Genomic DNA, 234,553 nt, shown 5'->3' on the forward strand with positions numbered 1-234,553 from the left:
CTCAATCCTGACACTGTGGTGATGACAGAGATGGACTCATCATCATCAGGATGTCTGATTGGGTGTTTCTCTAACAACTCAGGGAGCTGAATGACTTCAGATTGCATGCTGGGACCTGATGACTCTACATGAATTACAGTACTAACGTTGGCTCTATCTCTGCTATATGAGCGTCTGCAAAAACTTCAGGTGAAACAAGGATGAGGAGACTGTGCTGAAAACCTAAAGCTAAGGAGCAAGAGAGAAAATTCTGGCACCATGTAACAGACGTTTTGTGTTGAGCTTTAGTCCAGATGATTAAATGTAATGAAGCTGAAACAAAATTAACTGCAATATGTTTCCATGGAGGAACAATAAATCTGCTGTTTAACATTTCGCTCCCCTTACCCTATATCTGATAACATAGATGAATGGAACCATTCATCTATCTGGCAGTGTTAATGGGCTGTGGTAAATCAAATAAACAGATGCTGTTCAATGCATAAACAGCATCCCCTGCTTTGCTCTTTTCCTGTTTTCTATTTTCTCTTAAAGAAAAAGGTCTGTGCGATTTGTAGGTGTTATCACTTTTGCCGCAGTGTCTCCAGACTCCTTCACGTTTGTCACATTTGCTCAATGTGAACTTGCTATCACTAGAACAGGACGCCAGTGGCAGAACTGCCAGGTCTGGTGTCCCACTCAGGGATGCCCGGTCCTTATGCTACCCTTATCAGAGTCTGCTTCTGACATGTGGTCAGAAAAATACACACTCTAGGGTCTGGCAGTGCTCCACCTGCTCCTCTTTACAACAAGGAGCAGATTTGGGTCCTGCTGCTGTCGCTGCAGAAGTATTTCTACTTCACTGGGTTTCTGTCTTCTTCCACTCATTAATTGAATCTCTTTTTGGGGGCTCTCATGTTGTTGCCTCTTCACAATGCATGTTCTCACTTTCAGTTTGGAAGCTTGCATGCTTTATGCTTCCCAACTGGACAGATTGATATCCCTGAAGTGTCACTTTTGCGTGGTGACAGTACAGGCCTTGGATTATTACGTGGAAAAAAGGTCAATGTGCAATGATAACCAACAGCAAGAACAGTGTGAAAGCTTTTTTGGATCCTGGCATTCATCTGAATGTTACTTTGGCACAAGAGCTGATCTGTTTAGGGGAATGACTAAGCACACTCTCCCACAGCAAAAGTGCTGCACTACATTAGCAGCAGCCTCCCCCAGTAAACTATTACAAAACTATTAAGCAACAGCTTAAGGAACAGGACAAAGATCCCAAGGTGCTGACCTGGCTGTAAAACAAATCTGATCCATGGAGGCCCCTTGCTGCAATCCACAGGACACAAAAGAGAAAATGCCCACGCCTCAGTGCCAAACACTTCAAAGAGCCCCAGAGGTCCCATCTCAACGCCCCGACAGGTCAGAGCTGTTTTGGCGGCACGAGGAGGGCCTGCACAATATTTGGCAGGTGGTTTTAATGTCGTGGCGGATCAGTGTATATGTGCCATGTCAAAGTACGCCTGGCATGAACTGAAACACTGACCTCATCATTCCATTTACATCAGTCTGCCTGACAAAGCTTCAACACAAACCATCTGACAGCGAGAGTGACACACAAGCACACGCAGGCAAATACACACCATCCACTCAAAAGAAGAACATTATCAGGAAAAAAGCCTGTCTCATTTTCACGTCCTGGTACCTGAAACCTGATCTGTGACTTACAGTTTTTCTCGATTGGTTTGGCTCATTTCTTGAAACCGAGATGACATTCTCAAAATAACATGGACAAATCTCCAAACCACCTTGCAATTGTTCACAACAGAATGTCATTTCTCATTGGTTTTATCAAATTGCAAATGCTTTAGTACATGTCTCAAGTGACTCTGTGCTTCTTTTCAAATGATTATGTACAAGTAGCTACAGTTAGCACAATGAGCCCACATTTAGCACATTTTCCAAATAAATAGATCTTGGCGATCTAAACTGATTAGTTGATTTTTCAGTGAAATGGTCACTCACTCCAAAACATATCAGCATGGTTTCAGTGTGTAAGTCATCATATGCACAATTGTCTGTTCAACTGTCAAAATTAGTCAGAGATATAATACCATGAAAGTATGTCTTGGAACATTTGATAAAGTTACGACAGTACTTGACAATCAATCAGGTGAAAGTAGAACTAACGAAGGAGCAGTTTCCCACATCTCAGATGACCATGAAACAGATTTACGGGGTACCATTTGAGAGAAACTCTGACGGAGTGAAAGGGCTGCGGTACCAGTATGTGCATGTAAGTCAACTACTGGTTGTCTATCATTGTAACACTGTTACAGTAAGACATGGTTACCACTGTTTTTTTGTTTTGCGTTATCCTTTTTACCTTCAGAATCCACCTTCAGAATTGTGTGACTAGAGCATTTTGCCTAGAAATTGTCTTCAGTTGTCCACTCCCTGTTTTTACAGTACTTTAGATCCTCCCTGCAGTATCTGTCTCTACTTGACTGATTAGATTTATTTCTATTCTATTGTAGAGAATAATGGCATTAGAAGGCAACGAAACCCCTCACATCCTAGTGTTCGTTGATGAAGCTGGCCAAAGGTCGAAGGCGTGGCCGTAACATCATTGGCCACCGAGCCACTGTGGATGTCCCAGGCCAGCGAGGAGCAAATATAACAATGTGTGCCGCCATATCAGAAAGAGGTGTGGCCACACACATTCCCAGTTTAGGGCCCTACAATACGCAAAAGCTCCTCAATTTTTTGGACCACCTTTATACTGATCTGATCCCAGAAAATGAGAGAGGTGAAGAAGGACCTCAGCTACCACATTATGTCATTGTGTGGGATAATGTGAACTTCCACCGCGACCCACGCATCAGAACCTGGTTCACCACCCATCCCCGGATGCTGATGGAGTTTCTTCCACCTTACTCTCCTTTCCTAAATCCAATTGAGGGGTTTTTTTTTCAGCTTGGAGGTGGAGGGTGTATGAGCATCAGGCTCAAGACCAGAGGGCCCTGCTGCATGCAATGGATGCTGCATGTGAGGACATCGCAGGGGATCAATGTAGGGGATGGTTGAGACATTCACGCCGTTTCTTCCCTCGGTGCATCGCAAGGGAAAATATCCGTTACGATATGGATGAGAATTTATGGCCTGACAGCGAGCAGCGCGTCGATGGCCAGGGGGATGAGGATGGTGGCCAGGAAGGAGAGGGTGACAATGGCGACCACTGAAAATATTACTGTACTATAGTTCTGAAACCTTATTTACAGTATGGTAGGCTAGAGTTCTTTTTGTTTTTTTTGTTTTTTGTTTGTGTTTATAACTGTTCACATTTACAGAATCCTGTATATGTTTTCTTTTCACAGTATGTTCTCTAATGTTAACATTTCTTTGTACGGATAAGTATGTTTACAGTTTCCTTGAGTATGAGTGGTTTACTGGAGGCTGATTTTACTGTAACATCTTTTAGTTTTATTCATAGTGGTATTCTGTTGCTAGACCTGTGCCTCAGTGACAGAACGTCTAAGCATTTTGACTTGCAGTGCTTAAACAATGCCAAAGGTATAATGGATTTTGGGGGCATTGACTATTTATATGAGAAGGATATTTAGTTTTGACACATGGATAAACTCTTTTGGGAGAGGTGTGAGCTTTTGCAGGGGATCCATGGTGTTGTGCTAAACCATCCAGGTTATTTTGACAAAAGCACTAAATGAATGCACATGTGCCAAGGCAATTGAGAAGGATCTGTGCTATTTTGACTGTACTGACCTTTTATATGGGAAAGGAATCTGCTTTTGAAGCATGGACGAAGAGTTTGGGGAAGGATATTTGATTTTGCTAGTGAGCTATACTGTTGGGCAGAACTGTAAGACTGTTTGGCCAAATGACCTTATGGTTTTGAGATTGTCATCTCGGTTTCAAGAAATGACCCAAACCAATCGAGAAAAACTGTAACAGAGAAATTACCCTTTGATTTATGCTGAGTTCACAGCCTCACTATAAGTGTGTGTAACTTTGACATTTGGCTACAATCAAAAGATTCTTGATCACACACAAGCACACGGTTTTCTTTTCATGGCCTCCTTCTCCAAACTCTTTCCTGTTTCCTTCATGTCTTTCAGCCTCCTGATGGATAGCCCCTCCATATGTTATAGAGCTGCACTGTTTATGTAAGGCGCTGCTCTTGATTTGCTGTTGTTTCAACCCTCCAGAGAGGAGAAGCCTCTCCCCTCCGTGCCGAGGCGTTCTTTGTGAGTCATGGGAAGGGGCCTGCTGTTAATGTGCAACAATGCTCAGCATTAGTCATCTGATGTGAAAAAAACGTCTGTTTTGTACTTAAGGAATCTCTATTTGTGTAACCAGACAAATAAACTATGCGTACGTTTCCTTTTGACTTTGTGTGTCTGTCTGTGAAAACAGAGGAGAAAAAAATCTCTTATGGGGATGGTAAGTGCTCCTATGCTATCATGATGTAATTCTGTCTCAATGGCTTAATTCAGCCACTTAAGCAAATGCTTACGGTCATCAGTTTAAATGGTCTGACACATGTGGGACCACTAATAACTAGAGGATGCCCCAGTTTCTTTTTCTATGTTGGTTCAAGTGGAGATAATCATGTGCAGTATCACCAGAGTATGAAAATTTTAGTCAAATGTTGCTTGTTCTGTGGCTAAACTTTCCTCATGGAGATGCTAACAGATAGACATGAGGACAAAGAGACAAAAGCTGCAAAAAGCATCATAAAGAAACCTCACCATCAATTTGAATTTGGCACAGAAGTTCATATCCAACATTGCTGAAGTTGGGACAAAACTGTAGCCAATGCACCCCAGCAAAATGTTATTTATTTGCCAAAAAATTGTAAAATAATGCAACATTTTTCCGCTTTCTCATTTGCCAGATTTTTTTTTAATATCAGATGACTTTCCTGACACAACCCCAAGGGTTTTGTGTCTCTTCCCAGATCAAACTGAGAGCTTGTCATGACTGTATACAACTACTCATTGGAGCAGAAGCATGTTCTGGTACCTATGAGTGCCCCTGTGCACTCATAGGTACCAGAACACATAACACATAGTTTCGTTTTCTATAAGATCTTTGGCGAGATTACACTGAGTCACTTTTACTACTGTGAAAAGAAATCTGAGACAACAATGTCCTCTTAAAAGTTTTGTAGATTTAAGAGCCTCAGAATCAAAATTTAAACATTGCAGTTATTTTTAGGTGTTTTGAGAATTATTGGTTGAACATCTAACTAAACTACCCCAAGCAGGAAATATTGGGATGAATTGCTAAATTTCGCTGCTACATCTAAAGCAAACAAAGACACATCTGCTGTCTAAGACTAACAATTCACGGCGTTACATTTTACAAAGACAGAAGCAATTAGCTGCACTTGAGCACCAGCAAAATAAATTACTTCCACGGTCACTTGTTTTGAAGGGCGCATGTAAGGCTTGCCATATGAGATTTCCAGGTACAATCCTTTGGCATGGATTGCTCGGGAAGCTCCAGCTTGACATTCACCAGCTCTGCAGCCAGTTTATCAAGTCTAAAGAATCCACATGCACGTGAGCGTGCTCTTTCTATCTGGGTTACAACTTTTCTGCTTGCTTTTGCCTCCCTTTTCTTCTCCATCACTCAACTTTCTTTCCCTCCATCACCCCAGAGGGGTAAATTACTAGTCTGGTCAAGGAAGGGGGGTTAGCGCTCCTCCACTCCACACGCGCCCATATATAGGCAGCAGACGTTAGGTAAACCCTAGGTAGACGTTAGGTAAACTCAAAACAGGCACGACTCAGCCAGCTGCTTTATTTGTAACACTGATATGCTTCTGTGAGTTGGCACAGTCGAGCACGCGTGGCACTGCAGGTTGTGCGGATGGATGTGGGAAGTGGGCAGCAGGTGGATGAGAGAGACTGCAGTGTGTTTGCAGCAGGCATGGCTGTCAAGGTTTACATGAATCACACTGTGTACACACATCACTTCACTGATGGCCACAGTCATGTGAAGAATAACACTTTAACTTTGTTTAAAGGATTGTTGGCAGCAGAACGAGTATTTCTTTAGCCAATTTTGGAGAGTGGTAATTTCTACTTATTCCTGAGGGATGACTGGCCAAATACAGACAACATGATGTCATGTCTACATGTTTCCACTGTAACTACACTACAATAGAACTTGATAGATAATGCTCCTAACTCTGATAATCAATTGAATGTTTTTCCTAGGACTGTTAAAAGGATAGTTCTCCCTAAAATTAATTTTATTTAGTGCTTTTTATCCAGTTTTGGAGATAACTGTTGAGGGGATGTCAGCATTCTCTTAAGTGTAATGCAATTAGATGATATGTGCCTTGAGATGCAAAAAAATAATGCACATGATTCACAACCAAGTTACATCCCAAAGTTTGTGGTAACTTGGGGGGTGTTAATTGATGCAACGTCCAGACGCAGAGGAACCAAGTGCAGGATGAATTTTCAACAAAAAAATCAAGTGGTGGTTGTTCACTTTAAGGTAGTCGGCAAAGTCAAACAATCCAGACAATCGGGAGGCAAAAAAGCAAAGGGTCATGCACAGGGAATCACTAGAAACACAAGAAAAATAATAAGAACATGAGGAAAGCCGTAAAGTTTGGGAAAAAATGAAGACAAGGTCAAGACAATCTGGTAACTGGGGAGTGCAAGACAGCACGCGTATATACTGATTGACTAATTGGAAACATGTGTTACAAATACCGCTGATACTCATTAGGGCATGACAGACAATTACCAAGGGGGTAACACAAGCAGGGCGCCACGGCGGTGCAGCATTTAGCATTGTCACCTCACATCAAGAAGGCCCAGGCTTCAAATCTGCCTGTGTGGCACTTTAATGTTTACGCCTCCTCAAAAGCTCCAAAGACATTGCTGACGGTTAACTGCTATACTAAATTGGCTGTGGGGGTTAAAGACAGCATGGATGGTGACTTTCAACTGGACAAGCAGTTAAACGTGATGGATGGAGGGACCACAAGCAAAGACAATAAGTGAAAATGACAAAGATGAAAAGAGACTAAAATTAATATTCCAGAATAAAACAGGACAAAGTTAACATCCTTTCATGCACCACTTGTAGCATGACACATGCTTCATTCTGCTCAGTGATGTCGATTAAAGTTTAATAAAAGAGAAGGCCTGTATCCAGGTCACAGGATATGCAGAGAATGTCTTAGAGTGCCTTTCTTTAAATTTTGCTTAAATAAAGGCCTGTGGCTCTGGAAGCAGCACGGATTGTCTTATAAATAGAAAGGTCGGTGGTTCCATCTTCGTATCAAGTGGCAAGATACTGAACCCAGAGTCACCCTTAAATCTGTGAATGTTAGGTTAAAAAGATTAGGATAGAAAAAATGTGAATGAGAAGAGAATGAATGGATGGATGGATGGGTGGATGGATGGATGGATGGATGGATGGATGGATGGATGGATGGATGGATGGATGGATGGATGGTTGGTTGGATGGATGGATGGATGGTTGGTTGGTTGGATGGATGGATGGATGGATGGATGGATGGATGGATGGATGGATGGATGGATGGATGGTTGGTTGGTTGGTTGGTTGGTTGGACGGATGGATGGATGGATGGATGGTTGGTTGGATGGATGGATGGTTGGATCATGGATAGATGGATGGATGGATGGATATGTGTGTATGAATGGGCTTGTAGTAAGAAAGCACTTTGAGTGCTCAAATAGAGTATAAAAGCATTATGTCAGTACCGGTCCATTTACCATACTCTTACAAGCCCATTACTGTTTCCTTATCCCACACGTGCATCACACAACTAAAGGCAGACTATTACACAATCTATTAGAGCAATTGGCTTCTAAAGTAAAGATCTGGTCTAAGAGCATAAAACTTTTTATCCATTACCGTCTGTGGATGTTTATGGATGAAATACAGCCGTGCCTTTTTAATCGTTTATGATAAGAGACTCTGTGGAGAGCTCTGCAACAGCAAGAGAAGGTCTTAAATTTGGAAACACGTTCTGAAAGCAGTTATATTTTGGTTTGTTAGTGTTTCCAACATTGTGCTGTAACATGAAATACTGTTATGGGTGTCGCGGTTTTCCTTTGTTCATTGCTCTGTTTCTGTGCAAGACTTGTTTAACTTTACGGATGTGAGAGCCAACTGTAATTTTCAAATGTGCTCCTCTGTCCTTCTCTTACAAATCGTGGCTCAGTGTCAGTACAGCCATACTGGATATTAGGTGCTGCCCCATCCACCACAGGACTAATGAGATCGAATTAACAGTTTTACGCTCAATGAAACTAGACTTGGCTTTAGATTTTGGCCAGGAGCCTAAAAAACCACTGGGACAACATGCAGACCCCGAGGAGTAACTCTGAGTGTTACTGAACTTGCTGAACTAATGTTTCTCCCTGTGTTTACATATGCAGATGTGAGCTTATGTCACCCCGAAGACTGTGTTGACTGTAGCGGAAAGTTGTACTCAGAATTAATAATTAGCTCTCATTTCCCTCATTGTGAAAAAAATGTGTGTCTAAAACACTGATACCTCTGACTACATCTATTTTAGAGACTTTTAGGAACTTGTGCTGCTTTTAATTTTATAGTTAGTCGCAGGCAGTTAACAGCACTGTGCTTTGGAAATATAGGGTATCTGCCCTGTTCTTACAAGCCGCTTGAGGCCTGTACATCCACAGTAAGAACTTGGTCTGTATTGCCAGCAGTAAGTCAGATCCATTCACAGTGGGTTGCCTTAATTCTGTTAAAAAAAATTTATGGATTGAATTTGGAGGTGTAGCCAGGTATAGGAAGCCGTCCACTTTGGTAGTCTCAGGATTCTATTGCTGCTTTTTGTGGAGGATGTGGGTCTATTGACTTGATCAGGTGGTGGCCTCCAGCTTGCACTGGGATGGTGGTGGTGGAGTGTTAGGGGACAGGAAGTAAAATTTGCACCTCATACTCTGAGGCCATAGTTGTAAGCTGGAAAAGGGTGGTGCCCACTCTGGGTCAAAGACAAGTGGAGGAGTTTATTTATCTCAGGGCCTTGATCACAAGTGAGGTGAGACTGGAGCAGGAGATTGTCAGATGGATCGGTGCAGAACCAGCAGTGATGAGGATGCTCATCATTGAGTTTAAAACCAAAGCTGTCATTTGCCTGGCTGATCAACGTTTTTACCCTTACCTTTGGCCATGAGCTCCGGTTATGAGTGGCAGTAATTAGCTTCCTCCAAAGTTTTCTTTCTTACAGACAGAGTGACAAGTTCTGGTACTTGGGAGGGGCTCAGAGTACAGACACTACTCTTCCACTTCAAAAGGAGCCAGCTGAGGTGTTCCAAGCACGTCTGACCAGAAGGAGGCCCAGGGGTAGACCCAGGATATACTGGAGAGACTACGTCGTTTAGCTGGCTTAGGAAAGTTTCATCTTCTCCATACCACTAACCCAGATGGATGGATGGATCCATCTGACTGAGGGAATAATTTTACTTTCCTTGCAAAGAGATCTAAAGCAAAAAGCTGATAGTCGAGGTTGCAGATGAGCAAAAGGTAGTCTGCATATATGAGCACTGCACTGCAGATGCAGAGAATTTGGGGTATTAATGTCTGATTTATGAACATGAGTAAAATATATGTAATGTAGGATTGAAAATAAATGGTCAGTCATAGTTTATTTTAAATGTGTGTTCTATGATTATTCTCAGTCTTCGCTTTACACCTGCATTGACCATAACACACACGTACTTTTCGCTTTGCTTTCATTCTCAATTTTCCCTCCATTATTAACCTTTATTATTATTACCCCAACATTATTTCACTGCATAACTATGAAGTTCCATCAAAGCTAAACGCAAAGCATACCCAGTCTGAAAACGGAGCAATAAAACGACAATTTAAGACCAATTATGGGGGGTCAGGTACCGACTCTCTCCTTCTTTGTCTCTGAAACAGACAAAAATGGCCAGACTATACACTCATGTAGAAATAAAAATAAAAGACTCCCATTTACTAGTTTTTAAAGATAACAAAGCCAAATGAGTCTACATGAACACATGACAGAAACATCTGCCACATTTCAGATCAGCCACTGCAAAAGAGGAAACTTGCACTGCATGAAAATGTTATTCTTCAAGCCCTGAAACCCAGCTTTGCTTACCTGAGTGACCACAAGTCACTGGTCATAGGTCTACAGCTGATTGTGGCTGTAAAGAAGAGGTCAGTGAAATGATCTAATATCCACTATGAAGCCACATTTTTCTGCCAAAGAACAAGAAGCACAGTCTATGTGAGAGGACTCAAGTGCTTCACCCATCCTCAGTCCTGCAGTCTTTAGGTGCCATTAGCTCATTTACTTCATCTGTTTCCAGGCCCATTACCTCCAGAGAAAGAAATTATTTCGGCAATCCTGCCAGACAGGACCAGCCAGCCCAAACATGGAGAGAAAACCCCAGTAATAGCCCTGGTTAAATAAAAACACTGATCAGGTATCCTGACTGGTGTGTCTCCGAGTCAGCCGAGGCTGCTGGACACAAAGTGGGGACATAAAAAAGACAAAGACTTGTGGATGAAAAGTCAAAAGGTGACAAACTGGCAGGGTTACGTCTCTGATTAGGATGATGCTTACATTTTGATGCCTACATAGCATTTTTACATGTTGCTTTTCTTCTCTTTTTTAATGTTTTGTGGTACTGGCTGCTGTTTCTTGTGTGTCTCTCCTCCACCTCTCTGCATCATCTCCTCTCCTGCAGAAGGTTGCATGATCAGGTAAATTAGTAAAAAAAAAAATTCTTAGGACATTGACTAATCCATCACCGCTTGCCAACCTTCAGTCCTGGTCTTGTATTTACCTGAATGAACACAACAAACGACAATATTAAAAACTCTGTCCATCATTGGTATCTATAGCTTTTTTGTAAAAACACATCAGTACTCATTAGTTAGTACTAAAGATCTATCATATATAGTGAATCACTCTAGTTTTCCTGCATTTTAACCTGGAACACTAGTGGAATCCAGGGCACACTCACACTTCTGTCTTTTCTTAATGATTTGTGGAGAAAAACAAAGAAGTGCCCCCCCCCATTTTCTTCAAATTCATAGTCACTCATTCATCCCAAACCTCCCTTGCTCTCTCTCCCAAACTCCCACCCACCCTACGTACTCTCTTTTCTTGGCAGCAAAGAGCAAAATAAATGCATCCCAACAGTCTGGGGGGTTAGAACAACCCATTTGCTTTAATGAGGTGATCCAGTGTGTTTTCTCTCCCTCTCCCCTTCTTTCCTTGTCTATCGCTCTCTTTCTCTGTCTTTAGCCAATTACACACTGTCCTGTTTTGCATCCCCCCCCCCTCTTTTTTTATGCTCACACTCATTTTCCCTCCTTCTTTCTGAAGGCCTCGGTAAGCCCTGATAGGCTTGCTGGGGATAAAACCTGCAAGTTGGGAGAGGAGAGGGACATTTTGGAGCAGGATGGCAAGAGGGACGGTGGCCACATACCTGCATGGAGTCCTTCTCCTGGCTCTGTGGAAACCCTCGCTGCAAGGAGGTGGGTCCCCTTTACTGCATGTGTGTGGCACCCAGTAGAGATCAGGTGTCACATAAAGTTTCTTTAGCATTTGTAAAAGAGAAATTCATGGACAGCTCTTTTTTTTCTTTGTTTGTCTATGTTCTATGAGATCTGTGAGAGGTTTTGCATTTATAAACTGGCCGCTAACAATTATTCTATTATTATACCATCGATTTCCTCAGTGAAAGCACATTGTATTCAATGTCCAAAAATCTACTACAGAGCTAAATTTACTTGACTGAAGAAGCTATTTCTTAGCACCATGAGTGTAGCATCATTACCAACATGTCTGCAGCCTGTCCCATCTCAACTCTGAAGAACTTAAAGTCTAAAAATGGTTTTCTTAGTCAAATTCATTTGCAGCCTTCTGAAAATACTACATTGACCTTGCAGTCAACATGCCTTATATGTTCATAAAAAGTGCATTTTTTTCTTAACAATAAATCAAGAAGACAATGCTTTGTTGAGTGATTCTAAGATATTGCTGCTTTAACTTTCCAAATGCTAGTTTCCTCCCCCCTCATCTGTCTGGAAGAAAGTGCTGAAGCAGGTGAACGCGTAAATTAAGGATGACACACTTTAGACAAATAACTTCTCAAAGCCCAGGTGTATTCATTTTCTCACAGTCAGCTCCTGAGGCATGAGGTCTGGACAACAGGGTTATACTTAAAGCTTTTAATGAGGTGTTGCACCGTATTAAAAGGTTTAATTCAAACTGTGTGCTCCAGACCTCATCCCTCCAAGATGCCTTTTCATTGTCTTGTCTGTTTAAGCTTTGAGCCGGCTGATCTGAAGAGGTTCCCCCTCAACTCTTCCTGTCTTGTTAGACGAGACATCCGCTGGTTTAAGAGCTGTTCTAGACTGTTGTGTAATTTGCATTCATTCGAGGTCAGGCTGAACCACTGCACGATCACTGGAAAGCAAGGAGATGGTATCTGCTGTTTAGCTTCTTTGTTTTGGTCTTGCTTGGGATCTCAACATCTGCATTCTTTAAAATGGTACCTCAAGCCAAAAATAAATTGAAAACCTCAGCACAGACTTTATAGGGTACAGCAAAAGTTAAACTGTGTGAGTTTTAGAAGCAGAAGCCAAAAATAAGGTAAGAATGCCAGATTGCTTTTTTGCCTTTATCTGATAGGACCACCTACCTCCTGAAGTCTGCATTGCGTGATGACTTCAGTGACAAAAAAAGGCCAGCATACAGAGAGCGCACAATTAAGCTGCTGGATACAGGAAGTGTTACTTAAGTTTTTGTCTTTCTAAATTAGATAAGAGTCAGTGTTGCGATGGCAGGAAATGAGAAGTGAAAAGAGGATTACATGACAAAAGGTTTTCCTGCCTTGAGTGAAATATGATCACTGGATTTGGATGTTAAGTGAGCCATCAGACATACTGTGACTTTTTCTGAGCTTTAAAATAACAAAACTGAAGTTCAGACTCTGTGAAGTTATAACTCCTTGCAAATTAATCCAAGTTGTTGGGTGCTATAAAACAAGATATTGAACTAATTGAAACCCGGTGATGGGAATAAAACTTGCAAAAACAACCAGCTCACCAAAGTGCATTGAAGAACATCCAAAACAATGAAAGACCAGTTTTAATCTGAAGCTCAGATGTAAACCTGTTGATTGTAATAAAGGAAATAATCACCAAATTCAGCAGAATTTGTCCTCTGGGGTTCCCGCAGTTAGGCTAGCATGGCCTAAAACAGTAATATTTGTATATGGACTTAGCAATTAAATGTGGCAGGCATTATTACTTCACTAATGAGTTATTAATGACCCTGAAGAAAAATCCCTTTCCAAACAGTGACCAAATCTCTGGTGAATTTGAGAGCATACCTGTCCTGTCCAATGTTTAATTCCAATAAAAATTCCTCCAAAAACAACAAAAGCCTTTTGGCAAGCCTGTCCAGAACAATCTAGCCGGCAGAGCTGAATGACCGAACAGTTAAGTTATTTACTGTGTTGGAAATGTGCTGTACATGGCAACACTATGAGATCAGTAACCCACATTCTTTAGGAATCCCTACAGACCTTTACACATCTGGACTGTGGGACCTTAGAAAGCCTTTCCTTTTATAGTTGTTCACGCTCCCTGGTTCTATTTTTGGTTGTTGTGATTTGAAAACAACATAGGTGCAAAAAAGTGTGAGAATTGTGACCGAAGCATGCCATTTGTATGAAACAGCGTTTGTTATTGGCTGCAGAGAAACTCGGATATGGAGCAAAGAGATGATAATCGTTGCGGACAAGCGCACACGTACACGCTTTCCACACTTTTCATCATCTCCCTGCTTGTGTGGCATTAGATTCTATTTGTTAAATGTAATCCTTGGTGTTTAGGCAAATTAAATGGGTTACATCCTGCAAAGAGGTGAAAATTATGCCCTATTAGCGCCGACAGATGACTCACAAATTCCACAAATTCTGTCAGGAGCCCGAAACATGGTCACCAATAAATTGCTGTGTTTGTAAGGTGATGTAAATGGCTTTGTCTGCTCATATAAAAAGAACTGTGCAACTTTATTTTATCAATAATACCCACTGTTTTTTTATAGCAGAATATTTCTACAGGCACAGAAAAACCTACAATATTAAACACATTGCTTTTGCACACTGTGAACAGGGGTATATGTACCTGCTGGAGGTGCGACTGGAGGAGTCGGGCCAGGAGCTGGAACCGGATTTGGACCAGGAGGCATTGGGACAGGATTTCAGCCTGGAGGAGGTGGACCAGGAGGCACTGGTACTGCTCTAGGAGGCTTTGGACCAGGAGCTGGTGGAGGTAGGTTTGAGAGTTTCTCCCCAAGTTTTACTGAATCTGACTGCAGCTGCACAGAAACACTGGCTGACATGTTTCAAGTTATCCTTGGACCGCTACAGGTAATCAGCATTCCTTTCAGATGCAGTTGTTCTCATAAAAATAGCTAAAGATTTAAGATTTATCGTCAATTACACAAGCACCATTTTTCAAATGTTCTATACCTTCTGTTTAAATGAAATCAGTTACTGGAGGAGTTCCAGGTTACAAGCCATGAAAAAGCTTTAAACGCCACGCTATGTTTTCATGTCTCACCAATAATGAATTCCTCATGTTGCGTTCAACAACAAGAACAAAATCTGGCCATAAATTTGCCTATGATGTTTGGCTGCTTTTCAGCTTTCTACATACACATGTCATCTACATCAATCTTTCTGTGCTTTCAACTCACAATCACTCTATTCCTCAGGGGGCTATGGGGGTCAAAGGCCAGGTGGTGTAGGCCCAGGAGTCGGACCAGGTGGAGTGGGACCAGGTGGAGTTGGACCGGGTCTGGGACCAGGAGGAGTGGGACCAGGAGGTTTTAGGCCCAGCAGCTTTGGTCCTGGAGGACTGGGACCTGGAGGCATTGGGACTGGTAAGACAAATATAGTCGTGAGATATTTTGTTTACTTCTTGATTTATTGATTGATTTAATTATCTGCAAAGAGCAAAGTTTTTCCTTCTGTTACTTTTCACCTAACTGTCCTGATTACTTTCTTCTTAAAGGTGTCAAGCCTCCAAAAACAGGTAATATGTTTGTTTGTTTTTTCAATAAATCTTCAAATGTCATGAAATTTATGCAACAAAAAGTCAACTTATAGATCACTCTGATGGCTCTAAGAGCTCAAGGTGATTTCTCCTTTATTTAAATAGGAGGCGGCTATGGTACTGGTGGAACAGGACTAGGACCAGGCGGAGTCGGGACGGGTGGTTTTGGAGCAGGTGGTGTTGGTCCTGGTGGTTACGGAGCTGGGCCTGGAGGAGTTGGTCCAGGAGGTTTTGGAACCGGTACTCAAGGCATATTCATCATGATTTTTTTTTTCTTTTTTTGGGGGGGGGGGAGGGTACAGGTAGCATATCATAAATTGTAGATTTTCAGCACAACAGTGTGTCTCAGCAACAAGTGACAGGCATATTTGATAAATAATATAAAACATAAATTAATACATTAACTTCACAAAGAGATTACTCGTGAAAAAAAAATCAAGTATTAATAATGCAATCTGCTATTTTACGTATCGGTATCGGACATAAAAAAGTGGTATCGTGCCATCTCTACATAGTACATGTTAAAGTTCGGGGATCTGTGTTCAGCCTCTGGTTAATTCCAGGGAGCAGGATAAGAACAGCATCGATGTACCTTCATTTCATATCTTCTGTCTTCTAGTTTACTGTTGGTGGGGACCCAGCCTGATCAGTACAGACACATACAGCGATAAAGGCTGATCCATTAGGCTTGGCAGACTCCCAATGAAGGAAAAAAGTCATTACATGAGTCAGAAAGACTGATATGTTTTGGAATTTCAGTCCATTCTGTTTTCAATCCCCCAAATCATGGAAGTGACAATATCCAAACTAATCCTAGACGTTAAACATAGGCTTTGTGTAACATTTTGAAATCCATCTATTGTGCCTTTATTTAGAAAGCGTAAACAAACCAAGTCCAGGTAAGTGTAAGCAAAGGAAACAGATTCACATATCATATTTTCCAGTTTACTGACGTCTGGCCATCTCAGTGAACACATTTTTCATCCTCACTGCATGTTTATGTACACTAAGTATGTGCGTGTGTGTGTGTGTGTGTGTGTTTGCATGTTCCACTCTGAGGAGGTACATGTAAACATAGGCAAGCAATAGAAGGCATGCATTATGAATAAAAGTAAGTTCCAAAAATGGAAACCATTGCAAGCCAAAATTATGCAAACGAACACAATGACAATTAAATTATATTTCAAAGAAAAAAGTTCTTGTGTGAAGCTCGAAATGACCTAATTTGTATACGAAGCATGAACAGCAGCACCTGTTTTAACGGGAAGTTGCAGAATTTTATTTATGCTACATGTTTTATTTTCATTCATATCTCTTTAGAGGCTTTTGATTCCTCTCTTTGACCAGCTGTAATTGATTCAGTTACTGTTAAAGCCGGAAGTTTAAGAGGTTTTAAAGATTATGACTCTAAAAACTGTAGTTTTGTCTTGAGCAGACATAAATGTGTAATAGTACAAAAAGTACATCAAGTTGCACAAAATTAGTTAGTGTATGATTTAATTTGTGTTTGGAAATTTAGGTAGTACTAAGTGCTCCTTCTTTACGTTTTTTCACCAGGGTTTGGAGGCCTTGGAGCAGGAGGTACTGGGACTGGTGGAGGACTTGGAGCTGGAACAGGTTACACACCTGGAGGTCAGCAGATTTCATATGTCTGTATCAGCGTGGCTCTTGCATGTATATCAGCTAAATACTTACCTTTATACATGCTGGATCTCTGTGATCCAAATACCATAGGCATACTGTACATACCACACAAAGCGTTGGAAATGGCTGAAATATGATTTATTTAATCTTCTTAAGTTTCCATTTACCATAAATGTGTGGTAAACATAAATATAAACTGCTTGCCTTTAAGGATGCATATGTAGCAAATAACACTCTGGTCTAACACAGGTGGATATGGAGGTGGTTATGGACCAGGTGGAGGAGTTCAATACCCAGGAATTGGTGGAACTGGTCCCAAACCTCCTAAAACAGGTAGGTACTATATGTTTATGAATTAATATTAGATGATACTATATGACTGACCTATGATATCATATCTTTCTTTTTCATCTTAGGTGGAGTTGGGACAACACTTGGAGGAACAGGATTTGGGCCTGGAGGTGCAGGGGTTGGGCCGGGTGGAACAGGATTTGGGCCGGGTGGAACAGGATTTGGACCAGGTGGTGCAGGGGTTGGGCCAGGTGGAACAGGATTTGGCCCTGGTGGTGCAGGATTTGGCCCTGGTGGTACAGGAGTTGGGCCTGGTGGAACAGGATTTGGCCCTGGTGGTGCAGGTGTTGGACCGGGTGGAACAGGATTTGGCCCTGGTGGTGCAGGACTTGGGCCTGGTGGAACAGGATTTGGCCCTGGTGGTACAGGAGTTGGGCCTGGTGGAACAGGATTTGGCCCCGGTGGTGCAGGAGTTGGGCCTGGTGGAACAGGACTTGGCCCCGGTGGAACAGGATTTGGCCCTGGTGGTGCAGGACTTGGGCCTGGTGGAACAGGATTTGGCCCTGGTGGTGCAGGACTTGGGCCTGGTGGAACAGGATTTGGCCCCGGTGGTGCAGGAGTTGGGCCTGGGGGAGGTATATAATATACATACATTTCCTCAACAATAGAAAGAAAGCTTTTGTGATTAAATCGTAATAATAAATTGATATTTAAACAGTGCATGCCGCATTTCCCGCTATTTGTAAAACATACTATTCTGAATTTTCAAGTAGTTTGTGTCTTACTTTTTAAAGTTGATGAAAATTTTGTCTATAGAAAACATTTTTCCTCTTTCAGTTCCAACATTGCCACAGACTGGTACCACTGGAGGAGGACCTGGGGTAAAGAGTGGTGGAAAAGCATCAAAGCAAGTCCCAGGTAAACTTATCACAACACAAAAACACGAATGCAAAAGGCTTTGCAGTTCTAAATTTAAACCAGAAACACTGATTTTTTTGGGTGGCGGTGGGGTATTGCGTTAATATGATGTCACACAGGCATTGGCGTGCCTGGACTCTATCAAGGTGGATTTGTCCCAGGCCAAGGTATGTTGAAACATATCAAACATATGATAAATAAATGCACGATGGTACGATAAAATAAACAATATATCAGTATAAGAGATTTTGTTTACAGAAGAGGTTGCAAGTGTTATCCCGTCTTCTCTGATCAGGGTTTGGAGGCCGTGGTGTTCTCCCTGGAGTGGCTACAGGAACTGGACTAGGAACTCAGAGTGGTATGTACATGAACTTTGTGAATACTGTAAAATCTCATCTTCAAAAAAAAAAAAACACGTTGCCTTGTTCCCTGCAGGAGCTGGAGTACTTGGTCAGGGTGGCACTGGACCGGGAGGTGCAGGCAGTAAGCATCATAAAGCCTAAACCTAAAAGCTGTGTGATATTACAAGTACAACTGTTGTGCATTAATTGGCTTTTAAATATTACGACCTTAAAAAAATATTAGTGAATGGCAGCAAGTTAGAACCTTAAAGGGCTTCTGTGTAAAGTCTATCTCTCACCTTAGATGGGCGAGGACAGCCATTGCCTGGGATTTTTCGTGGTTATCCCCTCATATCACCAAAAACAGGTAAGAGAAGCAGAGACATGAAGAAGATCCAGCATGTAGCGCTACAGGCCAGCAGGACAAAAAGGAAAGGAAAAATTCAACTTTTTTTATTTTATTTGCAGGAGTGGGAAAATCCAAGAAGAATCCAGCCAAAGCTGCAGCTAAATACGGTACAGACCACAGTTGAGGTGTAAGCCTCATTTTCAACATCAATAATGCAAAAGTAACTGAATAATTGTGGTCTAATAGAAAAATACTTTGTTTAAATTTGTATTTATGGAGGTGGAGCTGGAGGCGCGCTTGGTCAAGGAGGCACTTTTGGGGGTGGGGTTGGAAGAGTTCCTGGAGGGGGAGTCTCACCTGGGTTAGGTGGTGGAGTTGGCACAGGAGGCGGACCTGGATTTGGAGGCGGAGTTGGAACAGGTGGCGGTATTGGAACAGGAGGTGGAGTTGGAACAGGAGGGGGACCTGGATTTGGAGGTGGAGTTGGAACAGGAACTGGACCTGGATTTGGAGTCGGAGTTGGAACTGGAGGTGTCCCTGGATTTGGAGGTGGAGTTGGAACTGGAGGTGTCCCTGGAGTAGGTGGTGGCATACCAGGCTTAGGTAATTCCATACTCCTGTCAAAGTTACATCATGCATCCATTCAGAAATCTTCTATTCATAGATGTTATTTATAAATTCTGAAAATTCTTCAACAAACAAGATTTGAAATTAAATATGTTTATTGGGGTTTAATGGGTCCTTTTGTGGTTTGGTAACTTTGTATTCTGATATGGCCACAGGTTATGGCCCAGGTTCAGCCAAAGCACGCAAATATGGTGAGACACGTTTCTTGATTTCTGTAAAATACCCAAATTACATGATGAATATGTGTTGTTTGCAACACTCGAAGTGCCTTAAATTTCTCCAGGTGGTGGAGGTGTCGGGACTGCAGGAGGGCCTGGTTCTGGAATTGGAACAGGAGGGGCAGGTGGTGGCTATGGTTTTGGTCCAGGCGGCTCAGGTACTGGCACATCTGGAGGCCTTGGAGGTGTGAGACCTGGCTCTGGAGTTGGTTTTGGTCCCAGTGGTACTGGCACCAGACCAGGTGGTCTTGGCTATGGTCCAGGTGGTACTGGCACTGGAACAGGTGGTCTTGGCTATGGTCCAGGTGGTACTGGCACTGGACCAGGGGGTCTTGGCTATGGTGCAGGTGGTACTGGCACTGGGTCAGTAGGAGTGGGACCTGGGGGTAATTATGAATCACTATATTAAAATCTCATATTAAATATTAAAATATACATAAACTATATTGTACACTACTATCAACACTAACTTGAGAATGTGCAGTTATGAAACCAAATCTATGACATTATCAAAGACATACAATATACATAAATACTATAATTTTATTTCAGGGTATGATGCCAGTGCCAAAGCTCGTAAATATGGTAAGACATAACTTCTCTATTTATTATAGATTATTCATCAAAATAAATCAAAGTAGCTAAAAATTAACAATTTTCTCCTGAAAGGCATGTTAAGTGGGGCTCTTGGAGGTCCAGGAACAGGTACTGGAGGACTAAGGCCAGGTGGTGCTGGAACTGGTTATGGCCCAGGCGGCGTTGGCCCAGGCGGCGTTGGCCCAGGCGGCGTTGGCACTGGCTATGGCCCAGGTGGAGTTGGGCCAGGTGGAGTTGGCACTGGCTATGGCCCAGGTGGACTTGGACCAGGTGGAGTTGGAACTAGCTATGGCCCAGGTGGACTTGGACCAGGTGGAGTTGGCACTGGCTATGGCCTAGGTGGAGTTGGACCAGGTGGTGCTGGCACTGGCTACGGTCCAGGCAGCGTTGGACCAGGTGGAGTTGGCACTGGCTACGGCCCAGGTGGAGTTGGGCCAGGTGGAGTTGGTACTGGCTATGGCCCAGGTGGAGTTGGACCCGGTGGTGCTGGCTATGGCCCAGGTGGAGTTGGACCCGGTGGTGCTGGCTATGGACCTGGAGGTATGATAGAAGAGAAATAAGGAGCCATGTCAGAATTAAAATAGGTCCACTGGCTAATATAAAACTAATGCTGATGCGTTTGCAGGTTATGCTGGAGCCAAAGCGCGCAAATATGGTAAGAAACAACCTACTAAATGTCTGATGACATTGATGCAGTAAATTTGCAATTTCATAAAATATATGTATAGAGAATATCAGAATATCCACCTGAACTCACACAACTATGTACTTCTAATGAATGTTACTAATCACACCTTTAGTTTTGACATCTGACAAGTCTGTGGATCTGACAAGTTTTTGTTTTCTCATAAAATCCTGCTCTCTGCAGGTGTTCCTGGAGGTACTGGAGGTGCCCTTGGTGCAGGAGGCCTTGGAGGAGGAACCGGGCCTAGTTCTGGGCTTGGAGTTGGAGTAGGGGTTCCTGGACAAGGTGGAGTGTCAACAGGTGGTGGACCGGGGCTAGGACTCGGGGCAGGTGGTATACCGGGGTCTGGTGTTGTGACAGGAGTTGGACCAGGCGGATTTGGACCAGGCAGTGCTGGAGGTACAGACATGAAACGCCCGTCTTATAGTTCTAAATATGATACACTTAGCTTTAAAGGATTTGTCCCCTCGTGCTTATCTCACAGGATATGCAGAGGGACCCAAGTCTAAATATAGTGCAAACTAATGTAATATACATGAGCATTAACACAGGAAGAGTTCAAAATATAATGTAATTTTATAATTAAATGAAGGCAATAATTTTAAGTTTCTTACATCAGATTTTGGTAGGAATTATAATCAGTCAATTAGAATTAAATCATTTTTGATATAAATTTTTAAACAGCAACAATATTTAAAATATTTCCATGGTTAGAAATTGTTTTTCTTTTTAAAGATATTTTAAGCTTTTGTTATAGATAAACTACTCACACACTTTTGAACCTTCCTAGGTCTTCCTGGTGGTGGCACGGGCCCAGGGACTGGAAGAGGATATGGACCTGGTGGTTATGGGCCTGGAGTTGGCACAGGCTATGGACCAGGTGGAGGTTATGGTCTAGGACCAGGGACTGGATTTGGACCAGGTTTAGGAAGCAATGATAATTTTGCTAGACAATTCTGATTGTAGCGCTTTAGAATCTTTAAAATGAAACTTTTTATGTGTATTTGCAGGTTATGGACCTGGATTAAAACCTGCTAAATATGGTATGAATGTTTTTTTTTTTCAAACTGAATTCTCTTACTTTGTGAATAATGGTGAAAATATCTTCATATGATTTTGATGAAGGTCCAGGTGGAGCTGGCACAGGTGGAGTACTTGGAGTGCTCCGAGGGTTATTAAAAACTAAAATATTAGTTGCTCATTTCTTTTTGTTTGTTTGTTTCAAAGTTAGCAAGGAAAATTAGGTACAAAAAAAATCATTCCATTCAGGAAAAGTAATATACAACAAGCTACACACTCACTATTCCTGTTGTTTCTAATGTTTACTTAAAATGATGTTTTTTACTCTCTTTTTTTTAACCACATTTGATTTGTTGTGATCCTCAGGCTACGGCACGGCTGGATCTAAAGCTGCAAAGTTTGGTAAGGTGTAGTCTGACAAGTCAAGTGGAAAATAATAAATAAACTTTTTAAGCACCTCTTTTGAATTTATCTCTTTTATAATCTGTAGGGCAACCTGGTGGAGTTGTACCTGGGACAGGAACTGGAACCAGCACTACAGTAGCAGGAACAGGGACCGGCCCTGGCGTTTCAGCGAATGGAACCACCACTGGCACCAACCAGACAACAACCAGACCAAGTGGTGAGCCTCTGTGCTAAGGATAAAATTTAAAAAAATCATATTACAGTTAACTATCATTTTCACAATTTACGAGTTCAATTGTCTATTGCTGGATCAGGAGGAAGACTTGAAGACACAAGAGGCACACCAACCCCGGCAACAGAAGGTATCTGTGCAGTGTTAGAGTAAACACACACAATCAATATGCAAACACGTTTTATTTGACTATTTAAATTTATATTACTAATCATTCCAGACATTACATGGAGTGCTAGTTTCTAATCTCAGTCCTTTTATTATTCTGTCCTTGTTTCAGGTGATGATATTTACACTGTGATAGAGGGGTCTGGAAGTCCTGGTGGAGAGGGTGTGTGAAACTCTCTGGATTCTTGAGAACATTTTCTTATGTTGAAATCATCCACAGACTTTTGTGCATATGACAATTCTCACAATCAATCAGGTCAGGAATTCTGATGGTTGCTGAAGATGGTGCACAAACAAAGAAGCAACACAAAAAAACAAACAGCAACAAAAAGAAACCTTAATTTGTAAATATTTGTTCGAAATAAGTTTTCAGATGTGAAAAGATTCCTACATAATTATTAAAACAGGAGGTACCGGTGTCGGTGGCAGACCAGCAGGTACAGGGAGTGACAGAGATCGTCTAGGTGGAACAGGAATCCCCATCATTGGACCCAAGCCAGGTATTTTTGGCCATTCATGCTACAGAGATATAGATATATGCATATCATAATTACTTAGTTACTGGTTGAACCACGTGTTTCAGAAATACCAGTATTAGTTTAAAAGTTGTATATTAGTTGAAACTTTCTGTCATCTAAGCAGTATTACTTCAATTTATGTTATTTAATCTATCTGTATATAACAGGAATCAACGGGACAACACTTCCAGGTCAGAGATTCTGTATTTATCCATTTCTGTGCATCAGTAGCTGTGTCTTTGTCTTTCACTGCTTTCCTGTTCAAGTCATTATACAGATTTCAGCTACATTTGTTGTGAATCAAAAGAGCTGGATTTCTTACATTTGGGGGTGGACAGTGCCACCATGTGGCCATTTGAAGTATACATGGGCGATCGTGGCTCAAGAGTTGGGAGTTCACCTTGTAATCGGAAGGATGCCGGTTCGAGCCCCGGCTTGGACAGTCTTGGTCGTTGTGTCCTTGGGCAAGACACTTCACCTGTTGCCTACTGGTGGTGGTCAGAGGGCCCGGTGGCGCCAGTGTCCGGCAGCCTCGCCTCTGTCAGTGCGCCCCAGGGTGGCTGTGGCTACAACGTAGCTTGCCATCACCAGTGTGTGAATGTCTGTGTGAATGGGTGGATGACTGGATATGTAAAGCGCTTTGGGGTCCTTAGGGACTAGTAAAGCGCTATATAAATACAGGCCATTTACCATTTACCATACAACATGGTTGCCACAAATTCAGATTTTGACTAACATATTCAACCATTACTAAAACATTTTTAATCTTTTCTCCAACAAATTTCATCCAGTTACTAATCAGCAAATAAATAATATTACAGACTAGTAGATCTAAAACAACAAGCACTCCATGAGAGCAAATGTCCACCAAGCCAGCGCAGCATTTACTTTTGAGGGAACTGCATTGTATAATGTAGATATCTATTTTGCTTTTTAAATTCTTTTAAATGTACTTTAAGATGTTTGTAGTGCAGTAAAAATCAGGTAAGGGTATCCAATGTTAACTTTGATTGCAGAAACTCTGAAAATACTTTCTTGAAAGATAAAAAAAAAGTTTGGGGTCAACTTGAAAGAAAAGAAGATGTAAAATATAAAACTGGGAATATGCCCTAAATATTGCCAATGCAAACAAACGGCAGTAGAAAGCATAGTTTTAAAGATAAAAGACATTTTATGAAAGATTGACCGTAATTGAAGTTTAAAAAGAGCTCAGAGGTCCAAAATAACATGACATTTACAATCCTCATGTATCATCCCTATATGCTCACATGCTGTCAGTACAAACGATGGCAGTAAGAATCACTGTTTTAAATACCTCTTTATAGCTTTACAGTCACTTTGAGTTTCTGATCAACCTATTGAAACTGAATGAGAGGTCAGAGGTCAAATGTGAGATGATATTTTAAATCTTTATATGGTACTCTATATGTTGACAATAGGCACCACACTTCTAAGAGTTATGGTTTTTAAGTCAGCTTTTTTCAACCAATAAATCACCGAGTTGATTTTTAAGATCTTGGTGGATGCAAGCCAAATTTTAATGGATGGTTAAGATAACCCCACTCTACACTGAGCCATCATGTTTACGGACAGAAAGACAGAAGAGATAAATATATTCATTCTATAGTAATCTGAGTGCGATGTGGTAAATAATGTACTTTATACTTAAGATAATATTGTCTACATATAAAATCGTGCCCCTTACTTTGCTTTAGTGCACATTTTGTTTTGTATTTGTACACCATTGCTTTGTTGATGGTCTTACGTGACACACCCAGTGTATGTGTGCAATAGCAAATTAAGTTCTTTTCTTTATTTCATGTTTTATTATTGATATTCTTCAGTGTAAACTGGCTGCAGTATTTTCACACCTACCAAACCTGCAGCAGATGACAACTCTCAAAATCCAAAAACTTGAATGAACTGATTACAGTAAGCAATAAATATCTTTGTGTTCTATTAAGTGTTACGAGGCATTAGGGGTGTGTGATTACAGGTCAGTAAAGTGCCAATACAATTTCCTGATGGGAGATCTTTATTTACTGAGCAAAATCTAATGGTCACGAAGATTAGAGTTAAAACACTGGTGACATTTTAGGGGACATCGAAATATATTCTAACTGCAAAGCATCCAACATCTGTGAGGCAACAGGAAGTCCACTTCTCTTCTTTGAATTTATAACAGTTAAACTAATAGCTTTCTTCCTACATTCCACAGGATCCACAGGCGTGACCCCTGGTAAGTTAGTATAAATAATTAACACTGAGATCTTATTTGAAGGAAAGCAGATCTCATTCTAAACAGTACTTGACTATAGAGATTGAAAAAGCATGTGCATTTGAATATAAAACTGAGCATGCAGTGACACACTGACTCCTTTTTGATGTGGCTCGTGTTATTTCTCCAATGAAATGCTGTCACGGCTGTCACTGGTTTACCTGAGAGTACCAGAGAATACTGCATGGCAGACTGACACCAGTTAACAGCTGCAAATTGAAACAAATGTTGCTTAACTTTTTCTGATTTATGCTTTTACAAATAAATCTGTACTGCTGTTGTTACAGTCGTTGGTGGAGCTGCGCAACCAAGTGGTATGTAAACCTCCATAAACTGCTAAAGTTTAAATAAGTGCTGTCAGGATTTTACTTACCAGTGTTTCTGGTTTCAAACCGCTGGTGCAGGTGTTGGTAAGTAGGCCTATATGTGGCTTGCAGATTTCTGAAAGATACAAAGATATCAGCAAACACTGCTGTGTCATATTTACACTGGCAACTCTCTTGAACATTTCTCTTTAAAATTCAGGTGGGACAGGACTTCCCCCTACAGGTGAGATGTATGAAAGCAAGATGCAGTGCACAGCATTTCTTTGATGTGTTTCTTGCAAAGTTATTCACAAATTAATATTATTTCTCAAATCTGGCCTTTTACAGGTTCTGGTGGTGATCTGACTGGAGTTAAACCCCTCAAACCCCCAGGTGATTAAAACAGGATAAAAATAATCAATTACAAATTAAGTTTAGGGATTACTTACTTATACTGATCACAGATTCAAATCATAAGATTAGCAATAGGAAAAGACTAGAAGTGAGACTAAAAGGAAAAATAGCTACCATTTTGAATAAAGACTGTAAAGAGAAAGGTCATATCAGCTGCAATGGTGGTGAACACTCATCCGCACACCATCTATGTTCTGTCTGCAGGTGTCCCCAGAGGTGACACACCAGGTGAAGGTGATGGAGAAGGAGGCCCTGATGGATACAGGGGTGGTACAGCGGGTACAGGTGGACAGGGAGGAGTAGGAAGGGGTCCCACCAGTGCAAGAGTTGCAGGAAGTGTTTCAGGTGGTGTATCAACAGGAAGAGAAGGCAGCCCTGCTACTGGAACAGGTGTTGGTTCAGGAGGTGCAGTTGGAGCAACACCAAAACCACCTAAAGGTGCCACTTGTGCCTTTTAACTAACTATCCAACTTCTTGACAGTGTGTGCAACTTGCCATGACTAACAAATATTACAACAAACAGTCATGAAGTATAAAAAAAACACCACACACTGAAGGAAAACATCTAATATGTCTTCATATTTTTAAACTATAGCTTATAAACCTATAGCAGGAGGCACAAGTGGTGGACAGGGAGGAGTGGGAGTAGGAGTGGGAAGTGGTCCTGGATCTGCAGGAAGAGGTCCTGGAGCAGTGGGTGGAGGTCCTGGAGGAGGTGGTTTGGTACCTGGGGCTGGTGGGCCTGGTGCAGTAGGAACAGGAGGTGAGCTGCACTCATGTTTTGGTCCTCAAATGTTTGTGTATCCACGCTAAACTTAAATTCCTATAATACAATAACATAATGATTCCCAGTTTATGCACTTCACACATTTTTCTATTACAGGCTATGGTACTGGAGTTTTACCAGGGGGAGGTGCGCTACCTAAAACTATCTTTAACATTTAAATCCCAGCAAATTTAACAACCCACATTTGAGAATATTTTTGTTTTTCACTCACAGGCATTCGTTACCCTACTGGAGCTGGAGTAACAAAACCAGGCAAAGGTTTAGAAACTGAGAAATTATGTTCTCCTTTTTTAAATTAAGACTTTTTGTTTAATCTTTAGCTATGAGAGATGCTACACAGTCCATTCAGGGTGTTTATTCTTTCCATCAGCATATGGGACTCTTGGAGCAGGGGGCCAAGGTGGGGTTGGCCCCGGTGGATATGGCACTGGTCCAGGAGGTTATGGCACAGGGCCTGGAGGTTATGGAACCGGTCCAGGTGGATATGGTACTGGGCCTGGTGGATATGGAACTGGACCTGGACGCTATGGTGGCGTAGGAGCAGGAGGAACAGGAGTAGGCCCTGGGGGAGGTGTTAGACCTGACGGTGAGTTTACATTGATCAAAAATATCTAATTTAAATAGTTTATAACTATTAGTATTAACAGTTTTAAATGCTCTGTTAACCAGGTTCTAGATATGGCACAGGTCCAGGACTGGGCACCGGCACTGGAAAACCACCTAAAAGTATAATGAAGTGAACACACAGAGTAAACCTACATAAAGGAAGTATAGAGAAAACTGAAACTAAACATTTAAAATATTTGATTTTTAGGCTATGGAGCAGGAGCTGGTGGTACTGGGTTTGGACCTGGTGGCTATGGGACTGGACCAGGTGGAATAGGTTATGGACCAGGTGGCCTTGTGCCTGGTGGCACTGGTCCTGGTGGTGCTGGGACCGGAGGTGCTGGGACCGGACTGGGTGGTGCTGGAACAAGGCCAGGTGGTATAGGACCAGGTGGTGCTGGCACAGGACCAAGCAGCTATGGACCTGGTGGAGTAGTAAAACCACCTAAATCAGGTATAATAAGCAAGTATTTATGACTAACAACATTCAATAAAGTATTATATATATGAACCCGACAGCTGAGTGGTCAGAGGACTAGAACTCTAAAAAGCAGACCCCTGATCCAAATCCAAGCTGGGACAATTTGCTGCATGTTTGTCTCCTGTTTAAAATCCTGCAGTTCTTCTTTTCATTATGCTGATGTAAAGACACAAAATTAAAAATGATTAGGAAAATATTTTATAAGCTATACTCAAGCTGTTAACTTCTGTTGACAGGCTATGGATCATCCTCACTAGGTGGAGCTGGCTTTGGACATGGTGAGAATTTATACTTAATCACTTGTGAAGTGTGTTTTTGTCAGTTCTTTGTCTATATATTAAAAAAAAATCACCATCTGCTAGCCATTACATATGTACATACTGTTGTTTGAAAGGCAATAAATAACAAGTGGTGATACCTTCACTGTTGTGTGTTATGATAAAATATGCACTTCATCTGTGTAGGTTCTCAGTCACCATGGTATTTTTAAGAGCTCAAAAGAAGACGACTGGACTTTGTTAACTATTTAAAGACGTTTCACCTCTCATCCAAGAGGCTTCTTCAGTTCTGAATTAACTTCTTTAAATAACTTAAAGAAGTCCAGTTCTTTCAAGTTCTTAAGAGTAAAGGAAGTACACAAATCTAAATGTAGGTTGTTATTAGCAAAACATATAGCTGTGATTGATGTCAATAACCCAACTCTTATACTCTCGGCACTTCTAATTAAAACCAACATGATGCTTTTTATTTCAGAGGCTTCTTCTCTGAGGCAGGTATAAATATAATAAAAAGAACTTTTAAACACAAAACTTCCAGATAGAGTACACCACAGCCTGGTAAAACTATTTTTGCTTTTATTAAAAATGTGATAGGGTTACCAGTTAAGTTATGCCTGAATTTCAGGTACAGGAGGGTTTGGACCAGGCGGTGTTGGCACTGGAACTAGAGGGTTTGGACCCGGTGGAGCTGGCACAGGAACTGGAGGGTTTGGACCAGGCGGTGTTGGCACTGGAACTGGAGGGTTTGGACCCGGTGGAGCTGGCACTGGAACTGGAGGGTTCGGACCAGGCGGTGTTGGTACAGGAACTGGAGGGTTCGGACCAGGTGGGGCTGGCACAGGAACTGGAGGGTTTGGACCAGGTGGAGCTGGCACTGGAACTGGAGGGTTTGGACCAGGTGGGGCTGGCACAGGAACTGGAGGGTTTAGACCAGGCGGTATTGGTACAGGAACTGGAGGGTTTGGACCAGGTGGAGCTGGCACTGGAACTGGAGGGTTTGGACCAGGTGGAGCTGGCACTGGAACTGGAGGGTTTGGACCAGGTGGGGCTGGCACAGGAACTGGAGGGTTTAGACCAGGCGGTATTGGCACTGGAACTGGAGGGTTCGGACCAGGCGGTGTTGGAACAGGAACAGGATTTGGACAGGCAGGCCAAGGAAAAAGAAAACCTTATAAATCTGGTAAGCAAGGATTACATAAATAAGATCATTAGCTAGATCATATACTAATGGAGATACCTAATGGAGGTTTCATGATATAAGAAATGCAGCCAGCAAACAGATGTTTTATCAAAGTTTTTTTCATTGTTTCTTCCAGGTTATGGAGGAGCTGGTTATGGAACAGGTAAGGGTTTAGTTTGGAGTAGGGAGGTTAATGGTTGTTTTAGATATTTTTATGGTTTATAACTGTGTAAATATATTTTAACTTTTCTTCCAGGAGGAGGATTAGGGGGAGGATATGGCCCTGGTGGAGCTGGGGGTACAGGTCCTGGAGGTTTTGGACCAGGAGGTGCTGGGACTGGTTTTGGCCCTGGAGGTGCTGGGACTGGTGGTTTTGGCCCTGGAGGTGCTGGGACTGGTGGTTTTGGCCCTGGAGGTGCTGGAACTGGTGGTTTTGGCCCTGGAGGTGCTGGGACTGGTTTTGGTCCTGGAGGTGCTAGGACTGGTGGTTTTGGCCCTGGAGGTGCTGGGACTGGTTTTGGCCCTGGAGGTGCTGGGACTGGGGGCTTTGGCCCTGGAGGTGCTGGGACTGGTTTTGGCCATGGAGGTGCTGGGACTGGGGGCTTTGGCCCTGGAGGTGCTGGGACTGGGGGCTTTGGCCCAGGAGGAGCTGGGACCGGTGGCTTTGGCCCTGGAGGTGCTGGGACTGGTGGCTTTGGCCCTGGAGGTGCTGGGACTGGTGGTTTTGGACCTGGCCAAACACTTGGAACAAGAAAGCCGTCTAAATCAGGTTACGGCTCGTCGCTGGGTGGAGCTGGCTACGGACCAGGTAAAATTCTGAGATATACTTAGAAGCTTTTGATAGTAACTCATATATTTTCTTATCAGAACCTCTACATTCAAAGCACTACCATTTGCACAAACTTAATGTAAATTAATTCAGAGAGACACTTAAACTAATCCAATTTAACCAACTGAATGCATGAAGTTGACTTTTTGTCTGGATCAACACCACATTAAATCATGCATAGGAGTAAACAGCAGCAAAAAGCAACAGGAACTGAATCATATGGTTTGGTTTGCTATGTGGTGGGATTCTATGGAGGGAGTATCTCACACTTTGTGTTTGTCGTTGCATTAAAGTCTTGTCAGAAAGTAACCTTAGACATAGGAGCTCTCTTTACAGTTACAAACTGTAATGTATGACGGACCATTATGATTATTTGAAAGACCAAATATCCTATTCCTTTAATAAACATGGACTACAGCTCAGTCTGCTTCTCTGTTTAACTTGCTGTTTCACGTTGCTCTATGGAAACATATGTATTGTTGTATTATTTGTCATTTATGTAATTTAATCACATCACTGTTCATTAGGAGGTGGAGTCGGAGTTCTTCCTGGTACTGGGACAGGAGGCGTCACTGGTGGTGGCCAAGGTGAGGTTCCAGCTTATAAAGTCAAGTAAATGTTTAGCACACAGCACATTATAATAAAGAGACAACAGACATGTGAAAATTTGACTGAGATAAAACTTTTATTAGTGACTAACTTGAGGTGTGTCAGTTCTCTCTAAAGATCTGTAGTCTCTGGTAATAATACTGGTAATAACTGGTAATAAAAATAAGATGGTTTATTTTACATAAAAAATTCTCCCAAGTGCCTCTAATCCACTGGGTACAACAGTGTTCATTTGGCCCTTTGTTTATATCCCCATGTTGATTAAAAAGTTAACTTGTCTCTCATTCATACCCATTTATCTGTTTAGGTAGCGTAGCAGGAGGTACAGGAGGGCTAGGAGGTCCTGGAGGAACTGGCCAAGGAGTTGGAGGACTACCTGGTGGGGGACCAGGTCAGTTTATATGAAAATATAGTCATTAGGATAATGAGAATGTGCTTTTAATATATTTCAAAACATCAAAATCAACTAAATTCATAGCACTGCACTGTAAACATGGCACAGATAAGAAGTACTTTGAAAGCTGTAATGTTTTTATTCTTCCAGGAGGTGCTGCTGGTCCTGGATATGGTGGGCTGGGTATAGGAAGTTATCCAGGTGAGACAGATTTGATCACATATGTCCTCTTTTTAATACTCAGCATACACATTTGAGTAAAATCATACAAAACTGAGAATAACAGGAAACAGAAAGCAGTGTTATTCTGAGATTGTTTTAAAAAGTCCATTGTAAGGTATCAGTTGTTTGTTATGACTTTATCTTTCCTGTTATTGTTCTCTAGGGTATGCAGGGGCTGGACAAAAATGTAAGAAAACTCACTGTGTCCTCTGGAATAAGCATGTCCAAATTAACAACGTTGGTCTAGCATTGACACAAAGATACACAGATCGGATGAACATATTACTTTTGCTTATCTTGTTAGTGAAATATAATATATCAAGGATAATTCTGATTGTAACATGCAAGGTTTTTTAAATATCTACTGACAACTAAGTATCTAAACTCGTTTTCTTGTTTTTGTTTGTTTGTTTGTTTGTTTGTTTGTTTGTTTGTTTGTTTTACTATCATGACCTTCAGCTAAAGCGCAGAAGGCAGCCAAATATGCAGCCATGCAGGGTTTACTTGGATCCAGGGGCTACAGAGGTAAAAGTCATAGACATATTATAACAGTCCTGATCACTGCATTTCCTATGCAATACAATATTTAGCCTCACTTCTGTCGATTAGATAATAGTGTTGACAAATAATAATAATACAAAGTTTTTATAAGGTTTTATAAGGTGCAAAAGGGCTAAAAAGGATCATCTTAGCCCTTTGCTAGATGGTTGCAAGGCAACATGATGACATTGTAATATCCGATATAGATAAAGACCTTCGTGAGCCTGAGATGTATCTATGTGTCATGTTTAGTTGTTCAACTCCTGATTATCTAGCAGGAGTTTGCGGACAAAGAGACAAACATACGGACAGACAGATTTTCTATCATATAGTAAGAAGAGGTGATTTACATTCATTTTAGGACTCATAGCGATGATATGTTCTTCTTCATGTGTTGCAACTTGAAAGGAATTAAAAAAAAAAAAACACAAGTAAAGATTTCCGCACCTCCCAATATACACTGTAATTATTTTCACACGCATACTAGACCAGATATTAAATGGTCTTTGGCCTGCCAGCTCCCCAGTACAAAGTCCTGTGATATCCAAATGCAACAATTTGTGTTGATGTGAGAATAGCACAGGTCCACTGAATCCATAGCTAGGTGGTTAGCTTGTGCATTGCTCATACATGCTCTGTCCAGGCAGCAACCTAATCTAAAGCAAACTGAACATTTTCCAGCAAATTATTTGAAAGCAATCTGAAGCTGACGACCTCCTGCCATGTGCTACATGCGAGGAAGGACAAGGACAACGTCCTCACCTGCTTCACCTGACACTGAAGTCTGACCAGAATTATTCTTTTTAGTTAAAAATAACATTTTTGCTTCGCAGGTGTAAGCCTCTGCAAACCAATCAAGTTGTAGTTTACAACTTGGTCTCTCCAGAATCACAGTGAAGCTACACTGAGACTGCATTGTTGTAGGCAAGATAAGATTTCATGTTGATGTTGCTACAAGCAAGCAACTTTGTAACCTAAATACAAACATAACTACAAACCAGCTCTGGACTACAAACTAGCTAAGGACTCAACCAACTGGGAGATCAAACTCACCCTCTAGTTATACATTTTAAGGGTTTAAGAAAAGTCATGTCATGTTTTTTGTGTGTGGCTGTAATCTTTGTGGGATGGGATAGACTTTCAATTAATAAAAAACCGAGAGTAGCTTCTAGAGTAAATTGCCAGACTCCTCTGAGAGTTTCCTCTGATCCAAAAATGTTTTCTACAGAAGTGACATGCTCAAAATTGGCAACAATTGGTAACACCCACAAATACAGGAACTCTGTGTCTGTGTAGGAAATGAACATTTGACCCTATAAACTAAGGGAAATATGTCCTGGAAGCTATTCTGAGTTAGTATAAAGTGGGATTTAACAGTTGTCATTTTATGTTGGTCTGGATGAACAGCGGAAGTCTTATTTAAACAATCTGCATACTGCATGTAAAGTGAAGAATAACGCTGTCTTTGTTCTGCTTTTTAGGAGCTGGCCGAAGGAGGAAGTGAGAAAGACCAAAAGACAGGAAGTGACCTCATTAAAACAACAGTGGTGCTATTGCATGATCCCACACTGTAAATGTCTTACCTGCCACAGAAGCTAAAGCTTCAGCACATCCCGCTTTTTACATTTCCATTTGCTTGGGTTTTATAAAAGGTTGCAGTGGTTCTCAACCGGATCAGATTCACCGCCAGGTGAAGATTGCTGTTTCCCTTTGTTAAATACTTTTTTTCCCTTTTTTGGATAATTAAGTCATTTTATTTTGGTCAAATTATTAAATGTCAATTTCTCAAGAAAGTTTCAAAAATAAAATAACGTGGGTAGAAAACCCCAGAAATTCCTGATGATCGGGTTGAGAACCACTACAGTGAAGAATCAGCATTTCTTTTCATCACTTTTTGTCTGTCTTTGCTGTGTTGATTATCATTTGTGTTGTTATGCAAGTATTGGCACAAATCCTCTGGGTTAAGACTGACACCAAGGACTCCCTCAGGGCAGCTCCTTCAGACCTGTCTGCATGCTGACGCAATGTGTAAAGAAATATAGGGCGACACTTCTACCCAGTTAAACTGGGATATGTCTGCAGAGTGAATGGCCGAGCAGATAATTCACTGTTAGCATCTTTTACATCAGTGGACAAACAAGTAGTGTGTACAGACACAGAGACAAACAGCTGCTGTCACAGGAGAAGATGAAGGCAGCATTTTATGCAGTAGTGCTAGTCTTTTGATCCTTGAAAAGCAGTCTCTGGCCATGTGAGCTGTACTCAGGCCTCAGTAGTATCAGTAATGGAGCCTGAGGATTCTCACAGATACCACTTGAGGCCCACCTGTGAGATTCTTCCACTCATTTCACAACTTAATGGCACTGTTTTATAGCCACATCACACTCAATGGTATAAATGTAAAATATTGGTTAGCGTGCATATATTTTGATTGTTAGGAGGGTGTATTTGTCCTGACTTTCTGAATGGGCTTAGTTTTAGCTTTTACATTTGCTGTTGAGGTAAGCATTCAAGCTAAATGTGAGGTAATATGACTAGAGTACATGACATCCGAGGAGTACTGATTACTGCGTTTTCCTTCTGTTCATGAACCTCCTTTAACACTGTTGGGGAAACTGCTCACGTTTACTAGACTTTTTAAATTATGTTGAGAACTGTATTTAGCCTCATTTTACAAAGTCAAGTGCATTATTACAGTACTAAAATATTTGAGTTAGTCATTCTGTGTGTGTGTTTTTACAGTTTTTAAACCCGTTTACTACTATGATGAGTATAAGTGCTTTGTTTTCTACATTGTCCTTGAATGTGTGCTGAATCACAGTGCAGGCTGTGACGTCAGTGGGTCAAAAGTGGGGTGAGTGAATCTCGTCTTGCATTTGAGCTCATGTGCATCTCGAGCTCAGTGTGATTTTTAACATCTGTGTTTCTTTTTTTTTATGTGGCCTATGAAGAAAATTATGCACTTTTGTAAACTCTCTGACAATGCTCTCCGAAGTAAAGAGATGACCAATGACGACTTCTTTGTGTCATTATTTTATTGCTACTGGAGTAATTTAGCACGTACAAAAAAAACCCTATAATGAAACAACAAGGAGGGGTTTAACCACTTGGCAAGAGGAGGAAGCTCAACATCTAGAAGTAGATGTTGGTTTTTTAGCATATTGAACTGTGGTGGGTTCAACCGCAAGGTATGCTGTACTGAGAAAGGAAACAGACAACTGTGGCTTAGGGGAGTATAAAAAAAAACGCAGAACAGCAGTGAAGCTTTGTGTACGTGGTGACTCATATGAAGAGTGAACAATTAGTTGTTGATGCTGTACAAACTTTAACAAAAAGACAACTATTATGAAGAGCTGCAGTGCATATTTGGGCGCTGATTGAGATTGGGTACTGCCGAGTCAACATCAGTTAGTGATAAAGTGCCAGCGTGACAATTCTGCAGACTTGGCAAGTTATTTTAAAAGTCTGCGCTCCTTAATTTGGTAATGCAGGTCAAGCGTCACAACAGAACAGTTAGTAATTGTCAGTGCAGACAGTCATTGTTGTGGGCTATAGACAAGGGTTTTGAGTGATGTTGGTTACATAACTGATTGGGCCTTAAAGTCAAATGAAGGGGGGCTTTGAAGCCATTTTGGCATCCCACTGCACTCTAACCTGAGTAGGAACAATGTGCATACAAAGCCAAGTTTCTGCTCTTTGTTTGGGTTAGAAATGGATTCAAGGTATTAAAGGTGCATTAGGCTGCTTTTCAATTACTAGTAAAACCTTAAAATGAAACTGTTATTTCAGCCAATGGGGCAACTACATCAGTTTAGTTTAAATAGTAATAGGTATCCTAAAAGTACAGTTCAAAATGTGACTAGAATTAGGGAACATCTATTGGTGTCTTAGGACAGGTGTAAGCATTGGCCATCCAAGTATTGCACTGCTAATATTCTGTGACACGAGGCTCAGTCATTTGTGAGTCTCCGTCATCATAGAAAGTCAACACAGCTTTTTCAGTTCAAACACACCAATTTATTTTCCAGCGCCCTGCCGTCAAGCCAGGCTCAGTGGACGTTCTTCTTTATAGTGTTCTTCTCTAGTTTCTCCCAAACAGTCCACACAGTACCTTTGCCAATTACTGCACAGCGTCTCCCAGCAGTGATTAGCTCATGCACAACAGGTGTGTCACTCAGCTCGCTTGGCACTGCTCCCTGAACCAGCTCCACCTCTCCCCTCTACAGCTGAGCTACACATTCACATTCAGCCAATTTGGAATCACAACCTAACCAAACATGCGTGACTTTGAACTGTAGAAGGAAACCGGAATACCTGGAAAGAATCCATGCTGACGCAGGGAGAGCGTGTAAACTCCATCGAAGAGGGTCCCTGATGACGAGCATGTTGAAACCAGATACCCTCTTCCTATGTGACAGTGTTAACTACTGCAGTACCGTACTACCCTAGGATGGCATAATCGTACTTAACTTATTTCCTTACCAGTGACGAGAAGCAACCCTAAAGTCTTAACAGCACTTTCTATAGCGTTGTTAGATAACATCATTCTACTCCCAGCTCATGTAAGTATTTGCCTTTTACATGAAATATCACAAAAGAAGCAACATTTAACACAAACTAGCTTCTTTGGTCTAAAAAAAGAGGACAAGAACAACTGGATATAGTTTTGTAGTGCTGTGCGTCATGCTGCTTGGAAGTTTTACAACACTGAAGCCTGGTAAAAATATTTGTTATGAGCAATACTCGCACAAGGTTTTGCTGATTAATTTGTTCATTATGCAGCTTACAGAGATGCAATGACTAACTCGGGCATGAGAAAAACAACCGAGGATGCAAATTAAAGAGAAACGGTAACTGAAAGTGGCATAAATCTATGACAGTATCAGTTTTGTGACAGAAGGGTCTCCTCCATATATCTACACCTGTTTCTGCTTTTCTGTCTGCAGTGCAGATTTGCCTGGACAATTTAACAAAAAATAAAAAAATATGCATATGCAGACATATAGCACAGCTAGTCTGAAGTTGCTGAATTGACAGGACTGTTTGCAGGAAACCTACAGCAAAACAAATTTAAAGCTCATTAGGTCATAATTTTGGTTTGAGAGGTCGATACTGAACGCTATCAATGGATTTGTTTGTCTGTTCTGAGCTGTTCCCCACAGTTATGCTTTAACTAATTTCTCCCTCTTTGTTCGTTGTGTGTGATGAATGGAGTTCTTTACTGCAGGATCTGGACAGTGCAGTAATTGGGGCATTCATAAAGAGATTATGCCTGCACTGATGGGAACAGGGCTTATTTCAAAACACACACACAAAACACGTCTCAGACCACTTATCACATAAGCACTCATTTAGGTTGTGAGTTTAACTCTCCTAAACTTGCTAGACTCTGCAGAAGAGTGTAACTATATCTTGCAGAGGTCTACATGCTGGACATAACAGGAGAGGGGAGGGTGAGGGAGGGCGTCTCTTATCGGATTGGTCTGTTTCTCAGCAGCCAGCAGGGGGAAACTGGCCAGCTGGTGTCAGTGGGTCAGACTCTTTTCTCACACAGCTTCTCTTCACATTCGAAAGGGAACTCATATTCACACAGGAAGCCTTTGAACACATGGAGAGAGAAAGGCAACGCCTGTCATCAGTCACAGCAGAGTAGGTGTATATGATCCGCTCACAATCACATGCTGCTAACAAGCTCCTTTCTGAACTGGGTGGACTGTGTTTGACAGCTGTCTGTCGGTTAACTGGCAAGGCAGAATGTCACGACGGGACCAGAGGTTTCGGCGAGGCACGAAAGGACGGTAAGAACTGAAATCTTTAGATACGCGTAAGAGTGAGCGAAAGGGGAGGAAGCGTATGAAAGAGTGAGTCAAAGGAAGAGAAAAAATTAATAGGGAAACTTCTAAACGTCTGCATGTATACTTCCTCAAACAGAAGTCTGCCAACAAAATAACACTTGAGGTTTATTTTTTTTGGAGGTTGTTTTTGCTCTAATGTTCACAATAACAAAAAAGCATGTTGGAGCACATTTCGCAAGTTACAAAAAAAATTATAATTTGTTTACTTTGTAAACATCCCTGTTCCTCAGGCCAAAACCTAAGAGTTAGCATTTAAAGTCTTTTATTTAGCATAAAGAAATATGTGAAACATCCAGCGTGACACAAGCAGTTTAAAAAAATCCTTTTAAGAGCTTTTTTTTTTTTTTTTTTTTTTTAAAGGAAGTCCGACATACCAACGTACAGAACACGGAGGAAACGGTGGTAGGAGAAAACGTCATGAGATTGTTAACATCTGACCGAGGTTCAGTTCTGACGTCATAACTTCTTTAGAGACACGAGAACAAAGGGGATTTTTATTGACAGGAAAACACTCAGGTGACCAAAGAGAAATGTGGAGCGATGGATGAGGGGGCGGGCAGTAGAAACAGCTGAACTGATTCCAGGTTTTCTTGCAACCAGATGCTTTAGCGGAATCGCAGATGTGGAGCTGGAAGGTTCCACATCCGCGGCCTGCAGCACAGTAACAAAGACAGGAGGTCGAAAATAAACCTGCAGCGGTCTGATGGCTTTATTGCTTAATTATTTCCTTAGCAATGAAGGAGAAGCGAATCTTGGTCTCTAGCAGCACGTCCTACAGTGCTGTCAGAAAAAAGAGATCCCACATGTGAGGGTGTGCGCACTGAAGAAGCAATGTGTTGCTCTATCAGCAACAACAAAACGAGCTGTTTGGTGTTGTTAACAAAAACACAAAGGGAAAGAGCTGCCTATAGTTTTCTGTGACGAAATACTAAAACCACAACAAAAACGGCAGAATGAATCATGGCTTTAAGTTGTTTTGCAAGACTTAAGATCACTTTAACATATTATGAAGAAAACCTTTAAAAGAAACTATTGTAGGAATTATGCTTTATTCTCAATATGACACAACCTTTTGCTATTCTTACAAAAATGGATTCAAAGCATTTACCGCATGAGGTTTGGGGAGAGGAAACATGGGCCAGTACTCAACCCAGGAAGTCACCTCCCACTCCGGCTGCAGTGTTGGAGAGATAAGGAAGCAGGGCCTTTATCGTACACACTATAGTATTATTCTGCTTTAGCAGGGTAACGATGGGTCTCACTGTAATCTGCAAACTTTAAAGGCCTGAAACTGAACATTGTGCTCTGCATTTAAGGAATGCATGCTATTTTAATTTTTAACAGCTGTGTTGTGCAATCTTGAGTGGGTGTGTCTCTATGGGGAACATTGTTTTTGTGAAAACATGTGACTAGTCTCTTTGCATGAATAGTCCTTTTTTGTAAAAACCAATATTAATGTCACCCCGGGCTGATTGTCATGGTGATGTCAGCATAGAAGTAAAGATAAGTGTATTTCCTTTGGGTGTATGCCTCTTTGTGACCAGATCATATTGTTAACCAACATAAGAGAAGAAATGAGTAGAGTATGAGTGGAATCGTATACTGCGTTCATAAAAAGGAGCTAAACAGAAAGCAATAATCTGTTGTCTCACAGACCTTGAAATGTGATACTCTTTGTGAGGATTTCAAGTCCCACATCTTCCATCCATGATTAGGCTCATGTTACTTTGTCTGCGTATCTGAAGCTTTTCTTTTTTTTGTTTTTTGCTCAGGTTTTGTTCCACTTTCTCACTCTGTTACGCCATATTCTCCCGTTTCCCTCTTGTCTCTGCAGGTGTTGTGAATGTGGCTGTATTCTGTCTCACTGGTACTATGAAAGAGAGGGGCAGCTGTATTGTAAAAAGCACTACTGGTGCCGTTATGGAGGACACTGCCACGGTTGCAAGGAGACCATTGCAACAGGACTCATAATGGTAATATTGAAATCACTCAAAATTTTAACCAAAAAGAAAAGATTCTGATGAAACTATCCCTCTGAACACAAATAATTCACAAGTTCCTCACTAAACTTTTTTTTTAAATAATCTTGGCTACAAAACTTTAGCATACATGGATTTCTAAGCTTATAAGATGAAAGCCTGATTAGCTGCCCTCTCTGTTGTCTGACTCACTTAGTCCAAAGCAGTCTGAACTGTCAGCAACAAATCAATTGGACTAGTTTAAAAATATCCCACTTATTGATCATTCAAAGCTTACTGCTGTTCAGACTAACAAGTTAAAAAGAGTTTTATATAATATTCAGAAACGGAATATGGAATACCAAATCTCAGCATGCTCCACCAATTATTCATAAATTCAAAGCCTTCCCGACTTTTGGTTTCCTCCTGATATGAAAGCATTTATTTTCTCTTTTGACTCTAAGCTAGAGGATATCCTCTGAAAACATCCTTTATGCAAGAATGAACAGAAACAGCTCGAGTGTTTCACAGTTCAGAGTGGCCCAAATAAATGCGTTCTGGTAAAACTGTATTATGTTTTTCATACACTACTGCCCTGCATATAAACAGGTTGCTGGAGAGCAAAAGTATCATCCTGAATGCTTCACTTGCATGAGCTGTGATATGGTCATTGGAGATGGAGACACCTACATGCTTATCGAACGCTCTAAGCTCTACTGGTAAGTAAGACTCTGAAAGGAAAAATGTAAAGAAGTCTTGTGTGTTAGCAAATGTGTAAGCTGGAGATGAATGAGTGAAATGGAAACAACCTCTTTCTGACAGATTTACAGTTATGTTAAAGGTTAGGGACTCTGGGTGGTCCTATGGAAATACTAAGTAGATCCCATGATTCAATAGCTTGTAAAACCACTTTTAGCAGCAGTTGAAGTAAATGTTCTCTGTATGACTTCATCGGTCTCATGTTATTTTGGAAAATTTCTTTCCAAAATTGCTTTAGTTAATTGAGGTTAGCAGGGATTTGTTTATGCACAGTTCTCTTAAGGTCCCACCAGAACATTTCTATCAGAGTAAGATCTGGACTTTTACTGGACACATTGAGTCGTTTCTTTTCAGCCAATCGGTTGTAGATTTTCCACAGTGCTTGAGATCATTGTCCTGTCCCAGTTTCGGCCAAGCCTAAGTTTATAGTCGACTCAATGACTGTCAGGTGACCAGGTCCTGTGGCTGCTAAATAAGCCCAAATCATCACCCCTCCACCACCGTGCTTGACAGCTGTTTTGAGACGTTTGTGTTGATATTCTGTTTTTGTTTTTGTTTTTTACAAACATTGTATGTGCATTATGGCCAAAGGATGCTAAATCAGAAGTCTTTTAGGTCTGTCCAAATGCCACTTTGCCAGCCTAAGCTATCCTACCATGTTCTTCTCTCAACACTTCCAAACAAGCCATACTTGTTCGTTTTTTGTTTTGTTTTGTTTTGTTTTTTTATAAACTGTACTGTTATGAACTTTAACCTTTTAACATGCTGAGCCCTGTGGATTCTGAGATGTGGCTCTTAAATTTCTACATTTTCACTGAGCATTGCACAGTCGACCTTGCAACAGAGGTTCTCTGCACTCTTGGGAAGACTGTAGCATTGTGAATGCTCCAGATATGCAAACTGTCCAAACTTCTGCTTTTATGGAGGTGCTTACATTTGCTGAAGATTGATTAATCAAGTGCATTTGATTAGCAGGACCTGATGTTTCATTTTAGTTCTTTTTGAAGCAATAAGGGTGTACTTAGTTTTTCACAGGAAACTGAGTACACTGTGTAAACCTTTTTTTTTTCTTCCCCCCCTTCCTTCAAGTCACTATAGTATTCATCTTTTGATTTGCCTCTGCAGTGGTCACTGCTATTGTCAGGGTGCTGTATCGGACGTGGAGCCAACTTCTCCAGTTACCAAGAGACCACACATGGTGGCGCTGGTCTCTTTCCCTCCACATGCAGTCGGACAACGAGGCCTGAGTGTAGTCATTGATTTCGGCAAAGACAAAAGTCCTCTTGTGACTGTGACAGAGTGAGTCTCTGAATTTAGCCATTAACAATTCTGACCCTCACGTCTCGCCCACCTATTCAATCACTGTCATTCTGTTCAGGCTGGACTCATCAGTCCTAAGCCCTGACCTGCTATCCTCTGTCCACACTGGTGATCAAGTATTGGAGGTTAACGGCATCCCAGTGCGCAATATTTCTCCAGAGGAGGTAGGCCTCAAACTACCCACTGCTTCAGTTATAACATCACAAGTTTAAGAGAGAAGAGACAAAAATGTCAACGTGACCATAATGTTAAATGTCCTTTCCACTAGATAAACCGTGTAATCCAGAACACAAGCAGACCACTGCAGCTGACCATTGAGCACAACCCACAGGCACCTCATGACCTCTTTCACTCGGACAGTCCCTCGGATAACATCTCTTGTCCTGAGCCCCCTGTCCGCAACAAACTATCTTCAACCCAGAAACTCCCAAGTCTGGAGGAAGAGCCAAGTCCCAGAGAAGAACCAGATGAGCAAAATGAACAAATTAGGATGAGACTCTCACCATCTCAGCACCAAGGGACCCCAGGAATCCGATCCAGAAACATTTCGTAAGTGATGTCAGCTGACAGCTTGCCTTAACTCAATACTCTCCCCTTTCTAAGTCTTTGTTTCTTTCTCAGGCGCAGCTGCAGTATAGATAAGTGCCCCGTGTCTCCTGGAATGCTGTCGCTTTTATCTCAAAAAAAAGAAATGGTTCGCTCAGAGTCTCTTCGAGTAGATCCAGGAGACCGGGCGCACCGCATCTTCAGACCTTCAGACCTCATCCACGGAGAAGTGCTGGGCAAGGGCTGCTTTGGACAGGCTGTCAAGGTGCCTTGCTGTTTCCATCATTTTGTTGCCTGACTGCAACTCGCTTTTAGTTGTAATGCTGATTTTAATCAGCAGCACTGTTATGAACTTATCTCTCTCTCTAAAGGTAACGCATCAGGAGACTGGGGAGGTCATGGTGATGAAAGAGTTGATACGCTTCGACGAAGAGACGCAGAAGACTTTTTTAAAGGAGGTAAGTGGTCGTGGGCGCAGAAAAGGCCTGAAGAGAGCATGACATGTTTAACCAGCATCCCTCTCAATTTGTACAGGTAAAGGTGATGCGCTGTTTGGACCATCCCAATGTTCTCAAGTTCATTGGGCTGTTTTATAAGGACAAGCGAATACATTTTGTCTCTGAATACATCCAGGGAGGAACTCTTCGAGAGACTATCATAAAAATGGTAGGTTAAACTAAGTTTTTATGTTTCTTCATGAGAACCATCAGCATACACAAACACAACATGGTGGTCATAATCTTTCTGTTGCAGGACAAGGATTTTCTCTGGAAAATTAGAGTTGGGTATGCTAAAGACATTGCAGCTGGGATGGTAAGTCTTTCAAGCCAATACTCTAAGAATAAAAAAACTTTTATTGCAAAATTAAGCTGTTTTGGTAAAAAACTTGTCAAATATATATATCATCTCTCCTTCACAGGCTTATCTACACTCCATGAATGTTATCCACCGAGATCTAAACTCATACAACTGCCTGGTCAGAGAGGTGAACAGATGTTTTATAGCACACATGTCAAAAATTACAGTATCTTCCATTATATAGCTCCACTTCAAAAACTGCTTTGTTACTTGAATGTGTTACTTTATTTAAATCTGAAATTATATCAACAAAACAAGCAAAACTTTGGTCCAGATACATTTCTAATCCAATTCCAAGACTTGTTCTTATTATTCTGCCAATGGTGAAAGGAGATCAACAGTTCTTGAATCTTAATGAATTTTACTTATTAAAATTCATTATACATACCACTTTCAAATAAATAAAGACTTCACAGCTGATTGTTATAACTTCTTTACCCCTCTTTGGTTGTGTAGAACCAGTCTGTGGTGGTGGCAGATTTTGGACTAGCCAGGTTGGTAATGGAGGAGAGAAACCAGAGCAGAACATCTTCGCTTGAACGTCCGACAAAAGGGACGCTGTCAGAGCTCCGCAAGCATGACCGCAGGAAGCGGTATACTGTGGTAGGAAACCCCTACTGGATGGCGCCTGAGATGATCCACGGTGAGTACACAAGCTAGGACACTACTACTTATGTTGAGGGGTGATCAGATTCTGAATCAAGCTCCTAAACCTTCACGCCTTTCGTAACGTAGTTTGCAATAAACCTTTGGTGGGTGCAGATTTAAAAAAAATACATGCGTATATTATTTCTTATGACAAAATGAAAATGGGATTCACAGGACATTTTCTAAATTCATTCAGGATTTATAAAAGCTGCTATCTTCAATATTAAACAGTGAAGATATTTAAATAATGGCCTGAGGATAAGTAGCTCCACATAATGAATGTAGAACCACTGAATATCCAGGACAGGCTAAGAATTTCTTCTTCATTTTCCTCCCAGGGAAAACCTATGATGAACGGGTAGACATCTTTTCCTTTGGCATCATGTTATGCGAGGTAAGAAAATCTGGACTGCTAAAAAGATTTCTGAAAATGCCACGTTTCTAAAACTTTTAACAGTTTTAAGGCTGAGTATGTCTCTGTCTTAAGATAATAGGGAGGGTGAGTGCAGATCCTGACTACCTTCCAAGAAGAAATGACTTTGGGCTGAATGTGGCAGGTTTCCTGCAGCAGTACCACCCTCCACAGTGCCCCTCTGCTTTCATGCCACTGGCTGTTCTCTGCTGTGACATGGACGCTGATAAACGGTAAGATTGCACCACAAGTAAATTAGATGGAGCTCAAGTATGTCTGTTGTTGACAATTATAAACTAATAGGCAAAGTCTTACCGTTTTTGTTTTTTCACCAGTACATACAGAAACAATAAATACTTTTCCAGCGTTCTTTTTGCTACCCAAACAGTGAATACTTCACTGAGTAATTCAGTAAATAATCTAGCTGCTGAATAGCCTACCAGTGGCGAAAAGTTTACATCAACTCATCATTGGCGTGAATGTCATAATGATTTGGGGGCTTTTATTAAATTCTTTGAACTTTTTCCAGGGTGAAATGATCGTACAGCACACATCTTTCTTGTTTTTTTTTTAGAGACATTAATCTATTCACACAAGGTCAAAAGTATACATACAAGTTGAAATGTATACATACTTGTATTTTAATAAGTGTTAAGAAGGTTCTACAGTGTTGATGCATGCTGAGTCATCCAGGTAAGTAAATCCTAAAAGGTCGATTCTGTTCATCTGAAACGTTTCGTGACAAGGTTCTACAGTGTCTTTTAACTTGACAAAGCCCAGCTCTAATAACGTCTCATGAGCAAACATGATCAACTACAACTGTTAGTTTCTCTTTAACAGCATAAAAACGATTGGTTTGGCAGCACTCATTGGTTTGATCAATACTCTAAACATTGGAAAAGATCAAAGCTCTAAGAAGGAAAATTGTAGATTCACAGAAGTTGGGAAGATCTCTTGAAGCCAACAACTGCAGATTCCACAATCCTCAACCTCATCCTCAAACAGCTGTACATCAGTACAAGTTATTCACATGTGTCACCAGTTTGCCAAAGAACACCCAAACTGTCACCCTCAGATGACAGGCATTTGATAACGATGTTCAAGAACAGCCCAGGAACTACCAAGGCTCAAGCATGAATTGGAAACAGCTGGAAAACCACCATCACTGTGGAGCGTGAAGCCAGTTTTACACCACCGTGGACTTAGATGATGCCCACCAAGAAAGAAGCCCTTGCTCCAAAATAGACACCTTCAAGCTCAACTGAAATTTTCCCACATAGACTCGCCATGCCTTCTGGAGAAAAGTTTTATGGTCAGACGAGACAAAGATTGAGTTATCTGGCCACAATGCCAAGAGGTATGTTTGGAGGAGTAAAGGTGAGGCTTTCAAACCTGGGAACCCTGTACCAGCTGTCAAACATCGCAGTGGTAGCATCATTCTCTGGGGCTGTTTTGCTGCCAATAGTACTGGTACATTGCAAATAGTGGCCTTTCCAAAGCCTCAACCCAATTGAAAATGTTTGGACTATGCTTAAAGACCACGTCAGTGCCAGGAAACCAACCAATCTAAATCAACTCTACCAATTCTGCCAAGATGAGTGGTCAAATATTCAGCCAGAATTATTCCAGAAGCTTGTTGAGTAACAAAAAAGGGTTCCTTGAGGTTCAACTTGTTAAGGGATATTTAACTAAACATTAGTTTTGGGGTATGGATATATTTGAGCCTGTATGTATACTTTTGACCCTGTTTGGGCTACTTATTTTCAAAAATTTTTAATGTCATTAAAGATGTATGCTGTACCATCATTATACCCTGGACACAAAAGTAAATGATTAAAAGCCCATAATTACCATGGCATTTATGCACATGACCTCTGACAATATGTGGCAGAGCATCTTAAAACTTCTCATTAATGCAACTTTTGCCTTTCAGTCCGTCCTTTTTGAAGCTGGAGGAGTGGCTGGAGAACCTGCTGATGCACCTGGATATTGGTCTGCCTCTGCTCTCTGAGTTAGAGCAGCTCTGCAAAGCTTTTTGGCAGAATAATAACCACCAATGCTCTGAAAACACAAATAACCACACTGAGCCGAATCAATTTACTGAAAACAAAGACCAAAATGGCAGACTTGACAGCCACACAAACCACGAGCAGAACGCTCAGGCTGACCTTACTGTGAGGACTGGGTCAGAGGGTAGAAACCAGTCGTGCCGCAGGTCGATAAGCACAGACTCATGCAATCATGGCTCTGAAACCTATGAACACAGTAACCCTGCAGAACAACTAGGAGCCCGGCGTGAGCAGTCAAGACCAGTACCAGAGCAGTTAAACGGGTCCAGGAGGATATACAAAGCATTGTGGGACACATCTACAGAGGATGGCTCATTTCTTTGATTGATGACCAAGATGGGACACATCTACAAAGCCCAGTGTTAAAGGAATAAGACTGTTTGTGGAGACATTTGTGTCTTTTCAGTCAAGTAAATTAGTCATGAAACTGCATTTGTGAGAGGAATATGTAAATGTAGAATCATGCAAGATATTCAACATGCGAAGCAGTAAATATTTGTATGTTGCCCACATTGGTCTCATACTCCACTGTGAACCAGTATTTATGTGATTGCAGCTAGAGCCCTGCTGACACTGAGAATAGCAAATATCAAAATTGAAATTAACTGTTTCCATTTTTTTTTTTTTTTTAAATGGAAATGCACAAAAAGAACTAAATTTTATTTAAATTCCATAAAAATTGTCAGTGGACAGATTAAGTAAAGACAATCCTTTTTTATAATTTACCTCGACTGTTTTTTGGGGGGATTTTTGTTTTGTTGTTGTTGTTTTTGTTTTGTGTACTGCAGCTGGTCTTTACTTATTGGCCAACAACATAAGCTAAATCTGGTTGTTTACCATTTAGGCTCTAGTTTCACTTTTACCAAGAAGCTGTGGAACACATGTCACTTTATGTCGCCTTATGTATTTGCTGCGGAAAAGTGTCAAACCGAATCTAACCCAACTGAGGACATTAAAACTTCTACTGCTACTAAACTATAATTAAGAAAATAAAGAGATGCAAGTCAAAAAATTTAACTACGATGTAGCAAAGATTTATTTACCAAACATTACACAAAATTAAATATAAACTATTTAATATTTTAAAATGCTGACCTTATTAAAGACAAATTAGCCAGAATTATCAGCACGGTTCTTCTTAAAGGATTGCACGCATTTTTGTTATGATGGACTGTTTACACTCACCTTTTAGGTACACCCTTTTGCCTTAGTTCTTCATGGAATAGAGTCTGGAAACATTTCTCAGATCCACTCAACACACAGTTGCTGCAGATTTGTCGGCTGCATATCCATGATGTGGATCTCTCGTTCCACCGCATCTCAAAGGTGCTGTAATAGATTGGGATCTGGTGACTGTGGAGGCCACTTGAGTGCAAAGAAGTCATTGACATGTTCAAGAAACCAGTTTGAGATTATTTGAACTTTGGGACAAATGATCTCATTCTGCTGGAAGTTGTGCACTGCGGTCATAATTCAATATGAGTCTCCCCCATTTTTATTTTATTTATTTTTTAAGATATATTTCACAGTCACCTCAAGGAACTTTATATTGTAGGTTAAAACATCACAACATAAAAACCCTAAAGGGATAGAAATGGTCAGCAGCTGTACTAAGGTAGGCTGAGGTATTTAAATGATGCTCAGTTGGGGCCCGAAGTATCCCCTGCAACATGAATACATGCATCCTTGTATCACCATTGATACAAGGATGCATGTATTCATGCTTTCATGTTGTTTGGGTCAAAGTATGACCCCACCATACAAATGTTGCAGCAGAAATCGGGCACTGTTTTGTTTTGTTTTTTTGTTCAAATGCAGTGATCGTATGCAAACTGTAGTCTGTTTCCTGTTCTTAGCTGTGGCCTTCCAATTAAAGGTTCAACATGGTGTGCATTCAGAGATGCTTTTCTACATACCATGGTTTTAACAAGTGGCTATTTGAGTTACCATTGCCTTTCTATCTGCTTAAGCCAGTCTGCCCATTCTCTGACCTCTAGCATCAACAAGGCCTTTTCTCTCACAGATCTGCTGCTCACTGGATATTTTCTTTTCTTCCCTGACAATTCTTTGTAAACCCCAGACATAGGAAAATCCCATTTAAATGATCAGTTTCTGAAATACTCAGCTCATCCCATCTGTCAGTACCAACCATGCCATGTTCAAAATCACATTTGTTCCCCCTCTAATCTTAAATTGATTTGAAATTTAGCAGGACAACCTCCAAATTCTTCATATTAAATCTCTTAACAAATTTGAATAAATTATAATATAATCCCATGACCTAGCTAATATAAACTCACCCCCTGTAGGCTTGAGTGGGGGCCCTCTTGACAAAAACATTACTGTAGCCAACAAGGTGTCAGTCTGTAAATCAACCAGCAATATTTGAAAAATAAAGCAGCTCAATGATGTTCAGAGTTGACATTAAGAAATTTAGTCCAGAAATGTATCGTGAAGACTTTTTAATCATTTGGAAGAAAAAGCTGAACAAACACTAAGATTAGCCTCACGTGTTAGCATAAATTTAAATCCAATCGTTTTCCTGCTTGTTTATTGATTGATTTATTGTCTAAATGTGACTACTTTACTATATAACGACATGAATGTGTACACACTTACCAAAATATTTAACATACTTATACAAAAAAAGCCGTTAGGCTAGCTTAGTTAAACTGGCTAATCTTGACTAAATGTACCTAAATACAATAATATTAAAACATAAAAATGGCAGCAACTTTCAGACTCAAGCTTTCATGGTTGCCAAAAAAATTAAAAATGATTGCATAAATATAACTCAATAAGCACAGATAGCTAAGTAAGCTGAAGCGCTAACCTTGTTTACGTCTACAGTACTATACAGGTCTTTTTGGCTTCACAAAGATTAAACGAAGAGAATTTTATGGACTTTTAGTATTAAAACTGGGCAAGCCCACATGTGGTTGTGGACTTACTCCAGGGAGCATACTTACAAAACAACTACGGGTAGTAGAAAATCCACAACACTTACTGCTTTGATAGACTCCACTCTTCTTCATTGTAACACACTTTGAGCCACTCGATAGAAATGCTGGAAATTTTACTCACTACTTTTGTCAGATCTTTAATTATGGTATTATAATCTACTGCTAAGATAATGTTTCCTTCTTTTTTTTTCTTTTTTAAGGTTTCTCCTATAAATAGGAAGTTATTTGTATCTTATGCCACCTCAAGCTTGGATTGCCAGTCTTAAATACTCCAAACATATTTTTTGTGTAAAATTAACTCACTGTGGTCAGAGGTTTATAACAACTCATCATGTGCATAAATGTCATGGTAATTTTGAGCTTTTAGTGGTTTCTTTGAGCTTTCTATTTGCTATGTGGAAGGATTGTACATCATAGATTTTTAATGACTTAAATAAACAATGGGTCACAAATCAGAATTTAAACAGTATTTTCTATAATCCACACAGGTTTAGTTATACATAGAGCCTCAGATTGACCAATACTCCAAACAATGAGGAAGTCCATGGATCTCAGTGAAGATCTATGACGCTGTACTGTAGATTTACAGAAGTTGGGAAGAATTAAGAGTACCTTCTAATTCTTCAACTTTACCTCAAATCAACAGCTGGATGAATGAATCTTTAAAATATTGAGAAGTTCCACCTGGACAATGATCCCAAACACACATCAAAACTGGTTTTGGAAAGTAGGCTTACATCCAGCTTCTGGGAGGGCCTTTCCAAAGTACCAACCTCAATCCTATTGAAAATTTGTGAACAAAGTTTAAAATCTGTGTCTGTGACAGGAAACCAACTAATTTAAATGAACTTTACCAAAACTGATCAAATTTCCAGCCAGAATTGTGCTTGAAGCTTGTTTATAGCTACTAAAAGCATCTGGTTGAGGTGCAACTTGCTAAGGGATATTTAACCAAATATTACATTTGACTTCTGTATGTATGCTTTTGACCCTCTGTGGATTAGAGAAAATGCAAAACACACTCAAACCTTTGCACGAAATTTGTGTTTTTTAAATATATTAAAGATTCACAATCATTCCATTAACATTATTATAATAATGATGATGATGATGATCGCTGAGCTGTATTAAGCTGTTCTGTAACCACAGAAAAGCGGTAACACTGAGTAGACATGGAGCAGGGTGCACCCGGAGCTGAGTAGTATAATTCAGGGACGCACACGCCCACAGAGCATCTGCAGCATTGTGCTGCAGCCATGCGCTGCCCTCCTCTGATCCAGGGACAGCTTGAATACCAGCAGCATGGAGCACATGTCCTCTCCCGTCAGATTTCGCAGCAATAAAAAAGGTAAGTCTATAATCCAGTTAATATACAAGTCTACAGAACAAGGCTCCTTCAGAAAGCAACTGGAATTGGCCTACACTGATACTTTCAGCAGATAAAATTTGCTCAGCCAATTTGAAGCTGCAGCCTGTGACAATCCTGCAAGGATTTATATCTCTGTAGGTTATTGTATTCTTAAGCTAATGTTTTCTCATCTTATTTACTGTAATTTCATCAGTTTATCTGTTTGTATAAACAATGGGGGGTTATGGGTCATTTAGTATTTTTCTGCTATTTTTTCCATTTCAGTTCTGCATTTTATTGCAGATTTACTTTTTAGACATCAGGGTGTGTAGTAACGTTAAATTGATTACGTTTTTAGCTTGTGCAGGATGGATGCAGCAAACCTGAATAAATAATTTTTTAATATATATTTTTTCCAATTTGCTCTCCTCAAAACAAAGCTTCAACTTTCTCGGGCAAGGAGGTAGGACAATTTTGTAGAGTAGCCTATAGAAGTAGTGTTTGTTTGAGCTTATGTGTGTGTTTAAGAGTTAAATCTCCAAACCCCAACCCTGTCAGAGCGCTAGAAGCTGGATTAAGCCTACTGCAAAGTTTTGTGGGTAATGAGAGCTGACAGGTAGAGGAATGCCAGATAAACCCTGGTCAATCCAGCAGCACCGTGGCCGGCGCTTTTCTGCATTCCTTTAACCACTTTAAGAGCCCAGGGTGTTTATCTTGGATAAAGCAGGTGGAAATTCCCTATCCTAGCTCCTCATCATAGGGTACAGTCATTTTGTGTGGAAGCAGGTGTGGAGTGAAGTTTTGGAAAACTACAAAATCAGCACAAAAACATACAATTCGGGTTATTTTTAACTAGCTATAGATTTCATGCTGAACGAACCTGAGAAACCGGCACTCACAGCCTTGTGGGTATATCCGGTTTGACCCTATTGTTTACGAACCTCCAGCTTCAAACGGTCTCTACATCCTGCCTGGACAGATGGACGACGGCATTTGTAACGGTATAATGAGATCACAGGTCACACCTAATCAGTGAAGGGTTTAGTCCAACACTGCAAGAAAAGATACGTCATTAGGCCATGTATTCAGAGAGCAACAAACAATCAGACTTTTTAGTTTCCTGGTTATTTTAATTTTAGTAGTGTTAAAGATATCTAAAGGGCGGGAGGAAAATTACAGTGGAACACCAAAAAATCATGGTTTTACTGTCATAGCATTATGATTCATTTACTGCATGACCGGAATACAGATCACCCCCTCATGGCCTCCTTCAATTACCATTTTAATAAATTCCAGCTTCTATTCTTTGTTAAGTTATTTATATCTCCTTGTCAAAGCCTTGTGACACAGAGCTCCTGGGACAGGTGGCTACCCTGGAAATTTAAGTTATTAAGTTAATTCCTCTGAGGACAAAGACAATCTTATTGGTCTGTTGTGAGAAACCTTCTGTCTTCTCACAACAGGCAGTCTGGAGTGTGTAATGTTATGAGATTAACAGGAAGCCTAGTTAGTGCTTATCTTAGGGGAAAAACACCTCCAGTTACTGCTGTTAAAGCCAAAATATCAGCATTACCATTGATTCGCTGAGGTCAGACAGACAGAGGTACAACCATGACCAATGATTGATACACGAATGATGAGTATTTTAATCATGATGCGACTTTTCTTCAGGTTTTAGGATTCGATGTTTCTCCAGCTTACCCATCTTTTTGTTTGACTGCAAACACGAGGCTTAGACAACAATCTTGAGTGAGTGTGGTGATAATCCGTCTATGTTGTGGACACATACATAGGCTGTGGACACATACACAAAGCCACAATGAGAAAAAGAGGCAGATAAGTGAGCTGTTTTCCCCTATCAGATGACCAAAATCAGCCTCAGCCCAGCATCACTGCGGTACCTTCAGGAGAGCACGGTTATCAGCCACATATATCCACACACTCATAATTAGAGAGGGGCTTTCACAAGAGTCCTGTCAGCTGAGGTATATTCGTCTGCTGTGCCTAATTTAAAAAAAATAATATCAGACAGAGGAAAAATCATGCTGCTCTCTGTTTTAGTTGTCCAGTCTGTCCATAAGGGACCAGGAGGACATGCAGTATCCTTATGCCATGAGGGATTTGCCTCTCATGTCTCACTCTGGTGAACAGCACCAGAGACCAGGCCACTATGGAGCAGAAGGCATTGGGAGCCCCATCAACGGGAGACACCTCAGCCTTCCTGGGACTCCCTCTCTGGTCCGCACCATCCCCTTCCACCCCAGGGGCTCTCCAGCAGTCCCTCCCAGGCATAATCACATGGGACTAGATCCAGAATTTCAGCAGCTACCGCTGAGGAGGCAGATTGTTTCTCAGGTGTCTTTGGACTCGCCGCTCAGCCCTTCCATGCGCCCACGTAGCCCCTGGGGACGCTTTGACCCCTACGACTCTCCTGAGGTATGTTTTTACTATTTTATATAATGTCTGGCTGTTTATGTCTCTAAATGTTTGTTGCCTGAACCTCTGTGTTACTTTACTTCGTAGTACATCTTTAAAACCTTACACCCACTTTCAGTACCCGTTCAACAGTTTCCAACTCCTTCATGCAGCTTTCAAAGAAACACAGTTTACGACATCAACTTTCACACAGGGGAAAAAAAAGCGGCAAGCGAGTTTGGTTATCACATCTGTCTGGCCCTTAAAGAGCATATCAAGCTCTAAAGCTAAGAGGCGTCTATGGTTTCCTTTCTTGTCTGCTCACCGTCGGTGCACCGAAGCTTCTGGGGCAAAGGCAAAGTGAAATGAGGTTTCGTGATCCTTTGCAGTCCAGCTTGTGGCCCAATAGGGATCAGCCTGTGACGCGAGAGTCATGGCTGTTATTGTGACACAATATATGTTTATTTATTCAAGATAATAAGTGCTACAGTATCCATGAGGAGAACGACAGGGCTACTGATAACCAGTTTGGACATTTCAGGCCCATATCTGACTGCTTTATTAACTAAGGAGCACTGAAGCTCGAGGATGTAGAGAGAATTTCTAATTGAAGCAGTAAATATCCCCATATGTGTATGTTATCTTTGTATTTTCCTTCTTTAGGATCAGGACAAGGAGTACGTAGGTTTTGCCACATTACCAAACCAGGTCCACAGAAAAACTGTGAAGAAAGGCTTCACATTCACACTCATAGTCGCAGGTGAGTCTGATTTCTCTCCTGAGGAGGAAGGGTTTTACAAAAGGCACAACAAGTCAAAAATATCAAATATCAAAAAACTTAAGTGATGATAAACGAGTAAAACAAAGTTAAAAAAATATCTTCTTAAGTGGAGATAACGGACATCACTGCTCTGCCAGCGATCATTAAAACACGCCACTGATTAGTGGGAGCGTGGCGTCCATAAATCCTTGTAACTTTATCTGTTGACACAAATTCTTCCGAGGAAGACAGATGATTTATTACCTTACTCAAACGTCTCTGTAGGGGAGTCCGGTCTCGGTAAATCCACACTAATCAACAGTTTGTTCCTCACGGATCTTTACAAGGACAGAAAAGTTCTCAATGCTGAAGGTAAGTATTAGTTTTTCACTTTCTGTATTGGGGGGGTAGACACACAATCTGATGTCACGTGTGTGATCTCATGCGTCTTTGAACAAACTGCGTGCGCTTACAGAGCGGATCAGTCGAACAGTCGCCATCATCAAACACACCGTTGGCATTGAGGAGAAAGGAGTCAAACTGAGGCTCACCATCATAGACACGCCAGGGTTCGGAGATGCCGTCAACAACACAGAAAGGTGAGGTCACGAACTCCTCCTCGCAGTCAAACCAGCTTAACTCGAGCAAGACTTTGGTATTTTGGTGGCATTTGAATTGAACTCGTGAAGCACATACGTAGCCCTTGATTTCATCGCTGACATTGAGTGTCAGTGTGCCTCCAGGTTTCACTCATTCATTTTCTGTTTCTGCATCAGCTGGAGGCACATAGACGACTACATCGACCAGCAGTTTGAACAGTACTTCAGAGACGAGAGCGGGCTGAACAGAAGAAACATTCAGGACAACAGAGTCCACTGCTGCCTCTACTTCATCTCACCGTTCGGACATGGGTACACTGATGAAACGGCGATAACACTGTTCCAACAGCATCAGCTAAACTTTTTCTTATTTTTGCACATTTCTGTATGTGACTATTTTCTCTTATCAGCCTTCGACCTCTGGATGTGGACTGTATGAGGGCGCTTCATGAAAAAGTCAACATAATTCCTGTGTTGGCCAAAGCTGACAGCCTGACACCAGCAGAGGTCTGCAGAAAGAAGATGAAGGTAACAGCTCAGTTATACCAATATGTACACACGGCTGCTTCACTGGGTGTTGTTCAACTCTCTGTTAACACAAATATCTAATCAGCCAATCACACAGGAGCAGCTCAATGCATTTAGGCATATAGATATGGCCAAGAGGACCTGCTGAAGTTCAAAGTGAGCATCAAAATGGGAACGAAAGATTATTTAGGAGACTTTGAATGTGACATAGTTTTGGGGGGCCAGAAGGGCTGGTCTGAGTACTTAAGAAACTGCTGATCTAAATGGGATTTTCCCACAGAACCATCTCTAGGGTTTACAGAGAATGGTCTGAGAAAGAGAAAATATCCAGCCCGCAGCTGTTCTCTGGGTGAAAAATCTTTGTTGATGTCAGAGGATAATGGTCAGACTGTTTGGAGCTAACATGAAGGCAACATTAACCCACATAGCCGTTCATTACAGTGAAGGTATTCAGAAGAGCATCTCTGAACACACATGTGGAACTTTGAAGCACAATGTCAGGTTATCACACCAGGTGGCACTGCAGTCAGCTGCGAACAGGAAACTGAAGCTACAATTTGCACAGGGTCCTGAAACCAGACACAAAAAGACTGGAAAAGCATTACCTGGTCTGATCGGATTGAAGCAGTCTTGATTTCTGCAGTTAGGGTCAGAGTTTGGTGTACGCATGGATCCGTCCTGCCTTGTATCACAACACAGCAGGAATTGCAGTGCACCAAGTTGGAATTATTCATGACTCCTTTAATTTCAAACTATGCAAAGCTATCCAGCAGGGCCGATTTGACCCTCTGGCAACCCAGTTCTGTTCTGTAATTGATCTCCAATCTCTGTTATATAGTTTATCTATTTCTGTTACACATCTTCTCCTAATGTGTGTTCATGTGCTCCAGATCAGGGAGGAGATCAAGCAGTTTGGGATAAACATCTACCAGTTTCCTGAATGTGATTCAGATGAGGACGAAGACTTCAAGACACAGGAACAGATACTTAAGGTTCCTCATTTTATTCACGTTGTCATGGTTGAAATGTGTTGTCTGGTCTATTTTAAGGCTGACGGTTTATTTTGGTTTGGGCTTTTTTCTTTGTCGTCGTTGTTGTTGTTGTTGTTTTCTTGCAGAACAGCATCCCATTTGCTGTGATTGGGAGTAACGTACAGGTGGAGAGTAAAGGTCGAAAGTTCAGGGGTCGCGTCTATCCCTGGGGCGTGGTAGAAGGTATTACCCCAAGCCTTTTAATTTTAATTTTACTTTAGTTTTTTTTTTTTTTTTTATGTTTTTTGGTTTACTTTTACTCAATCATTACCCCTTAGAGTACATTTTGTGTCAGTTGCGCACCTGGCTGTTGTTCCATTTGATAACAAAGAATCCAGTATGATGCGGTAACAATGTTGCTGTTGCATGGTCAGTGGAGAACCCGGCTCACTCCGACTTCCTGCTGCTGAGGAACATGCTGGTGAGGACGCACATGCAGGATCTGAAGGACGTGACGCGGGAAATTCACTATGAGAACTACAGAGCTCAGTGCATCCAGAACATGACACGCATGGTGGTGCTGGAGAGGAAACGCAGGTGGGTGGAGGCAGGATGCACAACACCACAAACCAATATTAAAAAAAACTTGAAAAAAACCCTGTTAAGCACAGTGAGGTCAGATATTTTTGTAATATCTTTGTGTGTGTGGGTTTGGTCTTAGTTTGCGTGAGAAATATCGGGACGGTAGTGAGGCAGACTTTCCTCTGCCTCTGGCCGTCGCTGACACTGAGAAGGAAAGACTGATCTATGAAAAGGATGAAGAGGTGTGTTTCTCTTCATTCATTCATTCATTCATTCATCAACTTAGCTTATGAGTAATCAGACCTGTATTTACTCTCTTATTTTGTTTTTAAGCTGAGAAAGATGCAGGAGGTGCTGGAGCGGATTCAGGAGCAGATGCAGCACAGTCATAGAAGTGGCTGCTGATTCTCACCGTACATCCCTGAAACAGGAGCCAGACGAGGAGCACCCAGAGTCACAGAGGAGGCCTTGGCAATTGGCAAGCTTGAAACTGAGCCTATTTCTAATTGTTCTTACTTAGGATAACTTGCAGTGAGAATCATAGTTGGAATCACGACTTTCCAAAGATACTAGAAAAGATTTCCCTGTTTTTTCCAGATCTAACTCCCGATCTAACCTCCTAATCCTAAACGCCTTTAGAAAAGAAAAATCATGAACTTTATCCTAAAACATTCTATAACTATTAAGGATACTGCAAGGACATGCAAGTCAAAAGCTCAGTATTGCTGTTTGGGAGCATCTCAGCAGGATAACTGATTTGAACTTTGGAATGAGTCACCCATTCGAAAAACCAGAGTGCTCCAACTGTTTTAGTCACATGCTAGCTAAAAAAGGAACACAAGTCAGTGTTTTAAATAGAGTTTATAGACCAACACTATGGCATATGTAAATATAAGATGTGATCCAATGCAAGCAGTCACCCAACTCCTGGATGTGTGGAAGAATTGCTCTCCATTCCTGGATGAGCAGCCTGCAGCTGTACAATGATAATGATGATTGCTGCTGTTCAAGTTTATTTATATAGCACCAAATCTCAATAGCAGTCGCCTCAAGATGCTTTTTATTATAAGGTAAAGACCTTACAGTAATACAGAGAAAACTCCAACAATCAGAAAACCCCCTATTAGCAAACTTTTGGCGACAGTGGGAAGGAAAACCCCTCTTTTAACTGGTGGATCCAGGCTCAGGGAGGGGCTGGTTTGACTGGTTGGGGCGTGTTCATCATGCAAAAGACACACTGATGAACACGCTGACCCAGAATGTCCCAGACATGTTTGATAGGAGACATATTGGTGCTAAATGATAAGGACGTGTGTGAAAATGATCCTGATCCAGAAAGACCAGCTCTGCCCTGACATTGTCCTCCTGAACAGCAGGAGGCACCGCTGCCTCTAGTACAGCTTGGAGCACCTCGTCTTCAGACATCTGTTGCAAAGCAAAGAGTGAAAACATATTTCACCACATAACATTTGCATTTCTTTTTTATGACTGGTAGATTTGTTTCTTTATCATGTCAACATGATCCCTTTATCAGCAACCTCGTTAATGGACCAAAGCTGCCACAAACAAAATAAATACATCATTCATTTGGTAAAGAAGTTATTCAAAACAAATATGTTGATATTTATTTTACTTTTCTTCCGTATTTAAATTTGTAATGAGCCCTCACACTTCTAAATTACTGAAAGCAAAAAGGTTCAACCCCTGCGTCTAACACACGATCCCTCTGACATGTGCAGTAGGTGAAAAGTTGCTCCACTTCGATCGACAACCTTTCTAATTTGCATAATGATGCAGAAACACATTACCAAAAAAAAGTATTTTATTATTTTATTTTATGGTGTTTTTATTTAACAAGTTATTTGTTCATTTAATTTTGATCATGGTAGTTTTAGGCCTCCATATCATACTGCCATCTAGTGTTCACTGTAGCAAAGTAAGTTTTTTTTAATGTTTCAACTTAAACAGTTTTTCATGCTTTTATTTCTTGTGAGTTGACTTGTTTTGTAATTTTTAATATCCAATTTTGCTGTTTTGTAAAAAAAAAAAACAAGTAAAAAAAACTGTCTTAAGCCCGTTTAAATTTTTCTTCTGAAAACCACTCACGCAGAAGCAAAATGTGTTGTAAATGTAATAAGATTTATTAAGAATCTTTATTATTTCATCAGCATAATTCTTCATTAATATGTTTTTTTAATCCATTATTATCATGGTTATCTTAAACAGTGGACAGTTAGATCTAAAAGGCAGCCCAAAGTGTACAGGCGATATATAACTTAAAACTTTCTCCATAGGGAAAAGATGTTTTTTATATTCATATATAATATCAATGTAGCATGAGGTCCAAGATTCTGCCCACGTTATATAGTATTGTACATGGTCCCAGAAATAAAACATTAAAACAAAACTTCTAATCAAAAGAAACTAAACAGAATCTACATGCAAAACAAAAAAAGAAAAGAAACAAGCATTTTTAAAATTTTGAAGATACATACACTCATTTGCCAAAACGTGCATACAATCACAAATTTACAAAACTTTCATACATACATACAAATATTACAAAAACTCAAATATTAGACATTATTAGGTTATCAAGAAAGGATCAACAGCTTTTTTTTGCCCCCCCCCCCCCCCCCCCTACATTTCATGTCTCAGTCCAACTCACAAATATGGAAACCTTACATGTTAAAAAAAAAAAAAGGAGAATAAAGAAAAAGAAAAAAAAACGAGTGTGACAGTAATTCTTTGTCTCTTCCATTCGCTCGATGTGTTTTGCCAGAGCTGTCACAGTGTTCAGGAAAACTGAGTAGAGGCACACACAATAGCACCCAAACAGGCTCATACCATAAATCACCTCTGTGTAAAAAAATAACCTGCTAGCTACACGCTCACACACACATTCAATCATGCACAGGGCAAAGGGTAAACACCCCCCTCCCAAAAGAACCTAAACAAAAAACAGAGCCATGCTACAGGTACAATAGGATTAGCTATAGTACAGAATATAAAACATACTGAAAACAGTCACATATACATACGTAACACACGGAAACCAGCAGAGGAGGTGAGGAGCAGAGCCACGCAAGACTGACGACATTATACCGAAGAGAAATCTGATGAAAAGGCTGGCGAGAAGGCTGTGAGAATGCGCTCGCACACGAACACACTTTCGGCTTTTTTTTAAAATTTAAATACATTTGATTTTTTTTTTTTTTAACAAATTTTCTGGACTGCGGCTGAAGATTTGGTGTTCAGCATTTGTCGTACATCTCTTCCAAATTTCTCTTGGAATGAAAAGCTGTATTTTTGGCCTTGCATCGCCCTCCAAAACAAGTAGATAAAGTGATAGTTCAATCTATGGAAGGTTGTTTCTGCCACTGGAAGAATGTAAAAAAAAATTTTTTAAATTTTTTTATTTCTTCAAAATGTCATCTTGCTGAGCGAAACTTCTGAGAAAGCTGAAATTTCGAAATATTAACCATTTAAAGTTATGTTCTCAGAAGTCTGAACGGCAACATTGTGTTTTTTGTTTTTATTTTAGTGGCATAAACAAGCTTCCATACAGTCATATAATTTTGTTTCGTTCTGTTAAGTTTAAAAAAAAAAAAAAAAAAAAAAAAAAGCATTTTCACAATTTTTAAAAGCCTCATCGGAAACTTGTGTGCTGTGTGTGCCTGGGTAACGACAGCAGAGGGAGCTGTTGCGTTACACTAAAGCGGCTGGAAACCTGTTTTCCCCACAGTGTGCTGAAGGAACATCACTCATCAAAGGGACAAAAGGAAACCTGCCTGACTGTTTGAGAGCAGGTATGCAGACAATTTTCTGCATACAGTCTCGCTCAGCCTTTGGTTGGTTTCAAAATGTCTTAGCTAATAAACAATCCTATTAAAACGCACAAACACGAGCTTCGGAGCAGTCCTAGGAGGTTTCCTGAGGGCTCGTTAAGCCGCTTTAAGCCTCAATAACCACCAGTGTGTGCAGACTTGACGGGAGTTGATGCACTCAAATGACCTGTGGGTAACTGGGCAACTTCTCAGGTTTTGAATCTGGCAGTGAAAGATAGCTGAGAGCCTTTAACATCTTTCTTTAAAAACCCAGCAGAAGGCAAGCTTTTCACTGTGGGTGTAGGTAACCAGATCAAAGCTGACTGCACTGCACGCTCTTCCTACTTTTAACTATTTTTTTCAACAAATAGCTGGAAAATCCCAGTTGCCAGCTTCTGTCCTCAGCTGCTTTTCTGACTCAGCTCCTGCTCGCTTCAAACTTACTGCCCTACTTTTATTTGTGGTTAACATGACACAACTTCTCCACAGGGCCATCAATAACAGACACTACTGTACGCTGACCAAACCGAGCAATCACTGCCCCAATTCTCTGGAGCAAATCGCTGTTTTGGAGTCGCCCTCCAAAATAAAAGCCTTCTGAGGTAGTGGATAAAAAGAAAATGAAAAAATTAACTCCACTGCAGAATTTGCCTTTAAAAAGATGTGCTGTCTCCTTTTTTTGTATTCTGAACTGCAGCGTGTCAGGTTTTTTTTATTGCACTACCATCCTCAAATTCTTTTCCTTAAACTATTTGCAAGATGTTTAAAGAATGACTTCGTCTGCCACGTGTCGAACTTAGATCATGGCGAAAGGGGAAGAACAAAAAACTTTCCTGTCGTGTTCCTGGTAGAAAAAACTAAATAACTGCATCAGTACGTGACAATGTTTTAGCCCTAATTAACTATGTAATGTTATGTGATGTAATTGACTGATAAACGGCCCTGCGTGTGATTTATCTGGATGAGACCACTGAATCCAACTCCAGCTCCACCCTTTAAACACAGGAGTGACGTTACACGTCCCACACGAGCTCAAAGTCCTCTCTCTGTCTCGCTGTAATCATTTCCCCTAAATGACTGAATGACCAGTTAAAGTAAATCCTTGATGCCTGAGTGCAAACAGAGCTTATTGTGTTAGTGCCTCTGGCGGTAAAATAAAGAGAAAAGGAAGGAAGATAAAAAGGTAAAACAGAGTTTCTGTGTTTGCGGGGGAGACAAACGTCACAGTCACATTTTCACAAACAATGGCCCGACCTGCTGACTCAGCTTTAATGTAATTGTTCACAAACTAACAGAGCTGTGACTGAAATATCTCAGAAGATATTCATCACACAAAGTCCAGAAACAGTTGATGCTCAAATGTTCACGTGTCTGTCAGAGACTCTGCGACTGACAGGAGATGAAAACTCGTTCTCCTGTCTCACATCCATCGCTACAGGTATTATTGTCTGTTTCAGGCCAGTTTGAGCGTGCTGACGGGAAAGGTTGGGACTGTAACCATGGTGACAGGGTTCAGGACAGTAGCCTGTCCAACCAGCTGTGGGTGGGGGGCCAGCACTGCTGTGGGTTTCCCTAGCGACGGGCTTCCCTGGCTCACCACAGTCGCGCTGTTCACCTGGGCGCCGTTAGTGTTAGTTTGAGGATTGGCCTGGACGTGAGGAAGGGTGTGGTGGGTGAAGGTGTGGGCGATGTGGCCCACCATCGTGGGCTGGGACACAGACATGCCCTGGGGGTAGAGAGTCGGGAGGTGGGATGCCAAAGGAGAGCCCAGGTGGGCCACCGGATGGACGGTGATGTGTCCGATGGGCTGGGCAGTTATTGGCTGGTGAGTGGCGGTGGCAGGGGCAGCCGGAGCCGCTGTGATCGGCTGAGGTGTGGAAGAGTTGGGGCCAGGTGATGGAGCGATATGCGTTAGGTGTTTGTGATTGGTGGGAAGGGCATTATTGACAGCCTGGATGACTGAAGCATGGGACACAGTGGCGTGAGCGATGACGGTGGGTTGGACCTGCATGGCTGGGGGCTGGATAGGATGAGGAGGTGGCGGTGGGGGTTGACCCGGGGCTGGAGCAGGGGCAATGGCTTGAGGTGGAGGAGGACCCACGGGGGAGGCGCTGGTGAGGATAGGCAGTGTGGTGTGCTGGATCGCCAGGTGAGGGGTGATGAGCGGCTGAGCTTGTAAAATGGGAGGAGCCGGTTTGGGGAGGGGCGTGGGAGCAGGAGGGGCGGGAACGTCCTCGTCCATGTCCTGCTCATAATTATCTTCTCCTTCTGCAGATTAGAGCAGAAACAGTGATCACGATATGAATGTTTACGTAAAAGTAAAATTCAAACCACATGTAACGACTGCTACATCAAAAAACAAACTTCTCTGATCACCCTTCTCTCCTGCGATTCAGTTTGAAAACAAACTGCTGCAGTCTGTTCCCTTACCTGAGGCCGTGGACGTGGACGCCTGGTCGTCCTCTGGCTGGATGGTCTGTCTGAGGACTCTGTCGATTTCTATGGCGTCCATGTTCTGGCTGAGCTCGTTCTTCAGTTCGGCCAGCCGCTGCTGCGTTGCGATCTTCTCTCGAGCCAGACGCTCCATCTCGTGCTCGTACTCCTTCTCCTTGCGCTTCAGAGTCTTAAAGGATGACAAAGAGAACAGGTGTAGACTGTTATAAAAATATAATATGTCGTCATATCTGCATTTATGATACAAAAACAGAAAAATGAAAAATGTATTAACCAATTACCAACAACAGGTGAAGTAAGACCAGGAGGCCTCATCCTGCAACCCAAAGAACCTAAAGGATGCACTGGGTCAGATTTATCTGAGGTACACAGGGGGATGCTACATAGCATCAGGCGGGTGCTTTTAATGTTAAGGCTAACTGGCGAGTAGCGCAGTCTCAAGTGAGGCTATCTAAAAAATCATTTACATCAATATGACGACGAGTAATCCTATGGCTGAGTTTCTTTTCAAGAAAAACCCGTCCTTACTTCGTTAGCGCTGACTGATGCTGCCTGGTTTTAAGCAGCTGTTTCAAGTTTGTGCCTTTGAGGGAAGCGTGGGGGGATTTGGCTCTGTGAAACAGTGGAAGTGTGTTAATATGAAACAGACGGGGGACTTTTAATCAACAGCTAACAGCAAAGAAAGGTCAGAGAAAAGGGAAACTCCCTCATTTTGCCTCTTTTAACTAATAACCCATGTGGCTTTTTCAGAATAAACCCAATACTGTTTCAGGTTAGAATTCTTTTTAAATACCCACACTGTAAATAAACAGCATTACAACACAACTTTTCTTCTCCCTGTACTTCTAAACAAACATTATCCATGCTATCCCAGATTCATACACCAGCGGGAAGTCACGCCTGCAAATTCAAGCATGTCCACACTGCTTTAGTGGCATTTAGTCATTTACCTAAGCTCCTCCCATTTCTTGGATATCACGCTAGTTTTTTTTCTTGAGGCCAGAGTGAGAGAAAACACCCTCCTGTCTATTATCAACCCCAAATCACTTTGGGGTTGATAATAGTTCCTAATTACTGCTACAGTTCTGTCACTGGATTACTGAAATCTGTTAATAATAAATGCGTTACTTTCTAGAGCACCGCCATGCAGCAAGAGTGAGCTGAATGTGTTTGTGGAGGAAAATGAAATGATTATAAACATGGCAGGAAACGCAAGAAGAACGGAAGCTTCATGGAAAGATTTAGGAAGAAAGAGCAGAGCTTTCCCAGCCCCGCCACACCATCGTCGTGACCCAGTTTCTGTGTAGGTCAGCTGACGCATGAACTCCAAACACTATGACAGGCTAAGGACATTAAGGCAGATTACTGATGAGGAATGACGCATGGGAGGAGGTAGAGGGGAAGGTACGGGCGGGGAATGGGAGGAGGAAAGTAGAATAGTATGTTGTGTGCAGCTGATTAATTCTGGAAACTAAATATCTGGTTGAGATGTTGAATAGCCAGCATGAAAACTTGGAGGGAAAAAAAAAGGCTTGGCAGAAAATGGCTTCCTGTCCTAATGAAGGTGCAAATGATCCTCAGTCATGTATCAGACTGTCTCAGAGCGCCACCTCTTCCAGTATAACTGCTGAACAAATCCAGGAGGTATTAGGCGCTTGCCACTTGCACTTTATTCTGGCACCCACCACGAGGGTTTTAACTTTGAAAACAGAAGGAAAATCACAAGGATTGTAAGACAAATCAAATCTTAAGGTGGGTTTCAAATTACAATACTACAGCTAATCAAATGGCTTGAAATAACAGACTTCTGCTAAGTAAGGTAAATGTGTGCAGACCTGTCATGATTATGTGTGCATTCACCCCCCGAGGCCCATTTAGAGCCAGCATAGGCTTGTTTGTGGTGGTCTGATTGCTGGTAATTGTGCCACTGTTACGGAGGACATTGCTGATAAATGTATATCACGGGTATAATTGTCTTTTTTGTTGTGGCTGTGTTTATCTGACAATTAGCGCAAACACGAAGCGAACCGCCGAAAGGATAATAAACAAAAGGGAACTGAGGTAAGGCTGGAAATACAAGCGAGATTACACAAAATGAGCATATGGGGACACATGATCTTACTGCAGGAAAAGCTGTTTACTCTCTGCAGGCACGTGATGGCCTCACACGCGAACCCACCTTCCCCACAGCCCTCTTTAAACAGTTCACATGGTGCAGGTTAGTAGCACTCAAATCACTTAACAGCTCAACACCGCTCACACCAACGCCCTCCCGTCTTTGTGCGTCCACGCACGCAGTTGTGTGAAGCCTGATCGTGCGAGCAGTTTTAGAGGTCATAAGTGACGAGGAGGCAGTGCTGGAAATTACAGCAAAAATCAGTTCCAGTGATTTGTCAGCATAGGACCAGGTTACATTTACAAATCACATGTAACCACACAGTTAAACAACACTGGTGCTTTTGCACTAGAGGTTCTGTGTGTACGCAGTGTAAAATTATTATTAATGATGTTAACATGAACGAGCTGGCATCAATCAAAACATTGATCTGGGCTTCAAAGCAGGCCTTTGGGAGGTACTGGTGAATTTCATGTGATGTTGAGGTAACGATTTATGAGTTTCCAGCTCCAATTTTGAACTGAAGTCAGTTCAGTGCAACCCTACCGAACCCAACTCAGCAATCCAAGATTGACTGTTAAAGTAAACATTAGCAAAAGAGTAAAACTTATCTGTAACCAATGCTGTGGCTAAATAAACCATATGCAGAGCACTGACCAGTTTGTCTGTGAATGTGCTCCAGTAGTGCTTTTAAGTGCAAAAACAAACAAACAAAAACCAAGCACCGTATCACGAGTGACACAGTAATAGTTTCATTGCACTACAGAGCAAACCAAAACCTGTTTTTCCATGATTTTCAAACTACTACTGGAATGTGAAGTCAGCTACGACATCCGACTTCTAAGGTGAAGGCATAACTACACACATAAGCACAAACGGTCCACAGATAGTACAGAGTCACTGCCTTAACAAACTTCATAGAAGTCTGTGGATTTCTGTGTTTTTCGCCATTTGAGAAGCAAAAGTGGATCGTCATCTTTTTATTGATACTTTAAACCCCACTAACCAAAACATAAATGGTGATTACACAGTGGAAACATTACATGACATAATGTTTTATATGCATGCAGTGTAACCAGGGATTACTGTAAATACTACACGTCATGCTGTAGAGCAGCGGTGAGACCAGTATAAATACTGCATACCTATTATCAGTGTACTTACAACAAACTTGGCCAGTCAATAAACAATTAGCCAGTTGTTTATTGACATTAGTCATTACTGAACTCCTTTAGCTAAAATTAGTATCCAAAGAAACATAAAAGCATTTGATACATAAAAAAACTCTGAGTAGAGCACATTTAGGGGCAGCTTTCTGTTCTGATAAAAATGCATGTTGTCGTCACAAATTTGAAGCTTGTTTTAACACAGATTTTGGATGGATCAGCATCTCTGGCTGTGCAGTGAGAAACGTTACAGAAGCCAACCAAAGCAGATGCACTTGCAGGCGGTCTTCCCCTGACCCAGCAGCATATCATCTATGTGCAATACGCATAGTAGGTCAGATGTTGATTGAGAAGGAAATTGAATCGGCATGGAGTTCACCAACATGGAGCTCAAAAGATGCCGGGATGAGAAACAATCAATAGCTGTAGTGGACATTTTAATGCGCCTGTCTTCTCCACTGCATGCACTAAACTAAAAGACAAACAAAAGCACGAGTAACCCACTTTAATCAAATGCGTCCGTTTTAACAGTATTTTTGACACTTCTGCAAAGTGTTACTACACACATACAACATGTAACCATAGATCTGCGGAGCTCCACGTAGCATTAACGCACTCCAGTGCTGGAGATGTGACACTTAATTGACACAGCAGACTCTTTGAAATACAAGGACTTCCGAAGAACTGCAAGTGTGTCCGAAGTGCGAATGTGCATCCATGAACATCATTTCAAGGTCTTCTCGCATCAACCCAGACACCATTAGTCCTGCACTAAATCACCAAGGAAGCAGCTGCCACCCATAGCTGTTTCCTTGGCAACCCCATTTGTGAGGATTTGGCTGCTTGAGCAGCAGTTTGTAAAAAACATAAGGAGCCCTCTAATTGGGTGAAGCGCATGGGCAATTACATATAAGGAGTGATGCGACTGGATGTTTGCCAGTCGGGTGCTCTTGGATCCCTCCCAACCCCCCTCCTCCTCCTCTTTCTTCCACACTTCCATCCCACACTCCCCTCTCCTCCTCCTCCTCCCCACATCCGCCACTCCCTCAAGACCCTTCCCCCCTTATTCTCCTGTGCTTCATCTATCGCTCTTTTATCCATCCTCATTTCAGAAAGTTCCTTGTAATAAAAAAAAAAGGTGCAAATGACTCAGGTGAGATGAAATTTGCCCCGGAAGGTTTTTTCTTAATCATATGTAGGGCTGGGCCATATTATACCGTTCATGGTAATACCGGTATAATGTTAGGCAACGATAGGAAAATGAAATATCGCGATAGAATGGGAGTAAAACGCGCATGCGCAGTGCCTTTGTTTTCATACGCACATGGCCGATTGTTGAGTGAAACAGATGAACCAGAATTGGTTTGTAAAAATGGTGCAACTTCAGTGATGTGGAACTGGTTTGGTGTTTGTCCGTCAGATACACAACAAAGCACATTTTTTTGCAGAACATGCAAGCGGCCGTTGTTATTGTCATATTTGTCGGACTAAGATGCTCTTAAATCTGGGAGTAATCTGGGTCCTAAACTCCGTATACTTCAGGTCAAACAACACTGCAGCATCACTTAGAGTTAAAAACTGTCTAAATTCTTTCATCTTTAATAAAACGATCAGCATTGCTGCTTTACCAGGTGTAACTATAAAGTTTAACTTCCAGGCATCCATGAAAACAAAAGTTATTACATTTAACGGAGTTAGAAGTTAGCAGGAAGCTAGCAGAAGTTAGCTCGCTAGTTTCACTAGTTACCTAAGCATGATATAGCATGTTCTGACTGAGAGATTTCTGAAAAAAATCAAACGTACAGCTCTGCTATCACTTCCAACATAAATGAAGACAGGAAACTAAACAGCAGTGACGTTTGTAGGGTTACTGAAGTTGGGCTAGCTGGTATATAATGATGTGCTACGTGATCGCTAGCGACACAGCTATGTTAGCATAACATAAACAGTGAAGCTGGAGGACGAACACTAACACTTTTCCACTTATAAAAGTTAACGTGAAGGTTCTTCATGGTTAGAAACAAATGCAATCGCATGGCAGGATGCTGTAAACGGACCAAACTTCAGTCAGGAGAACAACTGAGATAATCCATCCACAATACGAGGTTAGTCATTAATATACTGCAACAACATGGGAATAGAGCAGCTGCCAGAGAATTCAACATTAATGAATCAATGGTACAGAAGTGGAGGAAGCAAGAAGAATGAGTTTAATAAAGTTTGATTTATCTGACTGCTTTGTTTCGCTTAATGTGCCTTATAATCCCGTGCACCTTATGGTCCGAAAAATGCGTACTGCACACTGCAGTTTAATGTTGCAAAGCACCTCTTTTTAACTTCAGTGGATATTATACATGGTTATGCTCAGGATATGTCAGCCCATTTCTACTGGAAATGCCTTTTGGTTAAACTTTCAGCAAGGAATTTGCATTTGCACTGTTACATTTTTATAAAGCTTTAATGTACATAAAAACCAGCTTCTTGTTTAAGTGAAAATATATGGAAGGTTGTCTTTTTGCGCTAGTAATGTTGTGGAGTTGTATTTTGTCTCGCATCAATTATATTGTCGGTTATATCGTTATCGCAAATTTTCAAATATATATCGTGATAAATATTTTTGGCCATATCGCCCTGCTCTAATCATATGCATCTGTAATCTGATATGAGGACAAGGCAGCAGGACTATCCATGTCTTGAAAGCACCTGTGAGTGCTCCATCATCCATAACTGCTGACAGAAAGACCAATATGACCAGAATTTGACTCGTTTAGTCTTGCATCTGGCACACTCCCTCATGCAGACAAACACGGAGGAACGGACTCACTACAGTGCCCCGGCCACCTGCCGCCTGTTGCCATAGTTACCAAGTGCTTTAAAGGCAAGAGACAGCGGGGTGACACAGGACGAGACGGACACAGATGTGGATAAGAAAAGGCTGGGACAAAGAAGAGCTGATATAAGTGCATGCGCCGCTACATTAGCGTAAACACTGAGCCCATCACTGCCCATCTCCTTCTCTCTGCAATCTAGGGATGCAAAGCTACTGGAGTGGGTGAGCTGTGGTGACATCATCGGCCTTGCGCTAGCCATGTGCTCAGGTCTCACATGGCTCCGCGAGAAGGAGGGGGAAGAGGTTTGCAGGTTCACATGGGGAGAGGTGAGAAGAGAAAAGGACGAATGTGCATTAAGGTCCTGATTATGATCGCTGTGCATGGAAACACCATCATCAATCATTTGAGAAACCTGGATGTGCTACCCAGAGTACTAAAACACCATCTCCAGTTTCTGTTTTTGGCTCAGACCATCGAAGCTGAGATGAAATCACGACTCGCCTGCAGGCAGACGATCAGAAAATTGAAAACTGTTATGAGCGTGCACGGAGGGATATGAATAATCAGGCTTTTTATGCTTCATGGAGAAAGAAAAAAAGAGAAGACCGGGTGTTTGTACGCATCTAAACGCAGTCATTCACCTACAATAAAGCCAGCAAATATTATAAATCAGAGGAGAGTATGCCACAATGAAACCATCAAAGGAAAACAGAGGAAAAGTGAAGCAATTCATCAGCCTCAACATAGTGTGATAAAGGAAAAGCATCCCTCTAAGATATTACCCAACCAGCTCCGCAGTACAGTGTGGGCTGGGGAAAATACTGCAAGCAACGCTGACATACACTAGCCGTGTGTCTGTAAAGCTAATGATTACTCTGCTTCTCCACAAAACTTCAAATGTCTTGCTGTGTCTGACAAATAGCCCCAAATCCTAAAATATCTCATTTATAATCCTGCAAAACGGATAAAAAGCAGCCGATACTTAACGTTTTTCTGTTTGTGCACACCCCCTCAAATATACTGATATGGCTAAATGATTTTAAAGTCACTGAATGTTACACGATCACCTAGAGGGATGGTCTTTCAAATAGTTCTGCAATTAAAATAATAATAAAAAAACAACAACAAAGTTTATGCAACTTCTTCTTCCCATCAGTATAACTACTGCCAGAATATCGAGACAAGTTAAACTGGAGGTGAAAGGTTGCAAACTGTGTGTGCAGTGAGGTTAAACACTGCTGTACAAACAGGGCACACATGAAAGGTTAGACTACAGACATACTGACTCACCTTTCACCCATACTAACAACCCGCTTTTCACTGTATATTACCTCTAAAGCAAGAAACGTGTATCTAATATGTGCTGTTTGTGTTTCCTCAAACGCAGCTAGGCTCTGCCTAACAACCATCATCATCTTAAAGATGGCCTGAAATCCCTCTGCGCTCTGCTCCCTGGAGAGCAGCCCATGAACTTGCAGTCATCTTGTTTTGAATAAATTCCCTCATCTCACGCCCTAATTTAGCTCCTTCCACTGACTTTCCGCTGCGTATTTCATTGGACTCAAAATCTTAAAGCTTACACTGCAATAAAGTAACCCCCTACATAGACAGCAGCTCCAGCCTGACATCTATTTCTGCTAAAAAAAAAAAAAGTACAAAAGTCCTCATTTGTCTACTTTTGCAGACCGAAAACTTCCCTCTTGGGGCTATACAGTCGTCCCTTCACCCAAGTACCATCAGCCTCCTGCCTCGATGTGCAACGTTAGATCTTCTAACAAAAAAAAGTTGCCATTTTATCCTTTCATGTTATGTAGTTCCCACAAGATTTGCTGTGATGTGATGCAAGTCCAGGTGTGCTGTGGGACTTTGTGACAGCCTTACATTATTACTGCAATATACACGAAAAGTTAAGAGTGAAATGTTGAGTTGTTGTACCAGTAGTTTTTAGTTTAAAGCATAAAAATAAGTTAATTCAGTTGCTGAATGAAGGGAATTAGAAGAAGACACACCAAAGGCCCTGACTGAGAGGAGGAGAGTAATACGAGTGATGTTCTTGTGTAACTAACAAACAGTGCAAATTGGCCACTGCAAATTAGAAAAAACTAACTGTCAGTGAACAGTCTGGAGACAGCAACCCGTGTTACTTCAGCTGAACTGGAAAAGGAAAAACCCTGAGCCCAAGAACGCCATCTGTCAGAGAAAGTGCCAGGTGTTAACACTAGGGCTGCCACGATTAGTCGACTAGTCACGGTTACGTCGACTATCAAAATCGACGACGACTGATTTAATAGTCGACGCGTCATTTGAAGCTTTGTAAGATCACAAAAGACGCAGGAATAAGTAGTAGGATTTAAGAGTGTAATAACAGACTGAAACAGAAGATGGCAGCACTGCATGTACAAGGATGCCAGCTGCCGTTAAACCCCGAAGAAGAAGAAGCAGCTCTGTCCCAGAATTCATAGCGCAGCCCAGCTCAGTTTCCAACAATGGCGGCAGCTAGTTAAACGTTTAACATATTTTCAGGCGAGAATGTAGCTGTGTAAACTTCAAATATCTGCTCAGTTTATCAAGACACCGCATACTTTCAAAAACGTCGGAGCGTCTCAGAAAACGGCCCCGGCTAGCTCGATAGCTAGCCGGGGGCATGGCTCACTAGAGCCCGTGAGAACACCGGACTCCCGGCGTCACCGCCGGCTTTCGCTACTCAGGTTAAACATGTTATATAAGTCACTTAGATAACTTAAAAATGTTATTGTTTGGCTTTTTTTTTTTTGTATTTTTTTTGTTCCTGAGTAAATCTGTTTGGCTGAGATTAAAGTTATAGTTTTTACACAGCTGAATAAACGTCAAGCAGACAGCTGGTTATCAGAAGTGTGAGATGCTGGAGAATATACTCCGGTGTCCTGTTATATTTTAGATAGCAAGGAGTTTATTAAACTTCACCGAAACAATCTGCAAATTTCATTACAATTTAATAAACTATCATCTTGTCTTTATTTTTAGTTAGCACATACCTTAAACAGTTAAAGCTGTAAGCTAATGATAGTTATATAAGAGCAGATGCATGCTGGTGCAATAAGCTGTAGTTTTACGTTCAATGGATGATGATCTGATTAGTCGACTAATCGCAAAAATAATCAGTGTCTAGTCGACTATCAAAATAACCGTTTGTGGCAGCCCTAGTTAACACTGTGCCAAACCAGGCTAAAAAAAGACTTGTAGCTCTTTTCCATTAGTACCTACTTGGGTCAGCTTGGCACAGCTCGACTCGGTTTTTAGGCTTGTGTCCTTTAGCTGGTACCAGGTATTTTTTAGTCCCTACTCGGTTGAGGATCCAAGCAATCTGAGGTAATCCGAAAATATGACATTAACAGACTGCACGTCACTGACTGGCTAGACAGTGGCATCACTCGATGAGTGACAAGAGCGTCTCCTTCACAAAAAGGAGATGCTCAAAGCCCCCATTTTTTTAAAACCTCGGAGCGACAGAAATGGCTACAGAAAAAAACAACACCATGGCCACTGGGTTTGACAAAAAGCCACATACTGAGCAGCAGTTATATCATCGCCTCGACGTCCTCCTTTGTTGTGGCGTTCCTGTGGCATACAAATGACATCACGGGACTTTCGGCCATGTTGCTATAACAACCCCACGCACATTAGGTGGTACTCAGTTGTAATGGAAACCGATTGAAACAGAGTCGAGTCGAGTCAAGCTGTGTTGAGGCAAGCTGAGAAGGTACTAGTGGCTAATGGAGGAAAGCATGTTTCTGAGAGAAACTTGGCCTACAGTAGAAGAGTGCTTGAGCTGAACCAAAGTGTCTGCAAAGGTGATTGAGGCAAGAAATATGTTAATAAAGTTGTAACACTGTTACATAAAAAACTGCAGGCATCAATCGAGGTCCAGTTGCCACAAATGAGCTTTAGATGAAGTCCCTTCATCTAACAAGACAATCTAAAGGAGACATCCATGGATAAAGGTGTGCCTTGAACTTTTAGTTTCCCCTCTGATGTGACTTGGAACAAAAACTTTGAAAACCACCAATTTAGTTCAGCCCGTTTCTTTTCTATCCCTACATGACTACAGGGCAGTGTTGGAACAACTGGTTACCACTGTATAGACCAAGGTCTTGGAAACAAAGAAGCCTCCAAGTATTACATTATACTGACTGATTCAGACTAACCACACCAATAACACTGGACCTATGACCTATGAGGTCCCCAGAGCTCAACCAGTTAATTGAAGTCCTGACAAAGTAACATGAAGAGCTTGCTGGGGAAAGCTGAAACTGTCCTTACCTGTATGTAACGCAAAGCGCTGCGGAGAACACTGAGGTTGGACGTTTTCTTCTCATCAATGTTCGGAACATTTTTCTTCAGTGTCTCAAAACACTCCTTCAGGTGCGCTCGCCTGAAGAGGCAGAAATGTAAGAGTCGAACTTCATATGGTAGTCTTTGCTCAACTGTGAATATTCACCATTTTTAAGACGGTCGATTCTTTGCGTGGGATTTTTACCAACAAATTTCAAACCTCCAATTTTGCATTTTTGATGAAGGATTTCATGGATTTATATTAGTTCAGGAACTGCCGTGACCTTTGCCCTCGTTAAATGCTTTCATGAAAAACACCCAGAAAATGTGTGTATGTGGAAGGCAAGTTTTCCTCAATTTCTTTCAACATGAGAGGGGTTACCATCATTTTGACTAACCTGTTCTTCTCCAGTTTATTGTGCACCTCTCTGGTCCCCGCCCTGGAAAGGCAAAATAAATAATCAACCATAAGCCGATCACTTTTTATACCTTATTTAACACACACACACAGACAGACACACAAACAAACTCACCCTCCTGGTCTCCTCTTCCCTTCCATTCCCTTCATTTCCTCCATGGTCATCCCGTTAGGCTGTGGCTGAGGTGTGAGTGGGGCCTGATGAGGAACCAGTGCGTGTTGGGAGCCATTAGTGCTGATGGGGGCCGGGTACTTGATCTGAACCTGAAGCTGTGATGCTCCAGGCTTTACATCTATCAGCTGCTCACTGGGTTCCACTTTGATCTGAGGGGAGCACAACAGTTGACGAGTCGCTGGCTGAGGTGGAGGGGAGGAAGAGTTCTTGACTGGCGGGGAGCTGTTGAGCGTCGCTGCTGCAGCAGCAATTGGCGTTTTGAGCGGAAGGGGCGGGACTGAAGTTGTCGCGGTGACAACCGGCACCATTGGGATGACTGCAATGGGGAGTTGACGAGTAGGTAGAGACGGGGGCGGTGGGACAGGAAGGTGATGCGGCTGTTGACGGTGAGTTTCATCACCCCAGGTGACATGATTGGCTCCTACTGGCTGAGATGGTGAAGCCACAAGTTCCACATGCTTTGACTCCGCCTCCCTTCTGATGAGCTCCTTGTCTTCAAGTTGCTCTTCTTCTAAAGGAGGAAAAGAAGTAAGTTAAAGTTAAATAAGGATTAACATCAAACAAGTAAGAAGAACAAGGATGGATGACTATCACTATTGGCTGATAACAGTCTTGTTGACTGTCGTCTACAATTACTGATGTCAGCAACTGAAATGCATCTGTTCTCTGTTCAAAGACAGTGTGATAAAGAGCTGAAAAGACCTTTAGTTACTTGATATAATAAAGATTCTCTGGCACAAAAGAAGAGCAAATAACTATAAAAATAAAACAATCAAACAGAATAAAATGCAGCCATCAGTGCCGACTATGAGCCAAGCTTTTATAACATCAGCCCAGGATTTCAGAATCAGCGTGACAACAGTAGTATGCAAGGAGACAAGCAGGAATGTGATGTATATGATAATCTGGCAAGACTGGCCTTTCAGTAGTTAAAACTAGTTTTCACACAGTATTTCTGCACCTTTTACTCATTAACAGGCTGCGTCATTGTCCAAACGTAGCACACAACACAAAATAGTCCACATCAGATTGGTTCTCAATACTGGAAATACTTCGTTTGGTTTAGGCGAGGGTGCTGTCTGAATAGAGCATGCAGGAGGCAGGACACACTACGCCCACTCACTCACTGTGGATTGCAACACAATCAGACGTCACACTGACTGTGTAGCAAGGATCTGGCAGGACAAAATCTGTTTAATGTTCACCTATGTCAGACATTTATCATATCTGAAACGCGCTAGGACACCACATCTGCAGTGGTCTCCTAGCGCATAATGCACCTCTGTGGGGTGGGAGGGGTATGCTCCTTATCACTACTGGTTCACATACAATTAAGATGTTGAGTCTGGGGTGTCGGACAGAAAAGGAGGTATTGCATTTTCCTCTCATTTCTGGCCATTTGAAAAAAGAAATGTATTGAATGCCTGAGTAAATTAACCCCCTGCTACATTTTTATCACAGCCCTGGTGAGTTTCCTTTGATGAAAAGCCAATTTTATTCCCAAAATCTGGAAAAAAGTGATCTGTGCTAAATGCAGAAAGCACTCTTCATAAATTCTGATTTCATTAATCACTTGTAATTTATCAACCAACATATGACCTATGTTCCCTACAGGTCCTCTTAGCAGCTTCACTGCTACGCTACCGAATCTGTCATGATGGATTTCACTTTGTCTGTATCATGCACACCAACACTTCCTGCACACAAACACGTACAAAGAATGATGTCATCAGAGAATGAGACAGTGAGGAGGGGCAAATAACCACATTAACTGTCTCTGAATCGGTTGCCTCACTGGAGAGAACACCCCTCAGTCTGCCCTGTGATTGGACCGGTCCAGCACTGAGAGAGCCTCTCGCCCTGGGCTGCGTCAGGGCGTCTGACCAAGAGTTGAGGACTGTTGTGAAGGAGCCATTCGGCTGGGATAACTAGAGCTGGCAGCATGACAACATACAAATGAAGCACTGTTGTGCTGCAAACAAAGGCAAAGACATCATTATGCAGAGGCAAAGAAACACACACACATACACACAGTGAGTGATGATATGAGTGAGTAGTTACTGCACACTGTAGCAGGCAGACTAGAAAGTAATGTGGAAAGCCCTCAGTCACCATGGAAACAGCAGCATTAGAAGATCCCAGGGATTCCTCAAACCTGCACAACGCCAACACACATCCCAGCCACCTCCAACAAAACAGATACAGCACATGCCAAGATGCCTAGCTGTGCGTTAAGTAACACTTTCGTTTCCTCTCTGCGTGAGAATAAAAACTCCCGATGACGCAACCCGGGCAAAACGCCTGCGTAGTCAATGATACGATCACGACCACAGACATATTTCTAATCACTTCTGGAAGAATATATTCCTTTGAACAATAGGATTTGATAACAACAATGTTGCGAGAGCTCCCACAGAGTTATAATCAAGTTATCTATATACTGAGAAATCATCCTCCGACTCCTTCTGAACAGCACAGGCTGTCCTTCCTTTGATGCAAAAATCACTAAATCAACTGTTGATTAGTCAATGTTAAAAAATTAAACTCTAACAAATTTGTAATATTTTGAACGTAAAAATATTAAAGCATATTGCATAGTGGTGTCACATGTGAACACAGAAAAATTTGTATTTAAATGTTTGTTTATTTGCATCTTTAGTCACTTTACTCATTATATATATTAATAGCTCATTTATTTTGTGCATCTTATTGAGCTTTATTTCAGCTAATTTGTTAGAATTCTGGATAAAATAACAGGGATCTCCTAACTTATGGATTTAATAAAGTACCTACTACATATCGCTTTTAATCCAGTGTAAGCTTATTTAGGCTCCAGCCCCTCAACATATCACATAGAAATGAACATGCATAGTCGCAGTTTGAACATTTTCAAGTTTTTAGACAGCTTCTGAAACAAAAAAGCCAAATTTTGCATTAAAAAATTACATATCAATAATATAATAATTAAAACTAAAAACTAAAGTAACAAAATGTTTTTCAGTACAGTATACTCTATATAACATAGAGATGGTGTTTATCATCATGATTGCTTTCACATAGCTGCTATGTGATGACAAAGACTGAAAGTGAAAGAGAGGCTTTTTTTCTAAGTTCACATTGTAAAATCACACTGTAACTCGGAAAATGGAAATCCCTCTGTTACAGGCATAATAATACTAATGCAAAACAGTTTAAAAAGCACTTAATTACATTATTCGTTGTTATTGTTATTATTATATTAATAATAACAACAGTATTATTATTATGTAAATTATTATAATTTACGTCGCACGCAAACGTAAATTACATAACTTCTGCATTGAGGCTGGGCCGAGGAGAAGGGCGGTGAGCTGCCCTACTTACCCCCTTTTTCTCTCTTTGACCCGCCACTGTCAGCAGACTGAATGGGAAGGGCGGGGACGAGGAGGGTGTGTGTGCATGCGCGTAAGTTTGTATATTGGGGGGGGGGATAGGAGGGGGTGTGCACGTGGTAGCTGTGGGCGGGCCCTAGCACGCGGTAGGGTGAAGCACGCCGAGAGGGGGAAGGGGAGCGGGGGGCTGGTTTGCCTGACACGTCATCTGACGGGAGAAACACAAAAAGGCAGCCTCCCCCACCCTCTACACCCCCAACCCCCTTCATCCAGTTCAGTGAGTGATCTTTACGTCGATTGACAACTAATCGGAGGTGCACGAGCCAATATGCATAAGTTCGAGCACTGATATACAAATGAGGGCCGGGGTTAGCGCGCGAGGGCCCGCCCAAGTGAGTGTCATAAGATAGCTGAGCAATGTCAGGGTATTATGTAAAGAGCAGCCTCAGCTCGCCACCGCCCTGCCGGCGCTCGACGGACAAAAACTGGGGCAAACTGATCCAGGGGAAATTTTTCATTGGAAAAATATGAAAAAATAAAATTATAATAAACCGTTTCACTGCCGATTTTACAGATTTCCAAAAGCGCACGGGGGTATTACACAGTTACAGCGCGTGTATGAGCTGAACACACACATTAAGGACTTATATGACAATCACACAATTTATAAATGGACCATGGTTAGTCACACAAAGTCTCCTGTTCCTGCCTCTCACCCACACACACGCGCTCGCGTACGGTGAGTCACTGGAGTGGTGAAACTATGACTGACACACACACTCCCGAGAGCGCGCAAAGTTGTTCGAAAAAACAACTTTAGTCGTTTCCGCATTAATGCGGGGGAGGCTGTGCAATAAGTAAGCACCTGGGGTTTGGTGGTAGTTTTCTGTGAATCCTTCTTATTTATTTTATTTTTATGTTTTTGACAGGAACCCAAACAAACGCCTCATAGGCGGATCGATTACAAATGCAACCCGCTGGTAGTAACGGGTGTCGGTTCCTCAAAAGGGAGTATGGTATTAAACACACACACTGTACACTGCCCTGCACGTTGAGCACGAACCCCCTGGTCTGCTGTTCAACTCACCACGTGTGGTCTGTTGTTGCTGCTGGGCTTGCCATTCCAGATACCTGGCCGCCTCCAGAAGCGTATCGATGCTCATTGCGCGTAAAACCTCACGGCAGGAGACCCGGTAGCCCGGGACGGAAGGAGGAAAAAGACCGAGGGAGGGGGGAGGGAGGTAAGTAGCGTCCCAGTAGTAAGCGTCGTATGCACGGTTCACACCAGCCCTCCCAAACCTTTCGTCCCTTGGGTTTCTCCTGAAAGCACACGGGCGATTTTTAATCCGGCCGAACGGAAAGTAGATCCTCGCATACGTAAAAAAATAGGATGGCAACAAGATGGCGATGCGAGCACGGGAATACACACAACAAGGCGAGTCGTGTTCTCGTTAGGACCCGCCCCTCCCGGATTACTGCCCCGCCCTGTTACTATGGCCACCCACAAAATCCGGCGACCGAAGCACTCCCCATTCCTCCGCTCTCTAATTTACCAGCTTGTTAGCACCTTCCATTGTTCATTTATTAACATTCCTAATGGCATGAAGTTGAATTACAAGCTCCGCGAACAAAGGGTCTCCTCGTGTAGTGGCGTTATCCCCGCGGGATTCGAGAAAGGAAACCCCCGTAGCCGTAAACGTCCCTCCATGTTTTTCTTTCCGCCGCTGGCCCGCAGCGCATGAAGCCCGATCAGGCGCCAGCCAGCCAATCAGCACTCAGAACAACAAGGCATGGTGCTGGTCCACATGGGCACCCGCCCGGCCCGAGCGCAGCTCATTTGCATGGCGAGAGCGTGACTGGCCACCCTTTCGTCTCCGGATCAGAGCTGTCAGTCAAATCACCAGGGGGCGGGACTTATCCGAGGAGAAGCAGCTGACCACAATGTACTGTGATGTACAAAATGTTACTTAATTATTATTTTTTTTAAAAACATACAAGTAGTTGCAATTATTTTCCCATAAAACCTATTTTACAGTAAATTATATTTCCTTTCTGCCATTTACCTCACTTTTTTTTAAAGTCTCATCCACACTGTTTCTGTGCCACACACTGGAATAAAGAAAGGGGATGTTCCCTCTCTGTAGCTACATGCTCCTGCCCTTTGGTATAATAGATTTATGGCCATGTCTTTTGTTCTATAATGTATCCTTTAAGGTTCATGCAGTGTGTTTCTCTCAGGGGACCGATTAATAGAGTTATAGTGCTTGAAATATATTACAGTTACAGCGATATTTATGAATGTATGCTGTGTATGGATGCACATATGTAGAGTATGTGGCTGCATGGTAACAATCATTGATTGGACACTGCTCAGTCATATATATTCTCCACCGCACCGAGGTCTGAGAGTGTCAGCCAATCTGAAGAGCAGCTCAGAAATACATTTAGAGCTCCCATTGCCACGCAATGTGCCCTTCCTGTACATACAAACCTACTGACACCATTACGATCCACACGGTTAAGAGTCAGGTTTGTGTGGGAAAACCACAATAACAACTAGCCAGCGTAAAGTGACTGTGTGTGTGTGTGTGTGTGTGTGTGTGTGTGTGTGTGCGCGCGCGCGCGCGCGATGGGAGTCATTTAGCAACAGGCTGAGACACTATGACAGCATGCATGGACGGGAGAAAATGAATCAGGCAGAAAAAAAGGAGGGGGCTGGGGGCGAGAGTGAGACAAGAGGCCTCAGCACATGAGCTGCATGGTGAAAAAAACTATAGGAGTGTTTGCATATAGAGGGGTGGGAGGAAAGGAGGAGGAAGAAGAGGAGGGGTGACTTGAAGCGATGGTGGGGAAGGCGGGAGGGATGCGAGGAAGGCACAGGCTGACCCAGTTAGAAGCATAGCTGGACTGGCCATCGGGCATACCGGGCATCTGCCCGGTGGGCCGCTGGCGATTTTTTGTTTTTATGGGCCGATGGATTTTTTTTTTTTTTTTTAGTAAGGGTATATATAATGAAAGGTGTTGGATTGGCCAATTGGTCATGATCGACTCTGGGCTGGACCAATTACAGCCGAGGAGGCTAGATGCACCCGCCCCCTTGTTTAGCAATCACGTGATTTTCGCGCATTGCATGCCGGGAACTCGTGGCAAAACAATCCAAGTACCGCATCAAATGCAAGCATTTGCAGCACCGCAAAACGTTCATTCTCCGGTTCCAATACCTTCTTGTTTTTTCTTTTTTCTTTCTTGCATTTTTCTTTGCCGCACAAAAAAGTAATGTACAAAACAAAAGGAGAACAATGCCGGTCCGTACAAAGACAGACTCGACGAAAGGACAAAGAAAAGATACGAGGAAAAAATCAAAGGAGTGAAAGGGTCAGACCCTTATGAGCGCACAGAGTGGACAAGAGACGTTAGTGTGCTGCCCAACTTTCACCACGCTCAGATTTATAATTATACGGTTCTTGGAGTGAGTGCATACACTCGTGAAGTTTAGTAACTTCAGGTCACTGCAACAAGCCCAGGTACAGTTTACCGACGGATGGGTACAGGACCTTGAAATGCACCGTGTAGAACGAAAGACCATCGTACGAACAAAGGTAAGTTTACCAGTCTCACAAATCGTCGTCATAAATACACATTCGTTAACCGTTTATTAATATAACCTTTGAGCTCAACGGTAATTAATTAGTAGTGGAAATAATTTCTGGTAGCATTACAGAAATGTAGCAGTGACAATAATATTGTAATGACCTGGCTGGGGTTGTTAGCCAGGTGCATTCTGGGTATTGTGTTGTCTTTGTTTTCTATCGTTCTGCTAGTTCCTATGTGTTTGATTCGCATGTTGTGTTAGTGTTATGTTAATGTACGCCACAGTGAAGTTGATGTGTGTTCTGTGGAGTGGGTTGAATTGGCATGGTTGGCTGACACCGCGACTCTATGTGGTGGGAGCGTGATAGGGGTTTGGTGTCAGCAGCGTTACGTTGTTGTAGAAAAAGATGGTAAATAAACGACTGGTGTGAACCACTACAGCCTCCTGCTGGGTCATTTGGGGATTATCAGTCTGCTGCTGAGACGCTCGGGGTTGTGCGGTGTATGACGACGAGTGCTCTCCATTTGTTGCGAAGTTTAGCCATAGCTGCTAGCGCCCCGCTAGCCGTTTTGGCTAGTGAGCAGTTTAGCCAGTTCAGCTCCACTAACCCACAGTTGTTACAATATTGTATGCTGTAATCGCACTGGACAATTAGTGATACAAAACAACTGTTTTACCCTGTGAATAAAAGTATATGTTTTTGTCAATGTACCATGGTAATAACAGAAGCGAAACACAATATTGTGTCAGGACAATTCACTATTTATGCACAATAAATAAAGGAACATAGCGCGACAATTTCTGTTCAGCGCCAGACTTGCTTGTAACCTATATCACCAATTATGTTAAGAAAAATGACGTATTAATACTACAAAACTCCAGACCATCCGTCGGCTCTTACTTCGGAAACATGGCTTAAAAATTTCTCTTCAACGACGTAATCCGATTAAAAAAAACGATCTCTTTACCCGTCGGCTTCCCGTGGCTGTCATGCGACCAGCTATTGCAGTTAATAATACAACAGCTTCTTGGCATTTTTTGGGTTTCTTTTTATCGCTGTGTAACTGAGTTCAATTGAACGCCTGCGTGCGCTAGTACCTCTTGCCACAAGTTCCCAGAATCCTTTGCGGTTTTACCCCTGAATGACGTCACATTTTCAATCTTTATCCTGGTGGGCCGGTCTCTAGTCAAAATGCCCGGGCCGATTTTTTGTCCCAGTCCAGCCCTGGTTAGAAGTGTTGCATCATTCCTGGATCTACAGACTGGAGACCAAAAGGAAGCAACATAGGGGAAGAAAAATTACTCATATGATAGAAATTTAAACTTCTATCTGGCAAGCATCTTAGAAAATTACATTATGTCGTCAGTTAATGCTGATCACCTGAAGCGTTAAGTTTAATCTGAAACTTTATTTATAGCTTTTTGTTGTTGTTGTCGTTGTGAAGACAAAAACAACCTTTAAAAGTTATTCTATTTCCGTTTTCCATTACATTTATGTGTCCCCTGCTTACTTGCTGCTGCAAAGTGCTGGGAGGCAGCAGTTTTCGCCTCCTCATGTATGCTACCACCAGAGGGCGCCACATCCTGTAACATATCCATTTCTGAAGCTTTCCCGAACGCTCTCACCGGGCATTGCAGGGATTATAACACCGGTCACGTAAACTAAAAGGGGATTCATCTAAGCTACACTGAGCTGACACAGAAACCTATAAATTACACGAGTGCGGAGATCTTCAAATGCAGACAAATGCAGTTTACTTCTCCGTGGTTGAATCAATACTGCAGCATCTGACGTGTCTGTGTTGTACACTGACCTTGAAACCTCTCCGCACTTTCTTATCATGCCAGCTTATTTAAATCGATGCTGGCTCACAGCTCCCTGCAGCTCACCGTCTCTCTCTGTGCCATGAATCCATATCAACAGTCTCGTTACAGAACTATGTAGAAATGGGTGACCTAGAAGCAATATAAATGAGAAAGTGAGCCTTCTCCCCCGTCTCCCTTCTTCTAACCATCTCATGAAGTATTCAGCTTGCACGAGGGAGAAAGCGGGCAAAAGCCATATATGAGAGAGAGGTGGTGGGGCGGATGTAGGCCAGTGTTTCTACTCCAGTGCCTCTTTTGAGAAACGCCAGTTTCAGACTGAGACAGGTTTCATTATTCTTTCATTAAATCCCACGAAGACACAATCACTGCACGAACTCGTGCAGTGATCAATCCCCATTTTGGCATTTGCACCTACCCTTTGCAGTCCTCTATAGCTAGCAGTATTTGAGTACCCTCACAGGTCTGCAGGACAGAGCAAGGTGTGGTGGTTTGCTCTTGCCATCCAGGTAACTGTTGCTAGGATACCAGGAGGCGCAGAGGAAGAGTAATTGCTGTGTGGGTGAGTGAGCAGGTGTGTGTGAGAGAGCACAGAAGTAGGCTGAGGTGCCGTACATAATTGATTTAAAAAAAAAAAGGCCCTGAACTCTTCAGTGTAAAGAACTGGACTTTAAACTACTTTACACACACACAGCACCCAAACATCTCGTTTTTAAATCACATTTTGTGTCTCTCATCTTATCTTTCATTAAAGAAAATACTCGAGATTGATCCATTCCTTCTATTTGCATCAGCAACAGTGACTATATGACCTCCTCACTGGATGGAAGTCGCCCTGAAGAGGCTGCACTGTAGCGTCAGACTAACATCAGTGCTCCTGAGCCTGATAGTTATACATAAATAATACTGGCTGTCTACAGCTGCAGTTTTTCCTCGACTGACCCATTTCTTTCTTAAGATTTTAGTCTGGCGACCTAAAGTTAGCAGACAGGCTTTAAAATCTAAGCTGACAATGTTTAGTGCTTGCCGATTTACAAGCACCAACTGCTCTCCAAGAGCCAAAATACTTTTCGGATTAAATGACGCGTATGTTACAAATAAAACCAATAGCACAAACAAGTCTCCACACAATTGGTTATTTGTGTTAAATCAATTAAAATCCTATCAAGAAAGCACTTAAACGCCTCTTCAGCACACAGACTACAAAGCTCTTACTTTGACATGCAGACTAGCCCGCTTTTTTTGACTATTAAAAGCAACAAGTGCAGCAGTTGCAGCATCCAATCAGATGCCTTTAATATCAAACGGACTGAATAATGTGCTGAAGCATCCAAACTTGCTCTTTGAGTTCTTGTTCCTCCTCCTCAAAGAAAGCACACACACGGGCAAGTTATATTTACAGAATTTTATTATGTTGCAAACAATGACATCCAGATATATTGATACACAACTTTTACTGTGCGTGTATGTGCATTTGTGAGTGTTTGTGTGTTTGTGTGTGTGTGTAAAGAGAGCAGTGAGACCACAGAAAGCAGAATGAAAACCCTGTGTGAGGGAGCCCTCAGTGGGTTAACAAGGCAGAGATAGCGAGCAAAAAAGAGGGCACTGGGCGATTTCTCCAGGGCGACGTACACACGCGCACAAACCTCAGGAAGAAAAAGGTGAGCCGGCTTATTTTCCTCTGTTAAACACACTTCTCGCTATGGGCTGTGTGCCTGTGCTCTCAGCAGCTTATGGATCATTAAGGTCCTGTGAGTGTCTACTAGAAAGCAAGTTTGTTAAAAGAGATGAAAGCGGCATGAATGAACACAGCGGGTGAGAAACTGCCTCCTCTCTCTCCTCTGACCATCAGAGCAGAGACGCTGGAGAGATTCTCCTGTCGTGACATACAAACACACACGCACACTCACACGACGTAAACACACATGTACATGTGCACTTGCACAAAAAAACAAAACTCATGAGATTCATCTAGGGAGCCGCAGCCTGCTTCAGTTTTTCATCTTCATTGTCAGCGTCGTCTCCTGGACAGGCTCCACTTTTCCCCACCTCCCTCACACTTTCTCCATCACCAACCACACAGTGACAGACCACAACAATGGAGGCATGGAGTAAAACAAAATTAAACTAAACCCCTCCAACAAAGAGGTGCTATTGGTATTCGTGCACTGTTAACCAGAACCCACCTAAACCAGCACACAGATATTTACCCTTTGACCCGACGGGAAGTCATGAGAACGGTATGCAAATTTAAATTTTTTTTGTTGAATTAACCATGCAAGGATACTTCTTATTGGTTTTTTTTTTGAGTGTGTTTATGTGTCAGAGATTGCGTGACATTTATTAAGCGTACCCTACATCCAGAATAATTTACACAAAAGGACAATAGTCATCTTAATAGGGCTGGACCGATGTAGGGGAGGGGGAGGGGGGGGGGAGAGGGCAGCGAGGAGAGGGGAAAGCGGCCTTGGTCTACTATGGTTTGAAGTGCAGAGGGTTGGGGGTGGGCACAAGGAAGAGGGTGCAGGACAGGGTTGGGCTTTAGGGGTGGAGGTTGGGGGTGATTGAGGCAATCTCAGCGGCACTCCCACACTTTGACTGTCTGATCGACACTGCCCGTCACCACGTAGGGAGCAGTCTTGTGGAAATCTGCAAGAGAGGGAAACATCTGCTCAGACACATTCAACAAGTTCACACATCACAGAGTGAGCATCAGCTCCAGCTCAGGTTACAGAGCTTCAAATACAGACAGCTTCATCTTTTGTCATATGTTATTTATTTTTAAAAAGTGCGTCTCACCAAGAGAGGTAACAAAGTGTTCGTGGGCACTCAAGGTCTTCATGCAGCGTTTGTTCTTGTAGTCCCAGATCCTAATGGTCTTGTCATCAGCACAGCTTACTATGAATCTTCCTCCAGGGTGAAACAATATCCCGCGCACCCAGTTGTCATGTCCCACCTGCAGACACAAGACCGATTAGCTACCACACTCCTCACTATTCACCCACTGTGCAGCGACACTGGGACTGACACTTCCGTTACTCACCAGAGTCATGAGGCAGATCCCGATGCTCACATCCCACATCTTGATCGTTTTATCTCTGGAGCCAGAGAGCAGGAAAGGCCCAGGTTTTCCACTCTTCTTATTCTATCACAAAGACAGAGATAGGACGAGGCCATTAGAAACAGTGTTTGGCTGCAGCAAAGATGACAGTGAAGTTTGGTATGTGTAAAGATTCCTTCTAAGATATGAAGAGATCATTTTTCAGCTATGACAACATGATTTAAGGCAGGATTACGCTGCTCTGTGAGTCAGTCTGAGCCTACTGAATGTTTTTGCAGAGTGCTCAAATTGTAAATGAGGGCAATAATTCTACACTATTCACTAGAATAATTATGTAGTAACTCATAAGAGAGGTTGTCTGAATCATTAATTCCTTCTTATTTACAAAACCCTGCTTTACCACACCAAAGTAAAGTGGTTTATTACAGTAACTGCGCTGCTACTGAGGCAGACACTTTCATAGAACCCAATGTACATAAACATCCTCCTGGGTCCTGCAGCTGCCATATTCACCTCTGAGCCTGTAGCTTCTAGGATGGTGGGATGAGCGCTGTCGGGGGCCCAAGCGATGCACTCTACCACATGTTCGTGTTCCCGCAACTCAGCTTTGCACTCCTTTGAGGCAACCACCCAGACGCGCACCGTCTGGTCATTGGAGCAGCTGGCAATCAACGAGCCGTCCTGATTGGGACGCACCATCCTCACCCACTCCCTATGGCCTGTAAATGTCTTCACACAGTACCTACAGAAGAAAGTACAAGGTGATCTACAGAGAGCATGTTCAACTTATCCTAAATGCATTACTACAGAGGGCTAAAACAGCATTGTTGGAATAAAGAATGAAATGTTTAAAGTTAACTTTAAATCTAGTTTAAGACCGTAAAACATGCCTCTGTCTCACTTACCCAGTGGCCACCTCCCACATCTTGATAGTCTTATCTCTGGAGGCAGATACTATATGGTCACCATTTGGCATAATAGCTACAGATGACACATTGTGATCGTGGCCTGTAGGACAAAGTCAAAAGATTAGTTGGTCTGCTCTTAATAAGGCAGATACTTCCCAAATAAGACCATCAATGTGTAAGATCTCTAAAATAAGACTACTTTTCTCCCAAAATGAATGACAAGCCTCAGGCCACAAGGCCCAGATTAAACCAGAACTTTCTGTTGTCTGTTGTGTTAACAAAATTCTCTCTCAGAAATACTCACATATTTAAATATAATTACAGTAAGATTAAAAAAAATACTGTGTAACACAAGTTACGATGGTGTAACTTAAAAGCCTTTGCAGGCGGTGTTTTGTAAATATTTCTTACCATGCATTGTTCGAATGCACTCAAAGCCCTGAAAATCCCAAAGTTTGATGCTCATATCAGCTGAACATGAAGCCAGAAGTTTTCCTGACTGGTCAAAGGAGATGTCCTGCACAGAGTCTGTGTGGCCTTTGAGGGTTCGCTCAAAGTCCCCTGCTTCATAGTCCCACACCTAAAATTACAGATGCAGGCAGTGAGGAACGCCAGTCCACAATGATCAAGAAGAACTTAATATCGAACCTAAAAACACATGCACACAAAAGTGCATGTGTATTTAATCAAAAGTGATTAAATTGGTCATTATTGGACAGAATCATGACACAGGGTTGGGTTACAAAATGTAACAAAAATACTAAAAACAGAAAACATTTCAGCCTAATTAAAAAGTATGCAATTTACTACCACAGTGTCAGTTAAATTCATTAAAACAAGAATGAACTTTGACGTTGGAAAGAAAAAGATTTGCACATTTCCCAGTGCTGTGCTCTGGGAGTGCTCCCTCTGACAACACAAGCATCACCCCATCTCCACATAGATGAGCAGTGACAAAGCAGAAAAAAATAAAACAGCGAAGGAGGGAGGAGGATGAAGGGAGGAGGATGGAGGGGGAAGTGTGCTGAAGCCGAAACGCAGAGGATAAAAAGGGAGAGCAGCCTCAGATCTGCAGTACGGCTTTGATCTAAAGGGTCAGAGCTGCAGAGGATTCGCTGTGCTGCAACAGTCTCCCTGATTTTGCTCATGAAATGCTGCTCAACACAGACACCACTGATTTGAAATTCCTCAGAGAGACATTTTCAAAAGAGTATAACTGACTTCAGATAAGGCATTTCAAAGATGTGAACAAAATGTGATGTGAACAAGAAGGGAAAAAAAAGACAGCAGTAACTTATGACAGACAAATGAATGCATAATGTATCAGAGTGACAGGTAGGACAGGTTCTAGCCCCTCAGTGACCTTGAATTAAATAAGCAGAAGAAGATGGACAAATGTGTGAATGGGCGATACAGCTGTTAATTCTCCACTTTGATATGGTGAAAAAGGAGACGTTCTATTTTTCAGTATGGAAACTACACCTTCACACTGCCCATATCTACAATGTAAAGGCTCTCCTCTAAACTTGTTTTCTCAAACTGTGATAGAAATGTAAGGACTTAACTAACCATAAAATGAATGAACTGCATGCAGGATTTGTAAGCAAGGTTCAAATGCAACTGACTGTATTTACTAATATTTTAACAGTATGCAAATGTTGTCTGGCAATACAGATGCAAACCTTAATGGTAGCATCCTCAGAAGCTGTGACCATGACCGAAAACACGGGGTGGAATATAACACGCGTGACCGGAGCACGGTGCCCACTCAAGGCGTATCTCTCTGGGGGGCGAGGGATCCACTCCTTGGGGTCGCGCTTCTGGCCCACAGACCCTCCGTGTGTCATCTCCTCTTTAGCCTCATTCAATTTTGACTCCAATTCCATCACCTGAAGTAAAGCAAGGAAAAGCAACAGGTTAAGAAATCCAGTGAGACAACACTTATCCCAATAAACAAAAAAAAAAGTTTTCAAATTCATTAATGCAAATAAAACTCGCTTTACCTATAGCTTCTTTGTACAGGGGGCCATGGCTAAACGCAGTTATCACTTTACATATTGCATTGTGCTTGCAAGTTTATTCCGCCATGTTAAAAATGTACAGCTAATCTCAAACGTGTTTTCATTTGTTACCTTCTTCTGTAATCTGATAACCGAGGTCCACTTCTTTTCCAACAGCCCTGCATACTTCTTATCTACTTCTTCATTCTGTGAACCAAGTAAAAGACAACAAATGTTCCCCCTCATTAAAATTACATGTGCAACTTTTTGGTCATTTCTGTGCATCAACCTCGTCATACCATATCTAACTCTGCCTCTTTCTTGAAAGTGGAATACGCCTCCTCGTAGCCATTGGAACGAAGATAGTCAGCTATGGCCCGGTTTCTGACGAAAAAAAAATAAAAAAAAATAAAAAAATTACAACACCACAGTCATTTTTTTTTTGTTTTGTTTAAAGGTTTCATCTCAAGATTTAACCAACTCTTTGGAAATGCAGTTTCTGTGAAACCACTAGAGTCCAAAGCAAATTTCTGCGAGAGGAAAATTAAGTATATTGTATCATATATCACTAACATTTCTAATCTTACGTGACAAACATGAACTGAGGGCAGTTGTGCCAAATCAAACACATGTCAATAAAGTCAAGGTGATGTCGACATTTATTAAGTAGCAAGTCTACCCCAACCGAAATTCTGGTTCTTGAAAGAGGGCAGAGTGCACCCCGTCTTATGATGGGGGCTTTGGGATTCAAGTTTCACAGTTCCCCTCCCCTTAAAAGTTGGGCAGTTTGAGCAAGTGTCAGAGGAAATTCTAACCCTTCATTGAAGAAAACAAAACGTAAGGACCCGATCACTGGGAAACTGTGTTTTGTGCTGCTATGGAAACCAAAGACTTGGCACAGAAAGAGTCCTGAACACCAAGTGTGGATGACACGAAGCCCACAACCCACAAGCACATGGACACGCATAGCGAGCATGCAAATACACACATACAGAGTTATATAAATGATTGTAAGGGCTCTTTTATAAGATGAGGGGTGAATATTTCATGAGTAAGTGAGCTAAATTTAGGCTGCAGCTTTGGGGCTACTTCGAATGTCTGATAAATCCTGTCTGCTATTGCTTTTCAACAGGATTTCCACTGATTTCTTCGTTTCGGGGTTTTTCAGACCTTTATTGCAACAAGACAGCAAAGAGAAGACAGAAAAGCTGGGAGAAAGACCAGTGGGGGACAGAAAACAAACAAACAACAACAAAAAAAAAAAAACCAACAACAACAACAAAACAAACCCCCTGCACAGTAAGTACTCTTGGGCCAGATTCAAACCTGAGCCTCTGTGTTGGTGTTATGGTATATGGGTCGCCCACTTAACTTAATAAGCATAGGGGTTTTTCAGGTTTTTCATGAGTTAAACCAGCCATGATCAAACCTGTTTTTTTTGTTGTTTTTTTTCCCAACGTTCTACATTTTGAAGTCCAATGGTGAGTTAAACTCCTAAAACATGTTTAAAAATATACTTTTTGTATTGTCTGGACTGTGAGATCAGCCAGTCATTCACCACGGAAGAAGGCTGCCCACATTAAACAGCCATCACTTTGTTAAGTTCCTCCTCCTGGCACACCCCACTCATTTATTTGCTCCTGTCATGCGGGGTTATGAAATATTCACCAAGCAGCTAACAAGTGAAGCACCATAAAGCTCACATCTCTTTACACTTCCTACAATACGTTCTTGTAAGGCAGCGTTTTGTATCAGGACTAGAAAATACAAAATTTACAAAAAAAAAAAAGAAAAAAAAAAGGCTCATTTATAGAAAGTGCCCCCCTCCCTCTCCTCAAGTCCTGTCAGTTTACATGTCCATTCTTGTTTGTATGTTTAAGAAGGCTGCATTCCCACACATTTACATCAGGGCACTCACAGTTCATCTCTTTGTCTTTGTGACAGCACCATGGTGGCTGCTGTTCACTCCCTCTCAGGGAGGTGAGGATGAGGTGATGTGGGAGGGGAGGGGGAAGTCTGGCTCGTAAGTGTCTGGTGGTGAGGTGCCCGATCCCTCAGAACTTTCTCCTCCAGGGGTGCAAAGGTGGGGAAAGTAAAGGTGCCGGGCAGAGCAAGATGATCTGGAGATACTGCCGTCACCCAAATGTCAGAATCAGGTTCCACGAGTTCTCCCAAAGGTCCAAATCTGTCTCACTGAACAGATGAGCCCATCACCTGATGAACAGAGGAGAGGGTGAAGAGCAGTGGATTAAACATACATATATGCAGTATTCAGACATACAGAAACATGGGACACATGAATTACAATCTAGAAGAATTCTCCAACAGTAAAGTCAGTGGTAAAAGAATATGAAACTTTTCAACACCACATTTTGGAGCCAACAAACTTTCCAGTATTTTTTTTTAAAGCAGATTTTATTTGTGATTCCAGAATAGGAATGTGAGCAGCTAGATGTTGAAATCCTGCTGTTTGTAGTGGTGCAACGGATCAAAAGTCTCACGGTTCGGATCGGATCAGATCACGTTTTTTTTCATCACAGATTGGATGCCTCCACTCTGCCTCCTGACATCTGACCCACGTTAACACATGGACTGAACAGACACACACCCACAATGGACAACTGTACCCTCAAACACACAATAATAACATGGACTGAACCACCACTCACAACCACTAGCACTTTATATAGCCTCTGTAGAAATTATCCACATATCTCACTTATCTTAACTGCACTACTGTATAGCTCTGTGTAAATAATCATTCTGTACATTCGATAATTTTTAATCCTACAACTGTTTACAACTTGCATAGTTCCCATTTCTGTATAGCTGTATATCTCAGATTTCTGTAAAGTTATTTATTTCATATTCTGTATAGTTTTTCATATTTATATCCTGTTCATAGCTTGTACTCACTACAGCCTGTACATACTTATAGTTATAGAATATTCACAACATACTTCATACCGTGTACATTATAACATACCATAATAGACCCATTTCTGTAATATACTCACATATCTATATTATTGCTAATATATATTGTAATATATCTATATCACTAAAGCACTTCTGGATGGATGCAAACTGCATTTCGTTGCCCTGTACCTGTGCATGTGTAATGACAATAAAGTTTAATTCTATTCTATTCTATCAATTTTCGAATCAGCGAAAAAAAAAAAAAAAAAAAAAAAAGACAACAAAAATTTAAGTCGCCATTTACTTATTTAAGTACTTTTTGCCCATTAAAAAACATTCAACTCAAGACTCATTCCTCGCTGTGATTTAATGAGCGGTCAAGTAACTTTAAACTTTTCCTGCTCATACATGCTTGGAGCGATTTTGTCACTGAAGTGGACGCGCGACGGGATATCATAGCGTGGCTCAAGCACGTTCATCATAGTTTAAACTAGTGCTGTCAGTGTAAATCTCGTTAAGATGACGTTAATGCCATAACTGCATTAACGTGTTAACTAGTTACCGCGGATCGCCCCGTGCGTGGGGCTGCACGGCGTCAATGCGTCAACTAGCGCATTGACTAGTTTAAACCCCCTGTTTTGCACAACAGAATACGGCCTCCCGTCTGCAGCTAAACACCCCAATAGCTTTTGTAATAGCTTTAGCCCGGTCGGACTGGGCAGCAAAGGACTGCTTAAATACCGCAAACTCCTCTGCTCCTCCACTTGGACCGCTAGCGCTGACCATAGCTATCGCTTGACAGACTGATCACGTGCACCATACACATACTTTTTTCTTCTTTTTCGAATCTTCGGATCACGTGCGTGCTGAACTGTGGAGTGGGATCGGTTCGGATTACGGCTCAACCATGATCCGTTGCACCACTACTGGTTTGTTAATCAAATTACTCTAATTTTTCCTGTTATTAAGATGTTCCGATGGCACTGTTCCCTCTCTGTGATGGGGAGTTGAAAACAACAACAACAAAAAAGATAGCTTATAGGTGATAACTGTGTTAATGAATGCTGTTCTGCAGTATTCTGATGTAGAACATGACTGATTGATTATACAAAGCAATGTGTTCTGCACATGCGCGTGGACGTTGACCTACAAAGGTGGAACGCACACACAGTAACAAATGCAATTTGACTTTTACAGAATGCTAATCTTAAAGGTAGGGCTGCTCGATTATGGCAAAAATGATGATCACGATTATTTTCACTGAAATTGAGATCGCGATTATTTGACGATATTTATTTAACCCTTTAAGACCTACTATAGAACCAAGTCCGCCAGAGCTCATATTATTTTTTTTACATGTTGTAGTGCCGTTTGTGGGAGCATTTCAATTTGCTATGCAACTGTTATAGCCCATACTTTAATAATATGTATGCATTAAGTCCATAGTAACTACATTAATTGCAAAAAAGTGCAATAAACTACAAAAAAATTGAAAATCGTTTTTGTTTTTTACATGTATTTCTACTTGGAGAAATTTAAGAGGTTTATCCCTCAAAACTTTAAATACAAAAAAGTTGCAAAAAATAGTTTACAACAACAGGAAATTTATTTTGAGTGTATTCATAGTTTTATTTTGGAGATACACCAATTTTTATATACTGCAGGAAAAACGAAAAAACAATCCTATGATGCAAATTTGCAAAGAAAACAGCATGTGCATCAAAATAAACTATTTCCAGCAGTGCAATTTGAGTTCCAAGCATCCCAGCAACTATTCAGAAAGGTCAAACATGACCAGTATAGGCTTTTAAGGCCTACAAGTAAAAAACTACAATTTCCGCGAAAATGACGTCACTTCCGGTTTCGGCCAGGAAATGGCGGACATACAGTTCGCGCTGACGTCTGTTTCACTGTGGGAAGTGTTACGAACAGCTGATAGGAATGGCAAAGCGTGTTTCTGGAATATTGTGTTTTTGTTCCTGCAAGAGCTTTTTATGCAGTTTTTGCAAAGCTTTATGTGGAAGGAAACTGCGACCGAGGACAAGCTGATGGCATCAGATGTAAGTACAACTCCTCTGGTTTCATATGCAAAACAAATTATTGCGCTAGCTTACACGGTTCCGGTTCTACAGGGATTTAAAAATAGTTACACAACACGGAGCGTGCTGCTCTGACCGGCTTTAAAGGGTTAACAATGACTTTAAAAAATAATATAAAATAGTGTGCAACACCACTGAAGTTTTTTTACCTCTCTTTTCAACCAGCGGCAGTCACTCTCCTCTCCAAATAACTTCTGCTTAGCTTTCCGGGCTTCCCTCGGGTCCTCTTAATCAGCGGTCTCCAACCTTTTTTGCGCCCGACAATATTTTCACGGACCGGCCTTTAAGGTGTCGCGGATAAATGAGGGAGGGGCTAATAATTGGCTCAGTCATTTTTAATGATCGTTGAAAGCCCAGATCGTAATCGTGATTAAAATTCGATTAATTGAGCAGCCCTACTTAAAGGCGCAATTTAGTACAGTGGAACCCCGACTTACGAAATTAATCTGTTCCCGAGGGTCTTTCGTAACTCGAAAATCTTTGTAAGTCGAAGCACCCATTGCGCGTTTTGAGTGAGGCGATGCTGAACGATAGGCTATAGGCTAATTGCTAACTAGAACAACGTCGTTCAAGTGGAACCGCGAAGCGCAAGTACGGAAGCCAAGGGGTTGTCACATGATTTGGAAGGCATTGTAGGCTCAGCCAATCAGAGCCAGCAGATTTCATTACTCGGGCATTTTGCCGTAACATGGGCAGAAATACTGTCGTTCAGTGCCTTCGTAACTTGAATTTTTCGTGAAACGGGGTATTCGTAAGTTGGGGTTCCACTGTATAACTTTTTTCCTTTTGGACCACTTGATTTACTAGTCTTTTAAACAACTGGTTCAATGCATGCAGTTTTTATGTCCCGATAACCACAGAAATGATTTTTGGTATTCATTTATCTTTATTTTACCTGGAAGTCCCACTGAAATTATATCTCTTTGACATGACCAAGGTAACAGCCATACAAACTCAAAATACAATAAAATCAAATATAATGTAAAATGCGAGAGAGTATAGGATATACTATATACACTGGTGTGCACATAAGTGGTCCACAGGTGCGCATGGATTAACCCCAGACACTGACAGAGGACCATAAGAGCATGTTGCCCTTGTTTATGTCACAGTCTGCTGCATTGTTCTCGTCCACTTCACCCTTTAGACCGCCTTAAGATAAATGAAAACTGCAAGGTGCCTCACTGGAAACTGTTCATAATAATATTTATATTTTACAGATGAGCATCTGCTTAAAACGGAAGCATTCAACCACTGCAAACATTTAGCCTGTAATATCCTAGAAGGAGCTCCTCTCTCCTGCCTGCAAACATGATGACTGACTGAGATGACAGGACAGAGCAAATGATTTTAGCTGATCTCATCTCTCACCATGGTGTAAAAACAGCGATTTGACCAAACATACCATGCTCCATCTATTACAGAACCAAGACAATCTCTGTTACTTCTGCACCTGCCCGACACTTCTGAACATCACCATTAAGGAGAAAATACTTTAAAAGAACACACAGGCAAAAGTTATTGCAAATAAATAATAATTGAAGAACGGTATAAAATTCACAAACACCTTTTTAAATCTTCTAAGTTATTACACTGAGAGGCAAATGTGTTTAGTTACAAGGTTAGGACAAAAGGAACTCATGCGGGGGCGATTTGTTTGCAACCTTCCATTCTCTTAAATTAAATTTTTTTTTTAAATAAAATAAAATACAAAAATTCTTTTAATGAGTTTTCTACACAAAGATATAAACAAATAAAAAAGGAAAACCATACACACTTATTAGTAGGGGTGCAACGATACACAAAATTCACGGTTCGGTTCGATACTTTGGTGTCACGGTTCGATATTTTTTTCGATACAAAAAAATGTTCATGCCTTTTTAATTTGTCATTTATTAAAATTATAAATATATATTTTAACTCAAAAGTACAGTTTTTAAATTTAACCCTAACCCTTGTGCATGTTTTTTATTTTGACAGCGAATGCGCACCTGCGGACCACTTTTGTGCAGCCCTGGTTATTTAGCTCGTCATATTGCAGCCACAGAAATTCTTTTGTCCATGAAACCATAAAGCTGCACTTTCTTTTTGCCTTATAGTCTGATTTGTCATAACTTCTCCGTTTTGTGGTAAGCTTTTCTTTGGCTGTCACTTCTTCACCCTGACCTGTCTTGTTTGGCTCAGCAGAACTGAAATGCTTTTACACACTCACTCACATAAGCTCAGCGATTCTCTGCGCGATCAACCTCTCACATGTTTAAGCTTGCTGCGGGAGATTTCACTTGTCATGTTTGCATAGTAAGCTAACGATTAATAAGACGATGTCAGAGGAATTGGTGCGCAAATTATCATCACTCACAGATCAGTGCTGTCGCTCTCTATACACAGTTCGCACGATTGCAAAGTGAAAGCAAAAAAACAAGCGCAAATTCAAACGCGATTTCAATATGTCACATATTGACAGTGGCTCACCGATGCCAATGACATAATTACCCAGCTACATTTCTGAAAGAATGCAAAAGCATTGACATATATTTTTCCTTCCTACAATAGCCCGACGGGCAGGGTAGCCCGACTGAAAAAAAATCGCTAGCCCCAGGACGTCAGGCTAGCGATATTGCAAGCCCTGTATCTGATTGAGAAATCATGCATCTTTGGAAAAGAGAGTTTATTACAGAGAAATGTCTCTTTCCAAAATAAAAGCTATACTATCCGCTTCTTCTGGGCTATATTCTCAGCAGCATAAGGAGAATCATGTGCTAACAGCTGTCTAAATGACTCGGCTAAAGTTAGTAGCATGCTTGTTGTTTTTGTCTTTGCACTAGGATGATGTAAATGTGCAGTCATATTCGTTGTGTTCCCACTAGTGCTTTCAGGTTAATCTCGTTGAAATGACTTTAACACCACAACACGGCAAATCTCCGTTAACGAGCTACCGCCAATCGCCCCGTGCATGGGGCTAGACGGCCAACACGTTAACGAGCTAACTGCGCTAACACACTAGTTCCCACCCATGTAATTGAGCATTGCATGGCACATCCAACATACTGTTTTACTTTAGTCCATGACTCGCTTACCTTCAGGGTCATACGTCACATGAAAACCAAAATAATTCCAAACGCCAGATCTGAATGAGGGTGGGGGAGGTGCCCTGCGCTCTTCCTTCTGACTATGCTGTCTGTGTTGAGCGCTCAGTGGATCTGCGCTCGACAGTGCAGCCTAGGCGGAGTAGTCGAACGCAGATTCACTGAGCGCTCAACACAGACAGCAACGTCAGAAGGAAAGTTGATAAAATAAATTACAAATGTTGTATTGTTCGATACATATGCGTACCGAACCGAAAGCACTGTATCGAACGGTTCAATATCGATACGAATATCGTTGCACCCCTACTTATTAGTGTATGAACATAACTGCTTATTTTCTAGTTAGAAACCGGGTGTTGTATCATTTGTAAACATTCACATAATCATTAAGCTATTAGAAACATGTTTATGCAACATTTGTTTATGCAACATTTTTTTAAGACACACCTCTATTTCTACCACTAACTAGCCTCTACGTGTGAATTCATGAAGTTTATGAATGCAGCTTGCTAACCAACTTCAGTAGCACTGGATAATAACTTCATAGTCTCATTCAAATATGTCAACTTATGGCTTGAAGAAACCAGGTGGCTGAAAAAGCACCAACACTGAAGCTTCAAAATGTGTAGTCCAAACTCAGTGGGTGGATACGACCATCTTTTATACCATCTATTATTCTCCCTCACTTTTCCCAAGATCTGGTTCGAGGTATAACAGAATGACCAATGGGTAACTTCATGGTCGCGGGTCCATTTTTTCATACTGTCTGATACACAGAAGTAGCTAGAGAACAATTCAAAGAACCAACCCAATAATTAGTTAAGTGCATTTATGCAATTCTATAATTACAGGATTTAAGATTTTGATTTTTCATGGCTGAGCTTACAATAACAAGGGGGAAAGACAGCGTCCCTTTTCTTCTGTCTTCAAAACACACAGTTCCTACAGTGCAGGATTCTTTTTTTTTTTTTTTTTTTTTACAATTATAGAAAGACGGAACCTTTAAAAAGAAAAGTCAAATTAAACAACCTTGTGATTGTCCATAGGTGTGCAGCCATGGGTCACAGCAGCCAGCAACTGACTGTGGAAGATTTAAAGAATATCTGAGAAATGACACTTCTATATTCTAGATACTTGGTGATTTCTGCAAGCAATTGATTGTGCATTTACATAAAAAGAATATAATCATACTATGATATTGCCCAATGTGATTTAATTGCTCTAAACCTTTATTATTAAACCAATGCCAACGTCTTTAGATGGACAAACAAGCCAACGTGGTGTCATCGGCACATTATCCATGAGGCGATCAGTAGAGTGTACACAGCATACCAAACACTTTCAATTTAGCAGTCAGTGAAAAGGACAGAGATGTCCTCCCATCTTGCTCCCGATGCTCATCGTTATCCACAAAGCTCTTCACGCCTCTCACCAAGAGCTACAAATGTACCCATGAAATACTCTCAAACCGTGAAGGTGAAAGATGACTAAGCCCCCATTAAGACTACAATAACAGGCAGTGATGTCAGCTACGCCTCAGCTCCTCCCGACTCAAATACGCGTTATGTTCAGTTTAACAAGCAACATGCACAGGTGACCCAGACCTTACCGCACTTGTCAAATAATCGCACCGCTATCTAAGCGGTGTAGAAATTCATTACTAATTGTAATGATGCAATCATGAGAATAATTTCACTGAACCTGCTAGGCACTCCTACATTCCCTATCTTCTTATCAACCAAACTACTTTACAATGATAAGGCAAGATTTTACACAGGCTCAAAATAGGACTTTGCAGAAGGAGACTACATACGTGAGCAAGACTAGTCCAAATACAGTTAAGGCCAACGTCTCAGCTGCCCTACTTAAAAGACGTCTATGCATTTCCCTGTTATTTCTCGTCACTTCACACACCAAAATCTATTCTATTTTACAACCAAGTAAATTAATCACCATTTACAAAAAAATTATAACAATGAATGTCTGTGAAGGTTCTCAGTCATCCAGGTCATCGTAGTCAAAGGAGCTTGACAATGAATAATAAAACTCTAAATTCTCTATCCTGGGTAGTTTTGTGTTGGAAGACAACCAAAGCCTCCTTTTTTCAACTTCAAAGTATAGACAGAGGAAAAAAAAAAAAAAAAAAAAAAAAAAACTCTGCACATTATAAAACAGGAAAATAAAATACACTGGATAAGCTGAATCAAAAGCATGACCCTAAAAACTGACTTGGCATGGTTTGTAGACAATTTAAACAATCACATTTTTTTTATTTGTTTGTTTGAAATTTGTTTAAAATAAAGACTTCCAGAAAGGTTTGGGTTCTTCACTTAAGCTATTAGTTATACACCATAATAAAAGAGCCTACAGGCAGAGATTAGAAACAGAACTAATCATGCCTTTTTAACTCCTTGATAAAATGTACAGCCTGTGGGTACACGTGTCTCGACTGAGTTTATGACTAGACAGAGGGGCATATGTTGTTTTGTTATTTAGATAAGACATAATTTCACAATGTTTACATGCAGACCCAATGAAACAAAAAGGTGACAAAAACCAACCAAACCCATTAGTATTTGTTCTGTTCGTGTCAAACTGCTGAGCAATGCCCCTCCTTATGGATGACCTTCAGGCCAAACAAGTCCCTTCTTGCACAGACTAAAGCATATAGCAATGTTTGCTTACTAACCAAACATCATGACAAAGCAATCTGTTTTATTCCACTTGCAAGCCCTGATACTTAAGATTTCCTTAATTATGTCATTTAAGTTTATTCTATTAGTCTAGAACTTCAGCTTAAAAGTTATTCTCACGACCAAAGTGCTGCCAACAGTCACAGCCCATGACATAAAAAATCCAAACTATTTAACAATCTTAAAAATGGTACCAAAAATACCCAAACAACTACAACAAAAACCTGCATATTAATAGATGCAGGCATCTCAAACATATTATAAACAAATCAGAAATGCATGCATAAATGTAGCACTGAATTGAACCTTTACCTTAGTATATAAAATATATTTTCACGCTATAAGATGGACAGTCTAATGAACAAGCACTGGCCTTCGCGTTCCGTGTTATGCAATAGCAACTGGTAGACAAATCAATAATGATTCAATTAGCAAAATTGGGCTTAGAAGACAGTTTTGTGCACAGCTATTTAAATCTGCATAGTATTTTTCCATCAGACTCCACTCTGAATGTAATTCCTAAAATGCAGGTTTAAATATGGAGGAAAACTACCAAATGTCCCAAGACTGCTTCATGTATTACAAATCATAGACGAGTTTTAAAATCTGGATAGGGTGACGTCTTTCTAAGCCTCTGTGGCCACAAGGGCAAAGTTGCAGTACAGCCTCAGCAACGCCCTTTCCAGCTAGCGTTAGCTTAGCACGACAAGTGCACCAAGTCCGCTAATAACCACACGCTGGATTCCTGGATCACCACACCGTCAACATAACAAAATATACAAAGGGCGTCTGTCCACACCAACGAAGAGCTAAAACATCCAGCCGCTTGTTTGACAAAAAATAACTGCTACCCGATATATGTGAAGGCGGAGAGGGTATGAGCCCCAAGTTTGGGATGTTATTGCCAATATTCCCAATACGAGACAACACAAAAGGCTTCAACTTTCAGAATTCAGAACCTTAATTTAGGCGTTTTCCAGCCGCATCAGATCCTTTGCAGCTGACCGTGAGAAATATGACAGCACCCAGGTTAGCTTAGCCGGCTAGCACACCACGTTAGCTCATCCGAACTTCCATAAATAGGCGTAGCTAACGTTAGCTCGATCTACAGGGAGGGTTCACAACAAGCGCCCAGATGCAAGTCATGCATAGTCCGAGAGTCGCGACACTTGCTTTTAAAAATCCCAGTCACACTCGGGGGCGTTGAATAACCTCACCGTGAGACTGTCTCAACGTTCAACCTCCGAGTCGATGATCTTATGCGGGCGAACTTTTGCCACTTAGCTTAGCTCTCGGCCTCTCCGCCATTTTGAGGTTGGAACGGGAAAGCGCAGACACTGCAGGCAATTCGTCGTCAAAATAACAAGTCTCACTAAGTGCCAAAACAAAAATACACATTTGTTACAACTAATAACTTACCATAAGGCAAATCTCATTCTCATATCTTCTTTCCTGGCCCGAGCATGCGACGGAATACCCTGGTTTTGATGTGATAATGGGACTTTTCGCATCACCCGGCACGGACGGCCAGATTTTTCTCCTCTTGGTACCACCGCATTCGCCCGACCCAGCTAACGGTCGCGGTTGGATATCGGGAGCGCGCACGTTCACATGAATGGTGGCGCGCAGCGTACAGATATCACGCTCTAAATATCACGCTTTAATTTTTTTTTTCTAAATTAAATGAAAAAAAAAAAACATAGTCACCATGGCGTTATAAGTCATTTTTATTGTCAGCTGCATCCATGTTTTGATTTGAATAGATGAAATTACACCGCCATGCTTCGGCTCTACAGATGTTGATTTATACTAAACAACTCACAGGAAGCTATATCAGAAATACTCGGATAGTTTTCAGATGGAATAATATATAAAATATATAAAACTGTCGCTGTTTTTATGAAGTAGAAATGCAATCTCAAAGCCTAATCCTCTCATTTTTAAGCTTTCTGTTATTATATAATAGAAGAATAAAAAAATAAGATGATATTAATAACAACTAAATTGTGGTACACATCTAAATCAGTCTCACACAATAAAATGTATTCATTAAAGTGCCCACAGCCTACCTATTCTCACTCGAATGTTACTTGATTCACACAAGTAACATAAATGTTGGACTTTCAGGTCTGTGGCCTATCGCACAATACAAAACACACACTTAATATAAGCCTATAAAATAGTTACTTAAAAAAAATCTATTTCTTCTGCATAATGGGAACCTATCTACTCTACTTTGTTCTGAGAAATGCTCATGGCACAAGTGTGAAACCCAGTGGACACTCAGGGTAGTGCAAGAAGACGACATGCCATTTCACAATCTGAGATATTAAACACTGTGGCTATATATTTTTTTCTCTGTATACACAGTGTAAAGCTTACTGTGCTTTTCCATTCATCTAGCAGCACAATTCTTGCTTTTATTTATCTACTTTCACGACAAAAAGGAAGTGAGTTGAACGTGTTTGCCATCACGTACAGTGCCGTACAGTTCGGCAAGAGCTTTATTATGGCACTGATAATCTATGTCTACTGACAACAGCAGAGCAAAGTCCTCTTTTAACAGGAGACAGGTGCACCTGGGTGAACTGTTTAATAACGGCATTGTTTTGCCTCGCTTTCATCCGCCATTGCTGCTCATTGTCCACAGTCACTTTCACAGATCATGCAGGTGTCCCATTGTGGTTGTGTTTTTAGTTCATAAGTCAGTATTGTTGTTTCTACTCCACAGAACTTAACAATTGATTTTCAAGCTCTTCCGTTTTCACTTTTACTTTTCCTTTAAACTCAGCCCGGAGCTCGTCAATTTCTTTTCCACTAGAAAGGAAAAGGCAAAACATATATAAAGTGAGAGGGAAAAGCACATTTACATGAACAGTTTTAATCAGGGAGTGTTAAACTGGGACATTAGTGGCTACTTTTGATCCTGTGTCTGTTTCAGTAATCACCTGAGGGGGATGAGAATGATTCCACATGTCAGGTTGAGCTGCTGGAGTATTGTGGGAAGGTTCGGTGTGGAAAACTAGAGAAAAACAGACAGTCACAACCAGAAATGCATGCACTGCATATCTGTGTATGTTCACATAACATCCAAACTGTGCAAACCTTTGGTGGTGGAATACAGGCACCAGGTGTGTTGCTGTATATTTGGTTGATGGCTTTCTGAAGGATCACAGCCTGCTGAGTGAGGCTCTTCAGGTATTCCGAGCTTTCCGTAGTGCTGTTATGGTTCTCACCAACCTACACATGTTAAGCAACAGTTAAAATCCAGAGCAGAATGCATGGACATAACACCAGAAAACACTTTATTCTAAAACACACCTGGCTCTTATATATTGAATAAGCTTCTTTCTCGTGGTGCAGAGCTGATCGAAACTCTCCTTTACTCTCATACACAGTGGCCAGCAGGTGATGACTGTGCAGAAGAAAGACATGGAAAGGCTATTTTTTTGCACAGAAAATTCAAATGTGAACAGGAAGATCACAACAGTTGTCTTTCAAACTTTCTGTAACTGAATCTATGTTTTTTATGCAAGAAGAAGGAGCGTGAGGACAAAGTGTGTCACGTACCTGTTTGCGTGTTTCAGGGATGTGACACCGTGGTATTTTGAGGTTAAAGTTAAGGCATTCTGCAGGAACTTCAGGGACAGCTCATACTCCATCAGTCCATGAAGTACCAGACCTAGCATGCTCTAACACAGAGGAGCAAAACAGGGACACAAACGCACAAATGAGCTCTTACTCTTGAGTATTTCATGGATATGACCCACTTTGACCTTTTAACCAGTGCAATATCACATAGACTACCACTGTGTCACATAATATTGTGATTCTTATATAATGTGTTACATATTCTCAGACTTTTACTTTATATTTCACTCATTAAAATATCAAAAGGAGTCAGTTGAGGTGGTTCGGGTATCTGATTAGGATGCCTCCTGGGCAAGCATGTCCTACTGAAAGGAGGCCCTGAGGTAGACCTGGGGTTTACATCTCTTGGCTGGCCTGGGAACACTGACACACCAACAGGTTTTCTGCTTTTCGGAGTTCTTATTTTCCTCAACTGTTTTGAATGTCCAAATAAAAAAAGCTTGATGGTAAGAGGGTTTTTTTTTTTACATTAGAAAAGCAGCTCAACCGCAGCTGTCTCTCTGATGTACTCATATATAATATACGTCCAATGAAACCTGAGCATCCTTATCTCTGCCACCTCCAGCTCCACCTCGTCTTTTTGCTGTCTCTATACCGTACATCATAGCAGGTCTCACTACCATTTTGTAAACCTTCCCCTTCAGTCTGTATTGGCCCCACCTTTGAAAAGTTGACCTCAGGTATTTAAACTTATCTACCTTCACTGTCTTAACCTTTCTTTTTGCCTCCCCTCATTCACACACATGTATTCTGTCTTGCTTCTATTAACTTTCATCATTCGTCTCTTCAGTAAATACCTCCACCTCTCCAGGCTTTCCTCCACCTGCTTTCTAATCTCACTACAGATCATCTACAATATCATCTGCGAGCATTATAGTCCATTGAGACTCCCGCCTGATGTCATCTGTCAGTCTGTCCATCACTACTGTCAACAAGAAGGAGCTCAGAGCCGATCCCCGACGTAGCCTCCACTTTGAACCCATGTGTCACTTCTACTGTACACCTCACCACTGTCTTGATTTCCCATCCCTCGCATACTTCTCTGTGACTTTTGACTTCCTCATGCAGTACCACACTTCCTCTCTTGTCACCCTATAATATGCTTTCTCTAGAGCCACAGACACAGTCAAGCTAATTCTGGCCTTCTCTATACTTCTCCATCAACACTCACAAAACAAACGTCACATCTGTAGTGTTCTTTCTTGGTCATCACCTCTCTTCTTAACCTAACCACAGGTGGGACACAAGCCTGTGTGCTCCTAGTGGCGGTCACAAGCCCGGATACATGGGGAGAGCGGTATCAGGAAAGATACCCACCATAAAATCTTTGCCAAACCAAACACGCTAATATACTTTTTTTAAAAAGATTATTATTTTTGGGCCTTTTTGCTTTTAAAGTATGTGGTCACCTGCTCAATAAATAAATAAATCAGGTGGGATCTCACTTACATCCAGTAATGCTACTTGTGGATGATCATCTCCACCAACAAGCAGGGTGAGGTACCGAGCACGATACAGCAGCTGTAGAGAGGTCAAGTGGTGGCCTCCAGCAAAGCAGTAGAGGGTCAAAAAGGTCTGAAGCATAAAATGATAATATATCAAAGACATATTTTAATAAATACAGTTAAGCGTTTGGCTAGTTTTTGTTTTAATTTCTACATGAAAAAAATAATCCCTAGATCCAGTCGGTAACAGCTGCAGAACTGTGAGGCCAATATGAGCAAACTTGGGTTCTATAGATGGATTTTAAAAAACATGATAAGTGTCTTTATCCACATCACAGGGTCAAGACTTGAAAAAAAAATGATGCTGATGTTAATGAAACTATCCTTTTTTTTTTTCTTTAACTGCAGATCTGTAAATAGGGATTGTGCCACTGAAAAATATCACTATATATATATTTTAATAAGATGTGTGGACTGGAGATCGTTAGGGTGGAAGACAACACAAATAACATAACAAGACTGTCTGTAAATTAATGAAAAAGTGACGAAACTCACATAATCTTGTATGGTCTGTGGATGGTCTATACCATGCAGTCTCTCAGAACTCATTACGGCCTTTTCCTGGTGGCTGAGGGCCTGCAATGCATGGACACGTTACAGGAAACATTGCTGTACATAACTATGGTCTGCTTGATTCAGAAAGTTAAGTACTGGTTCATTGTATAAATTAACATAATGAATATTTACATCTGCGTTTTCTCCCAAGATGTAGCTGAGCCGTCCGAGGAGGCGCAGGCACATGCACACGTCCTCATGCAGGACCCCACACACACTGCTGAATAGAGTCAGGGCCTGACTAATCAAGTCGTAGCATTCCTTGAGGAGCCCTAAAATCAAACACAAAATACTATTAATGCACAGCAAATAAACAGAAATGAATATCTGCTCCTCATATGAGGACTGGCCTTCGAGCAGATCCATTATCAGGATCTGTATTGACAATGTGCATCATAGATCGTGTTAAATACAAGGAACTGAGCGGCACAATACAGCACATATAGCATAAATGCGGTCATGTTTAATATGTGCACATGCTTGGTATAAAAGCACATATTTAAGTGTGTCATAAAATCATCCACACATGTCTACATGTAGACTGATGAGATGACTGTACAGGTTATTGATTGCTTACTCTTCTTATATAAGCTGGAAAGCCTTCTTGAGATGATTTCAATATAGGTGATGAGGTCCAGCATCCACCTACCTTGCTCTGTGGCCTTCACTATAAAGCCAGATGGGCTCAGCAAGCCATGTAGAGCTTAAAGTTGGCGTATGAAAGTGGCTGTCTCTTTACCTGGCTATATCACCATGGTAACTTATGGTGAGTGCAACATTAAAAGACATTTGCTTGGTTTTTGTGACTGACTGGCTGCTGAAGCTCCATATTAGATTAAGAATGTATTTTATTACAGAATGAGAAGTGTGGATCTTGTATCACTGGCATTAAAATAGAGTCAGTGTCGCCACTATGAACAGGAACAAAGAACTATACTCTTTCAATTTGCATGTGAGAACTTCCTCACACACAGAGCACATTAGGAAGTTACTTTTAAAACAGTGATTTTTCTTTCTTGCAATGCAAATGCAAACAAATAACAAATAGCGCGTTAAAACCTCCTGTTGATTGTGTAAGCATACTGTTAACGCTTCTTCCCACGCCACACATTTGCCCCTATCAGATGTGTGATATTTTTAGTTAGTGACATTTAGAGTTTGTGTTGATGTTTGGAGGGAAGCAGCTCCTGCTGCTGCAGGATGTTAAAATGTAGGGATCTCAAACTCCTTTTACATTGAGGGCCACATTTAATTTTACTGTAAGAAAAAGAAGAAGAACACATACACTGTATATTATGCTGTTTACGTCTATATTTGTGCTTATGTCTCACCCTGCTGCACTGCCAGCTGGGCTTGCTGAACAAGCTGCGTGGCATCCGATGACGTAGGCTTGAGATGCCGGACCACGGCAAACATGTTGACGATGTCCTCCTCACCAAATGCCGGCCTGTGTCGAGACTCAAACACATATTCCCTCAGCTGCACCTGAACACAGAGAAAGGGAATGGAGGAGGAAAGCAGATGCACTTTAAAAGTTGGATTTAATAACTTTGTGGTTTTTGGTCTGATTTTCTGCTCTAAGCACAGTAAATTGTGAACTTCAGCCATCAAAAACTCTGAAGCTTGATGTCAATATTCTATTTCTTGTGTAAAACCACAAGAAATAGAATTATGGATTTAAGAGAAAACTAAAGTAAAAAAACATTCACTTTTCACCCATGAATGTCATGATTAAAACTATTTAACAAATGTTAAATAAATGTAATAAGTGCAAAAACAGCTCTATATGCCTCTTAAGTCGCTTAACTTTAGATCCTAGACTGCCACACTGTTCATTAATACATTCACTGGCCACTTCATTAGGTATGCCTGTTCAGCTGCTCGTTAAGACAAATATCTAATCAGCCAGTCACATGGCAGCAACCTGTGACATGGGCAAGATCATCATAATGGGGGCAAAATGTTATTTTAGTGACCTTTAACATGACATAGTTAATTTCAGAAAGTGCTGATCTGCTGGGATTTTCCTACCAACTCTAGAGTTTACAGATCTTGGTCCGAGAAAGAGAAAATATCCAGTAAGCGGCAGTTCAGTAGGTGAAAATGCTTTGCTGATGACAGAGGTCGGAGGAGAATATCAAGACTGCTTCAGGCTAATAGGAACAGGAAAGAACAGGATATGGATGCTATAATTCAAACATGTTGCCTGATTTCATGAATCTCGTTTTCCGTTGCAACATTTGGATGGCAGGGTCAGAATTTAAAGTAAACGACATGAAAGCATGGCTCCATCTAGCCTTTTAACACCAGGCTGATGGTGGTGAAATGCTGTTGGGGATATTTTTCTGGGCTCATTACTACCGACTAAGTGTCATTTAAATACCACAGGTTACCTGAGTACTGTTGCTGACCATGTCCACAGTGCACCCAAAATTAAAATCTCTGAGCAGTGTTTTCAACACCTTGTTGAATCTATGCCACAAAAAATTAAGGTAACGCTGAAAGCTGAGGATTATTTGAATTGAAATCTTTGGTAGTATGTTATCTCTTTTTTTCTAAGGCTGATCATCTTGTTGATCAGCCTTGTTGGCTGAGAATCATCTGTCGACTTATTGCTACTAATACAATCTAAATGTATTTGTCATTTAATTGTTATTGAAATTTAAATGTTTTGGATATTAAAAAATGTATTCTCTAATTTAAAAAAAAAATTCTTGGATAAATGTAGGATAACATTGAATCCAGATCTTATCTTTTTTGACCTTGAAAGAACAGAAGTGTGGCAAAAAAATAAACTAGATTACCTCACGTCAGCTTCTGCAAAGGGGTAGAAATGTTGACTCATGGTCAGTGATCAGCATTTTTATGTATTTTTTCTCCATATTTTTGTCCCGTCTGTTATGTCTTGACCAAATAAAGCAGTGTGTTGAGTATTCTATGATACAGATGTTGTGATTTCACGTAGCATTGGCAGTATGGAGACTTATGGGATGGAGACTTAATTTAAGTTCATAGGTTGCTGTATTATGAAGAGATGTCTGACCTGGATGCCTGTCTTGATGGCAATCTCTCTCAGCAGGGAGATCCTCTGAAGGTTGTGCTTTTCTATTACTTCATCTATACTTTCACTGAACACAGAGAGGATGACAGTGTGAAAGTCTTGCTGCACATATCCAGGAACACATAGGCACACACACACACACACACACACACACACACACACACACACACACACACACACACACACACGCACGCAAACACCTGTCAAATGTGTAGTGATAATAATCTCGAGCCTCAGCCCTGATCCTGCCCCACAGCTCGCCGGACGTCAGCCTAGCCCACACGCTGTCACTCAACAATGTGACTCGACTCCCGTGACTCCGGCGTCGGCGGCTCCTGCGACGGGAGAGCAGCTCGTCTGAGAAGGAGTCGGGGAAGCAGGAGGAGGAGGTCAGGAGGCAGTTTAGGAAGTGACTGACAGCTGCAGAGAAAGCTGCAGGTTCCACATCCTGGGAGAAAATAAGGTAATTGCTGATAAATCAAAAACAATGATAGGTTGCGTAGTGATTAGTACATGTGTTTTCTTAATCTGAGCACCTGCAGGTAGGTCCTGAAGATGTGTTTGGCACTTCTGAGGATGATTTCACTGACGCAAATTCTCTGTAAGGGAAGAGGAGAGAAGACTTCGAGAAAAAGTTCATGAGATCAAACTGCAGGACTAGCTCAGTCTTCACAATCTACGTGTGAAGGCTAATATTGAGAAGCCAGCTCTTGCTGCTTCACACTATATGAACAAACATTTAAAGGCTTGATGAAGGTTTAAACTTTTGATTTCAGAGATGTTTCTTGATTTCTTGATATGACAACTGCTTTTCTATTTTCTTGCAAAATAAACAAAGCTTGTAATAATAACAACAATAATGATTAGGAACAGGTTTCTTATACAATGCGGTATATTCAGTGGAAAAAAATGCACGCTGCACCAGCCTAACAGACCCGCCTTATTCATATATGCTGAATAATAGCATTTATGTGGTATGGTTATTAATAGCTGTATTATGTGCCTGTATATGGCCGAGTCGTCTTCTCTCCTCCACCCTGCCGAGCTCCCTCAGTATGGTGCCCAGATATCGCACGTTCACACCCCGCTGATGAAGCGCTGAGGTCAGACTTGCGCCATCCATTGGCACTGCTGTGTGGTCAAGACAGTCCATCAACTATAACAGAAATGACACACACACACATCATCTTACACTTTATGCGATACACTTAAACATTATCACTCCACACACAACTGACCATTGCTGGGATCTGATGCGACAGGAGAAAAGCAGCTGCCTCCCACAGCAGGCACCTTTGCCTCTGAACCTCCTCTAAACACTCAGCAGGGAATCGAGCACCTGCAGGAAAGACACACAGTTCATCTTTAATCTGACAACATATATATATATATATATATATATATATATATATATATATATATATATATATATATATATATATATATATATATATATATATATATATATATATATATATATATATATATGTGAGCATGAGGGTGTTCAGTACCTGGAGAGCAAACATCAGGATTGAAGCGGATGTCAAAGCAGGAGTCACTCACTGAGCCGACGGCTCTACAAGCTTTCAGGATCGCATTTCTTTTACTTATTTCTACAAAAATCAAATATGAAAGTATTGTTAGCCAACATGAAGATAATCCGCTTTCTTTGCCCTCACACATCTGTTAACATTTGATATTTGCATTTTCATTTTGTGGCTCTATCATCTGTGATTCAGGCCTATGATAAAAATTCTTTAGTGTGTGCAGATTATTGCATGTGTTCCAGCTTCTTCTGACCTTCTGTAGATTTCTCCATCAACAGTTTAAAATCAAACATCACATCTGCAATGCTCTTTCTCAGCATGACACCTCTGTACATATGTCATATTCACTTTATTCACTGTATAAGGTCTTATTCACCCATGTCAGCACTGGCTGCAGGTCTCTCCCCAGTATCTGAATCACAGATGGGCTTCTCACTCCACTCTGTGGCTTCATCCTGTTCAGTCAGCTGGCTCAGCTCATGCGACACCATCTTCATGAAAAGCTCATACCTACATCATAAAATAAAAGATAAGAAGATGAGAAAGCTCATTTTCTAACATTGGCTCATGCTGCTTGTCTAGTAGTTCAGTTCTGAAAGTCTCCCTCACCTGTGCTGAATGAAGGCCTCAATCAGCTCAGGTCTCAGGCTGGCCAGACTGTGACAATGGAGACATGGGTAACCAAAGCTCTGGCACTCCTTCGGCACCTCCTCCCTCCTCTCCTCTGTCTCTGAGAACTGGAAGTTAAGATCTGGGGGGAAGGTTCGCAGGAGGTCCAAGATGTAAGGTCGTCCATCATTACCCAGGATGCCTATGGTCTCGATGCCAGAGCAAAGCTCCACCGGTCTGTTGTTGTGGTCTAAAACCTGGTGACGCTGGATTCTCAGCTGCTTACTGGTTTTATCCAGCAGCTCCAGAAACCTGCCATAAAACACACTCCTGCTCAGCTGCAGTAATAGTGACAAAATAAAAGGGCACGTCCGGCTTTTCGATCAAGAGCTACAATATAAGATTTCACTGAGTATGTAGGAATGTTACCTCGGATGAGTAAACACTGTCTTGCCGTTGTCATTGGAGCCGTACACTATACTCTCCTCCTGATTTTTCTCAAGTATCCCAGGAATGATCGTCTGTGCAATAACTCGGACACCACGATAATCCACCACAACTGTGCCGATTGTGTGTAGCCCCTCTATGTCCACTGATGCATATGCCTGCAGCCGTGCAGATTATTTTTTGACCAGTTTGACCATTAATATCCTTATAACTACACCCTTAAAGATATCTGAAATGATAATTTCCTCCCAAACACCTCCCCAGTCATACCATCAGGATCTCTCACCTGAGCTCCTCTTAGGTCACAGATGGCAGCAGCGTGAGCAGCAGTGTTTCCCCCTAGTGGTCGGTAGTGCTCAGACACATCAAACCCCTGGCTGAAGAAGAGGTTGTTCCACATGAACATTTGCAAATGAGGCGACTCCCCTGGGTTTATCGGCATGATGTTGCCGTCAATGACAGCCGTAGCACCTCGTGTCGCAGCGGCCACAAAGTCACTGTTGGTCTGCGAGGAGGGATTCAAATACTGGTTAATGAGTTTATGTTTCAATAAAACAATTTGGTCCCAGAGGAGGAAGAAGAATAGAGGAAACATAAGAGGACTGTTATAAGAGGTCATGGCTTCTGGGCTTTAAATTGATTATCACAGGTTTGCATCATTAGTAATGAAGGACAGACTTGGAAAGATGATGTTGGGAATCCGCACCTTGAAAATGCTCCTCTCTCTGTGCAGTCGTTCCTGCAGGGAGCTCCCGGGGAGCTCCCTGCATCCCTGAAGCTCCTCGTTCCAGTCCCGACTCTGAGATCATGACACACAACCTAAATATCAGCATCATCATCGCCATCAGTTGAAATGTAAAATCAAACCTATATTTTTACATGTCCTGCATTTCCACATTTAGGTTGCCTCCTCGATCTTGCGTCCACTACCGTATGCTCATCCTGGCCCATGTAGCTGGCGTGCGTCTCCTCCGCTCTCACGCAGTCAAGAGTGTGGTCCTCGTGTGGCGCAGTCCAGGTGAACACCTGGAATGGTGCTGCAATGCGCTCATAAGGGTGCTGCTGAACTCTGGCTCACAGCAGAGGATGGAAAATATTTTTACTGTCAAGCTTCATGCTAAAACAAGTTCTAAATCGATTCCAAACAGTTGGCTCACCTCTTCTTCTGCAGGGCGGTGAAGTTTTTCCTGAAAGCAGGGCTGACTTGACTCAGCAGCTCCACTAGAGAATGGCAAAGGGTTTTAGGAACTGCAGGTTTGGGGTTAAAGTTGAAGGCAGTTGACCTGAAGAAGTCAGAGAAGAGCACACGCCAAGTCAAGGCAAGTTTATACCCTTGAGTAACTACAGTACTCAAGGGGAAATACCAATGTTTAATTATAATTATAACTATTAAACCTACTGGAAACATCTGAACAAAATATCTTGCCAGGATGGATAAAACCTTTTTATAGCATGTAAAACTCACTGATTGAGGAAGAAACCCCGTGTAGAGGATGTAATATTGAGTTCTCTATCCTCCATAGTCAGGACATTCAGGTATATTAAGTCACCGTGCATCTTCCTGTTTCCTGGAGGTGGGTTCCAACTGCTGAGGGTCAAGACCCGCAGGCACTGCAAAGGCTGTCATTTCACTGTTGTTTAACCACGACTAAATGCACATTTACCCAGCCTTAACTGCATGTAGAAAAACTGACAGCTCACCTTCCAGTCCTCTCTGACTGGTTGAAGTGGACACAGCGGTCGCTCCTTAGAGCCGGGGAGGACGTATTCTGGAGGGCTGCAGTCAACAGACTCCCTTTCAGAAGCTCGCCTCTTCCCCACGCTCTGACCATCTGCAGGGTTGAACGTAAAGGTGAAAGGGTTGAGCGCTTTCTTATAGGGAAGCTGATCCTAATGTATGACAGAGGGGCGTTACCATTGTTTCCTGTGGTGTAGAAGGTGAGGTAAGACAGTGAGCTGCCGTTCACGCCGTTGTACGCATCGGTGGGGTCGAGGCTCCTCAGAAGATCACGTACATGTCTGAGATGAAGACGAGCATCACGCACCGAGTAAGATTCTGCAACAGGAGCAACAACGCTCACAAAGGATTCAAATCTATCTTGCACGAGTGCGGGATTAAATGGAAGAATTTTCCATATGAAGATGCTCATGAAATAAGATTATCAAGTGGAAATGCAGAAATAGTAATGCTAAATAATTTAACATCAGTATAAGAAGGTATGGATGTTTTGTACTCATGTTTTTCTTTCACTCTAATACTATTTTGAGAAATGACTCAAATGGTGAATCATCACATGAAGACAAAACGAATGCAGTAAGAACAGGAAGAGGCAGTTACCCTCCACCACCTTGATCACCGCTCCGTCACGGATGCCCGGGACAGAGTGCAGCTCATTAAGGCTGTCGAGCGTGACACCACCCAGCTGGAGGGAGAAGCACGTGCGATGGCAGGTGATCTCATGATCCATAAGCACCTGGTGGAGCTCTACAACCAACATCTGGCCGGTCACCTGATGGTGGAGGAGAAACATGAGAGCTGAAGTGAAATGAAGACACAGTGAAGTGAATCTTTGAGAAAACAGGGACTAACAACAGAACCTGTAGCTCAAAACTTTCTGTTCCCGGAGGCTGGATTCTGACAGTAAAACTTGTCTCTTGGAGATCAACTATGTCTTGGATACTGAGTTTTTTCCTTTTATCATCATCAGACTGCTCTGGGAGATCATCTTCAGAGGGTGCTGTAGCTGGATTTGGATGTGCTGTTAAACAGAAGAGAAAAGACAAAAATAGACCATTGAGATGAAACTGGCTGAAAAACAAACAAACACTTTAATGTGAGTTAATCAGGTGGAAAATACAAATTCAAAATGAAAATAAAAACAAGGAAAGTTGATCATACAGGAAGCACCCCGAGAGCATCCTGCTCACTCTCTGGGCAGTATTTACTAAGTGCAGAGGATTGCATACATATACTTTAAGAAGTTTGTAGTGGAGTAAAAATCAGATAAGGGTAGCATGGCAGATGTTTACTCTGATTACCCAACATTATGTTGGAGCGGGTAATGGATAATAGATGCTGATTTGCGAATAACTGGACATGAACAACTTGAGCTTATTATATAATTTTATATTACAGTGTATTTCGGCTTTTCCACATTCCAACAAACACTACACTTATGAGAATCAATGTTTTTAAATTATAAAGCTTTTTGTCAATTTTTGGAGATTATATCTCAGAATTTCAGGAGCAGGACCACGCCTCCAAACACGCTCCTGCTGGTTGTCATCTATATAGGTTCCCCCAGTTCTGCAAGCTGTTCATTCTCGTTTATGTGCCCCACCCTCCCTCCCTCCTTGTTCTCAATTCTTTAACTTATTCACTCCTATTAGTACATGGGGATCCGCCAAACCCAGTCCCCTTCGAGGCCTTCCCCAAACCGCAGCTCAATTCATGTCCAAGTATTCACCTTTACCTACTAAAACGCTGTCAAACCTAAAATGAGGACGTAGGCCCAGCTAGTGAATTGACCTTGAAGTCCTTGAAGAGCAGGATCTACACCCCTATGAAATTTGACCAGAAATCTTTCAAAACTTTTTAAGTTATTGTTTTTACAGACAGAAACAATGACACGACCAAAAATACCAAAAATATGCCCTCCTTGTCCGAGGAAGTGAAAAAGATCTAAAAAATGAAAAGGAAGGTGAATGAAGATATGGTGTTATCATCCAGAGTTTTTCACTGTGATAGATTTCAGACTAAATAAATGAGTTCTTAAACACAGTCTTAGCTTAACCAGCTGTAATACTGACTACAAAAAAAAAATCCACTCACTTTGGACATGTGTTGCTCCCAGAAACAGTCTGTCAACTAAAAAAAGGGTCATTCGATCAATCTTAGTCTCTCCTTCTTCTTCTCCTTCTGCCTGTCGCTCATCAGTCTTGATGGCTTCCTCTAACTTCTTTGGCAGATGTGACTTGTCCTGACTTTGAATATGACCTGCTGTCTGAACCACAGAATTGTTTGTTTTTATGTGGATATTATTATGTTGCTTTTCATTTGCAGTCTGCTCTAACTCTTCCATCTGTCCATTGTCCTGATTGCTCTGTTGTTTCAGGTTCACACAACCCTCAGTGGGGTTAAAGTTTTCCACATTTTCTGTGTCATTATTGCTGCATTTTGTCATCTTCTCTGACTCCACTGCAGCAATGTTTTCATTTGTGCCGCTGACCTTGTGGTCAGCCTGCATCACTGAGGTGTGTTTGGATTCAGTCTTTTGCTCGTCTGGCTTTTTGTTGCACTGTAAGGTTGTCGACTCTCTCAGGGCAGAATCTGTATGTTCCTCTTCAATTGGGTCAGTGTTTCTTTCTGTCTGCAAAGTTAGCTTTGTTAAGGTGGCCGTCACTTCGAGTTTGTCTTTGGCTGTCTGCCTTCCTACCTTTCCTGGCAGCTTCAAGTCAGCAGAAACTTCAACGTCACACCAAATGTCACTGCTTTTCTTCTCCGATGTTTGTGCCTCCAAAAGCAGCTGTTCCACACCTTCATGTTGATCCCAATCATGCATCTCTTTTCCAGTCTCACTATTAATGATCATACTTCCTCCCCTCACCACCCTCTTATTACCGAACTCGAGTGTTTCTGTTTGTGTTTGAACTTCTGTTTGCGACTCAGTCTGAGTCTGCACCCCCATACCAATCTGGGTCTCTATTTCAGTCTGAGTCTCAACCTCAGAGTACCCTCTGCCTCGCATCTCATTACTCCTTCCTTGTTCTTCGCTTCTTTGCTCGCCCATCCCCTCGCCTCCTCCTTCATCCTCCTCAGACACGAGCAGACACACCATTGGCTCCACCAGAGTCACATCTCCTCCCAGGCTACTGCTTAGGATGATGTCAGGAAACAGAAAGTTCTCCGGTTCGAGGGCCAGGTTTGTTATACTGTTTGTTGAGACGGTTAACACGTCGTCCTCCGAGTTGTCCAGCAAACTCAGTGACTCACATTCACTCTCTTCGCTGGACAGCAGAGGAGATCTTTCTGCCTCACCCAGGCCTGGTGTATCCTGACACTTAAAGTAGTTTGAGAGGGTCTGGCAGCACTGGAAGATGTTTCCCATGGTGCCTTTATGCGCTAAAAAGAAGTAAAAACTGTGAAGGTGACCTAGAGAGGACCAAAAAAAAAAAAAACTATGTTAGTGTCAAACCCCAGTAGAGTCCACTTATACTTTCATACTTGAGCCAGTGTTGTTCAGTTACAACAATAAAAAGGAAACAAATAAGTCAAACTAGGAAATACCAAGCAACAAGACCCTACAGTTTTGACAAAGTAGGAACTTTATTTAGAGATAATGAATGGTCCTAATTATTCCTCATTTCACCAGAAAACAACGCAATCATACACAAACATTAGACATTGTTTTCTTTTCTAGATAAACCTGACATTATTGGTGCTATGTTTTCTATCTTTACATTGGTGGAATGAATTATTTAATCTCTGGCGGATCTCAGCCCATTTTATGTATAAAGCACATCTGTCCACAAAACCAGTTTCTCACCAGTTCCTCAACATAGAGCCCCATGCAAGAGCTTACCTCATGGGGTTGGGATGGTCATAGGAAAGGTGGCAGATTAGCCCACAACTTCATGGGAGGAGCATGTTAATGATCTGAAGGCAGCCACCAAGAAAACTGGTGGTAACACTACACTGCAATTGATTGAAACATTGCAGCACCTGCAAGGTCCCTCTGTTGAAGAATACCCATCTTTAGTTTGCCCACTCCTCTTTATCATTTACAGAAAACATGTAAATGAAGTGCTGTGACCAAATGAAACTAAACTTGAGCCACCATGTTTGAAGGATGAGAAATGCTGAGTATCACCCAAAGATCACCAAACCCACAGTCAAGCATAGAGGTGGAAACATCATGCTTTAGGGCTGTTTTCAGCTAAGGGTACAGGAAGACTCCACCACATTGAGGCACTATCGGACAGGGTCATATACTGTAAAATCTTGGATGAGAACTAGGGCTGGGTGATATGGCCTAAAATTCATATCGCGATATAATTTGAAGCATGTGCGGTAACGATATATATCGCGATATATTCTTTTCTTCTGTATAACGTGTTTTCCACACTATAAGGCACACTTAAAATCCCTTAATTTTCTCAGAAATCGAGAGTGTGCCTTATGTATGCATTCTGGTTGTGTTTACTGACCTCGAACCGATTTTGGCTGCAGAAATCTGTTAAAAAATGTTTTAGTACAACTTTGGTAAGCCGCACTGCTTGATGGATTGTCAGAGCATTACGACTGCCGTAGTGAGGAGCTTCACGGAGTAATCTGGGTCCAAAACTCCATTATGGGCTCAAAATGTGGTCATAAATATTTTGTACTTGTAAATCAGTTTCGTATGTGTAAAAAGAATTTGTGCGTGCGTAAAAAAGATTTGTCTATGGACTTAGCCAAAAAAAAAAAAAACCCTGCAAGTTACAAGTACGAATTTTGACCCGATTTTTCTTCCTTTCATCTGATTGGTCAATGTCATGTCAATCACAAATGTAACAATCCAGTCAGAGAACAGTGGGTTTGGCTGTCAGAGGGGCGCTTTTTTGAACTGCAGGTCTTTTTTACACATACAAATCTTTTTAACGCACACACAAATTTTTTTTACACATACAAATCATTTTTATGCACACACAAATTATTTTTACACATACAAATCTTTTTTACACACACACACAAATATTTTTAGACATACAAAACCGATTTCCAAGTACAAAATATTTATGACCACATTTTGAGCCCATCAGGTCCTAAAGTCAAACGAACACTGAGAGTTAAAAATGGTCTAAATTCTTTAATCTTTAATAAAATCATCAGCGTTGCTGCTTTACCAGGTGTAACAATTAAGTTTAACATCTAGGCATCCATGAAAACAGAAGTTATTAAATTTAACAGAGTTAGAAGTTAACAGGAAGTTAGCTTGCTAGTTTCCACCTACCACTTCCAAAATAATGAAGACAGAAAACTAAACAGCAGTGGAGTTTGCAGGGTTACTGAAGTTGGACTACCTGGTATATAATGTTGTGCTACGTGATTGCTAACAACACAGCTATGTTAGCAAAACATTAGCACAGTGAAGCTGGAGGATGAACGCCAACTTTTTTCCACTCGATAAAAGTTAACGTGAGGGATTCTGGTGGTTAGGGACAAATGCAATCGCATAGCAGGATGTTATACACGGGCCAAACTTCAGTCAGGAGAACAACTGAGATCATTCATCCACAACACAAGGTTAGTTATTAATATACTGCAACATAGAGCAGCTGCGAGAGAATTCAACATTAATAAATCAATGTTACTGAAGTGGAGGAAGCACAGTTTTTGGCTTTCCCCATATTTCAAAAGTGCTTCATCTCTTTGCTATGACTCTCGGCATAATTTGCAGATAATGGTTGTAGCCACTGCCATGCTTTCGACCAAACCAGGCGCAGCTTGATGACATCATCAACATGTGCTATCGCGATAGAGCGGTATAGTCAAATCTCTATTGTTGGCCAAATCGTTTCTATCGTATATCGTTTATATCGCCAACCCCTAATGAGAACCTCCTTCTTTCAGCCAGAGCCCTGAAGGTGTCTCATAGGATGGCTCTTTCACCATGACAGCTACCCAAAACATGCCACCATGGCAACAAAGGAGGGGCTAAAGAAGAAACACTTCAAGGTAATGGAGTAGCATTGCTGATCTCCAGACTTCTAGACCTCACCCTGTAAAAAATCTGAGGGGGGCAGCCTGAAAATTTTCACAGTTTCTGTAAAGAGGAGTGGGTCAAATTCCCTTCTAGGATGTGTGCAAACCTAGTGACCATCTACAAGAAACGTCTTTTGCCTGTGCTTGCTAACAAGCAAAAGTACAAAGTCATGTTTTGCTTGGGAATGAAAAACCTATTTCGATCAATGACATTTAAAACAATTTATAACTTTTTTATAATGTCCTTCTTCTGGATTTTTGGTTGATATTCTGTCTCTCTCTATTAGATTGAAACTACCATAAAACGAGAGTCTGATGATTTCATTACAAGGGAGCAAACTTACAAATTTAGGATTGGATCAGATAACTGTTTCCCCCCACAATACAAATTCCTGACTGCACATTTGATAACGCTGTCTTATGCTACCCAAAGCAAACACACAAAAAAACCCAAACTAATTATATTTTAGTATCACGTTTTAACTTCTCAGCTTGCAGCTGTGATGTACAGTCGTACTTCTGGCTGAGGTTAGTAGACATCAGAAGCACGCACTTTCAGTCTGGTGTGAGCGTCTAAGCCGTAACTGAGTTCTAGTTTTGACACTGCCACAAGCGTGCGTGTGTGTGTCATGTGTAAATGCAAGCAGCTTAGAGCCTTAGACGACAGCTGATGACAGGACAATCATGAAGTATTCCTGCAGAGGTGTCACCTTACAGTGGAAGGGCCTGGAAAACCTCAGAGACAAATTCTGATCAGGCGAACTCAGCAGTGATGTTGGATGTGTAAAAATCCTGGAATGAGGAAGAAAACAGATGAGAAGGAGAAAAATATCCTCTAAAAAGCTTCAAAAGAGCCAAAGTAAAACAGCAGAAGATCTGAAATGGACAGAGTTATGATTTTATATGTAACATGTAGCACACATTATTTTGACCTCATGAGAACACAAGCACAGCAGAAAATGAGCGCACATGTCTCAAAACAGAGAAAATCACATCAGTTCATTACAGATTAATGTAGCAAATCTACAACCCTACCATCCAGTGTAGAAAGACTGAGTCTGTCAGTCTGTTTAATCTTCTCCAGATTCTCCTGCTCCTCATGGAATCAGAAACGTAAGTTTCCTCAGGCTTTCCTCCAGAGCAGGAGGCTCCCCAGTCCTTACAGCGAAACCACATTACACAAACTATGTGTGTGTCTGCCCTTCAAGGGGAGGAGAGGAGCTGTGGCAGGCCCTCTGCTCAAACACACAGTACCCGTCCAAGTCCAGAAGAGGGCAACCTTTCTGCCGCTCATGATGCAACTTCCTGTATTCAGATCGGCCCATGCTTTCTCTATCAATCTTGAACGTGTGAGCACGTGCAATGTATATAAATAGCATCAGCAGGAGAAGGAGGAGGAAGAGGAGGAGGACTGGGACGAGGGCTGGCGCCTTTTCACATTGTGTGAGATGTAAACATGACACAGCAAACACCTCCTCAGACACTCAGTGCTGGAAATGAGGCTCCAGTAGGTGCGCTGAAAACTCAGGCATCAGTCTGAAAGCAGCTCTCTGGTTGCCATGGAAGCGCTGCAGCGGTACATTTGCATTCTGAGCACAGTCACCAAGACAACTGTGGGAACGTTCTAGAATGGGACGTTTGCTAGGAGACAAGTGTCGACTGACAAACTGACAGAACCATGTTTGGGTTTTAATGAGTGATTTTTGTAAACCTAATTTCTCGCTATAGCTTATTTATATTTTGTTTTCTTTTTAATACATTATATATATATGTATATACATATATGTGTGTATATTTGTGCGTATATTACTCATGTCAAAATTTAATTTTATTTAAACTGCCAGCTTCACTAGAAAGTAATGGTTCATGGTTCAGCAGTCTTGGTCTCTTATGTGTCCTTCACCTTGTTTTACCAGGTTAAAATGTGCATATATGAAGGTGTAGAGTCCCAGTTTTCCAGAATCAGATGAAGGACTAATTTCTGAAAACTGGACTATGAGTCTTCACAGTTTTCCTCCTCAGACTTGTCTGGACCCTGAATGCTCTCTCTGCTTTAATTTTTCAAGCCCAGAAAAGCCAACTATGTAGGTGTTTGTGTGTATGATAGAGCACATTTGTAAAAAAAATGCTACTAGCTACAATACCATTTCCTATGTTTTTCTTACCTAATAAGGTAGCTAATACGATAATGCCTTTACAGCGGACATGCGGAAGCGACTCTTCATGTGTAAGATTATATCCCTATGACACCTATAGCAGGGCTCAAAGACTTATCCTTATAATAATCCCTCTGAAGACTGGGCTATACTGCCACCCAGTGCTGTAATTTGAAATAAAAGCTTACTTCAGTTTAAATTCCACTATTTATAATTTAACTTATAATCAAATTATAAAGAACACAATTACAGCAGTGCAGCAGGAGAAGTTAGCTGTTGACTAATAAAAACGTAAAATACCCTTATACCTGCTAAATTATAGTGTATTAACTATTAACTGTTTGAATATTTCTCCCATCCATCCATTCGCTTCCGTTTATCCTTTTCAGGGTTGTGGAGGGCGCTGGAGCCTATCCCAGCTGTCATAGAGCGAGAGGCGGGGTACACCCTGGACAGGTTGCAGGGCTAACACACAGAGACAGAAGGCCATTCGCACTCACACTTACTCCCGCATTCACGCCTATGGGCAATTTAGATTGACCAATTAACCTATCCCCACTGTGAGAGAAAGCTGGAGAGTATCCAGAGAGAACTCACGTAAACACGAGTAGAACATGCAAACTCCACACAGAGAGACTCCAGCTTGATGGTGGAATTGAACTCAGGACCTTCTTGCTGTGCGACAACAATGCTAACGACCGTGTTGCCCAAATATGCCCCAAATATGAATATGAAATATGGGGGTGGAGTCGGGTTACTGTTTTATAATTTATTTTTACACCCGGGTTAGTTTTGCTTCCATTTTGGGCATCTGTGAGGATATGAGGAGTGAGTCATCTACTACTCAAAAGGTTGTTGGATCGATTCTTGACTCCTCCATGCCAAAGAATCCTTAGGGAAGATACTAGACCTACAAGTTGCTTCTGATGCATCTACTGGAATGTCACAAAGTACCTATGCATACATAATATGAATGCACCATACACTGTATGAATGTGTGTGTGATTGGGTGAATGAGACGTAGTACTAGGAAGTGTTTTGAATGTTCAACTGAGAAGAAGGGTGCTATTTGAACACCAACCCATTTGCCAATTTTTTGCTGTTTCTACATCCAATAACTTAATCACTTTCACTAGAGTGATTAATGCCAGGTCATCATTGGAATAGATTGAGCTATTCACCTCAATTTTAAGATCCTTGTGTTTTCTGTGTTTGCATTTGACCTTTCTATTTTATCAGCATTTCTTTTGCCTACTTACAGTGGGGCAAAAAAGTATTTAGTCAGCCACCGATTGTGCAAGTTCCCCCACCTAAAATGATGACAGAGGTCAGTAATTTGCACCAGAGATACACTTCAACTGTGAGAGACAGAATGTGAAAAAAAAAAATCCATGAATCCACATGGTAGGATTTGTAAAGAATTTATTCGTGAATCAGGGTGGAAAATAAGTATTTGGTCAATAACAAAAATACAACTCAATACTTTGTAACATAATCTTTGTTGGCAATAACAGAGGTCAAACGTTTACTATAGGTCTTTACCAGGTTTGCACACACAGTAGCTGGTATTTTGGCCCATTCCTCCATGCAGATCTTCTCGAGAGCAGTGATGTTTTGGGGCTGTCGCCGAGCAACACGGACTTTCAACTCCCGCCACAGATTTTCTATGGGGTTGAGGTCTGGAGACTGGCTAGGCCACTCCAGGACTTTCAAATGCTTCTTACGGAGCCACTCCTTTGTTGCCCGGGCGGTGTGTTTTGGATCATTGTCATGTTGGAAGACCCAGCCACCTTTCATCTTCAAAGTTCTCACTGATGGAAGGAGGTTTTGGCTCAAAATCTCACGATACATGGCCCCATTCATTCTGTCCTTAACACGGATCAGTCGTCCTGTCCCCTTGGCAGAAAAACAGCCCCATAGCATGATGTTTCCACCCCCATGCTTCACAGTAGGTATGGTGTTCTTGGGATGCAACTCAGTATTCTTCTTCTTCCAAACACGACGAGTTGAGTTTATACCAAAAAGTTCTACTTTGGTTTCATCTGACCACATGACATTCTCCCAATCCTCTGCTGTATCATCCATGTGCTCTCTGGCAAACTTCAGACGGGCCTGGACATGCACTGGCTTCAGCAGCGGAACACGTCTGGCACTGCGGGATTTGATTCCCTGCCGTTGTAGTGTGTTACTGATGGTGACCTTTGTTACTTTGGTCCCAGCTCTCTGCAGGTCATTCACCAGGTCCCCCCGTGTGGTTCTGGGATCTTTGCTCACCGTTCTCATGATCATTTTGACCCCACGGGATGAGATCTTGCGTGGAGCCCCAGATCGAGGGAGATTATCAGTGGTCTTGTATGTCTTCCATTTTCTGATGATTGCTCCCACAGTTGATTTTTTCACACCAAGCTGCTTGCCTATTGTAGATTCACTCTTCCCAGTCTGGTGCAGGTCTACAATACTTTTCCTGGTGTCCTTCGAAAGCTCTTTGGTCTTGGCCATGGCGGAGTTTGGAGTCTGACTGTTTGCGGCTGTGGACAGGTGTCTTTTATACAGATGATGAGTTCAAACAGGTGCCATTCATACAGGTAACGAGTGGGGGACAGAAAAGCTTCTTACAGAAGACGTTACAGGTCTGTGAGAGCCAGAGATTTTCCTTGTTTGAGGTGACCAAATACTTATTTTCCACCCTAATTTACGAATAAATTCCTTACAAATCCTACCATGTGAATTCATGGATTTTTTTTCACATTCTGTCTCTCACAGTTGAAGTGTACCTCTGGTGCAAATTACTGACCTCTGTCATCATTTTAAGTGGGGGAACTTGCACAATCGGTGGCTGACTAAATACTTTTTTGCCCCACTGTATGTATGACCTAAGCCTGGAATAAAGATTTGGATGATGCACTTTCCCCTACCTTTGTGTCCTTAAAGAATCTTCTAAGGAAACATGTAATGAATATAAAATAAATTATTACAGCTTAGTGGGAGACTTAACTAGGGCAAAGAACTCGCTAATGTTATTAGAGGCAGCCTAAGAAGTCAACTATAGAACAAAAAACATGACCACATAATTTTCGGCCATTAACAGGCACATTGCATGGATTTAATAAAGTGCGAATGATTACAAAATGTCCCTAAGCCTTTCAGAGTGACTCTCCAAACCTGCAGTACAGCTTGTGCAGTGAGAAAGCAGACAGCCACTTTATCGGCACGATGTCAGTGTTCATGAACCCAGAGGCAAGGCTACTAATTATAGGAAAAAAGCTGTGATCAACAGTGTTTAAATCAAAAGGCATCCATATGAAGCCATTAATCTTCTTTGCTTTTTTTGCCCTGTTTCTTCACACTTTCAGACTATAAGCTGCACCATCAATTTAACAAATTCACCTAATAACGTCTACGTGTAGGTTGGATCACGCACTCCTGCACAACTTAACTCTAACCTCCCAAAATCTACACACAATCACAAGGTTACATCGCTCTCATCTGGATCTTTTTCTAGTATAACTGCATCAGACGTTAGCTGAGACCTGTTGGAAGACAACGCCACCTCCCTGTCTTCATCACAGAGCAGTTTCTCCCTCCCCTGCTCCCATGTCCACCCTCCTGGGCACCCTGCTGTCATCAATATCCTCCCATTCGTCCTCCAGCCCTTCTCCATCCTGTGATCTGACTGGCTGGTGCATGCGGAGGAGGCGGTACCTAAGTGGCACCAGGAAGAGGGCGGGGTCAGGCATGGGGTGTGGCTGCTGTGGTGATGTCACTCTCTCCTGTGGGACGCAAGCCCTGACCCTCTCCTCTCTTACGCTGATGCGCATCCTCTGCCTTGCCTCTGATTGGCTGGGAGAGACAGGAGGAGGTGGAGACAGTAGCCAGTCTGAGCTCTCCCCTTCACCATCTTCATCATCTTCATCCTCCTCTTCTTCCTCTTCCTCCTCCTCCTGCTCCTTTCCTCTGGCCTCCTCCTCTCCCTCAGGAGCAGACCCACTGCTCTGCTGCTGCTGGAACAGTTTTAACCGCGCAGTGTGCAGCTCGTGACAGAGGGTCGTGGTCGTGACATTTTGCCGCTGAAGCTCACGACTCAGCAGTGTGATCTTGTGGCTTCGACGTTTCAGCTCCTCTAAGAAACGTCGCTCTTCTTCTCTGAGGCTCCTCCCGAGTGCCGATGCCCGTGCCCGGCTGGCCCGCAGTTCCCCCCGTGCAGCGACCATCATGCAGTGCTGGTCCTGTAGAAGTCGCTCTGCAGCATCACAACGTGCCGCCAGCTCTGCCTCCTCCTCTGTGAAGCATATATGAAAACACAAACACACAGAAATGCAGGTTCAGTGGATACTAAAGCTATGAGATACACTACAAATTATGAGGGGTTCACTGTTTACCTTCTAGTGCCAGACTTTGGTCTGTTTTTCTGTGATTAATATCTGTTGATTCATCTACTTAACCATTCATTCTTATCTTATTCTGCATGAATTTCACTTTTCACTGTGCTTTCTGTGTACTTTTGCTTATCAGTCAGTGAAACCTGGCCCAATAATTAAAAAAAAAAATCTATTATTTAGATCACATTTTGCATCAGAGCTTACGGTACAGGGTACAATCACAAAGTTCCAAAACCTTCAGTTTGGCAGATCTCCACCTGCATGCATTATTGTGCATTAGGGACCATTTCCAGCACTGTGTAGTAACTGTAACTCTTAGTTTCTCTTTGCCAACATAAAAAGGATTTGTTTGACAGCACTCAGCACCTCAGTTGAGTCCAAGGACTCGATTAAGATCGATCTAAGAAGGTGAATTACAGGTTTACACATGTCAGGAATGCCTCTTGGAGCCAGTTCTAAACATCTGCACATTCCAACATCAGTTCAACCAACTGTAAGTACAGCTTTTTCAGAGAACCCACACTGTCACCCTCAGATTAGTGGAAACTGGTTAGGTTGTTCAAGAATGGTAAATGGCCTGCATTTGTATAGCGCTTTTCTAGTCCCTAAGGACCCCAAAGCGCTTCACACTACATTCAGTCCATCCATCCATCCATCCATCCATCCATCCATCCATCCATTTTCATCCGCTTTGTCCGGGGCCGGGTCGCGGGGGCAGCAGCCTAAGCAAAGAGGCCCAGACCTCCCTCTCCCCAGCCACCTCCTCCAGCTTATCCGGGGGAATACCAAGGCGTTCCCAGGCCAGCCGAGAGATATAATCTCTCCAGCGTGTCCTGGGTCTGCCCCGGGGCCTCCTCCCGGTGGGACATGCCTGGAACACCTCACCCAGGAGGCGCCCAGGGGGCATCCTTGTCAGATGCCCGAACCACCTCAGCTGGCTCCTTTCGATGTGGAGCAGCAGCTGCTCTACTCTGAGCCCCTCCCGGATGGCCGAACTTCTCACCCTATCTCTAAGGGAGAGGCCAGCCACCCTTCGGAGGAAGCTCATTTCTGCCGCTTGTATCCGCGATCTCGTTCTTTCGGTCACTACCCACAGCTCGTGGCCATAGGTGAGGGTAGGGACGTAGATCGACCGGTAAATTGAGAGCTTCGCTTTTACACTCAGCTCCCTCTTCACCACGACGGCAGCGTCCGCATTACTGCAGCTGCAGCCCCAATCCGTCTGTCGATCTCCAGCTCCCTTCTCCCATCACTCGCGAACAAGACCCCGAGATACTTGAACTCCTCCACTTGGGGCAGGAACTCATCCCCGACCCGGAGTGGGCACTCCACCCTTTTCCGGCTGAGAACCATGGCCTCAGATTTGAAGGTGCTGATCCTCATTCCCGCTGCCTCACACTCGGCTGCGAACCGCTCCAGTGCGAGCTGGAGGCCCTCACCCGATGAAGCCAACAGAACCACATCATCTGCAAAAATCAGAGATGAGATTCTGAGGCCACTACATTCAGTCATTCACCCATTCACACACATTCACACACTGGCGATGGCAAGCTACATTGTAGCCACAGCTGCCCTGGGGCGCACTGACAGAGGCGAGGCTGCCGGACACTGGCGCCACCGGGCCCTCTGACCACCACCAGTAGGCAAACATGGGGTTAGTATCTTGCCCAAGGATATTTGGCATGCAGTCAGGAGGCAGCCTGGGATCGAACCACCACCGAAGAATAATCAGGAACCAGCAAGGCTCAAGCCTCCCATGAACTGGAAACTGCTGGAATACCAGCATCACTGTCCACAGTGAAGTGAGTTTTATATCACCAAGGACTGGGAGGATTTCAACCAAGAAAGAAGCACACCTTCAAGGTCGAGGCCCACAGAGACGAGCCAAACGCCTTCTGGGGAAAATGTGATGGTCAGACGAGACAAAGATTGAGCTGTTTCGCCACAATGAATAGAGGTGTGTTCGCAGGAGTAAAGGTGAGGCTTTCAAACCTAAGAACAGTGTAGCAAATGTGAAGCATGGTGGTGGTAGCATCATGCTCTGGGGCTGTTTGCTGTGATACCGGTACATTAGAATGGAATAATGAGTGATTGAGTGTTCCCACAGGATGATGATTACAAACTAGAGATGGACCGATCCGATATTACATATCGGTATCGGTCCGATACTGACCTAAATTACTGGATCGGATATCGGAGAAAAATAAAAAATGTAATCCGATCCATTAAATATCACGAAAGCACCTCACAAAACTTGCAACACACCGTAACTCACCTCAGAACGTTAGCACGTCGGAGCAGTATGCATCACGTGATAGAGCGGCTGTGGCATGCCGACCTGTCAGTGGTCTGGATAGCATTTGGAGCTTCGTTAGCAACCCGGCATTTCATCTCCGACAAAGTTATCCCAAGAGAAGTAAAGCAAGTGTGTAAGTCCATCTCTGAATGTTTGTAAAGCATTCCTGCGTTAAGCTTAACAAGCGATATATGGAGCGACTGCCTCTTCTTGCTGCTACTTCAATCATGAAACTGCTTAACGATCAGCTGATCGGCTTTTCTGTCAGGAGTCCGTGTCTCTAGTTTGCTTTTGGCCCACTTTGCACCAGAAAGAGGAAACCAGCGGCTGAACAACAGCAGCACGTTTAAGCTTGATCAGCTGTTGTTAGAATTTATTTAATATTACTTTCTACTCCAGGATCTTTTTCTATGTAGCTGACGCTGGTAACTGTGCAGGGGCGGATCTAGCAAAGTTTAGCCAGGGGGGCTGATAGGGCATTAACAGGGAAAAGGGGGCACAAAGACATACTTTTCTTTCTTATTCTCATTTAAAATGTCTAGCTTTTAATAAATAATTATCTTACACCCAAAGTTTTAATTTGATGTAAAATGAATAGAAGTCAATTACTGTATATAGTAACTATTAAGTCTAATATATATACCCTAGTAAGCTATAGTACTTTTTCCTTTGGGAAGGTACCATCTGTGCAGTCTGCAATTTTGTTGAAGAAAGATGTTGAATCTATTTAATATTTCTTGAAAAATAATTGATTTCTGTGCATTTTTTTTCACACTGCATCAAATTAAGGTTGATTACGTCGATTAAGCATCATGAGGTGGAGCGTGAGGGGTGGTTCCCTATTTTTTATTTATTTATTTTTGTTGTTGCTGGGAGTTGGAACCCTATTAGTTAGGTTGCTTAATATTTATGCTAAGTACTCTTTAAAATACCAGAATAGGGAGGATGGTGTAGGTTTAAGTTTATTAGATTGATCAGTATTGCTGAACTATGAAATTTTTTTTTTGCATACAGGTATAACAGAATAGCTTTAGTGTAGTTGTTGTTTTAAACTTGAGTATGAACTTATACAAAATGCAGCAAGATATTTAAAAAACAGTTTTGTTTATTAAAAAACACTATATCGGATTCATATCGGTATCGGCAGATATCCAAATTTATGATATCGGTATCGGTATCGGACATAAAAAAGTGGTATCGTGCCATCTCTATTACAAACACATCAAATCTGAATTTGGATATCTGGAAAAGCAAGCTAACATTAAGCTTCTGAAGTCCCAGCCTCAACACTATTGAAAATTTGTGGGTCTGTGCCAGGAAACCAATTCTGCCAAGAAGCGTGGTCAAACATGCAGCCAGAATTATGAGGCTGAATGTCTTGACTATGATTTGAAAACCAAACTGGGGTTGTTAGTGGGAATGTCTACATTGTCAAAGGCGACACATCAGGTCAGAATCATGACTGGGGAACACCATGCATTATTAAAAACATGCTACATCAGCAGAACTACCACTTATCGCCCACCCCACTCACCAAGTTTGAAAACTTTCTACTTTGTCTCCCTCTCCCAAATGAAATTAAAGATTAAGGGTAGCTGTTTTGACCACATCAAGAATCAAATCAAGAGAGACATGAGTCTAATTTGTCAGTATTATACTACAGTACTATATAGTGGCAGACACACTGGAAGCAGAGTGCTACCTAAGAGGTATATCTACAAAGTAAGGGCTAAATTTCAGTGAGCTAGGATCTTTAATTATTTTTTAGAAGAGTCGCAAAACTTTATAATCTCACGTCATTTTGATAACTTTATTTGATATATTTTAAATATGCAACTCAAAATGCTAACAACAAACCAATATCATCATGTACTGCTACAAATAAGTCAACACTGGGATCTACAGACATAACTTTTTATTTCCCTAGGCTCATTTTTAACTATGACAGCAGCTAATCCAGCTGATAACTGAAAAACAAGATTTAAAATCACGGTATTTAAAATCTATTATCGACTTGTAGCTCTGCTTTGTGACAATTTACAATAAATATAGATTTTATAAATATTAGCAAGCTTGCCCTGTCAGTGTAACCCTGTTAATTCTCAGTTGTCCTCTGCCCATCTTTTCTTTTTTAGATCTCTACAGCTATGATATAAAGTTTCAGCGTCTCTCATATATCATTTTTCCCTTGCTCAGCAAGGGTTTGTAATTTCTCACCTGCTGTGTTTCTGTCGGGAAACCTGGAGTCCAGCTCACAGCTCAGCTCTGCAGGCAAGAAAGGAAGTAGTACAACAGGCTGGCAGACAGACAAATATAAGACAAGTAAGTACATAATGAGATGGCAAGAGCAGTTCACCTGTACACTGACCGTGACAGCGCCTCTTCAGGTGTGTGATCTCCAGCTGCAGGCCAGTCAGCATGGCCAGGTGCTCCTGCTTCAGGAAGGTGATGCCTCTCTCCACACTGGCCACCTGCTGCTCGAGCCTCCCGGCATCCATGGCCGAACCCCTGCAGAACCTGTGCACAGATGTTGATGGCTGGTTTGTCTTTGGATTGGCTGCAAGATTTATTACCACAGCTGTTTATATTAGTGTCGCAGTTTCAATGCTGGCATTGAGTAATACTTGCAAGCGAACACTTAAAATAAGATTATATCACTCAATGATATCCATTAGTAATTATGCATTTTTCTTCATGCAATATAGCATAACTGGTGTTATATTACAATGCTTTTCTACATCATTTAAGGGTTTTTAATGCATTTCTATGCATCTGCTTCTTGGGTGATTTGACAGTAGCCTGCTCTTATTTAATATTATCAGTTTTATGAGCTTTCTCATTTCTGCACGTTTACTCAGTCTCTCATTTATCTCCATCACTGGCTGTGGCCTACCGTGATACTGAAGCGATATCCTCTCCAAAGCGTCTGTCATGGATCTCCGTATAGATTTGGCTCTTTATTTCCCGTCCTTGATGGAGCAGAAACGCAGAAAACAAAAGGCCCGTGCAAAGCGATCAGTCTGCAAAAGCGCTCGCTTGTTTTCTTCTCCGGGACGACACGAATGAATGAATCCTACTGCAGGCTGAGTCGAAACAACCTCCTCGTAACCTTCTGGTTATTGGCTATGTGCAGCGCGGTGATGTATTCACAACAAAAGCACCACGGAGTGTGAGGTTGTCGGTGCCACGGAGCAGCACCAGGAGGAGGAGGAGCTTCCTGAAATGTAACCCGCTCTAAATGCCTCAAAATTCACCAATAAGCCCACAACAGTTCATCTTTACTCCAACGTGAACAGAGTCAGAAGTGTATTTTGCTTATATGACAGCAACCCGTGCTTCATACAAGGATAGAAAAAACTGTTTCACAAAAAATTCCAATCAGCAGCATTTTCTGTATTAGATTATTTCTTCTGTTCTGTTTTTATTGTCTTACATATCCAGTAAAATTTATTTATTTTACTCATTTAATCAATTTACCTTATTTAATTTACAGTTATGGTAAAAAGAAAGTATGCCCTTTTTATTCTTTGTTAGAAATAAATATGGTTCTTAGTATTTACCTTAAAATTAGATACATTAGGTAAATACACCATCATATGAACAGCAAAAAAGGTGCTGATTAACTGATCATCGGCAGGTGGGAGGACGTCTGTAAAAGCAGATGTCAACATTCCTCCAAAAATGATGTGAGAGACGGATGAAGTCATACAGGAAAAGATTACTTCAAGTTATTGCTGGTATGGAGCTTCTACAAGAGACTGAATGGGCTGGTGTACTTTTGTTTTTTGTAAGACCTTATTTTCAATGACAAGGAAATTAAAATTAAAATTTGTGATATGTTTTGTGAAGTGTTGGTAAAGAAAGAAACTAAAGAACCTAAAAAGTCCCTATTTTCTGATCTGTTCCTTTGATGTGGACAACATCCCGAACAGAATGAAAATAATTATATCTCTTTTAAAAGCTTGGACCAAAAAAAGATGGAAAATATATATTCTGTTTAAAATTACTGTAAAGTTTCTCATTCGTGCAGATTCAGAATACTTTCCTTTTGTGTAACTCTGAATCTTTCAAAAATGATCTAAAATACAAAACAAAAAACAGCATTTGCTTTGGCAGGTGATGTTTTGTCTGACAAAGAGAAGTAACCAGTAATTGTTGCTTTAGCTAAGTCAATGTTTGCCTCTGAAATTAAAAGGAGGTAGCAGTTATATGAATATTACATATACAAAAACTGAAATAAAATTTAAGTCCACAATCAGTCACACATTTAAAGAAGTTGTCCAAAGAAAGCATTTATTATGTGCGTTGTCATTTTCACAGACCAAGATGAACCACAATGATCTTCTTCTTTTGGCTGCTCAGTCTCTCCTCTTAACCAAGCTTCAACAACTCTTTCTTATATCTCAATGGTATACCTCATCATGTTTATCCAGCTTTAGGTCCTACGGTTCTGCATATAATCTTTGTAAAAACCACAAAGGTGTTAATTTTAATATCTTTTCTGACAAATAAAAACAAAAAAGCCTTGAACCAGTTCAGCTGTTTTGTTTAAAATGACTAAAATATGATTGATCAACACTTCTAATAAACATATAGTATATTTATAAATGAAAGTATGAACTTATTTTCTATTTAACATTAACAGTTTTTATTCTGTTATAATCATCTTAATCCCACACAATACAAATATCATCAGCTAAAAGTCTGATTAATGATAATACTTAGAACACGTTATTTTCCAGTAAGCCAAAAGCCTCTGTTAAGTTTAGGTAACTTTTTTTCTGTAGAGTTTTGCAACATAATGGTTATAGAAGACACTCTTGATATCTGTGCAGAATAACCTGGCCATAAATACATTTTTTGGGGCAGGTGCAGCAGGGGAATTGTTGTCATCTGTTTCCTGTGAAATGGTTGACAAGGCTCGAACTCTTCTGGCTGCATTTCTCGTCCATGCTGGGGAGGGAAACCGGCTTACTGTGCAGGGAGACCTCGTAGTAGGGACAGACTTTCAGGTGAGCAGATATAGGAGGGATGTCAGCCATATGCCACGAATCCACTGAGGAGAAGAGATGACTGAACTCCCACACCTGAAGAGAAACCAAAACAGAGTCAGGAGAAGACCAAAGGAGGAATAATTGCCATAGTATGTGATGAACTAGCTGGCTTTGTTTCTATATCTCACAAGCTTGGCTCTCCACTTGGTTCTCCCGTGTGAGTAGGTTTTCTTCTCCCAGCGGAAGGTGACCATCCCTCTCTCCTTCAGCAGAGTGGAGCACACCTGCCTCATGAGGCGGGACACCAGAGCCAGCTGGAAGAGGGACAGGCTGTCCAGGAAACTGGCCATGTGGCACAGCACCTCGTAGGGAAGAGAGCCCAAAGAGCCCCCTCTTCCTTCTGAGCTCGTGGGTGAATTGTCACCTACTAATCCTTCGAATGTTGGACGCAAGTTAAAACTCCTCAGCTCCTTACTGTACGGGAGGGAAAAAGGAGAGTGGGTGGAGTTAAAACTAAAATAAAGGAGGAGCATATGCAATAAAATCTTCCCTTTGGTGCACTCACTGTACTCAATGTTTAAGACATTAAGAGATTATTTTCATTAACAAATGAATCCTTGTGGATTCATATGAGTTGTGCTCACTTGTATGTGACGGTAGCTTTATGTGTGGAAGGATGAAACCTCCTCTGACTATAGGTGCACCCCAGATACGCGAGTGGACACCGCTGCTCGAACCAACCGCTCAGACATGTGTGGATGTCACAGTGCACATTCCTGGAAAAAGAACATGGCAGTTTATACATTCATAGCACACAACCAGGGCCTTTCATACACATTTTTTTTGTTTTTTGCAGGTTGTGTCTAAAAATAAAAAGACAAAAATGCGCTCATCCACAGTTGCTTCCAGTGAGAGCTTAACACTTATTACTTTAATGCTGAGGGCAGATTTTGCACAGACACCTGACATGTGTGGCGAACTCTCGTCGGTGGAAGGTGTGACCGCAGAGGAAGGTGAAGACACAGCTGGCTCTGTTGTGTCTGCTGTTCACACTCTCCGCTTGCAGCTGCAGGTGAAGCTTCAGCGGTCTGTCCACCATCACCTCAGCCAGGGTGGTCTTCCCTTTGAAAGGAGCTGAGCGAAACGAATATGTCTGCGTTCCCACGTCAATGTAGAGCCCGTCGTATGCTTTCGACTCGCTGATCTGCAGGGAGGGAAACCAGTCAGTTGCAATACCCGATCAACTATAAACCATATAAAGGTTTTCAGACTTTCCACTTTTTTTCCTGAACTGCTTGTGTGCTTGAGCATGTTATACCTTGTGACCCATGACCTCTTCCTCTGCATAGCCCAGCAGCGTGGCTGCTGCTTCATCAGTGAGCCACTCATCTTCTTTGACTCCGAGGTCCGATGTGTCCACACCGCGAGGTTCACTTTGAACCCGTGCGGCCGTGTCGTATAGATGAACACGTCGCCTGTAGTGATAGCTGTCAGGTACCTGTGAGGAAGACAAACATCAAGCGAGTACAGTGAACAGAGAACCTTTTGTGCTTTCTGATCCTGGTGGATATTTTAAAGCCAGAATGGTCAACAGCAGAGGCTGAATAACTGTTTTCTTTCTGTTTAAAAGGCTACTAAAAGTTCAAATGTCAGCTTTAATCTCATTGGTAGGATTGCACATATAGACACAGATCACTGCTTCAGCTGTGAGAGTCTCACTAGTTTGAAGTGGGTGGAACTCATTTCTACTGAACACCAATTATGAGCACTTGAATCAAATGCAGTAAGCCACTTTAGTTTGGTGATGAAAAGTTCAGTTACTTTACTCACACTACAACTCATGGCTGTATCTCTGCTTACTATATATTATGTGACAATGCCTCTACAGTCCGTTTTATCTAAAAGTTAAAGCTTCCAGCAGGTTAAAGGACCATAATGGTGCATTTATAAGCTGCTCAGCGTATATACAGTGAGACAAAACGTGTGACGCCTCAGTACGAAGAAGAGGGAAACTTTGGGAAACTAAAAGATGGAACACACAGAGACATGTCAAATATCCAATATTCATTTTGTGCTTCTGTAAGTTAAAATAAAGCACTTTAGAAGTATGAAGTTTGTGCTATAACTGAACAACATCTGTAACATCTGTTTCTTCTGTACACCAGGATCTTTCACTGCTGTACAGAGAAAACCCTGTCATGCTGCTCAACCCTGGAGGGCTGGCACAGGATACAATACATCACAGAGGGCAGGTAATGCTATTAAGTCATTTTACAGGACACTGACATGATATTTTTTTTCTTACTTATGTGTTGTCCCATTAGCTTCCACCCCAGCAGTAGTGGGGATAATGTGATTTTGTCCATAAAAGTAATTTAAAGCAAAAAAACGTAAAAAGTATCCCTCAAACGATTATCGAAGTTAATACTAGCATAAATATGATTATTGTAAGTATAATAAACCAGGAGATCGAAACTTTTTTTTTAAGCAAATTAAGTCATATCACTGGTCTACATGTATTTATAAAGCAGTTTGTCTTCACACCGAACGCGATAGAGGCGGCCAGAGCGTCAGGTTTACATGTAAAGTCAATGGAAAAGCGCGATGACAGCGTACCGCGTCTGGCGCGTTTGACTCGCGAAAAAAAAAAACACCAAGCGTGTCAGTTTTTGTGTTGCATTTTGTGCATACGCGCATATCATCGCGTCAACCGCTCGAGATGGAAAAATCTGAACTCCAGCGTCAAATCGTGCCGCGACAACCAATCAGGAGCCTGGTGACGTGGCTCTGACCTGGGTCAAAGGGGCAGATCCAGCCAAAGCCCTTCATTCTTCATTCAGTATGGAGGAAAAGCTCATCAGAGCCGTGGCTAATTATCCAGAGCTATATGATGCTAGCTACTACTTCTACCGAGACAGGAATAAAAAGGACCTAGCTTGGAGGCACATAAGTGAGGAGATCGGGCAACCTGGTAAGTTCATTCATTCTTCTTTTTAATTTTCAGACTGACCCGATGAAGCCGCGCAAAAGCTAGCAAGCCCGCCTACTGTCCCGCTATTTTCCCACTGATATACAAATACCTTTCCGCTAACAAGATAATGTGTTTATTCAGAGGACATCTGCAGGAGAAAGTGGAATAGCCTCAGGGACACGTATAATAAGGAGAAGAGGAGTGGGTCTGCAGCAGGATCGGGGAGGAGATGGAAGTTCTTCGCGGTCATGGGGTTTCTGGACCCCTTCCTCACCCCGCGGGAGACAAGTGGGAATTTGGTGCGGACCGTGGAGAACTTCCCCCCCGAGGACCAGGGACAGCCCGGAGAGGCAGCAGGGGAGTGTCAGTCAGAAGGTATGTTTACAATGAGTTAATGTAGGCAGTTAATTTATGCGTGTTGTCATATAGGAATATATTTTGTTTATTAATAAACAGTATACAGTGGTCCCGCTGTTCATCCGTCACTGCCTCGCCTTTTCGCTGATTTTTTTTTTTATTGCATCGTAAAGCATTGCATTCTGCAGCCTGATTGACAAATCTCCTCCGTGTCGTGTCTCCTGCGCTTGCCAAACGTATCATGTTTGGTTTCTATAACCATCACGTCCAATAGAAAAAACAGCACAAAAACACTCATAACTATGACCCTCATTCGGAAATACACACCTGCACCGCGAGGGAAAAAGGCGCACAAAAGTGGCGCCTTGGAAAAAGCGCGGCATAATACTTTTACGTTTTAAAATCGACAAAGGTTTGCACTTTGAGAATCAACTTGTGAGAACTGCGACTACTGTTCATGTGCTGCAATAAATGAGAGACCACTCTATATAATTTCTCTGACTATTGTCTTCAACCTGTTAACATTTAATATTGTCTTGATAGAGTCAACTGATTCTACAGCAGAGTCATCCCCTGTTGCTTCTCCTGGCTCCCCAGTCCCTGGTCCCTCCACTCCTGCTGCTGCACCCACAGGCATGTACTAAATATCTATAACCAATCTGTTTATATCCTGTTTTTTTTTTTTTTTTTTTTGTTTGTTTGTTTGTTTTTTCTTCAATTTTGAAAATGAAAATCTAGTAGCAGCCTTCTCATTACTTTGTCTTTTTGTGCTGTGTTTTACAGGCCCACGGAGGAGGACAGCTCGAAGGCGGTTGAGGGACAGGTCCCAGGACGGTCCATCGGCGGTGGAGCTGGCCATCCTGGAGTCCCTAAAGAGGCCACGCCCGTCTCCAACAGAACATTTTCTCCTCAGCCTTGTTCCTGCTCTGGAGAGCATGCCGCCTCAGACACGAGAATTCGTGAAATTTCAAATATATAAATTAGTTTTTGAAAACAGCACAGCTGTGTTAAATTTGGAAACATTGGACCCTAATGATCAGTAGTTTTCTGATGAGGCAGCAGCTCTCCAGGGCAGAAACAATGTTGTTATTTTTCTCCTCCTTCTCCCTGAGGCTCTTCCACTCCAAGCTGGGTCCTTTTTATTCCTGTCTCTGTAAATAGTTAAATTTTATATTTATGTTTAATGTTTTTGTTAGTGAATTTATATATTTTTTCCAATAAACATTTGTAATGACTAATGTCTCAGTTCTACTACACAGCAAATGTTGACACACGACTTGACACAAGTAGAATTTATTTCATATTATACTAATGACAAAATATACCAATACAGTGTGATGCAAAAGTTGAGGCAACCTTGTTAAAAGTAATTATTTTCCTGTACAAATTGTTGGTTGTCACAATAAAAATTGTTAGTTAAATATATCATATAGGAGACACACACAGTGATATTTGAGAAGTGAAATGAAGTTCACTGGGTTTACAGAAAGTGTGCAATAACTGTTTAAACTAAATCAAGCAGGTGCATAAATTGGCAACACAAAAAAAGAGAAATGAAATAAATATTTAGTGTATATCAATGTGTGTGTGTCTCCTATATGATATATGCAAGTGACATTTTTCATTGTAACAGTGATTCATACAAGAAAATAATGACTATTAACAAGGTTGCCCAAACTTTTGCATCACACTGGTTATAGGTACACAGTGAAGACAAGTTACTTAAGAGTAAAAAGAGGCTAGTTTGTTTTGGAGTAGAGCTCCATTTATTAAGAAAAATTGAAAAAGACAGGAACACTCTTTAGAGGTTTGTGGGTGGCTCTTAAAAGAGCCGTTGTGGGGAGAAATGGGCCATGAATTTCTCCCTCACCAGGACAGCCTCTGGAGGAGTTGTTTGCTGCTACACGACCCAGGCCTTGCAACGGCTCCACCACAGCAGGTGCCACACCCCTCACAGCAGGTGCCCCACTCTCGTCCAAACTGCAGAAAATTGTGGAGAACACACGTTGCTTTCACACACTTCTCCGCAATTTCAGGACGGAGCTCCATTGAGCGCCGATACAACCTCTACTGTGAGGAGAGGACACTGAAGGCACCCTCCACTCTCATCCTGGCCCTGGAGTGGAGGTTCTTCTCTAGAGGGAGGAGGCGTCCAGGGAAAGGCCTCATGAGCTCACGCCACAGCAGGAACGCTTCATCAGCCACAAAGACATGGGGCTGGGCTCCACGGTGTTCTCCACCAGGTAGAGGCTGGTCAGGAGGCAGAGTCCCAGCCCGAAGAGCCTGACCAAAGGTGGAGTTGGCCAGAATACCACCGGGTCCTCCCGTACCCCCCAACATCAATAACGCGGAAGCGATACCTTGCATCCACAACAGCAAGGAGAACCATCCGGAGCTCCACAGCAGAGAGGGAAGTTCCAGCGCTGCTGGGATCCCTCTCTGCTGTGGACCGCCAGTCTCCAGGTGAAGGCACAGCCATGAAATCATCCACTAGACAGTCCCAGATGGCCGTCGCTACCTGGGGGATGATCTGGCTCACCGTGGAGACACCAACTCGAAAACTGAACGCGATGGTCCTGAAGGAGTCCCCGGTGGCAAGGAACCTGGACAAAATTGTTTAAAATTAGTGTTATGTGTACTGCAGTTACAAATACATTATTGAAATTCCAAAACACTTTTGTGATGTCAGATTTAAATTACAAAACATAAATCTTACATAAAACATTTTGTAATTTTAATGATAATTACATAATGTATATTAGATATAATCTAAAACAGTCTGCGGGGATTATATAGAAATATTCAACTATCCCAGAATTAAACCTGGTCTAAATAAAAAAAAAAAGGAGTGAGTATCACTACAAAGGTTAACTCACAGTGGTCCTCATACCAGTTTGCTATCAGCAAACACCGAGAGCATATATTGATGTGACACCACAGCCGTGCTATCATTGTAAACACTGATAACAGCATAAATCGAATTAAATCGGGACTTGATGAGACCTTTCGAGTATCACTAGAAATATTATACACAGTCGTCTCTGTACCACAGTTTGCTTTCAGTAAACACCGATGCATTCACTGTTAGCATAGCACATCCATGTTAGCAGTGTATAAACGGATGGTTTAGCATATATTAGCACAGGTATCAATAAAGGACTAAGTATTAAACACTTTTACTAACCTCAAGCAGATGGACAGGCGCTCTGCAGGTAGGATTGAGCGCCTGTAGTTGGTGTCTAGGCGGAGATTCTGGGACCGACGCGGGACAGCAGGTCCTCAAACTGGCGAGTGAAAGACGTGGTATCGCTGGAATCGGCCGTCATCCAGGCGCAGCTCCTGGAGCAAATGGTGAAACTCCCCAAACTGCTCATGCCTCTGGAGGACCTGATGGACCCAGATACGGCGAGGACGTCTTTTACGCCGTTGCACTGCTCTCCACAGTACATAGAGAAGGGAGACTCTCTCTTCAAGCTCTAGCTCGACAGCTGCCATCTTGCAAAGATACCGTCTGGCACAACTTCCTCCCACATTTCCGGTTCACGCGCGTCAAAATATGCAATTTTGAGGCGCGATGGATTTTTCTTGGACACGTGTTGAGGTGCGAATGTGCACGAGTCAAATTAGAGGCGTTTGCTCGCGTCTATTGCGTTTGGTGTGAACACACTGTTGATTTTAACAGTAGTTTTATGGGGCCTTTTAGCTACAGCTACTTATCGATCAATTAATAGTGAGTCTCAAATCAAACAGACTCTGGACTCAGTTAACAATTATCAGTTTGTTAAACAGTAACTTATGTTGCTGCAGCCCAAGAGAAGGGTTTTATTTATCTCCCCAGTCTATGCTTAGCTTTGAAGCCACACCCACAAATATTATATAAAATCAATTAGCCAGGTTTTGAAAGATTCACTTTGTTAGTGGGGTTTTGGACACATGTAACCACTAACTATATTATATATTATATACCATTAATATTTGAACATGTGACAATTGTTCCAGTCAAAATGAAGACTGGTCTGCAACCATCTGGCAACCACTGGTGAATTACCAGCCAGTTGGCAAAGATTTGTAATTCCTTTGGTCGCTAATGTATTATTATGGTATTAGTTTGAATTGAAGTGATGGAGTTGTCTTCAAACACCGTCCAGCTACTCACTTTAAAAAGTATGACACAAATCAGAAATGGAGACTGTAATTTAAAGTTCTTTTGTTGATTTTGACCTCTTTTCTCAGAAGTTTAAGCGAGTAAGTTGAAATTTAGAAGTTTTAGAAATTTTGAATGCAGTTTTTTGTGGGACAAAGAAGCTTCCATAGCAATAAGAAACCTCAGTAAATACTATATATTTCTTTTTTCCTGTAAACCTCAGCTTTGAGTGTTGGATACTTGGTAATAAGTCTGTTTGGGATTTTAACATTGTTGAGTGCAATTTGTCTTTGGTTGGAGCTTTTAGCAGCTGTTATTTGTGCTTCACTCTTAACGTTTTCATTTTCCACTTCCTGCTCTTAGTTAAAACCCAAAATCAGATGTAAAAGGAGCTCTTAAAGTCCAGTTTAGATTTTGGACTGTTTAGAACTGGTCTGAATGGTCATACACGGATGGAAATGACGTCCTAGTGGCGTCTATCCATCTATCCTCAAATGAAAAATGAGAGACGTAGTAGCATTTCTTTTCTTTTTTTTTTAAGTAAGGCAACAGTGGCACTTAAACATCCTGTTCTGTCCTATTTCTGTTTTACAATAAAAAAATAAATGTAGTTTCATCACCTTGAATGAGCGCAGTGTCTGGACTGGAATAGGCTCCAAGCTGCCGTACACAAAGTCTTTCTCCCTTGGAGTACAGGCCTCGATTTGTCCAAAGGCTAGCAGCATGCGACCATGATGCACCACGTACATGTTGTACTCCTGTGGTGTGAGTTCCTGCCCCAAACGGTCCAGCACTCCCTCCTGCCACGGGGCCATCCCGGTCTTACTGGTGTCCGCTGGGGGACAGTTTTTGGCAGCAGAGCTGTCATTCTCTGCGTCTGTCTGGTCCTGCCTCTCAGTCCCTTTTGGATTTCTGCCACTCTGAGTTTTTCCCTTGTCACCAACGTTTGGGTTTTGTTTGGGGTTGTTCAGATTTTCCTGAGCGGCCTCACAGCCGCCTCTGTCCATGCTGAACATCATCTCGAACAGGTCATATTTATCTTTGTTGATGCCTGAACCTTGCACAGCACTGTTTGGTACAGTCTGTTCAGCACCACTATGCTCACAGGAGGTGTTTTTAGGAAGACCTGGAGAGAAAAAATAAATGAAATACACTTTTCAAAGAGAGAAACTGAACTTTACTGAGTTTCAAAAACATTCAAAAACAGTTGAAGATGTTTTAGTTTAATCCAGAAATATTCTGTGCTGATAGAAGTGTTAAGGATTTATTTATCACAAATCTATTTTTAGAGTACCTAAAACATGATTTTAATCTCACAAAAAATTCAATTTATTTTTAATCTCTCATGGGTTTTAGGTTTTCAGTAACTCTTAGGCAGATTTTGTTAGGGAAAGCATCTTTTGAAAAGCACCACTATTACCCACCATCACTGGTATCTTCGATTACGACACCATTGACTACTCCACCAGCTGCTGCTTCCTCTTTCATCTCATCATTTATTTCCTCCTCTTCCTCCTCTGTCAGCTCCGGATAGAGCGGCTTCATTTTTAGGCGGCTGTAAAGGTCTTTTTGATCGATTATGGCCATGGCAAGGTCCAGAGCCTCCTCCTGTCCCTCACTTTCTTTCACCAAGTTGTCCTGCAGGGCTTTGTGGCTGTGTGGGTTTGTGTCATCGGTCGGCCAACGGAGCCACTCCATGGTGCAGCACACCACGCTGGCCGGGCACACCTGGAGGTGGGATGCCCGTGAGGAGCGAGGCAGCTGAACAGGGCATCCGTACGCAGCATTGATGCAGGGCACCCTCACATTAGGGCAGAGCAGCAGGTGATCCTCTGCTTTGCACAGGTGGAAGAGGGCGCCACAGTGCAGACGGCAGGGGGTGACCGCACAGCACACAGAGGCCTCCACCCGAGCCCTGCAGCGGCGGCTGTAGCAGGAATCACAGTGGATGTGCTGCTGCATCCTGGAGGCCCGAGAACGCCGACTCTGATTTGGATCAGGAAAAAACCCAGAATGATTCAGTGATGACAAGATGTTTACAATATATGAAAATATGGCTCATTAAAGGTGCAATATGTGAAATTCCCTGGAATAAAGGGATGCTTCAGAACTCTATGTTGGTCTGGCATCATAGGCGTAACCTGTTTGCACTGCTTCTTGCTCTCATTTTAGCTCTCAATTTAGTCTTTAGATACAAACTGATAGCATGTGCTATTAGCATGCAAACTTTGGTGGATATCTCTACAACACAATACACATGATCTGTTGTTTCATAATCTGTTGTTAATTTAATAATATTTGAATCTTTTTTTAAATGAACCTTATTTTGAAGAGTACCACAAAAGGAGTAGGACATCACATGGATTAGGATACTTAGAGAAAGATATATGACAACCAACAAGACAAGACAGAGCAGGTAAAGAGAATAGGTGTGGTGTGAATGTGAGAGTGTGTGTTGAGTGTGAGGGTCCTCATTTCTCTTCAGTCCAAAATAAATGCACTTAGGATGGGTGAAAAAAGGGAATATAACAGTAATAATGATTGTAAAACTACTACAGAGACAGTCAGTCAGAGACTATACTCAGAGGACAGCTCTGGCACAAAAGGTCACTGAGGTCAAGAGTGATGGTTTGTAAGTGGAAATCTTTTCTATGGTGCGCATAATGCAGGAATTACAACTGTTACAAGTCCAGTTTCAGAGCTCTGGTTCACCCCCAGACCTGATCGGAGTCGGGGGACAGCCTCCTTACAGTATAAGTGGTTTGTTGATCATATTAAACTCAGAGGATCAGAGAATTTAACGATGAAAAGAGTGATGGGGGTTATCTCAGTTAGACTATATAGTTACTATATTCAAAAGGGGGTAGCTTGGAAAGGTGGGGAGTTCAAGTTACATGCATGCATGATTATTTCCATTATCTTTAAGATACAACAATGATAATATCATAATAATACATAGATCTATTAGAGCTAGGCAATGGGGTTGTCTAGTCTTGATAGTACAATAGTAATAACACTGTCCTTAATACCACACATAAGTCATTATAATAATGAGTGGAGGACAGTGGGATATCAGAAAATAGCATTAGCAGTGAATTATCTACATTATTCTGTATCTGAATAGACATATGTATATATGAGATGGAAGCAGGTTTGTCCATTGGTTTAAATAATCTTTAAAACCAATAATCTTACATACTCCACCTTTAAAGCTCTATGAGCTTCAATCTTTAATTCAACAGCAGAAAAAGTCTGACTCACCATATTAACGGGACTTCAGCTGGTTTTCTAACTCTGTAAGAAGAAAATACAAAGCAAATGTATATGATTGACATTTCTGTCAAGCATGATATGACATGATATGACCTTTCTGTGACATCATCCCAACACTGAATAATATAGGCCACATTTAATCCACATGCAATCCATCATCACTGGTCACGTACAGTATATCAGATTGTTAAAGACAAGTAAACAAAGAAAAATGAACAAAACCGAAGCTCATATGTTGCCATAAACCATTAAAATTTTTTACTTAGTTCATCTCGCACTCATTCAAACCCACAAATATGTTTCTGTACATTTGTCTGCATAAAAGGGTGAAAAACTCCAAAGTCACACAACAGAATCCTTTGGAGAGTTCATGCTTCTCAGTCTGGTTGCTGCCAGGATGTGTCAGAGGTGTTCAAACAAAACATATTACTACCCTTTTGCACGACTTGAGAATCTAAATGTTTTCTAAACCTCTTGTCCGATCCCGAGCTGCAGAGGGGAAGTTGTAACTGGAATCTATCAAGAAATCGGTACAGACAGAGAAAGCAGAGCAACCTCTCGATTCAAACCTAGAACGACAGTCTGTGAAGCAACAGTCCTAACCACTGCACGCCATCCTGACCGGACATGGTTTTAAAAACTGAAGGAACATCTGCAAAAAAAATATTGTGAAAGTCAAAACAGTTTCCCACTGTTTTGCTTTCCTGTTCAGTAACAAGTAGACTCTGACAATAATGACCTAAAACAGGCAAAACAAGCAGGCAAATAAGTTCTGGGCAGCATTTCTACACTGATGCAGCAGCTTTTGCACTAAGCGTAAAACAAATGTCACTTGGCTCTAGTGCAGTTTTAAAGACACCCAGAACGAGCTGTGGCCTGTGTGGCTGTAAATCTCGACACGTACAAGTCAGACGAGCACTTAGATCAGCTGAAATATTTCACTTCTCCACTTTTATCACTTGTTCGAGCAGTTTCACTGGAATCCTTTCAAATTAGAGATGAAACCAGGTAATCTCAGAGAATTTCAGCACATTCACAATGGAGTCAAACCTTCTCGACGAATACCTTACCGGTTGGACAGCACGGACGAGTTGTTTTTTCTCTTTGGTTTTATAACGTTGCTTTCTGTCCCCGTGCTCTTTGAACTGGTAGGTTATAATTAGCCAAGCAGCACAAGCAGGTTCACAAGTAGAAATAACTCCGCGCTCAGCTTCTCAACATTGCTGCAGCGGGGAGCCACAGGTGCCAAACTTTATACAAGACTTCCTATCTCCGTATTCACAGCCTGAGTTTATGTGTCCGAGCACAAGTTTGTTAGTACAAGTACATTAGAACAAGTAGCTCAGCCTCTGCTGCAACAACTGCAAAATAAATTCACATTGACAGTGTTTTGACAACACTTAAATATCCACTAGAGGACTCCGTTTGGATATTAAGCAAGAATCTGCCTGCTGCGCGCAGAATGAAAGTAGGCAGATTTCTGATGCAAGTGTCTGAGACGACCAGTAACCCAAACCATGTCTCTGACCACCCGTATAAGATTTCTCAGTCAGTGCTGAGCTCTATTTATAACACACAAACACACATAACAGACACACATGGAAACACTTGGTCTTTAAAAGTACCAGAAGGAGTGCGAGGACTTTCTCTCCTTTCAAACCTCAAACCCTCTTTGAATCTTACGCCACAGGATTCTGCTGATATCCTCTGATTGTCCATTTACATGCACTGGGCTCAGTCTGATTAACAGTTTCCTTTCTGTTCGCAGGGCAGACCTGCAGCTTCAGAGACCTGGCACCAGAGGATCTGAAAAAATGGTATGATTTCATTTTTGCAGTCGTCAGATCCCCCCAAAAATTTCAAAACGCTGTTGGTTGTTTTTCCTTCAGCAGCTTTACATTTGTCACATGAGGTGTGTTATGTTTGTCATCTCTCCATTGAACACATATGTTGTTTGCCGAAATCCTTTTTAAACCTGTCTTGTTATACATCTATTGTTTCTACTTTTAAAAATTGACAAAAGAAGCTGGCTTAGTAAGACCTCCTGAAAAATCAGTCTGGTCTCTCTTAGTTTTTCCAAATCAGAGTGATCGTTCTTGGGCATCCAACATGCAAAAGCATGTCCAGTATGATTGTGCAACAGCACAGATTTTTCTATGATATCACTTCGTAGCTCAAGATGGGATAGTCAGTCAATGTAGCAGCCAACACGATGTGCAGAAAGAAAGTCAGGTTAGAAACAGAACGTGCGACATTGACTCCTTCTTCACCTAATTCTTCTACATATTTCAGCTTTAATGAGTTGTGTTTTAATGTCTTGTGTTGCTTTTTGAGTAAGTCATCATTCTTACACGGCTGGCTCCTCCTGTTTATTTTCTCATTCAAATCAGAGTCACCGTTCTCGGACCTCCAAGGTGCGCCACCACATCCACTGCGATTCCTGCTACAGCTGCCGCTGCAGGGCTCGGGTAGAGGCCTCTGTGTGCTGCGCAGTCATCCCCTGCCGTCTGCTCTGTGGCGCTCTCTTCCACCTGTGCAAAGAAGAGGATCACCTGCTGCTCTGCCCTAATGTGAGGGTGCCCTGCATCAACGCTGAGTACGGCTGCCCGATCCAATTGCCTCGCTCTTCACGGGCAGCTCACCTCCAGGTGTGCCCGGCCAGCGTGGTGTGCTGCTCCATGGAGTGGAACCGCTGGCCAGCCAATGACGCCCACTCCTTCCCAAACATGGAGCTGCATGAAAACCTGCTCAGAGAAAGAGCGCAGGGAAGGTGTCTGGACCTGGCCTTGGCTCTGAAAGACCAGGACCGCCTCTTTCACTCCATGAAGATGAAGAAACTGTTCCCAGAGCTGATCCAGTGTGTGGAGGAGGAGGAGAGGAAGGAAAGGAGGATGGAGGAGGAGAGAAGGAAGGAAAAGGAGAGGAAGAAAAAGGCCATGTTGGAGAAGGAGGCAGCAGAAAGGGCAGCTGCAAAACAAGCCAGTGAGCTCGCCTGGGCCTCTTTTAACACGTACAATTTGAATGATAATACCCCTGATGACAAAGAAGAAGAAGAAGATGAGGAGGAAGAGGTTCGGGTCGAATATGAGCAGGGGCTTACACAGGAAGAAAGAGAGGCTCTTGCAAGGGCATCAGGAATAGAGGCTGATCATCTTGAAAATTACAGCGCCTGGGAGCGAATGTTCAGCATGGAGATGGGTGGATGCAGGGAAACTGAGGGGACAGCTGTGGCAGGAAGGGGACGGGGACTGGCTAAAGGGAGGGGGAAAGGCTTGAGCACCGTTACGGAAGAAGATAAAGCAGATACCTGTGGAGGTGCAACATCATCAAACACCTGCAAACTGCTGACCAGCACTCTGAACAAGAAGAAGTTTACATATGAGCGCCTGGAGCCAATGAAGATCATCACTGTGCGCACTTTCAAAGTCCCGACCAGCTTTTCTGCCAAGCAGAGCCGCATCCGCAACCCAGGTTTTTACAAAAGAGAGAGCAAAGCTGTGGATACCAGTGACCTGGGGGTGGCACTAGAGGCAATGCCAGTGTGGGAGGAAGTTCAGGTGAGGCAAAGAAATTGAACCTCCTTGTAGACTTTTTGTAAAATTGTCCTTTTAGACCTGCAAAGGCTTTAAAAAAGTCACTAAGGTACAGCAGAAACAAGCAGTGAACACAGCACTGATTCATTCAGATTCATTCATGCATTCAGACCTATCAGCAGACAGCTGCTTATTGTTTTAAAGGTGTGTCTTAATGTTTTGCTTGATTGCTTACTTGCTTTTAGCTTTATAGTTTTCAGTCTCTATTGACCCCAGAGGAATATATGTTGCATTCTGTTTCACGAGATAGTTGCTAATGCTGTGCATTTTGTAGTTTTGTTAGAGAGGTGACCCATGAATTCAGAATGGCTGAAAAGCTCTGTAGACAAGTCCAGTAAAGGATTTCCACAGACTCAATACCTCCTTTTGCATTACTCATAATGATTTTAAGACTTTCCATGTGCATTAGTTCTTCCTGCGCTCCCATCCACAGTCCTAAGACGTGTATGTCAAAGTAATTAAACATTATAAATGATTCAGCAACCTCATAGAGCTGAATCATTGTCCTGAATTGTAAGGTCACCTTACAACAAAATGCAACAATAATAATATTAAAAGAGATTTAAAAGCCAGGAATAATATGATTGTAAAACATATAAAGCATGATGGTTATAGCTGACACCCTGATGAAAACAGAGTCTAGCTGATGAAGGTGAATGGTAATAAGTTTGAAGCGAGAAGACAAAGTTACTGAAGTTCTTTCAGGTCATTTACAAAAATGTATGTCTATTTTCATTTTTACTTTCTTCGGTAGGTTTTAGTGCTGGGACACATGCAAAAATTATAAAATAAACCACTTAAGTTGGTTATCTAAGAGGAGAGTGTGGCTTTGCTGCAGGACAATATCAGAAAGAACTGTTGGGTTTTTTTTGTTTGTTGTTGTTGTTGTTTTTTAGGGCTTTTAATTTCTTTTTACATTTTATAAGCCGACAGTGTGAGTGAAAAAACTTCTTTCATGTTCTTGAGCAGGAATATATCTTTCTTGTACCTTCTTAGACTGTATTTTAAATCCTGGAGCATCACAAGCCAATGGAACAAAATGTGCAGAGAACAAATATTCATGTTTTCTCAAAGTACGGAGTAAACAAACAAGTGTTACTGTTTACTGATGACGTTTTCTGTCATATTTGTCATATGTTTAATAAATGAGAGTCGTTTTTGCTTTCGTTGTTGTTTAATGCTCACCAGCTACGAAGCTCCCCGATGAAATATTGCTCTGTTGTTTGATTGGCTGCTCAGGCCTCTCTGCTGTGCTCCCTGGAAAAGGAGCTGAGGGGTCACCTCATTGCAGAAAGCGTGTCCACAGACGGTCTGTTAACAGACGAAGGCACGCAGACCTACAGCTTTCTGTCGGCTCCTTTCCGGAGAAACACTTCGCTGGCCGACCTGACGGCTGTCAAACCGCTTGAGCTGCACCTTCAGCTGCAGGTGGAGAGCGTCACCAGCCGACATCACAAGGCCAGCTCTGCCTTCACCTTCCTCTGTGGACACACCTTCCAGCGCAGAGAATATGGCAAACATTACAAGTGAGTTGTTTTTTCTTAAATATTTAGGTTTTGCATCGTTTAAAGAGATTAAGACCTGAACAAGAAATACACAAAGCAGTCACTGACTCAGAATGATGCTCTAAACCCCATCTGATACTGTGAGAGCAAAGTGATCTATTTCTAATAAAAAATGTTCTGTCGTGTGCAGGAACGTCCACAGTGATATCCAGATGTGTGTAAACGGATGGTTCGAGCAGAGATGCCCGCTCGCTTACTTGGGATGCAGCTACAGCCAGAGGAGATTTCAGCCCTCCACACACGAAGCCACCATCAGCTACAAGTGAGAGAAATCACAGAGTTCATCGAAATGTAAACAAATTTAACTGTGAGCTGAAGCGTGTTAGAGGGGTACAGGGTACACATTCTAACTGCACTGTGTCCCAGTTACATTTCTAATTCACTTTCTGAGCTTTATAAACAATAAAAAAAAAATCAATTCAGAGTTGTGTAGAAAATAAAAAAGCTCTTTATACAGTCATGTGATAAAGAAAGTTTACACAGGAGTGCATAGACTCCTGTGTAAACTTTAGTGCTGGGCAGAGAGTAACTGCAATAATCTGAAAAACATTTGCAAGCAACAGTGAAGTACATTTACTAATTACGTCCTTTGTACAGATGAGACCACAGTGGAGGTTTGGCAGAAACTAAGCAACATGTGAGCACAAACACCTCAAACTAACTTTAAAGCACGGTGGTGGAGGAGTGATGGTTTGCGCTTATTTTGTAGCCAAATGACCTGAGTGCACTGCAGCCACTGACTTGAACAAACAAAACCATATCAAAGTATTCAAGAGTCAAATGTGAGCCTGGGTCATGCAACAGGGCAATGATCTCAAGTACAGGGAAAGAAAGTACTTTTGCAATGACCCCGTCCAAAAACTGATTCAAATGCTGTGGTGGGAACTTAAGAGAGCCGTGCATAACCGTGCGCCCACAAACCTCCATGACACAACATTGTAAACAAGAGTGGGCAAAGATTCCTGCACAGTGATATCAAAGTCTCATAAAGTCTTGCAGAAAATGATTACTTCACGTTATTGCTGCTAAAGATGCTGCTGAATCTGAGCTGCTGAATCGTGGCGCGTGTAGATTTTTTTTTCCACACTTCTCTTTATGTCAAAGTGAATCGTGTAAATCTGCAACAACTATTTGTAACCACTTGAGGGCAGCAGAAACACACTATCAAACTGACTAGTTAAACATTTTGCACATAGTTATCTGTTCACATATCCTGCAGATGCAGAACACAGCTGTCATGTTTTGGCCTCCTTGAGTAATATTTTCTCCTTTTTGGATGTTTGTAGCTTCTACAAGCACACAAATACACTATCTGTAAGTTTAGCTCTTAATGCTTCACTCTTATATTTCATTGCTTGCAAGGTGTCCCTGATTTTGGTTTTGGGCTGTAAAATTGAAAGCATCAAACTGAACAACGCTTCAGAACTTCAGTTAATCTTTTATTTCATCACAAGTCACACTTTTAACATCACACTGTTGTGAAAATAACAAATATGATGCATAAATTAACCTTAAAGCTACTATAACTTTTATTTTAACAATCTATAACTCAGATCAGAGTCAAAGCATTTTAATCCTCTGCAAATAAAAATCCAATACTCTTTCAAAGACCACAGTTTCGTCTGTACTTTCAGCGATGATCTAGGCTGCTTCAGCCTGATTCCCACCACCTCTGTTTGCCTGGGTGACACTTCCCAGACATCCAGGAGCACGGATGCCTCCACCAGCTTTGCTTGGAGGAAGAGAGGCAGTCGAGCGGGAGGAGCGGACGACTCGCTGACCTCTCTTCCCTACGAAGTGCTGTGCCACGTGGCCAGTTTCCTGGACAGCTTTTCCCTGTCCCAGCTGGCTATGGTGTCCCACCTCATGAGGCAGGTGTGCTCCTCTCAGCTGCAGGAGAGAGGGATGGTCACCCTCTGCTGGGAGAGGAAGACCTACTCTCATGGAGGAGCCAAGTGGAGGGTGAAGCAGAGGGTAAGATTGGAGCCACGCTAACAGGACTCACAGTAGACATAATGCGAGATATTTCATGTTTATCAGAATCAGAAAGACTTTATTTATCCCCAAGGGGCAATTAAGATTAAAAGTAAATATTAGAAATAAAGGCAAGAATACAGCATAAAAGAAGGAAGATATGAGGGACGAGTGCAAGTTTGGCTTTGAGCTGGAGGCACAAGAAACCAGATGATTGTTGATCTTGTTGTCATCATGTAGCAGGGTTGCCTTGATAGTAATCAAGTGATGCTACATTTAGTTTAGAAAACACAACGCTGACGTTTCTTACCAGGCTGTTTAATTGTTGAAGGCCAAAGAAGTAATCGCATGCAACATTTCACAGCAAAAAGTCAGTGAATGAATGCAATTTAACATCTTTGTAATCATGAGTCTTTTTTTCTGACTTCATGAATCACATAATTCATGCTGTGACCACTTGGAGCAGATTATATTAGAAATATTGACTTCACCCTAAAGAGCACCCTTATCTAAATATAATTGAAGCAACTTCAGAATAAATAAAAATGACAGATTGAATGGTTTCCCAGTTTGAAAAAGCAGAGGCCTGCAAATCACCTCATTTTTTAGACTACTGTAATAGTGACCATTCTGGACAATCAAAGCACTGAAAGATTTAATGTGAAATAAAATGTGAGATATCCCACTTTTGCAGTCAGGACCTTATATTTAGTTGCATCTCCATCACTGTTCATCACTGCAGGTCTGGCAGTTCAGTACCTTGTTCTCTCCGGTGGATACGTGGTGCTTTCAGGATGTGCCGCCTATCTCAGAGCATCTAAAGGTGTGTCGTTATTATGAGAGGGAGTCCAGGACGGAGAAGATTTACCTGCCACGCATGCGAGAAGAAATCCAGCCCAACACAAGCTGCAAACCTCCCACTCTGGTTACCATGTTCCAGCAGAAGAGAATCATGATGTAGTTCACTGTAAACTGGTCTGGTTTGGGGTTTTATTGCATGTTAACTTCTTTTCCCCCTCCTTCTATTCCTATATCTCCTGCCACTGCAGTTCACTTTAAAATTACAGGAGAAAAATCACAATAAATATAAAATTAATGCTTACAGAGATAAGTTTTGGGGTCACATGTTGAACTGAATCTTAGAAACTACATATATTTAAAAATGATGTCAGAAGAGCACTGAAGTTCATTTTAATTATAAATAAATAAATCAAGCTACAGATATCTGCTGTTTTTATTCACACGTTTCTTTTTCACAGATGCTTTGCAAATGGTTATAAACTGAAATGAGAGGGATTTCATGACTAAATAGTATCACCAAACACTTTATCTTATGCATCCACATTTTATTTTATTTTATTTTGTGTTACGCCTGTAAACAAAACATATTTGCTTAGAAAATGAATTGCAAGTGCAGCGTTAACCACGTGATGAGGTAGAAAACGGATTCAAGTCACTTGTGCAGGAGTAACACAGCTCTGCTTCCCCCTAGTGGTTCTCAGTGGCATTGCGCATGTTTTTGAGGATATCCGCTTTAAACATTTTATAAAACATCGCCACGTTCACTCAGGCCGGCGGCCCCCATCATCAGGACATAACGAGGAATGTGTTCACTGTGACGGGCCAGCCAGCGGCTCATCCAGCCCAGCGTGCAGGCACGAAACACCAGAAACCTGCAGATGAAACAGAAGAAACAAGCTGACAGATACCAGTCTACACTAAAGTCACCATGCAAGGCCCAGATAGTGAAAGCTTGGGATTCAGTATCTTGCACAGTATCTGAGATATTGATGTGGGAGCAGCTGGGATAAAACTGGCACATCTGTGATTATTGGACAACAGTTTCAGGCAGATAAACACAAAACAGGCCTTTCAGGAAACAGATTAAAGAAGTAAAAGTAGAGCGCAGATGGTTTCCTGGAGGCCTCACAACTTTAAGCTCAACAATTCTGGTTACACAACCAATTATTAGGTTTTGGGGGAATTAGCTTTTTCCTCTCCTTAATAAATGAAGCCATCATTAAAAAAAATTAACGAGGCTTTACTCAGGCTAAGTTTGCATAATATTAACATTTATTTGATGTAACATATTCAAAAATGCTTTTAAAAAGGTGCTTTATGATCTTTTCCCACCTCGCATAAAAAGATCATTTCTTCCTGCTAAAAAGAATTCCTGAACCAACTACGTTCCCACGTTGAGCCAGCTGGTGATGCTGTAGGCGAGAGAGGGCTGAGGGGCGGTGAGTTCAGTGCCTGGCTTGTTCCTCCGTCCTGAGAGGATGAGGAGCTGTCTGAGATGAAGGAAAACAGAGTTGATCTCTACCAGCAGAGACACTGCTGCAAAACCCAGATAGAGGCGGGACGTCACAGCCAAACCGAAGCATGAGATCACCTGAGAGAAATGTTAAAACAGCACATGCAAAGAGACAGCAATACAACACTTTATTTACACGTTAATCATGCAAAAATCACAAGTTTTAATCATGGAAAATGTGAATTAGCTAATTTCAGACCACCCAGAAATGAATGTCAGTAAGTGATATATAGAAACCTGCTGGACCATGATTATTAAAGGCTTTATAGCCTTTAATAATTATGAATTTTTATGAATGAATTTTTACACACCATCATTAGTATTTGGAGGATGAATTTCAGGTTGTCAAGCTCCACACGTCCCCTGAGATCAGCTGATCTGTGCCAGCACACACCAGCTGATGGCTCTGCTGATTGATCTCATAATTATCAGTTTTATATTGGCTGTTATTGATGCGTGCTGCTGCCCTCCCACTATTGAAAATAATACCGCAGGAAATAACAGAATGACAACAGAAGAGAGTTTAAAATGTTAATAAATCGCTGTAAATAAAGTTTGGTAAAAGAGTTATGTAACTAAACATTCTGTGAGATTTTTTTTTTTTGCATGAATTTAATGAATTAAGTATCTGGATAAATTAAAAACAAGCCAAACTTGATGAAGGAGAATATACTGTTGGGTAACCTCAGGAATGTGGTGACCCACTCTGAGAAAACTGGACGCAAACATATAAAACTTGAACCTTGAACTTTGATCAGAAAGGCTTGTGCAGGATTAACTGTTCGCCACGTAAAAATAAATAACTCGCTGTGTCTTTGGATAAAGTAGAACCTGCATAGAGATACTTAGCAGCACAGTCAGGAGCAAACGCACCATGACACAACATGTGCTGCCTGAAAGCAGGTCTGCTGTATGCGCTGACAGTAAAATCACAGCATAGAGCAGCACGACTGAGGTTTCGCTCACTGACCTCGTCGTTATCACCCGGATATGGGATGAGTGCTATCACCAGACTGACTCAACTTTGTGCTTGTGTTCTTAGATTACACACTCAGGAGATGAAACAGTACTCAGATCCCGTATTTTAAATGGATGACAGAAATTAAGCTTATGTGAAAGTTCAATAAGGAAGATCTGTAATCACTCATCTGCCTGCTTTCCTGGCTCTTCGGCTGCTAGTCTGTTCATTTCATTACTGCCACTTTCCCCTGCTGTCAATCTCAATACTGACATCGTTATATTCTTCATTACTACTTTCTTCTTGCCTGGCTTCTTTGAGGCGATCAGCCTCCACTCTGCGTTGTTTAAATCTGTGATCTCTTTTCAGACTCATCTCTCATCTTCACTTCACTGAACTCAGGTTTCATCTTCACCCCCACCAGCATCTCAACTCCGCAGGGTCTTGTCCAAAAAATCCTATCAAATCCTATCCTGTGAATAGCTGCATCACTCTACCTCCATATTCAAAAATGTAAAAAACAAAACAAAAAGCAGCTCATTATGATCTCTTATGAGGTCATAATTTTCACTTACATTTGTAAGGACAAGAGAGAAGTATCTTAAGTATCTTATTAACTGAGATAGATGGATTATTATTCCCTGTTTTTGTGTAAAATAAACTGATGTGTTCCCGTTACAAAAAGTGTATGTTGGTTCATGTTTTCACACTGTGTTAGCAAAAACACACCCAAGCATTAGACCCACAAAGGTCATTACCAAAGAGTGGTGGAGGAGTAGCTCCCAGGACTGTTTGAAGGGCTGGTTCAAGGCCATGTCTAGGAAGTCGTGGATAAAATACCCTGGAGGAGAGGTAGAAATATGCGTGCAGGCTAATGTATTTAAACAATGCTAAAGTATTAAACTGCTATCAAGTTATTTTTTGAAATTCAATGTATACACATTTGCATGTGTGTGTGTGTGCGTGTGTTTGTGTGGGCATCACCTGTGGATAAAGACTGTGGGAGTGCAGGGAGCAAAAGGAGATCAGGTCCTCCATCATCTGAGGGTGACGGTAAAAGCTGCAGGGCGAGAGAGCCCACAGGAAGAGTGAATATCGCACGAGTAGAAAACAAACGTCCACACTACCCTGACTGCTGCGCGCCTCTACGAACCATAAAACAGCCCCCGCTCCTGTCAGGCAGCTGTGAGCTAACGACGTGCTGACATTCCTCCATTTCCAGGCTTTCCTGTGTGCCGGCTGCGGTTTTGGCAGGACTCTGATGACTGCATTGAGCAGTTTGAAAGAGCCGGCAGAGCCTCCAGTGAGAAGAAGTGTTGATTTCAAATCCATAACAATAGTTGAGCGGAGTTCACCTCACGCATGTCCAGTGCATACCTCAGTGGAAACACGCTTCATGAAAAGAGAGCATGAGACGCTTGTGTCACTGTGAGGTCACTGTTATATATCATATATTGTTTCTAGTCTCTGCCCTCTAACGCACATCACGCACACCAAGTGATAAACTTATAGCTGATAGTAAAGGGCCGTGGACACATAATGGTACGATTGCCTCTCAAGGACAACAACCCTGGCTTTCATAACTCACTTTCGCTTCATCTTTATGACATCTTTTCAGCAGTACTGTTAGGTCTGCTGAACAGTTCAGCAGCTCTACTAGCCCCACACACATATGTACACACACGCCAAGTTTTCCAACAACTGTGATCTCAACAATGTTAAAAAAAGAAACGTTTTGTGAAAGCCGAGTTGATGGCAAACTTGATGTTTGCACCGGATGTTCTTAATGAAATTCCTTGTGGCACATATGGGCGAAAATCTGATAGACGTGCAGCCTCATGTGTGAATGTGACCACAGTGCCTGACTTCAGTGTTTCTGCTTTAGAGTGAATTATAACCACCTGTGGTTGAGTAAGTGTTGCTTTGTCGCCCCTCCATTCAGCGTTCAGCCTCGTCAGCTTTTCTCTGTGCTGCCGTTGTAAAAAAACAAAAGAGCAGGGTCTCCTTTCTCTGCGACAATACGGCGGCTGAACATGAGCCGCCACAGTGCCCAAACTCTCCGCTCACTGCCTCACCGAAGACACTTTCCAGGGTGATTAGAGCCAAATCATCTACTTTTCACTGGACCAACTGGGATGCAGGTTGGGGATGGACTGGTTCCCTTGGAAATGGACTCCCATTGTTCATCTGCTGAGAGGAAAGCAAAGTGACGCAGGACTCAAATTGTTTCCACCTGAGCGTCTGAATAACCTTTAATGTCCCTGGGGTTCGCCTTGGTGTCTGCGAGCTCTTACAGCTGAATCACAGAGATGTCGACCAAGCCGTGTGAGTAGCCTCAGCAGAGTGGTGTCTGAAAGTAAACTGATGATCATTCATTTGATGACTCATTTATTTATTTATAATGTGTTTGGGCAGCCCGCGGAGAGCTCACGGACTCTGATTCAGAGAACCCATCAGAGGAGCTGACAGAGGTGGTTTGTCTGGAGTCAGACCTGCAGGATGGACAGTAAGGAGGGGATGGGGAACCTGCAAACATATGCCTTTGTGTTTTAACCACATAAACAGTTATTGCTATAAATTTTAAACTGGTCTCAGTGTGACATCTAAAACACTTGAATGATTTATAGCAGGGATGTCAAACAAAAGGGACAGGGACCAGAAACGGCCCGGCAAAGAGTCCAATCTATTTCGTTTTTGTTGTTGTTTTTTGTCCTCACAAAAATGGTTAATTTCTGTGAATAAACCCTTTTTTCTATTATTACTGGTCAGTCTGAGAAATTAGACTTTTTTTTTGTTATTTTCCACATTTATTTCTTACAATTTAAGCTCAAAGAGTCTTGCTCAGAGATTTCTTTCTTTGCTAAAGCAACATTTCTTGGCCTCTCTTTTTCTTAAATTAAGACATCTCATAACCTTCTTTTCTTTGACAGTAAGGGGAATTTTCCTTGGGGCTGAGCTGTATGTACCTCACAGTGTAAAACGCATTTGACCACAAAACCCCCTTTATTTAGATTATTTAGACACTCTGTGGGGTCTAAATGACAGTGGGGGTCCCAGTAGATGAAAGCTCCGGAGTGAATATATGTCTGTGCCATCTGGTCAAAACTGTAGATCAGACAGTGAATACCAGCCTCATAAACACGAGCCAGAGACACTGGGGCTATTGAACCTGTCTAAAACCCAACAATACTACGACAGTTTTAGTGAAAATACTACCAGGAGGCCTTGTCATTGATCGTACCCCGTCAAAAACTCCCCAAGGTTGCAGTTTTATCAAAAAATACAGCCTCTGCGGGAACAGGGGAGGGGTAAGGCATCAACAAAGTGAGTACAGTTTATAAGGAGGATAACACGACCACCTTGTCTCTGGCTGAACTGAAGCTCTGGTTTTCAGACTTTTTCTGGCACACCACACTTCAGAATCAGCAAAAGGTTGATGGCCCACAGACTACAGTTTTCATCGGGCACTTTTTTTTAAAAATAAAAAAGCCCAAAGTATTCAAAAAATATTTATGCCCAAAATGGTAACTTTATGTAATTTGATTACATGTAAATTTTTGTGCATAATTTTGTTGTATAAATTCAATCTAAAACATTACATTTAATCTAATCTGGTCAACTAACTTACTTGATAGGTGTGCATTCAGTTTATACCCATTAATGATGAATTATTTTAATACATAAACCTTTGATTTTATACATTTCAGGTGCATTTTACTTAAAAAAATATTTTTTTCAGTCCAGATAAAGCCATCCCTGCAGACACGACGCTTCCACGGCTGGAGGAAAAGACCAAGTTGAAGTGTTAAACAAGCTTAGATGTACAAACAATGAAATTTATCTTATTCTAAAAAATTAAAAACCTCTCTCTCTGTGTGTGTGTGTGTGTGTGTGTGTGTGTGTGTGTCTGTTATCTCAGGATGATGGAAGTTGAAGTCGGACATCACGGTGTGCTGCTGACGCGCAGTGGGGGTAAATACAGCGCCATTGGGAACCAGTGTACACACTACGGCGCTCCACTTAGCAAAGGTATGAAGACAGGAAGTCTGAAGAGGAATTTCTGTGACATAGATGTATTTCAGTCTTGAGTCAAGTCTGGGTGCTTGTGTGGGCAGAAAAGTGTCATTTAAGGAAATTTATCTTGTCTGTGCACACTGTAAGGTATCAGACTGGTCTGAGCTTCATATGTGTTTCTTATGTTTTAATAATTTGTCTTCATCTTGTATTTTTCTTGTGCGCATCTTTGTGTGTTCAGGTTTTATTTCGGGGAACAGAGTGCGCTGCCCGTGGCACGGCTCCTGTTTCAATGTCCACACAGGCGATCTCGAGGAATACCCCGGCATCGACTGTCTACCTTGCCACAAAGTATGAACCGGAGAGACAGATTGATACAAAGCTTATGAGCACATTTGCTGTTGTTTAAATGTTTTTATTTTCTCTTTTGAAGGTCCATATTCAAAACAGCAAAGTGTATGTGTCCATAAATAAAAAGGTAAGTAGGTTACCTTTTCTGTTTTAGTAATATGAGGCCATTTTAATCTCCTGGTATCGATCTCTTCAGCGAGGAAAGAAGGCCATAACACAACTAATTCTGAAAACCTTTGTCACTGAACACAGCTCCCCGCTGCATTCATGAACACTAGTTAAAACCCAGCTACAGGAAAGAGAGGCTGAAATTATTGCCAGGGAGTAACTGTTGGAGGGAGAACCTGGATTTTTATGGTGGAGGCGATAAACACCAGTTGATGACCTGACTTCAACATAGCAGACTCCTGGTACTTCTGCAACCCAAATCTGTGACCCACTGAAACAGTTAGCACATTACAAAACTTAACAAAAGAGGACCTTTGCAGTTGAAAACACAGATTAATCAAAAATGGGGAGCATATTGCTTTAAAAACTAAAACAGTTGGGCCCCAAACACTTATCATTTTGTTGTTTTTAAAAAAATAGGATGCTACAGAGTGGAATTTCCCTGCTTTTCTTAAGTGTGACGTGTCAATAAATTCATACTGAGCACATTTTCCCCTTAAAAATCATTAAAATATCAAGTTTTATCTTTTTAGTTCATCACTGACACAAACTCTTATGCTTTATTTTGATTCACATTTTTGTAAACTGGTTTGTAGCTGAAAGTTGCAGTGAACAAATGCACTGAAGGGCTGTCTCATGTGACTGGCTGATTTGATTTGAACCTAAGAAAGCAACTGAAATAATTTTCTGTTTGTAAATATCAGTTGGTACCTACTGATGACCTGACCATGTGTTTGATCCATGATTCAGACTCTCAGGCAGGAGAAAAGGATAAAGCGTATGGGCACTGCAGTCCCAGGAGTTACTCACACTGTTCTGCTGCTGGGAGGAGGTGAGTGTGGACCAATATGTGTGTGTGGTTGTGTGGCTTCAATAGGGCACTTAACTGGCATCTTCCACCATGTCCTCTCAACAAATAAGTAAATGTAACAATTTTGCCTTGGGATTTGAGTAAATGTGTCAGGAAAATGAGCCGCTTCTCTGATCCTGCAAAAAAAGTACATGTATGCTGTACATGGATACGTGCAGGTATTAGACTGCGTTGCCTCTGATTTGCTTCCTTTGCGTGTGTGTGTGTGTTGTTTTGTGTAAGTGTAGGAGCCGCTTCACTCAGTTGTGCTGAGACGCTGCGGCAGGAAAACTTTGGTGGCAGGATCATCATGGTGACCAGAGAAGACCTCCTACCTTACGACAAAACACGTCTGAGCAAGGTTCAGCACAGCGAATAACTCGACACAAACACATGAAAGTCTCTATGAATTTTCTTCACTTCACTGGAGTTTCGCTGATTTCACAGGTGATGAACGTGGAGAGCGACAGCATCCTGATGAGGAGGATGGAGTTTTTCCATCAGTATGACATAGAGGTGTGGCTCAGGAAAGAAGTGAGTACTTCCTGTATGACAACATCCTGCATGTGCTTGCATCTGTGTTTTATCTCATAGACATTGTGACCTTGAGGTAAATCTTCATCCGGACAGCAACACATGTGGGAATGACTTGCTATCTATGTGATTGAGTCATGCTTTGAAACTGGTTGCTGATGTGTTTGCAGGCGCTTTCCGTGGACACAGACAAGAAGACGGTCACATTTGATGATGGTTCAGTCCAGAGCTACGACCAACTCCTCATTTCAACTGGCTGCAGGTACAGACAACCTCACAAATATGTGTACAAACACATACTTGGCTCCAACACAAACACCTTCTCTGGCCTCAGGCAGGCATCAATTATTCCCCAACTAAAATATTATTGTTAGTGTCCTCTCAGTTTTATTATATATTTTTAAGTCTGCACATTTGATGGAAAAGTTTAAATAAGAAAAATATTATAATTCACTTTTACGATAAAACTAAGGAGACTTTATTAAGCTGAGTCTCAGAGTAACACCACCTTTTCTGAAAAAGCTGGGTTGCTGCATAAAAGGTACCTAAAACAGCATGCAGAGGTCGGCAAATCTCATAAACCCACAGTAGAAGATGGAAAACACATCAAAAGTTTAAAACGAGAAAATTTACCGCTTTGAGATATAATTAGTCGTTTCAAAAAATCTGTGAAAGGATCATGGAGCATCCACTTTACAACAGAGTGAGTTGCTTCTGATCCCTGTCCTTTAGAGCAAAGGGTCTGGATGTTCCTGGCATGAACTTGGGGAATATCAAGATGTTGGAGACGCCAGAGGACGCCCGGCAAATCCACGCAGCCTGTACGGGCTCCGATGTTGTCCTCGTGGGAACCTCATTTGTTGGTACTGATTACTATGGTTTAGAGCTGGGCGATAGAACGATAACTATATGTATTGCGAAATAACTTTTTCTCGATAGAAAAGTTAAACTATTGTGATAGGCCTCATCTCTCTTGTCCTCTTAAAAAAAAAAGAGGAACAGCCAATCCAAATTAACTAGCGCAGAGCCGAACCAATCACAGCCGCAGCGTCACGTCACGTGACTTGTTACGTACAGCACAAGTGCCAAGCCGCACATGTGTATTTGTTTTGGAAAGCAGCCAGCTGCCGTGCCGCCCGGGTAATGGAGGAAATGAGTGTGCTGACTAGAGAAAAATCAACCGAGAGCGTGACCGAAGGTTACCGAAGAGAAAACAGATGATGGTTCCGATGCAGGTGTTCTGGGAATCCATCCTACCTGACAAACCATCCTACCTGTTGTTTCTACGCATGCGCACAACACGAAATTCAGTGGCGTCCTACCTTTGTGAATATAAGCTAGAAGCATAATTTTACAGCTAGAATTCAGTGGCAAATCATCTTACCTTTGTTAATAAGAGCTAGAAACATACTCTGACGGGTATAAATACGTGTCAAACCATGCTACCTTTCTGAATGTGACCTACAAGCATACTTTAATGGGTAAAATGAAGTGGCAAACCATCCTGGCTTTATGAATGTGAGCTACAAGCATACTCTGATAGGCAAAGTTAAGTGGCAAACTGTCATACCTACTTACATTTGTGCTGGAATTACTATGACAGCAGAAATGTGCATAAACTACTTACGGTAGGACGTTTTGCCAAAGTAGGACGTTTTGTCAGAACACCGGAGAGATTGTTGTACGGAAGAGCCATAGAAGTTCCGTAGTGTGACGGTATTTCGGCTATTTCAAGTCTGACAAAAAACAGAGTAGCGCGCACTGTAAATTGTGCCGAAAGCAAGTCTGGAAATACAATAAACCGGTGCATGCTCAATCTCTGACTGGAAGCTCTAATTCGTCATTCGGCTTTTGTCAGACTAAAGTAACTGTTAAAACTGTTTGAAAAGCTCAGCTATACAACAAGGAGAGATTGAGAATTTCCTTTTAGTTCTCAGTTTATTTGATATTGACAAAAGTTAGTCAGTTTTGTCTGTTCTTCTGTAAAACAAACTAAGATTTATTTTTAGAATTAATATTTTGTTTCTAAGTGGAATTGACAATTTAGTCGTCTGTTTCGTTTGTTCTATTTTGGAACTTAAACGCTTTAGCGGCTGCCTTTTGTGTAGTTTGCAATATTTGCCTTTATTTATCTGAAAAAGTCTCATGTTCCTTAAGTACATCTACCCTGTTGAACTTACTATGGGAAATAAATATTTAAATCAAAACAAGCTGCTGATTATTTCACATTTTACTTGTGAGCAACGGCACATTTAAATCTTACAAATATAGTTATTTGGCTTATATCGTGATATATATCGTTATCGCCTGAAATGAAAAAACATATCGTGATATGAAAAAATCTTATATCGCCCAGCTCTACTATAGTTACTATGTGCACATTTGTATTGCCTGGATTTGTGTAGAAAACAAAGCTAGTGGAATTATATGCTTTAACTGTGAAAACTTCCTTTTTTCCTTTCTTCCCTATTTTTATATAGACCCAAAAGCCTACAAAAGAGAGGAAAATAAAAAATTTAGTTTACAGCATCAACATCTTTTAGCTTTATTTTTCTCTTTTTTTCTTTGTCTTTTTGTTCGCATCATATGTCAAATATTAAGTAAAATATATTATTCACACTGATATTCGCTCCAGCACCTACAATTACATGTTGCTTTCAGGCATGGAGGTGGCATCTTACTTGACAGACAAAGCCTCCAGTATCACAGTGATAGGCAGCAGTGAAATGCCGTACCAAAATACATTAGGTCCTGAAATCGGCAAACTCACCATGACGGTAAGAAAGATGAAGAGATTGAGATGTACGTGTTATTCCCTGACAGTAGTTCATCTCCAGCTTACCTGTTTGTTGTTCACTCTTGTTTCTGTAGATGCTGATTGAGAGAAATGTGAAATTCTACATGAATGATAGCGTGACAGAGATCCGAGGTGTGAATGGCAAGGTAAAGTGAGGAGATAAACTTCATTCCAGTGTCACGATTTGCACTGGCAGAACATGTGGATGGAGAAAGAGGACCCAAATGCAGACACTTGGAACAAAACTATAATATAACAAAAGGCGAGCCGTTTATTTGAGGTTGGGAAAAGGTACAAAACAAAAGGCAGATGCACACTGAGGCGAAACTAGAACTAAACTGGGAAAAACTAAATGCTAAACACAACAGACAAAGAACAAAACCTTGAACATGACAAAAACCTGGAAACATGGAGGCATGACGAGAACTCAACAGATGACCTGACAAGGAATCAATGAAAACACACAAAATGCACACTGGAGGTGATCAGGGGAAGTGGAAACACATGGGTGACAGCTGATTAGAATAAACATATTGATGCCACAGGGGAAGTGAAACTAAACACAACGAACACGGGACACCAAACCTCTTCAAAATAAAACGAGAAACATAATGAGATGCAGACATGAAACGCATGAAGAGCGACGGAAACTTAAACAGAGGCATGAAGACACAAGGGAAATCTAATAAACAATGAACTATAACAGGGCATCATAGGCAAAAAAGAAATGAACTTAGATAAGCTAATGAACTTAAACATAAACCATAAACATCAAAATATATTAAGACTCAAAAGGCTGGGTCAAATGGCCCAGGATTGTGACGCCTAGTTTTAGATAAGAATATCAGCAGTTTTATCTTCAGTAATGAAAAAAAAAATACTAACACTGAGTTCTTCCTGTCACATTCTGTTTTATTCCTCAAGGTGAAGGAGGTTGTGCTGAAAAGTGGAAAAGTTATCCCAGCTGAAGTTTTGATTGTAGGTATTGGTAAGTGGAAACATATCAGAGTCTTTTATGAGTCTTTTATTAAGCAACACAGAATTCTTGAAAGCTTTTATAATCAGAATCAGAATCAGAATCAGAATACTTTATTAATCCCGAAGGAATATATGTATATATTCACTTAAATTACTGTTGCCAGCATATTGTAAATATGTCTGATGTTAATGTTAAATGACTTGTTGAAATTGTATACAAATAACTGAGTGAAATGACCTGATTAACTGCTCCTATTTTTCCTCCATTAGGCACCATGCCGAACTCAGAGTACCTAAAGGACAGTAAAATACAGATGACCTCAAAAAACTTTGTAAAGGTCGACAAGGTCAGCGGTTCACCCGATTATCTACAGCACATAAGCCTGACTTGTACTTTTTCCCCAAACTTGTGCTTTGGAACATTGATCATCAGTTCTCTGTGTGTATCCCTCCTGCAGTACATGCACACCAATGTCCCCGATGTCTTCTGTGGTGGTGATCTGGCCATGTTCCCACTGGCCATTGCTAAAAACAGGATGGTTAACATTGGACACTGGCAGATGGCACAAGCACAGGGTGAAGCAGGAAACATATAGACTTAACTGGAAAGTTTCACAAAGAGACTTTGATGCACAAAATCAATGTTTGACATTTACCATGGGAAGCACAAAAGCTGTTAAAATGTCATCTATGGGAAGCGGGACTAAATTCACGAGAATTCTGGGTCAATTTATATTACTTAAAGCTCCAAAACTGACATCAACACTGTCAACCTTACCTTTGCTCTCTCCTTCAGGCTGGAGTGTTTACTAAGCATTCTGATGAATACAAACAATAACAAATTAAATATCAATTTGCATATATACATTTTAATTTGTATAATTTTTGCTATTGCTTAAAAATTTATGGTGCTATTGATTCATGGTCTCAAAAACTCATGTATAAAATATGATACACTGGGTGTTACAGGGTAAAATCCCATATATGTCATTTACATGTTAAACTTTTTTGTGTGTGTGTTAAGGGAGAATAGTAGCTCTGAACATGCTAAACAAAACAACTGAACTGAACTCAGTCCCTTTCTACTGGACTGTCCTTGTGGGTAAGACCATCCGATACACAGGTGGGTATACACACACACGTAAATATTTACTGGCACACAAAAAATCAGGTGTCTTATTATCATTATTCATGTGAAGTTATTACATCTTTCTTTTCAGTCTTTGCCATCCAAACTGTTTATTTTACTGCCTGAAAACACTGTAGATAAACCCTCTGTGATAGATTTCATATGTTTCTGCATGCCATTGTTGAATGTTTGCTTTGGCTGTGTGCAGGCTATGGGGAGGGATACACTGAGCTCGTGATAAAAGGACAGTTTGAGGACAGGAAGTTCCTCGCATTGTACATTAAGTAAGTTGTTGTTAAAACTGTATTCAACTGTGATAGAAAAAATGTAACCATTAAATAAATACCCAGATGTGTATGTTTGGAATGTTTTTTTCCCTGTAGGGATGAGGAGGTCATAGCAGCAGCTGGCCTGAACTTTGATCCAGCAGTGTCGGCAGTAGCTGAGAGACTCGCAACAGGAAAAGTCATCACAAAAGACGAGGCCCAGTATGTAAAATCGTTAAGTTTGTTTTACACTTTGTTTCTATATTCCCATCTTCTGATTATTTTAGTCAAACTGAATCTGAACAATATGACTCCAGAGAGACAATGTAGAGAGATTTATTTTTGTGAAAAATGAGCCATGTTTCTTACCTAGAGGTTGGTGGAGTCCAAAAAAAGATCTAACAGAGTTTCATTGTTTAAGTTAGACACCACAGGTGGTCAGGAACATGACTTCAAAGCTGTTTTGAGACATGATGTCCAGACATTGTTCGGATAATCAAGCCATTGCCTTGTTTCAAGCTGGCCTTTATTACACGTAGCATTCAAAAGAGATTCAGACAAGTTCTAACTAAACAAATACTTTTGTCTCTGGTGATGCCTGGGATCTGGGTAGAACATGAATGCTTCTCACATGGGCTCAATCAAACTTTTCATAGGCTTTGTAAAAATCTCAGATCACTAAAATTTGAAAACAGTTTTTCATGGCATCATTAGAGACGTCCCTGCATAGGTCAGTGTCTTTTTTGCCCATGATATCATCTTGTTTTGAAACCAAACATGATGAATGAGGTGCATTTCTGACTAAGAAATATGGAACACACTTGTTAGCTAGGAGCATCTTAATTTCAAAATACAGCATATCCTGTTTAACACTCAGAAAAAATGTTTCCTGAGACCCTGCTACTTCTAGCAGCAGTCACATCATCAATAAACAGATGATCTGGCAGCCATACATGCCCATGCCCTAACGCTGTCACCATGTTTCAAGTTAATCTTGGTTTCATCTGTCCAAACATTATATTAGAGCTGCATCTTCTCTTTGCATGTTTTCTGGTAAAGTCTGATCTGACCTGCTTGTTGCAAACGCGCTGTGTTTCCATTCTTGAAGGCATCTCTTGATTGTTGACCATAACAATGATACCTCCTGAAGAGTATTCTTGACTTTTAAATGCTGAATGTTGTGAAGTTGCTTTACATAGCCTCCATCATCCTGCACTTACAGTTTTAAGAATGAGCTAGAATGGTCATTCAGCCACTCCTAATTTTTTTTGGTTTTTCAATCTAATGATGACTCACTCGCTCACTTGCTTTGGTATCTCTCTGGACCTCATATTGGGACTTCCAGGAAGACGTTGTTTCTGCTTAATTTCTGAATGAATAGCAAGAGAACAGACCTTCAAGGTCATATAAGCACCTGACAGTCATCTGTCCAATTAACTTTCTGAAAAAAAGGGAGCTTTGTATAAAAAAGGTTTTAAAAATGGATGTATCTATTGCAATACTTTTGTTAAACATCTTGAATTAAAGCTGAAAGTCAGCACATCGCATGGTGATTGATTTAAAATTCACCGTGCTGGTGAATGGAGGCAGAATTACACAAGATAAGTGGAAATCTACATAAAAGCATTTTTTGAAATATTTTTTCTCTCTCTGACAGATCAGACGACCTGAGCTGGCTGCAGCTGTCCTGATATTCAGCTCCTTACACTCGTCTGTCCAATGTTCGTTCCTCCGTATGTCTCTTCTTCAGCACGGCTCACAAAAAGGACCAGGGGGAGTTTGGAAATGTGGATTGAAACTTTTCAGTCGGAAGAGACAAACTTCACTTGCGGAGGGAAGGAGCACCAAACACAGTGAAAGCTGCAGTAACAGCTCAGCATCTAATACGGGCTGTGTGGAAGTGCATACCATGCATTCAGTGCTCATGTGAGGGGGAGTCCAAATGTCAACAACAGATACCTCAAAAAGATGCAACTTATAGGTCTTCTTTTTTAAATCTAATTTTTTTGTCATTAATTTAACAGATTTTTTATTTTATTTCATGGATTTATGTCTCCAGGAGTGTTTCAGTAACAGTCCAGAGACATCGCTGTTTAAGATGCCTCAGTATGTTCTCTGCTGTTAGTATTTAAAGCTCACTTTTACTTGGATGGGGCAGCTGGAAAAACATAAGTGACCTTAATGCCCACTACATCCGCGTTCGTGGTCCGGTCAGTGAGTTGGGGGGGGGGATTAGGAAAACAGAGGCAGCAGTGTTCAGCTCTTTGAAACAGAGATGCTGAAACAGGCAATGGTAACAAAATACACCAACAGCAAACAATAGGCCTGCAGCAAACAACGAACAAAAGCACTGCACAACAGAAATGCTGCGTTTCTCTCTCTCCTCCCGCCTCAATCGCTCTGCTGCTATCTTTAATTCACACCTCAGCTTTTACTGTTCGCTCTCAGCAGGATGCCTCAGTTCACCCAGGACCTTTCAGGGCCAGATCCAGTTAGTAGTACCAGTAGTGATATTTTAGGTGGTAGTAGGTGGTAATGGCTTTTTTTTCTCTCTGTACTAATGTTGCCTGTCAAAGATTTAGTTTTTTTTTTCTTTGCAAAGGGCAGGCTAAACAGTTTTTTTTATTAGCATTTGAATTGAAACTTGTTGCTTGCCATTTTAATAAAATTGAAGCTCTTATCTTATGTAAGAGAAATAAAAATTGGCTAATTGTGCAAACCTAAATACAATGAAAATCAAGCTCTGGTGATGCAGGGGGAAAATGGCTAATTTTACAGAGAATTATGGATAGAGCAGGTGTATTTCATTGCACAGGAGATGACTGACTCCTGTGATATTCAAGTTACCTCATTTCTGTATGTACAATGCATTTACAGTATAATGCTGTAAATTCACAGGAACCCAGTCACTCTGTAACAACGAGTAATCTATGATATCCTCGGTATAAGAACATTATTAGATTTGTTTTCTTGAGGTGACAAGAAGAAGACACATTGATGAGCATCATCAGCCCTCTTGTTAGTAACAGCGTTGTTATCATTTCAAAGTGATTCTTGATGCCAAGAGTAAGAATAAAAGTGAAGTACTTGTCATTTAAACATTTTTGTCTTGTTTTCAACTTTGAATTTAAAAAAAACTCAGGCATATCAGTTTGGTCTCTGTTGTATTTAGTGACTCATGAGAACATATGATTCACTCAGAGAGGGACTGTTCTGACATCTATTGTCCACCAGTGGTAGTGTTCCTACACAGAGTGGACAGAAACAGGAAGTAATCTGTCCCACTTCATAAATGTACACCTATAATTACACTTAATTCTTTATGCGATTTGAAGGACATTTAAGATGTTGTATGTTACTGCATTTGCTCATCAAACATCTTAGAGACAGTAAAAGATCTATAGCACAAAGAGCCTTAAGCTGCATCCACACATGAAGTGATTTCGAGTTATGTGGTGACCAGAAACCTTTGAAAGCCAATGAAACTTGGTAGCAATTGCAGGTTTTAAGAAACTTTGGCCCACTAGACAACTATAGAACTATAGAAATGTATGTTTTTTGTATGCTAAACGTCTTCACATTGACACAAAGGGGAGTGTCTGGCCCACTTATGGCCAAATTGGTTTGTATGTGATGCAACATGCAAAATCAGTTTGACATCCTTTCATTAGAGGATTGACATATGATAGGGTGGTAAATACATTATAGGGTTACCTAGGCAACCACAACCTGGAACGTCTACTAGTAGCCAAACATCTGTGTCAAAGTGATGCTTTACAGACAAACTGCTTCCTGTGTGGACGGGGAGACATCATACTATAATTAGTTTATGCATATGTATGGATGTATGTTTGCATGTTCCCTATTTCCTCCTGGGGGAGTGGAGCCATCTTGATGAAACTTTGCATAAACATTGCTTAGGGAACTGCGAGTGCCAGCATCTATGCATATACAAACATTTTCCAAAAATCACATATACTGTTAAGAAAAAATTTAATGAACACTTTATATTTAGACTACAGCATCAAGTCAAACTTCTAGAATATTGATCTGTTCAATTAAGTAATTGAAGGGGTTGTTAATATGTTTTAGCTGCTTTGACGAAATTAACAGCAGGTGGGACAACAATGAGACAAGCCCCAAAACAGGAATGATTTTACAGGTGGAAGCCACTAACATTTTTTTCCCTTCTCATCTTTTCTGATTTTTTTTCAGTAGTTTGGCATTCGCATAGCTCATATATGTATGTATATTTGTATGATCTTTATCTGCTGCATGTAGCGTGGTGATTTTCTTGTCTGCATAATTGTGGCTATAAAGTTCAAATGTGATAAACAGACACCCACTGCCATTTATCAGTAAGGGATTTAGTGTTACACAGTTAACAGTTTAGAGGAGCAACAAAGAGAAATAATGAGTTCAGGACTTTGCACATTAAATTGTTGCTCCATCGTGTCACCGACAAGCTTTTTACTGTGTTTACTGTATTGTGCTTAGACTGACAGCAGAGCAGCGCTTTGTTACAGTCACATTGCCACCCCCTCTCTGCTGGACATCTTTCTTTGTGGTTCTCATGCTGTAATGGATCAGCCCCCCTTCACTTCACTGACAGATGTGAGTTGGGTTCATGTTATGTGATCCCGACCGGGTTTTTGCCCTGAAAGATCAACTCAACTTCTTAAGGTGTGCTCAGCAGGAGGCGTTCTTGTCGTGAAAGCTGTGGCATTGTGGTTATGTACTTTGAACCTAAGCATTTCTGTTGGGGCGTTTTAAAGGGTGTTCAGCTGCTCAGTTTCTCTTTGGTCCAGTGTCTTAACAGCACCCTAGGATCTTTACTTTGTGTCTCACACTGCATAAATCTATTTTAAACTGTGAACAAATAAATCCCGAGGCCACTAACAGCATAAGGCTCTCTTTTGCTTCTTTAATTCAGTGTCTGCTCAGCTGCAGTAATGACGCAGCCTCCTGCTGGTCACATTTAGCTGGAACCTTTTTCTCTTTAGGAAAAGTCTGTCTTAAGGCGTCCTGGGTTTCTTTTAACAGAGCCTCTCTGTGTGCAATGTACCGCTGCCGCCTGTTGGCCCTGTACTGCTCCAGTCTCTTTGCCTCAGCCTGGGGATCCTGCAGCACTCCCTCCCACCTCAGGCTGAGAGTCTGAGCTGGGAGAGAGTGCTGCGGGACATTGAGCACTGTCACGTATCCCTGAGCAGTATCTCCGTTTCCATCGCTTTTATGGTTCTCTGTCAGCGTGGCTGGAGAGTCCTTGCGGTGATTTTTCCTCTTTCGTTCTCGTTTCTTCTTAGTGGAGGCTCTGATCTTGGGAACCTGGTCTTGGGACTGACCCGGACTCTGAGGAGGCACAAGGGCCAGCGGCAAGATGTCAGGAGGCAAAGATACAGCCAGAAGTTTCTCTGTAGGGAAGCATTATAAACATGTAGGGAAACTAGCAAACAAAACTGAGGCTTCCTATTACTAATGACTTCCTATGGAGATTAAGGACTTTTGGCTTGGGTTACAGTAGAGAGCTATGATAGGTTAATGAGGAGGCACGGGGTCGATTCTCTAACGACCTATTCAAGTGATTTGAGGGATGAAACATGAGGGTCAGATGTTTTTCCATGCCTTTTCTTTTTTTTTCTCTCTGTAGCATGACCAATAATAAATCAATGCTGTGCTGTGAGAGTTTCAAGAGCTTTTTATTAGGTCACAGTTTATCATTTCAGAATGGTTTCTGTACTAGCTGGTAGCATGGACTCCATCAGAAACATACATTTCATGGTCTGCTTCTAATATCCTTTCAATAACAAAAAATGTGGCACTGTAATTTAATTTCCTCTCCTCTAACGTGCCCTCGAGGCACAAATCTAATTTTCAGTGCTTTTCAGCACGAGGACTTCATTTTTCTAGATTTTGAGGTTGTCTTTGATTCAGAGATAGGCAGGTAGATCCATCACATATTCTTTTCATAAACTTTCAGTGTAGTGATTTTACTAGTTAAGGGAAAACACATAATATTATATATGAATCAGAACTTGAGTTCCACTGATAAAAAAAAGAGAATAAAATACCTGCATTTTCACAGTTGGAAACAATGCTTTTGTTTCTTTTCTTCTTTGTCTGCATACTGGTGTCTCAGTGCCGATGAGTAGGTCTGCTCACGCCAAACCAACTGATGAACAGGATAAAATTCTTCTTAGATTATTCTTCTTACTCACTGCAGGCAAGAAACCTCGATGGAAACAAGTAGCCTGTCAGCAGCTGCCCTTCAATCTTATTTATTTAAAACAAATACGTTTTCTACAAACGGGGGGAGATGGGCTAAGTACTGCGAGCTGCAGAGCTACCTTTTGTGCCTCACAATCACGCTACACCGCCAAGTTGCCAAGTGACGCCTCTCCATGGCAACAGGACACACCTTCCCAGAGAAGAATGTCTTCGGGTCTCGTCGACACGTCAAACGAAGTAAGCCGAATTCGAGCTGCACTGTTCGTCTTTGCTCTGTGATCCTGACCGTGCTGCCAGCTGCCAGTGAATCAATCACTTTGACAATGAAGACATTTTAGAAACAGAAGGATGAACCTCATAGACTTTATTTGTTTAGCTGTTTTTATCTGACGCATTAAGTTTGCTGTTGATTTGGGAACCACGAGAAAGTTGATGGGAATCACGGGAAATCATGAGAAAGTTGAAATTGAAAACAAGTCTTATTTTTGTCTTCTGGGGAATACAGTGACTTGCATGAAGCGCGAATAGGAAACCAGTGACAGACAGGTATTCTGTATTTGAAATCGGTACGTTACACACATCATGAATAATGTGATTGTTGCCCAGGGTTAAAGCAGTTGACCCCGACGTGATTTGAACACGCAACCTTCTGATCTGGAGTCAGACGCGCTACCGTTGCGCCACGAGGTCTGTACTGTGCAACGAACAGGTTAAAAAAAATAAAACACTGAAAGAGCTACGAGCCTCTGGGCAGTGACATAATCTTTAAAAAATAGTTTCTATTTTCAAAATCAAAAGAAAAAAACTTTGTCATTGTGATTATTTAAGTTTATAAAAAGCTGGAAAGTAAAAAAAAAGTGTTTTAATCATGTTTAAGGGACTGAATGCCATCTGTAAAACTTTCGTCCTTCACACTCCTGCATGGGGATTTCAAAGCACTTCCACTGCATGCTGTGTGGTATTTTCTAGGGAGTTTCCATCCTTTTCCTGTTCCACAGAGTCGTGATCACCACTGGTTCCTTGTACTGCACACACATCTGCCTTTTCCCGTAATTATTAAGTGTTACATGCACTTTAACCTTCCTATTAATTTCCAAGTAGCTAATTTTGGCCCCCGGGCGCTATGCTTGGTCTGCTCTTAAACGCTAAACGCAGCAGTGCTAAAAATAGACTCAGTGCTGGATTTCAAGCGGGTCTGTCCTGGTTCTGCATTTCCCCCACATATCTGTGATCTTCCAACAAGAACTACAGGAGGAAAAGGGACAAACCATCTGCTGAGTCACAGAGGACACGTAGCATTTATGCATGCAGTGGTGACAAAGTTCAGAGTGAGACGCGATAGAAAGGTTTTTAAAGTCCTCTTTTTCCAAACGACACTGTTGGAACTGTCAAAAATAAAAACACTTTTAAAAAAACAGGATTGCATAAATGAGCAAGCAAAACTGATAAATCATGGGCAAAACAACAAAAGAGATCAAGTTTCCACAGCTAAACACATGAAACACGTGAACCACCTTTGACCCAGAATATTACATTTTCCACTTCTAGGTCATGTGACTGTGTTACATTTCATGCGTTTTGACCCATGCCTCTGTCACGTCTTGCGCTGGTGTGCTTACACTCTGGCTGCGGTGGAGGAAGATGTGACTCGCGTGCTTCTCCATCTGGTGCAGACATAATTACACAAACAGATTTTTACATGCAGTAAGTGCACTGGCATCTGCTTGTGAGGCCACTGTCAACAACAGCTCAAGTGCTTTTACAAACATGACAAGTTAGATTTTTTTTGAAGGTGCATTAAATAAATCACAATCCTGTAACAGTAGGTGTTTTACAGATGAGAGTTCATTACTGGTATTCCCCCAGGCACTCTAGACATGTATAGCAGTTTTCAGAGAGCACTTAGATCATTTTATATGCTGAACAGGGTTATTCTGTGTTAAATATATATCTGGGCTGGATTTCTACCTAAAATAATTATTTATGGCATACTCAACACTGGGAGTGGCACAGTAGATTGGCTTTTCTTTGTTTCCAATGCTGATAGCATTTCCCAAAAAATATCTGAGTGGTAGGTCACTATGGTCTTGTAGGAACTCATGAAGAATTTGGGAATTTACAGGGGTCAAAATCATCTTAATACACCTTACTCATATTCTGTGGGAAACGCTGTTCTAAAAATATTCATGAAAAAGGAAGAAGACATTTGAAAGTGGCCTTGTGAGGATTTGCTGCGTGTCCTCAGTGTGTCAGGTGACAGTGAGGAAGCAGCTTTTCAAACTGCACCAACCTTAAAGCTGCAGAGTGACAAGCCCAGGTTCACGGGAGAGAGACAGAAAGAAGCAAGGACTGAGAAGCAGTCACTGCTGCGTGAGCGTCTGTGTGCGTCAGCACTGAGAGGGTAACTAATTCATCTCGACCTGCTGATGTCTCCGGAGGCCTCTTGCAGACTCGTATTAATAGAACAACAGCACAACTTTTGTGCAAATAGTTGTCTGTCAAAAGTGGAATCCTGCTTAATCAGCACTAACACTGAATTGTTCACATTTCGACGGGTCATGATTCCTGTTCTTCCAGAGAGTTAAACTGAGGCAGAAGTGTAGCATAGCTTTTAAATCTTTTTTTTCTCCAATATGAGAATAGTTCCTGCACAACAAGGTTTGTGGATTTATTGGGGTAATCGGGCTTCTGGAAAGAGACGCTGCTTTTAAATGTATTTTTGTTGCATTGAGCAGAACAAGGCATGTGCTCTCCGGTTCCACTATATCCAAGAGAAGACACAAAAACTGGGAATCTCAAACCAACAAAATCTGGGATCAACAGTCCTGCCAGTCAGGGGGGAAGAAAGGTTTTTAGGTAAACTGTAGCTTTAAAACTTTAAACTTATGGTAAGTGCTTATCAAATTATGCTTTTTATAAAAATGTGATAGCATTTCATAACACAGCCCATTAGGAATTAAATGGAATTTCACTGTATTTTGTTCTGAAATTACAGAGCAATGATATTTAACAGTATATTTTACATTACAATAAAAGGGTAGCAATTCAAGTTTTTACAGGAAAGAAAAAAAATAGTTAAACTATAGGTAATTTTAAGTCGTGCACAAGTTCTAGGTAATTTGGTGGAAAACCCAAACAACGTTTCTCCATCTGTAAATTTTGCATTATGACGTATTACCCGCTGCCAAGTATTCATAGGTAATTAGTAATTATATTGTTATTTCTAAAAGGGAATTACACCGTTAGTCACAGACCAGAAAAAAACTGCCTGAAGTTTCAATAACTGTCGTGTCGAGTGCAAAAAGAAATGTGATGATTTTGAGCATCAAATGTGAGGACTTCGTCATTTACTGTCCTAATTGGGTCTTTTTGTTTGTAATTAAACACATTAAACAATTAATTCATCATTGCACTATTTCCAATAACCTATTAGCTGCACTGTCATATGGAATCCGCCCACTCAACAAACAGTAGTAAATGCATAAGTAATGATAATCTAATGGAAAGCGTGTCGTGTAATACAGCATGTGTGACAGCATCTATATAGTACTTATGTGCGTGTTTTCTACTTTAGGCAGGGAAATAAAACCTGACGTTTTAACGTGAGTTACTACAAACAGGTCAATCTGCTGTCTCACGGCATGCACTTGTCTTGCGTGTACACGTCAGATCCGTGCAGGTTTTGACGTCCGTTTCTCGTGCAGGCCCACGTCATCACGCTGCCAGCTGATCGGAGTGGGAAGCCGGGTGTGTGTCTCGCCTGGGTGTGTGTGAGAGTGAAAGAGAGAGAGAGAGAGGCAGAGAGACACAGAAAGAGAGAGAAGGTGGGGGGGGGCAGGAGTTGTGTAAAAGGGGCTGAAGTCCTGCGCTGTCTTCTCCGCTGCTGCTGCTGCTGTGTGCTCCACACACTTAAACGCTGTCAAACGTTTCCGTAGCGCGGACGCAAATTTTTTCCACAGACAGCGACACACCCAGGCGGACTCCGCCGAGCAGTGGGCGAGGCAGCCTGAACTCCGCCGGACCGTTCAAGACGTGCCGGAGCGGGCAGGAGCGACCCGGCTGCTGTTGGTGGTCAAGGTGGGGCGTATTACTCAGTGTGTGTGTTTCTGCTGGCTGAATGCTTGCTCTTGTCAGCCTGGTTTAGCCTTTGGCGGCTTGATGACCCAGTTTACGTGGAAATGGCAAATGGGGATGCGTCCTTCTCATACTTTATTCAAGTGTAATTCACCCCTGCTGCGGGTTTTCCGCGAATCGGCGTCGTCAGATTGAGGAGGGCATGGATTTGATGTTTTAGGAGTTCTGGTTGTGAAGGCCTGTGTGTGTGTGTGTGTGTGTGTGTGTGTGTGTGTGTGTGTGTGTGTGTGTGTGTGTGTGTGTGTGTGTGTGTGTGTGTGTGTGTGAGAGAGAGAGAGAGAGCGAGAGAGAGAGAGAGAGAGAGAGAGAGCAGGCCCTCTAACACAGGGGAGCTCATAGGATTTATGAGCACCTTAGAAATCTGACATTTCATTTAAAAAAAAAAAAAAGAAAAAAAAAAAAAGAAATCTGACATTTGGCCATCCCACCATAAGAACTTAATTTCCATAGGTGGGCAAGAGCTTTCCATTTATTTTATTTATTTACAGCCAGCAGCTGTAATACTGCATAAATGTGCAAATATTATATTAGTCATCTTTAGTCCTACATTAATACAGAAGAGAGCAAAAAAAGCCTCTACAAGCACACAGACAGCCTTAGTGAAAATGTTCAGAGCTGTTGTTTTTTTGTTTTTTTTAATTAATATTGATGTTTAACACGTCTGCCATGAGTGTAAAACTAAAGCGCATCCATCCAAATCAAAAGCTGGATTTGGAGGCTACAGCAACATGTCTGCGTTAAAACTTCACATTAAAAAGTGTCAGCACTCAAAGCCTTTTTAAAATCTGCTGAGTTCATAGCAGGCCAAGGAAAAAGCCTGCGCTCAAGTAGGGGATAGGTGAAAACCAGGATAACCGAGGCCGAGTCATTTCTCAGAAATGCAGTGACACCCGCCGTCATCTGGCACAGATGGGAAGATTCTTCAAGTGGAAGATGAGTTTATAAACACGACTTTGTAACTCTGGATGTTTATAAGGAGCAGGATAACATTCTTTAAGCTGCTGACGCAACAAAGCGTATGTAGGCCTTGCTGCCCAGGCCCTCCAGTCTCCTCATCTCATATATATATATATATATATATATATATGTATATGTATAGGGTTTCCCTTCAGCCTGCCTCATTTGTATAAAACATCTTAAAAGCAAAGTGCAAATATGCATGGGATAAATGGTTAGAGGGCAAAGCTTGCTGTAGTGTCTGTTACATCGATGGAGAATGTCTTACATAATTGTGCAGCCAGAGTTCAGTGTGCCGGTAGGAATGCGCAATAGACTGTCACGAGCTGCATTTGTGCCATTGCAACCCAGAGTGTGACATAAGCTGCCCTGTCAGTGAGAATCACATGGCAATGACAAGATGTCCGTTAAAAAGCAACTCATCTGTGTTGTTTCCTTTGCATCCAGGCAAAAAAGAAAAGAAAGAAAGGAAAAAAAGCAACCTCCCCCTGTGCTGTGTTGCTGCCTTCATTTGCAGAAGTGAAGCCATCTTGCTCAACTTGGGCTACACCCTTCATTCCTACTGCGTGCCTTGTAAAGGGAGGATGGGGCAAGAAGGGATGTGTTATGTAGGTTCACTAAAGAAAAAAGAAAGAAAAGATCCAGCGCTTTAAAACAAAATGGCACAGACTGCCTGAGGACAGGCTTACAGGCCTCATGCTGCACATTACCATTTCCAGGCAGTGTCATGAATTCAGAGTGGCATTCAGACACTCCTGTTAGCAAATAAAACAGCCTACACTCCTTATTCGTGGTGATCTCAGGGTTAAAGTCAGATAGCCTTTAAAGTCCGGCAAACGGAGATCAGCAGAGTGTAAGAACGGGCCCTCTGCTCTATGAAGAGCGCTGCCAAAGCCACCGCCCTTTCTCTGTCTTTGTCCCCATTCCCAGTCTGAAATGTTCACTCTGTATTACAGACTACAATCTGGGACAGTAAACACTCTCAAGCAGGGCCACACCCACAGCAAAGGAATGCACCTGAATTGATATATGCAACAGATGCATAACGTTTAATTATCCTCCGTTTTCAGTCACTGAGGTGTAGCAGCATTCAAACCCCCGTCGCTGTCTCTCCAAACGTGGAGATAACTGCAGCAAAGTCACAGTCATGATCGAAGTAATCTTATCTCGACCCTGAGCGTAGAGGTCAAAGAAGTAGGCTCAAAGCATGGTAAGAGGTCTCTGTCTGTCTCACCTAGTCTCAACTTTGCACTGTATGTTTTTGTGTTTTCTCTTCCTCACCTTCAGCAAAATGTCCCACCCACATATCATGTAACTTCTCTTCTCTTCTCTTCTCTTCTCTTCTCTTTCTGTTTAGCATAATTGTGGGCTAAAGTCTGATAAGAAAACCTCCTAAAGAGTTAAAATGTCAGCAGTTCCTCGGTTTGTACATGGTCCATTTACACCGTCCTGTTTACAACCATCATTTCTATTTCACGTCCTGCCCATTCAACTCCACTGTGTTTTTCCTTTTTCTTATCCCATTTTGCTGTGGCAGAGAATGCACATCGACGGTCCCAGATAAACTCAATCCTTTTTGTATTAGGCTGTTTGTTATCTGTATATAAGCCTGTCTCAAGGCCTTCGACAAAACCCCCCGGTTCTGTCTGCCTCCCTTTCTTGGATGATGCAGCCAGAAATAAAGAGAAGGGGGTGGGGAGGGTCAAACCTGACAGTGAAGCCTCAGCCTGGACAGTCCAGATGTAGATGAGTAGAGAGACAGGCGATGGGTAAGGAACAGAGCGATGGAAAAAAAGGAGTGGAGGAGACTATGCGAGCCCACAGCAGCCAGATGGAATTTCTAACATACGCAGCAGGAATGTCAGGAATGCAGGACAGTCTGATCTGACCAAGGGAGAGGGTGGAGAGGACAGACGAGTCAGGAAAGACAAAAAAAAGAAGAAGAAGTGGAGATATAGGAAAGAGTGGCACAGCAAAAGAGCCGGGAGACTCAACACTGGCTGGCTTTGTTAACATAAAAATACAGAGTCACTTTTCGTGGAGGGAGTGGCACGCGATGGAACAAATAAGCAATTCAGTTTCAATTTTGACGCTGTGGCAGTCATAGTGAACAGTTAACACTGCGAGTACTCCTGAGGGTGGCCCGGGGACTCGTACTGCACGTCCTCTTCACTGACTTCATTCAGAAACTTTTTTCCTAACTGCTAGGGGCTTGTTTCCAGAGATGCCAGTGTCAGTTTGTCAGTCTGTCATTCTGTTGATCCCGCACTTCCGCAAAGCCTGCAGTACAACAGCTGGCATGAAACTTGATGCGTGCATGCTAAGACGATAAAGTAAGGTGGTGAAAATTACTTTGGCTAAACGTCAGCACATTTACATTGTCACTGAGTGCCTTTAAACATAATGGTTTTAGTTTTTACTCTTATGAAAGACCATGGACCCCGCACACATTAAGAGGAGTCAGACTAGAATGAAAGTTGCTCAGTTGCACCTATGGTCCAAACTCACTGACTAGCATAATTTGTGACTGAGTTATTGGCCAATTCCCACACAACTGGATAATCCTACTTCCTGTCTCTTAGATTAGAATGACTATACTGGCCATTCTAAGACCACATAGTACAAAATGGACTTCATTTTTCATTCAATGTGACGTGAAAGTAGTGATTAAGCCCATAAAGTCAAAAAGAAAGCGTTGCAAAGTTCAGAAGTGGACGGCTGTTTTCCCCATAGAGTTCAATTGAACTAGAAGTGTTTTTGAAACCAGAGAAGTCGCCCTCTATCGGCCATTAAAATAATGCAGGTTTGAGACACTATCGTGTTGGCTTCACTTTTTAGACCTGGAAGATTCACCCATCTTTTATGCTTTTATGTCATTAAAATCATCAGTTGAGCTGATGGAGAGCATGTGCACAGGACTCCTGCCAGCCTAGCTCACACGTTTCTTGTGGGTTTCCTAAACACAGAAATGGAATAAAAGAAAATAGATATATGCCTTCTAGTCTTTCCAAATGTTATTAACCCCAATTGATCAAATTCAGATAATATGCTGAAGTTACAGCGCAACCTAGCGCTGGTCCTAAGGCTTTCTGTTAAAGGAATTCCACAAAGTGAGTTGCAGCAACGTGGCAACCAGAGACCACAGAAAATCAGCTAGAAACCTAATTCAAGAGATGCGGGCAAAATTACTGCTCATGACACAAAGTGGTTGGGTTAAACTTTCTCCACTTTAAGCTCCTGAAAGTGAAGGACACCTTTGACTGAAATATGTCAGGCTAATAAATAGAGGGCTACCTAGTGAACTGAAGCCTGTTCAGTACCCCAGTGATGATGACCAGCAACAAATACTAATGAGGGAACTTTTCATCTAGTGCACTGTCTCCACAGTTCTTATGGCGAGTGAGTGAATTTGCCTGCGATTGTCATGATAGCTGCTACATTTTGCAAATGTTTCCAACTGGTTCCACCTCTGACCATGCATGCTAAATTCTCCTAATGCGATGACGTCACTTTAACACTGATAACCATCAAACAATAATGGTACAACGCATGTAACACCGACTCGTGTTTAGCTAAAATCACTGGTAGCATTTAACATTTAGCATTTAGCTAGCATTGGTGCTCAGGATGTATCCTCCTGCTGCTGATTCATTCTCAGTGAATACACTTGCGCACTTGGAGAACGTGGTTGGTTTTGTTTCCTGGAGGCCAACTACAGCACAGCACTAATTAAAAGTCCTCTGTACCCCTAAAGAAAAATCAACTCCCCCCAGCGGCTATTGTATCTGTAAAACTGATGATTGCACAATTTAAGTTGCACAAAACGTCTTTCATGACCTTTTCTGCAGTGGAATTTAGTATCTATAAAACAATTGAAGGGCTTAGGAAAGCCATTAAATGGTCATGAAAAATAAATGCGAAGTCCACAGGTGGGGACAAAATGGAAGCAAACCAGGAAGAAGGAAGGCTTTTCTTTGCAATCGTCGCACTGCGTCACACCAGTCACATTGAATGTTTCATTTTAAATAAACAAATCAGACTGTTTACAAAAAAAGATAAGCTCGGGGTGTGGAGGTCAGCAATAATGTCAAATACTGAATCCTGAGAGATGGGGGCTGGGGTAGGGGGCACAGAGAGCCTAACTCCTGAAAGAGAGCAAAGGTGAAAGTCCTTTCTTTAAGATTCAAATGAACTAAAACCATTTCTGAGTAAATAAAGTAATCAGATGCCGTCTTTTTAAATCAAATATCTGACGCAGAATTGGGAGGGTACTTAAAAAAAAAGATAATACACTTCATTCCTGATACTTTTACCAGTGCACGTCATCGACGAGTCAGAACAGGCAGGCTGCTGACTCACCCACTTCAGAAAAAAATCTGACGTTTGACATGAGCATATCTGTCCTAGTGGCTGGTTTTCTGTGCACACCCAGTAGATTTCATGTCAAAGCTCTGTGCATGCATAGAAATGACCCCTCAACTTGATGTTTGAGTAAAATCCAACTCAGTTTGAGGCAAAATGATTTCTACCCATGACCACGTCTCTGGCATTTTCATAAATCTTGCTGATTGAGACCCGCACAGCCCCACCGTGCACAGTCCACAGGGCCGTGAACCACCTGAGATTATTCTTGCCCTCCTTACAGCAGGAATGTGCAGCATGTGTTACTCATCGTCGACGGGAGAAGTGGAGCATGTCCTCAGTATCTTAAGATCAACACAAAATTGCATTCTTTGAAGGCTAGAAAAACACTGAGCTACTTTACTTCGCATGTGTTTGGCTGCAAGTGGTTAGTTTTCAAACTCTCTGCATGTGTATTTACTTCTTTGCATCAGCTCGAAACGCTTTCCAAGCCCTCGGGTCTGCATTGGAGTGAAATTCAGAAATAAGTTACAAACTGTCAAAATTAAAAAGGAGAAGAAATAAAAATGTGGGGTAAAGACTAGAGCCAGTGTATTTACTCGGTAGTGCTGCATAAAGTGAAGTCAAGGCGGATGCATGTTTTTGGTTATGGCAAACCATTGTTTGGCCATTCACCCAAAACTACAAAGTAGATCTACAAAGTTCAGTAGGATTCAACCATTCCTATAAAGCAAAAAAAAAAAAAAGTATATTTAGAGAGTTTCTAACTACTGAAAATACTTCTTTTGTTTCTGGCAATAGCTGTCATCTGGTCAGAAGATGCGTACCCCGAATATCTGAGTCGATTGATTATGACATTTGTTTTCTCAAATGAGTGTCATCTGGGTAACGTGAAAACAGCGAAAAAATCTGGCACACACTATTTGATAGACTGTACATAAAAGATGGCTGTCACACAATTGTTAGTGAAGTCATGTGGGAAACCTTAAGCAGTGGGTTTTGCAGTCACAGTTGTGTTTTAACAGCAAACATGACATTAGAAGCCAAAGTACTGTGGGTTTAATCTCTTTTGGGTAAGGGGACTAAGACTTGAAAAAAGTTATTAAGGCTGTAAATTCATGAGAAAAAGTATTACTATCATCATAGAAAAGGAAGCAAAGAATTATTTTTCCACAGACTTTAACACTGTTGCACTTCTTTTTTCATAGCCAGTGGATCTGCCCCCTCTGGCCATTAGAAAAAATGCAGCTTTACTGGACGCTACATCCATCTTCTATATACAGTCAATCGCCTGGACCATGCTTCTAGCAAGGCTGGAAAATTCTGTTTAGTTACTTTAATTTAGATATGAATCTTATCTTTGTTAGTTAACCTGCTTAAACCACGTAGTCAGCTGTACAGTTACAACATACCACTAGGTTAGATGACAGCTCTAATTTAGATGAGTTATAGTACAGGTGTTCTCTGGAACACCCAAACTTTTTTAAAACTTCAAAAACAAATATTTCTTTGGACTTCTGCAGGGTCTCTTCTCTCTTGTACGGGCTGTCTGCTCCTATTCAGCGCTTCTCGCTCATCCTTTGTAACCACGGTAACTGACAAAATTTCTTTTTTTTTCTCGTTCAGGAGGCTGCTCTCTGAATGCGAGCATCCTGTAACTAAAAGAATGTCTAAGAATTTCTCGCTGGCACTGTATATCGTGCAGAGGCAGCTGAGCCGCTGATCCGCTTGTCCATCCTGGTGATCTGACGCATGATCTTGTGTGCATCTCCCCGGGCACTTTTTTTCCTTTGCATATCAGCTCACTTCACCCACTTACTCACAGCTGATTGCACACACTGTGATTCGACTGCACCCACTTACTGTACGTGTGTGACTGGCTGTATGCCACCTCATGCCCACGCTACTAAAGCAGGGAGTTTGTAGGGGAAGTTAAACAATCTTTTCTTCTCTTTCTGCAGAAATACATGCACCTAAAGCCAGAGGAAGAAAGAGGAAGGAGTCACCATTTGCGCCTTAAAGCGGATTGTGCATCACTGCAGGCTCTCTCACGCTCGCCGGCTTCATACCAGCTGATGCACAGCAGTTCTTCACTGGCAAGCTTTATGTTTCTGTACACATGCTAAAGCTGCCAGCTGAAGAACTGCTCTGGCCAGCTCTGCTCCCGGAAGGCTCAAGAAGAGGAAGCAGATGACGGGTGATGGGAATTTGGCTGAAGAGGACTTTTATAACCTGTAAGATTGGACCAGAAACATTGTATAGATTATAGGCAGACATGTTATCCTTTTCCCACCAAAAACTGCTTGAATTGTGTTTTTTATGTCTTTTAATAAAGCACAAAATATTTTCTCAGATGTGTTGTTGCAGTCACGCTATAGACAATAAAGTGCATACCAGCACTGCATGTTCTCTCGTCCAAAAATAACAGCACACTCACAGAGAGGCACATGACTACGCAAAAATGTGTCACACCTAATGGCTTTTAAGTATCTGCTGATCCCATCAAAGGATCAGAGTAAATTAAGATGCTCTTTAAATGCTAAATTGTCAAAGCAAATTGGTTTCAGATCTGCAATAACTGCCCGGTCTTTGTTCTCATGTTAAGTCAACACGATGGCATTCAGTCAGGACTGTTTGTACCCAATTGGATTGCTGTTACATATAAACCAGAAAGAGAAGAGAAAAAAACTTCCCTAATGTCTGTTGTTCAGAGCCTAAAGGCATCACCAGCTGCTTTAAGGAATTCCTTCACAGTGTGTTCAAGGGTGAACTCACACGATTGTCAAACTGGGAGAGGCCCTGAAATTGAAAAAACTATGTATAGTAGAGCAAACTACTTATTTTTTATGTAGAGGATAAAAATGTATAGTTGTTTCAGTTTTTCTTTCAGAGTTAGTAAGTTGATTAAAAACAAAAATCAGTCACATTATGTTGATGTAATTTTTCAGCAGTACTTCAAATATACATATGACTGGAAAGCACATTCAGCACATTTGGCAACTTTTTAAAGCTGAACGAGCTCCTGCGGTTTGTTGGGCTGAGAAATCCTGAGTATTTTGTTCCACGCTGACAAACAGGAATTTGAAAGACGAAAGTAGAAGTTGAGAGTTGTTAGCGCAAACAACTTGATGATCTTAGTGCAGTGTCATAAAATCACCACCAGATGTCAGGATGCTCTGCAAAAACTAACACGGCTGAGAGCGACGGGGAGCCTGATCTCACTGTAGGACAGATGTACACTGATGAGTCACCCATATAGTTTAAACAGTATTAATGAATTGCATCTTATTATGTTAGAAATTGCTAGAAGCAGATGATAGACGGAGAAGAGAGTAACTGTATGAGTCAGGAGTGGCATAGAAGGTATGTGAGGGTAGCATTTTTATTCCTCGTCCTCGTGTCCAAAATCTCGAGACAGAGTCTCACATTTTGATTGGTTCTCCAGGAGATCAGGTTAATCAGGTTTTTACCCAGCGCATGTGAAGGGGAGGCTTTTCGTTGTAGCTAGAAGAAGGTTATTCATAAGGAAAAGTTACAAGATAACGAAAGTGACGAGCTTTGCAGATTTCATCCACCATGACTGAAAATAGCGCACAGAAAATCAGGCGGCTCTATACTCCGAGAAACAGGAATTTTGTGTTTTTTAATTGCTATTTCTTTTAAGTTTTATTAGTTTTTATTTGTTATTTTTCAGATTTGCAAAGGGGGGTGGGGGTGCGCTGTGAAGTGTATGCGTCATAATTGGATAAAAATTGATTACATTGTCAAATGTGGCTCAAAAAAGTCTGCAAATCTATGGGTACGTCCAAACTGAAACCTAAAGCCTGCGGAAACCATGGTGAAATGAAATAAAAACAGGAGTATGTTAAGATTATCGCATGAGACCATAATAACAAATTTGAACTTCCTACTATCCTTATTGTATACTTAGCAAAAGCGCTGGAAATATATTTAGCCTGTACATGCTAAATGACAAACCAGTAACACGCACAATATGTTAATCTAAGAAGCTTGGAAAGACTAGCTGTCAAAAAACACAGTATTAGCTACACATTTATTTCTTGGTCACCCTGGAGGTGGTGCAGGACATGTATGAGAACAGCGAGTCAGAGGTGAGGTAAGCAGTAGGAGTGACAGATGGGTTCAGGGTGGGGATAGAATTATATCAGACATCGGCTCTGAGTCTCTTTTTGTTTGCAGCGGTGATGGAAGTCTTTGTGGAAGAAAGGCCTGGAGACGTGGAGGTATGGTCTGGAGAAAGGATGAATAAAAGTTAGTAGAAGCAAGACACATGTGTGTGAATGAGAGGGAGACAGGTGGAAATCAGAGGGTTGGTGTGACAGAAGACGACCCGAGGGATTTATATCATATTTTTTTGACACCATTGTTAGGTTATCTGCCATGAGCTGATCCAGTCAAATCTGTTTGCTCATTATACAGATTTATGTTTTTGCACAAGGTATGGAACTTTAAAACAGCATTAAGATATGATGTAAGGAAATCTCAGAAAGGTGTGAAAAAGTAAAGAAGTCATCAAACACTGACATATTTCTTTTTCATATTTCAACAACATTACAACTAGGGATGGGTATCGTTTAGGTTTTATCCGATACCGGTGCCAAATCGGTACTTTTGAAACGGTGCCGGTGCTTAAACGGTGCTCGAACCGGTGCTTAAAGAATGGAGAACACAAAATTTGTCCAAAAACCTCTCATGTTCAGCTGTTTTGTTTTTTTTTTGTAAAAAGATAACAATGTTAGCCTTTTCTGCAGCTATGGGGCATATATGGTATCACTCCTGGCTGGAAGCAGTGCTTAAACAATGGAAAAAAAACACAAACTTTGTCCAAAAACCTCTCATGTTCAGCTGTTTCCCACTTTTTCTTTGGTCATTTTAGCCTTTTTGTCCAGGGTGAAGGGAGTATCTGCCATCAAACAAGAGGACAGTCGCATGTAGCTATGATCATGTTTGCTAGTTCACCTTACCTGCATTAATGTAATAACGTGGTTAGCCTACTCAACGTAAATTACACTCGAACAACATTAAGCGACTCACGCAGAGAAGAACGGCTTCTGCTGCCATCATCATCCTCATCATTTCTGCTACACTGGCAGGGCTAGGGGCCAGGACTCTATTCTTCGGGTTTTTGGGGGATGTTGCTCCGGGTCCGATAACTGGCAACCCACCCGACGTGCACAGTGTGAGGTCTCGCAGCAAGCTATCAAATACGGCGCATTTCTGGGCTTTTTAAAAAAACGCTATGCATCGCCAGGTGTTTCATCGGATTCGAGGTGTTACAGTATCACAGTATCAGCTTAAAGCACTTGTTGCAGGCTGCTGAGTTTTCATATTTTGCTGTGAAGTACAGCCAGACTTTTGACCTCTTCGCCTTGGACATTTTTAATCTGTAGCTCTGCTCTAACTGAACGTACGTACCTGGCCCCGCCTACTATCCTCGGAAACGTAAAATGATTGGCTAGAAGTGTATCACAGCTCAGGAAAAAAAAGCACCGAAATAAAGCACCGAAATGTGCGCTGCTTTTCGGTCTGGTTACTACCGTTTATGTCAGAACCGGTGCCATCATGGCACCGGACACCGGTACCCATCCCTAATTACAACAGTGGATTATTAATGGAGATGCATCCATGTGCAAATACATGTTATTTTATAGGTGATCAACTTTTGGGTGATTAATCTAAGATAATGAAATTTTGATGACAATTTGTATCATATGAAGAGAAATGACTACATACTATAGTTAACTACACCTTCAAGGAACATTACTCTATTTTTACACTGTTTTCAGAGGGCTCTTTAGAATTTCTTTACAAGGTATATTCTATAAAACATGCAGTATGTCATGATTATTACATGATATTCTTACTGTTTGTACTGTGAAATGAATACAATCTGAATTCAAAAATAGTGTAATCATACATGCACATTCATAATATAATCTGTGTTAGACCCCTTAAATTAAGGTTAAAGTCAACACTTTGTGTTATGTTTGGACCCTACACCAATTTTCATTTATTGCACTGGCATACTTTTTATGACAAGTAACATTTTCAGTTTCAGTAATGAGTACATATACTCAAGTACCCTGATAAAAACACCTGTACATCATCTCCTGTCCAACCAGCCAATCATGTGGCACAGAATCCTGCAGCTATAGGTCAGAAGCTTAGCATGGGGACAGGATTATTAGCACCAATCTGATTTAAGTATTTCTCATTTTCCCATCAAGTCTGGATCAGGGGAATATCCAGACTTGATGGAGCTGACTGAAAAGCCACAATAACTCAGACATCTAATATTTACTACTGTGGTGAGCTGCCCAGAAACCATCTCTGGCTCACAGCATATATGTGTCTAGCAGCAAATGGGCTAACAGCAGGAAAGGTTCACATCAGGTTCCATTTCTGTGAACCAACAACCGAAATCTGAGGGTGCAGTGGGTCGACCGCACAGGTGAAGGCTGGCAAAACATTGCACTTCAGGATAAGCTCAGATTGCCAACAACATGAATCCATGAAGTCAACGTGCCTCATGTCAACAGTCCAGGCTTCTTTCCTGGCACACTCTGTGCCTCCGTAATAATTATGGCTTGAAATAAAAAGCCTATGAGTATTGCTGCAGACCATTTACATCCCTTAATGGAAGCGAAAGGGATACTTTCGGCATGATGCTGCACTGTTGAGTGAAACAAAAGTCATCTGCAGTGGTTTCGTCAACACGACAATGAGTTCAGTGTATTCTCCAATTACCAGCTGTGAGTCCAGTAGAAAACCTTTGGGACGTGATGCAGTGCAACAATAGACTCGAAGGAGCAATGTTCAGATGAAGAATCTGCATATTGTTATCATTTCTGATGAAGCACAATCACAAAAGCACATCTCCAACATCCTGTGGAATCCATGCCACCCAGATCCGAGGCTGTCTGGAGAGCAAATTGACGTCCTACCCATTAATAGCTTAGCATCCATAATAAGTGAACTGCTTGTGCTTCTATGGCAATGACACACACACACACACACACACACACACACACACACACACACACACACACACACACACACACACACACACACGCATATATTGCACATAGAACATTTCATTATATGCAAACTCAATGTGCTTAACACAGAACATAAAAAATAAAAGTATAAGATAAGACGTGAAAGCACTAGCACTTCGAGTATTGCTAATTTTATTTAAAAACACTTCAACTGATTCTTGACTGATCAGATGTTAAATTTGGGGAGCTCTTTGCAGGGATGCCGTTACAGGCTCTAATATGGCAGAATACAACCAGTGTCTGAGTCAGCAGGTGGTGTATGTGTTTAGAGGCTTGTGGTTCAATGTCCGCCCTGCTCCAGCTCCACTCATCTCTCTCCCCCACACACCCTCCATAGTGTTCGATATGCTGATCCAACTGCTGCCCCCATGCGCACATGGAAAGATGGAAAGCTTTTACGCACCGCGCGCGTTCACTTAAAACGGGTTTAGCTGTTGTTTCTGCATTGTCACACGCATCGCCTGGTGCATAAGTAGGCTTCGGCATTAGGGATGTGCTGTAGAAAAGTAGGGGATGCGGTAATACCTCACTACATAATACAGGGGGGTGGGGGTAAGAGACGAGACTTGCGTCCAGATGCTCACCGCCAACTAAACGTGAGAGAAGCTCAGACATCAATAACATCTCGCTCATCAATAAGAAATTTTGATGGAGTTGGACTGCTTAATTAAATAGGTTGCCTTTACGCTAGCTGAATTTGTAATATTTAATCTGATGACCCCCAATGGACAAGATCTGAAGGAAGAACTCTTCAGCGTCTCCATCCACAGGAAAGCGGCTCGGCCAGACAGAGAATCCGACTTGGAGATATTTCTTATCTTTCAGTGATGGCTATTAACACTGATGCTGCCTTTGGGAAAAGCGCCCTTGGCGAGAGGGAAGTTTCTATACCCACCGGCTTCCAGGACACGGAGAAGCTACTGAGCACAGCAACCACCGAGCCCACCGGGCAGAGCAACATCAAACCATCTGACTCTTTCTCCCTGAACATCAGAGGGAGTGTCCGCTCCCTGGATGCGGACCAGAACGGACACAGATCACCTCTTAAATCGGGCTCCGTTGGGCAACTGGCCCCACCCAGATCCTCGTCCCGGCTTTTCCTGGGACAGCTGCCCTCTCAGGTGCCACCGGGCACCGACCCCCCGAGTTACCTCTGGCTCGCCGTGCTGTCCTGTTTCTGTCCCGGCTGGCCGCTCAATATTTGTGCCTTGTGGTATGCAAATGTGGTGAGTGCCGCGCAGTTATTTAGCTTTTACTTTATCCATAGACATTTTTCTCCGTGCTTTAAATCACACTGTAAATCCAGGTGTTTTGCTACTGTTTTGCAACTGTGTTGCTCTTAAATTATTTATATTTTATCTCCTTCCATTTCCCGTTAGTCGAGGACTGTTCTCCAGACAGGGGATGCTGAGGGAGCGAGAAAGTATGGGCGTCTATCTATGTTACTCAGCGCCCTGGCAATGGTGCTGGGTGTGGCTGTGATCATCTTCGTAGCGGTTACAATAGGTATGCGAGGAAGAAATGGAACAAACACACAGAAATCTCAGTGTAACTCTGTGTATATCAACTTTTTCCTCTGTCTGTTTTGCTCTCAGAGATGCAGCAATGAAAAGTGGGATGAAAGGAGTCTTCTTTTACGTCATCTCAAATTTTCACACGAGGAAGGATGTCAATTTGACGATGAAAAAGCACAAACAAGACGAAGAGACTCTCAAGTACGACTTAATGTTTTGTTTTTGTTTGTTTTGTTTTCTGCTACGGACCTAAAAAAAAAAACAGAAAGAAAAAGAAAGAAGGGCAGGACATTTCTATTTTTCTGGCTACACTCATGCCCAATCACGTCAGAAACTCAGGATCTGAGGAAGAAAGATAAAAACTGCACTATTGTGTCAGGCTGTCAGTAACTATATTCTCATAGTCTAAACTAGTGGTGCACTCCTGCCTTGTGCAGACAGCTGGATAAAACTACAACTTGCAAATAAATTAAAAAAGAAAAAAACACATATGGGTTCACTAAACACAACAACAAATACACAAGATCAGAAAAAAAGGCATCAGTGCACTTCTAGTCCATGATGTCGTCACTGCCTGCCCTGTTTCTCAAAACTAAATATTAACAAAACATTAACTTTTTCTCCCATTTGAGAGTTTTGTGGCTGTAGGAAGACGTATAAGCTGTTTTCGTACATTGTTTACATGAATTTTAGGCACATGTCTATGTATCACAACAATGCCTTTCTGCAGTCATAGTGTGATATCTTGCTTTGCGTGCTGTCATAACTGAAATGACTCCTGTTTGGACTCTACTGAACCTCATTATGTTTACAATATACTGCAAGATATGAACGGGGCGGTTGCCCCCCTTGTATGCACCGATCTTGGCACTCTGATGTTCATGTTTATACATTTATACTGTATGACTGGTTTACTGTGCCATAGTTCTGCATGTCTGAAATAAAGCTGAATGAGCATGACCAAGCTGGAAGTGAGTTTGTCACTTTTATTTAACAAAATAAGTCAATACAATACACAATCCAAATGAAAGGTTATTATGTGAATTTATAAGGAGTTAAAATAACAACAGGATACAAGCAGCAATATACAAATCCCCAGAAAATAAATAAACTCTCCAATCTGAGAAATTACATTTTATTTTCAATATTTTGTGTCAATTATATTTTTGTGCCATAGAGAGAATAAAAACCACATGGTATACACTTGGTTAGAGTTACAGTGCGTATATTTTGTCAGTTGATGGCGATTCATTGGAAAGTGTAGAGCAACAAGAGTATGGTGCAGACACCAATAACCACACCCAGAATTATAGAGTCCCGCCTCTTGCGCAAATTGATTTTCTGGATGAGACTGTTGATGGTGGGGAAGCGATCTGAGAGGTGGGGTAGCAGGGTGAAGGAAAATAATTAAGACCCAGGCTGGGTTTCCCTTCCTTGCAGTAAGTAAATAAGAGACAGAGAGTAGCAGGAAAAAACATCAGCAAGGCTCCGAAACAAAAATCCAATCCAGCGGTGTGGTTCAGTGGATCCAAACCATCTTATATTAACCCACAGGCCTGTCAGATGGACTCGAGACTTTAAAATTATGGTCATTTAAGACTTAATAGCAAAAAATGTATATTTTCTAAATATTTTTTCATTCAGTTCAATGGTCAGTGTTCATCTCAGGTCTGTTCATTTTTTTATTTATTAGTGCAATCTAGCATTTATTATTTTAACTATCTAAGTGCGTATGGCTCAGTCACACAAAGTAAAAATAAGACAGAAACATCCTCGTGACTAGGAAAGGAAAGTGGTTCCCTGGTAGCTATGGTGACCAAGTGTTCACCCAGATGTGGGGGGTGTTCCTTTGTTCACCTCTGGGCAACCTTTTTTGATTGGAAGACAGTTGCATGGGTCGTCTTTCTTCATTCACACCCAGACAGACTAGCAAACATTTAGTCGTGGCCAAAAGTTTTGAGAATGACACAAATATTGGTTTTCAGAAAGTTTGCTGCTTCACCTTTTATGAAGGCAGTTTGCATATACTCCAGAATTTTATGAAGAGTGATCAGATAAACTGCAAAGTCCTTCTTCTTGTTAACATAGGTGAGAATGTTGACAAGCACAAGGCTGGAGATCATTATGTTATGATGATTGAGTTAGAATAGCAGACTGGAATTGTTAAAATGATGGCGATGCTTGAAATCGTTGTTCTTCCTGTTAACCATGGTAACCTGCAAGAAAACATGTGCAGCCAGCATTGTGTGCGATCGTGGCTCAAAGAGTTGGCAATTCGTCTTGTAACCGGAAGGTTGCTGGTTCGAGAACCGGCTCGGACAGTCTCGGTCGTTGTGTGCTTGGGCAAGACACTTCACCTACCGCCTACTGGTGTTGGCCAGAGGGGCCAATGGCACGATATGGGAGCCTCGCTTCTGTCAGTCTGCCCCAGGGAAGCTGTGGCTACAACTGTAGCTGCCTCCACCAGTGTGTGAGAGTGAATGAATAGTGGAATTGTACAGCACTTTGCGGTTCTCGAAAAGCTCTATATAAATGCAATACATTCCTTATTATAATTATTATTGTGTTGCATAAAATGGGCTTCACAGGCAAGGATATTGTTGCTGCTAAGATTGCACTTGATGATCCGATAAACAGTTGACTGTTTATCGGATCATCAAGACAGTGCAATTCATTATTATAATAATTATAATAAGGAATGGATTGCATTTACATTTATGTCTTGATGATCCGATAAACAGTCAACTGTTTATCGGATCATCAAGAATTTCAAGGAAAGAGGTTCAAAGGTCCTCTAACGATGATTCAGAAACAACTGACAAAAAGATCTAAAAACACTGAAGCAGCAAACTTTATGAAAACCAATATTTGTGTCATTCTCAAAACCTTTTTCCATGACTGTACAGTGCTGTGAAAAAGTATTTGCCACCTCCTTGATCTCATAAATAACTTTTCCTTTAAATGACAATGTCATTTCACACTGGCCCTGTATGAAAAACAAAATGAAGGTTTTGAATTGGTCTAATCAAAGTCTGGGCTTAAATGTGATGGCAATGCTTTGGCATGACCTTAAACAGGCCGTTCATGCAATGTAATTCCTCCAGACAATTCCACACTTGTGGTTTTGACCTATTTATCACATTTACACATTTCGCCATATTATCACAGATTGCACGTAACTTCCAAGTTGACTCCATTCGATCGCAAACTCATAGCAGACTGACTCTGTCTTATCGCGCCTAACTTGCTTTGAAGACCGCAGCTGACTGAGAGTGATTGCACAGGCGTTGCCTGTCTTCACAAGCAGTTTTCTATTTTCCTGTGCAACGAGTAGAACTGGCATTTTTATTTTAACACAGAAAAAAGGAAAGAAAGTCGAGTCTGGAGAAAAAGAAGAGAAGTGATATCAATGATAAAAGGATACTGGCCAAAGTTGTGACCCTGGTTTGAATGGACTTCAACATCCCACGCTGAAATGTGATGTTCTCTTTGGTAGCCATGGCGATACTGCAGGGAGACAAACCATTAGGGACTGGCGGCGGCACAAAAAGAAGCACACACAGTAGCTGTCTTCGCAGAATCACATTAAGCTTGTTTCAGCTAATGAGCTAAAAGTAGGGAGCTACAGTAGTCTGTTTTAATAGACTGAAATGTGCTGCATTTGCTTATGATGGGCACGTGTTGAGTGAGAACAAAGCAAGGGAGGAGGAAAGCAAATGAAGCATTAATAGAACTGACCTTATTGCGTTGTCAATATGACTGTCTGAGCTGTGAACATAGGACAAAAAACAAGAAAAAGGATAAAAGTAAGTCAACCATCTTCAGTAAAGTTAAAGAATAAAACTTCCTAAAATAACCTTATGAGATCATTTCAAATGTTCTCTATATGAAGTTATGAAATTATACAACAAGACTCAGAGGAAGCCTGTGCCATGAACCCACACAGCCCGATCGGTCTGTTATCATAAGAGAAGCACTTCATCTGATTCCTGCGAGGGAGGAGAAAGTGCTGTTAATGGGCGATTTTGGGGAAAGTCCATTAACGTGTATAAAATTTCAGCTCTGAACATATGGATATATAATGTTTGGTTCTGATCTCTGATTTTCTTGAGGCGTAAGGAAAACATACAGAGGGTCAACAGTGCACATACACACAGAGAAGGGCTTGCATTATCTGCTAAGATAAGTGATGGGCAGAAAAAGTCTGGGGCTGAGCGGAGCATATAAAGGCAGCTGCATGCATCCTGTCGGACTTCACTAGAGACCAAAAATCAATACTGTGCTTTATACTTCCTCCATCTATTCGTCCACCGCTCCCACCATCTATCTGCTGCCATCCTCTCCTTTTTCAGACGATCCTTTATTAGCCGACAGAGTCAGAGGCGAGGCAGCTTCATGTTTAGCAGACCCTACTTTTCTTTCTTTGCTTATTTTCCTATTCTTTACTTGTGATATAGCATAACATTATAACTTAAATTTAAATCTGCCTGTGTTCAATGTACATGAATATGAATACAGCTACAATATGCACACAGACATGGTTTCCAATGGTTTTCCATTTCTGCATATCTGACCACTAGTCACACTTATAAAGTTAGAACCACTGAGTCTTTTTTAAAAATTTGGTTTAGTTGGCATCTTTGCTGAAAACAGAGCAGAGGCAATAACGCGGATCGACTCCCCACCATTGGACATTTGCGTATTTAACAAACACAGCCAATAGATTCTTGTGAAAATGAAATGAGAGGAACCATTCAAACCTAAATGTGTCAACAAGCCAACCAGCAAATGAACCAGTTAACCAACCACATCCCTCATTCAGGTCCAGATCTGGGTCCAGCTGAGAAATGCAATTTGTCTAGCATGCCCGAATCCGCTCTAGGACTTCCTCCCGGTGGGACATGACCAAACCACCTCGTTGGCCCATTTGATGCAAGGAAGTAACGGCTCTACTTTGAGGCAACTTTGTCAATAATCACATCGATAGCACTCTGGGCCCCCTTTCTTCCTATTGTAAAACACATGTAAAAAACCTCGGTGTCTACCTTGATGGTTCTTTTAAATTGAATAAGCAGGTGAGGGCAATAGTCCAGTCCTGCTTCTTTCAGTTAAGACAGCTAGCCAAGGTAAAGCCATACCTTCCGGCTAATGTCTTTGAACATGTTATTGACCTTTTCCTTACTTGCAGATTGGACTACTGCAATTCATTGTATTTTAGTCTCAACCAGGCCTCCATTCATCATCTTCAGATGGTCCAAAATGCAGTTGCTCGCCTGCTAACTGGTACCAAACAGGGAGAGCATATAACCCCAGTTTTAGCTTCTCTACACTGGCTTCCTGTCTCCTGCAGGATCCAGTTTAAACTTTGACTTTTTGTTTAGCTTAACTAATATATGTCCTAATATGAGATGTGCATTAATATTGTATAATTTCTAAAACTGCAATCAACACCTCTTTAAATTTAAGTGAAGCTGCAAATTATTGAGTAAGTTATGAGTGCTTGAATAAAATCTAATAAAATAAGAAGAAGAAAAACACCAGCAGTCCAAAACATTTATAAACTGAGCAGCAGCAACGTGTTGTCTGTCGATCAGCTAATAGCTAAATCGAATCCTTTTAGCAGCCCTCAATACTGAGACGATGCCGCACATTTTAACCTCATTTCTTACATTCAGTATTGAACATTTGTTCATATAGTGCATTTACTCCACCGAATCCCAAACAAGAATCTCCTCATCAATCACTGACATGTTCACACCTTCGACAAGTCAAAGTGCAACAGTGGTTTCTCAGATCAGCCTCACAGAGCCTCAGATTTTATGTGCATTCTTCTTTCAAGCTCCATCTATCTAAATAACAGCATGCCCAATATCTCATAAAATTGACAATAAAAACAGTTCCTCAACTTGCAGAGACCGCTGCTGAGACTGTGTTTCACTGTTAAAGGTAAATTTAACTCCTCAATTTTCAATCTGAGAGTCTAAACTGTCTGAAGAGTATTAATAGTTTGTCTTTGCTGATGTCTGCTCCTCCTCCACAGGTGATACAGGAGGAAAATGTTTCTCTGGGTAAAATCAGCAACGCTTGTTTATCCGAAACAAACCAAGGATGCACTGGAGGAAGAAATAACCACACTGCGACAGCAGGTGGGCTATTTTTTCCTCATACGGTTGGGAAGGTGCTTAAAGTGGGTGGTTTATTTCTGAATCATGTTCAGTGATCACGGCAGCGCGCATCTCAGCACATTTCTGGCATTTCAACAAGTCCAGTACTGGCACTGTCAATAATGTTACTGTTGGCTCAGGGAAGTGTATTAGCATTAGCTGAAGTACTCATCAAATACAACGCAGTATTTAAAATGTTCATATAACACTTTATATAAAGGTATAGACTCTTTTCTTTTTAACTTGCTCTGACCTTTCTTAAAAAAACACTGCCTCTGTTAGGAACAAATAAAAAACAAAAAGATAATACAAATAAATACAAATCAGAATAAAGTCAAAACTGCTTTTTGCTTCATTAAAAAAAAAAAAAAAGGCATAACATGTTCTCATCGTTAAGGCCAAAAAGTGTGATACCCAGTGTCACACGAGCCTAATGACTGGCCTCCTTGTGGCGGCCTTGTGAATAATTTGGTTGCTAGCGGACCGCTGTAGTCACCTGCAGTTTGCACACCCTCTAGCAGATCATTACATGAAGGAACCTTTTAAATACAAGCGCGCTCATGCTCACAGGTGTACACACAGATGCTCACACACACAAACTACACCCTTTTTGGCTCCTACCTCAAAGCACACTGTGCGCTGTAGATCCTACGTGCTGCACAATAATGTTTACTATTTACTGTTATATTCCCATAGATCATCGTGATGTTGTTTATTATGTTGCTCTTTTTTTTCCTGCTTGTTTTCTCTTTTTTCTTTCTCAACAGGTGATCCAGGTGATCGATATATGTATTTTTTGTCTGCTTATTTTGTTGTTTTTTGTTTTTTGCCCTTTATCCCCGTCCCTCTTTCTCGCTGTTTTTCTTTCCCTCTTTCTTTTCCCCAGTCAAATCTGTCCCGTATTTAGCAAGTGAAAATAAAATAAAATAAACAATAAAAGGTGAATCAAATAGACCATTACGGCAAGGCTGGGATGGTCCATTTGGTAAAGTAAATCCGTTGGGCATCTTTCTTCGCCTTTAGACAATAATTCTGATGGCAAAAAAGCCAAACGGGACAGGCAAAAAAAAAAAAGTGTTCAAGACTGTTATTTACAACAAAATACCTACGAAATCTTACGATAATTTAATCAGACTCAGATATTACATTAATCCAAACTGCCTGGAGAAACAAGTCTGACCACTTTCAGCCCTTTGAAATATCTGTGCAGTTATTTTACCTTTAATTGTTGCTGGAACAACCAGAAAACGGCATGTGTTCATCATCAAATATCAATATATTGATCTAAACTCACAGCTAGGATCAATATAGCCTTCTAGTTTATTTTTCTAATATATCTAAATGCAAACAATAATTGTTTAAGCTGTTGCACAAAACATAAAATATACAGGATCTATGAAAGTAAGGATTTGTAAATAGATCTCTGATAGGTGGGGCATTCCCTTGCACAAGAAACTGAATAATAAATGTGTGAGCTGTGCAGGCTCTCTGATTTAGTCACATTTACTTTAAAGATTAAATGACAAAACAAACAAACAAATGAAAGCCCTTTTTGGTGTTTCCAATTCATTCTGAACAACTAACTCTGCTGTTTTCTGCCACCACAATGCTGACTCACAAGTTTCGGTTCATTGTTGCAACAAAAAAGTTTCAGAGTGACGTGAGAATTCAGATTTGGGACGTATCGAGGGTTTGTGGTGTGACTTGGAGGTGTCTGACCCCCTAAAAAAGATTTTTAATAACAATTATATAGAGAGGCCAAAATGAGTGGATAAAAGAAATTACTGTTGACCACCTGACTCATCTGAGCACAGATGAATAATCATCAGACTGGACCTTCATTATAATCTCAACAACTCGCATGTTTCTACAGAAATTTTAATCATGAAGTTCAGCCATTTCGTATCCATCATTTACACCAGGTGATATGCAACCGCAGCACAGCTCTGTCCTAGAGTCAGACAATAATTACCTTTTTTATTTATTATTTTTTGTATTTCAAAAGGAGGAATTGGATCTCAGTCCAATGGCAACTCAGGGGAAGGAACAAACTGCGGATCCACTGCTTCAGGGAACAGCGGTGATGGGAGCGTGGGAGTTGTGTCTCTCGCTGCTAAAATAACCTAAACCATGTTTTCATTATCTGCAGTAATGCAGTCATTCCCATAAAGCCAATATACGATATAGAGTCTGGTCTATTCCCCCCCCAGTTCCAAAGTGGTCAAACCAAAACTGGAAGCCACTTTGTATTCACTGCCTCAGGAAGCACCGGCAGTGTGAGTCCCCAGCTCAATGTGTTATTTTGTTCAGGAGACACTAAAGGTGGGCTGTTTCGTGATTTCTGAATTCTTAGTCATTCTCTGTATTTTAAAAGGAGGAATGGGAGCCCAGTCAAATACTGGCAACTAATGTAAAACAGGGGGGTGGAAGCAACGCTGGATGCCCTGCCTGGGGGAATGCTAGCAGTGCGAGCGGTCTGTTTTCTCTGTCATTTTGCTGAAAAGTTATCAGGAGTGGGCAGACTTCAGAGTTTAGAATCTGTGCAGTAAAATTAGTAGGTTGTGTTATTATCTTTTTACTTCTGAAGGGGAAAACACAGCCAGCACTGGCAACACGAGTAACACGACAGCTGGTGAAGAAGATACTGGAAGGAGAAAAAAACACCTGCAATCTAACGTACGTGAGTACTGTTAAGGCCTTTACACGCAGGATGGGTTTAAAATATTTTTCACACTCACCTGTTCTTAATGCAGCCGCTCACACTCAACACATATTTTCGCTGGAAAAATTGCGGCATTAATTTTTTCAAACCAAGCACAATTTTTCTGATTTTGTGGATCCGAATAAACAGATCAAACCAATCAGGTCACTGCATTTGGCAACAAGTGCGCTCATGGCTCAAATCGTGCACCTGTACTGAATATACAATGTGGAAATCATTTTTTAAAAGACACAGACGGACAGTGCTCTGTGTCGATGGGCTCTTTCAAATGATTTGTCTACCTTCTCAGATGTGGTCCCAAGTCTAGAAACAAGCATTCAAGCTGGCCCACTGACATTCAAATTTATGAAAGACACGATACAGCTTCAAGTCCTAGATCAAACCATAATCTACCTGTTCTCTTTTTCCCCTTTGGATAGCATTTCCACAACATGAAACCTGTTTGTCACCACAGCTCCGAACACGCCAGCACACACTGACACAAGCAAGACGAGCTTCTGAATAATAGCTGCATCGCTTCTTTTTTATAAATAGAACCCAACTGAGCTGAACAGAAAGCTATAACTACAAACAGGAAGTGTCTGAGTTGATGCAGTCATTTTTTATTACATCAGTGGAAATACCGCAGACACATCACAGAGAATTCAACTCTCACATAAAGGGGTTGTAAACAGTGAGGAATTTTGGAAAATAGCTCTCAATCTTCTTGTGATAAGTGTGAAACTGGTTTTCTTAAAGATGTGTCTTACTTTCTTAGATGCTCGTGCTCCTTCAGGAAGAGCTCTGTCCTCCTGTTATTCACCCCTGAGCTGCTTTTGTAGGACCTGAGTAAGAAAATTAAAGAAGGGTAAACTCCAGCATCAGATTAGCACCAAAAACATCATTACAGCTGGAACATGAGTGTGTGCAGATGCTTAGACAATATACTTAACATCGAAATATGTCAACCTCCCTGTGACAAGAGAAGGATATGATTCGTCATCAGTGCTGCAGGTATTTCCCTCCATCCTAAAAACACATGCCGGGATACTGATGTACTTCCTGCATTAAAGCTTCTAAGTGCTTAACCCAAAGCTCCGTCCTCCATCTCTTATTTACACCACCACCATCCCATTTCTATTTGGACTAATAATCTTTTTAATCCATCATCTATTTTCTGTTCTGTTGGCCCACTCCTTTCACTGTTCCTCCACACCTCTAATCTCAGTGGGAATAATTAAAATTCACTCTCATCATTTTTGTAATCAATCAAAGTCAAATCAGGAGAAAGTCTCATTCCCTCTGTCTGACTTTCTTGCTCTTCCTCGCCTCTAGTGAAAAAGCATTTCTCTGCATCAGGCAGGCCAGATGTAACCACTCTCCCTCAGCTCTGGCTCAATGAAAGCCTTGTGGTTTGATTTACTGTAGAAGGCACTTAGGAAAGAGATCCCCGGCGAAAGAGAGAGACATAGACAGATACAGAGAAGAGGAGGGAAGATGGCTAATAAGAGGTGTCTCTTATTAGAGGATGAAATATGATAGCGGGAATGCAGAGTATTAAAGGGTAGGGGAAACCAGACACTGAATAGACATCTCTGCCTCCTGCTGGTCAGGGATAACATCGGACGAGAGGAGGAGGGATGAGAAGAGAGCAGAAAAGTGGGACAAAAATAAGGAAAGCTGAAAATGTTAGATTTGGTGACAACAAAAAGTAGGCATGGAAGGAATTCAGGAGGAAAAGGAAAACTCTGCATACGTAAAGCAGGAGAGTAAGCAAGTGATTTAATAACACATTTTTGTAACATCTTGGGACATATGGGAGATAAAAGAAATGACACCTAAAAAGATAAGAGAACTTCTAATATTAAATATTAGAGTTATCATCAATATCAATGAGAAGCCTAAACTACATTTGCCACCAAATTTATTCACAAAGTAGCACAATAAATAATTTTACACAACACTTGCGCTGCACTTGGAGCTAAAAAGAAGAACCTACAATAATTAATTTCCATTAGCTTAAAAAATTTGACAGTATTCTTTGGCTCCACCTCCTCAAAGTTAAATATTAGCTGTTTTTTTTATTTTATTTTATTGTGAAGCACTTAAAATAAAAGTTGTGCCTTACTGCTGCAACCACTTCAAAAGGCACAACTTTGACTTTGAAGACAGGGTTGGCGAGCAAGTCGAATTTTTCTTACAAACTACAGCCAACCACAGCAGCACCAGTGCTGACAAACACTTGCCAACCTTTTGGGCAATACACAGTTTTATCTAGCAAGGTTACCAGGGCCTCGCTGACCAGCCTCGAGGCCTGCGTGACTGACGCTTCACTCACGGTTGTATTTTCTAACAACATGAAGTCTTTTATTGATCAGAGAGGGAAGGGAACTCACTCGATGTCTCTGTGAACTGAGCCCAGAAGGTCCTCTCGCTCTCGCAGGCTATAAAAGTTGCTTTTGATTTTGTGAAACTCATGAGTGTAGTCCTGCAAAATAAAACACGATAAACTACAGCCAGTGTGACATGATATCACTAGCAAACAACATGATTGGAAAACATTGGGGCAAAATACAGTACATATTTCATAAATGCATCTTCAAAGTGCGCAGAATGTTCCAATAAATAGCTGAAAGATTTTGTCCTTGACCGAGGGGAAAATACTAATCATATGATCACTCAAAGACATGAAAAAATTGTTTTTAGAATGTGGATTTGCCCAAAGTTCAACCGTAATTAATTATAACATTTAAAGTGTGGAGGGCTAAAAGTGATTATTGTGAAACAGTAATTATAATAATAATGTCCCTGAACTTTGAACTCAGGACCTTCTTGCTGTGAGGCGCCACTAACCACCACACCACTGTGCCGTCCGGCAAAACTGCAAATGAAATTAAAGTTTTATTAATTGCACAGCCTACAACAAAGTGAAGGAAGTCTATGTACCTGTAAAATGTCTCTGTGCCTCTGTAAGGTGTGCATCAATCCTGCGTTGTGTGACGAAACTCCAGGGGTGCTAGTGCATTCTGCCATTTTGTCATTGACTGCTGTAAGCTGCAAAAAAGGATTAAATTCTTATCACGTAGCCACAGAAGCACAGACGACCTTTTAAGAGATAATGTGATTTCAAAACAGCCCAGGATTATAATTTGAAATGTTCGACTACTCGAAAAAAATTATTTAACAAATAGGCTTCAGGCCTAACAGTCTGTTTGACTCTAAAAACATAGAATAACACAATTGTCTGCAACTGAAGGCATCCTATACGTGACCATACCGTGTGCCACATTTAACTCACATTGGCTAAGAGCTGGTCCAGCTCAGTCGTCATGGCCACAAGCGAGTTGTCATGAGATGAGCCCAGAGAGTCAGACCTGATTTCAGACGGAAATAGAAAGGATGCTCAGCAAAAATGTAAAAAAGAAAATTTAATTTAAATTCAATAAGTCAACAATTATACGTTCTAAAGCTTCTAAAAGCACAAAGATTTTTTAATATCCAACAAGATTTCTTTTGAGAGAGGGTACATGTTTAAAGTGAAGAGGGGAAAGCACTGCCAACCTGCTGTCTCTCATCCGCTGGTCTGGGCTGCTGCTGTAGCTGGTGCAAAGCTTACTGAAGGAGACTAGCTTGAGGTCAAGCTCATTCTCCAGCTGCCTGGCTTGTTTACGCAAATCTGACGGGGGGAGAAAATAAATGGAAAACAAATAAATTAGACAACCCTCAATATCATGCCAGATCTACAGGAGTCCAGTAAGGATAGAAAGACCCAGGCAGATCATTTTATGTAAACCCAGAGTGTCGGTGAAGGAGAAGCCCATCTCGGTCATGATCCATCATGATTTACAGGTTATTGTAAAGTGTGAAGCACAGAAAGACGGTTGAGTGAACAACTGGATACTGTTCACAACACCAAGAGTGAGAATTTGGTGAAACTGGAAGTAGTGTGGAACAACATTATGCCGTGAAAATGTACAAGAGTCTGTAAAAGGACAAACGTTACCTTGGCCTTGAGCACAATTTTGTGGAAGACCCATTAGATGATCACTGCGTTCAAGTTTGGTTAAATTCTGGACAAATTCTTTCAATCTGCCGAAGGATTTTAAAGGGTCACCGACTACACGTGGTTAGTGAAAGCATTAAGCATAAAGCCTCGGAAACTCTGGTGTTTTAAGATACCAGAAGCATGTTAAATTAAACTATTTAGTTCACATTATTGTTGCAGGGTTAGTGTTACACTGTAAAGTGTATTTTAAATAGCACAATTTACTTATCATTTACCAATAACACATTACAGAACATCCTTTACACTGAATTATTATGGGTTGCTGCTGACAGTGTGCTGACCTTTATCCAATGAAAAGAAACTTTGATTCTCTTTTACTGTTTGAGATGGTATCAGAGATCCAAAGTTTGATCTTGGATTTAAAAGTTTGAGAACCACTGGTTTACAACAAACATCCACAAAAAGCTGATAAACCACAGACTACACAGTACAGGTAGAAACTATTTTTATGATTATAAAAATAGCTGTTTTTCATAATATTATGATCATCAAAACAGAAAATTGGGCTCACTTTTGATTTCAGCCAAATGTAAGGAGATAATAACTGGCAACCATAACATTACGAAAGCCTTCATCCGATTAACGAGGTAACTGATTTGGTGGTCAGCAATGAATGACCATATATGTGTAAACAACTATTAACTTCCTGTTTGTTTACACTTAACGATGCAAGACTTGTTTGGTTGAAATCTTCCTGTTACGTGCCTATAAACAGTAAACGGAGGATGAAACAGAAAGGTTTACAAACTCTGGTAGCACGTAAACTGGCTTAAAGGAGGAAGCTGAAGTCTGACTACTGACTTTTGAACTACGAAGGCTAACACGCTAACAGATTAGCTCGAAACCGGCTAAAAACACCTTCTAACCGCGGATAAAATAAAGTTTCTGAACTGCTGAGTTTGTATGACCTGGATAACAAAAGCCTTACATGGTGGCAGCTGTTTGTTTGTGTGTTTGTTTGGGGGTTTTTATTACACAAAGCACCATTATTTACCTTCCCAGTAGTTATTGCTGCCTGCCATGTTTGTTGTTGACATGTCATCATCAGCCGTCAAGAAGATACAGTTGTCGCACTTGTCTTTCTATCCCACAGCGGCCTCTAGTGGTTTCAAGATGTATGTCGCTTTCAGAGATTACTAATTTTGATATAGAGTAGGCATCAGTAACGGTAAAGCTAATTTTAAAAATGTAGAAAATCCTACATTCAGAATTTTAGATAAATAAAATTCTAAAATCTTCATGTTGAAGTATAAACCACTGGGTATACCGATTTATTGGTAGCAACATGTGCTTAAATTAGACTATTGAAGAGGTAATGTGGGGGTTTGCAGCTGCTGTGGGTGTTTAACTTTAACTCTGTCAAAACTTTTATTTAACCAGCTATAGAATAGATAAAAATGCCTACTTCTGTAGTATTAAACAGGTCATTAAAGACATGTTTATTTGAGCTTTACACACTTTGTTTTTGTATTGGAAATTGCTTCACTCCATTTCATACACATTCACCCAAAATTCAGCCTCTTATATTTAGCCTCATGTAAACTTTGGCAGCTCTATCTTTGGCTCGGGGAGTCACTCTATAAGATGATGCAGCTTTACAGGCTGGTTTAAAGTTAAAGTGTATCAGAAAAAAAACAAAAAGCACAAACAGATGTAACTGAGATATGTGTCAGCATTGTGATTCTCTGTCTTTTTGCTCATTCTCTTTATTCATCGTCTTGAACACAGGCAGTAATTATATCACAGTAACAGCGGCACTGGTGGTCTGGTTGATGTAGAAGACAGTGACGATGATGATGATGATGATGATGATGATGATGCCAGCAGTGGTGAAAAAGAGCAAAAAAGTCTGTGTTGTTTTTGCATTTCTGCAGCCTCGCCAGATGACACCTCTCTTTCACACTGATTCAGCTTTTTTCTCTCATTTCTGTCATTCCTATTGTCTGTCTTTCTTACATCTTTCTTTTCTTTTATGATGTTTCTTTTAAAAAAAAAGTGCTATGACACAACTGACGCCAGTAAGCACCTGAAGTCCAGTCCCAGATCCTGCTTTGACTAGCTGGAAGATGGAGGTTGCGGGACAGGAGGAGGAGGATAAGGAGGGATGGAAGCACAGGAAGGAGGGAGAGGGAGAAAGAGTGGAGCGATAAGGAGGTTTAAAGAAAGCGCTCTCCTCTTAGTGCTGGATCCTCCTGATGGACTGAATCTGAGGAGTCTGGGCGTGGGAGCCAAATTCACGGTAACACTTGTACTCTCCTCCGCGACAGTCGCACTCCATGATGTACTGGTGGCCACGGTAGCCAGGGTACTGGTAGCACACAAAGCTGCAGGAAAACACGCACACAGACACACGCTTGAATCAGGTAAGCAGTCAATGCTTTCTAGTGGCTGTGTGTTTTTCAGCTGTGTGAAGGTGATCTAAAGTGACCGTGAACTTACGCGCCACTCTGAATCTGCATGGATCCAACTTCGTTGTTAAACCAGCCCATGGCCTGCAGGGAGGGGTAATCATCACACATCTCGAACTGACGTCCCATCATGTTCTCCATCTCAAAGATGATCATGCGGGAGTCCTTGTGGTTCTGTGCAAAAGAGAGAAAAAAGAAGTCTCAGTAGAATTTGAGAATAAGCTAATGTCAGCTAATGGCCGTTATAGTGTGCTGTGTTAACCTACAGCACAGCAGATGGGCCTGAAGGAGATCATTCTCTCAATGCGGTAGGAGTTGCTGCCACTATAAGCCTCAAAGCGGGGGTAGTCTCCCTTCTCCAGGACGAACTGTTGGCCGCAGAAGCTGGAGTGCTCGTAGCCCACCCAGCTGGAAGCCAGAAACAAATGAAAAGAATAATGAGCGCACCTTCTATCTAAACCACCCAAAATCTGAAGGAAAGACACTCTGTTTTAGTTTCTTTAAACAGTTTAAGGGTTTCCAGAAGAGCAAGGAAGCTCATCGGATACGTACGCGCCACACTCCACCTTCAGGGAGCGGATGTTCTCCATCCCACACTCCATGATGTTCTGGCAGCTGGCAGTAAACTCCATACGCCTGCCCTGGAAGTACTCCTGATCGTACACAGTGATCTGCAAAAAGCAAAGAGGGTGAACAGCCTGAACCAGATATTACTGTACATAAACTAAAAACTTGTGCTGCTGCTTGCATCCCTGCAACATGATGTGTAAAGCATATGCTTACCTTCCAAGGGCCCATGGGCATGGGGTTTGTCAAAGCCATGTTGTCCTCTTTTTCAGCAGTACCTGCAGAGTAAAATTACATAAATAGTCGGGAAATGATGTGAGAAGGTCAAAATCACAAAACCTGTGGCTCACTGTTTGCTGTGCCATAAATTTAAAGCCCAGGTTTGTCACACCACTTCAAGCCTCCTGCTCACTCTTCTTTGCTGTTTTCACTTGTTGTTTTAAAATAACTTCCTCATATTATAGTTAATGTAATAAAACAAGGTACACTGGCCTCCTTCTGTTCTCGTAAGACCACCTGTTGTTAGTTGGATTGTTGCATTAGAGGCCTAGGCTACATTACATTCATAGACTGGGAAACTGTGCTGTATTGGTAACTACTTTAACAACTTGGACCTACCCAAACTGGTGAGCTGTGTGTCGCAGGGTTCCACTGAACAGTGTGCGGAGGCAGTGTGGACGGGGGGTATATATACACCCACGGGTGTCAGGGGCCGGGGGGGGGCAGGCATGCCTGGACTCATGTCAGCACTTTGCTTTGGACTCCATTGTTTAGCCACAGAGGGGTTAACACGCAGACACACGGTGATTCATGCAAACACAAAGAGGACCCACGGCTATACTGCGCTACATGCACCTCTGTGGTAAATCTATATGTTAGAGGAAAAAAGAGAGGGTGGCTTTCCACACGGGCATGTGGGTCTATTATGAGATAGGCCCACATAAAAATTCAGCTCAGCGGTGAAATACTTTATGTGGCTGTTTTCTTTGATTTTCAAAGTCATGGTACAAAGGTGGAGGATTAGCAACAGTCTTGTGCAAACCACTGAATCCACTGAAAAGCCAAGTGATGTTTTCTATGATTTCAAATAATATCAGGGCTACTGCCTCACAGCAAGAAGGTCCAAGAAGGCTTGAATCCACCGTCTTTCTGTGATGGTACGTTCACCCCGAGGTTCTCTACGGGTACTCCTGCTTTCCCCCAAAGACATGTGCTGGGGTTAATTTGTGATTACACTATGAAAAGTAAATAATGGTGTCTGGATGTACCCCGGCTCTCACCCTATAGCAGCTGGGATAGGCTCCTGCACCACATGACCCTCAATTGGATAAATGGAAGAAAATGGATGGATCGAGTGATATCTCACAGTTATTACTATTATTAGACTAATCAAACCAGTATAGCCCTGTAATAGACTAGCAACCTGTACAGGGTGTATCCAACCTCTTGCTTAACTAAACCACACTCACACCTAGCTCACACTACTGAAATTCATTATTATTAGGTTGTGCTCAAAACTATCTGAAAAGCTTCCAGTTGATCCAAAGTATTGCAACCAGAGTACTGACAGGAACTAGGAAGAGATAGCATGTTTCTCCCATATTGGTCTTGATGGTCGTCACAGTCGTCCAGGTAAGCAAATCCCTGATATTTGACTCTGTCCAACTGGTGGGAGTGGGTCTCCCACTAAAAATGCTAACTCCAGTTGAACAGAATGAACTTTCCAGGTTCTCCCATATTGGCTTCTGCTCAGCGGCTCCCTGTTAAATCCAGAATCAAATTTAAAATCCTATTTATTTATTACTACAGTATGACTCATAGGTGTGTGACTACATGTCCCCCCCCACACACACACACACACTGTTAACATTATTACAAGTGCAGTGTGTTAATCAGATGTGAGAATTTAGTTGGTCAAGACTCAGATCAGGAATCTAACTGACCTACTTTTGATGATGGACACAAACTGGATCAACGCTATGAATGCTGGATTAGAAACAGGAAGGTGCTGACATTGTTGGAAAGCTTGAAATCCCAGAAAAGCAAAGCTCTCCGCTTAACTGTTTCTATTTTTATTTTTTGCTATGAACGGCAGTAGCTATTTCTATTTTTAAAATATCTCTAAGACTGAATAAATCAACAATAAAGGTTAACCGGGGTCAGTGGCACCAGTTCAAAGGCCTGATTGGCAGGTCTGGTAGTGCTTTGGCATTGACTGGTGAGCTGCAACTGGCAGCTTCACTTTCAAATAGTTTGGTGCAGTTGGGTTTTATAACACAAGGGGAATTTTATACAAATTGATCAAGAGATGAAACAGACAGACTCTTATTTTAATAATTTTATTCTTCCCATTAAGCGAAGCATCTTATTGGTTTTTAGACTCTATTTACATTTATTCAAAGTGCCTGAATTATAAATAGTTTTGTTTACATTATTTGTTCCTCACTGTGTCATTAAAAAAGTGAACAACACAGAGCGAAAACAGAGTGAGCAGCTGCTACTGTCCCCCCCTTCTCTCTTCTCTTGCTGCTCTGAACAATAAACATTTAGAAATGGCTTACTGAGGTCAGCACATTGTCCAGACTCTCTGTCTATGTGTGCGTGTGTGTGTGCGCACACGCCCGTGTGTGTGTGTGTGTGTGTGTGTGTGTGTGTGTGTGTGTGTGTGTGTGTGTGTGTGTGTGTGTGTGTGTGTGTGTGTGTGTGTGTGTGTGCATTCATGTGGATGCCCATGTAATTTCCTGATTAAGCTTATAACAGAGCAAAAGCAAGATACGTGTGCACTTTTTACACATAATACCGCAGTAGGTCCATTTCTGTGAACTTATTTCTGATCAGAGTTGATTTGTTGAGGTCTGAATGTAAGATGGGACAGGGATATATGAACATGTGTGCGTGTGTTTCTGCTGATGATAGCAGCAGCAGCATCGGCGCAGACTTGACAAAGAGACGAGCAAACTCAGCAGGCTGATGTGAAGAGCCTGCCGTGTCCATATAGTCGACTCTGTGTCACGTGCACAGATATCAAAACCTCAGTAGAGCCTTCAGTAGACTCTGAAACCACCTGCTGTCAGCTGTCAAAGACCCACACTTAACAGTCCCACAAAAAGCCTGCATATTGAGTGCTAATTACAAAGAAGGAAGTAAACACCTACAAATTTCCTCTGATATTTCTTGAGTGAAAAGTTTTGCCTAGAACATATTTTTCCAAGCTGGGCTTTTTCCAAGCATGAAATCTGGATATTTTCGATTGGAAGTCATTTTATTCCACTCACCTGAATCTTAAAAAATAAAAACCTGTAACAGAAATTATCTCTGCAGTGAATCCTGACTTCCTCTAGGGTGCAACATTTCCATATAAACTCTGAGTTTAAAGGCCTTTTTAATATTAACTTAAAGAAGGGTCACAATATTAACAACCCATCACACTGCAGGTGCACAAACTGACTCAGGCTCTTCCTGGATCAGGAATCTTTTATACTCTAATCTCTCTGCTGGCATTTTTGCTGCTGTTGTTGTTATTGTGACTGCTCCTAAACTGCCGTTACGGTTGGTTTGGCATCGTTATCGTCACACACAGAGTCACTGCAGAGCTGTGATGGATAGTCATGTGTGACTGAGATCTCCAGTGAGTCATGCAGAGACTTTACATGAATCAGTAGAGAGTGAAAGGAAGACAGAAATAGGATTAAACCCACCCCAGAATGATTTCATTTTTGCCGTTCAAACATCTGAAAACATCTGTTGTTGTTTTTAACAGTAAAGTTCTGAGAAATTACAGCACATTAGAGCCACATTTTATGTTAAAATGTAGTACGCTTAATCAATGTGAGGAGAATTATTTAGGTCTAATTGCAAGACATGCAGAGCTGGAATAAGTAGATGCATCATTTCTTAAATAAAACCATAAAAAGCATGCTATTAAAATATTCTTGCAAAAGTTTTTTACCTACATAAGAGAACTAAAGTAGCAGAATCCCACAGTTGTGTTGAGATGAAAGCAGGCATTTATTATATACTGATATTTTCAGTTGTGAAAGAAATACTAAGTATCATCTTTGAATAGAAAGATCTATAGTTCCTCAGCATGTCATCATATGGGGGGTCAGGGGGTTTCTTTTGCAGCTAATGTTAACTACTTTTACTACTTGTACTTCTACTACAACGTAGCTTGACATCACCAGTGTGTGAATGTGTGTGTGAATGGGTGGATGACTGGACGTGTAAAGCGCTTTGGGGTCCTTAGGGATTAGTAAAAGCGCTATACAAATACAGACCATTTACCATTTACCATTTTACTTTTCATCAAAACGCTTTGTTGTGAAGAGTGAACTATCTTCTTAACTGCTTTGCACAATGGAAACAGATCATGGTCCTTCAAGATGCCCTATCTTTCACACAGTGCAGCAGCTCATTCTGTGTTTTCTTCGTCCAGACTGATGGTTTTTCGTCTGCTGCTTCTTTTCCCTTCAAATTTTTCCAGATGTAATATCACATTCCAGTCCTCCTGTTCTCATAGTGTGTCCAAAGAATCTTGCTTCTCTTGCTTGTCTCTGATGTTCTTACATAGTGATCTTTTGGTGTTTGCTTTTTTAAAGACTTCTTCGTTAATCAATTCAGGTCTATGATATTCACGTCTCTGCTGCATTGATAATCTCAATAGCTTTCTAGTTCATTGTCCATGCTTTGCTTCCATGTGTAGGCATCTTCGACTCTTTCTTGTGTTGAAGGAAATTTGTCAGTTAAATTAAATGTTTGCTAGCTTAGATTCACTTCAGTTTTATTTACAGGGAGTGCAGAATTATTAGGCAAATGAGTATTTTGTCCACATCATCCTCTTCATGCATGTTGTCTTACTCCAAGCTGTATAGGCTCGAAAGCCTACTACCAATTAAGCATATTAGGTGATGTGCATCTCTGTAATGAGAAGGGGTGTGGTCTAATGACATCAACACCCTATATCAGGTGTGCATAATTATTAGGCAACGTCCTTTCCTTTGGCAAAATGGGTCAAAAGAAGGACTTGACAGGCTCAGAAAAGTCAAAAATAGTGAGATATCTTGCAGAGGGATGCAGCAGTCTCAAAATTGCAAAGCTTCTGAAGCGTGATCATCGAACAATCAAGCGTTTCATTCAAAATAGTCAACAGGGTCGCAAGAAGCGTGTGGAAAAACCAAGGCACAAAATAACTGCCCATGAACTGAGAAAAGTCAAGCGTGCAGCTGCCAAGATGCCACTTGCCACCAGTTTGGCCATATTTCAGAGCTGCAACATCACTGGAGTGCCCAAAAGCACAAGGTGTGCAATACTCAGAGACATGGCCAAGGTAAGAAAGGCTGAAAGACGACCACCACTGAACAAGACACACAAGCTGAAACGTCAAGACTGGGCCAAGAAATATCTCAAGACTGATTTTTCTAAGGTTTTATGGACTGATGAAATGAGAGTGAGTCTTGATGGGCCAGATGGATGGGCCCGTGGCTGGATTGGTAAAGGGCAGAGAGCTCCAGTCCGACTCAGACGCCAGCAAGGTGGAGGTGGAGTACTGGTTTGGGCTGGTATCATCAAAGATGAGCTTGTGGGGCCTTTTCGGGTTGAGGATGGAGTCAAGCTCAACTCCCAGTCCTACTGCCAGTTTCTGGAAGACACCTTCTTCAAGCAGTGGTACAGGAAGAAGTCTGCATCCTTCAAGAAAAACATGATTTTCATGCAGGACAATGCTCCATCACACGCGTCCAAGTACTCCACAGCGTGGCTGGCAAGAAAGGGTATAAAAGAAGAAAAACTAATGACATGGCCACCTTGTTCACCTGATCTGAACCTCATTGAGAACCTGTGGTCCATCATCAAATGTGAGATTTACAAGGAGGGAAAACAGTACACCTCTCTGAACAGTGTCTGGGAGGCTGTGGTTGCTGCTGCACGCAATGTTGATGGTGAACAGATCAAAACACTGACAGAATCCATGGATGGCAGGCTTTTGAGTGTCCTTGCAAAGAAAGGTGGCTATATTGGTCGCTGATTTGTTTTTGTTTTGTTTTTGAATGTCAGAGATGTATATTTGTGAATGTGGAGATGTTATATTGGTTTCACTGGTAAAAATAAATAATTGAAATGGGTATATATTTGTTTTTTGTTAAGTTGCCTAATAATTATGGACAGTAATAGTCACCTGCACACGCAGATATCCCCCTAAAACAGCTAAAACTAAAAACAAACTAAAAACTACTTCCAAAAACATTCAGCTTTGATATTAATGAGTTTTTTGGGTTCATTGAGAACATGGTTGTTGTTCAATAATAAAATTATTCCTCAAAAATACAACTTGCCTAATAATTCTGCACTCCCTGTATATAGCACCAAATCACAACAGTATTCACTTTAAGGTGTTCTATATATTAAGGTAAATACTCTACAATTATACAGAGAAAACCCCAACAATAAGATGAGAAAGCAAAAAAAGTAAGCAAGCACTTGGCGACAGTGTGAAGGAAAAACTCCGTTTTACCAGGATGCTATTGCAACCTGATCTTGATTTCATGCAACGATCTTTCATCACTACTCACAGCAGTACCCAAATACTTGAATTTGTTGATGTAGGCTGGGATTCTTTGATTTCTTTCCTTTTTAAAGAAAAGTCAATCAAACTCCATCTTTAAAACTGCATTATTGTACCTACATTTTAATCAGCCCAGTCCTTCCTGGCCACTTAAAATATATTTATAGAACTATATTTGTTGCAGTTTCTGCTGCCTTCTTGTCCTGATCACTCTTTAAAAAAGAGATTTTTAGCAGGATAAAAAAAATGATATATATGAAACCTACTTCGCCACAAAATGATTGCACCTTCTTCTTTGTAAGGGTAGTGTTGTTTGTGGGTCAAAATGACGCCATATCATTCATGAGAGATAAGTTTCACAGATTATATATTTGGCGGTTACTTCGGCTGTTGGTTTTAATTTATTTGGGAATCAAAAATCTGCATTGAAAAGTTAACAGCGAGCGTGTGTCTGCTGCAAATAAAGGTTAAAAAAGTGTGAGAGCATAATATGGAAAGGTTTGTTCTTAATTGGCGTACTTTAATTACAAGCGGCATGAAAGCAAAAAATAAAAACAATAATGCATTGGACTCCAGAAATTGATAAAAAAAAAAAATTGTTATTTTTGGTGAATATTGAGGCAAATTAGTTACTCTGGCAATTAGCCATTTCCTGCAAAGCAGCAGTCAAACACAGGCCTGCTGTTCGGTTAATATCTCCCCTGCGCCATCAACAAATAATCACCTCACTAGCTGCAAATATCGGAGACGTTTTATATCAATCAGCTGTTTGTCGCGCTGATTGCCGCGCGCAAAACTCGGTTGTAGCGCAGACTGTGCGCAGAAGCACCAGCCGGTCTCTGCGCCACTGAGACGCTCTCTCTCCCCTCCTCCTCCACCTCGTCAACGGCAACAGCCATCTGCCGCCTCTTTTAATTTCAAACCCAGCAGATTTTCCCACAAACGTCCAGCTTCACTTGACAGAACACAAACTGCGTTTGACGCTGTGGAGGACAGCTCGCTCTCCGCACGTATTGCGCTGGAGCAGGAAGACAGCCGGGGCACATTTCGCACACGACACTCCGTCTGCAGAGACAGGCTGTGGGAAAGACGAAGCGGATTTGAATTAAGCACCGGATAACAGGCAGCAACTCTGCATCTTTCGGTGAGGGAGGGAGAGGAGGGAGGCAACTGTTTTGTAGCTATCTTGGAAGCCCTGGGTTAGGAGAGGGGGGAGGAGGAGCGGAGAATGAGCTATTCTTGCACCAGCAGAGGCAACAGCCAGGACCCATCAAGCGCTAAGAAGCCCGCCGGTAGTAATCCAGCCAGAGACGCCGGAGGCACCGACAGCGGCACAGACAGCACCAGTAACGGCAGCCCCAAGCAGACGGCGGCGATGAAAGTGAAGAAAGGCTGCAACTCGACCGACGTGGGGGTCCCGGTGACCACCGAGGAGCAACTGCTCGCCAGCACTGTGATCACTCCGGAGGATGTTCTTGGCTTGCAGAAGATCACAGAGAGTAAGTTCAGTGCTGCTGCTGCTGCTGCTGCTTGTGTTGGTAGGTGAGTGGGAAAAGGGGGACAAAGGTGCTCTTGTATGAGTCATGCATCACGTCATTATCGTGTCCCCTTATTTATGTAATCCATACAGGCCCTATTGAATAAGCGTTATTGATAAAGCGTCACTGGAGTTCCACTCTCCACTGAGCTGCTGGTGTACGTTTTTTGACAATTTGTGCGCAGAGGAGCATTCAGCTCTCTGATGGCATCTCAGTCCTGCGACCTGTGGAGGTGCAAGCCCACCACTGTAATGTGGAGGTTAAGCAGTGGAGGTGGGTGAATGATGTGGTGCATGCAGACAGCGTGCAAGTGAAGATGTTGAACCGGGATCAAAAGAAAGACTGGACGACCCACTCTGCATTTTAATCTCTGTTAAATTAAGCAGGGCGTCTTAGCTGGAGACGTTTGGGTGACCCAGGGGTCATCATTCAAAGCAGTCTGTGTGGTTCCTCTGCTTCAGTAAACATGTAAATAAAACAGGAGGCAAAGAAAAAATATCCCATGCCAGTGTACAAGTTGCAAAATGTGAATATGCTATAACAAACAAGCTTAAAAAGAAGTATGAAAACTATATAAATACACTTGTTATAATAAGCTATCCCTATTGCTAGCACTGTAATGAGTGTGTGAAGGGAGTATTTTGCTGTTTAAGCTGAAGCCAGTTTATAAATGCAGGAAACATCATGATCGACTCTCTGTAGTCACATTCGCCTACTGTTAGATGTTAGTCTCTTTAGGTACTTTTAAACTCATGTGCTTGTTCCTTTTCATAACCTTCTGATGAGAAATCTGCTTATGACATTAGCCTATTACTTAATGCATCTGTTTTTTTTTTAATTATGTCACACCTCTAAACATCCGAGAAGCAGGCAGGAAGCTCTTACATTTATTATTAGTTAGCTAACAGGTGGCAGCGGGACATTTGACTATTTGAAGGCCAGTGTAATACCTCACTTACACAACATACTTGCATTACATACTGAGTGTGATAACATGCAAATGCTCTGTGGGATGTTTTCACTGCTATTTTGAAACTTGCATGGGGATTTTTAGGCTCACCTCTGCATGTTCAGTTCTTCTCTATTTCTCTGAAAGCTTTCATTTCACATGCACCCGTGAGATGCCACAAGCAATACAGTGAGCGCTTGTCATTCCACTTCTCTCAAAAATATTCCTACAGCGGAGGAACCTCCACCTGTCTTCATTCCCTGCTTTACTTTTCCTTATTTTCTTGTTTCGCATGAGATTAACAGAGGACGATAAAGCTGTAATGATGAATGGGTCTTTGCTTGTCCAATCCAATATAATCACAGCTTACTGAGCTTTGGGAACATCCTTTAGCTCATCTTGCTCACAGCCATCGAAAACTCTAGTAGTTTCTCTAATTGTCCATTATGCGGTCTATTATTAGACACACACTAGGGTAATTTCAGCTTTGTTTTGACTTCATCGAGAACACGTGTGCGCATCTTTGTGTTTTTAATCGGCAAGTCTGTGATCCCATAAGTGAGTGTGTGATGTGTTGCTGCACAGGGACACGTAGGCGAGCACCATAATGATTCTGACTCCCACGCCGGACCCCGTTATGGTCTTGGAAACTCACTTTCCTATCTCGCAGCGTCATAGCTGGAGGCAAGAGGAGGCATGTGTGAATCACCACAGCAACGTGGATACACGCTTGAGTCACTACAGCAACGTGAAGCATCTCCCCTTGGTTACAGCCAGTGGAGCGTGCATCATCTCTCTTCTCCCACACACTTCCTCCTTGCTCTCCTCGCCCCCTCTCCCATGTTAAACAGTGTAGGTGATGGATTGTACGGACAGAATTGGATATGCGTACACTCACGCTTGCTTGGCCTCGTTTTTGGTGGTCAAACCAAGCAGGAGACATCCTGTGCTCTCCTGAGATGTCAGAGCCACCGAGGCCCTTCTGTTGTTTTGTGACTTGTCACTATTTTTTTCTGCTGCTGCAGATTGTTAGTGGCTGAAATTGAGTCCCTCTCTAAGTGGCAAGCCAGATTTAACAACAGTCTTGAGTTAAAGAGGTTTTTGTTGTTCTTGTTGTTATTGAGTGGTTTGAACCTGTTTGGAGCTCTGACATCCCACGAGGGGAAACTTCAGTTTGTAGCTTTTTTTTTTGCAGCGTAAAGATGTCACTAATCGTTTTGCCCTCCATTCATAATCAAAGCAAGCTGCTGAGACTGATTGGGATTTGCATAGACAGAACGGGCTTTCTACCCAGTTGACTGATTTGATCCTGATTTTGTTCTTAACCGAGTCCTAAACTTAATCCGTCGAGTCAGCATGGAGCCTCAGAGCGGTAAGAAAGGCCCCCCTGCTGACATTGTGATTGTGTTTTGTGTCTCATGGGGAAGCAGCTAACTGCTATTTCTGTTGTTTTGTTTAGCTCTGAAAACAATTGAAAAAACACATCATTTTGCAGCAAACATACTGAAAAACTGCCCAGTATTCTCTTTCCCAGCTTCTTATATGAGAGGATTTGCTGCATTTCTTTGTATATCATTGGGAATCAAAATGCTGTATTTCTTAATTATTATTTTTGCAGTGTAAAAAAAAGGGAGAGAGAATATACATTCCTTAAATTGTCAGTTATTAAGTGATGAAACTTCTTATTGGAACTTAATAAGAAGTTAATAAAATGTTGCAGCCACCAACATACATTTCTGGTCTCTGTATTTCAACACTTTAATGTTAACATTTAGCCTCCTTCTTAGTTTTTTAGAGGGAGGCTTTTCATGAGAGGGTGACATGCTAAATTACTGTGCAATGCCAGCAATCAAGATCCAGAAAGTTACTGGGTGTAATGCACAAAAAGACTTATTCAAATTAGAAATAAACTCACTGAAACTGAAGCACATGCATCTTAGATTGGCCACACTTCACACCAGGATATTGTAATGTAAAGATGTTTCTCTTAAAAGTGCAGCAACAGTTTTAACACACTTTATTTCATCTTGTTGGTACATGTTGGTGATACATGTAGATGTATCACCAATATGTAGTTGTTATGAATGGGGACAAATTGCTATAAATGTGAACACGTTATTGCTGTAGGTGGGGCAGTTTAACCTAGGTGTCTATGAGGACTGACTTGCTTTTAAGGCCTCAAGTGGCCATTGGAGAAACTGCAGTTTTTGGCACTTCTGTGACGACACTGCATACAAAAAAACAGTTTATCAAAGTAACCCAGAACCCAAAGTCACAAAGAAAGGCAGCGAGTTGTTATTACACAGAAGCAGCAACTGCATAATGTTACAGTTTATTAAATCTAGTACACACCCATGCCATGTCTGTGGTTGCCAGGCAACACAGATAGTGTCACACATAAAGAAAGTTAAATTAAAATTGTGCTTTTGTAATGTGTTATAGGTGCATTAATGCTACAAGTACAACCACATATTAACAGGCTAATGTTATTATGTGGTTGCTAGGCGATACAGTTATGTCAAATACGTCACGCGCATTGAAAGTTTTGTGTATATAAAGAAGTTGTTACTATTGTGAAATTAAAAAGACACTGGTGTTGAAGGTGCATAAACTTTGGTTGCTAGACAACCACCATATTTGATATAGATAAGAACCCTGAGAGGCCTGAGGTATATCTGCTGTATTTTTCCAACATAATTAAGTGTTTGTTGATACAATTATTGAAACTTCACACTAATTGTTTTGGCTGTTACAAAAGTATTAAACTTTGAGTTTTAAGTTTATGGACTGCTTCAGTTTGGTGAGTGCAAACAATGTAGTGGAAAAACTTCCTAAATAGCTGCAGAAATGTCTTCACTTATTTTAATTTCTTTTTGATTATTAGATGACATGGATGATACTAAACAACATAAACCAGTCATGCCGACTGGAGTGAGTATTTGCTTTGAGTTTAGCAGTGGCAGTGTGACCGTGCAGAGCATTAGTTCAGTGCGGATAAGCTTGTTTTAGCTGATTGGCATCAGCTGTTTCACATTTGGGCAGCTCAATAGCACAGGCATTAAAACACTGACACCATTGTTACTCCGATGATTATACTCCTGTAAACAGCGTCCGTTACCTCAGCTCTCCACACCCAACCTCCTCTATATTTATTGATATTTTACAGAGTGGATTTAATGCTCATACACATGTTATTAAAGGGGGTTAGCAAATGCTCAGGTGCTGCTTGGAGTCTTTGTGAACTTCCTCAAAGGCTTTTCTGCCCCCCAGTTTTTTTGATAACAACCACAAGAATATATTTTTAATGACTCTACAGGACTAGAATCATAACTCTAGTAAGAAAACAGTCTATTGTGCTGCTTCTAACGTTCTGTTTCCAGCTTCTCAGATGGGATGATTTTGCTGCTTGACTTTATCATATTATGGTAAATTGAGCATTTGATGATTTTGGTCTGATGGACAAACAAAATAAGAAGCTTGTTCTGATCAAACAGCTAATTAAGAAAGTGATCTGCATAGGAAAGATTGGGTGATTTGGACAGCTTATAGTGCATCATTGTGGTTAATAACTACTCATCTATTTCCTAATAAATCATAAAAAGAATTTAAACGCCTGTGGCTGGATTTCAAGTCTTTGTGCATGTTGGGGCTTATGTACACATGAGTTCTTTTTAAGGGTGGCATAGTGGGGTGGTGGTTAGCAACATATCCTCACAACAAGCAGGTCCTGGGTTTGATTCCAGTGACTGGCTTGGGTGACGTTTGCATGCTCGCTACGTTCTGCTGGGGCTTCAGCTTCCTACCCCAGTCCAAAGGCGTGCATGTTAGGTTATCTGGGGGTTCTAAATTGACCAATAATGCAAATGGTTATCTGTCTCTCTGTGTTAGCCTGCAATAGTTTGGCAACCTGCCCAGGGTGTATCCTGAGTCTTGCCCAGTGACAGCTGGGGATAGGCTCAAGCCCAACTATGACCTTGAACTGAATGAGTAGAAGAAAATGACATGGATTTAATTTTTTTAACTGAAAGATTAAATAATACAATTTTATGAACTTTGTCTCTGCCAAAATTGAATATGACAGGAACTTTTTCACAGAAACCAGAGCGATAGTTCTGGAGCATTGGTCGCTGTCTCATCCTCTGGATGACCTTCAATTCTGCAGCCAGTAACGATCTGACGTTTTCTGCACTCCAAACTCAGTGAAGTGGAATTGCAGCATGTGAACCACTTCCCCACTTGCTGCAGGTTTTCGTTTGAGTGTCTCTCCAACACAAAATAAAGACTGCCAATGTCAAATGACTTGAGTTAGTCAAACTGTAGGATACAGTCCTTCCTAGAGGATGAGTGGATGATGGGTTGAATGTAGTGTTAGGGTTTCTACAGACAACTTGGAGCCATTGAGCCATTGGTCAGCTCTCTGCTGTGATGTTCATTCATACTCATCGATAGCACTAAAGTGGTTTAATAAGTATAACTTCCTGACTATCTTAAGAGGACTGACTGCACTGACATTTGACAGAAGCAGTCACAGAAATATGACCGTGTGAACCGACCTGTGACCTGTGAGGTGTGACCGAGGTATGATTTGATTAAACGTTTTTATAACCCACAAGCTCTGTTAAACAGTCAGAGCATAAACAACCCACCTTAGTCTTTTGGTTTGTACTATTTTAACAGTGCATCGGTGCAGGTGGGATGCAGTTAAATCTTCCGTACTATAAAGTTAAATGAACTTTTTACAGACTTTTAGCAAAATTAATCTCGTTTACATCTACCGTCCCTGGGAAGACCAGATTATGTTTAAATATCTTTAATCACACTGTTATCAAGGTTGTAAGATATGAACAACATGGCTCACTTATGTTTACTACAATGTAGTACAATGTTTTTGTAAATACTACATATATAAAATGCATTTTATTTAGTATAATAAAATGGGAAATAAGTGCCGAGGTTGTACAATTGAATATGACAGCTATGACCACCTTAATTCTTTAACACAGCCTGAACTCTTAGTGGGTTTTTCCTTTTATTTCATTAAGTAGTCTTCAGTAATAGTTCTCCAGGCCTCTTGAAGGACATTCAGAGCTCTTCTTTGCTTCTTCTCTGCTTCAATATTGCTGATATCTGGGCTCTGGGGAGACCAATCCATGACTGATAGTGTTCCACTGTGTGTTTGTCTATCCAGACATGCTTTTACTGCACCAGCAGTGTGTTTCTAGTCATTGTCGTGCTGAAAAATAAAGCTGTTGCCAGTCACGTGTTTTCCAGATGCCTGGTGGATGAAAATTTGATGGTATTTTTTCATTGATTTTGACAAGATCCCCAACACCACTGGCTAAACTGCAGTCCCAAACCATGGCGGAGCCTCCAGTGTGTTTTACAGTCTGGAGACACTCAATGTTGTAGCTCTCTCTTGATATCCTCCATACATACTAATGATGATAAATGTGCACATTATGTAAGGAATAAAAATTTCACATTTGGATTCATACCTCCATCAGACCTGTTTATACTGATTTTAGGTCCAGTTCTTGTGTAATGGCAAACCTCAGCCTTTTCTCCCTGTTTCCCTCCATTAAGAATGGCTTCTTGACAGACATCCTTCAGCTGAGACTATTTTCTGATGAGGGTGAACAGTAGAGGATCAGCTGAGGGGCCAGATGTATCTCTCAGGTCCTGTGTCAATTCTTTACTGGAGGTTTTCTTATTTTTTTTAAAGTAAGTAACTTAGAGATACTGCTCATCTGCTCATCACACAGTACTGTAGACATACTTTACACATTTCCAATAACCTCTGTCCCTCAGACTGAGTAATGATGACATGTCACTTTAGCATATCTTCTTCCTCTAGCTTCACATCTTTTATCATCACATTGCAGGTTCTGGTCATTCAACATCTGCAGTCTCTTTAGCCACTCGTCTCTTCCTGCCTTTCTCTTCACTGTCCTTACAGCACACCTGCTTTGTCACCCCAATCTCTCTCTCTCACACACACACAGTTTCAGCCCTGCCCCCTCTCTCTAATGATTAGTTGGATTTGCCTTCATACGAGTAACTAAACCGGATTAGTCCATGTGAGCTGAGTTGGGCTTAAGTGCCTTCCTCATCCCACCTACGTAACCGGCAGATTGCTGCTCACTAGAATACAAAGAGGTTGCTGTCATTTTCTTTGGCATTCACATGTATTATTATGTACTCTAAGTGCAGGATGATGCCCGATATTTTTTATGGCAAAAGCTTTTTAAGAAAAAAATTTCTTTTATAAAATGTAAAACTTTAAAGACAAATAAAATGTAGCTTTTCGAATATTTATATCTAGCATGTCACCCAAAAAAGGAAGAAAGTAAGCAGTTAGTTTTTGACTATTTTGATCTAATAATCATTGCTGTGCAGATGCACTGTGCAGACAACGAATGCATCTCTGTTCATGCAGTATTTAAAGTTCAGGCTGGTTCTGGTTCAGAGTCTTACTTTTAGGTCAGGTCAGCCACAAGTTTAAAGGTTTTTCCTCTTCATGTTTTTTTATGTGGCCTCTGTGGTCTGTCAGTGAAACAAGCAGCAACACATGATGAGAAAGTCTTCCCCCCCTTCAGCTGTTGCACAATTTCTCAACACTCGTTCTCTGAGAGATGATATGACATTTGTCACATGACCAACAATGACACATTAAACAGGCCTGTTTGCATGCTCTTTGAGCTTCTTCTTCTTTTTCGTTTTGTTGATCAATCATTGAAATCATTATCTATTGCCTAAGTTTTTAAATTTGTCAGTTTTTTTGTTGTGACATTTTTTGCTGTCATTTACAGGAAAAGGTATTTCAGTTTAACGGTGCTGTTTAAGTGCTGTTTAATGAGCAAGGGTAAAGAAAAAACATAAACTGGAGCGATCCATCAGCATCTAAAGAGGGACACGCTGAACTAGATACCATTATTAGGTTCAGCTGTTGTGTTTATGAGCCTTTTTATGTGCCACTGATACTGGAAGGTTCCTTAAATTTGTTCTGTCCCAGTGTTAACTGGGTGAACAGCTAAAACAAGCTCAGAACTGTTTATTTTGGTGTAATTGGGCCACATGGCGCAGTATGTGTTGAACTGTGAACCTGACCCAGTCCGACTCGGAGCTGCTGATCTCTGCAGGGAATGTTCAGGAGGACAGATATCTGAAATCACCTTAAGTTAAAATTATTAAATTTGGAGCACTTTTCTGGTTTACTGTAGAAGGCATCTTTTTCTGTGTGTGTGTGTGTGTGTGTGTGTGTGTGTGTGTGTGTGTGTGTGTGTGTGTGTGTGTGTGTGTGTGTGTGTGTGTGTGTGTGTGTAGCTTTAAAGGCTTTTATTAAGATATTTACCTCCTCTTTTGAAAGAGTAGCAGCGTCACAGACTCGGTTTATTTATTTTGTTTTTATGAAGATGCTGCTTTAAATTATTGCATTTTTCCTTTATCCATCATTAAACCTTTCTGGCACAACCGGGCCCACCTGTGAGGATATTTAATGGAAAACTCTCTGGGGGTGTGAGGTTTCCTCACTCCCTGAGGGCCAACTCTTTCTTGGATCTGTTGCTGCTCTCTGATGCAGTTGTTTCCACCCCCTGCTTGCTTTTTTCTCTCTCTGGTTTTGGTGTCTTTTCATGTTTACCTGTAGGGCAGGTGGCCTGGTAAATGTTAACCTTACCATGCCTTAACACAGCTTGAATTTTGGAGGGAGGGACATTAGAAGTATTTTGGCCAGTAAATTAAGAAAAAGAAAAAGATAAACTGTTTACAGTAATTTGATGTAACTCAAATAGTAGATAACATTTTGACACATGCATATTTTTGACAAATCATTCCAGTAAATTGTTTCAAATCCAGAGTGCCACTTCAGACTCCTCTGACCAAAGACTGAGTCAGCATTTCCTTTATGTTAGCTAACCCTGCAAGTGGGTGAAAATCACAGCTCAGCTCTTCCTCTACAGCCTTTTTTCTTTTTCTTGAGTCTGAGGCTTCAGACTGCTCTAAATGCTCTAATTTGTTCTCTTTAATATTGGAGAGCAAATATCCTTAATATGTGAACATGAAAGCCCCACCCACCTGCTGGTCAAACTTAATATTTGCAAGTATATTTGCAGCAATTTCCTAATGTTGTAAACCTGCTCAACATTTGGCAATAAACCCCATTCTGATTCTGATTCTGATTCTGAAGTGGTATCCAATCAGAGCAAAGTTGGCCTGAAGAGAGAAGAAAATTAGCTTAATGGCTTGGTATGGATTGGGTTGAACTGAAGGGCAGTATATGATCAATGAGCATTGTTCCATACAAAGTTTTTCTACAAGAGTCCAAGAATAAAAAGATAGATCTGAAAATGAAGTTGATAGATCCCCTTTAAACCCACGATTCCTAAAATGTGGGCTGGTGAACAAATGAAAGGAAATACTTCATCATCCAAACAGAGCCTGTTCACTGTGTGTATCTTTTCTAGTATTCATGTGTGCAGCGAAGCTGTAAAATGACATGAGGACATACTTTAATATCAGCACGAGGCATCATTCATGTGCACGAATAAGATGCACCTATAAGAAGTGGGAATAAGGCACTGAACGCTCTGATCAGCAAACTTTTGTTTTGTGAAGGACGTGAAGTGAGAAGCTACTTGAGGATTTTGTTAAAAGCAGCTGACATTTAAGTTTGAGAAGTGGTTTTCAGATGAGTTTCCTGTTCCCAGCAGCAGAGCGAGCACTCAATGGTTAAGGTTTTTGTCATCTTCAGCACGTACCATAATTCAGTGTTGACTGCGGTGACCACTTCACTTCACGCTTTGAATTCACTTAAATTTGATCAGTCGCACAAACGCACATACGCACAAACTCTAAAAGCTTGGGACATGCTCTGTCTGGAGGTGTTCACAGCCCAGAAGAAGAGCTGGCAGTGAAAAACTGAAGTCTGCTGGCAGCTTCGTTTCTTTCTGGGAGCAAGTTAACCTCAGATGGCTCTGTGTGTGTTGGTGTCTGTGTGTGTTTAAGGCAAAGTGAGATCGTACACTTGTGAAAGGACACTGAGCCACAGACAGTCTCACACAACAAATCCATTGTCTTGCTTTCAGCCTCATTGTCCTCATGGGACTTAATTAGGAGGCTCAAAGGTAACTATTAGCAGTAGGTTAGCAAAAGGACAAGGACAACACCAGCTGTGGCACAACAGACTACATTATACATGTGTGCAGCACACACACAGACACACAAATGCAGATCTGCTAATAAAAATCCCACACCTTGCAGGCACAAATATTGCATGTTATTAAATAAAATTATGTGGTTGCTGGGAATGTTTATGCTAGTGTGACTGTTTCATGTCTGTGTGTTGAGGCGGTTTGGATGGTAAGGTGTTGTGTGGTACTAAATGAAGCCGGGTATGCAGAGTTGATGTGTTTAGAAGAGCCGACCTCAGCATTCAGACTGACAGAGTAGCAAAGGCATCACAGTGTCACAGTGAATAACGTCAACTCTGTCAGGCGCGCTCACCGCATGCAGTAAATGCAGTTGACAACATGCTGCGACTTGGGGGTGAGGCTCTTCTTTGGGGGATGCTTCATACATAAACATGAGGAATAACACACGGGGGTGCATTGTGAATAATCCTCCATTTGGGATTAACGTTGAAATAAACAGACTCTCGGGCTCCTGCTCAGTAAAGTTCTCATCCTGACTGCTCCAGGCCAACACGTTAAACCAGGTACATTCACCATGAAGTCACACTGGTGAACTACTACTAAGCTACTAGTAAATATGTAGGTTATTTTTGGTTGATTATTTCCTACTCGATTCTTTTATGTGGGGCAACTTGTTAAACGTCAGTTCGAAATCTATTTTCTTTCACTCTTCATTTTTGTGTTTTTTTACACTACAGCTGGATAGGAAAATGGGAAATAGGTCCAACGATTTATTAAAACGTGCAAAGATACATTGAAAGACATTATATAAGGTAAGATTTTAATGCATTGGCAGCGTGTTTGGTATCACCTGTCACTGTCTCTGCTTCTGTTGTCCTCCACTTGTCCAGTTTCCTCATTTTTATGAGGACACACGGCCTCTGAAACATGCCAAGTTTTCATCTGATAACTACGTTTTATGTCGTCAAATTGTTATCTTTGGCTACAGAAATGGGAGCAAATAAAGGCATCAATTTGGCTGTGAGCTAAATTGCCCGTTTTGCAGACAGAACACTGCTTCATCCTTTGAGTTAGGTGCTTTTTTTATGCTTAAATGATTCATAGGTCGGTGTGAAGTGGCCTATAAAACAACACAAAACTGCATTCTTCTAGAAATGGTCAGGTGCAAGGACTGGACAAAAAATGATTGAGAAAGCAGCCAATGTCTAAAGAAAAACTTTGAAAGACCTTCAGACCTGAAAACAATGTCCAACAACTGTTTTTTTTTTTTGTAGGTTGTTGCTCATTCAGTGGGCGTGTCAGAAGCATTACCGAAGTTATGCTCGGAATTAGCATTATAAGACAATACACACAGTGACTCACCTACCACAGGTGTAACATCTGTGTAACATGAAGCAGCATTCAGTGCGCCATTGTTTCTGTTTAAAGAAATGCTTTTTGGTATGTTTGGTTTAAACATAGCTCTGGTTGTGTGGAAACCAGAGTTTAGGCACAACTCTGGTGTCCGCTGACAGTGAGCCGGCCCTGCTGCTCGGAGGCACCATGTTGGTGGGAAACAGGCGCACTGAGTCTATCTGCTGTTTGTGACTTAGAACTACTGTCCTACAGCCACCTCAAGCAAGGAGTTATTAGTCAAAAATACCACCTGATTTCTGCAGCTTACAGCAGGCTATGTAGCTGTGGTCCTGCTATTCTATTGTCCATGTCTTCCTCCTCTCACCCCAACCGGTCGCAGAAGATGGCCGCCCCTCCCTGAGCCTGGTTTTGCCAGAGGTTTCTTCCTGTTAAAAGGGAGTTTTTCCTTCCCGCTGTCGCCAAAGTGCTCGTTCATAAGGGGTCAGGATTGTTGGGTTTTTCTCTGAATGTATTATTGTAGGGTCTACATTACAATATAAGGCGCCTTGAGGCGACTGTTGTTGTGATTTGATGCTATTTAAATTGAATAGAATTTAATTGAATTCAACTCATACTGCCTAAACTTTGAGTGGAAGCACACTGACCTCAGATGTGTTATTTGGTGTTGGAGATATCCGGCATTTCTAGCTGTCAGTGTGTTATGAAGAACAGCTGGTGGGCTGATTGGTCAGTCAGAGCTGCCTCTTCAGCGATTAATCATCCCCGAGGCAGCAGCAGTGTCCCCACTGTTTCACTGCAGATTTGAGCAGGCAGATGTGGTTGGCTTATCGTCAGCTGACACAGCAGATGAGTATGTGTGCATGTTTGTGTGTGTGTGTATGTGTGCGTGTGAAAAGAGCATGCCCATCAAGAGAAACTGCAGAACATACAGCGACAAGTGCCGATCTGTTAAGATCAAACAAGGCAAACACTGTGACATCTTTTAAACTTGCTGTGTGACTCTGGGTTTCTGTTTTGGCTCCTCGGGCCTTCAATGACCCATCCATTAAAAAAATTCCCCTCATCATACATGCAGCCGATAGGTAGATGTTACAGTTTTGCCTTCCCGTGGTATCAGATCAGCCAGGAAGCAGGAAGTGTCTGCTCTGCTGGGGAAGTCTAATAAGCACTGACACTGCCTGGTAAGGGCAGGAAGGATTAAGGGAATAAAAATAACTCACTTCTCTTTCTTACTGGGCGCTTGTGCAATTGTGAGGAAGTGGCTCCTCTAACAGTTTTTCATCAGGATTTGTGCCAACAATGCAAGATAGTTTTTTAAGACATTAGTCAGTTGCTAATAAGTAGAAACCAAGCTCTTGTAAATGATCCCTTTCAGTTGTGTATTCATGGAGAAATGGCTCTAATAAAACACTTGAGATTACACCTGGCTGACTGTGGGAGTCCTAGTTATTATTAAAAGACTAAATGTCTAGTGTTTACAGTTATGCACCAATTCTCCAAAAGGCACATCACAAACAGTGGACGTGACGCCTAACAAACATTTACCAGCCACAGCCTCTTGTGTCAGTCAGCAGTCATGTTGCTTACTGCTTAACCTTAATTGGAAAGTTGAAAATGAGACGGAAGCGGTTTTGTACCAGGCAGCAAACGCCCTTTTCTCTGTTCTAAAGTTCTCTGTGGTTTTAGAGACAAACTCAACTTGACCTGTGAAGACCAGCAGACTGCTTTTTTTGCACTTCTACACTGATTTTGTTTTACTGCCTTGGAGGTTTCAGGTTGATTAAAATAACCTTTTACTCCTAAATAAGATGAGGAAACACACAATCTGTCCTCCCCTTCCATTGCTACTTGTGAATTTTTAATACTCTCTGCTTGCTGAGTCTCAAAAGGTATTGATTTTCAATACCCAGACATACTTATTTCCTTAAGATGTATTTAGTAGGGAGTAAACTTCCTGCAAACTCTCATTTTTGTGTCTAATCTATAACTATTTTACCTCCTTTCTCTCCCCCTCTCAGATTATTTGTGTAGCCCAGAGGAGAACATTTACAACATCGACTTCACCAGGTTCAAGATCAGAGATATGGAGACCGGCACAGTGCTGTTTGAAATCACCAAACCCCCGTCTACAGGTCAGTCTTCTGTCAACTATTTATTAAAAAAAAGAGAAATTTCCATCATGAAATGCTGTAAAGCGTATGAGTTTCAAACACTACATAAATATTTAAGAAATTGTTTGGAATACACTATATTGTAGCTACAGCTCTATAATCCCTTTGAATATGACTGTTGTGAGCTAATTAGTCAAATAGAAATCGATATTGTTTATTCACCAGCTTCCAATCAGCAGCTCACGGGAGACATTACGTTATAGTTGTTGTTAAATACAATAATATATATAATAAATATTCTTTACATTAGGAGATTTCAAAGTGAGAGCGTTGCAGGATGGGTTGATAATGTGTTTTGTACTTTCTGTAGTTTGAGTAGTGATTTGGTCTATTTACCTCTAAAAACAGAGTCAACCACAGCCCATCCTTTTAGAGGAACTAAGCTACAAAAGTAGGGCTCAAATTGAAGGAAGACAACAAAAATTATAAGATGCGTTAGGAAAGCAAATCTGTCCTTTTTCTTCACCAAATAAATACATTTTTCCTACTTGGTGCCATCCAGCACAATATAAATCTGCCATTTCTATTAGGCTTCCATCTACGAAGGTTTATCTTGTACTTTAATCTGCTCCATGCAAACTGGTCTTCACTTCAGATAAAGGAAGTGAGAAGAGGGATATTGACCCAAATGCCGGCCGATTCGTCCGTTACCAGTTCACCCCTGCGTTTCTCCGACTGCGGCAAGTTGGAGCCACGTAAGTGAGAATGTGTGTGAATCTTTATTGACAAGGACACGGTTAACAAAGGAAAGATTGAACCTTGTCTGTGTATGTTTTTCCTTCCAGTGTTGAGTTCACAGTCGGAGACAGACCGATAGAGAATTTCAGGATGATTGAGAGGCACTATTTCAGAGAGAAGTTGCTCAAGAGTTTTGACTTTGAGTTTGGCTTCTGCATGCCCAGCAGCAAGAACACCTGTGAACACATCTACGAGTTCCCACCTCTGTCTGAAGACATCAGTAAGTCTGTGCACCCACTAGAATATAGGTCTTGTGGAACAAACAGCATGCACACATGCTGTTTACCTTCTTTCTGAACCTCCCTGAGCCTGGGGTTACTGGAGGTTTCTTCCTGTTAAAAGGGAGTTTTTCCATCCCACTGTTGCCAAAGCATTTGCTCAAAGGGAGTCATATGATTGTTGGGGTTTTCTCTAGTTTCTTTCTATTATTCCAGCATCTTTACCTTACAATATAAATCACCTTGAGACAACTATTGTTGTCATTTGGCACTATATAAATTAAACTGAACTTTTAAGGCTTTATATATATATCATAGAAAATCATCTGGTCCTTAGCAGGTCTTAATCAAGTAAGAAGTTCCACGAGGATTAATAGGGCAAGGAGAAGCCAAGTGCTTTTAAAAAAATGCACTTGAATAACTGATGAACTGCAAGTATTAGCACTTCTATAAAAGCAGAGGTTTTGACAGTTTGCAGGTTTGGGGCAATCAGGTGTGTGTTTGCGCAATGCCAAGGAGGAAATCAGCAATAATATCTGAGAAAAAGTTGTTGCTACTCATCAGTCTGGGAAAGAGTTTTAAGGTCATTTCCAAGTCATCATCTGAAGTCCATCATTCAGAAGTGAGAAAGTATATTTACATGCGGAAAACATTCAAGGGACTTGCTAATCTTCCCAGGCGTGGACGTCCCAGCATATTTACCACAAGGTGCAATGCTTAGATAAACTACAGAGAACCCAAGAGCAGCATCTCAGACTCTTTCACGGTAGCACAAGGCTTTTACGAGGCACTGCTGTCTGAACATGGGCAAAAAAATCCATACTCCTCAACCAATTTGAGCCACAGACCCAATTTTGGGTTGGGTTTTTTTTATTTATTTATTTTTTTACAAAACAAGTCCATAAATCTTGTTCAATAAAGGGTTTGTACCAAAGTACTCTTAACTTAAATGTGAGGCCATCTGTCTGGTAGCTGAAGCTTGGCAAAAACTGGGTCATGCAACAGAACAACGATCCAGAGCACAGCAGAAACTTTACAATAGAGTGATGGAAAAAGTCCCAGTCAAAGTCCAGACATCAAAATCATAGAAATGCTGTGGTGGGACTTTAAGAGAGCTGTGAAAAAACAAATGACTTCAAACCTCAATGAACTAAAGAAGAGTGGGACAAAATGCTGTAATCTGCAATACCAGGCATTGGCCAGTGCGCTGGTCTGTCGGCCAGTGCCTGGTATGCCAGATTACCAGTCCAGCCCTGCTCAAAACTACAACTGGCAACCTCATGGTGGCAATAGAGAAGAAGCCACCAAAGCTTCCTGAGAATCAGGAAGTACCTGACAGCTTCGGTGCTCAGGAAGCTTTATCGAGTAGCTACTCAGATATTTAATTGTCAGCTTAAGTTGGGTGGGGAGAAAACATTCAAAAATACTTTAGCCTATCGTGTATTGTAATGACATATAAACTAAGTAAATGACACAGTTTTAATGTAAGCAACATAGTGAATTTACTACAGGGCATATTTGTCAGTCAAACAAGTGAATTAAGTGAACTCAGTGTGTCTTGAATACATATTTACCAGTTATTTATGTATTAAAGTCACATTATGTTTACTTCTTTCAATCATTTTAGAATGACAGCTATGCATCTCATTGGGTTTACACTTTTTTTCTCTTAAAACTACCTACTTTATAAAATTTTTAGCAATTCAGTTGCATAATAGGCCCAATGAAGGTGTTGCTTTTACTTTTTCAAATTATTTTCTGTTCTGATCTGACCAGAGTAGATTAGGAGCCGGTCTTCTAAAAGCTGCAATGTTTTCTGTCTGCTTGCAGTCAGAGAGATGATCCTGCACCCGTATGAGACACAGTCGGACAGCTTCTACTTTGTGGACAATAAGTTGGTGATGCACAACAAGGCAGACTACTCGTACAATGGCGGGACGTAGAGGTGGCACGCTAACAGGAGAGCAAGCGGAGTTATGGACTAAACCCGAGGGACGATCAAAATACACGTGTGGGGTTAACGTCCTGTTGATCCTGCAGTCCCTCTCCCTGTATCTCTTCCTCTCCCTCTTTGTTTTTCCTTCAGAGAGGATGCCGTCAAGAAAAGGCCCACACAGATGTGACACTTATAATCTGTGAGAGTGTGTGTGTGTGTGTGTGTGTGTAAGCACATCTGGGTTTATCAAAGCCTAACAGGAAACACACACACACACTGATGCACAGAGCTCAGTGTGGCGTCGCTGTAACAAAGTGTGTTTGTAACATGATAAACTTGCAAGTAAGCAACTTTTTAGGAATTATCAAATGGTTTTTGCTCTCTAGCCACATCATGAAGTGAAAAAAGAAAAAAATCTTTAATTATTGGTAGAAATTATTTACATTTTAGGGTTTAGAAACGCGTCTGAAAACGTGTTTTTAGGACTTAAAAACAGTCTTTTGGAAATCTGTTCTCAGATTCAGTGAGTCTGTGTGTTTTGTATGCGTGTGTGTGTTTGTATGTGCGTGTGTCTACCCTTGCTTTTAGTGTCTTTTGTATGATCGTCTGTGTGTATAAGTTTGATGCATGATTGATTTAAATGTCAATAACATGAACATCTGGTTGGCAAAGTTCAAATAGATTTCCAAACCCGTTTAGTGCATATTCTACAAAGTAGGCAGTAAGTAGTTATTTTGTATTTATAATTCCCTCCCCCTGTCCCTTTATTCCTTTTAGTTTTAGTAGGACTTGTGTTTATTATATCTGCTCAAAGCACAACATTTTACAACAATCAGGAAACTTACAAAGACAAGCTGAGCTGATATGAAATGTACTTTGTCATCTGTGAAAATTCAACTGTACTTCCAGCCCCATGTTTCGTTGTTTAAGTGATAAAGAAAACTTTAGAGAGGTGCAAATTATGTGTTTCAGAAGTTTCAAAAGAGACGAAAAGGAAAACATGGGTTAGCAAATGTTCATGTTCACCCTGAAATGTTCTGCAAAAAAAGAAAGGATAAGGAATGTAGCAGCAGTTACTTAAAGAACAGGTCACCCTTAAATCTCTTCCATTCTGTTGTTTCTTCCTGCAGTCGTTCTCGTCATGTCTTGTGTGATGCGGATATTTTCTCTTTCTCAGTTTTTTTTCCCTGTAATATCTTATTTTCTGTCAAATTGTTTTCATTCAGAGACATTCCAGCGATTTGGACCCGAGTATGGTGATCCGAACACAGGATTGCTCCATACTGTAATATGCTCACTGTGCTTTTTGTCTGTTTGTGCTGAGACTCAAGAGCAACCACATAGTTTCCTGCATTTCTTTCCCTCATCACACACTCTAATTTGATGCACTAGAGATTGATATTAGTTTATGTGACTGATGATTTTAATGAGTCTAAATTTAAAATGCAGTTAATTTAGACAGATACTGCATCGTATTTGCAAACACTCACAAATCTATGAATAACAGGCCAGCTGAATCAAAGTTACTCAAATGTACCTGCTGGGTGTTCAGATTAACAGAGGAAATTGTGGACATGGATTGATTCAAACTGGCACTGCTTTGTTGATTTCATCCTGCACAACAGACAAAGTATGAAACATTTATAATAGTTGTGAAATGAACAGGAGGGGACTCAGATTTGACTTAATCAGAGATTAAGCCAATTAACATGAATGTTATTTTAAACAAAAATGTAATACAGATATGTAGAACAGATTTATATATGACTGTGACTCGTGCAAATTATTTTGAACTCGGGAAGTTTTTGACAATACAAATGTTGGTGTGACTGAAAAAAGTAAAAATAAAAGATTTTGAAATATCACTGTCTTGGCTGCTATTTGTGTGGGTGTGCCTGTCTATCTGTTGAGTAAATGAAGGTGACACTTTGTTGAAGTAGTGCTTTATTTCTACAGAATAGAAGTGGATCACAAATCTTGTTCAGTTTGGAAAGTACACATTTCTCTGCTGGGATGTTCTGCCTCAACATCTTCATTTTTTCACATTCTCTTGTATAAAACAAAAAACAAGGAGAGAACATGGACACTAACCTCTGCGACCGGTACATCCTGTTCGCAGCCTCTTATCTCTGTTACCCAACCAACCAACGTTTTCATCTGTAATGACTGGGCACAGTCACCTTCCTGCCATTTATTTGTGCGCTTTCTTGGAGTGAATCTTTCAAAGGGAAAGCTTTTAAAAATCCTATTTGCTTTAATTAATCCTTCTGTTTAGTGTTAAGGTGAATACAGGATACAGTTAGCTTAGAGAGTAGAAACAGAGGGAAACAGAGCCTGGCTCCATTTAAAATGTAAGGATTAGCCTACCAGACCCTATAAAGCTCACTTATTAATATACTACAGCAGGGGTTGGCAACCCTGGGCACGCGTGCCACAGCTGGCACACGAAGGGTTAACTGATGGCATGACCATAGCGATTTTTCGTTTTTATGGCCCAATGGGGTTTTTTTGTAATGGTATAAACAATGAAAGTGGTAGATTGGTGGCTATGGCAGAGCTTCCACAGAGGCCAGCGGGTGGATGAGGGAGAGGGGAGGCAGGAGGAGAGGAGACCCGAGGCGGGGTCAGATATAAACCAAGTTTAGGTGAAGTTTATTTTCGTTGTACTAACTTTTTACAGTCAGTTTAAATAACTTGTACTGCGTATTAGCTAGCATGACGGGGTTTCTATACAGCTGGGTGGGTGCTATGATGTTACTGATAGTGAACTTTATTTTATTCATAAGGTTAGTTAGTAGAGTTGCCAACCGTCCCGTAAAAAAATGGAATAGTCCCGTATTCAGAGAAAATATTACACGTTTTGTGTTGAGGTGAAAAGGAACAGTTTGTCCCGTACTTCAGCTAGAATGAAAAAAGCTGGATTTATTCTGTGTCTTTACGCTGTCACCTGCCTCTTCTTCTCTCATTCTCTCGCCTCTCTCTCCTGTTGCGACTTCAATCATGAAACTGATCAATGATCAGCTGATCGGCTTTTCTGACGCAAGTTCTATTTCTCTTGTTTGTTTATCGCCCACTTTGCGCCAGAAAAAGGATGTCGCACTAAACAACAGCAGCACGTTTAAGCTTGATCAGCTGTTGTTAGAATTTATTTAATATTACTTCCTAGTATCAGCTGATGTTTGCTGGAGCCACAGCTGTAAAGCTGCTGGTTATGATGTCGGTTTGGATATGTGGTGAGAGGGAAACATGAAGATGAAACCAGGAGATGTCCTTACTGAATCATCAGAGCTGAACAGGTGATGGAGAAACAGGTTTACCTTTTAGGTGACATGAATGAGTTGAAGGGAAGTTATGAGCTGTTTCTGAGAGACAAATAACACCAGGATCCTTTTTTATGAAGCTGACAGCTGGTAACTGTGCAGGGGTGGATCTAGCAAAGTTTTGCCAGGGGGCCAGGTAGGGCATTAACAGGGAGAGGGGGGCAGAAAGAAATACTTTTATTTCTTATTCTCATTTAAAATGTCTAGCTTATAATAAATAATTATCTGAATCTTAAAACCAAAGTTTTTATCTGATGTAAAATGTATAGAAATCATACATATACCAACAAGACAGTATACTTCACTGTCACAACAGCATTTGTTTTCATTCAAAGGCTTTATAGCTTTTCCTATAATACCTGGTGGGCCACTCTCTAGTCAAAATGCCCGGGCCGATTTTTTGTCCCAGTCCAGCCCTGGGCACGACACTCAGTGAATTAAAAATTAATGGCTGGGCCAGCAGTGCACATCACGAATTAGCTTGCATAGTTGTGCCGCTTCTTAATGACGGTATCTTAGATAACAACCCCAACTACCAGATTCAACTTGTAATTGGCTAAAAATAACTTAACCTAATGGTGAGAGGGACGTTGCTAGCTGGCAGTTTTTTCAAGTAATGTTGAATTTCCACATTCCAACACTTCAAATGCTTCAGGAGCTGTCAGTGCAGCATCAGCACCGCGGAAATACACGGATACATCCGTAGACTCGAGACAGAATGCGTTTTTGGGACTATGGACCAATGTTTTCTTTTCTAATCAAACCAAAAAGCTTTAATGAGCAGCTGGATTTGTCTCACATTAACTGGTTGGACACAGAGGGCATCGAAATGAACTGATTGAACTGAAAAGCTCGACTCTGTGGGGTTCAAAGTTTGCAGACTATGAACGCAGCTGGAATCTATAGCTGTGCGTGTTCATGGTGCTTGTATTTTCACCTGCTGGACATCACTGCCTGACAAGGTTAACTGTCTTTAAAACATTGCAGAGGCCTTATTGATAGTATTTGGCTCTACATATTTGTGTGAGCTGATTTTCTCTCACATGAAGAGTGTCCTCAGGTAGCCGTCTGAATGCTGGACACTTCTAGACCTGTGTCTCTGAGTGGGTGACCAGAGATCACATTAACATGTGTATCTCTGTATTAACAAAAATGCCATATTGGCCCAGTTTATTTTTCTTATCATTGTTGTGTGGAGACCATAAATAGCATTTGCATTTTCTGTTGTACAGTTCATTTGCTGTTATGGAGTTCTTGTTATGGATAAAAAGTCTTTTTTTGTTTCAAAATAGCTGATAGCTATTCGCTGATAGCTGCCAACATCTGCGAAGAAATATAATTCTATAAAGTTGTTCTATATAGTTTGTAACTGTTCATATAGATCATTATTAAATTTATTGCTAATGCAATCATATGGCACATTGACTTCTGAGGAAATTTTAGATGGCACTCGTCATCAGAAATGTTGCTGACCCCTGCATTACAGTATATCTAGCTTCTCTGCTTTTTTTTTTAAGCATGAAAAGCAATGCATTTATTTCATTGGGTGTTTTAGCAGGGTAATAAAAATGGCTTCAGCTCACCAAAAATCTGTTTAACTTTCTACATTTCAGATCAGGGTTGGGTCATTTGTGTTTCCTAGGGAGCACATAAGAAACTGGGACTGTTGTAGAAGGCTGCATAAACAGCTGATATCAGTTCTGCTCACTATTACTTTAGATTTAGGTTATTGGTGTATCCTATCAC

At 41.5% G+C, this 234,553-nt stretch overlaps 17 protein-coding genes, 4 long non-coding RNA genes and 1 other non-coding gene across 40 annotated transcripts; 9 read left to right on the forward strand and 13 right to left on the reverse strand.

Moving 5' to 3' along the window:
- The first annotated feature begins 11,386 nt into the window (after positions 1-11,386).
- On the forward strand, positions 11,387-35,087 carry elnb (elastin b). 6 transcript variants are annotated; one of them, XM_080307162.1, is made up of 51 exons: positions 11,387-11,544; positions 14,194-14,352; positions 14,798-14,965; positions 15,097-15,117; positions 15,244-15,378; positions 16,696-16,770; positions 17,032-17,115; positions 17,199-17,708; positions 17,911-17,991; positions 18,111-18,158; positions 18,287-18,349; positions 18,427-18,474; positions 18,637-18,699; positions 18,801-18,848; positions 18,961-19,284; positions 19,464-19,499; positions 19,592-19,912; positions 20,079-20,111; positions 20,196-20,663; positions 20,749-20,778; positions 20,992-21,207; positions 21,599-21,730; positions 21,819-21,851; positions 22,195-22,230; positions 22,319-22,450; positions 22,548-22,595; positions 22,746-22,796; positions 23,041-23,133; positions 23,319-23,342; positions 25,370-25,390; positions 25,717-25,743; positions 25,955-25,978; positions 26,083-26,127; positions 26,353-26,586; positions 26,744-26,911; positions 27,032-27,061; positions 27,149-27,193; positions 27,306-27,521; positions 27,605-27,661; positions 27,750-27,995; positions 28,259-28,300; positions 28,926-29,480; positions 29,617-29,643; positions 29,737-30,009; positions 30,040-30,288; positions 30,837-30,896; positions 31,226-31,309; positions 31,463-31,513; positions 31,698-31,721; positions 31,994-32,059; positions 33,556-35,087. In XM_080307162.1, the coding sequence occupies exons 1-51, from the start codon at positions 11,469-11,471 to the stop codon at positions 33,576-33,578; spliced, it is 6,123 nt and encodes a 2,040-aa protein (XP_080163288.1). In that variant the 5' UTR covers positions 11,387-11,468; the 3' UTR covers positions 33,579-35,087. The 6 variants fall into 6 exon arrangements, with proteins under 6 accessions (XP_080163288.1, XP_080163291.1, XP_080163292.1 ...); XM_080307165.1 differs by having other exon boundaries at positions 29,737-29,952; positions 30,010-30,288; XM_080307166.1 differs by having other exon boundaries at positions 29,737-29,865; positions 29,926-30,288.
- On the reverse strand, positions 17,651-18,690 carry LOC145431423 (uncharacterized). Its single transcript, XR_013911727.1, has 3 exons — positions 18,632-18,690; positions 17,859-17,949; positions 17,651-17,699 (listed from the first exon to the last, which is right to left on the reverse strand). It is a non-coding gene; the product is annotated as an uncharacterized LOC145431423 (long non-coding RNA).
- LOC145431422 (uncharacterized) lies at positions 22,327-47,825 on the reverse strand. The gene is made up of 5 exons (XR_013911726.1): positions 47,685-47,825; positions 25,803-25,870; positions 23,048-23,152; positions 22,760-22,909; positions 22,327-22,463 (listed from the first exon to the last, which is right to left on the reverse strand). It is a non-coding gene; the product is annotated as an uncharacterized LOC145431422 (long non-coding RNA).
- On the forward strand, positions 36,232-48,392 carry LOC113030817 (LIM domain kinase 1-like). Of its 4 annotated transcripts, none has more exons than XM_026182544.2 (17): positions 36,232-36,636; positions 37,629-37,723; positions 37,801-37,872; positions 39,764-39,902; positions 40,497-40,606; positions 41,772-41,945; positions 42,025-42,130; positions 42,235-42,515; positions 42,588-42,777; positions 42,884-42,970; positions 43,047-43,178; positions 43,266-43,325; positions 43,432-43,497; positions 43,827-44,013; positions 44,357-44,412; positions 44,506-44,663; positions 46,364-48,392. In XM_026182544.2, exons 2-17 carry the CDS (start codon positions 37,683-37,685, stop codon positions 46,821-46,823), a joined length of 2,319 nt encoding a protein of 772 aa, XP_026038329.1. In that variant the 5' UTR covers positions 36,232-36,636; positions 37,629-37,682; the 3' UTR covers positions 46,824-48,392. The 4 variants fall into 4 exon arrangements, with proteins under 4 accessions (XP_026038329.1, XP_026038326.1, XP_026038327.1 ...); XM_026182541.2 differs by having other exon boundaries at positions 37,649-37,723; XM_026182542.2 differs by lacking the exon at positions 37,629-37,723 and having other exon boundaries at positions 36,233-36,636.
- A 179-nt stretch (positions 48,393-48,571) lies between these two features.
- LOC113030820 (septin-5-like) lies at positions 48,572-59,171 on the forward strand. Of its 3 annotated transcripts, none has more exons than XM_026182546.2 (13): positions 48,572-50,810; positions 51,251-51,273; positions 52,872-53,246; positions 53,889-53,985; positions 54,271-54,357; positions 54,461-54,584; positions 54,762-54,896; positions 54,995-55,112; positions 56,003-56,104; positions 56,230-56,326; positions 56,518-56,680; positions 56,805-56,907; positions 56,999-59,171. In XM_026182546.2, the coding sequence occupies exons 1-13, from the start codon at positions 50,765-50,767 to the stop codon at positions 57,068-57,070; spliced, it is 1,542 nt and encodes a 513-aa protein (XP_026038331.1). In that variant the 5' UTR covers positions 48,572-50,764; the 3' UTR covers positions 57,071-59,171. The 3 variants fall into 3 exon arrangements, with proteins under 3 accessions (XP_026038331.1, XP_080163296.1, XP_080163297.1); XM_080307170.1 differs by having other exon boundaries at positions 52,962-53,246; XM_080307171.1 differs by lacking the exon at positions 51,251-51,273.
- On the reverse strand, positions 58,786-83,387 carry mntb (MAX network transcriptional repressor b). Of its 2 annotated transcripts, XM_080307169.1 has the most exons (7): positions 83,169-83,387; positions 82,741-82,882; positions 73,904-74,474; positions 73,769-73,810; positions 73,359-73,470; positions 62,923-63,115; positions 58,786-62,760 (listed from the first exon to the last, which is right to left on the reverse strand). In XM_080307169.1, exons 3-7 carry the CDS (start codon positions 74,269-74,271, stop codon positions 61,946-61,948), a joined length of 1,530 nt encoding a protein of 509 aa, XP_080163295.1. In that variant the 5' UTR covers positions 74,272-74,474; positions 82,741-82,882; positions 83,169-83,387; the 3' UTR covers positions 58,786-61,945. The 2 variants fall into 2 exon arrangements, with proteins under 2 accessions (XP_080163295.1, XP_026037630.1); XM_026181845.2 differs by lacking the exons at positions 82,741-82,882; positions 83,169-83,387 and adding an exon at positions 78,422-78,793.
- Positions 83,388-84,140: 753 nt separating this feature from the next.
- Positions 84,141-101,117, reverse strand: LOC113030479 (lissencephaly-1 homolog A-like). Of its 3 annotated transcripts, none has more exons than XM_026181978.2 (11): positions 100,936-101,117; positions 90,638-90,933; positions 89,019-89,103; positions 88,852-88,926; positions 88,402-88,608; positions 87,131-87,299; positions 86,717-86,819; positions 86,325-86,553; positions 85,794-85,895; positions 85,550-85,706; positions 84,141-85,399 (listed from the first exon to the last, which is right to left on the reverse strand). In XM_026181978.2, exons 2-11 carry the CDS (start codon positions 90,667-90,669, stop codon positions 85,326-85,328), a joined length of 1,233 nt encoding a protein of 410 aa, XP_026037763.1. In that variant the 5' UTR covers positions 90,670-90,933; positions 100,936-101,117; the 3' UTR covers positions 84,141-85,325. The 3 variants fall into 3 exon arrangements, with proteins under 3 accessions (XP_026037763.1, XP_026037764.1, XP_026037765.1); XM_026181979.2 differs by lacking the exon at positions 100,936-101,117 and adding an exon at positions 100,734-100,843; XM_026181980.2 differs by lacking the exon at positions 100,936-101,117 and adding an exon at positions 100,476-100,655.
- Positions 101,118-101,225: 108 nt separating this feature from the next.
- LOC113030832 (clustered mitochondria protein homolog) lies at positions 101,226-116,651 on the reverse strand. Of its 2 annotated transcripts, none has more exons than XM_026182562.2 (28): positions 114,724-116,651; positions 113,490-113,650; positions 113,230-113,401; positions 112,807-112,947; positions 112,593-112,723; positions 112,357-112,511; positions 112,049-112,174; positions 111,771-111,960; positions 111,598-111,690; positions 111,178-111,396; positions 110,874-111,049; positions 110,445-110,756; positions 110,212-110,345; positions 109,800-109,901; positions 109,527-109,627; positions 109,292-109,444; positions 108,825-108,887; positions 108,489-108,736; positions 108,271-108,355; positions 106,559-106,712; positions 105,360-105,499; positions 105,168-105,248; positions 104,617-104,742; positions 103,087-103,208; positions 102,838-102,931; positions 102,622-102,756; positions 102,465-102,538; positions 101,226-102,333 (listed from the first exon to the last, which is right to left on the reverse strand). In XM_026182562.2, exons 1-28 carry the CDS (start codon positions 115,997-115,999, stop codon positions 102,237-102,239), a joined length of 5,061 nt encoding a protein of 1,686 aa, XP_026038347.2. In that variant the 5' UTR covers positions 116,000-116,651; the 3' UTR covers positions 101,226-102,236. The 2 variants fall into 2 exon arrangements, with proteins under 2 accessions (XP_026038347.2, XP_026038348.2); XM_026182563.2 differs by having other exon boundaries at positions 111,822-111,960; positions 114,724-116,650.
- Positions 116,652-123,862: 7,211 nt separating this feature from the next.
- On the reverse strand, positions 123,863-130,682 carry ccdc92bb (coiled-coil domain containing 92Bb). Of its 2 annotated transcripts, none has more exons than XM_080307173.1 (4): positions 130,360-130,682; positions 129,835-129,983; positions 129,684-129,731; positions 123,863-125,070 (listed from the first exon to the last, which is right to left on the reverse strand). In XM_080307173.1, the coding sequence occupies exons 2-4, from the start codon at positions 129,962-129,964 to the stop codon at positions 124,355-124,357; spliced, it is 894 nt and encodes a 297-aa protein (XP_080163299.1). In that variant the 5' UTR covers positions 129,965-129,983; positions 130,360-130,682; the 3' UTR covers positions 123,863-124,354. The 2 variants fall into 2 exon arrangements, with proteins under 2 accessions (XP_080163299.1, XP_026037775.1); XM_026181990.2 differs by having other exon boundaries at positions 129,823-129,983.
- A 1,056-nt stretch (positions 130,683-131,738) lies between these two features.
- LOC113030733 (F-box only protein 40-like) lies at positions 131,739-144,635 on the reverse strand. Its single transcript, XM_026182418.2, has 9 exons — positions 144,276-144,635; positions 143,194-143,226; positions 141,357-141,918; positions 140,553-141,058; positions 133,779-133,958; positions 133,423-133,664; positions 133,105-133,236; positions 132,649-132,934; positions 131,739-132,553 (listed from the first exon to the last, which is right to left on the reverse strand). Exons 2-9 carry the CDS (start codon positions 143,194-143,196, stop codon positions 132,356-132,358), a joined length of 2,109 nt encoding a protein of 702 aa, XP_026038203.2. The 5' UTR covers positions 143,197-143,226; positions 144,276-144,635; the 3' UTR covers positions 131,739-132,355.
- Positions 135,115-137,023, forward strand: LOC113030734 (uncharacterized). Its single transcript, XM_080307174.1, has 3 exons — positions 135,115-135,431; positions 135,573-135,806; positions 136,332-137,023. The coding sequence occupies exons 1-3, from the start codon at positions 135,302-135,304 to the stop codon at positions 136,430-136,432; spliced, it is 465 nt and encodes a 154-aa protein (XP_080163300.1). The 5' UTR covers positions 135,115-135,301; the 3' UTR covers positions 136,433-137,023.
- Positions 137,532-139,418, reverse strand: LOC145431424 (uncharacterized). The gene is made up of 2 exons (XR_013911728.1): positions 138,973-139,418; positions 137,532-138,391 (listed from the first exon to the last, which is right to left on the reverse strand). It is a non-coding gene; the product is annotated as an uncharacterized LOC145431424 (long non-coding RNA).
- Positions 144,636-144,822: 187 nt separating the features above from the next.
- On the forward strand, positions 144,823-151,557 carry LOC113030732 (F-box only protein 40-like). The gene is made up of 6 exons (XM_026182417.2): positions 144,823-145,022; positions 145,596-146,762; positions 148,038-148,324; positions 148,494-148,625; positions 149,998-150,337; positions 151,080-151,557. Exons 1-6 carry the CDS (start codon positions 145,020-145,022, stop codon positions 151,296-151,298), a joined length of 2,148 nt encoding a protein of 715 aa, XP_026038202.2. The 5' UTR covers positions 144,823-145,019; the 3' UTR covers positions 151,299-151,557.
- A 111-nt stretch (positions 151,558-151,668) lies between these two features.
- On the reverse strand, positions 151,669-155,025 carry LOC113030754 (TLC domain-containing protein 2-like). Its single transcript, XM_080307179.1, has 5 exons — positions 154,763-155,025; positions 154,594-154,669; positions 154,368-154,450; positions 152,524-152,729; positions 151,669-152,010 (listed from the first exon to the last, which is right to left on the reverse strand). Exons 1-5 carry the CDS (start codon positions 154,823-154,825, stop codon positions 151,881-151,883), a joined length of 558 nt encoding a protein of 185 aa, XP_080163305.1. The 5' UTR covers positions 154,826-155,025; the 3' UTR covers positions 151,669-151,880.
- A 632-nt stretch (positions 155,026-155,657) lies between these two features.
- aifm5 (apoptosis inducing factor mitochondria associated 5) lies at positions 155,658-167,846 on the forward strand. Of its 2 annotated transcripts, none has more exons than XM_026183296.2 (19): positions 155,658-155,934; positions 156,025-156,115; positions 157,529-157,638; positions 157,865-157,974; positions 158,057-158,101; positions 158,893-158,974; positions 159,241-159,353; positions 159,440-159,526; positions 159,697-159,788; positions 160,259-160,389; positions 162,188-162,303; positions 162,398-162,469; positions 163,248-163,311; positions 163,572-163,648; positions 163,760-163,877; positions 164,326-164,424; positions 164,639-164,714; positions 164,814-164,918; positions 166,354-167,846. In XM_026183296.2, exons 1-19 carry the CDS (start codon positions 155,919-155,921, stop codon positions 166,385-166,387), a joined length of 1,638 nt encoding a protein of 545 aa, XP_026039081.2. In that variant the 5' UTR covers positions 155,658-155,918; the 3' UTR covers positions 166,388-167,846. The 2 variants fall into 2 exon arrangements, with proteins under 2 accessions (XP_026039081.2, XP_026039083.2); XM_026183298.2 differs by having other exon boundaries at positions 155,662-155,934; positions 160,259-160,347.
- Positions 167,847-169,600: 1,754 nt separating this feature from the next.
- Positions 169,601-171,065, reverse strand: LOC145431428 (uncharacterized). 2 transcript variants are annotated; one of them, XM_080307181.1, is made up of 2 exons: positions 170,765-171,065; positions 169,601-170,045 (listed from the first exon to the last, which is right to left on the reverse strand). In XM_080307181.1, the coding sequence occupies exons 1-2, from the start codon at positions 170,768-170,770 to the stop codon at positions 169,626-169,628; spliced, it is 426 nt and encodes a 141-aa protein (XP_080163307.1). In that variant the 5' UTR covers positions 170,771-171,065; the 3' UTR covers positions 169,601-169,625. The 2 variants fall into 2 exon arrangements, with proteins under 2 accessions (XP_080163307.1, XP_080163306.1); XM_080307180.1 differs by having other exon boundaries at positions 169,601-170,107; positions 170,765-171,047.
- A 474-nt stretch (positions 171,066-171,539) lies between these two features.
- trnaw-cca (transfer RNA tryptophan (anticodon CCA)) lies at positions 171,540-171,611 on the reverse strand. The gene has a single exon. It is a non-coding gene; the product is annotated as a tRNA-Trp (tRNA).
- A 3,095-nt stretch (positions 171,612-174,706) lies between these two features.
- LOC113030991 (uncharacterized) lies at positions 174,707-182,726 on the forward strand. Its single transcript, XR_003273671.2, has 2 exons — positions 174,707-174,998; positions 182,336-182,726. It is a non-coding gene; the product is annotated as an uncharacterized LOC113030991 (long non-coding RNA).
- A 5,171-nt stretch (positions 182,727-187,897) lies between these two features.
- On the forward strand, positions 187,898-189,931 carry trarg1b (trafficking regulator of GLUT4 (SLC2A4) 1b). The gene is made up of 3 exons (XM_026182443.2): positions 187,898-188,679; positions 188,833-188,959; positions 189,049-189,931. The coding sequence occupies exons 1-3, from the start codon at positions 188,281-188,283 to the stop codon at positions 189,060-189,062; spliced, it is 540 nt and encodes a 179-aa protein (XP_026038228.1). The 5' UTR covers positions 187,898-188,280; the 3' UTR covers positions 189,063-189,931.
- An 8-nt stretch (positions 189,932-189,939) lies between these two features.
- Positions 189,940-203,039, reverse strand: LOC113030749 (Golgi SNAP receptor complex member 1-like). 2 transcript variants are annotated; one of them, XM_026182442.2, is made up of 10 exons: positions 202,893-202,956; positions 201,836-201,921; positions 201,394-201,508; positions 201,131-201,206; positions 200,779-200,886; positions 200,229-200,320; positions 198,603-198,677; positions 192,706-192,735; positions 192,392-192,474; positions 189,940-190,340 (listed from the first exon to the last, which is right to left on the reverse strand). In XM_026182442.2, exons 2-10 carry the CDS (start codon positions 201,867-201,869, stop codon positions 190,216-190,218), a joined length of 738 nt encoding a protein of 245 aa, XP_026038227.2. In that variant the 5' UTR covers positions 201,870-201,921; positions 202,893-202,956; the 3' UTR covers positions 189,940-190,215. The 2 variants fall into 2 exon arrangements, with proteins under 2 accessions (XP_026038227.2, XP_026038226.2); XM_026182441.2 differs by lacking the exon at positions 201,836-201,921 and having other exon boundaries at positions 202,893-203,039.
- A 534-nt stretch (positions 203,040-203,573) lies between these two features.
- cryba1b (crystallin, beta A1b) lies at positions 203,574-205,717 on the reverse strand. The gene is made up of 6 exons (XM_026183265.2): positions 205,492-205,717; positions 205,090-205,151; positions 204,859-204,977; positions 204,573-204,714; positions 204,338-204,480; positions 203,574-204,222 (listed from the first exon to the last, which is right to left on the reverse strand). The coding sequence occupies exons 1-6, from the start codon at positions 205,613-205,615 to the stop codon at positions 204,075-204,077; spliced, it is 738 nt and encodes a 245-aa protein (XP_026039050.2). The 5' UTR covers positions 205,616-205,717; the 3' UTR covers positions 203,574-204,074.
- A 6,768-nt stretch (positions 205,718-212,485) lies between these two features.
- unc119a2 (unc-119 lipid binding chaperone a2) lies at positions 212,486-231,352 on the forward strand. Its single transcript, XM_026182452.2, has 5 exons — positions 212,486-212,931; positions 226,443-226,556; positions 227,191-227,290; positions 227,381-227,553; positions 229,382-231,352. Exons 1-5 carry the CDS (start codon positions 212,661-212,663, stop codon positions 229,492-229,494), a joined length of 771 nt encoding a protein of 256 aa, XP_026038237.1. The 5' UTR covers positions 212,486-212,660; the 3' UTR covers positions 229,495-231,352.
- Positions 231,353-234,553: the final 3,201 nt, after the last annotated feature.

The sequence above is a fragment of the Astatotilapia calliptera genome, chromosome 10, assembly GCF_964374335.1.
Source record: "Astatotilapia calliptera chromosome 10, fAstCal68.1, whole genome shotgun sequence".
Classification (NCBI taxonomy): Eukaryota; Metazoa; Chordata; class Actinopteri; order Cichliformes; family Cichlidae; genus Astatotilapia; species Astatotilapia calliptera.

Excerpts from the sequence above, each read along its gene's own strand:
- elnb (XM_080307161.1), top strand. The coding sequence starts at position 11,469 with ATGGCAAGAGGGACGGTGGCCACATACCTGCATGGAGTCCTTCTCCTG. Across the intron at positions 18,350-18,426 it reads TGGACTAGGAACTCAGAGTG|GAGCTGGAGTACTTGGTCAG; the intron begins GTATGTACATGA and ends TGTTCCCTGCAG. Across the intron at positions 31,722-31,993 it reads TGCAGGGGCTGGACAAAAAT|CTAAAGCGCAGAAGGCAGCC; the intron begins GTAAGAAAACTC and ends CATGACCTTCAG.
- LOC113030817 (XM_026182541.2), top strand. Across the intron at positions 37,873-39,763 it reads CGGCGAGGCACGAAAGGACG|GTGTTGTGAATGTGGCTGTA; the intron begins GTAAGAACTGAA and ends TTGTCTCTGCAG. Across the intron at positions 43,326-43,431 it reads AAGACATTGCAGCTGGGATG|GCTTATCTACACTCCATGAA; the intron begins GTAAGTCTTTCA and ends TCTCCTTCACAG.
- LOC113030820 (XM_026182546.2), top strand. The coding sequence starts at position 50,765 with ATGGAGCACATGTCCTCTCCCGTCAGATTTCGCAGCAATAAAAAAG. Across the intron at positions 53,247-53,888 it reads ACCCCTACGACTCTCCTGAG|GATCAGGACAAGGAGTACGT; the intron begins GTATGTTTTTAC and ends TTCCTTCTTTAG. Across the intron at positions 53,986-54,270 it reads ATTCACACTCATAGTCGCAG|GGGAGTCCGGTCTCGGTAAA; the intron begins GTGAGTCTGATT and ends ACGTCTCTGTAG.
- mntb (XM_026181845.2), bottom strand. The coding sequence starts at position 78,497 with ATGAGCATCGATACGCTTCTGGAGGCGGCCAGGTATCTGGAATGGCAA. Across the intron at positions 74,475-78,421 it reads GCAACAACAGACCACACGTG|AAGAAGAGCAACTTGAAGAC; the intron begins GTGAGTTGAACA and ends TTCCTCCTTTAG. Across the intron at positions 63,116-73,358 it reads GCGCTTTGCGTTACATACAG|ACTCTGAAGCGCAAGGAGAA; the intron begins GTAAGGACAGTT and ends TCATCCTTTAAG.
- LOC113030479 (XM_026181978.2), bottom strand. The coding sequence starts at position 90,669 with ATGGTGCTGTCACAAAGACAAAGAGATGAACT. Across the intron at positions 86,554-86,716 it reads ATGTGGGAGGTGGCCACTGG|GTACTGTGTGAAGACATTTA; the intron begins GTAAGTGAGACA and ends TTTCTTCTGTAG. Across the intron at positions 85,896-86,324 it reads TAGAAGCTACAGGCTCAGAG|AATAAGAAGAGTGGAAAACC; the intron begins GTGAATATGGCA and ends TCTTTGTGATAG.
- LOC113030832 (XM_026182562.2), bottom strand. The coding sequence starts at position 115,999 with ATGGGAAACATCTTCCAGTGCTGCCAGACCCTCTCAAACTACTTTAAG. Across the intron at positions 109,628-109,799 it reads TCCTGATGTTTGCTCTCCAG|GTGCTCGATTCCCTGCTGAG; the intron begins GTACTGAACACC and ends TCTTTCCTGCAG. Across the intron at positions 104,743-105,167 it reads CACAGACCATACAAGATTAT|ACCTTTTTGACCCTCTACTG; the intron begins GTGAGTTTCGTC and ends TTTATGCTTCAG.
- ccdc92bb (XM_026181990.2), bottom strand. The coding sequence starts at position 129,964 with ATGGATGCCGGGAGGCTCGAGCAGCAGGTGGCCAGTGTGGAGAGAGGC. Across the intron at positions 129,732-129,822 it reads CTGTCACGGTCAGTGTACAG|AGCTGAGCTGTGAGCTGGAC; the intron begins GTGAACTGCTCT and ends TCTTGCCTGCAG. Across the intron at positions 125,071-129,683 it reads TCCCGACAGAAACACAGCAG|AGGAGGAGGCAGAGCTGGCG; the intron begins GTGAGAAATTAC and ends TATGCTTCACAG.
- LOC113030734 (XM_080307174.1), top strand. The coding sequence starts at position 135,302 with ATGGAGGAAAAGCTCATCAGAGCCGTGGCTAATTATCCAGAGCTATAT. Across the intron at positions 135,432-135,572 it reads TGAGGAGATCGGGCAACCTG|AGGACATCTGCAGGAGAAAG; the intron begins GTAAGTTCATTC and ends GTGTTTATTCAG. Across the intron at positions 135,807-136,331 it reads AGGGGAGTGTCAGTCAGAAG|AGTCAACTGATTCTACAGCA; the intron begins GTATGTTTACAA and ends TTGTCTTGATAG.
- LOC113030733 (XM_026182418.2), bottom strand. Across the intron at positions 132,935-133,104 it reads AAAGCTACCGTCACATACAA|TAAGGAGCTGAGGAGTTTTA; the intron begins GTGAGCACAACT and ends CCTCCCGTACAG. Across the intron at positions 132,554-132,648 it reads CCAAGTGGAGAGCCAAGCTT|GTGTGGGAGTTCAGTCATCT; the intron begins GTGAGATATAGA and ends GTTTCTCTTCAG.
- LOC113030732 (XM_026182417.2), top strand. Across the intron at positions 146,763-148,037 it reads CAGTGTGGGAGGAAGTTCAG|GCCTCTCTGCTGTGCTCCCT; the intron begins GTGAGGCAAAGA and ends TTGGCTGCTCAG. Across the intron at positions 150,338-151,079 it reads AGTGGAGGGTGAAGCAGAGG|GTCTGGCAGTTCAGTACCTT; the intron begins GTAAGATTGGAG and ends TCATCACTGCAG.
- LOC113030754 (XM_080307179.1), bottom strand. The coding sequence starts at position 154,825 with ATGGAGGAATGTCAGCACGTCGTTAGCTCACAGCTGCCTGACAGGAGC. Across the intron at positions 154,670-154,762 it reads GGAGCGGGGGCTGTTTTATG|CTTTTACCGTCACCCTCAGA; the intron begins GTTCGTAGAGGC and ends CTCGCCCTGCAG. Across the intron at positions 154,451-154,593 it reads CCCACAGTCTTTATCCACAG|GGTATTTTATCCACGACTTC; the intron begins GTGATGCCCACA and ends CCTCTCCTCCAG.
- aifm5 (XM_026183296.2), top strand. Across the intron at positions 158,102-158,892 it reads ATGTGTCCATAAATAAAAAG|ACTCTCAGGCAGGAGAAAAG; the intron begins GTAAGTAGGTTA and ends TCCATGATTCAG. Across the intron at positions 162,470-163,247 it reads TCCGAGGTGTGAATGGCAAG|GTGAAGGAGGTTGTGCTGAA; the intron begins GTAAAGTGAGGA and ends TTATTCCTCAAG.
- LOC145431428 (XM_080307180.1), bottom strand. The coding sequence starts at position 170,819 with ATGCAGACAAAGAAGAAAAGAAACAAAAGCATTGTTTCCAACTGTGAA. Across the intron at positions 170,108-170,764 it reads TTCCAACTGTGAAAATGCAG|AGAAACTTCTGGCTGTATCT; the intron begins GTATTTTATTCT and ends GCTTCCCTACAG.
- trarg1b (XM_026182443.2), top strand. The coding sequence starts at position 188,281 with ATGGCTATTAACACTGATGCTGCCTTTGGGAAAAGCGCCCTTGGCGAG. Across the intron at positions 188,680-188,832 it reads CCTTGTGGTATGCAAATGTG|TCGAGGACTGTTCTCCAGAC; the intron begins GTGAGTGCCGCG and ends ATTTCCCGTTAG.
- LOC113030749 (XM_026182441.2), bottom strand. The coding sequence starts at position 202,935 with ATGTCAACAACAAACATGGCAGGCAGCAATAACTACTGGGAAG. Across the intron at positions 201,207-201,393 it reads CAGCGGATGAGAGACAGCAG|GTCTGACTCTCTGGGCTCAT; the intron begins GTTGGCAGTGCT and ends GTCTGAAATCAG. Across the intron at positions 192,736-198,602 it reads GAGCACGAGCATCTAAGAAA|CTCAGACAGTCATATTGACA; the intron begins GTAAGACACATC and ends CTATGTTCACAG.
- cryba1b (XM_026183265.2), bottom strand. The coding sequence starts at position 205,615 with ATGAGTCCAGGCATGCCTGCCCCCCCCCGGCCCCTGACACCCGTGGGT. Across the intron at positions 204,481-204,572 it reads TCAGGCCCATCTGCTGTGCT|AACCACAAGGACTCCCGCAT; the intron begins GTAGGTTAACAC and ends TCTTTTGCACAG. Across the intron at positions 204,223-204,337 it reads ATGCAGATTCAGAGTGGCGC|CTTTGTGTGCTACCAGTACC; the intron begins GTAAGTTCACGG and ends GTTTTCCTGCAG.
- unc119a2 (XM_026182452.2), top strand. The coding sequence starts at position 212,661 with ATGAGCTATTCTTGCACCAGCAGAGGCAACAGCCAGGACCCATCAAGC. Across the intron at positions 226,557-227,190 it reads CACCAAACCCCCGTCTACAG|ATAAAGGAAGTGAGAAGAGG; the intron begins GTCAGTCTTCTG and ends TCTTCACTTCAG. Across the intron at positions 227,554-229,381 it reads ACCTCTGTCTGAAGACATCA|TCAGAGAGATGATCCTGCAC; the intron begins GTAAGTCTGTGC and ends GTCTGCTTGCAG.